Raw genomic sequence first — 288358 nt, 5'->3', positions numbered from 1 at the left:
TAGACGATGTAGAGACTAGACTTTCCATTTAAGATGAGAGATAGAGGCTATGCCTTGAATAGACATGCTTTAAGTCAATAGAGAAAATACCACATGCCCCAAGATCAAGTTAAAACTTTTATTGAGAATCTATAATTCCTCAACCCAAATCCTCAAAATATGTTACAGATCCCTTATAGACATCTATCTAGTGATCTGTAGAGTATCTACTTACTGTAAGTATCAGGACAAGGGAACCTTGGACTACTATGAATATCAGGAGTTTGCCATGCTTCTTCCAATTGTCATATTCAAAATAAAATATTTTTTTGTACCTCGATAGTTACTGAGGAATCTACCATTATGTAACGTACCCATGACGGTGGCAGTTAGTTCTTACAACGCTGTCCGCTGTCCGAACCGATCGATATGTTTGCTCAGAACAATCATCACCCCTTGAGGATGAGTCAACGAACCACCAATTATGCCAAGTGCTACGTTATTTGCTAGGAGTGTACTAATAATTCCAATGGAATTATTAATATGAGCGTGCGTAGGTTGAGGCAGTTCAAAGATCATGGATTTTGATGGAAATTGGGATAAGAAATGTTTCGTTAGCAGTTGACATATTTTATGCTATGAGCTATCCTTGCAATAATAACTTGTATTTACATAACTACAGCAAGTATTTTCCAGCTTCAAAGACATGAAAGATGGATATAAATTCTATGACCATGTGACTGTCCATTTTGTTTGAATTCCATTCAAAACCTGAGGTAAGCAAACATGATGACGCCGTCCGGTGTCCCGTATGTCTTCATGGTTGAGTGACTAAATTGCCTTATCCTCATGAAACATCTGCAATGTCTAGGTATAGTTTACTAAATATTTAAGTGTTTAATTTGCCAAATATAATTGCGCTTAACCAAATAAAAATAGTTGTACCTTACCCCTTATTTCGAGATCATAGACTATAAATTATATTATATTTAACATAATATTTAAAACCTAGACTCGATTTCACCAACGAATATTAAAGTTAAACGCTCGACTTAGTATCACACCTCTTTCGATTTTCTTATGAATGAAAGAGAAGACATGGCATTTTAACAAGCTGTTAAGACTAACAGCTTGTTAAAATGCAAACGTTGGTGAAATTGGGCCTTAGCTTAAGTACAATGCTGACGCAAGTAGGTAACAGATTCTTATCACTGCTTACATACTGGTAAAATATACCGTGATTCACCAACCCAAGGGGTTTTTGAAACAAATGCCGTAGCATTTTTTTATTAAAAATTACTGGCGTAAGTAGACCTTAGATTTTATCAGTGCTAACATTAAACTTACTACATTTGGTAAATATACCGTGATTCACCAACCCAGGGGGTTTATTCCACACAAATGCCGTAGCATTTCCCGCGCTCTAGCCAGCTATCAGCCATGTTGATTGTGTGCAACAGCGCGGAACGTCACGATCGTACCAGACACTAAACAACCCCTAATATTAACTGAAGGGGTGCATAACGCACTTGCGAGTGCTCGGGTGCTGCAGGTGATTCTGGGAGGTGAATAACGATATAAGTATATTGTTGGTTTGAATCAGTTAAGATTCACTGCCGCACTTAGAGTGGAACATTAATTAGTTAAATTTAATTAATTCAACATTTTGACATGACCCCATATATTATCTGTTAAACAGCCTCAAACTTTTCATTAAATCGAAGGTTAATCGTAATTAAATGTCTCTGAGTACGGCGGTTAGTGACGGATTAACCCTTAATCAAATTAAGATTTATTAAGAAATTGCCTAGGGCACCACGTCTAATGTGGCACCAGAAGGGTTAAGGTTCAAAGACCGATTCTAGTTGAAATACGGATAGGCCGGGGCCCACAGGCATGGATTGCTTAGGGCATCAAAAAATCCGTCACTGGTTAAGACTTAAGTAATGTTCGTCCCTACTTGCTTAATACTCAACTAATATTATTAATTCGTGCGTGTCTGTCTGTTAACTCTTCACGCTTAAACGGCTAATCCGATTTATATGAAACTTATATACATATTATACTATTGGCATTGTAACTTTCAGAGATGACTATCTATCTAGATATACAGTGTGTTACAAAAATAAGTGATAATACTTTAAAGTGTGTACGTGTTCCTTGTAGTGAGTTCACTGTGAAAGTAGCAGCTCTGAAAGACGAAAAACGCAAGGGCCCGAGCATCACGAGTTTCCCCATACAAAAGTAAAAAAAAAATTGGTCTTTCAGCGATGCTACTTTCACAGTGAACTCTCTACAAGGAACACGTACACACCCTAAAGTATTATCACTTATTTTTGTTACACACTGTATAAGATTAAATAAGCTCCAATTTTACCAATGAAATTCATTGGTAAAATTGGAGCTTATTTAATAATTCATTGAATGAATGCCTACTGAAGTGCTGAATACTGCTGATAATCATTTGATTAAATGTCATGTCATCTCTCTTGTTTTTCCTATTAACGAAAGCAATGGCTATATTGCTAAAGGACTATAATAAAAAATACTTATAAAGATTAACATGCTAACAATTCTGGCAAGTCTCCTATTAAGTAGTAAAGCGACAACCTTTCTTACCTGTATGTTGAATAGGTATATCTAATGGTTATTCATTAGATATTTAGGGTCGTGGGGCAATGACCTTTGAGTTCATGACCCTAGGGTCAACATTCGATGTCTTAGTCATTACGATGCCTTGCATTCCGTACTAAGTATTTGGGACTATAATATTGTGTTCCCGTTAAGAACACAATGAAAATAGCGTACATTGCATACGAATCTTTAGTGATACTAAGCATAGTTCTATTTCCCCTGATACCGTGGTATTCAGAAACATGTCGTGAGAGAATTTTTACATCTATATATTAATACGTGAGAGAAACACTTTGTAACCCTTTTTACGAAAAATGGGGAAACGTAGGTGTATGAAATTTCGCACAGTTATAGTTTATATGGTGAAGGAGTGAATCGAGCTAATATTATTTTAAAATGATGCTTTTAACATAAGTATATATTTTTAACTACGAATAATAAAAACTAAGGAAGAGTAACTCAGTCAAAAAAAGTGCACCAAAAGGCTACAAAATGTGACCCGAATACATGCATATTTATGCATGTGTTCGGTACACATTTTTCGTGTAATATACTTGAATGACATTCAACCAGGTTGACATGACAATTTTGTCAAACTCATTTTACAATTTGTTTACATAGGTTTGTTTACTTTTTACGTACGGTAGCTTTTTACAATATTTTTGTTGTTAAAATGCCCTGTGAAATGGTGTAGAAGTCATACAGATACGACTTTTAATACAGGAATAACCTTTCATCTGTAAGTGAATTGTTTAAAATTAGCTTAAATTTCTTGTATTTTTGTCGACCCAAAAAAGATGGTTTATTTAAGTTGGATGCTAGGGTATTTGCATAAAATTAAGCTGATCTCTTTATGTTTGTCTTATTAAATTTACATCTTATATCTTTAAACGAGCAATTCTTGTGTGTGTGTATATATATATATATATATATATATATATATATATATATATATATATATATATAAGTATATATATATATATATATATATTTAAATCGCCGAAGACTTGTTGCGTCTTTTCAAAGTCGAACCCTATGGCGTCTACCATTCCCAATGACTTTTTTATTGTTATTCGTGCGAATATAGTTACATTGCTGTCATGTGAATTCTATTGTCGACGAGAAATTTTGTTTACGTACGAAAATTAGATATTCAATTTCAAATAATTCTCGCTGGTTTTTTGCTTCCGTTCTCGATGGAAATCATGTGACACATTGTATATTTTTGTATTCGTTCCATGCATTTAATCGTTTTTCCTACATCTATTTAAATGTATGGTTATATTGATACCGTATATTGTACTATATTAATTCCATGCATTCTACTAATTAAATGACTCCTTACTATATTTGAGATTATATCGGTACCGTATATTATTTTTTTTATGTACGCCATAAACTGTTGAGTTTGTTGCTTCCTCCTAACCTTATATGTTATATCGATACATACATAGGTACCTATATAATAGATCCCAATAAATTCATTGCGTGATGTGGTCTCTGTCTACCCCAATGAGGGACAGGAGTGACGATATGTATGTATAAATAGAGAATCATCCCTCTTTATGAAGTCGATTAAAATAAAATACTTATTTCTATAACTTGGAGTACATAACAGACATTAAAAACAAGTTATCCCTATATTACATAGATTAATTAAATTTTAAATTATAATTAGGTAAGTCCGCTAGGCTAACTAAAAAATATTAAGAATAATTATAATAGATATGATCATTTTATTTATGTGAGCGTGTTTCTTCTGAACTTAAGTATGAACACAAAATAAAACAATTGTTTCGGTAGTAGGTATTTTTAAGTTTTATTGTTTAAAATCAAGTAGGTACAATAATAAACCCATAGTCATAATAATCAAATTGTCGGACAAATCAAATACACCGAAATAGGAACATAAAAGTAATTTAAGAAATTAACAATTTTAAGAACGAACAGTTGAGAGGCTAATTTACTGTGACATTGACTATAGTTAACTTGTGTATGTAAGCAATACTAGTTTTCAATCGTGGCTCTGCCCACGTGACAAGTTGATAAAATTTAACAAATTGAAATTCGTTATTAGCCGTTTAGGCGTTAAAAAAATAAAACAAAAATGCTTAGAAAAATATTAACCTAAAGAATCACATATCAGACATACCTATCAGTACAAAGTCTCAAAAAAAGGCCCTTTAGGCGTCGAAAAGAAAAATAAAAACGTTTAAAAAATTATTAACGTACCTATCAAAAATAAGATAAAACAGTCCAAAATCTCAAAAAATTACACAACTACACAAAAATTACACAACAATATATATACTTTGTTTGTAAATTTAAATTATGGTTATTATCTATAATAGTACCTATTATTTCTGTTTATTTGTTTTGTACAAAAAGAGGACGGTATTTGATTATAATACAAGTTCACAATAATAATAAATTTTTTCGTAAGTAGTTGGTTAACGTGCGCGCGTAAGCAAACACGACGCGACGTTGCGTTCTGTGCTGTGATAGTCATAGTCAATCATGGTTGTCGTGATTGATGTAGATCGTTTCGATCGTTTTTTGTATTGTTTATTGTATCTTTTCTTCCTAGTCGTATCCTCATGGCTGAGGGACGTGACCACCAAAATTTGCTTTTTGGGATAGGGCTCTCCACTTGTCTCTATTTTTGGCCTGATGAAATGCCTCCTGGAACGTGCAGTCAGCAGCCTTGACAATCGCGTCTGTCCATCGTGTAGCCACTCTGCCTCTGCCTCTTTTCCCCTCTAATTGCCCAGCTAGTATGAGACTCTCAAGATTATTAGGCTCCCGGCGGGCTATGTGTCCAAAAAAGGCAAGTGATCGTTGTAGACAAAGCGTGGACAGGCGGGTGGTAATTTTGAGTTGCTGAAGTATAGACGTGTTGGTCCGGTGTGCGGTCCAAGGGATGCCGAGCATTTTACGCCAGCACCACATTTCAAAAGCGTCAATCTTAGCTCGAGTACGTGCTTTTAGTGTCCATGTCTCGGAGGCATATAAAAATATTGAAAAGATTAGGGAACGCATTAGTGTTATTTTTGTGCTACGATAGATGTTCTTATTCTTCCATATCTTTTCTAAGCGCCCAACCGCAGATTTAGCCATCTGAGCCCGTCGGACAACCTCCCTCTCGCAGTTACCGTTGTTGCTAATCAACGATCCCAGGTAGACAAACTCCTCTACGGGTTGGAGATCTTGTAGTAAGGATGTCTTTTGTATTTGGTTCAGCTTATCGACGTACATCAGTTTGGTTTTATTGCGATTGATTTGGAGGCCAAAGTCTCGACTAATCTTTTCGAGCCGCGCTAGAAGTTCAGCAAGTTTCACTTCGCAAGTACTTATAAGCGTGGTGTCGTCAGCGAACCTTAGGTTGTTGAGAAGGTATCCGTTAATTTTAATACCATCCTCCCAATCTTCCAACACTCGACGCATTATATATTCGCCTACGAGGTTGAACAGCTGTGGAGAGAGGATGCAACCCTGTCTGACACCACGCTCTGTAGCAAACGGCTCTGACAGATCATTGTCTAATCGCACCCTTGATCGACCTTCCAGATAGAGGTTTTGTACCAAAAATATGAGATGATCGGGGACGCCCAACTCTCTCATCACCTCCAGCATTTTGGACCAGACGATGCAGTCAAAGGCCTTAGCGTAATTCACAAAACAGAGTACTATTGGGACATTGAATTCTCTGCTCTTTTCTATCAGCTGACGGATGTTTAGGATTTGTTCTCGGGTACCCCTGCCCTTTACGAATCCCGCCTGCTCTTTGGATATCTGTCTAGTTATATAGTGTGCCAATCTGTTGTTTATAACATGGAGAAGAATCTTACTGGCGTGTGAAATTAGTGAGATGGTCCGATAATTTCCACACTTTTTAGTCGACCCTTTCTTATGTAGTGGTATCACGAGAGATTCTGTCCAATCGTCTGGCCACTGTCCTGTTCTCCATACTTTAAGACATATTGAATGCATTACTCTGATTCCACACTTACCCAAGCTCTTAAGCACTTGTGCCTGTATACCATCTCCACCGCAAGCTTTTGTTTTTAGCTTATTTATAGCTGCTTCTACTTCATGGAGAACGATGTCGGGTTCTTTATATGTAAAATCTAATCTAGTGTCAGGTTCATCAGCGTCATATTTGTACAGGTCTTGGCAGTAGTTCCTCCATCTTGTCATCACTTGGTTCTTGTCTAAAATCAGGTTACCCTTTTCATCTTCTATGTTCCAAGATTTTGATTTTCGTTCCCGTGTGAGAATTTTTACCTTTTGGAACATGTCTCTTGGATGTAGGGTATCAGAGTGTGTTTGTATATCTCTACATATAGAATTGATATATGCATTCTTGTCATGTCTACAGAGACGCTGTACTAGTGAGTCAAGTTCAGAGTATCGCTGTTGTTCTTCCTTTGAACGAATTCCTCCAGTCTTTAGAGCCTTTCTTTGTGCGATTGCCTCCCAAGTGGTCATCCACTCAGATCTAGGGTGTTTTACTTTCCGTCCATTTGTGATTGTTCTAGTTGTCTCTTCTAATGCGGCCTTAAGCTGATTCCATGATGTATTGGCTGAGTCAAATGGGCAATACGTTTCACTGTCCAGTCGAGTTTGTAGTGTGTCCTCAAAAGCTTTCGCTTCTTGTGTTAGAAGAATATTTTTGGATGGTGGAGGCTTTGAAACTACTTTGAGGCGGACTCTGTATTGAGCTATTAACAGCTGATGGTCGCTGCCACAATCTGCACCCGGAAAAGTCTTTGAGAGAGTTATGCACGACTTCCATCTGCTGCTGATTAATATGAAGTCAATCTGATTTTTATGACCTGTTGGCGATCGCCATGTCCATAAGCGTCTTGGATGTTGTTTATATGCCGTGTTAGTTACGAATAGTCCTTTTTCAATGCAAAACTCTAACAACATCTCACCTCGACTGTTGCGGGCTCCTAAGCCGTATTCCCCAATAACATTCCTTAGGTGTTGATCATTATCAGTGTGCCCTATCTTAGCATTAAAGTCTCCCAGGATGATAGTACATTCCTTCTTTGGTAACGCTTTGCAGGTTAATTCTAGCTCGTGGTAAAATTCCTCCATCTCTTCTTCGGTGGCTGCAGTGGTCGGCGCATAGACCTGTACAAAGTTAATTGGGTGTGGATGGGCTGAAATTTTTAAGGATATAATTCTATTGTTGATGGTATTATACCCCAATACCTTGTCTCGTAGCCAGCTAGCAACTATGAAGCCCACACCACTAAAACTATTGTCTTGCCTGTCAGAGTAGATTACCATATTTCCTTCAGGTGTGATGTGGTATCCGTTATCTTTGACATGGGTCTCACTCAATCCTAGTATAGCCAGATTATAGCGCTCCATCTCCGCTTCAACAACTTCGATTTTTCCTGGCCTTAAAAGTCCACGGACATTCCAGGTTCCTATTGTTATTGCCCTTCCCTTGGGTGTTAGTTTGCTAGAGTAAGATGTTATGTTTCCAACTGCAGCCGGTAGCCAATTTCACACCAGTCGGCCCGGAACCAAGCTGGCGCCGAGCGTTAGTCGGGTCGCATGACATCATATTATCTCTGGTGGCGTTCTTAATCATGGTGGTTTTCTTGGGATTATAGTCGCGGTAGTTTCCCGTTGCTTTCCGCGCTAGACTTTTTGAGGGTATTTAGTCCTCAAGGCCACTACTGCCTAGGAGTCAGGTTATCATATCCGCCGCCTGAGACTCGGCGTTGTTACTCGTTTAGCACCACCCGGGGGACACGTGTAGGGTAGTAAAAGGTAATTCCTACGGACGCGAGTAACCACCGCCCCCGTTTATTGTATCAAGTTTGATTAATTTTAAACATTGATTTGATTTGTAATCTAATTTTAATTGCCTGAAATGTAAAATCAGCGATATGCGATCAGTAGTTGGGAAAGGGTCCGGTGGCTTTAACACAGGTTATACTGTAACCTAGCTAAGCTGCCGGTTGCGATCTTAACATTCTAATATAAAAAACCATTGAAAATAAAATAATTTGCATGTTGTAATTGTCTAGATTAAGGTTTTTATGTTATCGAGCTGAATAAAAGTACATTATTATTATTATAAGTATGCCATCACAGTTACTATAAATCTTGTCAAGGGTGTCGATTTATGAATGAACAAAGTCAAGATTAAAAAAAAATCTCAGAACACTGTACAGTGTACAGCCTAGCCCATGACCCGGTAACCACTTGACGTTGAGTTTCAATGCACTTTGGGCTATTTTCTCATTACCGTGGCTTTCTAATAGCGAAAGAATTATTTAAATTGGTTCAGTAGTCTCGTAACTCGTAAGTTAAATAGTAATAAGCAAACGATTAAATATTTCGTCTCTACAATATTAGTAAGTATAGATATTTAAAAATACATTAGTCCCAACCCAATTCGCAGTCTAAACTCACTCACTGATGGGCTTTTGTTTAAAATATACAATAGGTAAGTACTTATCAAAGAAAATCATATACGTAGGTATGTAGGTAGGGACATAGTAGTTAATACAATCGATCCAAAATACTTTTAGACAGGTAAGTATATAAACAGTTCAACAACAAACAGGACACTGGACGTCAGGATAATGATCGTAAATTGCATATTTATTTGTAAATAAATATGCTGCACCAGAAAAATGAAGATTTATAAAGCGATTTTATGTTCTTTCGTTTCATAGGTAGAACAAAATTATTTGTAATAATATTGATATTATTCTTGGTCGTTGCACAACAATTAAAACATTTTTTTTTGTATTACAAAATGGGTCGACGGCCAAGGCCATTTTATTTTGTCTTTAAAATAGTTTTTAAAATCACTTCTTTTAAAAAAAACGATCTACATCAATCACGACAATCTAACACTGAAAGAATTTTTCAAATCGGACCAGTAGTTCCTGAGATAAGCGCGTTCAAATAAGCCCTTTCAAATAATTTCCCTCCGTTTTTTCCACATTTTCCTCTATTTCTTCACTTCTATTATTCTTAGCGTGATAAAATATTTCTTATAGCCTTCCTCGATAAATGGGCTATCTAACACTGAAAGAATTTTTCAAATCGGACTAGTAGTTCCTGAGATTAACGCGTTCAAACAAACAAACGACCTCTCCTGCTTTATAATATTGAAGTGTAGATAACATTTTTACTACTTTTCTTACTATTCTACTACTATTTTTCGAAAATGTGTCAAATAACTACCTAATTGTAATATCGACATTGCATCGATTCGATATATTTGTTCCTGTTTTCCTGAAATACAGTTACAGATTTAATCATTATTCTGAATGATCGTCATTATGTTTTTAGGGCTATTCAGGAAAAAGACGTTCAGGAAAATGAGGAATTCACTAAATTCGTTTATAATTAAGTATTGATATAAAGAAAATTATTAAGAACTTAGAAATGTTGCGGGCCTTTATAACTTGGTATAAAAAAAGTAGTGAAAAACAGACAAATGTTGGCACAGTCGAGAAATGTAAATGACGTCTTATTTGGAAATTTTTGTAGAACGTATTTCAAAGAGAGAGAGAGAGCATAAAACGAAGACCTCTATCCACACCAAAGCACTGCGATCCAATAAAGTGAGCCAGCAGATTTTATCGCAAAATAGGTTTCAACCCGTCACGTTGAGTATATCGGCAAGGCATTCAAAACAAACAATGCGCAGGACAATGACGCGAATTTTATGAACATTTTAAAAATATAATTTTTAGTTATTTAATGTAAGTTGATGTGTTATTTGTTGGTATCGGATTCTTCTCTTCTTTATCTTCAAATTAACATTAAATTTTTAATCCTTTCTAGCTCATTTTTTTTATAAATAATAAATTGTAAGCGGCAGTATCGAAACGACACGCAAAAATTTCATAATTTGGTACTTTTTTTTATAATAACTTTTGAAATATTAACTCTACTTTCAAATAGTTTTAGCAGCATTTTTGTAAGTTAATTAGACATTGAAATGTCTAATGTTACATCAAATTTACGAAGGCGTTGTGAACCCAACTTTGAAGACATGAATTTAGTCTCTCTCAAATATTCGCCCCACTACACAATATTTATACCACAAGCGTCATTACGTCCGCGCTGGCCGGCAAAAAATATAAACAAAAACATGCCCTTGCATGTCGCGTGCGAACTCCGCCCCCTCGCCTCTGTCACCCCCGCGTCTCCTCTGGGACGATGTCGTTTTGTGGGACGTAATTAAATCACACATTAGAATTGATAAAAACTTTATAATATACAGGAATCCACATTATCGGCGTGTTATACGTAAACAAAGTATCGAATATACGCCACCGATATACGGCGCACAGTAGCGACCTCCAAAATTCGCGCGCCAAATAGCGGAACTAATAAATACGCCGAAAAGCACTCCGGTGACAAAACAACGTCCATGCCAATATTTCACCCAGCCATTGTACTAACCTTAACACTACTTCTGGCTGAATTTGAGAGATGGTCAATCTTGCGTCCGTATACAGGATGCAACAAGTCAGTCGGACGCAATATCATCGGTAAAAACCGCCATGTAGGACGCAATATCAACTCCGGGGTGGAAATATATATATATATATATATATATATATATATATATATATATATATATATATATATATATATATATATATATATATATATAAATTTAGTATATAGGGGGTTTCGGGGGCAATAAATCGATCTAGCTAGGAATCATTTTCAGAAAATGTCTTTTTATTCGTGTTTTATCGATAAACTAAAAAATATGACTCTTACTGACATCTATTGACGAATAATAATACTATTTTGTTAGCAACTAACCAGCAGATGGCGTTATTAAGTAACACGAAGTCAATGAGTGTTTGCTATACCGAGCAAAGCTCGGTCATCCAGGTACTGTTATTCTAAAAGTGCAATAATCAAAAAATAATATAATTACAAAATTTTTACAAAGTCGCCATGGACAGTGTTAAATGCAAGATGTAAAAATTTAATCATAAACGAAATTTTGGAGTCTGGCTGACATTATACTAAATGCGTTATAAGATGATATGGGTATTCTCATATTTCATGCTACGGATTTTTTACAACAAAACAAAAAAACATAATGTAATTTTTTTTTTTTATGAAATAAGGGGCAAACGAGCAAACGGGTCACCTGATGGAAAGCAACTTCCGTCGCCCATGGACTCTCGCAGCATCAGAAGAGCTGCAGGTGCGTTGCCGGCCTTTTAAGAGGGAATAGGGTAATAGGGGAGGGTGACAAAGGGAATAGGGTAGGGGATTGGGCCTCTGGTAAACTCACTCACTCGGCGAAACACAGCGCAAGCGCTGTTTCACGCCGGTTTTCTGTGAGAACGTGGTATATCTCCAGCCGGCCCATTCGTGCCGAAGTATGGCTCTCCCACGTATCAAAATCTTAAATCGAAAAATTACGTTCAATCCACAAAAACAAATAAGTATTTCCTTTAATATTGTAAATGAACAAAAATAAAAAACTGCTAACTGTTATTAAAATATTATATTAATTGTGAGTTATACAAAATTTACGCAAGTTTTTAATTTCAATTCTGTAATAATTTAGCACATAGATTTTTGTAATCTGAAAACGTCTTCTCTAGGTGCTCGGTAAGTTTTAGATTCGCCCGAGTCGTACAAGGTTTGTTCATGATTAGGTAGGTATTACATGTATATCATAATTATTATCAATGTCATAAGTATCAGAGGAAAATGTTTGATTTTAAAATAATAATAATGTGCTCGTTTCTTCGTGATAGTACATGTGCTTGGTGTATACTGCATAATACTATCCGCTTTTGACAATTATTTGTTTCATAACTATGACAATGACAATAACCGCGCAGGCTGTCGTCCGGCGCGCAATATTATGATACGTTACCTGGGATACGACCTTGGCGAAAATCTGAATTGTCATATTTTAGTGTTCGAAAAGGAGCCAAATTTAAAACGGTTGAAGTATGGGAGTTATGTTTCCTTAGTTTTTATTATTCGTAGATTTTTAACAAATAAAACGTTACACACACTACGACACTACTACTAGGAAAAATGACACATTTTTGAGTGACAAGCTATACATACGAATTATACTCTTTTATTTATAGTTGAAGTCTGTTGACAACAAGTTGACAAATTGAAAATGGATTATTGTTTTTTTTATTTAATTTTAGATACTATTAGACAATGCTTAAACGGCCAGTCTGAGATCAGCTGAGTCCCAGAGACAAGAATTGAAAAAAACTATGATGAAGTCAATATTTTTTACAAAATATAGATAGTAGTTACGACATATATTAAGTCTATGGTAGTAGTCCTAATGTCGTTGCAAGTAAGGTCGAATTTCGACCATTGGGCGATCTCTAGTACGATAAGATATCCGATATCGGACCAAAAAATAATCTAATGTCGTCAATGTAAACGTTAAGTGCATTTATAAAATATCTTGTCATAATAATACTATAATTTTATAGAACAAAGACTACGAATAATAAAAACTAAACAAAGACTTGAATTAGTTGCGACAAGATTACTTCTGTAACACATTTTGTCTTTTGTATAACTATATTTAATAAAGTCTACATACTTTTAAGCCATTGGTAAGCTACAAAAAAGCCTTAGCCCTAAATAATACCAAAGACAATGATTTAAAAAAATACAAAAATTATAATTAGATCTAGTTTCTGAATAATCGAGTCCTTGAAATCGTACCGATATATCGGATATCGTATCGCACACTGTGGGAGCGCCCCGGGGGTAACAAAGCGCGGAACAGATGACGCAGCACCTGCTATTATTCTATCGTGTAATTTATATTCCCTCTGTCAGCTGTTCAACTTTCATAGAATTTATTTTTAATTCCGGTAAAGTACCATTTAACCGACTTAAAAAAAGGAGGTGGTTCTTTATGTTCGGCTGTGATATATTTTTTTATGTATACCCTATTTCAAAAAGCTTAAGAAATGTATAACTGGATTTAATCCATACTAATAAAATGCTACCTCTACACGCCCAAACCGCAGAACCGATTTCGCTGGGTTACCTTACCTTGGGTTGCTAGTTACCTTGAGTCCCGGGAAAGGATAGGATACTTTTTGTGCCGGAAAATTCTCGGGCAAAAATTTTGGAACAACGGAGTTGCGGGCGTCATTTAGTAAATACGTCAAGATTTTAGTGTAAACCACGTGTAAACACCGTTATCCTTAAAACCATCAAATGAGCCCGTCAAAATGAACAACTTTTTCTATGAGAACAATGCTGGGAACTCAAAAAAATGGCGTCTTCATACCTATATGGATGCCCGGATCGGCAATTTGTATGGGTATGAAGACGGCTTTTTTTTTAGTTCCCAGCATGGTTTCAAGGATAACGGTTTTTACACTAACACACTGTATATTCTAAAAAAAAAAACAAAAGTAGATTATATGCAATTTTATTTAAAACATAATATGAAATATTTATGTGTTAAGTTACAACAATATAATTATTGATAGTAAAATAATTTTCTTTATATAATACTCTAGTTTCTCAGTACAAACAAAATAGTATAAATGGCAGTCTCATTTTAACTTTGGCAGTCTAGTAATGTCACGAAATTCCGGTAACTTTTCCCTAATTCACATTTTTAATTATTCAGTTACATTTTGTACTTTTTATTTTTAAAGTTATTTTTGTCTTTTTTTAATTATTCGGGTTTGATAGCTGTGATGAGCCAGTCGGCCGCGTTGATGAGGGAGTCCATCTCGACCGGCAGACTGCCCAGGGTGTGGTTATCCTCGTACATGTGAATCCTAAAATTTAACAAGAACTATTAGGGTGGGTTGCACCAGAGGCGTGGTTAAAGTTAAAGTTATGGTCAAAGTTATGGTTAAAGTTAAAGCTAACTTTAACCTTAACTTTGACCACAGAATTTGACAGATGACAGCTGGTCCGACAAGGCTTTTAAATGAACGTGGGCGGGGGCGCTGCTGGTAAAGGAGAACTGTCAAAAATGTGCGTTATTGTATGATGACAGCGTTAGTTCCTTTTTTTGCCACGTGCATTTAAAGCTTTGTTGAGCTCTACGGTTATGGTTAAATATGGCGTCCATTTTTGACTTAACCAGAGATTTGACATTTAGCATTGTAGTTAAACTAGTAAAAGTAAGTTAGTGTAACCCAACCTTAGTAAACTGTACTCGCTATAAAGGTACCGTTCCGATCTTTGCCGCTGCTTACCGAGGCAAAAATTCAAATAAATTGCTACTTTATGACAATATAGGCTATAGGTGTCATTTTCCTCTACGCCACTAGTTTTTACGCCACAAGCGGCGGATCATCTCACCTAGGCTTAATGCCATTCGCCTTCAGCCGTTTCCCGTCCTCCAGCCCCTGGTATGCCGGCACCCTCTTGTCGTTGGACCCTAGCAGCAGACGCCTGGGTACCTTCATATTATGGACAAGAGGCCATCAGCTACAACTCACCTGGTCTTTACTCCATTCGCCTTCAATCTCTTCCCGTACTCCAGCCCCTGGTATGCCGGTACCCTCTTGTCGTTGGACCCTAGCAGCAGACACGTGGGCGCCTTCACTTTATGCACGTGGACGAGGGGTGAGCATCGCCGTAGAGCCAACAGCTGGTCTTCCGTCACAGGCCCGTCCTCGCGGTACGTGAACCCGGCCTCTACTGCACACCTGTGATGGGTTCATGGTACTTCATGGATCAAAACCGATAATATAATATCATTATAATAGGGATGTTTCCAAGGTCAAAGATTAGCAGATTGTTTTATATCTAAGATATAAAAACCACATTATTCTTTTTAATACTAAAATGTGAGTAGACCGGAAACTTTCAAAAGCGCCATCTGTTAGCCATACCAAACAACAAACTCACCCGTCAGGGTTATCCCCGTAATTTTTCTTAGACACCATATCGATTACAGGATTTCTCATCACCACAGCCTTAAACATGTCCGGGTATTGTCCGGCCAAATGAGCCGTAGTGAAACCGCCAAAACTCCCGCCATAGAGGACTACTTTCTCGGTATATCCGACTCTTTCCCTCGCGTCGTTTAGAGCGAGAAGGCAGTCTTTGACGTCATATTGTCCGACGTTGCCCATTATGCATCTTACGTTGGCGTCCCCCGCGCCAGTCGAGCCTCTATAGTTAATGCGTAGTAACGCGAAGCCTAGGGAACATTCGAGAATGTTTAATAGCTTTAAAGTCAGGTATATAGACGCTGTTGTTATACACGTAAAATCCTGTTTGAACTGTACATTAATTATCCATGCAAAAATATTATGTTTAAAATATTGACGACCTCTGTGGCTCAATTGGTTGAGTGTGTGGCACCGGGCTCAAGCCGGGGGTCGCGGGTTCGAATCCCGCCGACGGAACAAAAAGTTTTCAATGTTCTGGGTCTGGATGTGTATTAAATATGTGTATGATATAATAATAATCTTAAACTGTACATTAATTATCCATGCAAAAATATTATGTTTAAAATATTGACGACCTCTGTGGCTCAATTGGTTGAGTGTGTGGCACCGGGCTCAAGCCGGGGGTCGCGGGTTCGAATCCCGCCGACGGAACAAAAAGTTTTCAATGTTCTGGGTCTGGATGTGTATTAAATATGTGTATGATATAATAATAATCTTAAATGTATGTATAAAAGTATTAAATATATTTCCGTTGTCTGCTACCTGTAACTAGTGTCCGACCGAAGGTCTATTTTTGGCCGAAGCCGAAGCCGATTAATCGGCAATCGCCACAACCTTCGGCCGAAGCCGAAGGTTTACAATCTTAATCTCGACTCTCAGTATTTAATTTTGTTTAAAATTGTCTATAAGCTACAATGAATATTAAAATTATTTCAGCACTTCAATATTGAAGGTTTACCTCTATATTGACTGTTTCATATGGAAGTTGATTTAGAGATAGTAACAAAAGCTTGTGATTTTGTGATTTATTTATTAATTATTTGTAGTCTGGTTAAGGAATGACTCAAAGGAGTGTATTGAGTGCGTGTGCGGGAACCTAAGTGATTTCTACTGGAACTTATTCAGGGTGCTTAGGGACAAAACATACTAAAAGTCCTGACGTCTAGGAGGTGAGCCGGAGGGAAGGGAAGGTGACAAAAGTCTCAATTTTTAGTTTTTGGCTAATACCTTAAAAACGATGCGGTGTGACTTGTGGCAATAAAGTTCTATAACGAAATAAAAGCTTATTCAATTCTCTATAACTATGTGATTCTATATAGTTTTTCCAAATTCTCATCCGTTTTTTTAACTACACGCTCTGGAAGTTTCAGAATCGCTCTCAGGCATCTACATTAGCCGCTGCTAAAATCCCTGGTGCAGTGACAAAATATATTATTGTTTTAGTGAAGCCTCAGGCGCTGGCAAGTCGCCTATTGTCCTTGGCGTCAAGAAATTACCTACATTTTCCACCCCCATTCTTGAGGGGTCATCAAGCTCATTCCCGAATGTTTTTTATACATTTAACTAAGCAGGCTAACAATTAGTGTATGTTTCAACTGATGGAAGCTGGTTACCGTAATGCCTTGCGTCGTCTGCAACACCAGGGGTGCTACTGGTGCGTTGCCGCGTCAAGGGGTGTAATGAGGGAATGGGGGATGTGCTTACAGCCCTCTCACTTACTGAACGCTGCATAGAAGCGGTAAAGCTACTATTGAATCAGAATTATAAAGGAATATTTAAAAATAAAACACTTTTTATTTTCACTTTTCCTGAGCGTGTAGTATAATTATGTAGTTTTCCTGAGTGTGTGTAGAAAACGGATGAGAATTAATATAGTAGAATCAAAATTATAGAGAATTTAATAAAATTTTTTCATTGTAGAATATTTTTGCTACAACGCATCGTATTTTAGTTATTAGCCAAAAATTTAGACTTTTGTCACCCTCCCCTCACTCCTGCTCACCTCCTAGACTTAAGGAATGAACTTTTAGTATGTTTTATACCTAAGCACCCTGAATAAGTTCCAGCAGAAATCTCTTAGGTTCCCGCTCACGCATTATACAACAGCTACTTTATTGACTGAACTGTTGTAAAAATAATAATTTCTTTATTATTTCACAAATAACAATAATTAGACCAATCCATCAGTCTTCGTTTAACTCGACTAGACCGAAACTAGACTAAAAAATAAAATAAACAAACACTAACTTCTTAATAAAAAATTAAATGATTTATTAAGAAGTTAGTGTTTGTTTATTGTATTTGACAGTGACTCCCAGTGGCCTCCGCACACACGACCGGTCCGTCGCTATCTCACGACTCGCTCAGTCTTTCGTTCAATTTCGACGGTTGCTCGGACCTTAGGCAAAGCTTCGGCTTCGGCCGGGTTTTAGGCCGAAGCCGAAGGTTTCGCCGAAGGTGGTTTTTTGGCCGAAGGCTTCGGCCGCCGAAGCCGAAGCCGAAGCTTCGGTCGGACACTACCTGTAACACAAGTCCTTCAGGTACTTAGCATGGGGCCAGACCGACGTGGTGTGAAGCGTCCATAGTTATTATTATTATTATTCTTATTAAGTTGAAAGTATTGCGTTAAGAATAACTAAAGATATAAAGTGTTCATAATTTGTACTAACAGATGGCGCTTTTATTAAGAAAAACTGTTTTAACTCCAACTTTATCGATACGCAAGTTTACCCTTAGAGAAAAGTTTACATTGTAACGAGACGATGCGTTGCGATACATTTTATATGAGCCATTCAAAACTGAACTTTATTTACTACACAAGAAGCACACTGAATTATCACACTTGCCACCCGCAGTTTTTGATTGCCTGTTCCTTTAAATGGCTCATTTAAAGACGCCTTGTAGCGCCTCGTCACGTTGCTATGTGAGCTGACCTCAATCTAAACATCCACACAACTCACCAATCAGGTATATCGCTGGTATTGATCATGGCCGCGACGTCTATAACCGGGTTGCGCGTGACCACGGCCCTGTACAGGTCGGGGTACTGACCGCTCAGCGACGTCACCAGGAACCCGCCGTGGGACCCGCCGCTCAGTACCAACCTTGGTATTAAAAAAACATGTAACTACACCCCTTACTAATATCTATATATATAAAACTCAAAGGTGACTGACTGATTGACATAGTGATCTATCAACGCACAGCCCAAACCACTGGACGGATCGGGCTGAATGACGTAGGCATCCGCTAAGAAAGGATTTTGATAAATTCCAACCCCAAGGGGTTCAAATAGGGGATAAAAGTTTGTATATAATAATACTTCTTAACGCGAGCGAAGCCGCGGGCAAAAGCTTCTTGTCAAAAGATGACAGATCACAGAAGACAAGAAAGTATGGATAACGAACCTCTCCCGATCTACCGGGAACTGTTCTACCACATCCAGGGTAGCTCTCTCGCAGTCTTTGACGTCCGCCTCCCCTATTCTACTCGGCAGGTAGTTGACTGACTTCTCGCCCGCGCCGACCGAGCCGCGGTAGTTTATTAGAACGGACGCGAAACCTATGGAAAGTTTACCGTGAGATGAACTAACATTTTTACATACAAAGTTCCATGTTACGTTTCATGTTTTTGACTTCTAAGCTTAGGATTTTGGGCATACTTTATTGCACAACTTTAATCAATACTCAAGTACTTATACAATAAATATTTAAATGTTAAATGAGGTCCGAAAAAATTAAACAAAAAATAAACTAGTCCATACAAAATTATGAACACTTTATAAAATCCTAAACTAAATAAAATCAAGATTCCATTGAATTCACAAAACAAAAAATATATTATCACCAAACAAATTAAAAAAAAACTAATCTTGTGGCATATTTCAAAACAGTTTAACAGACATAAACTGATAGACAATCAGACACAATTTTATTAGTATACAGGTTGTTAGGGAGAACACCGGATTTTTTTCAGTTCCCAGCATTGTTCTCATAGAAAAAGTTGATCATTTTGACGGGCTCATTTGATGGTTTTAAGGATAACGGTGTTCACCCGAACAACATGTATATTTAAGTAAAAGAGTAAAATATCTCACCCAGCATATTATAAAAGGCAGCCTCCAAGAAATATGTATTGGAGAAGGCGGAGTGCGGACCGCCGTGCGGCCACACGATTAGCGGGTAGTTGGTACCGGAGCTGGGACCCATGTATATCGATGTGAATGATTCTGAAAATTATGAGTTTTATCTTATATATATAAAACTCAAAGGTGACTGACTGACATGGTGATCTATCAACGCACAGCCCAAACCACTGGACCGATCGGGCTGAAATTTAGCATGCAGGTAGATGATATGACGTAGGCATCCGCTAAGAAAGGATTTTGATCAATTTCACCTCCAAGGGGTTAAAATACGGAATGAAAGTTTGTATCGGGCTTCTTAACGCGAGCGAAGCCGCGGGCAAAAGCTCGTTTGAGATTAAACTTAATAAAGTTAATATAATATGCCAAAACAAAAACGCCTTTTGTTTGTAACTAAACTTAAGTTTGCTTTGATCTTGAAAACTACAAAACGATTTTCTATGTCGTTTTCTTCAATAAATAGAGTGATTTAACCGAAAGGACATAGCCTATTTTTTAACAAGAAAGCCACGTTCACAAGGGTGAAACCGTGTCAGCTAGTCGAAACAAAGTGTAGTTCATAATTATATACCTCTAATAATAATAATATGCATGTTAGTATAATATTATGTAAGATATTTATGCCATATGTGGTATGCCACATTTATGGCATATGGGCCAAGATGCCTGAAATAAATGGTAAATAAATAAAAATAAATAAATAATGTCAGATAACTTACTGACGTCATCACTAGAGGCTTTATGTTCGTGGTCCAAATACTTGACAGTAGCTGACTTGATGACCTCCGCTACTTTGGCCGGTAATGTTGGGCCCCACACGTAGGACCACTGGATTGATTGTTCTGAGCCGATAGGAGGAAGTTTTGCTACGAACAGCTGGGGATAAATAGGAGGGTTTGAAGTTTTACCCTATTTTTAATAATAAAAATTGAAGACGTTAGTGAATGAATCAGATAAGTAATAGTTAAAAAATTGCCGTTTTTTTCATAAATTTTGTGGCCGGAACAATGATTTGAAATCAAAATGTAGATTCTATTTAACTAGATATATTCGCCAGATGATGAAGTAGGTTAAAGTTACAAGGTCTGTTTAAATTATAAGGGAAAAAATGAGTAATTGCTTTTATGTCCTTCTTCGTAAAATAGACACCATTTGGACTCTACAGTGTGTTCAACAAGAGCGTAGCCGACATTTTACATCGAAAACCATAACCAACATTGAAAAAAATACTTAATCACATTCAGTGGATCTTTGTCTAAAATGCTTAGCACAAAACAAAGCAGTCTGTGTGCATGCGCCGAGTTGACGACACATTTCCCGCCATGAGTACCGCCGTCGCGTCACGATATGAAGCGGTGTTTCTTTGTTTGCACCCAAAAGGTCCAAAAATGTCGTATTTTCAAGCTGCCAAATACATGCAGAAGTCAAGAGCATTCGTGAGCAAGTGGGTGAAACGATATTCTGAAACCCGGAGCGTTGATGACCTGCCAGAAAGAGGGAAAATGAAAAAGACGACTCCCGCCGAAGACAAACGCATTGTCTTAATGTTTAAAAAAAATCCTCGGTTATCTCTTCGTTCAGCTCAAGAAAAACTGTAAGAACGTGGGCTTGATGTGTCTCTCAACACTATAAGAAATCGACTGGCGGAATCGGAGGTGAAATACAGGAGCACTATAAAAAAACCTCTTCTCTCCGAGACTCACATTAAAAAGAGAATGGAAGAAAGAAAAATCTTGACCGCGACTGGGACCACATAGTCTTTTCAGATGAAGCTTCTTTTTGGGCATCGAATGTAACATCTCGTGCTTAGTCAACCTCCAGCAACAAATTATTGGCACGTACTGTTAAGCACCCAGCAAAGGTGCATGTTTGGGGGTGCCTGTCAAAACGAGGTTTTGGAAGTTTGTATGTATTTACGGGCAACCTGGATGCAGCAAAAATCAACAAAATTTATGAAAAAGCTTTATTACCATCTGCCAAAAGGTTGTATAAAAACCCAAACGAAAAATGGATTTTACCGGAGAACAATGATCCCAAACATCGAAGCCGTGTCTGCACCGTCTGCATAGTGTATTTGGACATTTGTCGAGAAGAAGTTTGAGAAGGATTGAAAGATATGGATAAGCTTCCACTTTATTTAGGAGTCCTTTAGTAAGCGATCTTTAGATTATTCCTGTAAATGATGTACTATGATCTACCAGAGAAATTGATTTATAGGCAGATGGCAGACCTACGTAATTTGGTCGCGTTACTTCAATCCTAGGCTTTTGATTACGATTAACGTAGGTCCACAATCTGCGTATACTTAATTCTATTACTTCGATGGCACTATATTCTGTTCTCTTTACTCTATAGTCTCTGCTCTTTTGTCTGTGGTCTTACTTTGCCGGGAGTGGTGAGGTTGGAGCAAACAGCCAGCACGACGCCCGAACGCACGCTGGTTACTGTTGTGGAGCCTTGCTCGCTCTTGTTGTTGGATATATCCACGATGGTGCGATTATCTGAAATATAAAAAACAATTTTTATGAAATTTAAATTCCAGTTTAAAAACAATCCGATAGCAAAAACAGTTTACAGTTTTTGATTGTCATTTGCCGATTTTATTGTCTTTTTCGAATTATCCACTCATTTAAAAACGCATAAATTAACTTTTTTTGAATGATGAAATTTTAGTAAAAAAAAAAACAAAAAAGAAAAAGAATCTAGCTAAATATTAACAAAAATGGCATTCGACTAAATTGACGCATCATTGTACGTAATTTATACAAGTTATCCGTCTAACCACGAAACAGTCCCATAAGGCTGTTTACACGCACGCCGCGGCGGCGCCGCTGCATACATTTCTATTGGCCCTTTTCACACGGCGCCAGGCCTGTCCCACTCGCGCGTTTAGGTATCGAACTGTAAGTACCCCTTTAAAGGGGCAGATCACAAGGGACTCACAAGCGAGCGGTGACGCGCGCGCAAGATTTTTTTGTCGCATATATTATCTACGTACTGATTTAACCGCTGTGACAGAATCATTATTAATCTGATAAATATATTTACAATATGAACAATTGAAAAAAAGGGAAAGAAATATTTCAATATAGTAATTTAAGACTTTAAAATATAAAAACATAGCAAATAAACCAATTTGTTACAAACAAACCGCATACTACACATAAATAAACACAAGTTACTATGTTTAAGTTGTAAAAAATTCCTGACCAGCTCCTAAATTATAATCGAATATAAAACTATAATAAAATATACGTTGGGTTACTAAAATTTGATTATTACTATAAAAAAGTATGCTATTAGCTGTATAGCTACAGCTAATAGCAAACGTTTTTTAAAAGAAGATTATTTTATTTTCTAAAAGGTGACAATCTTAATTTCGTCAGAAAGGGTACCTCTTACGCGATAGAAAGAGAGCGCACATGTAGGCAAATATAATTGTAGGTACCTAGCACTGCGCGGTCGGAATTTGAACTTTATAGTATCGCAGCATGAGTTGTTATTTTTTTAAACGGGTTTCACGAGTTGGAATTCTGTTGGTACTACTAATATATATTCTGTGCCGGCGATTCTTTACCTCCGCGGCGCCGTGTGTAAACACGCTAAGAAGCGTTTACACGGGCAATCATTGCTCGACGACACGAATGGAGCGATCTGGAGCAATTAGTGGAGCAATATGGAGCAATTTATTTCATATCGCTCAATGTGATATCGCTCAAATATTCGATGGCCACATCACTCAATATTGTATTGCGCAATATTGCTGCTTGTTGCCGCAAATTGCTTGATGTAGTCGTGACGTCAAAGTTGACGAGAATTGACTGGAGTCGAGCAATTTTAGTTGCCTGTATAAGCGCACCATTAGACTCTAAGGGACTGTTTCGTGGTTTCACCACTTCCCAATATAGGCCTTTCCACACGACGTATTTTTACGCACTGACGCGCTTGCATCGTCTGCGTGTTTTCATCGCGTTTTTGCAGATATAAATTTTAATACGTGTCGGCTTTCTTCCGTTTGCTGAGCGTTCAACTTGCGTTTGTATTGATACAAACGAGCTTATCGACAACTTATCTGACAGATGGAGTATGGAGCATAAAATGTCAGATGTTGTGGATAGCCTATCTGGTACTTATCAGGAAGTGGTGAAACAGGTCCTAAGACAACAAGTTCAGTAGAATGCATACCTAAATCCACCACGTAACTCCTAACTTCGTTCTTCTGTGGTGTGCTGAACACCAGTCTTCTACCGTCTACGCTGAAGCACTTCTTCGGTAGACTCTGACAGTAGATCCCATAGAAAGTGTCCCCCGATATCTCCATAGAAGTCTCAACTATGTCTATCACTGTTTGAACTTGTGATTGTATGTCTTCTGTTGTGTCTAAGTTGTTAATCTGCGTACAAAATACACATGCATACAATAGGTTTATCACAAATTTATTGTATTCTAAGCATATTCTACGTCAAACACAGACTATTAAAAAGTTGGTCTAACTTATCTATCATAAAAACAACGCAGTCACCCCTTTTTGGCAGTCAATATTCTCTCTACCTTGTTTACGTCTACGCCCTACCTTGTATACCTACGTTTTACACACGTTATACCTTACCTATGGTAAAAAAAACTATCAAACTTTTTTACCGCTAGCACTTGCTCAACCTAGTCTCTACTATCTCCACTATACTTTGTCTACACTCGGTCTTCCGTCTACAATCGTCACTACATAATATCGCCTATAATCTCCACTACATCTCGTTTACGGTCTCCGTTACACCTAGTCTACAATCTCTACTCTACCTCGTCTACAATATCTGCTGCGCCTCGTCTACAATATCCGCTTCACCTCGTCTGCAATTACCGCTACACCTCGTTTGTATCTGTAATCACCACTACACCTTGTCTGCGATCAACGTTACATCGCGTCTACGTTTTCCGCTACACCTCGTCTACCGTCTACCTGCTACCTGGTACTCAACTACTCACCACGCTAGAGGGCAGGCGCAGCAGGCGGTGTGCGGCGTGGTGGGGGCCGGCGGCGGCGCGCTGCAGCCACACCAACTCGCCGGCGGGGCTTAGCCGCGGGGACCGTACCGACATACCATCAGGTGACAACTTCTCTGTAATAGCATTTACATATCACGCGACAAGATACTATTAATGTGAAAATTCCTTATGTCTATGATATAAGGAAATGGAAAGGACATATTGTATGAACTTAAATAAAATCTATCATGTCGTCGATTGTGCATGCTATAGACAGTGTGGCAGTACCCACAATTAGCTTCACAATCCTGCAATAATAATAATAATAATTTATTGCAGGCAATAAACCCATATAAAATATATAAAATTAAATTAAATTAAAAGTTAAAATTAAATAGTACATAAACATTGTGAATTTTAAATAATAATACAAATAAAATAAAATGCTACAAAAATATCGTTTAAAAATAATTCTAAAAGTCATTTCTGGTTTCTGTCGCGATGTACCGATAACCAGTAGGCTGGAAACGAGTTCTCCGGACACCCGGCACACACACCGAGAATTTCGTTCCTAGACCATCGCACGCGGGCCCAGAATTCCGCAACTCGTGCCCTAACAACGGCGAAGTAATCGGGAACTCTGGCGTCGGCAAACATGCCCGAAGCACTGCAGTATCTAGGCAGTCTCATAAGAATGCGGTATGCGTTATTATACTGCACCCTGATGCTACTCCTTACAGATTTAGAGCAGTTGCTCCAAAGCTGACACGTATACAGGCATTGACAGTATGCCCTGAACAGTGTCAGCCTTGCCTCAGCGCTGCAACGTGCAAAACGGCGCGCGAGCATGTTACACCGAACGGCCATCGCCCGTCTCTCACGAACAATGTCTTCATTGTCAGACAGATTCTCGGTCAAAATGTGTCCCAGGTATCGGAAACGCTCGACTCGCTGCACTACTTCTCCATCTAAATAAATCGGCGGGACCCTCTCCGGACCCTTGTCAGCCCTAAACACCATCATCTGCGTCTTAGCAACATTGTATTTGAGGCCATGGCTTCTAGCATAGGTCTCACAAATGCCGAGAAGACGTCTTAAGCCTCTGATTGAGGGGCTCAGAAGCACCATATCGTCAGCATAGCTCAAATCATTAATGCATGTCGTACCTATGTGGCAACCCACACGGGTGCCTCTGAGCTCCTCAATCAGACCATTGACGTACAGGCTAAACAGGTCCGGCGAGGTTAACCCTCCTTGGCGCACCCCACACTCTAATCTAAAATCATTAGAGGTTGCGTCGCCCCATTTTACGAAATTCGTTTGATTTTCGTACCAGTACCTCAACAGATCCACTGTTTGGTCGGGTATACTACATTGTAGGAGCTTTTGCCAAAGTAAATTGTAAATTACCAGGTCAAAAGCACGGCTAAGATCTAAAAAGCATGCGTATACGGATGTTTTTCTTTTTGTGTAATACTGAACCGTTGATTTGAGCGCAAATATAGCTGAATCTGTTGAGAGACCGGGACGAAAGCCAAACTGTGCATCATCAATCCTAATATTATTTCTTCGCATGTCACGCAATCGCGTGACATGCGAAGTTTCTGAGAACGGCAAGATATAGGCACCGCTTTGCGGCGACGTAGAGATGACATGGTAATGTCACTGACACTATAGTTGTCAGTAAAGATACATACTGTAAGCTCCCGTCTTAGTATTCAGACTAAAGATGTAGCTATGTCGGTTGGTGCAGTAGATCAGCCCCAGTCTATACTTTTCTACGTCCCACGCCACGCCTATCACATGTTCGCCGTCCGGAGCGAAACATACCTGGAATAGTAAAATAAACTTGCGTCAGACTTGCAACTCCACTGACCTCTATAATACACTGGACAGGCGATCGCTATCAATAAAATGTTCCTATTTGAAAGTCGCCATATTGGCGCTGATTGCTATGTGAAAGCAGTAGTGAGTGTACTTGGAACTACTATTTTGCAAATGGCGGTTGTCATTTTCTATATAAATTAGTTCGCAGTACGCTCACCGCGGCGCTTCAAATCGGCATAAGAAATAGCTGTCATTTTGTACGGCATGTCCAGTGTATTATAGAGGTCAGTGTGCAACTCTAATTAATGAGCCATACAAACAGTAGCGGCGTTAACAGTAGCGCCCAGGGCGCCGAAGGCCAATTAAAAAGGGCGCCGCAGTAGTTTCTTTTTTTAGCACTACAAACACCCTGGGCGCCGATGAAATCTTGCCCAGGGCGCTGGTAGTACTATAACCGGCACTGCATACAAAGACATCCCAGCACCGCGGACGGTGTCTGTCAAGGTTAAGTATAAATTTTGACGTGTGGTAAATAAAGTTTAGGGACCTATCAGACAGAGTAGTCAGTGGTCAGAATTGCTTCTGTGCGACTGCCCACTGGAACGTAGAACGCTTGGACGGGTGACTACTCCCTATCTGATAAGTAGGGTTTCTCTTCGATGGACGATGGCTAGTCGTATTTGAACGTAATTTATTTATATTTTTAATTAGGCTTTAATCTTGGCCGGTCGCAAAAGTAATGTCACCAAAGCTTGCAGTGAAGGCTAACCTTAACGAATGATTTTCTCAGTAGCAGTCCTTAGGGGTGGTGAACAGGGCAATCGCCTCGGCCCTCACAAAGACCTGCCGCCCGGGGCCTCGCAAAGACCTGCCGCCCGGGGCCTCGCAAAGACTTGCCGCCCGGGGCCTCTCAAAGACCTTCCGCCCGGGACCTCGTAATAGCTACTGCTGCAACTAGATTTTTTTACCTGTCCTGGACACCAGGTCTCGGGCAGACCCTGGAGTATGGTGAACTTCTCAGCTTCGATTTCGCACAGTACTACCACCGTTTGTATCTTCCCAATCAGTTGCTCGCCCCAATCCTTCTTGTATAAATGCTCCTCGCCCTGTAAAGAGGCATATTCTCTATTCATTTTCTCGTAACTTAACCCTATACTAATATTTTAAATGCGAAGGCTGTCTGTCTGTCACCTCTTCACGTCTAAACCGCTGAACCAATTTTGCTGAAATTTGGTATAGAGATACTTTGAGTCTTGGGAAAGGACATATTATAATACTTTTTATTTCGGAAAAAATTACGTTTCCCACGGAATAAACTTTTGGGGCATCGGAGTTGCGGTCATTGCTAGTAAAAAATATTTCGTTAATACCATAAATAAGTGTGTTTATTAATAGAAATTGTATCTTTTATATTTATTTGTGTATAATATTTATTTATCTTATTATATATTGTATCTCACTTTGTCATTTTGTTATTTTTTATATGATCTATGTTTTTAATTAATATTTTCAGTTATTTGTTTTAAGTTAAGTAATTAAGTTTATGGTTGCCTGGAAGAAACTGCTTCCAGCAGTAAGGCCGCCATTTCAAACTGTTTCTTTTTCCCTCTTTGTAAGTATCTGATTTGTTTCATTAATGGTTTGAATAAAGAGTTTTTTATTTCAGTGGTTTGTTATCATTTTCAAATTGATAAAAAACCGGTTTGTCAAATTGATAATAAACCACAAAGTGTGTAAAACTAAAATTGCTTCACTAATATTTTGTAACATTAACTTCTACACATGTTTGTTTGTTTGCATGGAATAAGCTTAGAAACTACTAGCCCCATGTAAGAAATCTGTAGGCCCTCTATGGCTGCCGACTCCCTAGGATACTGCAGCTCCTAGACAGCGGCCAATTTACAAATCTGGGACTGTATTTACCCTAGCACTAATTTCATATCTTTAAACGAGCAATTCTTGTATATATATATATATATATATATATATATATATATGTCGCAGGGAAAAGAAGATATCAGGGATATCTCGAAATCCCTAGGGATATCACGAAATCGCGGTAGATACCGAATATTCTTGTTTCTTACGTCTTCTTACTAAACAAATCTAGTGATATGTCATTTCACTAAACTAAATCTAGTGAAATGTCAGAACAGCGGATACCGCCGAATAAAAATCGAGCTACGCATTTCTCTCGCTCGCTCTAATACCCTATCACTATCTTATGGGGGCGACTAACCCTAAATTGACGATTTTATAATTCATTTTTATACTTGAAAATAGGCCCCGAATTGTTTCATTTTGTAGACATAGATACTACATTATATTTCCGAGAATCAGACCTAGCAAAAACACGATATCTTAAAATTTTCTCGATCACAAAGATACATCTAATTTTTACGAATTTTTCATATATTGCCATAACCGTGCATTAAACTAAGTTAATATTTTAACACATTGTATAAAATTCTATCATTGAGGAACTGACCTAGCGGATTTTTTAAATGTTACATATTTATCGAGTTTTTAGGAAAAAAATAATTTTCTTTTTATTTAAATGAATCCGCGTCGTCCTTTTTCACCTGGCATATGAAAGACGGGCGTGAGTGTGAAGAGAGAAGGACGATTTTTTGCGTTAGTCGCCCTCTTAACGCGAATGGGGCATTATCAGCGTGAAGGGTATCTTATTATCGGTATTGACTTATTAATATCCCCATAATATACATTTAACAGGCTATCGAACCATGCAAGTTACATGCGCGTAAGTCTGGAAAATATTAAAAAATGTTGAAACTCGAGAGTCGCAAAAGGTGATATTTAGAAAATCGCATTCAAACTTAACGTACACGTAATGATTTAATGACTAAAATCACACGAGCCGCGCCAGCTCGAGCGACGCATTTGTTTCACTCCCACTAGTGCCCGTGTGGGTATTAGAGCGAGCGAGAGAAATGAGTAGCTCGATTTTTATTCGGCGGTATCCGCTTTTCTGACATTTCACTAGATTTAGTTTAGTGAAATGACATATCACTAGATTTGTTTAGTAAGAAGACGTAAGAAACAAGAATATTCGGTATCTACCGCGATTTCGTGATATCCCTAGGGATTTCGGGATATCCCTGATATCTTCTTTTCCCTGCGACATATATATATATATATATATATATATATATATATATATATATATATATATATATATATATATATATATATATATATATATATATATATATATATATATATATATATATATATATATATATATATATATATATATATATATATATATATATATATATATATATATATATATATATATATATATATATATATATATATATATATATATATATATAAGCCGATTCCGAGATTCCAATTGTATATATATATACAATTGGAATCTCGGAATCGGCTCCAACGATTTTCATGAAATTTAGTATATAAGGGGTTTCGGGGGCGATAAATCGATCTAGCTAGGAATCAGATTTTTAGAAAATGTAATTTTATTCGTGTTTTATCGAATACAAGGGCTGCTATTTATGTATCCGGAACTGGCCACTTACAAGAACAATATTTAAAAAGTAATTACAACATTTGAAAATAGAACTCTTTGGTTGAAGAATACATTTTGTTTCATGTGTCTGTCAATTATTTTTCCATTGTGGCGTCATTTTGAAAATTGCGTGTCTTCATTTGCCATGGATTTAACGCGTGAACATTTTCGTGCAATGATTTACTACGATTTTCGGCGTGGGCTAAATCAACAACAGTGCTTTATTCAACTCACCGCAACTTTTGGAGATGAAGCACCATCAAAAACCACTGTTTATCACTGGTACAGTGAGTTTAATCGTGGGCGGTCTATGCTCACGGATGAAAATAAAGAAGGTCGCCCAAAAACAGCTGTTGTCCCACAAAATATAGATGCTGTGCGGGAACTAATAATGCGTGATCGTCATGTTACATATCGCGAGATAGAGGCGTCCTTAGGCATAAGTATGACGAGCATACATAAGATATTACACGAACATTTGGCTGTAAAAAAAATATGTTCGCGTTGGATTCCGCACAACTTGACAATCGATCAAAAACGGGCTCGTGTCGATTGGTGCAAAAAAATGATAAAAAAATACAACCGTGGTACGTCAAAAGCCGTTTATAATATCTACACAGGTGATGAATCTTGGATCTATGCATATGACCCCGAAACTAAACAACAGTCAACGGTGTGGGTGTTCCAAGATGAGCCGAAACCAACAAAAGTTACTCGTGCAAAAAGTACTTTGAAGCAAATGGTCGCCTGTTTTTTTGGAATTAATGGACATGTGGCTACAGTGCCATTAGAGAATCGTAAAACGGTTAATTCTGAATGGTATACGACCATTTGTTTACCAGAAGTCTTTGAAGAAATAAGAAAGGACAACCGACAACGCAGAATCATATTACATCACGACAATGCTAGCTGTCACACCTCAGCTGAAACAACTCAGTTTTTGGAGGGTCAAAAGATCGAATTGACTGGTCATCCGCCGTACAGCCCTGATTTGGCACCTAACGATTTCTTTTTATTTCCATACGCGAAGAACAAATTACGTGGTCAACGTTTTTCGAACCGCGAAGAGGCTGTTGATGCGTTCAAAATGCACGTTTTGGAGATACCTCAATCAGAATGGAAAAAGTGCTATGAAAATTGGTTCCAGCGTATGCAAAAGTGTGTCGATCATCGCGGCGAATATTTTGAAAAGCAATAAAACCATATTAAATGATATATGTTTGTTTCTTTTTTTAATTCCGGATACATAAATAGCAGCCCTCGTACTGAGCTAAGCTCGGTCAAATATCTAGTTATCCTTAACTGCAACAGCTGCCACCCATTTTTAAGGAGAGAAATGTGTTTACATTTATATCAGAATGGATTTAAACAGAGTATACTCACTGGCACAATTTTCTTATCTGAGTTATCTACGTCTTCCTTCTCATCCTTAGAAGGTTTCCTTTTAATGAAGGGTTCGGATTTCTTTGGTTTCTTCTCTGCTACATAGACCAAAAATTTCTCATCTGGCGACCAATCCACGCTTCCAAATTCAGCTGAAATAGATTTTTATTGGTTGTATTATTATAATTTATAAGGCGCGATTTATATGAGTTCGCACGAAGAAGCAGTAAACTGCTAAAAAAGGCTAAAGCCTAGCAGTGGAAAACAACCGCCATATGTTTGGCAGTGACAGATGCGATTTCTACAGTTACCCCAAAGAAAATAAGATAAAAATATGAGCTTTACTCTTTATCAAAGGTCTGGTACGTAACTGAAGCTCCAAAGTTTCTGGTCACACTAAGCTATATGTATAGAGGTCATAAACAGGTAAACTTTCAGCGTTTATGAAATGAAAATCTGGCTGTTGCTGGCTCTTATGCTATAAATTACATGACATTCTTTCTACAGTCATAACTGTTAGATGAGGCACAAAACTTTATATTGATATGCCTAATTAGATTATACCTACGTGTTATTGATTACTTACAATCCCCATAAACATTTCCATGGATGTCCAAAGCCGTGAGGTCTACAGAGTGAGTGAGAGTGTCATTAGACCAGACTTCCAAAAAGGTTTTATTATCTTTACCAGATTTATCCTCATATATGATTGCTTTAAAGTTTTCACTCGGAGAATCAGCTGACAGCAGCCTAGAAATATAAGCAATAGTTATGTGATTATCTTATCTGAATAATAATGGTTTGTTTGCATTGAGTAGATTTTAAACCTATTATACAAGTTTCATAAAACCTGGCATTAGATAGACTACAGGGCCTATTCATTTTTAACAAAAATGTTACCACACATTTTGTTATAATAAGTGGCAAATTAATATGCAATATTTTTGGGCACACTAAGTAACAAAAGGGTAAGTTCTACATAATATATGAAAAGTATAAATGAAAACTTAAGATTACTTATTAAACATATTACAAATTATTGTTATATTACAGGGGTCACCAATTAGTTTCGCTCGGGGCCCGTTTTAAGAAATAGAATGACCTTCGCGGTCCACACATTCCAAAAAAAATTAGACAAATTATGTATTTTACGAAAATTACAAAGGTATTTATTTGTATCAATGTGATTGAGTGAAAGGTATTTATTAGTATCAATGGAAAGTGTCAATTTTTGTTGCTACATGTTCATCAGTATATCGAGACTGAAATTAATTTTTAACAAAGTTCATCTTTGAACATGCTTGGTCCACACACAATTTTTGTTGACCGCTGTTATATTACGTAAAATGTTTGCTTTTGGTACATTTAATTAATATTATGATAAAGAAGTAGAATCATTGTCTTTATTGTCTGATGTAAATAAATAAGATAACAGAGCAACTTACTGATTGCTAATGTTTACTCCGAATGTAGACTTGTTGAGGACATTAAATTTCTCATCAATTTTAAATTCCATGGTGTAGTGTGTGTTACATCCCCGATCTATGTTCCTTATAGACCATCTTGAGTGTATTTTTCCACCACTTTTATCCAATTTGGCAAACAAAACATTTGGTATTTTTGTAAGAGTTTTATAAGTACTTATCACACATTCCATCTGTAAAGAGAAAAAACTTCAATATGTTTGTTGGATTTAAAAAGTTTAAGAAACTGTTAGGGATATTGAACCTTATGCCTTAACAAGTTGTTAACAATATGACAATAATTTTAATTAAATCAATGTGTACTATAGCTTGATATTCAGAATGAAACTTACGTGGGAAGGCATTTTCCATATAGAAGGCATCATTAGGAGCTTCCTCGAGCCAACTAATACACAATAATTGTAAGTTGGCTTTAGAATTTAGATAAAATTTGTGCGAGTCACGAATGTCACGATTGACGATTCACGCGCTCACGACCCAAAAGTTGCAAAGTTTTGTATGTAAAATGTAAATAAATCAACGTCAATGTTTCAACCAATGAGTAAAGAAACAGATGAAACAGATGGAAGCGACATAACTAAAAAAGTGTGGCCGGCGCCATATTGCCAAGAACTAAACATGGCGGTCTATAGTGATGGGACACTCGGTTGATATTTGTCGAGGATATCGATAAGTAAGATGTTATAAGTGAGCTATTAAGGTTAAAATCTTAAATAAATGATCAGATTCTTCACCATATATTTTTTAAATTCGATAAAAAAGTACATCACTAAACGTCAAATCTACTAATTTCTATGTTGATTAAATATCGAAAATCAAGCCATGCTATATTCTATTCTATCACAAATCTTATTTATTGTCTAATTATTAACTAAATTAGCACATGTGTGAAGTCAAGCCATCGGTAAAATAACAAAAATTTTAGTAAAATTATAAACGTACCGATCCAAGGACACACTTTTTTAAATTTCTTCACTTTTTTGACGGACTATAAATTAATTTAAAAAAAGCAAATTGGTCGAAAAATTTGACCGATATATCGATATTTTTTTGCCATATATCGAGACCGATATTGATATTTTTTCAAATATCGATGTATCGATATATCGATATTTTCTTTCAATTTCGACATCCCTATAATACGACACTTTGACAGTTTATGTACCTCGTAGAACCGCAACATAAAATGGCGGACCGGCCACAGTATTTTGATTTGGTAGAGACCATTATGCCGCATCCACTTATAAAAGTCAGTGGTTTCAACTGTCAAGGCTGTCAATGTCAAACGTCAGGTACGTTCTTTTTTATTTTTTTTCTTATTATGGCACTTCAGCTATATAACCATGGCCAGTTTTGAGTAAATTATGGCGGGAAAACAGCATCGTTAAAAGTCTTATGTAAAAGTCAATACACTATTACATACAGTCAAGTCAAGTCAAGTCGGTTGATTCAGTAAAGTATTAGACGCCTTACTGAAACTTTCGATGGAGTTTTGGAGGGAACAAAATAGCACGATTCTGGATATTGCATCACTTTCCTACACTTGTGCACGATAACAAATACCTAATGATTAATATCCTACCAATATTACACATTAAAAACCCAGTTGACACAATTTTAGGAAAATAATACAAAAACACAACATCACCCTTTCACATTCCTGGCAGAACTCCAGGTATTCTGACAAGAAATTGAAAAGTGGCAACATCGTAGTGTCATCTCTTTCAAATCAATCTAAGATAAAAGGGATGTCACTACGATGTTGCCACTTTTTAATTTCTTCACTTTCTTGACGGACTTCGTCTGTCAAAAAAGTGAAGAAATTAAAATGTGGGCGCAACATCGTACTGGCAGGTATTACACGCATCAATATTATCACGATTCCGTGATAATATGGGCATATCATACGCATCAATATTATCATGATTCTAGTATCACGCGCAAATCACGCGAATCACAAGACGTACGATACTAACTACTACTGCGTCAATATTATCACGGAATCGTGATAATATAAGTGCGTGTAATACCTGCCAATAGTGTGAATCGTGATTCGTGATACAGGATACTAGAATCATGATAATATTGATGCGTGTAATACCTGCCGTTGTCATCCCTTTTTTCAATTTGTGTTTTGAGGCTCTACAAAGGCCGGACTCCACCGGACTCCCTTTGATTTTGGCCGGACACGCAAGCAAAAAGCCTGACTAAGGGCGTTTGTGCACTACACGGAATTTTACCGTCCGGCGTTCATAACTTTCAAGTTTGCCATATAAATAAGGTAGGAAATCGAGATGCCGCGCCGCGCCGGATGGTAAAATTCCGTGTAGTGCACAAACGCCCATAATCCGGCTTAATCCGGACGCCTGGCAAGTGGCAACCCTACACCCCGGTATTCGAGACTTCGACTTTCGAGAATCGAGAGGCATTCGTAGCTTGGCGCTTGCTACATATATTAATCTGTGGGCATTAGCGCAGATTACACCATCAATATTATCACGATTCCGTGATAATATTGATGGTTTAAGCGGCCGAATCGCAGAATCATCAATATTTACAGATATTTACAGATACAGAGATTTTAAAAATTCTTGAAATCCACGCGATACTGGGGGGGCGTGGCTTCCACCACAGATTATGTATATACTAAAGAGAATATAATCACTATCTATGGTATATACACTTTGAAATGCAAGAAATCTGCGGGGCTAAAATGGTCACATTTGGCAATTCCTCTCAATCAATTCAGCAAATGAATTGTCAAAACTGTCAAACTGACAAATGTCAAATCAGTACAAAAATACATCAGAATTCATAAATATAATTTTAATAATAAACATACTTAATAATGAGATAAGGAATAATTCTTATAACAATTATTAGAGCCTGATGACTTCAAGTAGTTTATTCTTTTGTAAGAAACATGCCCATTTTCATGGAATCCGAAAGATGTTTAAATATAATATAAGATAGATAATAATAATAAACAATAATCCGTCTTGTTTTGCATGCGTTTAGTTTCTAGTTCGCGCATGTGAGTATTATTGCTTTTGCTGCTTTTCTCTTATAAAAAAAAAAACGTACGAGACGACCTTCCTCTAGCGATTTCACCTGTGTACTGACCATAGATTATAGATAATACAATATTAAATAGAGAGTACTGAATGACGGTGATAATATTGACCGTATAATAGGGACCGTGCAGAAACTATAGAGGGCGTCGTAATTCGACAGCAGCGACACGATGCGAGTAAAAGAAGTAACTTGTGAGTGACTTTGGCTTCGCATTCTCTTTGACCCCGGCTAGTTCATAAGTGATTTTTTTATGTTTTAGACTATAAAATGATTTAAAGTAAAAGACTAGATGACGCCCGCAACTCCGTTGCGCCAAAAAACATTTATCGCGCGAGAACCGTACATTTTCCCGGGATAAAAAGTATCCTATGTCCTTTTTCGGGGCTCAAAGTAAATCCATACCAAATCTCAGCACAATTAGTAACTAGTAACTAGTTATCTAAGAAAATATCTGAAAAAGCAATGATATTGTATGAAAAAGTAGAATATCATTGAGAAAAAGTAGAAAGTAAAAACTTGATAAATATTGCAATAAAATAATGAGTATGCAAAAATACTTATAATAATTACTGAAAATGCTTGTGGATTAATAAAATAAAACAAGTTCACTAAAATAAATGCTTTTATTTCATCAACCTTCTGCGATTCGCTCGATACCATCTTCACAACTTTTGTTTGTCACTATTTTTAACTAATTTCAGTCTGGACCTCATCAGTGCAAACACCATATAAGTATTCTTTAAATAACACCCAAAGACCGTACTATTAATCTTTTTCCTACTGGAAGAATCATCCTTTTGAGAACCAACACTTTGACAAGATGGTTCAAGTTCAATACTATCCTCAGTGTTGAATTCCTGGCAGGACTTCTACAAAATTCAGTGTTTTTACGAGTCTACGCATAACATTCATGGAACTTTTTAAATGCTTACGTATGTTTTTATCGGCTTTTATCCATTTCTTTCGTTTTTCAATACGCCAAGGGATGTGAATATTTTTGGCAGAAAAATAGTAAAATTTTACTCCGTTCGATTTGCCTTTATTTTTCTTGTATGTATTAGAACATCCGGGAATACAACAATGCATTTCCTTTCTTATAAATTCCCAAATGTCTCAAGAAACCTTATAATTTTCCGTAGCTTGACTAGAGCTTGACAATAAAATTTTCGTAAAAGTTTCGGCAACTCGTCACTAGTGGCGGTGTCATCGCTCTGCACGGTCCCTATAGGGCGCTTCAGTACTTGTGATTCGCGCATTGACTTTTATAAGTGGACTCGGCATAATGGTCTCTACCAAATCAAAATACTGTGGCCGGTCCGCCATTTTATGTTCCGGTTCTCCGAGGTACATAAACTGTCAAAGTGTCGTATTATAGGGATGTCGAAATTGAAAGAAAATATCGATATATCGATACATCGATATTTGATAAAATATCAATATCGGTCTCGATATATCGCGAAAAAAATAGGCACTTGAAATGTTCACAAAATACTCAGTTGTATACATACTTTAATAATAATAATAATTGATGGTAAAATTAAAATAAACTGTAAACACTTCGTCATAGTAAAAGGGGAAGTAGGGTAACTCCGACCCAATCCGCGATATAATTACCTACTGTCTTAGGGTTGTCAATTTTAGGCAGCGCGGAGGCGCGGCGCGTTGGTGTGGGAGCGGCCGTCCGCGCTTATTTCGCGCAACCGCATGAACAGCGGCAACGTCGCGGGCTCCCGACTTTTAATAAAAAGTGAATCTTTATTGTGCATATTTTGTGCATATTTCGGCCATTTTTCGTGCATATCTGCATGCATATTTCGGCACTTTGATCGTGCATATAATCCGATGTCTAAATAAAATTATAAAAATACCCTGTAAAACAAAATTAAAAACTAACGCCTGTCTCTTATACTTACTATAAACAAATTTGTTGTTATGATTCGAACTTTGCTTTATGTGTATTGTGATTTACAATTAGTCAATTACTTATTTTTAATTACGATTTAAAATAAGTAATTGACTGTAAGTAGTTAGTTAATATACGGTCTACAACACAGAGAAATCGGCAAATTACTATCCCACCAAAAACATTTTCATGTAAAAATGTTGCCAAGATGAGAACATAATATTATAGTACGTCGTGTCAAAAAGTAGTGAGATCTCATGTAGAGCCAAGTTTCTAACCTTACATACTCAACCCTAAATCTAAAAACCTTAATTTTACCCTAAAGCACGGCAAAATATTTGATAATAATATTATAATGTGTCAGCCGCACAAGGAGAATCTATAAACTCTACACAGTAGTCAAAATCGGTGGCCTGGCCATTTATCATTACTGTGTATTTATGTTTAGTTTAGTATTAAGTTCAAAGCCCTGGCGAATAACAAAATGGCCAAGCCACCGATTTTGACTAATGTGTAGAGTTTTTAGATTCTTCTCGTGCGGCTGACACATTATAATATTATTATCAAATATTTTGCCGTGCTTTAGGGTAAAATTAAGGTTTTTAGATTTAGGGTCGAGTATGTAAGGTTAGAAACTTGGCTCTACATGAGATCTCACTACTTTTTGACACGACGAACTATAATATTATGTTCTCATCTTGGCAACATTTTTACATGAAAATGTTTTTGGTGGGATTTCATTTCTTTTTGTAAGCTGGTTTACGTTGTTTTTTCTTTTGGTTCATTTTTTAGAGTTCCGTGCCCATAGGGTAGAAACGGGACCCTATTACTGAGACTTCGATGTCTGTCCGTCTGTCTGTCTCCAGGCTGTAACTTAAGAATGGTAATAGCTAGAGAGTTGAAATTTTCACAGATTATGTATATCTGTTGCCGCTGTAACAACAAATACTAAAAACAAAATGAAATTTATATTTAAGGGGGGCTCCCATACAAACGTGATTTTTTTGGCATTTTTTGCTCTATATAAATAATGGCAAAAGGTAGGTACTTGATTTTTTTTTCAAAGTCCTTAGTTATATATCTACTTTAATATTTAATAATAATATTAAAATAAAATAAAAAATTAAGGGGGGCTCCCATACAAAAAACACAAATTTTTGCTAATTTTGCTCTATAATGGTACGGATATAGGTTAAGTTGGGTTTGATAATTTTTATGTTGTTTCAGTACTAATATTATGTTACATACCAAATTTCAGCTTTCTAAGACTTCAGGAAGTACCCTAACAGTTTTGATGATCGGTGAGTCAGTGACCAAATTGTGGATTTTTGGACACCTATAAAATCTAAAGTATAATAGCTACGATATTCAAAATTTTGCGCATTTAATAACTATACCCATGTCATTATATCTTAAAAATTTCAACTATCTGGCATTATTCAAACCAAAGTTACGAGGGTTCAAAAATACGACGAAACGTTTCGAGAAAAGGTAGGTAGTGCCCTTGCGCGCTTCGCTTGGCTCATCTTGGCGGGGGCACTACCGTGCCCCCAGATTACGTAAACAAAGCAATAGCGGCAAATTAGTTGACGGATCAAAAGTGCATAAAACATTATCTTATTTATACTATGTTCTAGTGGGAAAGTAGACCTACCTACCTACCTACTTCCTTTGTGTGATAGAAAACTAATACAATAAAAAAGAAGTAAGTAGGTATCTGATCATCAAGTAAAAATTATTATATTATGCTAGAATAAGTGCGTAGTACTGACCTTTCCTGTTCAACAGGTAATTTAAACAAAGACAATTCTGGAATTGTTGCATTACTATTAAAACACCCAAGCACACAGCAATATCTATTACTCTTGCGATTATATTATGATCGGACATTTTCGATTCGTTTAGCCGTGGCGCGGCGCGGCGCGAGCGTGCAGCGTAAAGTGTTAGCCCCGACTGGTTATGTCGAAATATTGTCCGAGATTTTGTTGTGTGCCGTGTGGCGACGCATTGATACTATGACGCACACATACAAGCCGCGCGCGGTGCCTTTGTATGAAGATAACTTACTTCCCCTCCTTTTACTATGACTTCGTGCGCGAGTACAACTAGTATTTGTCCGATTTTTTGGTAATTTTTGCCTGATATCAATAATGGCAACTTAAATAATAATTAATAAACTTAAAATAAATTAAATAGTTTTATTAAAATTAAGGAGGCTCCTATATAAAAAAAAAAACCATATTTGCCTATTTTGTCTCTATGTACTATAATACATAGAGACAAAATAGGCAAAAATGATATTTTTTTTATATAATATAAAAAAAATCATTTTTGATATCAATTTATTATATAATATAACAGGACGCTCACTTATAACATGTTAGTTTATCGATGTCCTCGACAAATATCAACCGAGTGTCCCATCACTATAGACCACCATGTTTAGTTCTTGGCAATATGGCGCCGGCCACACTTTTTTGTAGTTATGTCGCCTCCATCTGTTTCCTTATTCATTGGATTCCCGTGGATCGCGTAATTATACTGACGCGTGTAACAAAAATATATACTAGTAATCTGTGGCGTGTAATCTGCGCCAATCGAGAGGTTGGTTAAGTTTTCCAAAGTTTTCTGTTTTTTTAACGCAAATGTACGGTAGTGATTTTATTATTATTTTCTTTGTTTTACGCTTTTCTCTCTCTGATTTTAAACATTTTAATCGCACGTGAAAAAGATATTTTGTTGTTAGGTAAATATAATTTTATTTTGCTACTTAGACGATATTGGGCGACCCGCGACGCTGTCTTGGAAAAAGGTAAGGTATAACTGCAGATATTACTATAAAGTTTGAAGCTGCTAAAATATGCATGGACGTGATTTGTGAAGATAATATTATGTATTGTAAAATACTTATACTTAACTAAAAGTACCTACAAAACGAAATCCGGCTTTTGGTGTTTTGTTTTATAATATACTATAATAATACCTCCACACCGGTTTCGGTGACGGTGGTCGGTTTCCTTGAAACCAGGTCAGGTCCGCAGGAGAAATTTTTGTAGTGCCCAAGTGTCTGCGCATTACACAAGAGCACTCTATTCCTTTACTCTGATAACCCTATGGGACGGAAGACTGACACGACTGGCAAGAGTACAGGCGCAGGACCGACTTTTTACATGCACATCCGACCGACGCATGATGGATCATCTTACTTGTCAGACAATCAGGTGATCAGCCTGCATTGTCCTAGCCAAACTTGGAAAATATAACATATTGTATCCAATGTGGGAATAGGTTTTTTAAAATAATATAAGCTAGTGGACCCAACTGTAATTGTTTTGTCGCATTTATAAAAATTAAAGACGTGTATTAAGTGGGTAACAAACATTTTGATGTAACAGAGCCTTTTTTCTTTTATATTATGAACAAACCTTGTTTAACTTACCCACTTCATTATCTAGGTCGGGGCTTCCCAAACTGTGCGTCGCAAAAATGTCCCAGGGGCGTCGCATGTCAACACAACCAAATCGAGTGAGCACTGCGTGCAATATGTCAGTCATACATCCCGGGATTCCCGGGTAGTCTAAATCCCGGGTTTCAGAAGCTATGCTCAGAAAAGCAAGCGCAGCCTTCACATTAGCCAGCAAGGCTGGCTTTAATGTCTTTCATGAATATCTCTTTTAATTTTTATGCTTATGTTTTGATTTGGTCATTATTTCCTATTGAGAATATAAATATCCAAATAGTGTTTATATGATAACCTTAGGCTGGTTCTAAAACACACAGAAATGAATCTAGATTCATTTCTGTGACAGCACACTACAAATAAGTTTGGGAAGCCCTGATTTTTTTTTAAACGGACTTTGGCCCACCACACATTCTCACCACTGTATCTCCTGTGTCGCCAGGATCGACAGCGGTTTTCAACCACAAAAACCCTTTGATATGATCTCAGGGAGTCCGAGGGACATGCTAAAGCTGTCTTGGGACCCGCAACGAAATTAATCAGAAGAAGATAAGAGGAGTAGGATGCCCGGCTAGCTCAGTCGGTAGAGCATGAGACTCTTGGGAAGCCCTGATCTAGGTTAAATATCTACAGTTTTAAACATGCAGAAAAATTTAGTGCTCATTCTTTGTATCAATTACAGACTGTGAAACAATGGACTCCATAGCGAAACTGGATAAGGAGAAGATGTACTGTTGCAGAATTTGCAACTTCGACAGTATGCAACTCCATGACTATATGAAGCATATAACCACACATGTATGTAATATGCTTTGAAATGAATATTTATTGGTGATGGATAAAAACTCAAGCTTACTTTATTTATTTTGTTGATGATCATTCACATTGATAATTATTAACTAAAAATTTAACCATTTTTTTAAAGGTTTTCCAGAGCAAAGTTATTGTGTCACAAGATACATTTTACCATTGTGATAAGTGCCGATGTGCCTTTCTGACTGACAACGCTCTAAAACTACACAGAATGGCTCATGTTATCAAGGCTGTTAAGTAAGACATTTTTGTGATATCTACTATACATATAAATAAAATTGGAGTGTCTGTTTGTAATATTGAAAGAACCGTTTTTTACTACACGCATATGAATCTATATAGCAACATACACCAAAACAACATTTTTAGAATTTTTGTCTATATGTCTGTCTGTCTGTCTGTTTGTTCCGGCTAATCTCTGAAACGGCTGGAGCTATTTTGCCAGGACTTTTTTTGTAGATAGCGGAAAAGTCGGGGGCAACAGCTAGTTTTAACTAAATCTGAATAAATATACGTTTTTTTATTATTTTCAATGTTATAATTAATGTAACGTTTTTGAAGGTTTCTACATGTGGAATATGGAATTTAGAAACTGGTTGTAGGTTGACTAATTTTCGTATTAATTTTTCAGAGTGAAGGAGAAAAAACATGAGGCAAGATATCTTGATGAAAAATATGTTAAGCGCTACAGTTGTAGTGAGTGCGACTACAAATTTGTACTGAAGAGTACGTTGGATATGCATATGGAAGCACACAAACCATTGAAGCATGTGTGCAGCTGTGGTATAGCCTATTATGAGAAAAAAGATCTTAACAGTCACAAAAAATTAGTACATAAAAATATTATATTAAAAGAAGCTAAAACAGAAAAAATAACAAAAATGCCTGCTGTAAAAGTTAAGTTAGAATATGCAAGCGACCTTGACGAGTCTGAAAACAATTTTGATCTAACAAAGAAAAATGAGAAGACTAGTAAAAACAAGTTTAAAATAGAAGTCGAAGTTGAAACGGAACAGCAAGTAAAATCTTATTATAAAAAGAATTCATTTGAAATAATTTCGTGTAACAATTGTGACCAGACATTTACTGTGCTGGATATGAGAAAACATGTAGAAGAAATGCATAAAAATGTTCCATACTCGTGTAGATGCTGTTACTTGAGGTTTGCAAAAAAGGAATTGGTGGAGGAGCATCGCAACAATGTACACAGAACTAGAACTTGCAATATTTGTAGAAAGAAATTTGTGACAAAGGCCTCATTAGATAAGCATATGTTCAGTCATAATCCCAATTCTAGACCACGTTATGTTTGCCCCATTTGCAAAAAACGCTATGCACAGCAAGCTAGTCTAAATGTTCACCTACTAAGGCATAAGGGAGAAAAATGTTTTGGATGTAAAACCTGTAGTAAGAAATTTTATGACCGACATGCTTTGCAAAATCATGAAAGAACTCATACTGGTGATAAACCATACGTCTGCCAGTACTGTAACAAAGCCTTCAGTGATCCTTCAGCCCACATCAGACACGTCCGGATTCATACCAAAGAGTACCGCTACTTCTGTACTGAGTGCCCAAAAAAATTTACCGATGCGAGCTCAATGATAAGACACAAACACAAGCATGGCAAAGGACAAAAAGATTTAAAGGTCAATTGTGACATTTGTGGAAAATCCATTAGCAATATACATAACCTTAAAAAACATAAATTAGTAATGCACGAAGATATTAAGATGTTTCAATGTCATGATTGTGGCCAAAAATTTTCAAGCAAAGGGAATGTTTTTATGCACATTCAAAATAAGCACTCTGAAAGGCCGGAGTGTGCTTATTGCGGAAAAAAGGTTGAAAATAAAAAAGCTCTGCAGAGGCACAAAGACAAACATCATCCCATTATTTTGTACTGCAGTAGCTGTCCCCAAAAGTTTCACAGAGAAGATAGTTTTCAAAAGCACAAACTTGTGTGTTCCCAGAGAAACTCGGAGAAAAAAGATTAGTTTTTAAACACACAATATTAATGTGTTCTAAGAAAACTCGAGAAAAAATTGTTCCACTGATTTATTACATTCAGATATAAATCTGTTGCAAGTCGAAGACTGGGTTGCACCAGAGGCGTGGGTAAAGTTAAAGTTATGGTTATAGTTAAGGTAAATTTAACTTTAACTTTACCCTTAACTTTGCCCGGAGAAATTGACAAATGACAGCTGATCCAACAAGGTTACACATGCGCGTGGGCGGGGGCACTGCTGGTAAAGGAGAACTGTCAAAAATTGCGGTTTTTGTATGATGACAGCGTTAGTTACTTTTTTCGCCACATGCATTTAAAACCTTGTCGGGCTCTATGGTTACAGTTTAAAGTTACAGTTAAAGTTAAAGTTAGTTTAACTTTAACTTTGACTACAGTGCAAAATGTCAAATCTTTGGGTAAAGTTAAAAATGGACGCCACAAGACGCCATATTTAACTATAACCATAGAGCTCGACAAGGTTTTAAATGCCAATTTCTCCGGGCAAAGTTAAGGGTAAAGTTAAAGTTAAATTTACCTTAACTATAACCATAAAGGGCATTGGGTAACTTTGTATGGACCTGTGGCGTCATTTTTTTTCCAGCGGCCAGGGATTAAACCAATACTATTTTGTAGCACTACATTAGAGAAACATATATTAGTAATAAAAATTATTGTTCTAAGTAATATCGGAGCTGAGCTACGATTATTTTAGTAAGTATATTTATTTTTGCACCTTATGTTCACAAAATCAATAGTAATTAACGTTACTTTATGGAGCTATCCTCAACAAACAGGCGTAGAAACGGTATATTAATCTGTTGGATATATATTTCTCACTAACTATTGCCCACGACTTCGTCCGCGTCAAATATATTTTGTATTTTCCTGTATATTTAGGTTATGATTGAATTTACGTTTAGTTGAAAATACGAACTTAAAATGCCTAATATCTCGGCTCCGATATAGTTTAGCTGTATGTCCCCCATAATAAAGTTTACTCCCCTTGATATGTTCTTTCATAATATGCCGGTTTGGTGAGTGGCCGCGAGATTTGAAAATGACGCCAATATTACCCAAACCCCTTTAACTTTACCCACGCCTCTGGTGCAACCCAGTCTTAGGGTCGGTTGCACCAACTTACTTTAACTATAATTTTAACTACAATGCAAAATGTCAAATCTTTGGATAAAGTAAAAAATAGACGCCATATTTAACCATAACTATAGAGTGAAATGAACGTGGCTAAAAAGGAACTAACGCTGTCATCATACAAAAACGCCACTTTTGACAGTTCTCCTTTACCAGCAGCATAAACGGGGGCGGGGCAAGTTTATTTAAAGCCTTGTCGGACCAGCAGCAGACATCTGTCAAATTCTGTGGTCAAAGTTAAGGTTAAAGTTAAGTTAGCTTTAACTATAACCATAACTTTGACCATAACTGTAACTATAACCACGCCTCTGGTGCAACCCACCCTTATTTGTGTTGTGTTTTGTTATTACACATATTTTATGTCTATATAAGTATTACTGACCAATAAATATGAATTTATTATTAATATTGTTTTATTATTATTCTTAATATTTGTCCGTACCATGGAGGAAATTCCATACTAATATTATAAATGTGAAAGTGGTTTTGAATCGTGGTATATCTCTTTGTCAGTCGATAGTCGATACTATTCAGCTATTTAATTGAATGACTAGCAAGTTAATTAAACGAAACCATATTTTAATTAACAGTTAAACGCTGGCCTTTAGTCATTAAATGGTTTCATTTAATGAATTCGCTAACAAAAAGCAGATTCAACCAAGTCTGCGACATATAATATACCTGCATAATATTATTACTTCGTACGAATCTTAAAGTGGCTTTTCGATTTCCGCGGAACTTAAATTGATTTTAACTGACTTCAAAAAAAGGAGGTTAACTGCCCAGTTTATTAAATAAATGTATCAAATATCAAGTGTATGTATAGGTAGTAGGAACAGTGTACATAATATTAAATTATGTATGTTTGTGTTCGCATATCTCCGGAACTACACGTCCGATTTAAGTAATTCTTTTTTTGTTGTCTAGGCATGGTTCAATTTAGGGAATGCTGCAAGTTTCATCAAAATCGGCTCAGTAGTTGAGATAGAGAGTATTTAATTCTCAATTGATGTATGTCGATTTGCCTCTCAGCCTCGTGCTCGGCAAATATTGACCATATTATTACTTGAAACCTTACAACCCGCACATCATAAGTTTATAAAATTATAAACCTTGATTCATAACTAGTTGAGGGTAGCTTTGCCCCTGCATTTGATTTTAGACTTAACATCCTTCGCAGAAGACACACAATAGATCATCACTAAAAACTCGAGGGTAGCTTTGCCCGTTGCATGAGATTTTAAACTTTAAACCTCGCACATAAGATATTATAATTAACCAGCAAAGAATACTCGGGCGGCCCTACTCTGTATCGACATGGGATTTTAGACTCTGCGTCGTGTACCTAAGGTTCATTACGGTATTGATCGGTGGTACAGGGTTGTAGGGGTTGCGGCATTGCGTCGAACTGCCGCGCCGCTCGATACGCACGGCGCGCGCGTACCGTGCGCTACGTGCGTCATATCAGTCCCTCGATAAACTCCGACCAAAACACCCTTCTGCCAAAAAAAGAAAGAAATCAAAGTTATACACCTGGACATTAAAATAGGTGAGTGAACATTTTAATTTTTATTAATTTCAAGATCTTTAATAATTTGAATAGCTACTTCTACAAATCATTCTATAGTTGGTAGTAGGTATAATTCTGTATTGTAATTAACGATTTATTTGCTTTGAAATATTGTAAAAATATCACTTGTTGCGGTGCGAACAACTTTGTCAACTTCTAAACCGCGATTTCAGATAAACGTCAAAACCTACAGCCGCGCCACTGTATCTAACCGCCAGTTACAAGAACTAAGAAAACTACGGGTAAGTTCAAAAGATATTCTGTGCCTTTGTATCGCATAATAGATAGCTAAATAAGTTAATTAAGTATATTATCACTTACCTATTTGATAGGTAATAATCAAATGAAGCTAAAAACTTTTGAATCATTAAACCTTATGGAAGTTAATGTCTGCAACTCCATTTCGCCAATATCCGTATATCGGGCGGGAACCGTACATTTTTTTGGGTAAAAAGTATCCTAAGGTGCTGCGCAGACGACAGACTATCCGTGACGCACTTTTTGTAACGCACGCGACGCACAGCGCAGACGTTTGCGTTACTGCATAGGTTCTATTTCCACTGACTAAAAAGTGCGACACGGATAGTCTGTCGTCTGCGCTGCGCCTAATCCTTATATCCATTCCCGGCACTCAAAGTATCTCTATACTGAAAACAAAATCACCTCAGCCGTTTGGTAGTGAAGTGGTAATGTCAGACAGACAGACAGATAGACATTCGCATTGATAATATCAGTATGGATGCGAGCGACATTCACCCTAAAAAGTGACCTCATTCACCCTGAGTGTCGCATGGTGCAGCGATTTAGCGTTAAAAACGACCAAAACGCTCAAATTAGGAGGCATTTTGAGCTTTTTGATAGTTTTTAACACTAAATGGAACGCGGGGGTTATGTACAGTCGGAAAACTTGTTATGTTGTTAACATACATGCACCTGATTGACAATATTCTAATGGATGCTAACTAGAATGTCAAATTCTATCCCACTTCTTGAATTTCCACTGACTCAGCAAGTGACCTGGCGGCGTTGGACTGAATGTAAAAACCGTGACTTCCAGATCCGTTCACGATGAACGAGATAGACCTGATCAAGGAGGTGGAGAAGCGGCCAATACTGTACGACAAGGCGGTCAGCGGCTTCAACAAGACCAAGCTCAGAGACGACGCGTGGAAAGAGGTGCAGGAGGCGCTTAATGTGTCGGGTGAGTGTGAATTGACCTTAAGGCTAGCCATACACGTAAAACGGAGTACGGACCTCACCGCTCTAATTAATATTATGCAACTTGCGGTACGTCTATGGCTGGCCTAATAGCGAAGACAGATAACAAAAATGTGTGAGATTTGACACATCACACAACACAACCCATCGCAAGCGCCATTGACACTAAGGGTGGGTTGCACCAACTTACCTACTTTAACTATAACTATAACTTTGACTACAATGCAAAATGTCAAATCTTTGGTTAAAGTCAAAAATGGACACCATACCTATTTAATTTAACCATAACCATAGAGCTCGACAAGGCTTAATTAAATGCACGTGCCGAAAAAAGGAACTAACGCTGTCATCATACAAAACGCCATTTTTGACAGTTCTCCTTTACCAGTAGCGCCTCCGCCCACGTTCATTTAAAGCCTTGTCGGACCAGCAACGTCTTCTGTCAAATTCTGTCGTCAAAGTTAAGGATAAAGTTAAATTAGCCTTAACTATAACCATAACTTTGACCATAACTTTAACTTTAGTCACGCCTCTGGTGCAACCTACCCTTAGTGACGCCGGATGCGTATATCAAATCCCATACATTTTCGTGGTCACATCGCAACGAAGCAATGTAGTTTCGCGGGTAGCAAAATGTACACCATAAAAATTATTGAGAAAGTTAATCACAACATAATATTGTCTATTTTTCTATAACAAACACCTACTAACGCCATCTATTTGAGATCGTTGAAATTTACGGATGTATGAACACTATTCGAACGACTTGTCTTTCGAGGTACTTTGAGATACTTTGAGTTTCGAGAAATTATCTAACAATAACTTTTTATAGTTACCTGAAAGTGCGTGGCTCCCGCATGACAAATTCGAGTTTCGGGTAACATGTACTATTTTTTAAACTCCAGAGTCGGAATGCAAGAAGCGGTGGCGGTCCCTGCGCGACTCGTTCATCAAGCTGCAGCGCACGCACGGCGGCCGCACGCGCTGGCCCTACCACCACCACATGCGGTTCCTGCTGCCGCACGTCGAGCCTAAGGTCGACGTCATGTGAGTACCCCTATGAGTACTTTGTAGGACATGCGGCACGAGTGGAAATACAGGAAAAAAACGGCGCTAAATAAACTGTATGGTGGGTTCGCCGAGAGCCGGTCACCCGAATTACCGTCATTGCAATCATCCGTCTTTTTTTTATGAAATAAGGGGGCAAACGAGCAAACGGGTCACCTGATGGAAAGCAACTTCCGTCGCTCATGGACATTCGCAGCATCAGAAGAGCTGCAGGTGCGTTGCCGGCCTTTTAAGAGGGAATAGGGTAATAGGGGAGGGTAGGGATGGGAAGGGAAGGGAATAGGGGAGGGTAGGGAAGGGAATAGGGTAGGGGATTGGGCCTCCGGTAAACGCACTCACTCGGCGAAACAGCGCAAGCGCTGTTTCACGCCGGTTTTCTGTGAGAACGTGGTATTTCTCCGGTCGAGCCGGCCCATTCGTGCCGAAGCATGGCTCTCCCAATCGTCTGATCGTCTTCTAGGCATTAGGTACCGTACCTACTTGTGGAATAAATCACAAACGTGAATTATGAAAGTCAATCAAAACCAGAAACGGCGATTGCGGCTTCGCCGGAGTGCCCGTGGTATAGAAACGTCCTTGTGATTAAAATAGGTATTACATTGCGAAATTAAGAACGCTTAGATACTAATAAATGACACGTTTTCAGATCAAAACGCGAGACATCAGATTCAGAGCCCGAAGAAGAAGTCCGTCGACCGGGCAACTCGCTGCCTGATTTATCCTTCAGCGACAAATACGACGAGGACGAGGACTCGTCGGCCAGCAAGAAACCCCGTCTGAGCTCGACAGAAGACGAGCCGTGTCAGTGTCGGACTGACCCCGACGAGTTATTCCTGCTAAGCTGCGCCCCGACGCTGAAGCGACTGAACTCCAAGCAGAATGCCGTTGCTCGACTCAAAATACAGCAAGTGCTGTACGAAGCGGAGTTCGGTATGGAACTGCCGTATGTGACGCCGGCCAGCGATTATGAGAATACTGAGTCGAATGAGTGATGGTAAAAAAAGATGTCACTTATCAGTTCTAGAGTTGGTGAAGCAAAAAGATAAGTAACTACTAAGTTCACCTTCACACCAAAAAGAAACGCGGTACAGCGATTTTCAAAATGTTAAATGTCAAATCCCATATATTTTGATATCTAGGGGTGGGTTGCACCAACTTACTTTACGTCTTTAACTATAACTGTAACTTTAACTATAATGCAAAATGTCAAATCTTTGGTTAAAGTCAATAATGGACGCCATATTTATTTATTTATTTATTTAATATTGGAAAACCAACAGCTTACAATTTTACTTAAATAGTTAAATTATAGATAAAACAAGAAGCCAATGACAGGTTTTCACCATTAACAAAGAGAATCTAGCAAACAAACATGATTTTTTAACACAACAAACAAAATTCTGTGTAACTATATTTATATACTAAGGTTACAAAGTACACTGATGTTTAAGAGAATAGAATATAGAATAGAACAGTAATTATAAATCAATAGAAAATATTAATCGAAGAAGTTAAGGTTCAGTTTATCTCTTGCATTCTTGGTCCGCAATGTATAAGGATCGAAAGAGAATTTTTTACAGACATTATTAAATTCAATGCTAGCTCGCACTTGACAGGAGTTACGCCTATAGTTAGAATTATAACATGGGATAGCTAGTGGTGGATTAAATCTACGTGGTCTAGTTGGTGCATAAAAGTTTACTTTGCTGAGAAGGTCAGGACAGTCAATTTCGTTGTTAATTAATTTTAGAATGAATATGAAATCAGAAATGTACCGACTATTAAACAAAGTTTGAATGTGAAATTTTTTACAAAGGGTAAGGTAGTTATCTGAATTATAGTATATTAACGATAACCTTGAGCTTGACAAGGCTTTAAATGAACGTGGCGGAAAAAGGAACTAACGCTCTCATCATACAAAAACGCAATTTTTGACAGTTCTTCTTTACCAGCAGCGCCCCCGCCCACGTTCATTTAAAGCCTTGTCGAACCAGCTGTCATCTGTTAAAGTCAAGTCAAGTTACAACTTACAGTTAGTCTTAACTATAAGTTATAACCATAACTTCGATCACAACTGAAACTATAACCACGGTGCAACCCACCCTAACATCGCTATCGAAATTATTGGCGAGTACGTTTTGACTAGGGAGTATTATTATTTATTATCTATTAGGTATAGAGCTATTTGAATAAGAGATATTATAATAATAAAAAATTGTACGTTATGGACATGTCCTTCAATAATTGTAAGAAGCGCATACTTACCTACCTGAAGCGCATACTCTGATTAGAGTTATTTTAATTTTGTGAAAGTGATATATTATAATATTGTTATGTCTGCAGGGTCCGATCTAAGGGGGCCGGCGAGCTGGGCATTTCCCATTTGCCCAGAGCGACAAAATGCCAAGTCCCAGCCTAGCTTTAGATGGCTAAAGCTAGGTTGGGACTTGGATGGACCGTGGATGGCCACGGTCAACCACCCAAGTTTTTAGAACTTTACAATTCCAACCTACTTCAAGTTGTACATAATATTATGGAAAATTCAATCAAGTATTAAATATTTATATAATTAGGTATAGAATACGACCTTTTGGAGTTGCGTTACTACCAGCGTTGCTAATTAGTTTTTTTTTTTAATGAAATAAGGGGAGCAAACGAGCAAACGGGTCGCCTGATGGAAAGCAACTACCGTCGCCCATGGACACTCGCAACATCAGAAGAGCTGCAGGTGCGTTGCGGGCCGTTTAAGAGGGAATACGCTCTCTTCTTGAAGGTTTGTAGGTCGTATAGGTCCGGAAATACTGCTGGTGGCAGTTTGTTCCAGAGTTTTACAGTGCGCGGTGCGGGTAGTTGCTTTCTAAGGTTGTTCATACTTCATAATACTTAATTAGTTGCTCCATCCCAAAATCATTTAAATGTAACAAAGTGATAATTACATCGAAATTTAATAAATAGGCGTCGTTTGGAATATTGTGATACACTGCACCCATAAACAATGAAATATAGATTTGTAAGTATCTAATATATTTTTTGTAACTCACATCAACATGTTAATTTTTATCATTATTAATTATTTCGTTTTACCGCCGTACTCATAAACATTTAATTACGATTAACCTTCAATTTAATAAAGGGTTTGACGGATAATGTGAGGCTTATGTCAAATTTTTAAATTAATTACAGTTCTACTCTGAGTGCGGCAGTAAAATCGACAAGGTACTGTATTAGAACACATTCCTAATAATTTATGCCAATGTGTAAATTTTCGTAAAATATGTATTAATTTATTTTAATTTTTAAGACATCGCTACATAGTAGGTTGTACACTACGTTGTACATATTTTTATTAAGAGGATACACCAGCGGCGAGAGAAATTGAAAATAGGTATTTTAAAATGTATTGCTGTCTCACCAATCTCAAGTCTCCCACCGCAGAGCGCGATAGAGACAACACGGCAAAAGTTCTAATAAAAGAACAGAAAATCTTCGATTCGTTGTTCGCTGATTCCTTCTCCAAAACTTAACCGATTTAAGTACTTTTTTCATTAATTTTTTTTCAATTACAATATATTATTATACATAAAACAATGATATTAAAAATAACTTGCACGTGATATTTTAGAAATATTCATGCGAGATTTAGATTTAAGCATGATTAATAATCGGCATGTTGATTTCGATACGTTTCCCAATTCCGTCTCAGAAACGAATAAAACGTTAGTTCACGAATCCGAGATTGGGAATTTTTGCACCCTACAACACAACAGTACCTCGTACCGCCCATATTTTCCTTATTCAGAGCACTTTTTAACGTTTTCAACGTGTTTTCATTTTTAACTAGTAAACCGTATTTCACAGCTGATCGCACTCTGACACCCACGTGTTGCCTGAATCTGCCACTCGCCGCGCCACTAGAGATATCCAAGAGGCCTATAATTACTGATAACAAGCAGAAGTTAACTAGGCACCTTTGAATATCTATATATAAATCCTTAAGAATATCTATTGTGCCAATACGTAGCACAATAGATATTCTTAAGGATTTATGTATTTACTAGCTGTTGCCCGCGACCTCGTCCGCGGCAATAATATTATAGTAGTATGTCTGCAGGCTGATATATCTCAAGCATCGCGCTAGCTAGAAAGTTGAAATTACAAAATATGTATGAACAAATATAAAATTTTAAAATACATCCTCCTCCTTTATTGAAAGTCGGTTAAAAGGTAGCCTAAGTTACTCCTTATTATATCTGCTATCTGCTAAAAAAAGTCCCGTTAAAATTGCCCCAGCCGTTTCAAGATTAGCCGGAACAAACAGACAGACATACAGACAGACAAAAATTGTAAAAAGTGCTATTTTGGTATATGTCCCGTATGTAGGTACATTCATATGCATGTAGTTAAAAACGGTTCTTTCAATATTACAAACAGATACTCCAATTTTATTTATATGTATGGATGTGTATAGATGTCATTGTATAAAAAATCATATATCGGAAAAATTTGAATTTGTCAGAGAAAATTTGTGAGAGGTCAACCGAACGTGTCTGTAATTAATATAATATTTGTTTTGGAACAAAAAATAAAGATTTCTATTTGTTGCGAGTGTTTTCTTCTGCAGCAACTTTGTTCTATGACAGCAGAAGCCAACTGCCAAGTTAATTTCTTCGTGTTTATTGTAATACAAATGAATTTAAAATACAATATTATTTCAGCAATAACTTGTTTGTTTTGCAGATGTACGTGGGAGAGCCATGCTTCGGCACGAATGGGCCGGCTCGACCGGAGAATTATACCACGTTCTCACAGAAAACCGGCGTGAAACAGCGCTTGCGCTATGTTTCGAGTGAGTTTACCGGAGGCTCAATCCCCTACCCTATTCCCTTTCCTACCCTCCCCTATTCCCTTCCCTTCCCATCCCTACCCTCCCCTATTACCCTATTCCCTCTTAAAAGGCCGGCAACGCACATGCAGCTTTTCTGATGCTGCGAGTGACCATGGGCGACGGAAGTTGCTTTCCATCAGGTGACCCGTTTGCTCGTTTGCCCCCTTATTTCATAAAAAAAGATTGATTAGTCAGACAGCGAACCTACGTAAATTGGTCAGGTTATATCAAGTCCGCAGGCAGTTCACGATTACCATTGGCTTTACATTATCCGACCAAATTACGTATAGTCCGCTGCTTATTCAATTTCCCTAAACGTATACTTACTTATTTTAATAATAATAGTAAGCAAAGTTATCTCGCTAAACTTAAACCTAACTACTTCTAAAATTAGTTGTTAGGTACTTTAGTCGCTACTTTTATTATTGTAGGGTTAATTTACGTGTTTTCTAATAATGTAAGTATCCAATTAAGGTTCATTTTCGTAGGTTTCAAATAATTAGCACAAAACAGCTAGCAGTCGTTAGGGTCAAAACACGAATTTGCTTTACAAATGAGCCCGGGACATAATAAACGTATAATTGAGGCCGTATTGTTTATTATTATAGTACTTACATACTGCAATTATGGGCAAAGCAAACAATATTCTTATCTTATATAATAGGAATTAGGACAAAATAGATTGTTAAAAATAACTAAACACCAAATGGCAAATAGGTAAGTATATAAAATACACTTCATATTTTCCTCGGCTGTACCACAGACCACAGTCCACAGGCCATGTTATAAATTATACGTTGTAGGTACTTTTGTTTTAGAATTTTTCACGCTAAAACCTAACCTAAACCTAGCTGATCAAGAATAGTTAACGATGAATTGTATGAAATAAAAAACTTGGGACGAAACGTTAGGGACTGACCGGCGACCGCGTACTGCTAATTTTAACCGCGCGGATTTTATTCGCGCGAATTTATTCATAGAATTTTTTCATCCGCACTGCGGATACTCTCTGATTAAAATCATGTGTTACAGAAACTGTGCGAAAAAATTCGCAGTGCGGACACTCCCTTACGTAGGTTTAATACACGATCAATCACAGGTTGACGCCAGATTGATGGTAAGATGGTAAGTAATAAAAAGTAAGTACATAATAATATTATGTACTTTATGTACTTACTTATTTAAAAAAATCGTCCAAGTGCGAGTCGGACTCGCGCATGAAGGGTTCCGTACCGGTGTAGAACGAAAGTAGACAAAAAATTGTGTATTTTGTATGGGAGCCCCCCTTAAATATTTACTTATTTTAATTTTATCAATAATTATTAAAGTACAAATATAATTAAGGATTTTGTAAAAATTTCAAGTGCTACCATTATACTTATAGCTGTTACCATTATTGATTACGAGCTAAAAAAGCCAAAAACAATCACGTTTCTTGTATGGGAGCCCCCCTACATTAACTTTATTTTATTTTTAGTACTTATTTGTTGTTATAGCGGCAACAGATATACATAATCTGTGAAAATTTCAGAAGTCTAGCTATAGCCGTTCTTGAGTTACAGCCTGGAGACAGACAGATAGACAGACAGACAGACGGATAGACAACGAAGTCTTAGTAATAGGGTTTTTTTACCCTTTGGGTACGGAACCCTAAAAATGATCAGTCCATCAATCCGTGGGTTAGACGATCAATTTTCTGTCAATCTTTACCAGATTGATGGATCCGATTGATGAGAAACTGATCGTATAACCAACGTCTAATCGGCTTTGATTGAAAGGCTTTGATTTGTTTTGAGGCATGAGGGTGGTTCATATTGCAACGTGACGAGGCAACAAGGCATTTTATAAATGAGCCAAATATTTTAGTAAGCAGGTACACTACACAAGAAGATATTGAACTGACAGACTTGCGACAAAATTTTGTACGGCAATTTAAAAAATCCCTGCTTTGCCTCGGTCGTCACGTTGCCGCGTTGCGCGTTGCGATCTGCCTCGACTCACGGAAGACAGTGTTGCCAGATCAGGGGATTTCCCCCTAGATTTAGGGGGTTTTCGACCAAGATAGGGGCAAATAGGGGATTTCTGGTGGGAAATCAAATAAGTTTAGGGGTACATCGTTGAGACCATCTGGCAACACTGGCAACACAGAAATTGAAATCATTGATCAAAATTCAAAGAGGTTTATTTGGTGTTAGTGTGGCATTAATGTGGTGGTGGCAAGTGTTTCAAAGTTTGCTAGTGATTCAAATATCTATTATTACTTAGGGAGCATACCCATACTACGTGACCTACTTTTTAAGATTTAAGACTACTCCATACAAAAGTGAAAAACAATTTGTTCTTTCAGCGCTGCTACTTTCACAGTAAACTCTATGTAAGGAACATATACACACCCTAAAGTATTATCACTTAGATTTATGTATATTATAGCCATCGAAAAAATTATTAAAATTGATTCAGCAGTTTTGACTTATATTCATTATTACTACCCGTGGCCCCGTTGGTCGAAACCGCCGCAAAAGCTAAGTCTCGCAATTTTTAAATATGTAATATCTTCGAAAATATTCATTAAAATCATATGCTGTAGAGGGCCACAATATATTAAATTTACAATGTATTTAAAATATTTTGAACAAGTATTAATGCCGTATTGGTTAAAATCGCTTCGAAAATTAGCCATTATTTGTCGTTAAAAGAAAATGACTAAAAACTGTTATTGTGGGATATCCATAAGAGATAGACATATACCAATGTGGATTTTTCTGTAGACCTTTTGAATGTGTACAATACTTGGTACATTATTTCGATAAATCTCGTAGGGTTCGGCCTGCGTTTGAAAAACATGGAATTATTTACGACATCACATTAGAATCTTCTCGGCGGGGTAGTTCCCGAACCGGTGGTAGGCAACGTAGTTTCTTCGTTCGACTTTCAAAAAGTGTATCATGATACCCATTTTGAATAAAAATATATTTTATTTTATTTATTTATTTATAAACCCTAACAGTATTTCTCCACTATTGGAATATTATTATACTTATAAACCTTCCTCTTTAATCACTCTATCTATTAAAGAAAACCGCATCAATATCCGTTGTGTAGTTTTAAAGATTAAAGGGAACAAAGGGACATGAGGGAAAAAACTTTGTTTTATAATATTTAGTGATAGTCTAAAATTACAATAGAACAATCAGAGAAATTAATTTCTAGGCAGATGGCGGACCGAAGTAATTTGGTCGCGTTTAAAGTTAAACCCAATCGACAGATCACAATTAACATTGAATTGACATGATCCGACTACATGACGTTGGTCTGTCAACTACCTAGGAATCAATTTCCTCGATGGTACCTACTAGCTATTTTAGTCACGACTGTAGTTCAAATTGTAATCGCACACCAAATAGTAAATATATTATGATCACCAAGCTTGACAGCTCCACAAAACTATATGTTTTGCTGGACTGCCCATGGTAGGGTATTTGTACGGAAGCATGAAGGTGCCCCTGCCATACGCATCGATCACAAAGATGATTTAAATAAATTAAGTTTCCAAGTAGATAAGTGACTAGGCTTAAAATATATTAATTTGTTTTGCATGCATAATTTTAATTGTATTTTAAATTACATTTTTCTATGTTTATACCTTATTTTTTTATGTTTACATCAAATATTTATACAAAAATCAATTATAATATCAAACTCAATGTTCAATTATGTTAAAATAGTATATTTTAAAACACGAACACATTATTACTGTACATTAATACAATATCCCGGATTGGAGAGAGCCTATATTTCTACACACCCACATTATGCTAAAAGTTTAGATATTATAGTTACTGTTTTCATCCTCATCTACGCCCAAAGATACTATGGTGAGTTATCCTTTTGTGAGCCTCCGAACAAAACATTAAAAATTCGACGACTTCTTTGATATATCCTGTTCACTGGACGAGTACTCGATATCGCAGAGCCAGACTTGTAGCCCGGAAGATTGTAAAAAAATTATAAAGAGACCCTCACAATATTTAAAAATTCTATCTCAAAATATTAGATCAATAAATTGTAACTTTAATAGCTTCCTCACTTTATTACATAGAATTGATCTTGACTGTGATATTATAATCTTAACTGAATGCTGGCTAAAAAATGATATATCAATTCCCGTATTAGACAAGTACGTCGCACATTGCAGCTCTAATTATAAGAATCAAAATGATGGTATTGTCTTATATTTAAATGACCAATGTAATCTCAAATTCTCTGTATCTGAGATTGACTTAAAAGATAGTACATGTTTGCTATTAACACAGGACAATGAAATCGCTATCTTATGTATCTATAGATCACCTTCATTTACCAACTTGTCAAACTTTATTGCCTCGCTCGATATTGTTTTGCACTCGTTGTCGTCTTTTAAAAGTATTGCTATTATTGGCGATATTAATATTGACATTAGCCATTTACCACTAAGCACACACGTCTCAGATTACCTTAATATATCAGCTAGTCATGGCCTCTTGCCTGCACATTCCCTACCAACACGGGGCATGAACTGTCTGGATCACGTCTTACTCAAATCTAACCGTGACGCTCAAACTCTAGTCTTGGACTCGTCTATAACAGATCACAACAGTATATTTCTTTGTCTCAATCAACGAATTAAATCTACTACAAAACCAACTCATCTAGTCCACCACAAGATAAATTATCAAACCTTATCTCGTGATATGGATCGGTTACATTTTGAAGACATATTTCTTTTGGATGACGCAAATGTGGCTACAACCCAGTTAGTTGACCGTCTTATTGGCGTTATAAAAACCAATTCTATGCCAGTTAAGATACCTAAACGCAAAACCATCCTCAAGCCCTGGATAACTCCGGGCCTACTACGTTGCATGAGAAACAGAGACTCGATGCACAAGTCCCTAAAAGCAAACCCAGAAAATGTAGTCCTAAAGGTAACTTACAGTAGGTATAGAAATTTCTGCAACAAATTACTAAAAAAATTGAAACGTCAATTTGATAAAAACGAACTAACTGAGGCTGGCACTGATAATAAACGTATATGGCAAGTAATAAAAAGAGTCACAAACTCTGTAAAACCTACATCACCTTCAAGTGAGTTACTTAATACAAATTCAAATACTGAGTGCGCTATAAACAATGTTAATGATTTCTTTGCCACCATTGGAAAAAATCTCGCAGACAATATTAGACCCGTCCATAACCCCTCATTCCTTAAGTCATTTAACTTAGGTGCCAAGCCTCCCAACTCGCTTGTTTTACTCCCCACCGATTACGACGAAATTAAATCAATTGTGTTATCCCTCCGGACAGATTGTGCCGTTGGGTGGGACAATATATCAACAGCATTTTTAAAGAGATTTAATAAGCAATTACTTCCCCCATTAACACATATTTTTAATCTTTGCCTCCAAACTGGGACATTTCCTACCTACTTTAAAAAGGCCATAATACACCCTATTCATAAAAGCGGCCCTAGAGACCGTGTCACTAATTATCGTCCTATTGCAGTTTTGAGTGCTTTGTCCAAAATTTTAGAGCGCATAATTAATAAGCGGCTGACTAATTTCCTAGAGGCAAAAAACCTTTTATCCCCCAATCAATACGGTTTCCGAAGAAAAAAATCCACGTCTGAAGCTGTTTTGAACCTTACCAACCACATTATCAAACACTTAGATAACAAAAAAAAGGTTTTAACTATCTTTTTGGACCTCGCAAAAGCCTTTGACACGGTCTCTTTGCCCCTACTTCTCAAAAAACTCGAAAGGGTGGGTGTTAGGGGGCTTTCTCTTGATATTTTGAGAGACTATTTGACAGGACGAACTCAATGTGTTAAAATCAATAACCACCAAAGCAAAGAGCTCCCAATTACCTACGGTGTCCCCCAGGGAAGTGTACTTGGTCCCACGCTGTTTCTTGTGTACCTAAATGAGTTATGCCAATTGACCTACAAAAATACCAAAATAACGGCGTTTGCCGACGATACGGCACTTACGTTTGTGGGCGATTCCTGGGGTGAAGCTTTTGTCACTGCACAAAGTGCATTTGACTTAGTCTCCACTTGGCTGGCTGCAAACTCTCTTACTCTTAATGCTGACAAAACACACTACATGACTTTTTCCTTACGGGCATCTTCTCAACCCCCACCTGCAATGACTTTAATCGCACATGCATGTCGCACTTTTTCCCAACCCTGTGATTGTCCACGGCTATCACGTGTTCAGAGTGTTAAATATTTAGGTGTCATACTCGATTGCAACCTCTCATTTTCAACACACATAGACCTCCTTCAAGCTAGAGTTCGCAAACTTATTTATATATTTAAAACGCTCCGACACGTAGCCAACCCACATATCCTTAAGAGGGTTTATCATGCTCTTTGTCAATCCACCCTAACCTATTGCATCTCCTCTTGGGGTGGAGTACCTAAATCTCAACTTCTAAAGCTCGAACGCGCGCAAAGAGCAATACTGAAGGTTGGCACATTTAGAAATTATACCTTTCCCACGACGGAATTATACCAATGTTGCAGGGTGCTAACAGTAAGACAACATTTTATAATGAGCACAATCCTAGCACAGCATGCCGCAACTGCTTTTAAAAAAATAAACAAACGCCGCAGTGATAAAATCTGTCAAATTAATAACTATAACTTTGTAAAATCGATGAGATATAACTACTTTCTAGCTCCTTATTTATATAACAAAATAAATAAATACTTACCAATATATGAATTGAACACTAAAAACTGTAAAGATACGCTCAATGACTGGCTCCTAGGTTTGACTTACGAAGATACTGAAGATTTGTTGACTATAACGCTGTAGGCTCACTCACACTCTGACTCTAATCACACTCCTCAACCACACGCACAAAGTACACACGAACACAATGTGCATACACACCAATTATATTGGGTATAATATTATATTAAATTTGTACCAACAACATTTAATTGTATATTTTAATGTAATAATTTGATAATTAATATTTATGATATAAAATTGATTGGAATTCTTATACTTTATTTTGTATTGTTTATTGTATCAAGTTTGATTAATTTTAAACATTGATTTGATTTGTAATCTAATTTTAATTGCCTGAAATGTAAAATCAGCGATATGCGATCAGTAGTTGGGAAAGGGTCCGGTGGCTTTAACACAGGTTATACTGTAACCTAGCTAAGCTGCCGGTTGCGATCTTAACATTATAATATAAAAAACCATTGAAAATAAAATAATTTGCATGTTGTAATTGTCTAGATTAAGGTTTTTATGTTATCGAGCTGAATAAAGTACATTATTATTATTATTAAAACTTAAAAATGCCTGATAAGTGACAACTGTGCCTGTTTTTTTTTAATGGCTGTTTGCTATAAATAACCATAATAAATGCCAGTGTTAAGTATTAAATGGCGAAAAAAATTTTTTTCGTATGACGTTTCTCTCGGCCAAATTGACTACGTGACAAAACTCTAGACCCCCTCCCCCCCTCTCGTGACCGAGCGTAGTATTTTGAAGACCCCCCTCCCCCCCTAAATGGGTCACGTAGTATGGGTATGCTCCCTTACTTACTAAAATTATGGAATCGGTAATTTGTAGAGGCTATCATGAAAGTTATTATGATGAAATATAAAATAAAATATTTCGCAACAATCAACGGGCTTTAAATTGCATTAAGCGTTATTACTTAATTATTGTTTTCAATGATATAAAATATCTAGATTCTGTGACCCGCAGTCTTATGTAATCACTTCTGTTAGCACTTAGCAGTGTGCTAGGTGCTAAAGTGTTTATAATTTTATATTCTTACGCCTAAGTCCCAATACTCCTAATATTCTACTCGCTAGCTTTCTCCAGTAGTGATGACTGATGATGATGAAGATTTAAAATTATAAACGACGACAAACTTTTTACATCTAGATACATATATTATAAAGCGGAAGAGTTTGCTTGTTTGTTTGTTTGAACGCGCTAATGTCAGGAACTTAATAGTCCGATTTGAAAAATTCTTTCAGTGTTAGATTGTGTTAGATATATCGAGGAAGGCTATAGGCTTATCACGCTAAGACTAGGAGCTATAAATAGAGGAAAATGTGGAAAAAAACGGAGGAAATTATTTGAAAGAGCTTATCTCACGAACTACTGGCGCAATTTTTATGTTATTTGGCAAAGATAAGAAGTAGACCACGTGAAAGATCTTAGGCTATTTTTTGTGGACTAATTTGTCTGTGAAATATCTAATTTACGCGGGCGAAGCCGCGCGAAACGTCTAGTGATAAGATAAAAGCTTAGTGGCACATTAACCTTTCCTGCCCTAACGCAACAAAAATAGAGATAAGATATTTTATAACTTTTTAATTAACATCGTGACAATAAAGCTGTTAGAGTTTAGACGGATTTGACGTAAGACAAATGGAACAATATAGCGCATTACCTATGTTCTTTATTATTTAGTCTAGACTTTTATATCGTAGCCATTTTGCTAAGAATTTGTTTGTCAGCTGTTTTTTAATTGTTTCAAAGTGAAAATTAACTACTTAATAGCCTTGTTATGTTTATCAATTCATTTTATTGCTAACAATAATAATATTCTAGATAAAACAGATTCAGCGATAGCTATTAAGTAGGTAAGTAATTATTTAATAGTTTACCTAGCTAGGTATTTACCTACCTACCTAGCGTTACCTAATGCCTATGCAATAATTAAAAATATTAAGTACTTATAGGTACATACCTAGATAATATTTATGTGTTAAACATTAAAAAGTGCCACTTCTTTTATTTAGGAACGCTAAAGGTTCCTAGCTGTCTAAGAACTGTGCCCCCTTTTTAGGGTTCCGTAGTCATTATAGTTTCGGTCTGTCCGTTTGTCTGTCTGTCCGCGGTTTTGCTTAGAGACTAGGACCTACAAAGCTGTAATTTGGCATGAATACACATAATATTAATGATGCCGACTAATCGCGATACCAAAATTAAAGATTTAATGAGAGGTTTCACTTTTACCAACTCCGAAGAGGCAGTGATAGCGTTCAATCAGCACGTAGAAAACATGCCTTCAGATCTGTGGTCCTCCTGTTGGTTCGATCGCACAAAAAAATATTTAGAATGTAAAGAAGAGTATTTTGAAAAGCAATAAACATAATATTTTGGTTACAACACGTCGTTTTTTTAAGTTACGCAAAACTTTCAGTGTGACCTACGTATTATCCCACGTATTGTTTTTGTTTCGCTGCTGCCGTGCCGCGGCGCCGCGCTGCCCGCCCGCCCGGCACTTGTCGTTTCATACTAACTGTCTGAACCTGTTTTGGCGCCGCACCGCGGTGCCGTGCGGTAAATAGTAGGCATTGGATTAACGATTAACGGACTTCTGCATATTAACGGAAGTTAACGAGTCCGTTAATATTTTTAAAAGTTAACTTAAAAGTTAATCCGTTAATCAAAATGTTAACTTCGTTAATTAACGATTAACGGATTAACGAGTAAATGCCCAGCTATGTTGAGTAGGTACCTAATAGTCGATCAACTAAAAAAAATGTATTCGGCGAGGTATAAAAGAACTTTTCGTTCAAATTTCTTTGAAAGTAACTGAGATTATGTTGTTAGTAGTGTAAAACACGTTATAAATATACATTCATTGACCATACAAAAAATTTCAAAAACTAACGGTACTACGGAACCCTATATTGCGCCTGGCGGCTGGCCTAACACGCACTTGGCCGGTTTTTACTGATAGAATATTAATATAATCTTTGTTAACATCTACTATAGGAACTTTGTAAATTGTATATAGGTATGTAACTACATTTCAATTTGAGTCTGCTTATTATTATTATGTACAAAATTCTGCGACTTGGCTGGAAAGATAATGCGCTTGCAAAGAGTTGACTCTAGAATTTAGTGTATTAAATATGGATCAATAACGTCCTTGATGGATCATATTGTTGATGGATGTTTTTGTTTACTTAAATGAAAAACTTTTTAGTTAATAACTTCAACATTTATTAAGACATTTTATAAAAATATAATATTCTTATAGAATATAGCCTATAATAAAAGCGTATACGCTAATTCATTTTACAAGAATTATAACGTTTTTTACAACAATAAACAAAACTGAAATAAGGCATTTTATAACAATTTACTTTTTACATCTTATATTTTTGTTCGTATTTTAATACCCCTCAAAAAATATTAGGCTACTTCACCCTAAGATAAAATGTTGTACATATTAATTAGGTATATACTTACTATATACCTAATTAATACAATATTAAACTAAATTTTGAAATTTGTAGCTAGATAATAAATACGTCTATTTGAAGAACAATAGTTCGTAGACAATTAATAAAATTCACTAGATTTTCGCGGTAAGATCGCGTTTAATATTATGATACAAAAATAACAATTATAAAAATATCTCTTTGGCGAATGTTTATGGTCGAATACTATAAAGCTTTAACCTCATTTAGTACTGCTGACCCCAACAGTGGACTCTCAGCAGTCAAAAGCTGGATTATTTAGCAATTCCTTATTTTAGGAGTATTTCAACCGAACAAGTAACGAATCCAGCTAGCACAGGTAACCTGTGCCTGCTCTCGTAACATATTCAATTAAAATATCCGCACTACAGGTTCGGGGACGGCGCGGGCGGTGCCGCTCACCGTTATCTCGCGGCCGTACTTGTGCAGCAGCTCGAGCACCACGCCGTTGGTCCAGCCGAAGCCATCCTGCACCGTGTACTCCCCGCCGCCGCCCTGGTGGCCCGGCTCCACCGCCGAGTACTTCTCGAACAGCTTCCTCCACCGGAGGTAGCCGAAGTAGTTGGACTGGATCCAGATGCGCGCCTGTTCGCTCGCCAGCTCCCGCGCCGGCCGCCCGCCCGCCTCCAGCGCGCCGACCAGAATGCTCTGCAGCGGCGGCCAAGCGTTGGGGAAGTCCCACTGCTCGCCCGAGTGCAGGATGGAGGCCGGCACGCCGCCCGGGAAGTCCGTCGCGCCCGACGACCGCAGGTACCGCGCCAGGCGGTCCGCACGCTCCGCCGCCGCGCCCGCGTCCACCGCCCGCGCCCACAGCGGCGTCGCGCAGCTGAGGTAGAAGTGGCGGCGCGGCGCCCGTGCCAGAGCGTCGTAGTCGTACCACACGCCGTCCACGTCGTCCCACAGCACGCGTTCGATCGCGCCCCGCCAGTACCGCGCCAGGCTCCACCACTTGTGCGCCCGCCGCCGGTCCTTCAGCAGCGCGCGGTAGTCGCCGGCCAGCTGCAGCGCGCCCGCGAAGAACGCGTTGAGGTCGACGGGCAGGATGCGCGACATGTGGACGCTGGTCAGGTTGCCGACCTCCTCGTCGGCGGCGGTGACGAACCAGCGCGACGAGAAGTCCCAGCCGGACTCGGCGCCGCTGCGGATCTCCAGGTAGAACTCCTCGCGCCGTTCGGGGCGGGGGATGGCGCGCGCGTTCGTGTAGTCCTCGAGGTAGGACTCAGGGCGCGGCCCGCCACCGCCGGCGTCCGCCAGGTATCGCAGCAGCATGTACTCGGTGCCATTGACCTCGACTGTCACCCTCTTCCTCTCCAGCCAGTAGGTCAGCTCCCTCTCCACTGTCTCGACGGCACGGGCGAGCCACTCGTAGTCCTTAGTCACTTCAAAATACTCTGAGACCATAGCGGCCAGGAGGGGCGGCTGACTTCGACCGAGGTAGTACACTCGGCTGCCGTTGGGGACATACCCGATTTTGTCCACGAGATGGAGCAGATTCTCTATCATACCTCGCGCCGTGTCCCTCATGTCGCATATCAGGAGGCCCCGGATTATCCAGTAGGAGTCCCAGTAGTACAGCTCCTTGAACCGCCCGCCGGGGATGATGAAGCCGTTCGGGACGGAGAGGAAGCTGTACCGGTCGGGATGCCGGGCGACGTCGGCGGATACCCGTCGACCCAGCTTCGCCCATATCGCCACGACGTCCCGGGCGAACTCGCGCAGCACGGGGTCCACGATCTCCTTGAGGAAGGGCGGGTCGGGGTCGAAATCGGGGGGCATCCAGGGCTCGAGCTCGTTTCCATCGGCGAAGTATTCGCGGACGAACGCCCGGAGCTGCTCGGGCGAGGGGTTGTGGTCGGTGTGATGCATCAGTTTCGCGAAATCAGACAGAGTTTCATTCCTCGATCGCAGCATCTTGAGATCGACGAACGTCTTTGAGTCGGGGAATATTCGGGCGAGCTGCACCCGGTGCAGGAGCTCGCCCGAGCAGTACACTGACGAGTTGCACGTCGGCACCAGGGATATCGCCTGAGCGCACGCCCCGAGTATTCCGAGCACGGGATAGAGCGGGAAGTATCGCCGGAGAGCAAACATTTTTTTTTTCTTTGTTACGTACGCGGAAATCGTATAAAACTCGGTAACACAGAACGCGCGGCCCGGAGCGAGTGCGGCGACGGCCCGCGCGCGAATGTAAATAGACACGATGCACTCGCCATGACGGAACGTGAACCATATCGTAAATAATATGCATACGTTACATTATCCAGCTTTATGTTCTATTGTACATTTATTTTTGAGATTTATTAAGAATTTCCCGCAAGTGACATAAACATTGATAACTGGACTGTCAAGTGTCAAGTGCCAAACGTCATAACATAGATTAAGTATAAGTTTTTTTTTTTTTTTTCATATAATGGCACTTCGGCTATAACCATGGCCAGTGTCGAGTATAATATTATGGCGGGAAAACAATATTCTATATACAATTTTTTCTATATTATCGTCAGGTCAGTCAGGTCTAAAGTCTAGTCAAAGTCTAAGTATAAAGTCAATACAGTCAAGAAGTCAAGTCGGTCGATTCAGTAAAGTGGTAGGACGCTTTACTGAAACTTTTGATGGAGTTTTGGAGGGAACTCAAAAGAGCACGTTTCTGGTTATTACATCACTTTCCTACACTTGTGCACGATAACGAATATTTAATGGTTAATATCCTACCAATATTACACAATAAAAACCCAGATAACACAATTTTAGGAAAATAATATAAAAACACAACATCACTCTTTCACATTCTTCCAAAAACTCCTAAGTATAAGTTGTCTATGATTTCTTGGCAGATATATTTTTTAAATGGAAATCATTGTCATATACCCACTGACCCCCATTATACAAGTACGCAGTACGCTGGACTTATGATACCCATAAGTTATGGGTATCATAATATATGGGCCATAACCCAGTACCCACCTGCTTTTTGTGCCAATTTGAAGCTGAATCAGCGTCCCCAATGCGGGGGAAGAGAATTAAAAAAAAATTTGTTGCAAGTTGGTGTTTCATTTATTTGTAAGTTCAACGGCAACTTGAGTGCGGAATGAGCTGTTCGACCGCCATCCAACGACGAGGCTGCAATACCTGATAAAAACCTGATAAGTAGGAAAAAATGCTGATGGAAAACTTGTGACCGAAGTTAAACCTATAAAAAATTTATAACATTTACAATACAGTGCACATAATATGTTGTGGGGAGACTGGCGTCCTAAACTAACCAGTATAGTGCTTGTATTTCAAGTAGGGTTGTTGAGGAAGTGATTATGAGGAAGAGGAGGAGGAAGAGGAATTGTCACGCGCAAATTTTGAGGATGCGGATGAGGAAGAGGATATTTTATGAGGAAGAGGATGCGGATGAGGAAGCGGAAGAGGAAGCGGATGAGGAAGAGGAAGATAGAAAATTATAAATACTAGCGGACCCAACCCAAACTTTTGTCCTGTCTGTGCTTTGTACATAACGTACTAGGTACATACATTACACAAAAATTAATTAAAAGGGCATTTTCCAGTGAACCAAACTATGAATCTAAATTCTAAACCATTCTCAAAACACACACAATAAAGAATCATCAAAATCAGTCTAGCAATAAGGGCCGCGCTACATCGGAATGACAGCGGCGAGGCGAGCGCTTTCAGTGTCATATATATGATTTTAAACTTTATCTTCATTATTGTAATACATAGTACCGCTTGAGAAGTCTACTGCCGCCCGTGGCCGCTGTACTATGTATTACAAAAATGAAGATAAAGTTTAAAATCTTATGACACTGAAAGTGCTCGCGTCGCCGCTGCCATTCTGGTGTGTCGCGGCCCTTAGGCTGTTTAGACACACGCCGCAGCGGCGCCGCTGCAATACTCATCTTTACACTTCTATGGGCCCTCAGGGAGAAACCACACGGGTGTGGTGCGGCACCGCTCCGGCGCCGCGCCGCACAGTGGAAAATTTGGGTCCTTATCGGATCAAAAATCTGTAACTTCAAGGTTTTTCATCGTATTGTATTGAGATTTGGCACATGTATACAGTGATATACAAAGATTTTAAAAATAATCAATTTTTGTTTTTTTTTTCATTGTGTACATATTTATTTTAGGTTAAAAAAAAAGAAAAGATAAAAAAGTAATACGAGTAGTTTATTTTTTATAAATAAGTACTAATATGAGTAAAATTATACTTATCACACAAGCATAATAAAATACATAAAATTATAAAATTGTATAGTACCTATCTATGCCTCACACCAAACTAATTTATCTCAGATTAGACAAATCTTATAATATTATTGGTTTTATTCTAGGTTTTAGTTACTTATAATGTTATATCTAATTGTTATTATCCTCGCTATTCCTAACTAAAATTACTTCCGGTGTAAATGTAGGATCACCTTCAGGTACCACCTTCAAAAGACTTAGTGCCTCTTCATCAAGATCCTTCACATTTCTCACATAAGGTTTTCTTAAACTTGAAACGTATGGATCTGAAGTATATAGAAGCGTTTTAAATACGTCTTCATTTGTAGCTATACGGGAACATTTTCTGGCATGGTGCAGATGTATATACAAGCGTTTAATCAATGTTTCATCAACACCTGTTATGTTCGCCGAGCAAGTGTAATTGTAAAAGAACCTTCGTGCTGTATTTCCATCACTTGAGTTTCCACTTAATTGACGAGGTTTGTCGATAATTAATCCTAGCTCTTCCCTGAAACGTTTTTGAAAAAATTCCTTCTTTTCTTTCTTCAATTTCTTTTTTTCTTCTGTTGTAGCAGACCAAGTCTTAAAGTCAAGATTGTAGCAAATGTGTAATACCATTTCCATGCAGCGAATCCAGGCATGCAATGTGGATAATCCATATTGGTAAGCACTTTCATTTTCAGGTCTAGCAGTCACTTTTAATAGGTCATTCATAAGTCGAGGAGTAGCCCCACATATCGTGCACGTAGAACCCGATGGAGTTTCTGTTAGGACCTGAGCCACCTTACCATCAATCATTGTTAGAAAAAGTTCGTGCTTCACATTTACTGCAACACCATCTTTGTTTATTAATGACGGGCGTAAAGATTCAATTTGTCTAGTAATTTCGTCTACAACTGCCTTAGTTTTTTCAGGAGTTTCTTTACAAAATTCAATAGAAATGGGTCTACAATAACGAACAGATGAAGGTACTGGATTTTGCCAAATAATGGCTTGTGAGAGGTCATCAATTAATCTAATGGGAACTAATGAAGTGACGAACAGATTGGCATCTGAAATAGTTTCCGATTCTTCTGGCAGTTTCTGCTTGTATTGACTTTGGCCAGATGAACCATCACATCCCCATTTACAGTAAAGGATTAAATTTCTGTGTTGTTCTAGGAAAACTGGATTAATTTTTAAAATTCTGGCAACTGTGTGGTCCAGTAAGTCTTGTATATTAATCACTTTAGCATAAGTATTTGTGATTTCGATTGTAGAAGATGGTGGATAGCAAGTTTGTTTTATTTCTTGTATTTTGTAATATGGGGGAAACATTGTACACTTTCTTTCGTTGGTTAAATTTCTTAGGTACATATATTGTGCTTTAGTTAGATCCAAATCAATAAAAGCACTCAATGCTTCTGTATCAGATAAAATCTTCATTTGGTTTGACTCTTTCCACATAGTCGAGAAAACTTTTTTCTTTTCGCTCTCAGAGTCTCTTAGCTCTTCAACAAGATGAGCCTCTGCATACTCACCTAAGGCCCGCAGTCCTTGCAAAAATGCGTTACAAATGTGCTCAAACCCATATTCTTCTAGTAAAAGAGTGTTTTTCCTTTTCTTTGTTGATTCTGAGGAGTCTCCATAAGCAATGCACGGTCTTCCTCGTTTACCAGAAATTGATGGCAGTGAATGTGCTTCAGACTCCGGAAACTGTACTGAATATCCTGACTACAGCCAGCTTGTATTATTTCGAATAAATTCGTCCTTTTTCCGTGATGCTTGAGCCCAGCGCTTATTGAAAGAAGGCAGAATATTTCTTTGAATGTCACCAATTACAAAACACAAGATGTTTTCAGAAACATTTAATGTTTGCTGTAGAACTATGGACAACGATTCCAAGGTTCTGCCACGCTCGATATAGGGAATGATGAAATCGCCCTTAGTACAGTTGAAAGTTGACATTTTAATGGAAATAACCAATTTAAATAAGTGTCACTCAATATGAAATACACGCTGAAGTGTGCAATTTGAAGATATTTGCTTCCCCTTATATACTGGTTTTTTAGATATGAAATACGTACTAATATGAATGTTATGCATATTTACTCATGCACGACGAGTGCAAAATAGATGATAAACTATTGCTATCAAAATATTGTGGTTAATATAGTTTTTGTAAACTATGTCAGCAGTAACCGCAAAAGATACCGAATTATCTACTCCGACCGCTATCACATTTTTTCCCATAACTTCCAGGACCGCAAACTTCCGCAGTTGATTTTTTTAATTTTTCATTTATAAATAGTTAGGCTATCAAATAACACATAAAGTTGCGCGTCGGGAGCCGTCGGTAAATGTGAAAACCTTCGACGAAAAAAAATGAAAAGTGAAAAATAGGGTATGTCAATTTTTAAGTACTTACTCAAAAATAAAAAGCATATTAAAAAAAGTTAATAGCTCATTATTAAGAACATAAAATATCATTTTTAAAAATGTATAAAACCGCATGCATGAGCTAAATACTTTTTTCACAATATTCATTTGAATTACGTGTATGCAAACATTTGAATGAGCCATCCGCTACTTCAACTTACTTCAACCTATGAAAAAAAAATATTTATGCAGTTTTAGAACAAAAAAATGTCTGATTAGGATTATTTGGTTATTAGAGTATCGAATGCAATAAATATTTCATTCAAATTGTGATATTTTTAAAATCCATTTATGATATGCTCTAGTTCTACCATTTTCCATAGTGCGCCGCCGCGCCAGAGCGTGATTGGATACGCGCCGCGCCAGAGCGACGCGCATGCGCAGTGTAATTCCTCATAAATTCCTCTTAAATTTTGAGGAAGCGATAGCGGAAGAGGAATTTTTATTTTTATTTATGAGGAATGCGGTAACGGTTGAGGAACCCAAAATATTGCGGAACTTCCTCATTATGAGGAAGCGGAAGAGGAATCCTCAGCAACCCTAATTTCAAGATACCGGTGCCTTACTCCCGAAACTGATATCGATTTCGATTTTCGATTTCAACGGTTTTTGACACTTTAGACATGCTTTAGACATCTAAAATAGCGTTATTTTAGATGTCTAAAGTGTCAAAAACCGTTGAAATCGAAAATCGAAATCGTTATCAGTTTCGGAAGTAAGGCCTCTGGCCTCCAACCCTCGTACTCTAATAAATGTTAACAAAATATATTACCATGAGTATAGGCAAATTAATTGCATGCGAAGTTTAATTCTAATTTAACAATAACAATAATTGAAAAAATAAATTTTTTAAGGTTAAAATGTTAACGCTGAGTGCAAATCTGTCCCTAACCCTATTTCTAGATGACTGTTATTAGGAACCACATAACACCAGGCACTGTGGTGTACACCACGGTAATAAGCCTGAGTGGTATCCTTTTCTACAATAGACATAACAATACACTACTCGTATGGCTGACCCATAAGCACTACGAAGATGTCCCCATGCCCCATAGCTTACGTCCTTACGTTATGCATACCTACTGTCTTATCACCGTGTCTCATGTATTATTCCATAGACATAATTATAGGTTTATGTATTATTCCTTTTTTTTTCTCTCTTTTTTTGTAATTTTGTGTCTTTTGCGTAAGTATGTGATGTTTTAATTTCCTTTCTTTGTATTGTAACGTGTAATTTATTATTGTAGTGTAATGCTGTGTTATATTGTCGAATAAACATTATTATTATTATTATTATTGTCAAATGTCACCCCGAGATATTTAATATGTTTCGTTTTACCCATTTCTGGGCATTGGCATAAACGGGACGAAGGCAAAAAACATTTATGGATATATATTCTCAAATTTTCCGGCAGATTCAACCTACGCATTGAGAAACACATGTATTTGGTTTTCTCTATGTTGAGCGTTAGACTATTCATAGCCATCCACTGAGAAACCAATATATACTAGTAATCTGTGGTTAAAACCTCTTTGTGCCACTCTAAAAACCTCCGCCCAAGTGTCGGAATCTATACTAATATATAATATTATAAATGCGAAAGTATCTCTGTCTGTCTGTCTGTCTGTCTCGCTTTCACGCCAAAACTACCGAACCGATTGTAATGAAATTTTGTATAGGTACAGATAGTCTAAAGCCTGAGAAAGGACATAGGCTACTTTTTTACCGGAAAAAAGGGTTTTTTTTTTATTATAAAATTGTGTCCGTCTATGGACTGTTCGTCCATATCCTTTTTTTTGTTATTTTATTATTTAGATTTTTCGCACCAAGGATAATTGAAATAATATTATGAATTTTAATTAATTGTGGTCCATCACGCCATGGACACTTTTTTTTTTTTTTTAACATAAGTAATCTATATTTATATATATACTTAGTAGAATAGACTATAATATATTATACATATAATAAATAAATATATATTTATTGTTTTATAAATTACTAATAATAATAATATGTTTTGAACGGTGAGGTCCCAGTCGGTGTGGCGGCCAGTAGGTCCGAGATTTTCCGATTTCCTTAGATTTTATGCTGCTCCACCCTTTGCCTTTAGATGTTGTGACATTGGCTTGGTGGAGAGGGGTCACTCAAGCTGGGTGGAGTTTCTAGGGTGTTAAAGAGATATCGTTCTGTGTCGAATCTACCCGCCATGTGGCTTAGGACTTTATCGTTCCTGTCTTTTATAGCCATTTTTATGTTATAATCTCTTATGTGTTCGGTTGACACCTCCGTGGCTTTTTTTATGAAGCTTGCCACAGCGTCTCCATCAGTGTCAGTGTAATAGACACAGGTGTTAGTGTGTCGGGATATGGCTACAACTGCATGAGGAACGCTGTCATGGATTGCCAGCTTTCGGGACTTGGTCTATATGATGATCACCGACGGACTCGTTAATCCCTGAGCTTCATGGATTGTGAGGACGCGAGAGTCCGTTCCCGATCCATAGCCTGTATTAGTGAGGGCTGCTTTCTCCTCTTGTGTGTGGACAAGATACAGGGTATTTAGATTGGTTTTAGGTATTCTCGCTCCTGTATACTTCATTAGCTTTAGGGACCGCACAATTTCCTTCGATGAATAGATGTTATTATAGACCATGCTTAAGGCGTATGCCACATCCATAGGGCTCCTGTGTGTGCAAGACAACTCCTGGGTGATGCTGGTTACCAGGTTTGGACGAGTGTAATTAAGTTTAAAGAGGTTTTCACGCTCTATAAACGGGAGTTGGTTAATATCTCCAATGAGGATGACATCGTTGGCGCCTGTTAACTGATTCGCCATGACGATTGAGCCGAAATGGTTCATGAGGCCCTGCTTCTCTGTCTGCTTCGGAAAAAAGGGTTGTAAGGGGATGAAAATACGAAAATTTGTTCAAATTAAGTTAGTTCCAAAAAACCATACTAGATGGCGCCGTGCGTCTCTTACATCGCGCTAACGCTTGCCCAACATCTTTCTATTTATATAAATTTATATATTCGACTTTTAAAGGTGAAGGTTTGGTACCTATTTGTTCGGCTGTGGATATTTTAGTGTTTTATGATGCATTTTCTAGCTTAGCTTTACCTTAGCTATCTTTTTTCAGGTACCAAAAAGTAAGATTTTGCACCACAGCTACAGTTATAAACTCCGTGGTATACTTCCGAAGGTACTGAACGGAACTTCAGATTTCTTATACATGTTGGAGAGTTTCAGCGTTGTTTAAAGAAGCAAAGATATTGTCTTTAAATGCTACTATGCAGATCACATTTATCAGCATCTTCATCATCACCACCATTAACCCATCCAAGATTCAAGCCCCATACGAGCACCGGTGATCGCGACAACAATAGAATACAATAGCATTTCCGAGAATCCCCGATCGAAGGATTCAAATAATTATGCATCCTTACAATTATGACCTTATTATTTGTACTTTTCATAGTCATTGAGCTCAAGTCTGATGGTTTTGATCATTATTCTGTTTGACAAGCGATGTTTGCCGAATAGGCGCCGGCAAACATCGCGTGACTTCGGCAAACTTCGGAGTTCGGAAAACGGCGCCGGCAGCCATTTTGGCAACCGGCGCCGGCAGCGGAGGCACTCCCTAATACTTTTTATTACAATCATTTTAACCGACTTTAAGGAGGAGGTTAGACGTTCAGCTGTGGATATCGATTCCGAGATTCCGAGAGATATATATATATATATATATATATATATATATATATATATATATATATATATATATATATATATATATAATTATATATATCTCTCGGAATCTCGGAATCGATTTTCATAAAATTTAGTATATAGGGGGTTTCGGGGGCGATAAATACCTAGAAATCATTTCTAGAAAAAGTCATTTTCATCGGATACCGAGCAAATCGGTCAAACAGCTAGTATTATACTTAGATGAACTAAAAAGTATTAAATAAATATTTCTGTTCTCAATCTTCATAATTTTGAAGTCGGTACCAGTCCTAATAAGTATAATATAAGTTGCAGTTATACCTATTCTGTCAGAGAACTGTCTATTATATTATGGAAAGCTGCATTCAATGAGTATTAGATTCAAGTGACTGATCTGTGAAACCTTGATTTTATACTAGGTTTTTTTTTCATGAAATAAGGGGGCAAACGAGCAAACGGGTCACCTGATGGAAAGCAACTTCCGTCGCCCATGGACACTCGCAGCATCAGGAGAGCTGCAGGTGCGTTGCCGGCCTTTTAAGAGGGAATAGGGTAGTAGGGGAGTAGGGATGGTAAGGGAACGGAATAAGGGAGGGTAGGGAAGGGAATAGGGTAGAGGATTGGGCCTCCGGTAAACTCTCTCACTCGGCGAAACACAGCGCAAGCGCTGTTTCACGCCGGTTTTCTGTGAGGACGTGGTATTTCTCCGGTCGAGCCGGCCCATTCGTGCCGAAGCATGGCTCTCCCACGTCAAAAGATAATTATTACTTAAAAATAATCGTTAAAATAAGATAATATGTCCTTTTTAAGGTGATAAATATAAAGGTAAATGATTTTTATTTTAGTTTTATGTTATTGTAAAATATCGATAAGCATATCGATAAATTTGATTCAAGCACTAGCGTATATGTAAAAATTTTTAATGAAAAATTTTTCTTCAAAATTTGTGTAATAAAAGAACAATGGTAACTTTAGTTACGCAAAATATGAAAGTAAAAGGAAGGATTCATAATATTTTATTAAATAGAGAGCTAAATCACCATTGGAGTTTTCAAACGTAAATTAAAGGAATATCTTTTAAATTAACAAAAAAATTCTGCGTAATTTGAAATAACCTCCCACAGCTTCCTGCCACTAACTTATATTTTTACTTACCAAAATAAGTAAAAAAATTATCACGATGTAGAAAACTTAAATTACCTAGCATTTAGTGTGTCGCACCTATTCTATATTATAATATTTTATCTATGTTGTTAGTTTGGTAATTATTAATAAGTAACCAAAATTATATCTAAGATGCTGTATGTACCTACTGTTTTAGGTTAGTAATAGACTGTACTTAGATAACTTTTATATTATGTTAATGTCACCAATCCTTCAAGAGTTGTTTTATTATAAACTTATATACTTACTTATTTTTTAAAGTAGCTTTAAATACAATAATATTTTGTCACATTATGATTAGTAAGGATTTTTATAATTTTTATGTTTTTAAGTAAAAGTAAGGTGTCCATTGAAAATCAGCGTTGCGGATCCGTTCGCAACATTGCTGAATGGGAACCAATTTGGGATTACATAGGATAGTATTAGTAGTTAAGAATTATTTTTGTAAGATGCTAAATACCAAATAAATTTCTTTTTCTTTCTTTCTTTCTTTCTAAAGACAGAATAGAGCAAAAATAAAAACACATCGTAGCAATTCCTAATTGCTACGATGTGTTTATTTTTGCTCTACTACTATTACTACTACTATTGTTCTTATATTACACAAATTTTGAAGAAAAAATTTTTATTAAAAATTTTTACATATACGCTAGTGCTTGAATCAAATTTATCGTTATGCTTGTCGATATTTTACAATAACATAAAACTAAAATGAAGATTAATTACGTGTGAAATGTATATTTTTCAGGATTATTCCTATGATTTACACTGCAATCATTCACAGCACAAGTTATTATTGTTATATATAATAGTATTTGTTGAAAATAACATACGATTTAAATAATAAATTGCAAATACCGAAAGGGCATAAAAACGATTGACGACTTTTGACGACCTGTCAAATAAAAGTTGTTACAATTTTCATTAGACTGCCTCTCTCTTTTCATCTTGTTATAATTCCATAAAGGATTTTCTTCTCTCTCGCACTCTTTGTTGGTCTATGCATTATAAGTTTATGGGCTTGATCCACGCAAGATCTGTCATCTTTCCTATGTGTGTGTGTTGTAGTGTGTGTAATGTTTTATTTGTTAAAAAAATGGATGATAAAAGCATAATTTCAAAATAATATTAGCTCGATGCACTCCTTCACCATATAAACTATAAGACGTGTGCAAAATTTAATGCACCTACGTTTTTCGTAAAAATCCATAACAATGTCGGAAGTGGTAAAATAAAAAAAAAAACACAATATTTTATTTGGGAGCTGCTGCTGCTCAATAATGGTACGGAATCCTTCGTACGTAAGTCCAACTCGCACTTGGCCGATTTTTTTGCTCCTAGTTCCTATACTACCTATACGACTTTAGTGTTACCGCTTTTGCAACAATCTATACTAATATTATAAATGCGAAAGTATCTCTGTCTGTCTGTCTGTCTGTCTGTCTGTCTGTCTGTCTCGCTTTCACGCCAAAACTACTGAACCGATTGCAATGAAATTTTGTACACAGTTATTCTAGAGTCTGAGAAAGGACATAGGCTACATTTTGATGTGGGAAAATATCTTATTTCCATGAAAATATCGATGAAAATTACTTCGCATTGCGCGTGGCCAGCGCTCATCCCGGGGGTCCTGGGTTCGAGTCCCGCAGGCGGAACAAAAAGTTTTCAATGTTCCTGGGTCTTGGATGTGTATTAAAATAAAATTTCAAAAATCTTAAATATATTTTATGTATAATATTATAAAAAATCCAGAAATATATCGACGCGATGCAATGAACATTTTAGTTCTAATACGATTCAACAGATGGCGCTTTTTTTTTACTTCGTTGGAACATAGAACTAATCATACTTATTAGTTATTATATTATTATAATATTATAAATGCGAAAGTATCTCTGTCTGTCTGTCTGTCTGTCTGTCTGTCTGTCTGTCTGTCTGTCTGTCTGTCTGTCTGTCTGTCTGTCTGTCTGTCTGTCTGTCTGTCTCGCTTTCACGCCAAAACTACTGAACCGATTGCAATGAAATTTTGTACACAGTTATTCTAGAGTCTGAGAAAGGACATAGGCTACATTTTGATGTGGGAAAATATCTTATTTCCATGAAAATATCGATGAAAATTACTTCGCATTGCGCGTGGCCAGCGCTCATCCCGGGGGTCCTGGGTTCGAGTCCCGCAGGCGGAACAAAAAGTTTTCAATGTTCCTGGGTCTTGGATGTGTATTAAAATAATATTTCAAAAATCTTAAATATATTTTATGTATAATATATTATAAAAAATCCAGAAATATATCGACGCGAAGCAATGAACATTTTAGTTCTAATACGATTCAACAGATGGCGCTTTTTTACTTCGTTGGAACATAGAACTAATCATACTTATTAGTTATTATGTTTTTGTTTATAGTTTTTAATACGTTAGAATATTATGTTTAATAATATTATCACTTGCTATAATAATAATCAATCTATCTTATCTTATAGAACTCCTACTGCATTTCTAAGGAGTTCGAGTGTGTTGTGTTGGCCTATATTCCATCCAGAAAATATATCAATGCAATCAACATTTTAATTCTAATATATGAAAACAGATGGCGCTTTAATTTTTACTTCATTATTATAACAGAACTAATCATACCTACTTTATTATATATTATTGTTTTTATTCATAACTAGCTGTTGCCCGCGACTTCGTCCGCGTGGACTTTAGTTTATAGCGCGCGGTGTCAACAAAATTTGTGTCAAATTTAAAAACTTTTTAAAACCCTGGTAAGTGGTACCCCTCTTAGGGCCGCGCTACACCGGAATGGCAGCGCTGAAAGTGCTCGCCTCGCCGCTGCCATTCCGGTGTAGCGCGGCCCTTAATTAATCAAAATACCCAAAAACAGCTGTGCAGTATGCACATAATCTGTACTAATATTATGAATGCGAAAGTATCTCTGTCTGTCTGTCTGTCTGTCAGTCTCGCTTTCACGCCAAACGCCAAAACTACCGAACCGATTGTAATGAAATTTTGTATACTGATAGTCTAAAGCCTGAGAAAGGACATAGGCTACTTTTTACTGGAAAAAAGGGTTGTAAGGGTCGTAAATTTGTTCAAAAAATTCATAATAGATGGCGCCGTGCGTCTTCTACATCGCGCTGACGCTTGCTCAAAAGTCTTTCTATAAGAGGTGGTATCATCTTACATTTAAGTCTCGATTTTTTTCGATTGTTATATCTATTCTACGGTATTAAATAACTCAGTACTTTATCTGTGCAGGCAGTGACGTAACCTTAAGACCAAATTTCACCAACGACTGTTAAAGTTAATGCTCGAATTAGTATCACGTTAGCTGTTTTGTTTTTCATATGAATGAAAGAGAAGACAGGATATTTTAACAAGCTGTTAACACTAACAGACGTTGGTGAAATTGGGGCTAAACCTATCAATGATAAATAGTTTATGGGTAAAGTTGTGTAATTGGGGGGCTAAATAAGCTTTAAAATTTGGCATAATATATAAAGTTTAACATACAAAAATGAAGTACTTATTGTTTGCACACTGCACAGCTGTATTGATTTAAGGGGTACCAGGGTTTTTTTTATAAAAGCTTTTGACACCAATTTTGTTGACATCGCGCGCTATAAACTGAAGTCCACGCGGACGAAGTCGCGGGCAACAGCTAGTAAATAATAATTATTAAATGTTGTATATTTCCGTTGTTTAATACGATTACACAAGTTCTTTGATTTACCACGAGGCCAGACTGACGTGGTGTAAAACTCATACAGAGTTACTAGTCTATATGTATAAAATAAAAGAACCAGTTAAAATGGTGCAAATGTTTTATTCTGATATTAAAAAAACAAACAAGAAAAATTGGTAAAACATAACAAAATAAAACAAATTCAAAATTTATTAAGTATCAGCCTACGAATAATAAATAGTTTTTATTATTCGTAGGTATCAGCTAATTATTGTCAGATCATTTTTATCGTGCGATGAGAAATTTTTACAACCCATAAGAAGGTACTTTTCCGTAGCCCCCAATCCCATAGCTGAATCCAGAACCGGAGTATCCTGATTGAGCTACATACCCAGATTGTACAGTGGGTGCAACTTCTTCAACCTTGGGACTTTCAGCGTTAATAAAAGCTGACAGTTGTGAAGAGATCTCGGAAGCTAAGTGATTTTGAAGAGCTGCTCCGAATTTCTCTGCCTCAGACTGTACCGTGAATGGGACTACTTCAACCTTGGGACTTTCAGGGTGAAGTATAGCTGATTCTGATGCAGAGATGTCTGAAGCTAAGTGACCTTGTAGAGATGCACCGTATTGCTCAGCCTGGGGTAAGTCGGGAACGATAAGGTGCTCCTCGAGAATAGCCGGCTTGTTGTAAGAGATCTCTTCTTTGTATTCGACTGGCTTGATCGACGCTGAAGGAAGTTCAGCCTGGATGGATGGAATCACCTGGGGCCTCACTGTGGTGACAGGTACTGAGGGTACAACCACGTCGTGGGCGACCTCCGAAATGTGAAGGTTGCTTCCATAAGAAGATGAGATTTGAGCGGGATACAGAGTCTCTTGGTGGACTACCGGAATAACCTGAGGTTTAAGTGTAGCAACTGGGACTACTTCGGGCTTCAGTGGAAGAGATGGGGTGAGTTCCGGCTTGAGCTGGGTAGATGGCACCAACTCTGGCTTAACGGGAACAGGTTCTACGATCTCGGGTTTCAGGGGCAAAGTAGGCTTAACTGGAACCGATGGGATCACTTGGGGCTGAACTGGAACCGACGGAACCAATTGTGGCCTCACTGGATTAACTGGTACTAATTGAGACTTCAGAGGAACGACATGGATAGCAGGATTTACTGTTGACGAAACTTCGGGCTTATTTGGCACTAGTGGTGATAATTCTGGCCTAATTGGAGTGGCCGGAACAATATCTGGTTTGATGGAGACAGTTGGAACTACTTCAGGCTTAGCTGGAAGAGGTGAAAGTACCGGCCTGTTAGGAATAAGCCACGGTCTAACCGGTACAACTTCGGGCTTAATTGGAACAGTTTGGATTATTTCAGGCTTAACTGGAACAAATTCTGGCTTAGCTGCAATTAGTTCTGGTTCAACTTGAATTGATGGGACAATCTCTGGCTTAATTGGAACAATTGGGACTAATTCCGGTTGAACTGGAACTATTTCTGGCTTAACTGGAATGGATGGAATAATCTCTGGCTTCACTGGGATAGCCGGAATAACCTGGGGCTTAATCGAAACTGGGATATATGACTCTTTATGAGCTTCAACCAAATTTTTTTCTTCTAGGACCGGTTCAACTGTAGTCAGTTCCTGCTCCAAAGGCAAATATGTTGAAGTAATCTCTGGTTCAATTGTAGACAAAATAATTTCCTTTTCGATTTCGTAAGATGGCTTCGTGGGGTCAATTTGAATAATGATGATTGGCTCCTCAGGCTTGACCGTTTCCGATACATGTTCATTAGAGACTGTAGAAACGACGGAAGTTTTGTCACTGTTTAAATTTGAGTTTTCAATCTGATTCAATGGACCAGTAAGAACGGGCGCTGTTTTAACTGATTTGTAGTAAGCGGGCAAATAAGCAGAAGTTGGAATGTGCCAGAAGGTGGGGTTAGGCTTGTACGTGTTGAAGTTGTAGTAACTGTCTTGGGCTTTCAAAGTTTGGCCGTACTTGGTGAGCATCTGAAGAGTAGCACCAATTGTCCAACCGAAACCGGCATGGAGGGTGTAAATGTCTTCGGAGCATAACTTTCCAGGTGTCTCTACGTCGTATTTATCGAACAGTTGCTTGTAGGTATTGTATCCCAACAGATTGGAACGAACCCATTTTTTAGCAACTTCGAAAGCCAATTTCTGTGATTCCTCAGTTTTTAAAGCTTCCAAAGATTTGACAACCATGCTCACTAATGGAGCCCAAGCGTATGGGTAGTCCCACTTCTGGCCAGTGCGGGAGAAGGAAGTGGGCACACCACCGGGGAATTCGAGACTGTGGGTCTTCTTCAAGTATTCCAAGATAGATTGAGCGTGTTCCTTCTTAAATTCTTCATCGACGACATCCATCCACAAGGGCGCGATGTTGCTCGGGTAGAAGTATTTACGTTGACGGTCGTTGAGCAGGTCCCAGTCGTACCAAATTCCATCTTCGTCATTCCACATCACTTCCTTGATGCTGTTCCTCCATTGCTTGGCAATATGGGCCCAATGAGCACCCTTACGCGAGTTGTGCATCAAACTGTAGAAGTAAGCCATGTTTTGCATGGAGCTAGTGAAAATGGCGTTCAGGTCAACGGGCACGATGTCGGATGCACGAGTGGTCAAAATGTCTCCAATGTTGGTTCCATTTTCATTGATGAACCAGCGAGATGAGAAGTCCCATCCACTCTCGGCGGCACTCTTGATGTTGCTGTAGAACTGTTGTTGAAGTTCCTCAGAGGAGAATTTCTGGGCTTGAGTGAAGTCCTCGTAGTACCATTCGGGGCGGGGTCCCGAGCTGGGGGTGAAGTACCTCAGCAGGGTGTGCTCCTTACCGTCCTTCTTGAAGATAACGCTCTGCTGGTCGATCCAATATTGCAATTCGCTTTCTAGAGCGTCAATGTTAGATTTCAAAAACTCGACATCGTGGGTCGCCTCGAGGTACTTCATGACCATGGCGGACAGGAGCGGGGGCTGGCTGCGCTGCTCGAAGTACCATCTGTTACCGTTGGGAATGTGACCGAAAGTCCTCTGGAGGTCCATGAGATTGCTCAGGATGCCTCTGACGGTGTCCTTCATGCCGCTCACTAGGAGACCCTCGATGATCCAGTAGGTGTCCCAGTAGTACAGCTCGCCGAGCCTGACACCGGGAATGATGAATCCGTTGCTAACTGGGAGCATACTGAATGACTCGGGCTTGGCCAGGACTTGGGGGCTGACCTTGCGTCCGAGGATGGGCCAGATGTTGTGGATGTTTTTGGCGAATTGGCGCAGCTCGATGTCCTTAATTCTGAAGAGGAACTTGGGCTCCTTCTGGTAATCTTCGGGGGTCCAGCTCTGGAGTTCCTCGAACTTTTCAAAGTATTCGTCGACGAACTGCTTGAGCTGTTCCCTCGACGGGCGCTCCTGGGTTCTCTGGAGCAGAACGTCGAACGCGCTGAGGATGGTCTTCTCGTCGCTCTTCATGCGCATGTCGACGAAGGTCTTGGAGTCGGGGAAGATGCGAGCCATCTGGACATGATGAAGCAGCTTGCTATCGCAGTACACGGGCTTGTCGCATGTCGGCAGCAGCTGACTCGCGCTCACCGCTGACACGGCCAGCGCTATTAGGAGTAACTTCATCTGAAATGAGAAAATTATCTTTGTAACCATTGAGCTTTTCAACTTTTTTATCACGAAAGTTTTTTTGAATAATACAGTCGCATCTAATAACCATCTAAATGTTACATGTTATTTTGTGGAATTAACATATACTTAACAATTTTGTTCTTTAAAAACTAACAGAGATGTCCCTCAATATAATTTGACGACCTCTGTGGCTCAGTGGGTGGGCTCACGGTAGCTCAAGCCGGGGGTCGCGGGTTCGAATCCCGCCGACGGAACAAAAAGTTTTCAAAGTTCCTGGGTCATGGATGTGTATTAAATATGTGTATCATATAATAAAAATCTTAAATATATGTATAGTATAAAAGTATTAAATATATTTCCGTTGTCTGGTACCCGTAACACAAGTCCTTCAGGTACTTAGCATGGGGCCAGACTGACGCGGTGTGAAGCGTCCATAGATATTATTATATTATTATTATTATACCCAATACCCATCTCTCAACTTTCACTTATTATAATAATAGGGTATATTTAAATATACCCTTATGAGAAAACTTATGTCGCCGCCTTAGCCTAAAATCATTAAAAGAGAAAAAGAGAAAAGAAAAAGATATTTTCATAGTTAGGCTGCGTTTCCACCAGATGTGTTGCGAGGTAGGTTGCGAGTAATGTGTTTTTGAGAACCAATAGAATCGCTTCATTGACGTGAGCTTGCCATGACATCGCTCAGCACAGCGATCGTCGCGATCCTATTGGATCTTAAAAACACATTCCTCGCAACACATCTCTGGTGAAAACGCAGCCTTATCCTCGTCCTACGAAGTGTAATTATAAGAAATATGGCAGAAAATCTATGGACGAAACACAGAAAATTTGTTTTTCGTCCATAGATTTTGTTTTGTAAAGTGCTTTATTTTTGGTATTATGTATATTAATATAATTAAAAGCCTATAAGTACTGTAAATTGAAAGATTGCGTCGTATGTATTGAAATAATTTTGTTAGAGAAACCAACGTACTAAATTGTACCCTAGCTTTTTTGGTTGACAATATCTAGTCAAGAATTAGGCAAAAGAGAGCAATGTGGAGATCCAAATACCTTGGATGTTCCGGCCCTGTCTGTGTGAAGCCTGGTGCACGACTGGATGCATTCCCTGGGACCAATCCGCTTTTATAGTTCCCTGCCGCCGCCATTTTTTCCTAACGAGTTCGAAAGAAATTATTTATTAGCGAACTGATCATTCAACCTCTTTGACTTTCGGTAGTCCAGATATAGTGTTTCATCGCTACTTCACTTGTCGATATTATTTACGTTTAATACAAAACACGTTTCAGGTATAAATTATTCAAAGTATAATTGCATAAACTAGCGTTTTCCCGCAGTTTTGCTCGCGTAGCATTTTTATACAAGCGAATAGCTCTTTGCTACCGGCTGCTACGAGATTCGTAGCTCGATCATTTCTTACATACTGTTAACGGTACTATGCGCTATCTTAAAGATATATGATCTACATTTTGTATCTACAGTTCCTTAATAATTAAAATACCAACTTGTGTATACTACGTTGCTTTTTGTCCTTGTATGATACGTTAGCTTGCAAGACATCCAATTTGCGCGAAGAAATCTTACCTTTGCCTTACGTTTCGTTGCGTGCCTGTGTAAAGTCGCCTATGCCAGCCAGCTACGAATGAGGCGCTTCGGAGGACATGGCTCAGAATACCCTCGATGTATGCAATCGCAGGGCCGCACAGCGACACGATCTCGTGGCGGTGCTAGGCGGGGATCTCTCGCTCTCGAGCAGGGTGCGTTGCGAGAGCGATGAGGCCTGGCAGGCGGTGGTCTCTTTCTGTGCATTCGTTATTTTACAGAAAAGGCCGCGGACCGGAACAGAGGATGATTCATCCTCCGTGCCGCTACGCCGGCGTAGGATGTGCGGAAGTGTCGCTACGCGAACCTCCAAGCTTCCGTCTAACGGGGCTCAGGGAGAGAATGCGACCCTCTCCTGCTTAGCTAGTTACGGCGCCGAGGGGAACGCTTCAATTTGCTTAAGCGTTAATTTACTTTTGTGGAAGTCCGGTCCCTTATATATAAGGTAGACCGGCCGGACGGTTCGTTATACGGCTGATGGCGAGTCGCAGGTGGTTTTAGTGTGTAGGCTCACGGCCAGTCCCACATACCCCCGGGGTGCTTCAGACTGAGGCACATCCCCAACCAAGCGTTTCCCTGCCTAATGAAGAAAAGAGTCAGTGAAAGGCACATTAATTTAGTACAAGCAACAAACAATTTAAAATTACATACGGACGTAGATACGGACATACATTTTCGTCGTTGTATGTATTGGAAACAACGTTTTAATTGACATTTGAAGTGGTATGATGAGCTCTAAATTCAATATTTTTTTCAATCAATACTGTTTTCTAAATTTATCAGCTATACCTGCCGATGACATTTAGGTTATTATCTTTTGTTATTATTGACATAATATTGGTACTTTTTAGGGTTCCGTAGCCAAATGGCAAACAACGGATCCCTTATAGATTCGTCGTGTCTGTCTGTCCGTTCGTATGTCACAGCCACTTTCCTCCGAAACTATAAGAGTTATACTATTGAAACTTGGTTAGTAGATGTAATCTGTGAACCGCATTAAGATTTTGATACAAAAATGGAAAAATTATTTAAAATTTTAGGGGTCCCCATAGATACAACTGAAACAAAAAAATTTTTTTTTTCATCTAACCTATGCGTGTCTCAATATTATTTTTGAAGACCTATCCATAGATACTCCTATGTATGGATAGGTCTTCAAAAATAATATTGAGGTTTGTAATATCATTTTTTTCTAACCTGAATAGTTTGCGAGAGAGACTCTTCTAAAGTGGTAAAATGTATACATAACCCTTTAACTTCTAAAGGAATTCATGATAAGTCTAAATTAAATATATGATGTACATTACTATAAAAACTACTAACGGAAATTGGTTTGAACGAGATCTAGCAAGTAGTTTTTTTATACGTCATAAATGGTAAACCTTAAACTAACTGAAATATAAAAATAAATCGAAAACCTTTTAATTTCATAAAAATAAACCTTATTGCTGCTGCGGAACCCTTCATGGGCGAGTACAACTCGCACTTGGCCGGTTTTATTTATTTATTGGCCGTTTAATTAGTTTGGTATTAGATTTAGGTTTTTTACCATTCTCAAAATACGTGATAAAACAAAGCCAAATCGTTTATGTTTTTGTGTAATTAAAAACTCTTTTGGGCCAAAAGCCAGCCAGCTGCTTTTGCTATCTTACAAAATCTGAAAGTCTTTCTTTATAATATGACCCCTATAGATGTAGGAACGACCAGCAACAATGGAGTTTCGGTCGCGGTTACTTTAGTAGGTATCCAGTTCTGAAGGACCTAACCTTCGATTAAAAAAGCCCAATTATTTTTCATCACATTTTCTTCGGGATAACTGTAGGAATCTTGTCTCCCTCTGCCGGACCACCTCAAAGTCTAGGGAGCCCACGCAGACTGCAGACTTTCTATGGGCTGATAGTTTAGTTTAGCTCTTGATCAGTATGAAGCTGTATGGAAGTGCGCATTACAACGATACCGAGCCGGTCGTAAATTAAGTTTGATGGGCTGACGATTGGACTACTAGAACTTTGAACTTCAAAGTTAACCATCGGTAAACTGTCAGCCGCTGCTAATTTAGTACGACGATCTTACACGTAAAATTGTCCATTTAATAATAAGTACCTGGATGACCGAGCTTTGCTCGGTATAGCAAACACTCATTGACTTCGTGTTACTTAACAACGCCATCTGCTGGAATAGCGACTAGACGTCAAAAAAAGAGTGCTGCTGTCATGTACCACAGTCCACACGTCTCTTTTTACCACGCAGTGTTACTGATAGTGACATCTCTCTTGCTCAGGCCTTTGTTTCTCTATTCCGCTAGGTATGTTAACTTTATGGCTGTGCGCGCCTACCACCAACCCGACTGTTTAGTTAGCCATGTGCGGTGAAAGACCAACCCCATCAATCTATCGAAGTAGCCTGCATGCGCGACCGGAAACTTACAATAATTTCAAGTTCAATACTTTAGGGGCAGACTGGCAGTGAGAAGCAACTGTCAAAAATGTTTTAGCATCCTCAAATCGTCTTCATTACGGCAATAAGTGGGCAATAATATCATGTAATTGTGTCCTTTCGTATGTTGAAATGACATTAGCCACTTTGCTGTGTCTGTGGTACCGGGAGCCGGTATGGTCAACAGACAGCCCTAGACTTTCACTGTTACTGGATTTTTTCCGTATCTAGTACGAATCAAGTCAATTCAAGTTATAAATCTTATTGTAAATTGAATAATCTTTATTCACTTTCAACCATTTCTATATAAATACTCAATTATAGCTAACATAGAACTTTCAACATAAAGTACTGTGATATTAGATAAGTTTCGGTTATAATTTTAATTACAACAACATTTGGAAGTAATCAATATATTTTATTTACAACTTATCACATTAGGTTTAAAATACAACTCAAAATTCAAGTGCCACCATACATATTTTTTACACAAAACATGATCATAAATCACATTATCATAAAACAAAGAACTGCCACAGCAATATGGCGCAGTTTTGAATGACTCGTGTTTAAATTTTTTTCACTAAAGCTGCGCGAGTTTTGGCGTCACTAGTCGGCCTGTTTCTTCTTTATGCATTTGTAACGTGTTAGAAAGGATAGGGTGATATACAATTTAAACAATGACGTTATTTAGAGCGCGAAAAACATAAAACTGTTACCCATACCGGGTCCCGGTATGTCAACGTAACGGGCGAATATGTGTTTATACCGGGAGCCGGTATTTCAACATACATAATATTATGTAGCTTTTTGTGTGAGCAACAGCTAATAGGTATTAAACACAGATCGCATTGTATATTTACATGGATTATGGACTATACTTTTCACTTTGCTCTATATTTGCGTCTATTATTGTTTTTTTATAAAATAGAAATGAATGTGACCCACTGTTACCAAGTCAAATATATTTAAAACTTGTTATGGAAAGCACTAAAACTAGAGCCTTTAATTATGTCGAAAATACATTATGTTAATTATGTCCATCTTGAGAAATGGCAATGTCATGATAATAATAGGTACTAGTTTTGTAGATTTTTTTAATAACAAAATAGAATTTAATTTTGATTTAGAATCAACAAGCAAGCCAGTGCCGGATTTATATTTTTTATGAGAGTAGGCCAATTTTTTTCCGCCACCTGCACGTAATCTGTAGAGCCTCTATGGACGCTGCCCCCCAGGACGCTGCTGCCCCTAGCCCGTGGCCTACAACGGCCTATTTATTAATCCGGAGCTGAAGCAAGCATACATATGAATTGCAAGGCAGGTAATTGCAGGTAATATATAAATATTGCCTGCAATTTCATTCAGACGTGGGAGAGCCATGCTTCGGCACGAATGGGCTGGCTCGACCGGAGAAATACCACGTCCTCACAGAAAACCGGCGTGAAACAGCGCTTGCTCTGTGTTTCGCCGAGTGAGTGAGTTTACCGGAGGCCCAATCCCCTACCCTATTCCCTTCCCTCCCTTATTCCGTTCCCTTTCCATCCCTACCTTCCCCTATTACCCTATTCCCTCTTAAAAGGCCGGCAACGCACCTGCAGCTCTTCTGATGCTGCGAGTGTCCATGGGCGACGGAAGTTGCTTTCCATCAGGTGACCCGTTTGCTCGTTTGCCCCCTTATTTCATAAAAAAAAACTACAACTCATTTATTATGATAAATGACATATCATTTCTCAGGAGTCAAAATATCCCCCATTACCAAATTTTATCAAAATTGTTGCAGAATTGTATGCTTAAAGATGTAACAGAGAAACAAACAAAACACAACAACAAAACACAAACAACAACCACACCAGAACTTTTGCGTTTATAATCGAATATATTAATTATTTATAATCGAAATCGATGAAGTGGGTAACTAACAGTTTGAAAATTTTAGTTTTTTGCATAAATAGAGGCTATAAGACCGGAAAAATGATTTAAAATCAATAAAATGTGGATTTTATGTAAAGCCAGATATATTATCCAGATGGAAAAGTAGGGAAGTTATAAATTTGTTTAAATTATTAGGAAAAAAATAGTATTTGCCCATAATTGATAAAATGTTCATTACTTCATCCACTCGCGTAAAGACGTGGGGAGGTAAGAGAAGTCTTACTTCGAGAGTTACAGTTAAATTGGTAGCATTACACTCTGAGCTTTATTTAGTTACATTTAAATGAAATCCCACCAAAACAATAAATGAGCACAAGAAAAACAAATATAAAACTGCATATTTGGGGTAGTTCATACTTACACAAACGGCAAGCGTAAAGTGTTTTTAGTATGTAACGACGCATGTGGACGATGGTAGCCAATAAATCCAATCAGTCGCTGATTATTTCTCTAGTGATCATTGCCAAGCCACTATAATAATTATAAAATAAAGAAAACTATTGATAAATTCATTGAATGTTGATTTAAATTACAAAATAAGTTGAAGGCTTGGCTTTCGAATGTGATCTGAAAACTTTTTACGATAGATATAATATTGCATAGCTATGCAATATTTTGCTCCTCTTTACATTTATTGTTTTGGTGGGATTTCATTTCTTTTTTTAAGGTTTCTTTTCTTTTCAGGTCACGTTAAAACTTTTCTTAGCACCCATTCGCTATCTCTAGGACCTAGGTCTATATTCTAGGTCACACGTCATCTGGGAGCACTGCCGTGCCTCCAGATGTGTTGTTTGTTTCTTTACGTTCACTATTTTCGTTCAGTGGGTACTGGATTCTGAACCCCGCATATTATACCTATAAATATTGAATCCATACTAATATTTCAAATGCGAAAGTGTATTTGTGTGTCTGTTACCTCTTCACGCCCAAACCACTGAACCGATTTTGTTGAAAATTGGTATGGAGATACTTTGAGTCCAGGGGAAGGACATAGGGTACTTTTTATCCCGGAAAAAATTACGGTTCTCGCGCGATAGACAAGTTTTGGCGCAACGGAGTTGCGGGCGTCATCTAATCTGTAATATTATTCTTACCTTAGTCCATTTTAGCACACAGGCGGACAGATGCAGTTGCTCTTATACCGGTAGCGCCAAAAGATCGTTGAATGGGGCCAAGCCAAAGGAGTTAGGACTTTGTTTTCCCCGGAATTTCCACACCAAACTTCATAAAAATTGTTTTTGTGGTTTCAGTATTAAAACGTCATACAGTGCTCCCAAAGTGATAATGCGCATAGAAATTTTCGTAATTTCCCGAGCGTCAGAAGACGTGGCTGCAAGCGCTGTTACTTAAAGAAAAACAGCGCTTTGCAGCGACGTAGAGGCGTACCTGACGTTGCTTGGACGTTACCATGGTAACGCCGCGATGGCTTCCCGGAGCACTTGACGGACCGGCGACAGCGGACAGCCACCGGCTATATGATATTTACCTCTATTTCCTTTGAACAAGGTGCAAAATGCAAGTGCATTGTTTGGGGCTCTTACGTTTCATAGATTCGGGTATTTTCGTGATTACGACAATTAGCGAAGATTTCCAAGCAATACACCATAAGGAGTTTTAAATTTAGCAAAGCCGGTTTCATTCATTATAATAAGTCTACTGCATTAGCAATATGCATTTTTACAAACTTCCTTCTTTCTTCCTTCTAAAAACCAGTTTGCCTGATAACAATGTTTTTATGATTTTTTAAAGAGCCTATGCCCTGTACTATCCCACTGATGGGCAAAGGCCTCCCCCAAGGTGTTCCATTTGTCTCGTTCTAACGCCGCCGCAGGCCAGCCTGTTACTTCTTATTTTAAATAAAAGGCGCGTCGCGTCGGCGTCGCGGACGTCCCTTTTCAATGCAGAGGCTTACATTGTAACGCGACGGTTCGATGCGTTTTAACTAATAAGGGCGTTTGTGCACTGCACGGAATTTTACCATCCGGCGCGGCGCGGCTTCTCGATTTCCTACCTTATTTATATGGCAAACGTGAAAGTTATGAACGCCGGACGGTAAAATTCCGTGTAGTGCACAAACGCCCTTAGGCATTCAAAATTAGAACAAGTTTGTCAATTCAGTGTGTATCTTCTTGTGTTATAATAAAGGTCGATTTCGAAAAGTACCATCGAGGAAATTGATTCCTAGGCAGTTGACGGACCTACGTCATTTGGTCGACCTTTGTCTAATCCATAAAGTTAATATACCAGGCGGAATAGAGCAACAATCTCGAGCTGTCAAACGAAACCAAAATTGGTTTCATCTGTGTGTAAAAATATATGTACGTATACACTTACACAAGCATTATTTCTATGAGATTGAACATGATTTCTGTGAGATTAAATTGTCAACGTGCGGCACGTGCCGACTAGACGTCAAAAACGTCAAAGAGTGCTGCTGTCATGTATCACACCGTCTCTTTTTACCACGCAGTGTTACCAATACTGACATCTCTCTTGCTCAGGCCTTTGTTTCTCTATTCCGCTAGGTATATTAACTTTATGGTCTAATCAATGTTAGCTATGATCCGTCGGATGGGTTTGAATGTAAAACGACCAAATTACTTAGGTCCTCCATCTGCCTAGGAATCAACTTCTCTGATAGTACATATTTTAATGCAATGCACCGCTTCGCCTCGTCACTTAGCAATGTCAACTGACCATTAGCGAGCGGTGTATTTCGTCAACTTGCAATTTGCATACCATTATTACGACAGCAAATAAGATATCAAAAATGTATGGGACTCGATTTAAGGCATTGCAAGCGCCATCCCACGTGACAATCGACAATTTATTAGATATAATAGAACATAAGTTTTAATTTCTCACTTTGTTATCGAAATTATCGAATGTAAGTTGTTTATAATGTATGTTAATTACGGCTTTATAGATTTTTTCTTTAATTTAAATATCGTCATTCATCACTGATTACATAAAACATATTATTATGTTTACAATTTATTCTCTATGAAATAAAAAATAAAAACTATAATTAAGTTAATACATTCATTAATTATTATCACCTAATTATACAAAAGTCATAGAAATAAATTAATCAATAAGTAACAAAATATTTTATTAAATCATTTTTTATAATAAACAGAAATCTCTTCTGGGGCGGGCACTAGGAACTCGGGGTGGAGAGGCGCGGCGCCCATGACGTCACTGGCTTTGAGCGTGCTCCCGTACTTGTAAAGCATCTCCAGTATAACACCGTTGGACCAGCCGTAGCCTCTCTGAGGGACGAAATCCCCGCCGAGCCCGCTCTTCCCCGCTACCTGCACGTGGTACTTCTTGTATATCCTATTGTTCTTCACGTACCCTATGTACGCTGAGCGGATCCAGTTCTGGGACACCTGGAAGGCGATTTGGTCTGCCTCCGGCGTGTTCAGCACCTCCAGGGCGCTAACCGTCATGCTCATTAGCGGGGGCCACGCGTTGGGGTAGTCCCACTGCTCCCCGCTGAAGAATAACGACGTGGGGATCCCCCCCGGAAGGTCGAGAGTTTGGGTGTTGTTCAGGTATTCCAGGATGCGGTGGGCTTTCGCGCTAACGAAATCTGGATGGACGGCCGACATGGATAAGGGGGCGATGTTGCTCAGGTAGAAGTAGTTCCTGTGACGCTCGTTCAGAAGGTCATAGTCGTACCAGATGCCGTCTTCCTCGTGCCACAGAACCTCCTGCATCGAGCTCATCCACTGCTTCGCGAGATACCCCCAGTGGGCACCTTTGCGTGGATTCTCGAGTTTCTTATAGAACTCCTCGAGGTTTAGTAGCGCGTTTGTGAATATGGCGTTCAAATCTACTGGAACTATGTCTGTAACGTGGATAGCGGAGAGGTTCCCCTTGCTGGGCCCCTCCTGGTTGATGAACCAGCGCGTAGAGAAGTCCCACCCACTTTCGGCGGCACTCTTGATGTCGACGTAGAACTGGTCTCGTCGGTCGTCCGAGTCGAAGTCTTCCGCTTCGGAGAAGTCCTCGTAGTAAGCTTCCGGACGCGGTCCCTCGCTGGGAGAGAAGTAGCGGAGAAGAGTGTACTCGGTGCCGTTCTTCGTGAACGCAACGCTGTGGGTGTCGAGCCAGTACTCCAGCTCGTCTTCTATAACATGTAAGTTCTTCTTCATAAAGTCAATGTCGTCTGAAAATTCAACGTATAACGCCATCATGGCCGCCAAAAGGGGAGGTTGACTGCGCTCCTGGTAGTAGTATCTACCGCCGTTGGGAACGTGGCCGAACTGCTTTTGCATATAGATGAGATTACCTATGATACCTTTAACGGTGTCGTGCATTCCACTCACGAGTAAGCCTCTGATGATCCAGTAGGAGTCCCAGTAGTAGAGCTCCCTGAATTTTCCACCGGGGATCATGAACCCGTACGGCAGGGGTATGAGACTGGAAAGTTCCGGTTGTTGATACACTGACGACTTTATTTTGCGTCCAAGAGAAGGCCACAGGTTGTGGATATCTTTAGCGAATTGCTTGAACTCGCCGTCGGTTATGGAGTTCAAAAACTCTGGATTCTTTTTAAAATCTTTTGGTGTCCACTCCTCGAGCTCATCGGTCGAGTTAAAGTTGAGGTTTACGAATTCCGTCAATTGTGCTTTAGTAGGATTATTTTGGGTCTCTTTCAGTAGTCTATTGAATGATTCGAAGATGATGTCCTCGTTGTATTTCAAGCTGAGATCGACGAAGGTCTTGGAGTCGGGGAAGACGCGGGCCATTTGGACGTAGTGCAGCAGTTTGCTGTTGCAGTATAGTAGTCTTTGGCATGATGGTCTTAGGAACTGAGGTACGATTTGTGCGCCGGCATTGGCTATGGCTAGCACCAACAGTACCGGTGTTAAAAGCCTCATCTGCAACAAGGGGAAAAGATATGTAGCAAAACATTAAAATACAATAAAACGATTTTTCGATTTTTTAATTTAAAAAGTGTAGGCCCAATGTTTAGTCAAGAAAAACGTATGCCTTTATTAGCAAAAAGTTAGAAATCGACTTTACATATACCTATTATTATTAAAATCCATTATAGGATCTTTAATCGTGTCTAAATATTAGTATTATTATAATGTCCAAAAATCCACGAGTAGCATCAAAACAAGTATTTATTAAGTAATAATCTGGCTAAACGAGTGGATCTACGAAATGTCTAGTAAATTAGATTAAAATATACTAAATGAATTATCTCGCATTATAATGTATTTTTTAAACGTGTTTTCTTCGACTGGTCTGGACTAGGTTCTAAAACTTTTCAGTGTCATGTATCGAGTCTAAAGTAGAATGTTTTCGACTTCTTTGCTACGGGGGTGTGGTTGTTTACGAATTATGTAATTTTTGGATTTCTAGCCAATGTATGTACATTGTACAAGTTATAATACTTGAATAATGTTGACTTAAACTGTGTAATTAGTTAATTCCCCGTTTATTTCACTAGTTTATAAAACATCTATGCAAGTCTATAAACGTGGTAAATGAATTTTGTGTCGTATAATTCCTTAAAGAACTTTTAAAGAAAATCAGTAAAGCCGTTTCGGAGGAGCACGGTGACTAATATTGTGACACGAGAATCTTTCTTATATATAAAATTCTCGTGTCACAATGTTAGCCCCGTACTCCTCCATAACGTCTTTTCTGATTTCTACCAAATTTTATATGCATATGCAGTGGGTCTGAGAATCGGCTACTGGGTACTTTTTATATTGATAATTGCATTTGTTGAATAAATAATAGTAAATTATTACAACTCGAGACTGACGGCGACCATTGTTTCTGCGACGGGATAGCGATGGACGTTGCCATGGTGACATACTTATTTGGTCACTTCAATAAAATAATACGGGCGAAATACTTTATATGGCCAAAGAGAATATAATCACTACGTTTTATATATTATGGCAAAGAAACTTTTGCCGGGACAGCTAGTTTTATATAATATAAGATAGAGATTATTAAAGTACACATATAACTAAGGGTTTTATGAAAATTTCAAGTGCCTACCTGTTGCCATTATTGATTACGAGCAAAAAAGGCCAAAAAAATCAAGTTTATTGTATGGGAGCCTCCCTTAAATATTAATTTTGTTTTCTTTTAAGTATTTGTTGTTATAGCGGCAACAGAAATACACAATCAGTGAAAATTTCAGAAGTCTATCTATAGCGGTTTTTGAGATACAGAATGGTGACAGACAGACAGACAGACAGACGGACAGATGGACAGATATCGAAGTCTCAGTAATAGGGTCCCGTTTTTACCCTTAGGGTACGGACCCCTAAAAAGCAACTATTTATATAGGCGCCAGCGTAGGTATTATATCAGATGATGTCCATTGACAGTCATTTGTCCTATAACAGGACATGCTTTACGCCAAAGACAAACTTAAAATTATATTACTGCTTATATTAAAAAAGGTAATAGTTTGTTAACATCTAATTCAAAACTTCAGTCCTTCAAAAGTCTTTCAAAAGTCCAGTCCAGTTGGATGTCTTTTGATGAAATTTGGATAATTTTAAACAACACAACACGTCATGTTTTAAATGTGTAATTTATTCGTAAGTTATAGCATATTCTATTTAAACTAGTTCGCAATGCAACGTAAGTCTAACTGCTGCGCTCAAAGAAATGTAATAATTTATAAACTTCAATTCAATGTAGAATTTGATAAATAATGGGGTTTACGTGATTAATTTAATTACAGTTATGTAAATAAAGACATGATCGGAAGAACACGATAATAAGAATAGTAAACAATTGCCTTTTTTGCACAAATGGAGGCTTTAGGGCCGGAAAAATGATTTAAAATGAAAAAATCATTGCATCTGTGTATAACCAAATTACCATATTAGCCAGGCGATGAAGTAGATAAGTTACAAGGGATGTTAAAATTATAAGGGGAAAAATGAGTAACTGTCCGTATACTAAAAAATGCTAATTATCGTGTTCGTTCACTTACGTCTTCATTATTGTTATTGGTCTCTGATTGCGGCAGTAAATGGCCGCTTGGTGAAAACGGGAATTAGGGCCGGGACAAATAAACACGATACGACGTCGTGTCGTACCATGATGCGGCGTCGTTTAACGATGCGACGTCGCGTCGTGGGAATCTACGACGAGCATCTTAAAAAATTACGTCGCGACATCGTAACGTGCCACGGTATACGACGCGACGTCGCGTCGTAGAAACTCACGATGCGTATTATTCAAAATTCAAAGAAATTAACTGCGACAATTCACCCTGCATGTTATTGACTTCGTTGTGCCTTGTATCGTGGCACATTACGATGTCGCGACGTAGTTTTTTACGATGCTCGTCGTAGATTCTCACGACGCGACGTCGTATAGTGAAATGACGTCGCATCATGGTACGACACGACGTCGTATCGTGTTTATGTGTCCCGGCCCTTAGGCTGCGTTTCCACCGGAGCTGAGCTAAGCTGCGTCGTGAGGAATGTATTTTTAAGAACCAATAGAAACGCTTCATTTGCCTGACAACATTCAGCGGAACGTTTCTATTGGTTCTTGTAAAACACATTCCTCGCAACGCAGCTTAGCTCATCTCGGTGGAAACACAACCTGTCATGCTGAAGTAACAAGTGTGGCTCTCACCTCAGTGTCTGGGCCGCGTGTCGATGTTTTTATAAAACTCCTCACCTTTTTACTGCCACCATCCCCACCTTATTAATGCAGTTTAAATGTCAACACGATTAATTAATTATTAATTTCCTACAATGCTCAGTCTTATTCCAAAACGATTGTCCTTTTGGTCACAATAATTATTGTCATTGATATTAGGAAAATGTATTAATTATTATGCATCAGCAATTAAAATGGTAATCGCGACTTTTAGGTGTTTATGGAATTTTATTGTTTAATAATAAAATGCATTATACATTGATAACAGAATGCTAGTATAAAGCGTCAAATTATTTTACAAATCACACTTTTTACAGTATGTAAAAAAGGATAATCTCATGCCAAAATAAGTTAAAATAAGTAACCTAGCAATATTAAGAAGGAAAAACATAGTGTGACGTTTCCTGAAATTCTTAATTCGTTTTATTGCTACGTCGCGCCTCCTTTCGTTTTGGTGTGTACTGACCCTTAACACTCTAATTTAGTTACTACTTATTATAATAAAACCAGTTTACTATGATAATTTTAACAGAATACAATATTATGTTTTATGCAATAAGTAGTCGTGTTCGTAGGCCCTCTACGCGACCTCTACGTGGGCTCTACGAGAAATACTGCATAACTTTTGACTTGCTAAAAACTTTTTCTGATGACTTATTCGCCATTGATTTATAAAAATTACAGTTGTCTCGGCCAACGAGTTAGTCTGGTTAGCGAGGTAATGCTGCCTAATTGACACTTTGCCCGCAGCCTCCGAACTAGATTTAATTTTTTACTTACCCAAGAAATAAGTGCACACTTAAAAGTGTTTATTTAATTACTTCATTTTATGTTTTTTTTATAAATAGTAAGAAATTTAATAAATGAAATATTACTAACCCCTTACTAATCAAAAAATAAATTATGCAAAGTTACAACGTTTTGTCTTTTTCTTTTGAGCAATTTTAAGAGGGCTACATATAATTGTAGAGGATATTATATGTACGTAAAATTAAAACGTATGTTAAACTAGCCTACGCGAATCTTGGGTCACTTAGAAGTCTGTCATCTGTCTGTCATGTCAATCATCTGGCACCGAAATTACGACACCAGCATCATATTTTGTTTTCTGTCAAAGTTTTCATTTAAATATAGTTAATAAATTATGTTCGTCTCTGAGTGTGGCGGTAAGTGTCTTATTCCTTATTTTGGACATTCGTCAATAGAGGTTTTTAAAGCTGTAAAAATACTAATCATCGCAAATTGTGAGTCAGTTTGTGCAGGATATGAACTAGATTTAATTTCTTTAGAAAGTTTAAGGTCAATCAGGAGAGAAACAGAAACAGGTTCTAAAGGTCAACTTTAAGGCTTCAGTTTCGAAACCAGCGGGCAGCGGGGCGGGAGCGGCAGTGGCGCGTTCCAATGTATAGATTTACTAGGTGTTGTCTTACTTCAGTTTACAGCACGCGGTGGACGGTTCTCGTTCCGTAGGAATGCTGGGATAAATTATAGTATTCTATATTACTGCAAAGTTTCCTCAAAATCCACATCTAATAAACAAAATTGGTGTCAAATTTCTAAACATCGTAAAACCTTTGAAACTATCTGTGTACAAAATTTCGTTATGGCTGCCTTCACACTAGCGTTTGTCCAGCGTAGTCGTTCGATAAACGTAATGCGCAGCACAGACACCGCGGTAACGCGGCGTTGAGACTCTCGCACGGCGGCTCTACTGGAACAATCAGTTCGCTGAGCCAGCACCGCGTACTGGTTGTTCCTGAAGAAATTGTGTAACGTGTACGCCGCGCTAGCGCAGTGTTTAATTAGTTCTGCAGAGGAAACGTTACGACAACGCGACGCACGCGCCGCGTTGTCGCGGCGTCTGCGCTGCGCATACGTTCATCGAACGCCTACGCTGCACAAACGCTAGTGTGAAGGCAGCCTACAATCGGTTCAGTAGTTTAGCGTGAAAGCGAGACAGACAGAGATACTTTCGCATTTATAATATTATTATGGTTATAAGCTAGAAGTACGCCGCGCGCCGCTCGATGTCTGTCCATAGAAAGCTATACATTGAAACGCGCCGCCTCCGCTCCCGCCCCGCTGCCGCTGATTTCGAGACTGAAGCCTTAAACCATTTTAAGTCAACAATTTGATACTTAACAGCGAAATACTAATGAATAATGACTATATCATCTATGTGATGTCTTATTGTTAAATAAACGGTATTATTATTACTATCATCAAATAGACCAAAATATTATGTTACAAAGAAACGAACATAATTGTAACTAAGTGATAATATTTTAATTTAGGTACATTACGTATAAACATTACGTATAAACTAAGACAGAAATTTAAAACGAAAACTTCGGCGTATTTGGGTAAAAAAATATTTCAAGGCGTACCTATTCTGAAAAAAAATCAGACTAGTCGATCTAGATTGGGTCATTACCTTATTTTCTCCTATTTTCTGTCCCGAGACTCAAAGAAACTCTTAACCACATTGTACATCTAAATAATAAGTGTAAATGGATAAAAAACAGACGAACTTTCGTATTATAAATATTAATTTTTCGACAACATCATTACATTTATTATGCGGGTCATCTAAGTCATCTTACAAACACAGTCTCAATATCAGACGAATGTCATTTAAATTAGCAAAATGCCAAGTGTGAACTTTGTTTGTACGAAAGAGCTCTAATTTATGTGTATTGTGTAGTTGCTAGGTGATTTTGAGTACGGTAGCCATACTGTACACGCTATGGTCCACCGGAGAGGTCCAAAAAACTGTACAGCGGGGCTAAAATGGTCACATTTAGCAATTCCTCTCAATCAATTCAGTAAATGAATTGTGAAAACTGTCAAACTGACAAATGTCAAATTAGTACGAATTGCTAGACATTAATTGCAAGCAGACTTGCATTTTGCGATTTTAAAAAATGAATCATATAATGATTCATAATATGATTCTCCAAAGCGACCATTTTAGCCCCGCAGGTCTATTCCCATCACACATTCCGGTCTACCTGTGCACAGTGCAGGCATACCTGCACAGGTGGACCTCTCCGGTAGACCGTAGCGTGTATGGCAGGCATTAAGTCGGCTTTTTTAACTTAAATCCTCTTACTAATAAAGACATTTATTTAGCGCACCAAAGTCCGTTGTCTTTCTCTGTCATGTGACGTTTCCAATATACTAGACAAAGACAAGTATATCATGTATAAAAAATATTCATTCTTTAAATACTTTTGTTGATAAAGGGTTAAGCTTTTAACCCATCAACTCCGCTTGGGAGGCACCCGGGTGCCGCATAACAATTGAATATATTCTATTATGTCTGCGATTCCCACGATCGAGCTATTAATAAATATTGATTAATTTACAAAATACTGTTTACATTTCTCTGCCTTAACTAGGTACATTTTTTTCTTTGAACCTGATTTATGTACAAAATACGTATTACGATTTACGTTGTACTTTGTAGCATTTGAGTATTTTGCCTATTCGATTTGATACACCGCCATTTTGTTAATTAATATCCAATATTGTTAAGGTATAAATTGCCATTTTATTTTGTGATGAGTTTATTATATGTCGGAGCAGGCGTCCCTGACCTTACTATTATTGCAAATATAAAATAAAACTAAAAAAATACTTGTTTACTGGTACCCAAGATGGTCAATTTATAGTTAGGTATAGTAAAATTTTGTTGTCAATTCGTTTTTTTTCAACAAATTTAAGTAATAATTGATGCAAAGAAGAAAAACTAAAAATACCTTAAGCAGGCTCAGCATATTATATAGGGTCAGTTTTTAAGGACTTAATGGCAATTTTTAGGGTTCCGTAGTCAACAAGGATCCTTAGTTTCATTCTGTCCGTCCGTCTGTCTGTCTGTCCGCGGTTTTGCTCAGAGACTATAGGACCTACAAAGCTGTAATTCGGCATGAATGTACATAAGTACATTCGTCGGCATCATTAATATTATATTAATGATACCGACGAAATGGTATAAAAGTAAAGTTTAAAAAAAATTTAAGGTAAGGTACACATCAAGCGTGGATGATTTTTTTTTTGCATCCACCCCACCGTGTGGGGTGTTGTTGGATAGTTTTCTTAAAAATATTACTAGTATTCAAAGATCATTTTCCGATTTAAGGATCCATAGATATATAATAAGACTATCACGGCTATGAAAACTTCATAAGTATTATAATAGTCGATCAACTAAAAAAAGTGTATTTGGAGAAGTATAAAGGAACTTTTAATTAAAATTCCATTAAACGTAACTGAGTTGATGTTGTTAGGCCCACTTGCGCCAGACTGGGTTAACACGCTTAACTCTGAGTTAAATTATACTTCGAATTTAAATTCACAACATGTCTTGCACCACCAAGAGTTAGGAGTTAACCTCGAGTTAATTTTTTAAATGTTTAACCCACCGATGTCGGAGGGTTAAATCAACTAACTCTGGGTTAGTAATATCAAAACTGAGATTTTTCGGTTATGACTTATGTAGTTTGTTGTGTTCAGTAACAGGTACCAGTTTTATTTTGTGTTTAACCATGATAAATGATCAGTGGTTGTTATCTGATGATGATGAAGAAATTATCGAATACATTAGTTCGGACTCGTATTACAGAAGGATTGTAAAACGGGCCGACCTGTTTAGGGTCCCGTATTTACTCACAAAGAGACAAAGATTTCCATCGAAGATTTCGCCTAGAAAAAGAAACTGTTCTCTTTTTATTAAATAAAATTGAAAATAATTGCAATATACAAATGAGCATAAAAAGTAAGTCCCTACCAAAGTTTAATAATAATATCATTGGATTAGTGCGTCTTTAGTGAACTCCTTTATAAATAGGTTAGACTAGATAAACATTGGACACAAGTGTTTCTTCCCAATTTTTATCATTTTCCGCTTAATTTATTTGCACAAAATATCACAAAACGCACGCACAATGCGACATAGAACCACGTGTCATTTCAAATCTGACATAAGGAGATTATTTAAAGTCGTGTGGAGCGAGAGAGAGCAGTAAACTTGAATTATTCAGCATTCGCTCTATCATATTTGGCTGGATGTAAAAAGAATGAATGAACATGACATAAGCCCGGGTTAGTTGACTCTGGGATAAATTATTCTGGTGCAATATGTGGTATGAGTTAAAAATTAAAAACGTTAACACTGAGTTATTTAGCCCCGGGTTATTTATTTAACTCAAAGTTTTGGCGCAAGTGGGCCTAAGTATTGTAAAACACGTTATAAATCATGTTCTTTCATTGACAATTAAAAAAAATCAAAAACTAGCGGTACTACCGGAACCATATATTGCGCGTGGCCCGACACGCACATGGCCGATTTTTATTTGCCAATTAGTCACTTTGCCATTCCGTAGAAGTGAAAGCCTGCTTTCGTAGTATTTTAATTCTTTCCAACAAAATATTTTCAAATGATACCAAGACCTATAGCTGGTACCTATGGTATAAGCTATGATTATTATTATTCTGACTGTACTGAAAGCATCTACCGTCGCCCATGGACACTCGCAACATCATAAGAGCTGCTGGTGCGTTGCCGGTCTTTAAACATGGCTTAAGAGCGCATATGACCCTAACTTGACTACATACTTCGACCTAGATCTCAAAATCTATAAAGTCTAGAAAACTGATTTTTTGACACAAGTAACTTCAGTTCATAAAGATTCAATGCTCAAGACGAAAACACGATTACTCAAAAAATGCTCGATAGTTTCTTTTTTACAAAAAAACCTTGTTTTAGACACATTTTTGCTTGGATCTTTGAAGTTTGCTGTCTTTTCTTTAATATTTTTTAATATCTAAAAAGGTATTGATAAAACCTAAATTTGCTCAAAACACTTTTTTCATAATCATTATAGTTCGTCTTTTATTCAAGTAAAACTAACTCGGCGATGATTCCGCGCCGTCCTTTTTCATCTGGCATATGAAAGACGGGCGTGAGTGTGAAGAGATAAGGACGATGTTTGATTTATAGAGTCAGAAGAGCTCTTAACTCTTCAAGCTATCCTTACAAACGTAATGTAACGTTTAGTCTAAAAGTGTAAGCTTTGCCTACCTACATTAGTAAAATCTAAAGGTTATGTCTATTTTTGCGCGATTGTTTTTCTAGAACAAGTTAGAAGTCACAAAATATGATATTGTCACATGTTTTTAATGGCAATTTTTATTTTTAAACCTTATATAAATTATAATGTAAGTCATAGATGGACCGAATTATATTTTATTTATTTACTGAAATAAAAATTATATGTGAATGTCCATTACTTATCAGAAGTTAATTAGAGCGCGGCGGCCAAAGAAAAGTTAGGATCGGGGAAGAAAAGTTCCAAGTTTGACAGTAATTTAAAAGAAAACGAAACATTATCAATTGACAAACCCAGTAGGTATATCTTCTTAAAAAAAACTAATAACTTAAAGTTTATGTCAACTCTGTACTTAGTAAAGGTAAAAGGCAAAAATATATTTATGTATACTTATTAACTTTCGGAAAACTAATAAGTAATGATAAGTACCTATAATTTTTTATAAATATATGAAATTTGGTTAATCTTCATAGATCACATTTTGGGTTTAAAAATACTAGGGATCGCCCAATGGTCGAAATTTGAAGTTAAAGTTTGAGTTTAAAGTATTGACTATTTCAGATTTGATAAAAAAAACAACAATCCATTTCTAATTTGGCAACAGACTTCAACCATAAACAAAAGAGTATGTAAATTCGTATATTCAGTGTGTAACAAAAATAAGTGATAATACTTTAGGGTGTGTACGTGTTCCTTGTAGAGAGTTCACTGTGAAAGTAGCAGCTCTGAAAGACGAATTTTTTTTCACTTTTGTATGGGCAAGGGCCCGAGCGTCACGAGTTTCTCCATACAAAAGTGAAAAAAAATTTTGGTCTTTCAGCGCTGCTACTTTCACAGTGAACTCTCTACAAGGAACACGTACACACCCTAAAGTATTATCACTTATTTTTGTTACACCCTGTATAGGCTTGTCATTCAAAAAGATGGTAGTGTGTACATTGTAGTGTGTTTTTTTTTTTTTATGAAATAAGGGGGCAAACGAGCAAACGGGTCACCTGATGGAAAGCAACTTCCGTCGCCCATGGACACTCGCAGCATCAGAAGAGCTGCAAGTGCGTTGCCGGCCTTTTAAGAGGGAATAGGGTAATAGGGGAGGGTAGGGAAGGGAAGGGAAGGGAATAGTTGAGGGTAGGGAAGGGAATAGGGTAGGGGTTAGGGGATTGGGCCTCCGGTAAACTCACTCGCTCGGCGAAACACAGCGCAAGCGCTGTTTCACGCCGGTTTTCTGTGAGAACGTGGTATTTATCCGGTCGAGCCGGCCCATTCGTGCCGAAGCTCCTCCCCTCCTCTCCCACGTATAAAATGTAATGTTTTATTTGTTAAAAAAATATGATAACAGCATCATTTCAAAATAATATTAGCTTGATGCACTCCTTCACCATATAAACTATAACTGTGCAAAATTTTAATCACCTACGTTTCCGCATTTTTCGTCAAAAGGGATCCAAAGTTTTTCATAAGATGCAATCGAGCAATAGGACTGAGTGCCAGAGACTAGTCTGATTAAAAAAGGACTAGTAAGCCGTCGTTTATTTCTCCCGTTGACTTAATTTTTTTATTATTCTGTAGCAAGAATCAAGAGAAGTTGTTCTTAGAAATTGACTCCTTTTCGGCCGCCACGAACAATGTTAAATTGGTGACCACCGACAAGAACACGCATCCTTCTGGACATCCTTCATCATCATCACTCCCCGCCCCTCCGCACCGCGCCAGCCAGCATCGCCTCATCGGGTACATCGTCTACTAGCCGCAACGTACCGCGGCCTGGGCGACTCCGCATCGGCATCATCGGGCTTTCTCACTACACCGACCGGTCAGCAAGCAGAGCACATCTCTCCTGGTCAGCACGTAGCAGCGGCCCCGCACGGCAGCTTATCCGACTCACTGGATCCCGTGCAGCAGCTTACAGTTCCGACTCACTGGGACTCACTGCAACAGTTCCGACTCACTGGAACTCACTGGCACTGGCGACTCAAGCGACAAGATTTCAAGAGTCGACCTCCGGTCTTCGAGGGGGAGTGATGTGGCGGTACCCACAATTCGCATAACATTCCTGCATCGCGCTATCGAAGTTTTCTGAGCGCTCGGTATATATACGACAGCTGAGATGTATCACTTGGGCTTCGGCCTGACCGAGCATAACACCTCGCTCGGTCGGAAGATCTTCCTTTGTGGCGGCCACGCATATCCCACAACTCAAAAGATAAATACTCATGGATTTTCAGTTATAACTTATAAGTTTAAAGTTGCGAAAAGTCGTGAAACTTTCCAACCGTGGGTCGCAAGTAACCTATTTTCATAAATGTAAGTAAATAAGCAAGTTCATAATTAAAAAAAATACAAGTTATAATTGTATGTACATAATTTCTGCTATAACTGTTAGCAATATTCTGTTTTCTTAAATATTATATTATTATGTAATAATTATGAATCTTAAATATTTGAATAAAAAATGTGATCTTAACCAGATCAATAAAACCAATTTTACAGTTTTTCAGGCTAAGTTGAATTTTATCATGTACTTAGTTGAAGTAAATAAAATTTATGCCTATTGATGTAAGTAGACCGTACTTTTATTTTCAGCTTCTACAATAGTAGGCTAGTCTTATGTAGCTCGTACGTTTAAAGAACAAAATTTAGGAAATCGTGTGTTAAATGTATTACCTTAATTTGTTAATTAAAAAGTAACACACAATCGCTGGTCTATTTTTGTACGCAACACACTGCCTTCCTCTCACAAATAGACTACTATGATGAAGGGACTGTAGTTAATAATTAAAAGAGATGCGTATTATTAATACTTTTATTCAATCACAAAAGAGTTTGTACAAAAATAATTATTATCTTGTAACAATAACATTTTAATTTCTACTTAAAACCATAAAAACAATTTCTGTACACTTCTAAAACAAAAGGAACAAGCTAGGGAGTTACAAAATTTTGTATAAGATCATCGGTTACTGGTGTGGGGTTATTAAGGGGTTTACGCTAGGGCGCTGATTAGGTTGGCGGGGACAGACTTGACGCTGGAGCTAGAGTACAGGGGCTTGAAGGTGGTGCTGGAGACCGTGGGCCTGTACAGACCGGTGTTGTACTGACCTTGGTACTGACCCTTGTACTGGCCGGTCTGGTATTGGCCGGTCTGGTACTGACCCTGGTACTGACCGGGGTAGCTGTTCCACCTGGTGGGCTTGTAGCTCGAGTAGTAGCTGAAGGGCTTGTTGTTGTTGTAGTTGGAGCCCTGCCAACTGGAGGAAGACACGTACTGGCCGGTCTGGGGCCACTTCTGGTTGTTCTTGGTCACGCCGGTGACGTTTACGGTCGACGTCACGGAGGAGGGGGTCACGGTCTTGTTGAAGACGTATCCGGAACCGAAAGTTCCAAAGCTGAACTGGGGTTTGGAAGACACGTAGGTGTTGGTCGAGGTGGTCTCGACTTTGGACGCGTTACCGTTGTTGATGTTCAGCTTGGTGAAGGAGGTGAAGCCATCGGTTTTAGGTGGCTGGGTAGCGACGACAGGCGGCTGGGTGGCGACGACGACCTGAGCGGGCTTGTCGAAGTACGAGAAGTGGGACTGCTGGAGGACCGTGGCCTGGTCCTGGGAAACGATCTGACCCTGGACCTGTTGTTTGGCCGGGATGGAGACGCTCACGACTGGGGTAAGCTCGGCCAAACCTGAGGCCTGAGACTGAACCGATGAGACGTAGGTGGTTTGGACCTTGGGAGCCTCTTGCTTTTGAGATGAGAAGGTGCTGTATCCTGCGAAGTATGGCTTCTTCTCGGTCGAGGCAGAGCCACTGTTGGTGAGAGCGGCCGCTTGTGGTTTAGATTGCACTGAGACGTAAACGTTTTGTGGCTTGACAGTGGCATCTAATTGAGATTCGGTGGTGGCGTATTCGAACTCGCTCTGCGGGGTGGTATACTCGGGTTCGGCCGCGGTGGTGTACTCTGGTTTGTAGGTGGTGTATTCGCCTCTGGCGGTGGTGTACTCTGGCTCAGCGACTGTGGAGCTTTCGTATTCAACAGTCGACGGGTACGATGTAGTATATTTGGGTTCAGAAATAGCTGGTACTAAGTAACCGGGTTGACGGTAGGATGACGAAGTGTAGGAAATTTGTTGAGCCTGGAGGGGGACTGCGGCGACTAGCGATGACTTAGTTGGAGCGAAGAAGGGCTTGGGAGAAGACACGTAAACGGTCTGTTGTGAGCCGTACACTGGCTTAACGGGAGAAGTTTGAATAACGACTTCCTTGGCGGGCAAGCTAGCTTCAGAGTGAACATACTCTTGCTTGATAGGTAAAGAAGCGACGTAGGCAGGCTTAGCTGGGTACAGTTGTTCGGGCTTTGAAGTAGTGGCTTCATATTTGGGAGCAAGAGTGGTATAGACCTCCTCCTGTTGGAACTCAGTAGTAGAGATATACTCAGGCTTGGCTGGCACGTTGTTCAATGGTTTCACAGCAGAAACAAATGGAACCTTCACTGATGTGGTGTATTTGGGCCATGATGGGAATGACGAAAATGTGGGCTTAGCTGGGTACAACGAAACTTGGGCAGGCTTAGCTGGGTAGAATACTTGAGTGGGCTTAGCTGGGTACAGAGTTACTTGCTCAGGCTTGGCTGGGTACAGAGTAACCTGTTCAGGCTTTGCTGGGATGAAAGTAACTTGCTCAGGCTGAGCGGTAGTAGATACGTACTCTGGCTCCAAAGTTGTAGACGAAATAATCTCTTCGGTCACGTATTCGGGCTTCTTTTCGGGCAATTGAGATTCGGGCTTAGCTTCTACTGAGACGTATTCAGGCTTTGGTGCCACATAAGAAGTCTGCACTGGTTTAGAGTACAGAGGTTGGGCTGGGTACCTTGTGGGAGCTACTTGGGGCTTTGGTTCAATCACAAAGGTAGGTTTGACTGGGGCGGATGTAGGGTACAGAGGTTTGTTGTAGACTGTGGCGACTACTTCAGGTTTTACTTCAGTAGCGGGAACGTACTCAGGCTTCTTCTCAATCAAGACTGACTCAGGCTTAGCTTGAACTGAAACGTATTCAGGTTTAGATACAATTGAAGAAGTGTATGAAGGCTTAGCAGGGTAAGCTGTGGGAACAACTTCAGGTTTGGCTTCAACCACAGAAACGTATTCAGGCTTCTTGTTGAGCAACTGGGATTCTGGTTTGGCTTGAACTGATACATACAGAGGCTTCTGTGGCACGGGCGCTACGGGTAAGTATTCGGGTTTCTGAGGTACGGGAGCCACAGACAAATACGTGGGCTTCTGTGGTACGGGTGCTACGTACTCAGGCTTCTTCTCAATCAAGACAGACTCAGGCTTAGCTTGAACTGAAACGTATTCAGGTTTAGATACAATTGAAGAAGAGTATGAAGGCTTAGCAGGGTAAGCTGTGGGAACAACTTCAGGTTTGGCTTCAACCACAGAAACGTATTCAGGCTTCTTGTTGAGCAACTGGGATTCTGGTTTGGCTTGAACTGATACATACAGAGGCTTCTGTGGCACGGGCGCTACGGGTAAGTATTCGGGTTTCTGAGGTACGGGAGCCACAGACAAATACGTGGGCTTCTGTGGTACGGGTGCTACGTACTCAGGCTTCTTCTCAATCAAGACAGACTCAGGCTTAGCTTGAACTGAAACGTATTCAGGTTTAGATACAATTGAAGAAGAGTATGAAGGCTTAGCAGGGTAAGCTGTGGGAACAACTTCAGGTTTGGCTTCAACCACGGAAACGTATTCAGGCTTCTTGTTGAGCAACTGGGATTCTGGTTTGGCTTGAACTGATACATACAGAGGCTTCTGTGGTACGGGCGCTACGGGTAAGTATTCGGGCTTCTGAGGTACGGGTGCTACGGGCAGGTACTCAGGCTTCTGGGGTACAGGTGCTACGGGCAACAACTCAGGCTTCTGTGGCACAGGTGCTACATATTCAGGCTTCTTTTCGAGCCGTTGCGGTTTAGCTTCAACTGAGATGTACTCGTTTTTCAGTGGTACTGGAGCAACAGGCAGTTGAGGTTCAGGCTTGGCTTCAATGGAAAGGAACTCAGGCTTTTGTGGCACAGGTGACACGGATGCGGGCTGCTTTTCGAAAAGTTGAGGCTCTGGTTTAGCTTCAAATGAGACGTATTCAGGTTTCAGGGGTTGAGGCGCAACGTAGGTAGGCTTAGAAACTGGCAGCTCAAACTTGTTAGTTGGCAGCGTCGGTACAGGCTTGACGGGAGCAACGTAAGTGGGCTTTACACTTGCGAAGTATTGGGGCTTTGATCCGAATGATGTATATACAGGTTTTGTGGGGTACACAGTGGGGACCACTTCAGGCTTAACTTCAGTTACGAGAGTAGGTTTCTGGGGAACAAATGTTGTATATGATGGCTTGTTGTAGACGGGTACAGCTTCAACCTTTGCTTCAGTTGGGATTGGTTGATAAGGTCTGATTGGAGCAGATGTAATGTATTCTGGTTTGTAGGTAGTAGAAACATATTCTTCATCCTTGTGTGTTGCTTCTTCGGGCTTCTTTTCAACAGACACGAGGTGCTCGGGGTGTACTTCAGCCAATGTTGGTTTGGTTGGTTCTGAAGGTAAGTATGTGGTCTGGGCAAAATATGTAGGAGCAACGGATGGCTTCTTGTATTCGTTGGTGTAGACAGGCTTGATCGAAGATTCAGGTTTAGCTACCGATACAGACGGCTTAGCAGGGAAAGCTGAGTATTGGTAATTCACAATTTGTGGGGCCGATGTTGAGTAGAACTGAGAATATTGACCGAATTTGGACGGGAATGGAACGTAACCACTGACTGAAGTCATAGTTGCGCCATATTTTGCGAGCATTTCGATGATGACACCGATAGTGCCTCCGAAAGCTTCTTCGTTAAAGTACTCTCCGCTAGCAATAAAGGGTTTGCCGGGGGTTTCTACGTCGTATTTAGCGTACAACTGTTTGTTAGTCTGGTAGGCCTTGTACACAGAACGTACCAAATTTTGGGCAACTTCGAAGGCCATTTTAGAGGCTTCTTCTGTTTGTAAAGCTTCCAAGGCGCTGACAACAATACTAACTTGAGCAGGATAAGCATAAGGAAGATCGTACAGATATCCACTCTTTGTCAAAGATGCGGGAACGCCACCAGGGTATTCCAGACTGTGAGTCTTTCTCAGGTAGTTCATAATCGGTTGAGATTTGGCTTTCATGAATTCTGGCTCAACAACGCCCATCCACAATGGGGATAGATTGCTGGTGTAGAAGTATTTACGGTGTTGAGAGCTAGACAAGTCCCAGTCGAACCACATACCTTCTTCTTCATTCCACAGAACTTCCTTGATGCTGTTGACCCATCTCTTTCTAATTTCCAGCCAGTGTGCTCCTCGGCGAGCGTCGTTAAGAACGGAGTAGAAGTTGGCGACATTCTGTACCGCACTTGCGAAGATAGCGTTGAGATCGACCGGAACTATGTCTGTGGTGTGCATCCAAGAAAGATCACCGAGGTTGCTTCCGTTCTTGTTCATGATCCAGCGAGAGGACATCACCCAACCACTTTCTGCGGCGGCCTTCATGTCGGTGTAGAACTGCTCTTGACGTTGCTCGTTATCGAATACCTGGGCGTTGGTGAAATCTTGGTAGTATTCCTCTGGACGAGGGCCGCGGCACTGAGTGATGTAACGGAGTAGAGAATATTCCCTGCCGGCAACGTCGAACACGATGCTGTGGGTGTCCAGCCAGTACTCCAATTCCCCTTCGATGGCGTCAATGTTAGCCCTTAGGAATTCAATGTCGTTCGTCTCCTGGAGGTAGATGGCCATCATAGCCGACAGAAGTGGTGGCTGGCTGCGGCCCAGGTAGTAGTACCTGTCACCGCTGGGGATGTAGCCGAATTCCCTTTGAAGCTCGATGAAGTTGCTGATCATACCCTTGGCGGTCTCCTTCATGCCGCTTATGAGCAGGCTCTCGATGATCCAGTAGGATTCCATGTAGTTGAATTCCTTGGAGTTACCACCGGGAACGATGAAGCCGTTGTGAACCGGGATCATACTGAACTGCTCGGGGTTCCTGAAGACCGCGGGCGTCATCTTCCTGCCGAAGGTGGGCAGCATGCTGTACACGTTCCTGGCGAACAGCTTCAGCTGGGAGTCCTTGATGGAGTTCAGGAAGCCGGGCTCGGAGACGAAGTCGCTGGGCCTCCACGACTCCAATCCGGATTCGGAGTCGAAGTTGTAGCTGATGAAGTCAGTAAGTTGCTCCTTGGTGGGCCTCTCGTTGGTCTTTGCGAGGAGCTCGTCGAAGGCCAGCAGGATGGTCTTCTCGTCGCGCTTCATGTGCATGTCGACGAAGGTCTTGGAGTCGGGGAAGATGCGCGACATCTGCACATGGTGGAAGAGCTTGGAGCTGTACAGCTGCCTCTTGTCCTGCGACGGCTTGAAGTTCAAGCCCACTTGGAATGTACTCGCGTACACCGCTGACACCGCCAGCGCCAATATAAGCAGTTTCATCTGAAAATAACGATTGAACAATAATATGAGTTATTTATTTATAATTAAAACTAGCGACCCGCCCCGGCATCGCACGGGTATAAAATATATAGCCACTGAAAAAATGATTAAAATTGATAGCCTATGATCCTTCACGTGGTCTACTTCTTATCTGTGCCAAATAACATAAAAATTGCTCCAATAGTTCGCGAGATAAGCCCGTTCAAATAATTTCCCACGTTTTTTCCGCAATTTTCTATTAGTCTTAGCGTGATAAAATATAGCCTATAGCCTTCCTCAATATATGGGCTATCTAACACTGAAGAAATTTTTCCAATCGGACCAGTTGTTCCTGAGATTAGCGCGTTCAAGTTAGCTCTCTGCTCTTTCAAATAATTTTCCCCGTTTTTTCCACATTTTCCTCTAATTCTTTGCTCCTATTAGTCTTAGCGTGATAAAATATAGCCTATGGCCTTCCTAGATACATGGGCTATCTAACACTGAAAGAATCATCAAAATCCGTTGCGTAGTTTTAAAGATTAAAGGGAACAAAGGGACATGATGGAAAAAAAGCGACTTTGAATATAGATTACAGCTGATAGTAAATTATATACAGAAAAAACAGCCTTACGGGAACATATTTTGTAGTTAATGCACTAGTTTATTAGTTAGATTTACCCTGCGCATGTCTACTCTATACTACATTTTTTTTATTAAAGGTTCACAAAATTAGCCTAACACTTAAAATTTAACAAAATATATGCATATAATATAATATAACAAATATTATGATGTGAACACAGCTATTCACTCAAAATTTTAAATTTGCTCCAAATATCAAATTAGGATTGGTAGTTTCTACGTAAATTCCTACAACTAGACATTCAAAGTAGATGGTAGACCTAAGTAATTTGGTCGCGTTAAGTCAAACTCATCCGACCGATCACGGCTAACATTAAATTGATATAAGCCGACCAAACGACGTAGGTCTGTCAACTGCCTAGGAATCAGTTTCCTCGGGTATACATTCTACACCTAATGGTCATCGAATCTAGTTTTATATCGGTATAATAAATTATATTATTTATAGTCACTTGTAGCTAAACATTAATTATTCAAAGCGTTTTCCTTCTAGCATTTGATGCGCAAGGTATTCATTACACCTACAAACAAAAATCCTGATATAATTTCAAATCGATGGTCGTCAAAAAAGCCACGGAGGTCGTCAAAAAAAATGTTGAATTCCGTGGCTCAATGGTTAGAGTGTGTGGCAACTCAAGCCGGGGGTTGCGGGTTCGAATCCCGCCGACGGAACAATAAAGTTTTTCAATGTTCCTGGGTCATGGATGTGTATTAAATATGTGTATGATATAATAAAAATCTTAAATATATGTATAGTATAAAAGTATTAAATATATTTCCGTTGTCTGGTACCCGTAACACAAGTCCTTCAGGTACTTAGCACGGGGCCAGACTGACGTGGTGTGAAGCGTCCATAGATATTATTATTATTATTATTAAATCAAATTATCCTTGTTTTGTGTACAAAATGTTACGTTTGAATATTCCAATGTTTCATTTATTTTGGTCTATTCAGGCTAAAGATGCGATCTAATGAACATACCGGCGTACTCAGAGACATGATTAACCTTTAATTTAATGAAGAGTTTGACAGATATGTATGAATGAATGAGATGTATGAATGAGGCTTAAGTCAAAATTTTAAATATTGTTCCAGTTGTGTTGTGTTCCAGTTGAGTCCAGTGTGTGGCAGTTAGTAATATTTAAAAAAAACACACCCACACACACTGCACACACGTTATTAAAAAATATATTATGTGGAAGATTAAGTCTAAGGTGAATATTATTTTGTTTTTAGTATTTGTCGTTATAGCGGCAACAGATATACAAAGTCTGTACAAAATTTCAGAAGTCTAGCTATAGCGGTTCTTGAGATACATCCTGAAGAAAGACAGACGGACAGACAACGAAATCTTAGTAATAGGGTCCCGTTTAACCCTTCGGGTACGAAGGTAATGAAAAACTATATAAATCAATCTTAATTTTACGCTAATATTATAATGTTATGTAATTTACGATTTCCAATGGGCAATGATAAATTAGAATTTTATCTAGTTTAAAAGTTTGTCACATTCAAGTCCTTTGGGCTAATAAATAGCATACCTTGAATGATAATTGATAATTTAAAAGGCTGTTAGCCAACAATATACAAATCACTTTAAGTTTAAAAAGTCAATTTTATTAATTATTACTTTCTGATGGATATTATTTTTGTTTTTATAAATCAAAAAATTTCATTAACTTTAACTAAGTCCTTTGGAGTCAAAAATATTTTTTGTGAATTTTGTCAAAAGATATTATTTAACTTATTTAATATTAGTTAACGGTGATACTTTAAAAAATACAAATATTTTAATTAATGTTACGTCTTAATAAAACCACATACTTACTAGATATTTCTAGTAATAACATAATATGAAGAATTGAACATCTAAATAATTTGCTCCGTTATTGAAAAAAATTCTATGACACTTCTTTGCTTGTTTTATTTAAAACAATGTTTACGATTTACAAATATATCAAACTAGCGACCCGCCCCGGCGTCGCACGGGTATAAAATATATAGCCACTGGAAAAATGATTAAAATCGATAGCCTATGATCCTTCACGTGGTCTACTTCTTATCTGTGCCAAATAACATAAAAATTGCTCCAGTAGTTCGCGAGATAAGCACTTTCAAATAATTTCCCCCGTTTTTTTCACATTCTCCTATTAGTCTTAGCGTGATAAAATATAGCCTATAGCCTTCCTCAATAAATGGGCTATTTAACACTGAAATAATTTTTCAAATCGGATCAGTAGTTCTTGAGATTAGCGCGTTCAAGTTAGCCCTTTCAAATAATTTTCCCCGTTTTTCCCACATTTTCCTCTATTTCTTCGCTCCTATTAGTCTTAGCGTGATAATATATAGCCTATAGCCTTCCTCGATAAATGGGCTATCTAACACTGAAAGAATCATCAAAATCCGTTGCGTAATTTTAAAGATTAAAGGGAACAAAGGAACATGAGTGAAAAAAAAGCGACTTTGTTTTATAATCTGTATAGATTAGTCAGTGCAGTCACATTTACAACATAACTACAACTTTACAATAAAATGTGTAGTAATTATAAAAATTACTAACGTATGCTTTTACTATTTACTTTTAAAAAGCAGGTATACTAGTAAATATTTAAACACTTTAACTACCACTTCTAAAGGCAAGGCTTAATTATATAATATTTAATCAAGCTAAGGTTTTTTAGCTTAAGTATTTAATTTTATAAGTCACTAATCGCAAGTTATAATTTTTTTTCCAAAATAATCCACTTTCGCTTACGTATTTATTTATGCATTTGCTACGATAATACCTTCACTTGTTACTCTACGAATGAAAACACTTCACGTACTTACCTTTCTCCAACTACGTCACTAAGTACTACAACTACCTCTACCACGTCACTAAGTACTACAGCTACCTCTACTACGTCACTAAGTACTATAGCTACCTCTACTACGTCACTAATATACTGCACCTACCTTTATTTTCACCACCACTTCTGGTCGAATTGCAAGATGCGACTCGATGTAGATCCCAGTGGGCGCCGAGTTTTGAGCACTCCTCCCCACCACTACCACTAAGGATGAGTAAATGTCAACTGGTCCTGGACTCTTTTTTTAACCGAAGACTGGTTTAGGATCTAATGCGAGATATTTTACAACGTGATCTACAACTTTTATGTCTTATTAATCATGTTTGTTCAAATGGGCTATGAAATCTTCACGTAGAGGTCAGTAGGCACTTTTGTTTGAAATGCATACATTTTAAGGAAAATATTATATATTATATTCCAGTTAACGCAACCGCACTTACCACCTTTGGGGATGCAGATGTCGATGAGCAATTTGTTGCGATGCTTTCCATAAAGTAATAAGTTTGCTCTTTCACATCGAAATATTTTAACTTACATCTTTCTTTAGCTGCAACTCCTAAAAAAGCAGGATTGACTATGGTCCCCATGACAAACATTGTGACGATGATGATAAATAAATAATAAATAAATAAAACATCTTTTTATTCAAAATAAGTATCATAAATACTCTTTTTGAATGTCGTAGAAAGAACGAAGAAACTAAGGTGCCTACCAAGGGTTCGGAACTAACCCGGATATACTCGAATGATAAATGTCTAAAGGGAGTATTAATATTATGAAGAATGGTGACTTTAGTAAACAATAATAATTGTAACATTAGATGGAACCTTAACAAAGTTTTTTTAAATGACGTTGTGGTTAGGCTGGATAGCTCGCCCTTTATTGACTTACTGGGATAAAACGCTATGCAAACTATGATCATGCATTTGTCATTCATTATTACCACCTAGGTCCTAGAGCAGGGGTTGTGCGCCGCGGCGCCCTGGGGCGCCGTGGAAAGGCAAGAGGGGCGCCGTGAGTCATCCACCATCATTATCCGAAACCACAAATATTATAAAATTAAATTATAATGTTATTTGCTTATTACTTACTATTTACCTGCTTAACCTAACTATAATCATGCAATGTATTTATTTATGTATATTTTTCTAATAGCTAGGTAGAGTAGGGTGCCGTGATAAAATATTTTACGTGTAACTGCACCGCAGGCTGAAAAAGATTGGGAACCCCTGTCCTAGGGTGTACACTGTACGTAGTCTATCATAATAATAATTATGTAATACTTACTGCCGCACTCAGAGACGAAATTTGTCGTAAGCCAACTGTAATTAAATGTAGAGTTTGACATTACTGTCAAACTCTACATTTAATTACAGTTACGTAAATTTAATATTCGTCTCTGAGTGCAGCAGTTACTTTTTATTAAACTAAATAGGTATTGGGAGCTGTACCTTCCTTTTTGCAAAGCCTATAAAAATATATAGTTTCCTACAGAAAAAAAACGCCTGCGTGAATCAATGATTCGCATTTTTTTTATGAAACTTAAGTGCCCTCATACAATAGGCGGTCTATCAAGGTATTTTTTAAGTTTTTACCTGTCAAATGAAAATTAACTTGATGGTAAATTATCGAAATATCGTTTTTCCGGCTCGAACAATAAATTTAATTTGTAAGATGCAAACTACCATTTGTGCTACCATGTTAAAAAAATTAATAGTCGATTTGCAGGTTTAAAGGCGCCGAAGTTTTATTGTGATTTTGCAGATTGTTTTAGATATCTTTAATATTCCTGTTTTGTTATCTGATGATAATATTCTTTTACAATAACAGATTTGCAATAACTTGTTGCTACAATAATTGATGACTTTTAGTTATCAAATGTCAAGCAAGAGTCGTCTCCATCGGGCAGAATAACTAGGTCCTAATGTTTTCCGTAGATTTTTTTTTATGAAATAAGTGGGCAAACGAGCAAACGGGTCACCTGATGGAAAGCAACTTCCGTCGCCCATGGACACTCGCAGCATCAGAAGAGCTGCAGGTGCGTTGCCGGCCTTTTAAGTGGGAATAGGGTAATAGGGGAGGGTAGGGAAGGGAATAAGGTAGGGGATTGGGCCTCCGGTAAACTCACTCACTCGGCGAAACACAGCGCAAGTGCTGTTTCACGCCGGTTTTCTGTGAGAACGTGGTATTTCTCCGGTCGAGCCGGCCCATTCGTGCCGAAGAATGGCTCTCCCACGTGTAGCTAGTTTTATTCCAAACTAGCTGCCCCGGTGAACTTCTTGTCACTTTAAAACCTTCCCTGGACTTCTACGAATATTTTAAAACTAAAATCAGCCCAATCCGTTCAGCCGTTTTCGAGTTTTAGCGCGACTAACACATTTGAAAATCCATTTTTATATATATACTAGCTGTCCCGGTGAACTTCGTGTCACTTTAAAACCTTCCCTGGACTTCTACGAATATTTTAAGACTAAAATCTGCCCAATCCGTTCAGCCGTTTTCGAGTTTTAGCGCGACTAACACATTTTAAAATCCATTTTTATATATAAGAAGAAAGATATAGATAGATAATAAATTAGGCCTGAATCTCACTTACGCTTCAATCACTTAGATTTCCGACTGTCTGTAATTACTAATAACAGACCTATGAGAACCAATACTCAGATCCCAGATCTGACACAACAGCTCAGCTCAGCTCAGAGCAGCGGGGCTAAAATGGTCGCTTTGAAGAATCATGATATGAATCATAATATGATTCATTTTTCTAAAATCGCAAAATGCAACTTTGCTTGCAATTCATTTCTGTATTTTTGTACTGATTTGACATATTTTGTCAGTTTGACAGTTTTGACAATTCATTTGCTGAATTGAATGAGAGGAATTGCTAAATGTGACCATTTTAATTGTAACAATATAAAATTGTGATGTTTTACTAACCTCTATATGTTTGTGTTTGTTTTAGATATATTCAACAGAATTTAAGGTATAATTAGACACTGTACCTTGTTTCTTCACCAGACCTGCAATATAGAGCAAAGTCTACCCAAAATCACTCTGACATTGGCAACTCACTGAGGCCGCCATTAAAAAAAAGAAGAAGAAGAAGAAGAAGACCATTTTAGCCCCGCAGCTCTGAGGTTGAGAGAAAATTCCAAAGGAGCGAGAGCTTTTAGCCACTTACATCCCTTTATATTATTTTTAATATAAAAAAAAACTATAAATTTTAATTGTATTGTCCACAAAAAACAGGGTTTTTGTAAAAAAATAAAAGGTTTCTTTTCATTCCTTTTCAAATTTGATTTTGTTATAATTATAAAAAAAATATTAATATTAATATATTAAATACATATTATCATTACTTATTTGTAATGGATTTGTAAATTATTTTTACTTAGCAACACGCGAATTAGCAATTAAAAATACTTTTATTTGGTAAGCTGCTATGCTAATGATGAAAACAAAAACATGATTTGAAATTTTGATTAGTGAAATTATAATAGTCTCATTAAAAACCTGATTTTGTTTGTGAACTTGACTCTGTCTTATATCACATATGATTTCAAGGTCAATGAAGATGCGATGTAATAATATAGCCCCCTATTAATCAAATACTGGCTTCTCAAACTGGCTGAGTCGCTCCACAATTTAAGTAAAATCAGAAATAAAGAAACAAAAATTGTCTGAGTAGGTTTTTTAAAGTAGTAAAAAAATGGTATCGTTCTTCTATTTTAAGAATGCACCTGACCCTAACTTGACTACATACTTATTACTTAAACCTAGATCTCAAAATCTGTAAGGTCTAGAAAACTGTTTTTTTCACATAAGTAACTTCAGTTCATGACTTATGCCCCCTGCGAGTTTCTTACGCCGGTTCTTCTCGCAGGGTTAGTTCCCGAACCGGTGGTAGGCACCGCAGTATGTCAACGTTCTGAAAGTATTTTTTTAAAATCTACTCGGAAATAAAACAATTTTTATATATTATTTTATTTTTATTTTTATAAGTCCAACTCTTCTCCTTACTCTACTATATCATAGAGTAATAAATGTATGGCTGGTCTCTGACTATATGTACCATCAAGGAAGTTGATTCCTATGCAATTGACAGACCAACGTTATTTGGTCGAATATGTCAATTCAATGTTAATTGTGATCTGTCAGCTGGGTTTGACGTAACGCAACCAAACTATTAGGTCCCCGATTTGCATAGGAATCAACTTCTCTGATAGTACAATTACAAGAGTAAGAGCCAGGGGCAGCCAGCCTTTGGCCATTTTATGACAATTGACAGCTGATAGTTTTTTTTTACGACCAGCAACAATGGAGTTTGGGTTGCCGTTACTTTAGGAGGTTCATGTAGGTATAACAAAACTTTTAACTTTTATTAAATGACAAAGGTCTGGCTCTTAGGAAATAGTTACAGAAAATAAAGCACCAACAAAGAAGTACGAGTTATTTGTTATGTGACGTCTTAATAAAATAAAATTCTTTGCAAAATATCATAGATATTTCGCACATAGATGAATGGTGATTTTCATCTTCTGAAAAATATCGGCATTTCGTGTGTTGATATCTCCAACTATGGGCCTTCCGGAGACTTTTTGAGATTTGTCAAAAAAATCTCATTTCTTTCACCTAAGCACCTTACCGTGAGTCATCGTTTCTGATAAGTGATAACACGTGAGGTAAAGGTCGCGGCGCTACAGGCGACATCACCAGCTGTTGTCAAGTCGCAACTCGCAAAACTATAACCTGTATTTTAATAATATATTGAGCAAAACTTTGAGGGTTCCGTAAATACTGAATTACATTTTTGAAGTAAAAACTTTTTTTCTCTGATTGAGAATTTGTAAGGTGTAGAGCAGGGGTTCCCGAACTGTGCGCCGTTTTCGTTTACTGAAATTCGTTTACTTGTGGGAACCGTAAATTTTTTCGGGATAAAAAGTATCCTATGTCCTTTCCCGGGCTTAAAGTATATCCATAGCAAAATCGGCTCAGCAGTCTGGGCGTGAAGAGGTAACAGACAGACAGACGGAAACACTTTCGCATTAATAATATTAGTATGAAAGTATGGATAACAATAATTATTATAATATAGTGCCCCGCGCCGCCTTTTTTTTGCCTTTTTTTAAATTTTTTGCTACGCTTACAAACAATTATTATCGAGCTTTTTGTTAACTAACTGAAATTAGTTTACTCTAAATGCGAACTGTAATATCTCTGTAGAACTCTGACTGTAGAACTCTGAAACAAAACCTGCATTTTTAAAAGAGCATCATCTAATTTTACATTTTACGCTAATAAATTTTATTAAAAGAGATATTTTAGAAGAAATGTCAGTAAAGGTCTGTCTCCACTGAGAATAAAAAAACATATTTATGTCTCATTTTCATAACATTTTATATATTGGTAATATTATGTTTCACAAGGCTCTGCCACCGATAACACTGTAGTTTTTAGGGTTCCGTACCAAAATGTTACCAACGGGACCCTATTACTCAGACTTCGCTGTCTGTCTGTCTGTCTGTCTATCCGTTTGTCTGTCTTCAGGCTGTCTCTCAAGAACTGCTATTGTTCTAGAGCTCTAGACTCTAGAGTCTAGCGTCTAGAAATACACATTTTGCAAAAACTTGAGAAGTCTACCTCTATATGCAAAATGAAAATTTCTGTTGCCACTGTTACAGCAGATACTAAAAATTAAATTAAATTACTTAAGTAATACTTTTTAAAGCCTTTTAAGGTCCGTACAACAAACGTGATTTTTTGGCTTTATTAGCTCGCAATCAGTAATGGCAACAAGTAGGCAATTGAAATATTTACAAAATCCTCAATTATATTTGTACTTTAATTACTAATGATGAAATAAATAAAATATAAATGGCTCCCAAAAAAAATACAATTTTGGCCGATTTTTGCTCTATAACCCTTCGTATGCGAGTCCGGCTCGCATTTGGCTGACTTTTTTTATTATTTTAAATACAAAAGTTCGTGTCAATCAACCCTAGATTACATTACTGTCGGCGCTGATCGTCAAACATACTATTACCAAAATATTCTCACTCATGATGAATAATGCCAATAGACTGACAAGAGAAACTTTAATCAAAACAGATATCTTCAGAATAGGAAATATTATGATGCAAAGGTCGGCGCAGAGGGCGCTACTAGCACATACAGTAAGTAATCCGACCGAAATCCGACATGTTGCACTTGTCATATCACAATATTGGCAGATACGTTGTCTAACGTCGATTGAGGGCCTGTTTCACCACTTTCCCAACTAGCAAAATTTGGTCATATAAGTTTCGAGACAACGTTTTGGTTATAACTTGAGGTCAGGCCTTTTTGGTTATAAAGCATTCGTATTAACCTTTATATGACGCGAAATAGGCGCAAAATATATAACTTTTATTTGCATAGCGATCGTGTCATGGACGTTTTAGTGGCTAAATATTCGTATAGCAGTCGTAAAGTGATTAATTGTATAACCGTTTCGTCGTATTGTGATCCAGTAGACGTTGTATAAGCATTGGGAAGTAGTCATCAGCATTACCTTTTTGCGGATACTAATTATTTTAAAGTTCTATTGAAGTAAGATAAAAGAAAAAGTAGCCATCATTTCGGTAAAAGTTTGTCTGCCATATTTATTACTAGCTGTTGCCCGCGACTTCGTCCGCGTGGACTTCAGTTTATAGCGCGCGATGTCAACAAAATTGGTGTCAAAAGCTTTTATAAAAAACCCTGGTCAATCATTAAATAATTAAATCAATGCAGCTGTGCAGTGTGCACACAATAAGTATTTCATTTTTTTTATATTAAACTTTATATTTTATGCCAAATTTTAAAGCTTATTTAACCCCCCAATTACACAACTTTACCCATAAACTATTTATCATTGATAGGTTTAAGGTTACGTCACTGCACAGATAAAGTACTGAGTTATTTAATACCGTAGAATAGATATAACAATCGAAAAAAATCAAAACTTAAATGTAAGATGATACCACCTCTTAAAGAAAGACTTTTAAGCAAGCGTCAGCGCGATGTAGAAGACGCACGGTGCCATCTATTATGAATTTTTGGAACTAACTTAATTTAAACAAATTTACGCATTTTCACCCCCTTACAACCCTTTTTTCCAGTAAAAAAAGTAGCCTATGTCCTTTCTCAGGCTTTAGACTATCTGTATACAAAAATTCATTACAATCGGTTCGGTAGTTTTGGTGTTTGGCGTGAAAGCGAGACTGACAAACAGACAGACAGACAGAGATACTTTCGCATTTATAATATTAGTATAGATTATGTGCACACTGCACAGCTGTTTTTGGGTATTTTGATTAATTAAGGGTCGCGCTACACCGGAATGGCAGCAGCGAGGCGAGCCCTTTCAGCGCTGCCATTCCGGTGTAGTGCGACCCTAAGAGGGGTACCACTTACCAGGGTTTTAAAAAGTTTTTAAATTTGACACAAATTTTGTTGACACCGCGCGCTATAAACTAAAGTCCACCCGGACGAAGTCGCTGGCAACAGCTAGTTATGAATAAAAACAATATAATATAATAAAGAGCGAGCTGTGCGGGCGCAGCCGCAAACCAAGCAGAGAACCTCAAGCGGCGCAAATATGAGAACCTCAGCGGAGATCTTATATTTGAACCCTTTGGGGTGGAAACTCTAGGCGCATGGGGTCCGGGGGCACATAAGCTTTTTAGAGGAATATCTAAGAAGCTTGTTGAAGCCACCCGAGACCCCAGAGGTGGGAGCTACCTGGCACAGCGGATAGCAATTGCCATCCAACGTGGCAATGCTGTCAGCTTGCTGGGCACTCTGCCAGATGGGGACGACTTGGGCAAGTTTTTCTTTTTATAGTTTTATATTTAAAGTTTGTATATATAATATATCTGTATATTTTAGATAGTATTTTAGTGTTTACATTTCTATCATATATGGACAATAATATTATTCAATTAAATATGTACTATAAAAGTGTTAATAAAGGTCCTATATAATAAAGTAGGTATGATTAGTTCTGTTACAATAATGAAGTAAAAATTAAAACGCCATCTGTTTTCATATATTAGAATTAAAATGTTGATTGCATTGATATGTTTTCTGGATGGAATATAGGCCAACACGGTACACTCGAACTCCTTTATTTTAGAGCGCCTTCTGTTGTCAACTTGTCAGATATATTAGAAATGCAGTAGGAGTTCTATAAGATAAGATATATTGATTATTATTATACCAAGTGATAATATTATTAAACATAATATTCTAACGTATTAAAAAATATAAACAAAAACGTAAATAACTAATAAGTATGATTAGTTCTATGTTACAATGAAGTAAAAAATAAAACGCCATCTGTTGAATCGTATTAGAACTAAAATGTTCATTGCATCGATATATTTCTGGATTTTTTATAATATTAAACATAAAATATATTTAAGATTTTTGAAATATTATTTTAATACACATCCAAGACCCAGGAACATTGAAAACTTTTTGTTCCGCCTGCGGGACTCGAACCCAGGACCCCCGGGATGAGCGCTGGCCACGCGCAATGCGCATTTATTTTCATCGATATTTTCATGGAAATAAGATATTTTCCCACATTAAAATGTAGCCTATGTCCTTTCTCAGACTCTAGAATAACTGTGTACAAAATTTCATTGCAATCGGTTCAGTAGTTTTGGCGTGAAAGCGAGACAGACAGACAGACAGACAGACAGAGATACTTTCGCATTTATAATATTAGTATGGATTGAATGAATGCTATTGACTATAATGTGTTTGGTGTTAGTCGGTAACAGTATCTACTTTTCTAAGGGAAATTAAATTACTCGACGATTGTATATACGTTTTTTAACAATAATAATTAACGCCCCCTTCGAATAATTGCAAAATAATATTCATGAATTTAATTTAATCTAGGATTACCTGTTATTTTATAATTACACGATTTTAGGTAATGATGATGACTTGTATATGATGTCTCATGACTATAAGTCGCTAACCTAATCTATACTAATATTATAATTCTGCAGAGTTTGTTAGTTAGTTTGTTTGTTTGTTTGAACGCGCTAATCTCAGAAACTACTGGTCCGATTTGAAAAATTCTTTCAGTGTTCGATAGCCCATTTATCGAGGAAGGCTATAGGCTATATTTTATCACGCTAAGACTAATAGAAACGAAGAAATAGAGGAAAATGTGGAAAAAACGGGGGGAAATTAATTGAATGGGCTTATTTGAACGCGCTAATCTCAGGAACTACTGGTCCGATTTGAAAAATTATTTCAGTGTTAGATAGCCTATTTATCGAGGAAGGTTATAGGCTATATTTTATTATTCTACAACTAATAGGAGCGAATAAATAGAGAAAAATGTGGAAAAAACGGGGGAAATTATATGAAATTGCTTATTATCTTAAGATTCTTAAGAACTACTGGAGCAATTTTTATGTTATTTGGCAAACATGAAGAATGGACCACGCTAAGGGACATAGGCTATTTTTTTGCGGAAAAATGTACGGTCGCGTGAAATTCCTAAATTACGCAAGCGAAGCCGCGCGGAACATCTATATATTATAAAATCGTAGGAAAGTCAATGGTGTACATTGAATATTTTTGTACAATAAATAATACTTGGGACGTGATCTACTATACTAACGCGGACGAAGTCGCGGGCAACAGCTAGTTAATAATGTAATTTATATATAAATTAGTAAAGTAATTAACTTAACATTTATTTATTTTATCATCCGCCATTTTGGGTACCGTAACAAAGTGGAAACCCATGCATTTTATCGAATTCTCAATATGGTGATAATTTCTGATGTCGATTTTTTTTTTTACTAATTAACGATTTGAAGTAAGTAATTGGAAAGTTCTATATTTTAGGGTTCCGTGCCAAAAGGTAAAAACGGGACCCTATGATTTCTGTCTACGGGACTTCGATGTCTGTCTATCCTTCTGTCTGTCCATCTGCTTGTCTTCAGGAGCTGTATCTCAAGAACCGCTATAGCTCGACTTATGAAATGTTCACAGATTTTGTATTTTTGTTGCCGCTAGAAGGAAAAATAATAAAAACAAAATATTATTTATATATTCTAAGGAGGGCTACCATATAATAAACATGACTATTTGGCCTTTTTTGCTCTAAATTAATAACTAGACGTTCCGCGTGGCTTCGCCCGCATAAATTAGGAATTTCACGGAAACCGTACATTTTTCACAAATTAATAACCCAAGTTTCACGTAGTTTACTTTGTATATTTGTGCCAAATATCATAAAAACTGCTCCAGTAGTCCGTGAGATATTAAGACATTTTAAATAATTTTCCTCGTTTTTTTTTTACATTTTCCTCTGAATCTTCGCTCCTATTGGTCTTAGCGTGATAAAATATAGCATATACCCTTCCACGATAAATGGGCTATATGAAAGAATTTTTCAAATCGGATCAGTAGTTCCTGAGATTAGCCCGTTCAAACAAACAAACTAACTAGCAGACTCTTCAGTTTTATAATATTAGTAATAGATCGTAAAAAGTAGGTACATGAAATATTTATAAGATGTCGTCTTTGGAATCTCTAAGAGAAAAATTTAAAGAAATAAGAATTCTGACCGTCACATCTCAATACTGGAAAATCTCTTATATGTTAGAAAGAACATAAATATTTTCAAAAAGAAAAGTGATAATCATAATGTAAATACTAGAAATAAGAACATGTTAGCAATACCAATGTTCAGACTAGCCAAAATAAGCAAATCCGTTAAAGGCCAATGTATACGCCTATACAATAAAATCCCAGAAAATGTTCTAAATCTACCTTTAAACAAATTTAAAAAAGCAGTTAAAGAACGTTTGTGTGCTAAAGCGTATTATAAAGTCAATGATTTCTTCGAGGACAGCACACTTTGGGAATAGGGTGGCTCCATGCAGGTTACTTCTTTTAATTTTGTTACATAGCTGTAAGCCATAACATTGTAATTTTCCATTTTTTTAGTAAAAGATGGCCCCGTGTGAGTTTCTTACGCCGGTTCTTCTCGGCGGGGTAGTTCCCGAACCGGTGGTAGGCAACGTAGTTTCTTCGTTCGACTTTCAAAAAGTGTATCATGATACCCATTTTGAATAAAAAGATATTTTATTTATTTTATTATTTATTCCCAAATTTTCAATTATATTTGTTATTTAATAATAAAATTAAAATAAAGTGAATATTTAAGGGCGTTCCCATAAAAAAAACAATTTTTGGCCAACTTTTGCTTTAAATACGGTATAGAACCATTCGTGCGCGAGTTCGAATCGCACTTGGCCGATTATTTCTTGGCCGAAGTCGTAAAAGAGAAACATGAAAATATCATTAAATAACTAAAATGTTTAATAACAGTAAATTTTAAAAGTATTTTAAAATCATTACTTAAGTAAGTTATTTAAGTTCTCAAAATATGAATATTAGGCTTATAAACATTTTATAATAGTCGTATAAAGAGAGTCAAAAATCATGTAAGAAACGTTTATTTAAAGATGTATTTTATAACAGTTAAATATATGGACTTTACATGATAGCCATACATGGAAATCTTATTACTGATAAATAGTATTGTTATGGTCGGCATTACAACCAGGTTATGATTGTTATATAAATTAATTTCATACAACATCAAATATGTATTTTAAAGGTCACAACTGCGATATTTATAGGATAGTCATATAATTTGGTCGTGTTAACGATTACAGGACTAAATTAAATGACTAAACTCTTATACGACATATTGTTCGTTTAATATATTGTTACACGATGTTGGAGGCTTTAATTACCACTATACGATTTCTATACGACTAAATGTCATTTAGGCTTTTTGTTAAAGGACTAATTTGCTAGTTGGGTTCTGATTAAGTGCCGAATAGGCTATTCACGACTTTTTTGACAGATTCTCAATAATTCATCTGTCAAGTTAAGTGGTGGACAGCCTATTCGGCACTTATCAGATAGTGGTGAAACAATCCCTAAAAATTATACTTGTTTTCTTTATCGAACAACCCTTATTTAAGATAAACCAACCGGGTAGTCCCCGGCTAGACAAACATTTGGTAAAATGGTCCCTCATGAGTCATGACTAAAAGGTTAGGTTAGCCACTGGTTTACTTTATGATGGTGCAAGGTGCTGCCTCTAGCGTAAACACATTGCCACAGCAATATAATATTATATTATTAAATCCCCCTTCGCAGCAAAATGAGCAATGCGCCAAATGAGCGCCGCAGACAAAATGAGATAGTGAAATCATATCCCAATACAATCATGATATTATTGTAATCTTATATATAAAATTCTCGTGTCACAATGTTAGTTACCGTACTCCTCCGAAACGGCTTTACTGATTTGTACCAAATTTTATATGCATATTCAGTAGGTCTGAGAATCGGCTACCTACTGTTTTTTTTTTTAATTGATAAGTGCATTTGTTGAATAAATAATAGTAAATTGTTACAAGTCGAGACTGACGGCGACCATTGTTTGTGCGACGGGAGAGCGATGGACGTTGCCATAGTGACATACTTATTTAGTCACTTCAATAAAATAATATAGGCGAAAATCGAAATACTTTATACGGCAAAATAACGTTTGCTGGGACAGCTAATATCTAATTATTAAACCTATCCCATAGTAAAATGACTTTTTCTTTCATAAAACATATTGAATTAAATTGGTAGTACTCTTAAAATAAGATGCAGATTTTTATTTTCATTATTTAGTTCGAACTATACAGTATGATAATGTAGACGTATTATGGGTGCCTTGAAAAATTATAAGAGCTTTGTGATTTGGTATTTTGATGAAATATTCTTTAAGTATATGTAGGAGCTTAGCAGCACATAATATTGTTACCACGACGAACTCTGTGGCTCAGTGGGTGGGCTGTCGGTAGCTCAAGCCGGGGGTCGCGGGTTCGAATCCCACCGACGGAACAAAAAGCTTTCAAAGTTCCTGGGTCATGGGTGTGTATTAAAATATATGTGTATCATATAATAAAAATCTTAAATATAATATGTATAGTATAAAAGTATTAAATATATTTCCGTTGTCTGGTACCCGTAACACAAGTCCTTCAGGTACTTAGCACGGGGTCAGACTGACGTGGTGTGAAGCGTCCATAGATATTATATTATTATATTAAACTTATCCTTAACTTTTCGCAACAATCCGCATTCGTTTATTTGCTCACAGAAACTCATTTATTCCGCGGATGCGTAAATGCATTCCCCCAAGGAAAAGAAAGTGATTATTGCATGTGATTAGTAAACAGAAGAAAGTAAGTGTGGACTAATCACCTGCACTCGCACTAATAAAAGTTAATACAGGCCCATATTTTCTCCTGATTACAAATCACCTGCAATAATCACCTGCACTTATCACTAATCAAAGTGAATACAGGCCCGTTGGAGAATTGTCATTAAATAGTAAATAGCTTTTTTTGCCTCATTTTATTTAAAAGCAATGCACAGTAGGTACACATCTTTACTCATAATGGATGATCATATTTTTATCACAGGAATAGGTTTACACGGCACAATCCTGCACGTTTTTTTGCAGTATACGTCTTAACATTCATACAACGATTGTACTGCAGCAAATCGTGCAGTACAATCGACGTGTGAATGGTTATATACAGCATGACTGGTGAGACATGTACACGATTCTCATTATAATTATATAATAAAATTGGGTACTTAAATTTTTACCGAAATTTCCCTTTAAATAAATGAATCATGGACACTAAGTAAATTGCGCGGCTAGGCAAGTAGCATACTATGCGGGCGGCGCGGCGGCGTGCGCCATCAAATAAACACCGTGCCGCTACCCTTCCCGCGCGCAGTGTCCATGCGTTGGGTAAATAATCATTACATTTACTCAGTGATCAATTGATATATTTTTTTTTTCATCTAATATAATAGCCAAATATCACGTCCTCGAGTATTGAACATGTCTCACCAGTCATGCTGTATACATTGTTTATTCGTTAAGACGTATACTGCAAAAAAACGCGCAGGAAACGTGCAGGATTGTGCCGTGTGAACCTAACCTAACAGCAGACGATTTTCCCAAACTATAATACCTCCTCAGAGATCCGCGACGTTTGACGAAAATCTCATAGAAAGTCTGCGAATAATAAAAAGTAAAAACTAAGAAAACATAACTCCCATACTTCGACCGTTTTGTATTTGGTTCCTTTTCGCACACTAAAATATAGCAATAGCAATGAAACACTAACACTCACTTTTCATCAGAATACCATTTTGTAGTTTGATAGACTTTTAGTTTTGGACTAAGTAAATCGGACTAGGTAAATCCAACAGCCTACTCTGACTATAATTTTTTCCTCAGAAAAAATTGTTCTTACGATAATCTAAGTTATGGAACCACATACATAACAACAACACTTTGGGAATCACTTATATTTCACAACCAAGTAATTAACAATATTAAGTACTTTGTTCTTACAGAATGTGACGCTTTGCTCTTACAGAAAATGAAATGTTCTTACAGAATAAATTACACATGGCACCTATTTTTTAATCACTATTTTATAAATAATAAATAAGTAATAAAATAATTTAGGAAACCGTCACTGTTACAAAAGCGTATTTTATTTAAAATTATAAATGCTTGGAACTTGTAATTGATTATTAAATCAACAAAAATATAGAACAGCTGCTATATACAGTATGTAACAAAAATAAGTGATAACACTTTAGCGTGTGTACATGTTCCTTGTAGAGAGTTCACTGTGAAAGTAGCTGCGCTTGAAGACGAAGTTTTTTTTTTACTTTTGTATGGGCAAGGGCCCGAGCGTCACGAGTTTCCCCATACAAAAGTGAAAAAAATTTTTAGTCTTTCAGCGCTGCTACTTTCACAGTGAACTCTCTACAAGGAACACGTACACACCCTACAATATTATCACTTATTTTTGTTACACCCTGTATATACAGCTACAGGGCTCCCAAATTATGTTCCCAACAAAACACAAGTGGTGGTATTTCAATGGTTACAACAAGAGACAAAGAATTGAATTTCAAGTCTAAGTCTAGTCTTCTTATTTAAAGTAGTAACTGTAAAGTGCGTTCCGTAAGGGAACTCCCGATAGACTACTACATAACATTACAATACAAAATCTTCATCTGTTACAGACTAGTTTGTATGCTTACTCACATGCTGCACAATTGGTAACAATGCTAAACTCTACTACTAATATTTATTTTAATACTAATACTTTGTTTAGACGATTTGTCCTCCAGCGACGTAGGACGGCACCGTTTTCACTTGCGGGTTCTCCTCCGCAGTCATGTACTTGCTGTACTTGGACAGCATCTCCAGGACCACGCCGTTGGTCCAGCCGAAGCCGAGCTGGCCCCCGCTGCCGATCTTCCCGGAAAGCTCCACGTCGTACTTCTCGAACATGGCCTCGGTCTCGTTGAAACCCTTGTAGTTCACCCGGACCCACCTCTTGGCGAGAGTGATTGCCAGTTTCGAGGCCTCCTCGATCTCTAGCGCCTCCAGGCCGTTTATCATCATGCTGACCAGTGGTGGCCAGGCGTTGGGGATGTCCCACTGCTCGCCGCTGCGGATCAGCGACGTCAGCACTCCGCCGGGGTAGTCCAGGCCGTGGGAGTTCTTGAGATATTCCAGGATGGCCTGCCCCTTCTCTTTGATGAACGCCTTGTCGACGGCGCGCATCCACAGGGGAGCGACGTTGCTCGGGTAGAAGTATTTTCGGTGCTGACCGTGCTCCAGGTCCCAGTCGTACCAGATGCCGTCCTCGTCGTTCTTGCTGTGGAAGGAAGTCCTCAATGTCGTTCCTCCACTTGCACTGATGACCGATCTTCGAGTAGAAACGCGCCAGGTTTTGCATGGCGTTTGCGAAGATCGAGTTCAAATCGACGGGGACGATTTCGAACGTGTGAATAGTCGAGCGGTTACCCCTGTTCCCTCCGTTCTGGTCGACGAACCAGCGAGAGGAGAAGTCCCAGCCGCTCTCGGCGCCGCTCTTGATGCTCCCTCCGGAGCTCCTCGGTCGGGAAGGTCTGGGCGTACGTGTAGTCCTCGTAGTAGGACTCCGGCCGGGGTCCCTCGCTGGGGGTGAAGTACCGGAGCAGCGTGTACTGCTTGCCGCACACGTCGAAAGTGACGCTCTGCGTGTCTAGCCAGTACTCCATTTCGCTCTCAAGGTCGTCGATGTTCTCCCTCAAGAATTTGAGGTCGTTCGTCACTCGCATATACTGGGACACCATGCCCGACAGCAGCGGTGGCTGGCTCCTCTCCTAATAGTACCACCGCGCCCCGTTGGGGATGTGGCCGAACTTCCTCTGCAGCTCGATAAAATTGCCGATGATGCCCTTGACGGTGTCCTTCATTCCGCTGATGAGGAGACCCTCGATGATCCAGTAGGTGTCCCAGTAGTACAGCTCGGTGAATCGGCTGCCGGGGATGATGAAGCCGTGGTGGACGGGGATGAAGCTGAACAGCTCGGATTTCTCGTGGACGACATCCTTGACCTTCCTGCCGAGGACGGGCCAGATCTGGTTAATGTCGCTGGCGAACTGACGGAGCTTCTTGTCCCTGAGGCTGCGGAGGTAGGGCGGGTTCTGGTTGAAGTCGGGCGGTGTCCACTTCTCCAGCTCGCTGATGTTGTCGAAGTATTTATTGACGAACTCCTGGAGCTGATCCTTCGTGGGGCTGTCTCTCGTCTCCGCGAGTAGTTTGTCGAACTCGGCCAGGATGGTCTACTCGTCGGTCTTCATCTGGAAGTCGACGAAGTATTTGGAGTCCTCGTAGAGCCTCGCCATCTGGACGTGGTGCAGCAGCTTGCTGTCGCAGTAGACCGGCCTCTCGCAGGAGGGCGGCAGGGCGGCCGCCACCACCACGCTGGCGATCACCGCCACCAGTATCAGCTTCATCTGAAATAATCGAAAGCTTGCTATATCTATAAATTCTATAGTATCGGGTCTTGTTGAGGATGCTTTATATATTATGCTGAACCCACAACTTCAAACCACTACCCATTTTGTTTTTTTTCTACGTCTATTAATTAAACTAATTTTAAGTGACTAGTTACAGGAAAGTTGCAGAAAAAAAAACATCTAAATCTTAAGTTCACGTATGACTTAGCCGGTTTTTATTCGCAAACTTAATTTTTTAGACCTCTGTTAGGATATTGATTCACTCTTCACCTTGAGCAGTTTTTCGTACAACTAAAACTAATACAATGTCGCACTACAAATAGCCCGGAACCCGGTTTCCGGATAGGAGTTGAGGGGTTAATAGATAAGTATGCAAATATATACAGCATGACTGGTGAGACATGTTCAATACTTAAGGAGAGTACTCAATACCAGGGTTGCCAGATTGGGCGACAAGTAGCCAATTGGGCTATTTTGCGGTCCTCCGCGGCTACAAAAAATCTGGAATGGCGACTTATCGCCTGTTGGGCGACACGGTTTTTTACTTATCGCCTATTGGGCTACTGCCTACTATTGTATTTTCGTGAACGCGGCCATAATATCAACGAACGCAGCGATGCGTTGTCTATGCGCGGCCACTTTCACTCATAATCTGTGGTTCGCCGCGTGGGTGGCTGTTGAATATCATTCTGTTCAGGAGCAGAGAGAGCTCCGGTAGGAGTGTTAGTGTTCTGTGAGAGAGAGGCAGTAGATATCATAGATAATCTACACTAATATTATAAATGCGAAAGTATCTCTGTCTGTCTGTCTGTCTCGCTTTCACGCCAAAACTACCGAACCGATTGTAATGAAATTTTGTATACAGATAGTCTAAAGCCTGAGAAAGGACATAGGCTACTTTTTTACTGGAAAAAAGGGTTGTAAGAGGGTGAAAATACGAAAATTTTTTCAAATTAAATTAGTTCCAAAAATTCATACTAGATGGCGCCTTACGTCTCTTACATCGCGCTAACGCTTGCCCAACATCTTTCTATAAGAGGTGGTATCATCGTGAATTTGAGTTTCGATTTTTTTCGATTGTTATTTCTTTTTTACATTATTTAATAAGTCAGTACTTTATATTATATTATATATACAGTGACGTAACCTTAAACCTATCAATGATAAATAGTTTATGGGTAAAGTTGTGTAATTGGAGGGCTAAATAAGCTTTAAAATTTGGCATAATATATTATAAAGTTTAATTAAAAAAAATGAAATATTATGTGCACACTGCACAGCTGTTTTTATTTAAGGGGAACCAGGGTTTTTTTTATAAAAGCTATTGACACCAATTTTGTTGACATCGCGCGCTATAAACTGAAGTCCACGCGGACGAAGTCGCGGGCAACAGCTAGTACATATATATACTGAGTAGATATGTTGGATCGTAATTTGCTCGACACCATCCAACTTTTTGCAGCAGATGACGATTAATATGCATAAAACATTTTTTTTTTGTAAATACATAATTTTAAAATAAATACTATGAATTATAGATTTTCATTGCTAAATGTCACTTTTATAGTTGGGAAAAAAACCCCAAAAAATAAAAACAACTCGTTACCACTAATGCAAATTTACAAGTATCCAATTAAACCAAGAATCTTATCAAAAATCAAAAAAAATCAAATCAAAAATTGTTTTATTTCTGAATAAATTTAAAATAAATGTTTTCAGAAAGTCCTACATGATGCCTACCACCGGTTCGGGAACTAACCCGGCGAGAAGAACCGGCGTAAGAAACTCGCACGGGGCCCACTTTTTTACCAAAAAAAGTGAGAAAAAAATTAATCTTTTAAAATAAAGTTTACAATTTTGTAACTAAATATTATATACAATATCCACATACATAATTGTAAGTCCTATAATAATGAAGAAGTAGCCTTGCAAGAAGCCATCCTACTCCCAAGGTGTGCCATCGTTTATGAAATCATTGACCTTATAATAGGCTTTGGCACACAAACGTTCTTTAACTACTTTTTTAAATTTATTAATGGAAAGATTTTGAACGTTTTCTGGGATTTTGTTGTAAAGGCGTATACATTGACCTTTAAAAGATTTACTGACTTTACTAAGTCTGATCACCGGCATATCTAGCTTGTGCTTATTTCTAGTATTCCTAGAGTGAATGTCACTTTTAACTTTAAATTTACTTATATTTTTTCTAACATATATTACATTATCCAAAATGTATTGAGAAGCAACAGTTAGAATACCAATTTCTTTAAATTTATCTCTCAGAGATTCTAAAGCAGACATTTTATAAATAGAACGTATGGCTCGCTTCTGCAGCACAAATATTGTATTAATGTCGGCAGCCTTTCCCCATAAAAGGATTCCATATGTTATATTATATAAGCTTCTTGAATTAAACGAAGCAAGTCTCCTTAAAATATTGATAAAATTACATGTAAATACATAACTCTAATGTAATAGAACAGTAGCATATAATATTATTCATACGTTTTATTGACATTACGTTTAATTACCGTGTTTCTTTTTTATTGGGCTACTTTGGGCTATCTTTTTATCGCGAAGTGGCGATTTGATCGGTCTTTGATCTGGCAACCCTGCTCAATACTCGATTCTCATTATAATTATGTAACAAAATTAGGTACTTACTTAATTTTTGACCAAATTTCATTTATTAAAAAAAAATGTATATTTTATTAAATCGCTATGAAAAGTACCAATTAAATGAGGACATAACGTGATGATATGCGACGTCTTCGTTTGCACCGGGCGGTCGGTTCTACGACTACCCTCGAGTTGTCCAATATTTGTGTTCCAATACACTGAAAGTCAGTAGGTTCACTGCGACACACAACACTAACTGTATCCGGGTTTACACTTATAGACACGGGTGACACACGCGGTTTGCACTTATTGATTCCACTGGATTCCAGGCGGGCGACAATTTAAATCCGTCCTCACGATTGAAATTTTTGTACTTTTTAATTTCAATGGCTTCACGTATTACTCTCGTGTGGTAATTACGATCCGTAGAGAGGATTTTAGGGTCGTGTAGCTCCATCCAGTGATTAGTCCCCATATCAAGCAGATGTTCTGCTACCGCGGATTTAGTTGTCTGGCGATTTTTCACTGCGGCTATGTGCTCTTTCACTCTTTCGCCAATAGTCCGTTTCGTTTGGCCAATGTACGAACTACCACAGCTACAATCTATTTTATAAACCCCAGGAGTTTGGAAAGGTAAGGAATCCTTTGGTGACCGAAGTACTTGTGATATTTTACGTAACGGAGTATACACAGTCTTAATGGAGTATTTCCTCAGCTCTGTTCCAATTTTGTCCGTTACGCCTTTGACGTATGGTAAAAATGCTGCTTGACGGTTCACCTCTGGATACCTCGTTTTCTCCTTCTGTCTTCTCAATCCCCTCGACACCTTATACCCGTTACGTCTAAGTACCTCCTGAACATGTGTTAGCTCCTTGGGCAAATGTTCAGGGTCACAAAGGTTATGAGCTCTGTTTGTTAATGATGATATAACAGATTGAAGATGCCGAGGATGATGGTGAGAAGATGCGTGTAGATATCTGTCAGTGTGTGTAGGTTTTCTGTACACAGTGTGGGATAATGTACCATCCTCCTTCACTTTGATCTCCACATCCAAAAATGCGAGGCATCTGTTTTTCTCCATCTCGTAGGTGAACTTTATTTTTGGATGGATTGAGTTAAGGTAATTAACATACTGTTCTATTTCCTGTTGACCTCCATTAATAATGCAAAAAACATCAACGTACCTCTTCCAAAGCTTCACAGTACATGGTCCAGTAGCTAAAGCTAGGTCTTCAAAGTGCTCCATCCAGATATTTGCAATTATCGGTGCCAGAGGGCTACCCATTGCAACGCCATCGATCTGGAGGTAGTACTGATATCTGAAGAGAAGGTAATTACCGTCCAAACAGTGTTCAATGAGAACAATATATTCCTTAGGCAACTCATGGTCACACAGCTTGTTTTTAATCACCTCGATGCAATCCTTGAGTGGAACGTTAGTAAAAAGTGACTCAACGTCGAAACTCACCATGGTATCTCCGGGTTCCAACCTCATACTCTTCACTATGTCCCTGAAATGGACCGAATAATAAGTCGCGTTAAGTCCCGATTAAATTTTTTTAATTATAATGCAACGCGAAAGTTTAAAATGTTAGTCACATTACTTATTCATGAAACAATATTTTCCTTAATTACTACTAATTTTGTGACATATTGGTAGCGATATGTTAATAACAAACGACGACTTATAAACATTAACGTATTTCGGTCTGTCCGTCCGTCTGTCTGTCCGTCTGTCCGTCTGTCTGTCCGCGGTTTTTCTCAGAGACTATGGGGCCTACAAAGCCATAATTCGGCATGAATGCGCATATTAATGATGCCAACAAAATGGTATATAATTTTGTTGGCGTCTTTAAAAAACATTTGTAATATAGTACAATCCTACAATCAAGCGGGGATGATTTTTTTTTCGCATCCACCCCACTGTATAGGGTGTCGTTGGATAGGTTTTTTTTAAAATATTATGAGTATTCAAAGATCATTTTCCGATTTAGGGATCTATTTGTGAAAAAAGAAGTTTTAAAGTGGAAAATATGCTGAATTTTAACTATCACGGCTAAGAACACTTTATAAGTTATTGAGTAATAGTCGATCGACTAAAAAAAAAGAATTCGGAAAAGTATAAAGGAGCTTTTCGTTCAAAGGAATTTGAACGAAAAACTCTTTTAACTGAGATGATGTTGTTAGCGTGTTAGTAGAGTAAAACACGTTATAAATGTACAATGAACATTCATTGACATACAAAAATTATCAGAAACTAGCGGTATTACGGAACCCTATATTGTGCGTGGCCCGATTCAAACTTGGTCGGTTTTTTTTTCTGGACTAAATCGGACTAAATCCATCACACACACACACATTTTTGTTTTTTCTTCAGAAAAAAAGTTCTTACAATAATCTAAATTAAGGAACCACATATACATAATATTAAACAACTAAAATTTTGGAATTATTTATATTTCACAACCAACATTAAGTTACGTAGTCACAACTTTAAATGTAATTAACAATATTGATTTCTTTGTTCAATAAATATCTATAAGTAATAATAAATATTATAGTTTTAAAAACTTTATCAGAAAACAATAATTAACAGCACAAAACAATTGAATAATATGATATAAATAACAATAAAATAATGTGTAATGAAATGTTCTTACAGAATAAATTACACATGGCACCTATTTTTAATTTAATTACTATTTTATAACATTGAGTTAAAATTACAATATAATATATCTTTATCTTCATTCTGATTTCTGGAACTTCTTAAATTATTTTGTAGATAACACTAAAATAATTTAGGAAACCGTCACTGTTACAAAAGCGTATTTTAATATTATATTTAAAATTATAAATGCTTGGAACTTGTAATTAAATATTAAATAAACAAAAATATAGAACAGGGGCTCCCAAATTATGTTCTCACCAAAACATAAGTGGTTGTGTTTCACTAGTTACAACAAGAGACAAAGAATTGAATTTCAAGTTATGTATTATCTGTTTCTTACTATAGATACGAGAGTTTTTATACCCACTATTAATTAAGAGCGGGCTGTCAAATTTTGCTGTGTTTTCTAATAAGTATTACGATCCCGGAAGACGATTGATTTAAATGAAATTGAGATTTATTTAATCATTGTATATTCATTTGATATTTAGCTAACCGAAAACACGATTCACTTATTTTGACTCGATAGCTTTATTTTTCGAAATTATGAATCTATCTGGGCTTTTAACAAATATCTGTTACACTTATTGAGTTACTATCATTAAATAACTTGCAGTACTACAATCACATACTTTATAAAATAATAGCTAAAGGAAATATTAGAGTTGTCTTTAATTTTTAAGTAATCATCAAAAACTTTTTTAGGACTTACGACCTTTAGTTTCGTGATATAATGCGGGAACCGTTGTTACGCGATATTGTTCACTATTAGCTGCAGCGTAAAGCACTTTGCCCTGGAGCACGATTCATGGAATCATTGTATCACGATTGGAGGATAGCGGTGTGTGTAGGCGGGGCTAGCGTTTTGACAGTAGGCTCTTAAGGTAAGTTCCTGTTTCTCTTCACCAAACTTTTACAAATAGTTATCAAGCTGTTAACTGACTGATATGGTCTAGTCATCTTATTTAAAATAGTAACTTTAAAGTGCGTTTCGTAAGGGAACCCCCGATAGACTTTCTACTACATAACATTACAATACAAATCTTCATCTGTTACAGACTAGTTTGTATGCTTACTCACATGCTGCACAATTGGTAACAATGCTAAACTCGACACTAATACTTTGTCTAGACGATTTGTCCTCCAGCGACGTAGGACGGCACCGTTTTGACTTGCGGGTTCTCCTCCGCGGTCATGTACTTGCCGTACTTGGACAGCATCTCCAGGACCACGCCATTGGTCCAGCCGAAGCCGAGCTGCACCTGGTACTCGCCCCCGCCTCCGACCTTCCCGGGAAGTTCCACGTCGTACTTCTCGAACATGGCCTTGGTCTCGTTGAAGCCCTTGTAGTTCGCCCGGACCCACCTCTGGGCGAGAGTGAAGGCCAGCTTCGAGGCCTCCTCGATCTTCAACGCCTCCAGACCGTTGATCATAATGCTGACCAGCGGCGGCCAGGCGTTGGGGAAGTCCCACTGCTCGCCGCTGCGGATCAGCGACGTCGGCACACCGCCGGGGTAGTCCAGGCCGTGCGAGTTCTTGAGGTATTTCAGGATGACCGGCCCCTTCTCCTTTATGAACACCTTATCGACGGCGCGCATCCACAGGGGAGCGACGTTGCTCGGGTAGAAGTATTTACGGTGCTGACCGTGCTCCAGGTCCCAGTCGTACCAGATGCCATCCTCTTTGTTCCATAGGACGTCCTGGATGTCGTTCCTCCACTGCTCAGCGAGCCAGTCCCAGGAGACGCCCTTGCGCGGCTGACCGATCTTCGAGTAGAAACTTGCCAGGTTTTGCATGGCGTTCGCGAAGATCGAGTTCAAATCAACGGGAACGATTTCGAACGTGTGGATAGTCGAGAGGTTACCTCTGTTTCCTCCGTTCTGGTCGACGAACCAGCGCGTGGAGAAGTCCCAGCCGCTCTCGGCGCCGCTCTTAATGCTGACGTAGAACTCTTTCCGGAGCTCCTCGGTCGGGAAGGTCTGGGCGTTCGTGTAGTCCTCGTAGTAGGACTCCGGCCGGGGTCCCTCGCTGGGGGCGAAGTATCGGAGCAGGGTGTACTGTTTGCCGCACACGTCGAAAGTCACGCTCTGCGTGTCCAGCCAGTACTCCATTTCGCTCTCGAGGGCGTCGATGTTCTCCCTCAAGAATTTGAGGTCGTTCGTCGCTCGCATATACTGGGACACCATGCCCGACAGCAGCGGCGGCTGGCTCCTCTCCTGGTAGTACCACCGCGCCCCGTTGGGGATGTGGCCGAACTTCCTCTGTAGCTCGATGAGATTGCCGATGATGCCCTTAACGGTTTCCTTCATGCCACTGATGAGGAGACCCTCAATGATCCAGTAGGTGTCCCAGTAGTACAGCTCGGTGAATCGGCCGCCGGGGATGATGAAGCCGTTGTGGACGGGGATGAAGCTGAACAGCTCGGGTTTCTCGTGGACGATGTCCTTGACCTTCCTGCCGAGGACGGGCCAGATCTGGTTGATGTCGCTGGCGAACTGGCGGAGCTTCTTGTCCCTGATGCTGCGGAGGTAGGGCGGGTTCTGGTTGAAGTCGGGTGGCGTCCACTTCTCCAGCTCGCTGGTGTTGTCGAAGTATTTATTGACGAACTCCTGGAGCTGCTCCTTCGTGGGGCTGTCGCTCGTCTCCGCGAGGAGTTTGTCAAACTCGGCCAGGATGGTCTGCTCGTCGGTCTTCATCTGAAAGTCGACGAAGGTTTTGGAGTCGTTGTAGATCCTCGCCATCTGGACGTGGTGCAGCAGCTTGCTGTCACAGTAGACCGGCCTCTCGCAGGAGGGTGGCAGGGCGGCCGCCACCACCACGCTGGCGATCACCGCCACCAGTATCAGCTTCATCTGGAACAATCGAAGACTTGATTAGATATCTATAAATTCTATAGTATCGGTTTTATCTTATTTCACATTCATCTTAGTATATACCGAACCCACAACTTCAAACCACTGTCCAAATGGATCTGTTTGAAGATGTGGTCGTGTTTTCTTTCTACGTCTATTGATTACACATACATTTTAAGTGGCTATTTACAGGAAAGTTACAGAAAAAAAAATATCTAAATCTTAAGATTTGTTCACGTATGACTTAGCCGGTTTTTATTTGCAACCTTAATTTTTTAGACCTCTGTTATGACATTGATCTACTCCTCACCTTGAGCAGTTTTTCGTACAAGTAATACATTAATAGATAAGTATGCAAATAAAGTGTTTATTTATATCATTTTGCATATAGTTCGATAAAAAGGTATTATCTTGGGCCTTAAAATTGAGAATACAGAAAGGACGACAATATTTAGAACTTACTGTAATAAGTTGGATAGATGCCTTAAATAGAGCGACTGCTCACTAGAAAAGAGACAGTTTTAAGACAGAGTTTGAAATAAATAAACGTTTATTCCCCTTTTTTGACGATTACACTACAAAACCTAATTATTGTAGTTCGCTATACGTGCGCATCTTCTTGTATTTTGTATAGCATAGTTATTAGATACGTATATTTTATGTAAGATTAAGGGCCTGTTTCACCACTTTCTGATAAAGTGCCGAATAGGCTATTCACAAGTTTTTTTAAAGATTTTCCATATTTGATCTGTCAAGTTAAGTGGTGAATAGCCTATTCGGCACTCATCAGGAAGTGGTGAAACAGGCCCTTAATGTTAAAGAACATCCAGAATATCTGTAGACTAGATTGTGAGTTTCTTATGCCGGTTGTTCTCGCCGGGCTAGTTCCCGAACCGGTGGTATGCACCGTAGTCCCGAGTCCCGACTTTCAAAAAGTGTATTTATAATAAGTACCTATTTTGAATAAAAATATTTTTTTAAAGACAGCAATATATTTTGGCAAGGCCATGTTATAGCTGCACACCAGCCAAGCCCATAGACATTATTACGACTTGTTGAAAAATTTAAAAACTAATAAACATGGACCACCGGATGAGCAATTTGCCTTTTTTGAGATATTTGGGCTTTTTGATTGTGGCTTAACTTTCATAAATAAATATATTATGTACTTATATCTAAAACTTGTTTAGTGTCATAAATTGTATTGATACTGATAATATCGACAGTTAATGAACGCCATCTTTTTAATTTAGATCTCGTTAGACCTGTTCTAATTTTAAATTAAACAAGATCCTAATCGGTACGGGCGCAACATTAGCAAGGCAATAAATTATAAAAAACCTAGCATGACCTTCAATTTCGATTATGGATACAATCTGAAAAGGTTATAGAACCTGGACTTCTTTTTGGCAATCAGATATAAACAAAAAGTGTCACTTTTTGTTTATTTTTATTTTTTTAGAAAAGTAATACACTTTCAAAATAACGTACTTACGTTAAAAAATACTTGCTTTTATTGTTTGTATATTCTATTGCTCCTTAGAGTTTAAAAAAAAACTATTTTAATAACGAATAAAATTATTATAATACTATGAAATGAATCGGTTTTCGCACTACAAATACGCTTTTTAAATATTTTGATTTCAATTTCAAGCCATTTGAAAATCGTTACAAGAATTGTAAATATTACAAGAATTGTAGCTTGTTATTTCACACTTCGATGCATCTTAAAATAATCGATATAATGCATCGAAATAAACAAAACAACTTAAATATTCAAAAAATGATAAAATCGTTTCATTAATTAAAATTTATAATATTATTTCAATTATCCTTGGTGCGAAAAATCTAAATAATAAAATAACAAAAAAAGGATATGGGCAAACAATCCATAGACGGCCCCAATTTTATAATTAAAAAAAAAATCCGTACTCAATAAAATAGTGAACAAAATACCTTGAAATCCTACTTCCACCCACTCTCGTGGCTTAGACCAAACTCGGAGGATCTCCTCTATGTATCATATTTTACTAGGACCTCCCCACCACAACAAACCAGTCACATCACTTATTCATGTAACAATATCTTCCTTAATTATTGCTAATTTTGTGACATATTGGTATTATTGTTGGCGATATTATTACAAAAGACCACTAAACATTAACGTACTTATAACAATAGTTAAATTGTCACATTGTAAAAACCTAAAATAGATAAGTTTATAATGATCACTTTTGATGTCATGCATTGTCAGCGAGAAGCGAGAATTATAAGTGTCTTAGAAACACACTATGCCGAATTTCCGCGGCGGAAATTCCGTATGGTGTGTCATCGGTAATTTCAAATACATTGCAGGCGGAATCAAGCCGAACTTCCGGGAATAGTATGTTTTATGTTTAGACACTTATGCGTATGAAGACTGAAATCTCACGACTTCTAATAACGAAAAGACTTACTCAAGGGAGAGACGAATATTTCAGCTTCAAAGGTATGGTCACTATCATGTGTGTCTATTTTTTTAATGAAACTTATTTCTTTAAAAAAAAATGTTGTTCTTTAAAAAAAAACGGGTCACCTGATGGAAAGCAACTTCAACAACAACACTCGCAACATCAAAAGAGCATCAGGTGCGTTGCCGGCCTTTTAAGAGGGAATAGGGTAATAGGGGAGGGTAGGGAAGAGAAAAGAGTAGAGGATTGGGCCTCCGGTAAACAAAAGGTCTATATAATATGTTAGTATTTATACTCATTAAAAATTTCAGCTCATTTTGCCTGAACTCTAAGTATATTCTTTAAGAATATACTTAGAGTTTAGGCAAAGGACATACGATAGTTTTTATCCCTGAAAATATATAGCCGCGCGATAAATGATTTGCCTGCAACATCAACTTTTTTATAAATCTCTTTTCTTGTGTTAATCATTCGTGAGCGTTCCTCAGCTTGTTTTCTTTCCGCTTATCCCGGAACCTTACTACGGAAAGCTCGTTGTGAGTGCACAATACGTCACGCACATTCGACGGCCGTAGCATTGACATTGACGATTGATAGGGCTGCCGAAACCCTTCATTTGTAGATAAAAATTGGATAACAAAAATGGGCAATTTTGAGGATTTTCAGTGGTAAAGAGGCAAGGATGGAATGAAGACTGATTTGTTTACTAAAACCGCGAAATTTAGTTATTAATATCATGACGAGTTTAGACGAAAAATACTTTACTGTGCCAACCCTGACGGCGTACTGCAAGGCTGCGACTATTCAACCGTTAAAAATTCGCGTCATTTATTTAACAACCATTGCAAGAAAGGTTTTGTTTACTACTGATAAAAATGTCATTTTCTTGTTTATTACAAAAAAAAAAGCGTAAACTGAAAATAACTAAAGCAGACACAATATATTCGAACGACCCGTTACAAATTAACTGGTATAAACTATTTTTAGCCGACTTTCAAAATGGAGGAGGTTGTATGTTCATCTGCTTTTTTTTTATCTTAGAAATATACTAAGAATTAATCTCCCTGATACAATCTCTTTGATCTCATTAATGAGCTGCAAGGGTCAAAGTAAACATGTAACAAGTATCCTGTATCACACATCATATCGATTTTGACTAGGTACTAGACTTTTTTTCTAGACTTAAATAAATCTATTTCTTTTTCTAGACTTTACCATGTAGTATAATTATCATATTAAATACGTGATACTCAAAATTTTAACAATAAAACAAAGCATACTAGTTTTTGGTAGCTGAGTTGGTAGCTAGGTTTTTTCTTGTGCTCCTTAATCGGAAGGACCATAATAGCATGGTAAGTTCAAGGATTCACTCAATAGTCAATACCTTTGATACTGTTAAGGCACTAGTCACTACTATACAAACCAGCAAGCAGAATGATGGCTAGATCTGTCGTCGCAGGCTCTTGGTTCATTAATTTAAAAGCCATGTCAGACTTTTAATTTCTTTACGACTAGTTTAAAATAAACTTTGTGACTAGCCTGGAACATAAACATTATTTTGTATGTATTTCAACATAAACATTATTTGACGACCTCTATGGCTCGGTGGTTGAGCGAGTGGTCAGCGCTCAAGTCGAGGGTCGTGGGTTCGAATCCCACCGACGGAACAAAAATTTTTCAATGGATGTGTCATGGATGTGTATTAAATAAATTATGTGTACTTAACATATAATAAAAATCTTAAATACAGCATGCATATTGCATAGTATTAAATATATTTCCGTTGTCTGGTAACTGTAACGCATGTTCTTCAGGTACTTCGGCGGGGCCAGACTGACGTGGTGTGAAGCGTCCATAGATAATATATTATATTATGCATAGGTGCATAATAATGTAATGCTATGCATAATGCTTAAGCTTCTCCTTGTTATGCTCTTTGCCTTTATTATCTAATCAAAATACAAATAGTATATCCCACAACCTGTACATTTTGTGGTACACTTTACGAAAAAACTATCACGCCTATCGATTTGTGCTTCAACATAGTAATTTTTATTTTCATGCGATGTGTTATCATCAGTCAGTCAAGGTGTGACGATGCGAGCATTCACAAAGCTCGGCTTTTTGGCTAGTTTAAAAAATAAGTTACCTTTGATCTTTTGACTTTTGTAACCTTTTCGTGTATATTATCTACTGTTTTCAAATTTCAATATTGTTATTTACTTCAAACCAGATTAATAATAAATTAAAACTTCATCAAAATTGATTTAATTGATAATAATTTCGTGGTTATCGTTTATTTCTAAATTGATATTTGAATGTTAAAAATTATGAGTAATAAAAATTGCATTCTGGTTTCGCATAATTATTCTTTTGCAAAAAGTTATTTAATTGGTCTGTGAATAAACTAAAATTATAGATTGGAGTAATTTGATTGTTTGTTTGCATCGAAAAACAGTAATCTACAAAACTTTTGAGTCGATTTTAATAACATTTGGTACAAATATAATCTAATATATAAAATTCTCGTGTCACAGTTTTCGTTGCCATACTCCTCCGAAACGGCTTCACCGATTCTCATGAAATTTTGTGAGCATACTGAGTAGGTCTGAGAATCGGCCAACATCTATTTTTCATACCTAAAATTATTTATATGTGAATGTAAAAGTATTTTGTGAGCATACTGAGTAGGTCTGAGAATCAGCCAACATCTATTTTTCATACCTAAAATTATTTATATGGTAAAATATAGCCTATAGCCTTCCTCGATAAATGGGCTATCTAACATTAAAAAAAAATTCAAATCGGACCAGTAGTTCCTGAGATTAGCGCGTTCAAACAAACAAACTAACAAATTCTTCCCAATTATAATATTAGTATAGATTAGTATTAGTATATACTACTATTATATACTAATACTAATACTAATCTATATGTACTAATATAATACTATTAGTACATACTATACTTCACATTGTCTACTTTTATTGTTGGAAAATGTACTTTTCCTTACTCTATCTATGTGCTTGATGAATTTTATGATAGTATTGTAAAATGCCTACAAAATGCTGCCAGACAGAGTAGGATACGCCGCGATGCACCGTTCAAGGGTAAGAAGGTTATAGGATGGAACCACCATGTTCGCGAACTCCATCAAAAGGCACGGCATGCTTTTAATTGTTGGCTTTGGAATGGGAGGCCTTAGTCTGGGCCACTCTATGATAATATGACTAGTAGCCGGAAGATTTTCAAAAATAAATTGAAATGGTGCCAAAACAATGAAGAACAGATAAAGATGGATATTATGGCATCTCAGCACTCAGCCGGTAACTTTTCTAAATACTGGAAATCGACTAAACGCCTAAATTATGTACAAAGCAGACCAGTAAGTATCAATAACGTTCAGAATTCATCTGAAATAGCTGATTTGCTTGCTCACCATTTCAAGGTAGACCCATTGCCTGTTTCTGATGACGTAGGTGATACTACACCTGTTACTAAAAATGACGAAGAATGTTTCTCTGGCTTCATTTCTGACGACGTTGCTAAGGTGATCTTTAAAATGAAAAAGGCAAATCTCCAGGTTTTGATGGACTAAGCCTAGTCCATCAAAACCTGGAGATTTGCCTTTTTCACACGTCCTATACGCAAGTGATAAGATAATCCCTATGTTGACAGATCTTTTTACAATCTGCGTCAACATAGGTTACCTGCCGAAAAATTTAATGAGGACTATGGTGGTTCCTATCCCGAAAACCAGAACAGGTAACCCTTCAAACCCTAAAAATTATCGACCTATATCACTAGGAACTATTATGGGGAAGATTTTAGAAAGGCTGATTTACCCTTATGTAAATAGGAGTGCTAAAATTGATGACTCGCAGTTTGGTTTTCGTCCCGGTCTCTAAACGGACTCGGCAATCTTTGCCCTTAAGTCGACAGTTTTATATTACAAAAAACGTAACACATCCGTCTACGCTTGCTTCTTGACCTTAGTCGCGCTTTCGATCTGGTAAATTATACTTTACTATGGTGAAAGCTGCTGAAGTCAAATGTTCCATCAAAAACTGTAAATCTGTTGAGATACTGGTATGAAAACCAAACTAACTTTGTAAAATGGGGCGACGCAACCTCTAATGACATTATTTTAAAGTGTGGGGTGCGCCAAGGGGGGCTAACCTCTCCGGACCTATTTAGCCTGTATGTTAACGACCTGATTGAGGAGCTCAGGAGCACTCGAATAGGTTGTCACATAGGTGCCACGCCCGTTAACAACCTAAGTTATGCTGACGATGTGGTGCTTCTGAGCCCCTCAATCAAGGGGCTAAGGCGGTTGCTAAGCATTTGCGAGGACTATGCTATAAGACATGGTCTTAAGTATAATGTAGCTAAGACGCAAATGATGGTTTTTCAGGCTGGAAAGGGTCCGCAGAGGGTCCCATCGGTTAGCTTAGACGGACAAGAGGTAGAAAGGGTCGAGCAATTCAGGTACCTGGGGCACATCTTAACCGAGGATCTCTCAGATAATGAGGATGTAGTGCGCAAAAGACGGGCACTGGCTGTACGATGCAACATGCTTGCACGGCGTTTTGCGCGCTGTAGCGTTGAGGCAAAGCTGACGCTCTTTAGAGCATACTGTCAATGCTTCTATATGTGTCAGCTTTGGCTCAACTGCTCCAAAGCTACGAGAAGCAGTATCAGAGTTCAGTACAATAATGCATACCGTACCCTGATGAGACTGCCAAAGTACTGTAGTGCTTCGGGCATGTTCGCCGACGCCGGAATCCCGGACTATTTCGCAATTATAAGGGCGCGCGTTGCAACATTTTGGTCTCGCATCCGTTCTTCAAACAATGAGATCCTTTCTGTGTGTGCCAGGTGCCCGGAAAACTCGATCCCAGCCTACTGGCTTTCGGTGCATCGCGGCAGTAACCAAAAGTGATAATTTTAGATTTTAACATTTTAGATGAATTTATCACTTTTTAACATTTATTTTGATTATTTTTAACTTAAATTATGTTATTTTATGGGTCTATTTCCTGAATTAAACGATTATTTATTTATTTATTATTTATATTTATTTATTTATTCTATCGATAGTGTCTCTATCGGTATAAGTCTATCTTGTTCCTACAATAATGGACCAGTGATTAAAATACCTAAAGATATTTTGTTTCTGTTACTTATATCTCTATTATACACAAGCAAAAACTATTTCAAATATGGAACACGCAAAAAGCAGCTAAAGTATAATTTAGATTAATTACTTTTTTTTACGCTTCTTCCAATGTGACGCAACGGATCGATATAATCATAGATCATCTATCTCTACATAGAAGCGACACAATAAAACTTAAGTGCCTTTTGTTTGCCTATCTGAGACGTATTTATTGGTCTATCTCTACCACATACTGCCTATGAATTATAGGAAGTCGATTATGTAGGACTGCATACGTTATTGTGTTGCAAATAATAATATGTATGTATACTAGGTTGGTTTGAAGAGAAAAAGACCAAAGACATATCTCGCAAAAAAATAGATAATGGACTATTAAGGCTGTCACAGACAGAGCAGGTAATGCATATGAATGTACATTACATCCCGGGATGTATATCTTTACATTATATTAATGTATCACACACACAACAGGTAATGTAATGTATCTTTCCCTACATTTCAATGGTAGTTCATTTCGCTTGACGCACATTTCAGATGGTAAAGTGTTAAACAGGCTGTTCTTATTTTTAATGTTGTAATACTATGGCCTTTCGAGTTACTTGCTATTAGATTCACTAGATAGTTCATCAGAAGATGATTCGGATTGTAATTTTGATGCGCGCATTGTTACATATTGTGCCAAAAACAGAACGATGTGGATTGAAGATATTTGATTGAAAATATAGGCTCTGGGGAACAGACTGCCTGCAGTACCTGCTGTGAAGTGCTGTGCTAAGGTGGCAAGGGGCAACACTGTGTGTATCTGTCTATCATACACATATAATATAATCACATAAATTTTTGAACACCCTATGAAGAGAAGAGATGTATCGTAATATACAGAAATATATTGAGATGTATTTAGATGTATCAAAATATAAATGTATATTTTCATATAGCTCGGTATCTTAAGATACGAAGATGTAAAAATATACATTATAGCTGCTGTGTGTGATCTTCCGACGATTTCTATAGATATATGTAACACGTCCTAAAGTATTTTCACTTTATTTGTTACACACCCTGTATAAAATGTATGACAATCTGTCAAACTTAGTAGTAACTAACATAATTTAAAATAGGGAAATAAAAATGCTTTGCCCATCGCATAATTTACCTTTGAGTCATAAAATGAACACTTGTATACACTTGTATAATGTATATACAGGCTGTAAAGTGTCTGACGTACATACTATGCACATAAAGGTTTTGATAACAATTTGCTATCCGGAAAATGTGCGTGTCTGTACATAATATTAACACTTATAAATATAATATGATTAATCATAAGACATATGATATAAACTGGACTTCCCACGTGGATAACCGTACACGTATGATCAATGATGTATCACTTTCATTCAGAAAAAAATCCCCTAATCCCCTAGAAGTGCCCATTTTCTTTCTTACATTTTGGACATTTAGGGCCTGTTTCGCGACTTCCTGATAAGGCTATCCACCAATTAACTTGACAGATCAAGTATGGAGAATCTGTCAAAAAAGTTGTGAATAGCCTATTAATAGGCACTTTATCAGAAAGTGGTGGAAAAGGTCCTCAATGTTGAATATACGCTATTGTATGGAGCTTTCTTCCGTCAAACGTATAATGTACTTATTCAGTCGAGTTATATCTAGCCGCTCGACATAACTCGTCTGAATGAGGTTAGACTCTAGGCTAACATAATACTATGATTTTGACAAAACTCAACCAAATTACGTAGGTCCTATGTACTACCAAGAAGTTGATTCATAGGCAAATGAAGGACCTACGTAATTTGGTCGCATTAAGAGCGGGCTGCCAAATTTTGCTGTGCATTGACTCAAATTAAATTGAGATTTATTTAATCATTGTATATTTATCTGATATTTACCTAACGGAAAACAACATTTATTTTGACTCGTTAGTTATATTTTTCGAAATTATGAATCTTTCTGGGCTTTTCAACACATATACGTTACACTTGTTGAGTTACTATCATGCACAACTACAATCACATACCTTATAAAATACTAGCTAAAGGAAATATTATTATTGTATTTAATTGTTAAGTAATCGTCAAAATCATTTTTGGGACTTAGACATTTACTTTCGTGCTATAATGCGGGAACCCTTGTTACGCGATATTGTTCACTATTAGCTTGTTGCTATTAGCACTGTTGGCACGATTCATGGAATCATTATATCACGATTGGAGGATAGCGGGGTGTGTAGGCGGGGCTAGCGTGATAGCGTGCTAGCTTTGATATTTCTGCCAGCAGGCTCTTAAGTCAAAGTCATCCGAGTTTCGACCATAAAGTTAATATACCTAGTGGAATAGAGAAACAAAGGCCTGAGCAAGAGAGATGTGACTATCAGTAACACTGCGTGGAAAAAAGAGACGTGTGATACATGACAGCAGCACTCTTTTTTTGACGTCCAGTCGGCACGTGCCAATGTTCAATCATGCTTGTGTAAGTGTATACGTACACATATTTTTATACACAGATGAAACCAATTTCGGTTTCGTTTGACAGCTCGAGATTGTTGCTCTATTCCGCTAGGTATATTAACTTTATGGTTCCGATCGATCACAGCTAACATTGAATTGACATAACCCGACCAAATAACGTAGCGCGCCGTCCGTTTATGAATCAATTTCTTTGATAGATCAAATTTCTTTGCCGTACATTGCGGCTTTTCCCCTTTGTGTATGTATGTCTGTGAGCATTATCTTGTCACTTGTTTTCACAAACGTACCTATACTCAAAGTATTCGCATCAATTCTTGATATTCATGTAATGTGTGAACATTTGAACAACAAAAGACAAACAATTTTAACTCGCAATTGCTATTATTAAAGGTTGTTACTTGGTCAATATAACAAAGGCAGAAGATATGAAGAGTTAAATACATAATTATATTCCCAATCATCTTTAAATGTTGTCATTTGACTTGACTAAAAGTAATTTTGAAATGCATCATTGTTCATCATCAAAGCAAGGCAGCATTAAGCCACTAAATATTATCTCTAATATTATGTTAGATGAGAAATACCCCGACCAAGTAAGTGATGCGGTTTTTTTCAGTGCTGCTACTTTTGCAGTGAACTCTACAAAGTGTAACGAAACGAAGTGAATAATGATAATACTTTAGAGCAGTGTTTTTCAATCTGTGAGTCGCGACCCCTAGGGGGGTCGCGAAGCCTTACTCAGGGGGTCACCGACAGAAAGAAAAAGCTGACGTATAATAGATAAATAATAAATATATACCAAACTAGAAAAAAAAAATCATTACTTACCTAACTTAGGTTTAGTAAAAAGTCTTTTAATAAAACTATTTCTTTGGCTTTCTATGACACGAGGGGGTCGCCAGTATATTTAAAACTGTAAAGGGGTCGCGAAATCAAAAAGATTGAAAAACACTGCTTTAGAGTGTATATGTGTGTCCCTCGTATAGTGACTACTGTACATGTTTATTAGTTACTTATTTTTCAATTTTTGTATGGGAAAATTCATGACGTTGCGGCGTTTCTCATAGAAATAAAGAAGTTAAAAGTAACTCTTGCAGCGCTGTTATTTTATCAGTGAACTCTATATAAGGGGCATATTCACGTGGGAGAGCCATGCTTCACTACGAATGGGCCGGCTCGACCGGAGAAATATCACGGGCTCACAGAAAACCGACGTGAAACAGCGCTTGCGCTGTGTTTCGCCGAGTAAGTGAGTTTACCGGAGGCCCAGTCCTTTTCCCTTCCCTACCCTCTCCTATTTCCTTCCCTACCCTTCCCTATTCCCTTCCCTACCCTCCCCTATTCCCTCTTAAAAGGTCGGCAACGCACCTGCAGTTTTTCGGATGCTGCGAGTGTCCATGGGTTGCTTTCCATCAGGTGACCCGTTTGCTCGTTTGCCCCCTCATTTCATAGAAAAAAAGGGACACAACACACGGAACACGTGTACTTACCCTAAAGTATTAACTCATAGATATATTAGTCAGATGATGAAGTTGTGGTTAGTTACAACTTACAAGGTTTGTTGAAATTATGAGGGGAAAAATAAGTAAAACCTCCGCGGGTAGGTGTGCAAAAGTAAACATTGCGATTGTGATCTCTGCTTTTAATAATATATTAAATATACTTTACGTTTAATATAATTAACAAGTAATGAATAATTAGATTGCTCACCTTACCAGCTTATCTCCCACATAATAAGAATCAAACACAACACTCTCAATAATTCATAATTTTGCAAATAAAATTTGTACTTACAAGATGGATTCCATAAAAGAAACTTTGAATGATATGTCCGAAATGTTTTATAAAAAAATGTCTCAATTCGAGAAAAGTCTGCAGGAGAGCACATCAGTCACACAAACAAAAGATCCGGCCAAGATCCAGGAGGAATTTCATGAGTTCAAAAAACTTGTTATATTTGCTTTGAATTCGCTCCAAAAACAAATGGATTCCTTGTCTATGCAGTGTGATAAAATGGAAATGTATGCCAGGAAAAAGATGCTGTTGGTCCATGGTGTGCCTGAAGAGGAAAAGGAAAACATTCCAGGTATAATGTCTAAATTTTTTAATGACCACATTGCAGGACAGGCTCTCTCCTCTGATTCTTTCACAAAATGCATACGGCTAGGCCGCTTCAAAAAGGACAAACCTAGGCCCATTCTCTTGAAATTTAAGAATACTGAGATAAGAAACAATATTTGGTTCTCCAAGACAAGTCTTAAGGGCACTAGTGTAAGCATTTCTGAGTTCTTGACAAAATATAGATATAGAACATTCCTTGAAGCTCGGCAGCGTTTTGGCATGACAAAGTGCTGGACCAAGGATGGTAATATTCATGTCTTAGCACCTAATGGCTCCCGCCACCGGGTGGTCCATGTAAAAGATCTGGATGGCATCGCAGGCGCTAAAACTCCTCAGGGAACCAGCGACACGGCTTCAGCTCCAGCAATCCTCACGCGCTCAAAGAAGCATATTATCAAGAAGTAAGACTGCATGACCTAATTTTGTATAGACTAGTAAAATATCATTATGAATCTTTTTTCTGTAGTCTTGCTTGTGTACATACTTTCACACTTAATTTAAAGCTTAAGTTGCTTTCGCATAATATGCTGTGTAGCTGAAATAAATGGATGCCAATTGTTAATTACTTTTGAACCTTGATTTCGCAGGTAGATTAATAATTATTTAATTTAAAATCTGTAGCTGTTTCTCAAATTTAAAATCACCATCAACTTCTATATTTTATTATGACAATTGACATCGTAGCAAATCTATCAGCTGTCACTGTAGTCTTGACAGTTGGCTGACATTTTTTTTTTTTTTTCTCCTTGCTTTTAGCTACAAAGATCCTGGCTGACATCTGTGTATAGCTATTTTCTTCTTCTACTTCTTAGTTAATTTTTAGAAAACTCTGTAGAAGCTTAATATTTATATTAATTATTATATTATTGTAATTTTATATGTTCATTTATATATAAGTAATAGTATATTGTTTGTGTTGTGAAAGATTCTGCTGTGCTTTGATTTATCCTTGTCATAATTATTATGTTGTGAATAGTTTGGCTTAATATGCTTTATTTATGTAAAAGTATTATAGCTGGTAAGATTATGCCTTTGGTAATAAAGTAGTGCGTACTACTTGAAATATTTTGATACTGCAATTACTTTTTCACATTGCTTTTTCACTGCTTATATTTATATACCGCTTATACTTAGTTTATTTTTATTTACTTATTTTTAAGTTTTTATTTTATAGTTATTGAATTGATTAATATTGTTGGTTAATGATTGAACCGGAAAGTGATGAGTTTGTCTCATGTTCCTCGTCAGACGAATATTTGAGTGATGATACTCTAAACATATCGCTAAGATCTGCATTAAGTACATGTTTAGATACCTCCTTGAAATGTTTCAATGCCATTCACATAAATGCACAAAGTATTCCTGCGCACTACCCCGAACTTCTTACTTCCTTTGAATCCACAAACGCGCATGCTATTCTGGTCTCCGAGTCATGGTTAAAACCTTGTTTACAATCTACAAGTTACTCTTTACCAGGTTTTACACTTATCAGAAATGATCGTGTTGGTAGGGGCGGCGGTGGCGTTGCCATTTATCTCAAATCTAATATTCCTTTTCGTGTAATTAGTGCGTCGCCGCAGCCTGTGCCAGTCGATACGGCTGAACATTTATTTATAGAGGTTGAACTACGTCATACTAAATTAATTCTTGGGGTTTTCTATAGTCCATCACTGCTTATTAATTATTTTTCGTCTTTTGAATCCCTTTTGGAAAGTTTATCTTCGCTTTATGATCACACCATAATAATGGGCGACTTCAATACGTGTTTGATAAAAAGTGATATCAGAGCCAAAAAGCTACGATCAGTCGTTGAATCGTGTGATCTTAACCTGTTACCTCTTAATGCAACACATAATATGCCTCAATGCAGCCCTTCTTTACTAGATTTAATTATTGTTTCCTCTGAAAATCTGGTTACGAAATATGGTCAACTTTCATCTCATTCTTTTTCTTACCATGATCTCTTATACTTGTCGTATAACTTAAAGCCACCAAAATTGAAACCTAAGGTTGTTATGCAGCGTAATTTTAAAAGTATGGACACAGAAGCTTTAAAGGCTGACGCGAAAGACATTGACTGGTCCGATTTGTGCATGGCGTCTTCTGTGGATGCTAAAGTTGAAATACTGACGCGAAATCTAATTTCTCTCTATGACAAGCATGCACCTGTTAGACCCATTAAACTAAAACACCTTCCTAATCCTTGGCTAACCGATGACATAAAGGCTATGATAAAAAAGAAGACTCGTGCAAAACTTAGGCTAAAGTTCAATCCCTCCGCTGCAAACATTGAAAGATACAAGAATTTACGTAACCAGTGTAACAGATTATGTAGAGACGCACAAAGACGACATATTCATTCATCTGTCGAGAATGGGGACGCCAGTAAGGTCTGGAAATTTTTGAATTCGATGGGAGTTGGTAAAAAACGAGAGAATTGTCCATTAAAAGCTAACGATGTTAATAATCTGATCACTCACTTTACCACCAATTCTTGCTACTATGATAATACCGTGAAGCTTAAAACTCTACAGAGCCTATCTCTAAACCTACCTACTCTCATAAACGAACAGTTTGTTTTCAGCGAATTTAAAGTCCATGATGTAAAGACCGCTGTGTTGTCCATTGCCTCAAATGCTGTCGGTGATGATTCTGTTAGCCGGAATATGATTCTTCCCATCCTTGAAATTATTCTTCCTATTATCACACATATTTTCAATTATTCTATTTATAGCGAAATATTTCCCTCCAAATGGAAGGACGCGTTAATAATACCTATCCCCAAAAAATCTAATCCTAGCAACTATTCAGATTATCGACCAATATCTATTTTACCTTTCCTCTCTAAAGTTTTTGAAAAATTAGTTTACCGCCAACTTAATGCATATATTAATGATAATTGCCTACTTAATAAATATCAATCTGGGTTTCGGAGAAGTCGTAGCACGGTAACGGCACTAACTAAAATAACTGATGACATAAGACTGGCGATGGACAACAAGAAAATTACTATTTTAGTTTTATTAGATTTTTCAAATGCCTTTAACTGTGTAGATTTTGATGTCCTACTTCAGCTACTGGCCGTTTTTCTAAATTTATCCCCATCTGTTTTAAACTGGTTATCCAGTTACCTTAAAGGACGTCGGCAAAGAATCAAAGTTGATGAACTACTTTCTGACTGGGCTTACACTTCTGCTGGCGTCCCCCAAGGCGGTGTGCTGTCCCCTCTACTTTTCTGTTTATTCATAAATACGATTAGCAAAAACATATCATCATTTTATCACATGTACGCTGATGATTTTCAAATTTATGTACACTCTTGCATTGAAAATTTGGCAACCGCAATTGCGCAATTAAATGAAGACCTGTCACACATTTGGGATTGGGCAAGTAATCACGGTCTACAGCTGAATCTTAATAAAACCCAAGCCATTATGATTGGTAGCCAGGGCATGTTACGTAGACTTGATCAATCTGATGTCCCTAATGTCGTGATGAATAACACAAAGATAAGTTACTCTAACACGGTTAAGAATCTGGGTGTCTTTTTCGATAAAACTTTGTCTTGGTCATGTCAAATTGATTCCGTTTGTAAAAAAGTTTTTGCGGCTTCTGCGTCCCTAAAACGTCTTAAGAATCTCCTACCTATACCAACTAAGGTTATGCTTGCTCAGACTTTATTGCTTTCAATTTTGGATTATGCTGACGTAAGTTACATAAATTTGACCGAAGACCAGCTAAATAGGCTGGAACGTATTCAAAACTTTTGCATACGTTTCATTTTTGGACTACGAAAATATGACCATGTCTCGGAGTTCAGAACTAAATTGAAGTGGCTCCCGATCCGTTACCGTAGGAATACTCATGTGCTGCACTTATTGTACAATGTACTTTTTGACCCTATGGCTCCACCCTACCTAAAGGAGATATTTACATTCTCATCTGAGGACGAGAATACTCGTCTAGCTTACAAACTAGATGTACCCACTCAAAAGACCAAATACTATGGTAATTCTTTTGCGTCCGTTGCCGTACGACTATGGAACTCATTACCCAATACTGTAAGAAAAGCGCCATCTCTTAGCATTTTCAAAAGACTACTCAAAGAATTCTACCTGACCGACAATATCAGTCAACAATCTGTGTAAATTATTATTTTAAGCTTTGTTTACTTGTTTGTCCACCCTAATTTTTATTTTCTAGATGTGATGCTCTCTGAAACGTTTTGATGGTTGCCTGGAAGACATCGCTTTTAGCGATAAGGCCGCCAAAATTGTACTTATATGTAACTGATGTGTATGTTATAACTGTATATATTCGTGGTGTACAATAAAGATTATTATTATTATTATTATTAAAATTGTCCTTATGTTATAAAACGTTAGTTATCTACTTCCACTTACAATGCTCCCAAAGTCATAATGCGCATAGAAATTGTCGAAATTTTACGACAATGTTCGTATTTCCCGAGCGACGGTAGACGATATTGCATTTTCTAATTGCATTGCGTTTAAGACACATGTATTAGTCAAAGTTCGTCGTGATATTCCTGTAGCTTTTGTAACACGGTCATTATTCACCGTCATTCATGCGCATTATTAATTTGGGTGTACTGTACGTCGTCAATGACTTGACGTATTTGTATACGAATTTTCATTAATTTTAAAGTTATTCTTCCAAATAAAGTAAAGAAGTCATTATTATCTTTTCATTATCGTGACTTGTTTGTTCGGAATTAAATAAATGTAATGACGGTGCTCTACAAACCGTTACAAGGCCGTCCATAATAAGTTCAAGTACCACCATAGATTACATTTTCTATTGATTCACGACATTTTTGTCGTATATATAAAGATAAATTAGGAAATGTGTAAATAAAAAAACAAAGCAAAAGATTTTTATCAGAATTCAGAATACAATCTACTGAAGCAAATAATAATAATACTATTAACTGATATAGTAACTGACGTATGTGACTGTAGCATCAATGGCATTTATTATTATCTTATATCTTTAAACGAGCAATTCTTGTGTATAAGTATATACAGGGTGTAACAAAAACTAGTGATAATACTTTAGGGTGTGTACATGTTCCTTGTAGAGAGTTCACTGTGAAAGTAGCTGCTTTGAAAGACCAATTTTTTTTTCACTTTTGTATGGGCAAGGGCCCGAGCGTCACGAGTTTCCCCATACAAAAGTAAACCCTAAAGTATTATCACTTGTTTTTATTACACCGTGTATATATATATATATATATATATATATATATATATATATATATATATATATATATATATATATATATATATATATATATATATATATATACGTTACGCTCAAAGACCGAAATCGCTCAATGAGCGAAAAAATAGCTCACAACGCGTTGTGGTCACAGTGAAACAGCCACGACGCGAAATTCGCGTCGTGGCTGTTTATGTGTTATTATTTTTATATTAAATAAATAAATAAAATATAAATTATTCTTCATTGCATTAAATATTACACAATATAATAACTTATTACTAGAGGACTCCACACTAGGTCAGACCTGTCTCGTGGAGTCAAGGAGTGGTCTTAATATATAACTTTAATAATAATTTATTACTTATTGAGATCAGATTACGTGTTTATATTTAAAAAAAAAACAATAACATAAAATAACACGTTGCTCCAGACAGACAGATAGACAATAATAATATTAGTACGGATAGTATGGAACTATGGATATTTTATAAAGAATAATGATAAACACGTAATGCAGTGATTTAATAAAAGAAAAAATATTATGTAGTACGCGTGGTAATTCAATTTCAATCAGCCATGATACGAATTTCGCGTTATGGTCTTTTTGTGATTGCCAGAACGCGTCGTGGCCGTTTTCATCAGAGCCACGACGCGAATTTCGCGTCGTGGCTGTTTTACTGTGACCACAACGCGTTGTGAGCTATTTTTTCGCTCACGATTTCGGTCTTTGAGCGTAACATATATACACCAATCCAATGATATTCGTAATCGGTTAGCTGGGTCCGACATAACGCGACCAAATTACTAAAGTCCCTAAACTACCTATGAATCACATTCTCCGATTGTGCATCAATGAAAAAAACTATGTGACACATGACATGATAATATGGTAAGGAAAATCGGTCGGCCTTTCTGGAGGTTGCTCGTGATATGAAATTGAGATTCAAATGACGAACGTTCCGTATTCATCATCCATGTCATCACACAGGGTACTTAGACAACTTGTATTCGACAATTCCGACAGCGAAGTTCGAAATAAAAATGGAAATTAATATTATGCGTAACAATGCGTTTTATCAAAACCTAGTGGATTTCTTACTTCTGCAGGGTCTGCAATCGAAGACATTTAATGATGATTAAACTTAAGTTTAATGAAGATTTTGACAGACAATATATATATGGGGCTTATGTCAAAATAATATTCGTCTCCGAATGCGGCAGTTAGTAGCTTGTTTTATTAGAATTGGATAAGGATAAATTTAGAATCAGGTAAATATCTAATTGGTATTATTTCTTGGCGAAATTAAAACAATATTCTTGGCCTTGACACCACCCAGTAATGAGGAAAATCAAGAACAAAGTACCCAAGGAGTACGTGACAAATTATTATGATTGGGTTTATAATATAGATGTAGATTTTTTTTAGTACTCAATTATTGTTTTAATACAAAAAGTCTACATTAATTATAAATTCGAAAGTTAATATCCTGATCGAATGTTTAAGTCTGATCAAATAATGCAATTTTTTTTTTAAACTTGGACGTCGAATTTTTTTCAATGTATCACGAATAAACGCTCTTCATCGCTAAGACGTCTACACTTGCATAAGGGCCTGAGTCTGTAGCCGAGACGTTTTCTTTATCGCTTCTTTATAGAATCGTCGATCAAAATGTATGGAATTGAAATTAGACGTATCGAACGTCAACCGTATGTTAACGAATGTCAATTCCATACATTTTGATCGGCGATTCTATAAATATACAGAAAACGTCTTGGCTAAAGGGCTTGATTACGCCTACCGAGTAGAGTATACTGAGAGTCGAGAGAGTTCTCTTTTTAGGTGTAATCAAGCCCTAAGTACGGTCTACTGGTGCCTACCACCGGTTCGGGGACTACCCTGGCGAGAAGAATCGGCGCGGGCGTAAGAAACAGATTGAGCATTTAATCATAATTATTTAAATGTAGGTTAATCACTTTCCCCAAACAAAAGAAAGCATAAACTCTTCATTATCATTTTCAGATAGTTGTGAAACGTCAGATTGTGACTAATCTGATATCAGTTACATGAATGTTCGAGTGTGTTGTTTGATAAAGTGGATGTCCCACGGCATTGATAAGATAAACGCTATTCTTACTATCCGACTACATTGAAACTTGAAGCCGAAGAAAGGTTATTATTTGTTCCATTCTTACCAAATTAGGATAATCTATGCTCGGCATAAAATAGGCCAAAAACTAATAGGCAGTTCCATAGCAGCAGGTTGCCTGTAATTGTTATGACTCGTTACAATATTATTTTCACACGTGAAATCTTCTCATAAAATTTACTTGCTGCCTTAACGTGCTGCCGAACTCATTTTTATAAAATTTTGAAGAAAGCTAGGTACCAAATTGAATATCGTGAAAGTAAAAAGTAGTTTTTAATCCAAAAATTACAGTGTCCATCTGATAGACGATCGTAAGAAGAATTAGGGAAACATCTAATGCCCGGTTCCTTTTGACTGTCAAAGTTTATTTCATCATTCAATAAACCAATAAAACACAGATAAAGGAAAACTCTTTAATTGATAGATATAAACTTCTGTCAAAAATCATATAAATCGGGCATATTATGCAGTTCACTATGGACATGGATAGACTTCTATGAATTACAATGTAGCAATACTAGAATTTTAGGTTTCAGAATTCAGTATCTCGAAGTCGTTTACGCACAGTACGTGCGCTGTCCGTTCTAGATAAACCTTACAATGTGTTTTATGATCACTTACTTCCACGTTATCAATCCACAAAGTCGTATTTCTGGTAATATTGGAGAATAATCTTATATAAATGTTAGAATAATGGAAAATATTTAACCATTTAAAATGGAAAAGCTTCATATTCTCTGGTAGAAATTGGAAAACATTTAATTGATTATTTTATCGTATTTTCGATGCGGTAAAATGTGCGCAGTCGCCGAAAACGTCTTGTATCAATGGACAAAAAGTTGTAGTGGTTGAGTCCATCCTTGAACTTTAGCTGAGGTTCATGTCGTGGCTAGTTGGGTACGGACTACGGACTAGTTTTTTTTTTTTTTTTTTTTTTTTTTTTATCTATGGACGCTTCACACCACGTCAGTCTGGCCCCGTGCTAAGTACCTGAAGGACTTGTGTTACAGGTACCAGACAACGGAAATATATTTAATACTTTTATACTATACATATATTTAAGATTTTTATTATATCATACACATATTTAATACACATCCAGACCCGGGAACATTGAAAACTTTTTGATCCGTCGGCGGGATTCGAACCCGCGACCCCCGGCTAGAGCTACCAACGCGCTCACCACTGAGCCACAGAGGTCGTCAAAACTTTTACCATAATATTGCCGCTTACACGCCTGATTAAAGCCATGAAATATACCAATGTTGTTCAATCTGCAGATCGCGATACCTTAAGGCCGCTATCCCCAACCCGCGGCCCGCGGGCCGCATGCGGCCCACCGGGACTTTATTTGTGGCCCGCGTAATGTTAAACAATTTTGAAATAGGCAAAATAACGTTAAGTCTACATGCTACGTGATAGTCGGTAAATATTTTCCACTTTTACACCATTAATTTTGAAGAATGTTATTTTTTAACCCTAAAAAATTTTAGTTGCGGCCCGCGACACTAAGACCCGCATGAAAAAAAGGTTGGGGACCACTGCCTTAGGGGGTCACGAAGCTTCTGTCGCCAGATGTGGACAGAACTATTTCAGTAGAAAAACATTAAAGATCCAAAAGATGGATATATGTATATTAAGTAGGAGAATCGAAAGAGAAGGATATCTATTCTAAACATAATTTAATAATATTTTATTACATAGTTGATAAAAAGTAGAGGAGAGTTTTTTCAATCATTATTTAAGGTTAAAAACACTGAATTAGGCACAATTTCACCAACGTCTGTTAGTGTAAGTAGCTTGTTAAAATATCATGTCTTCTCTTTCATTCCTATAAAAAACGAAAGAGGTAACGTAACACTAATTTGAGCATTAACTTTGACATTTGTTGGTGAAATTGGGCCTTAATCTATTCATATAGTTAGATTAGTTAGTGCTAAGCGCGACATGGAGTAAATTTTGCAATCCCACGGCGCCAGACCCGAGACGAACTGATCTAGAAATCACCTCCGATTAACCTTTTATAACGCATTATTCAAATTCTACTAGGCTTGATAAGTTAGCATTACGTATCGAAGCTTACTTACTGCTACAGGCTGTCTGTTTGTATGTTACGTCTATAATCACCGAACAGTAATAGATAAGAACTCTTATGAAGGAGATACTAAAGTCTCAACATAGGATTTAGCCCGGAAAAAAGTACGGTTCCATCGCGATAAACAAAATAAATAAGTAAACTTCGGCATAATGAAATTACGGGCATTGGACGATGTTAACTTTGAGATTAGAAAATAAATTCATATTTATTATCTTTAATACCAGCTCGATTATTTCAGAAATTTACGATCGCTTAAAGATTTTAGAAAATGCCGTAATGTTTCTAATAACCTGATAACGCTTCTTCAATAATGAGGGTTCTTTAAATTCGACTTAATAAATCGTTCTTCTAAATGTTAGCATTTTTTGTGATGACAGGTGGCAAAATTTTAAAAATATAGATACGTCCGATGTATTAAAATAACTACTGACCGTTTGTTACCGTAAAAATTACTTAGCAAATGTTAATGAAATTTGCCTTAATAGTATTGAAGACTGGATTAACATATAGGCTACAGGGCCCTTGTTATTTAAAAAAACTATAAGATGCAGTGTTTGCGTGAGCGACTCCACTGACAAAAATTAATACTCTTTGATTTTACAATGTGAAACCCTCTAATAATGGTGTATGGCCTATGGGTCTCTAGGGCAAGTTCACCATGTCTACATTAGAATTCATTGAGATTCATAGTGAGACAAAAACCGTACTAGTAATGCTCAGTTGCGCTTGTTGGATTGTTAATTAACTTCACTAAAATCTCGTGTCTCTTTCATAAATGTGAGGAGCGCGAGAAATAACGTGATGTTTTAATTTTTTTTTATAATAGCACGAAGTGGACCTTGTATCAACTATAAACATTTTAAATGCAAGTTTGTATCTGTTTGTTACCTGTACACCCTAAAACTATTAGTTACTACTTACTTGTTATTTGATCAATTTTCATTCAATTTAGTTAAACCAACGAGTCAGCTCAATCATTTGGAAGCGTGTATTTTAACACGTTGATAACGATCAACATGAGCGAGCAAGGGCTTATCTAACGATTAATATCTATGTAGTTCTATTTTTAGCACAAGTTGCTTGCTCCAGTGACTGGTGTCTTATGCAATACATAACTCGGTAAGTAAATCCATCTCATAAGTAAAAGAGGAAAATTTGACTAATAGGAACTGTGACCTACTCTGATAAAACTAGATAGTAAAGTACTAGATATTGCTCGCTTTGATCACGAAGACATTTTTATATTGCGTGGGAACCGTATATTTTGCAATGTTAAATACTAAGAGGTGTACAGCCCGTGCCCCGTACCAACTTTTATATGTATGGGCATAATATAGCCCATTTTCTTCTCATTGGCGAATTGTAATAACTCTAGTTAAAAAAACGTCCCCGTCCTTCCTAGTTTATTAAACCTTTGTACGAAATTTCATCCAAATCGGTGTAGTGGTTTTAGAGCAAATACAATGCAAACAAACAAACAAGTCGTGCCTATTTATTGTGGTATCGACAGAATAGTCGACAAGTTTTTGTGGTTTAATATCTTTTGGTAGTTTTTCTTGCAAAAATTTTATCAAGGTTGTCAAGCTTAGATGATAATGATATTTTTTTGTTTTCTATTATAATACATAATATAAGTACCTGATACAGTTACCAAACCGCACCAAAAATAAAAATCGTAAGATATCTCCTATAAAAGTAAATTATATTATATTGTGAAGTTAACCTTTTTAATTATTCCTCTTACATAAATAAAATTTAAAAATAATTTCTTTAACAAAATGACATGTAATATCTAGTCTATTTATAAATAAATTGAAATATAACAAAAAATATGTCTGATTAAAAAGCTAAAATCTATGCAAGCCGTTCAGGCTACAGGAGCATGCCACTCATACGTACTCGAAAAACAGAACCCCCCTGGCTCAAACGAGTTTTAAAAAAAGTGTACGGAAAAGCCCGTGCGTAGCGGAGCTGCTACGAACGAGCTTACGGGATAAAGACATCAACGCGCACGCATCAGCCCATTATTCGTTTTTTTCTTTGCGGAAAAAAACTTTTTGTACCTATATTAGTATTTAGTATCCCACGGTAGCACTGCATTTTTACGGAAAGTAGCCTATATATGTCTGTCCATAGTCATCCATAGCCTAATATTACTTTAGTATAAAGATTAATAAATGTATTATAATTATTAATTATGTAACCAAAAATATTATCTAACCCTATTATTTAACCCTATTAGTTGAAGTCTCAAAGTTTTTTTTCTAGTTAATTATTTGAGGAGGAATCATTTTAGGTAAATAAAGTATTACCTAACAAATTCGTATATCTATGTAAGTATTTGTTTCGCAAAATTTGAGAACTCATTGTATGCAAATGGGCACGGTAATATTTATTTTTAGCTCTTTACACAACTTTTAGAGTTTTGACTATGGCATCGATTACATTCGTTCTTCTGTATGAACTCAGCTGATTCATCAGGGCGAACGAAGCGAGCCCTAGTATATCCCACAATCTGTACATTTTGTGGTACAATTAGTACAGTGGTAGTATAAAGCCTATTAAAGCACATTGATTTGTGCTTTAATAGGCTTTATACTATATTAATATCCCCTTTTCTTAATCTGTAGTAACTATCGAACGTAACTTGGCTAAAGGTCCTGAATATCAAACACTCAAAACTACGCTTACTTATTATTTTCCTTATTAACCTATTCCTAAAATATCCTTAAACTTTTTTGAGTAGTCCGATTTTCCTTGGTTTGTCATTATTTCCTATCAGCTACCTAAGCTATAATTATTATCAATACTAAATATTATATAAAAGCGAAAGTTTGTCTGTCTGTCTATTACATCTTCACGCCAAATCGTTAAACTAATTTTGCTGAAATTTAGTATACTCTGAGTCCCGGGAAAGGATGTATAAGGATACTTTTTATGCCGGAAAAATGTGCGGTTGCGGACGCCATAGCTAGCATCAAATATTTTTCCATGAAAAATATTATTAATAATAATAATAATAATAATAATATCTATGGACGCTTCACACCACGTCAGTCTGGCCCCATGCTAAGTACCTGAAGGACTTGTGTTACAGGTACCAGACAACGGAAATATATTTAATACTTTTATACTATACATATATTTAAGATTTTTATTATATCATACACATATTTAATACACATCCATGACCCAGGAACATTGAAAAACTTTTTTGTTCCGTCGGCGGGATTCGAACCCGCGACCCCCGGCTTGAGTTGCCACACACTCTAACCATTGAGCCACGGAGGTCGTCACACATTATTAAGTAAGTTACATTTAAATTTACCTCAAAACTAAATAAACTTGTACATAATGCGAAAACTTGAATAAATATAATTGCAATTATTCGTAGACGAAGGTCGTTGTACTACGAACAATAATTATTTTATTTATAGTTTTAGATGACGATTTATATTTTATTGCTATTTACAATTAATAACAACTCTACTCGGCCAAGCATGTCCTGGACATGCTGCTATAAATATTGCTATAATATTTTCCAATAAAGTTGGCTAATGACGTTAATCGACAGAAAATTCTTAAAGATGGATTTAGCTTCGTTTTTTGTGACTGTGTTAAGGTGTTACTATGCTCTATTCTAATTAGCGCGAGCACTAGCAATAAAAATAAATTCTTTTATTTAATCATAATATTTTTTTATCTTGCTAAAATCCAATGTATTTATATTAGCCATAGTACCCGATGTACTATAATTTTCGCGCCAAATTATCACAGCAATAAAGAACTTTATTTCTTTACTAGCTGTCCCGGCAAACGTTTCTTTGCCATATAAAGTATTTACCTTTTACCCATATTATTTTATTGAAGTGACTTAATAAGTATGTCACCATGGCAACGTCCATCGCTATCCCGTCGCACGAACAATGGTCGCTGTCAGTCTCGAGTATAAATTTACTATTATTTATTCAACAAATGCACTTATCAATATAAAAAAAACCCAGTAGCCGGTTCTCAGACCCACTGAATATACATATAAAATTTGGTAAAAATCAGTAAAGCCGTTTCGGCGGAGTACGGTGACTAACATTGTGACACGAGAATTTTATATATAAGATTATTGTGATAGTTTGGCCAAACAAAATACGAAAAAAAACTTACTTTTAAAATTCGGGCTGGAATTCGGTGCACGTTTTTTATTTGTTGTTTTTTTATATTGTTTGTTTGTAACGCGCGCCACGGCTGGCGTGCGGAGCGAGACTGTTTATAAGTCGGTTATCAGCTGTTGTCAGTTATCAATTGCACTTAGATAATTTAGACAGTAGGGCTACCCCCATAATTATTTGTTTTGTTTTGTAAAATCAAAACAAAATATTGTAGTATTTGTACTCGTATAGCGGCAACAGAAATACATCATTTGTGAAAATTTCAACGCTCTAGCTACTATCGCTCTTGAGATACAGCTTGGAGACAGATAGGCAGACAGATAGACGGACAAACGGGGCTCTTAAATTACTAAGACTTCGTTGTCTTAGTAATTTAAGAGCCCCGTTTTTACCCTTGGGTACGGAACCAAAGACGGTCACGTGGTTACATATACTCTCAGTGATGAGGAGGATATTGAGAGGGAACGCAGAGCGCTATCGATGCGCGATAATATGCTGGCACACAGGTTTTCCAGGTCAGCGCCTGTAAAGATAACGCTTTTTAGGGTTCCGTACCCAAAGGGTAAAAACGGGACCCTATTTTGAGACTTCAATGTCTGTCCGCCTGTCTGTCCGTCTGTCTGTCTTCAGGATGTAACTCAATAACCGCTATAGCTAGGCTATTGAAATTTTCACAGATTGTCTGTTGCCGCTATAACAACAAATACTGAAAACAAAATAAAATTCATATTAACGGGGGGCCCATACGGAGAGAATTGACTCTGCACTCCTTCGCAGACTCACTGAGCTACATGCCAGGGTAGCAAGAAGAGCTGCATTTTGATATTAATTATTATTTTATAATTTTATCACAATATTATTTATAATATGGACTTTTTTGTCTGAAAATAAAATATTATGCCAAGGACAGACACACAGACACATAACATCGCACTTTTCGAGGGTTAAAAAGAAAGAGATCATGCGTCCCCATCCGCCATCCCTATACTTAAAAGATGTCTTCCTCAGGAAATATTTAAAGTAATGTACTTTTAGTGTTTACTACTTTGCTGATACGGGCTGATAAGAATGAAGGCCAAGGTAACAATAGATATATCTAGGCTTATGTAAAACTTGTAAAAGTGAATCTTGTAAAAGAAAAAGCCGTGAATACCAATTTAGCATTTCTCATGAAAAGTAATATTTTTTTGAAAATAGACTAAATTTAGCTTGCTCTTAAACTGAAATCAATCGGAAAAATATCCAACATGTAAAAAATTAACAACTCCCTCGGTGGGGCTCCATGGATTTTCCAAAATGTCCTGTGTGAAGTGGTCATTTCGCAAGAATTCGTTTTTTTAATCTTTTTGCCAAGCTGCGCCAAAAAAGGCTCATTTTTTCTAGAATATATTTATGAACAATTTCTGTGAAACAGCCTAGTCTGTGAGCAGCGTTGCCAGACGTCCCGATTTTAGCAGGACGTCCCGATTTTTTCATCAAAATTAAATGACAAGCTCAGTCCCGCTTTTCGGGGGAAGCCCGAAGGTACGTGCAGCGTGCTGAGAAAGAAAGGTGCGTAATGAAGATAAGAGTGTGGGAGGTAGAGGGGTGGATTTTCTTTGGCTACTTTTGCTATCTATTGTCCCGTAAACGTTATTTAACGCAAATAAAATGATAAAAATTAAAAAACTTTCGATTTTATACCTTTTTTTTACTTTGTCCCGCTTTTGACTGGAGAATCCCGCTTTTTCACTCAAAAAGTTCCAAAGTCCCGACTTGGCACAAAAAAAATCTGGCAACGCTGTCTGTGAGCCACAGCGCCAGTTCGTGAGCGAGTTGATAGCTCAAACCGGGGGTCGCGGGTTCGAATCCCGCCTACAGAACAAAAAGTTTTCAATGTTCCTGGGTCTTGGATGTGTATTAAATATATGTATAATATAATAAAATATCTTAAATGTATGTAAAGTAATTAGTATAAAAGTATTAAATATATTTCCGTTGTCTGGTACCCGTAACACGAGTCCTTCAGGTACGTACCACGGGGCCAGACTGAAGTGGTGTGAAGCATCCATAGATATTAATATTATTATGAAGGAAAACGTCACCCTATATAATGTGAACACGGGAAGTGGAACTTACTAATGCACCATTAGTATTACATTAGTCGTAGTATTCGTCAGTCGAAGGATTCCCTTCACTTCCTCCTGAATGCTCCTTTAACCGTGAACTTTACTGTTAAGGCTATTTTACTTAAGACATTGTATAACCTCTAATAATCTAAGTTTTAATTGAAATTCTAAGTCAAAGTTCTGCTTTCGACTTTTCCATCCAGAACTACGGTATATGTACCATTGAGGAATTACTCATAGACAGATGGCAGACATCATTTGGTCGGGTTATCTGGGCTGCATATTGCCCGACTAAGACTGCGTCCCCATCAGACTCAGCGCGGCGCCGGCACCGTGTTAGGGCACGACGCCGCCACCGTGATACTGTACGGCGCCGCACCGTGTCACGGTGCCGCGTACGGTGTGTCCCTATTCAGTCGATATTTGCGCTCGAACGAGAGTGCTTGTATCCAGACAAGCCGTACAGTATCACGGTGGCTGCGTCGTGCCGTAACACGGTGCCGGCGGCGCCGCGCCTAAGGGCCTGTTTCACCACTTTCTGATAAAGTGCCTAATAGGCTATCCAACAATTAACTTGACAGATCAAGTTTGGAGAATCTGTCAAAAAAGTTGTTAATAGCCTATTCGGCACTTTATCAGGAAGTGGTGAAGCAGGCCTTTAGTCGCGTAATCCACTATCTGCCTATATTAATTCATTTTATAATGCATAATATATACAGCCGAACGTATAACTTCCTGCTTTTTGGAAGTCGGTTAAAAACTACCTACTAACTGCTTATAGCATGGTAGCAACAGCCAAACGACAGTTTGCCAGTAACTTTATTTAGTCACTACTGTATCGATGTTGTTAATTATTAATTAACAACTTCGATACAAAAATGACTAATTAAAGTTACTGTAAAAAGTAATGAATTGTTATTAAGTACTTAAAATTCAAGTTGTTGTCAAGATAAGAGCTATCGTATTTATATTTTGTAAAAAGTTCATGGTGTTACGTACTTACAATAGGATAATAATAATAATAGCTCCCAACACCGGTTTCGGTGACGGTGGCCGGTTTCATTGAAACCAGGCCAGCTACACAGGAGTAATTTTATAGTGCCCTAGTGTGTGCGCAGTACACAAGAGCACTCTCTATTCCTTTACTCTCATAACCCAGTGGGACGGACGACCGACACGACTGGCGAGAGATCAGGCGCAGGACCGACTTTTTACATGCCCATCCGACGCATGGAGCATCTTACTTGTCAGACAATCAGGTGATCAGCCTGCATTGTCCTAACCAAACTTGGAAATAACATGCTTCCAACGCGGGAATCGAACCCACGACCTCCGATTCAAGAGCCGCGCTCTATACCACCAGACCACGGAGGCGTTACAATGTACTATATTAATGACATAGTCAATAGTCGTTGGGGAATGGTTGCAAAGCAGCTGTAGCTCAAAATGCATGCAATGCCTTTTATACGAGGTATAACAAAACTTAGTAATAACACTTTAGGGTGTGTATATATTAGTTTATATAAGGGGCACACCCCTTATATAAACTTTATTGTAAAGGTAGCAACTTTGAAAGAGCAATTTTTTGTGATTTGTATGGGCCAGTGCCCCAGCGTCCTGCGTCATGAATTATATTTTATTCCACACAAAAGTGAAAAAAGTTACTCTTTCAGCGCTGCTACTTTCACAGTGAACTATGTAATACAGGGGACTCATACAGACCCTAAAGTATTATAACTTAGTTTTGTTTCACTCTGTATAACGATACATATGTCGCAGCCGACTGGCTTAAATAGCCGTTCAATCAAACATCTAGCCCTTTAACTGAACAACGCCATTCAATCACACGTCTAGCTTTTATATTGAATATTTTAGTCGCTCAAAACGTTCAACACTACAGCTGATTCAAAAGCCGCCGTCTAATTGAAGTAGTTCAGCACGCACCGCTGCGGCGCTAGGTGCGTTTTATTTACAATATGGCGTTAACTAGCAGGTGTTTGAAAGAAAGAAAGTAGTTAATAAAAGTTACAAGTGTTATTAAAAAGACAAAAATTATGGAGGCACATACGAGTGAATCAAAATTTCAACAAATATTCGAGGAGAAATTACAGGATTATGAAATACATCACCAAGATATTTATTGCAATTCCATAAATAATAAATCAGATATAATTATTGTATGTGCTAAATATGTTCAAAATTAGTTAGAATACAGTTTTTTCAGCCACCCCCCCCCCCCCCCCCCCACACAGCCTGGCACAGCCCCCCGCCAAAACAAAAACAAACACAATCCAGAAAGTCCAAAAGTTGGTTAACAAAATCTCGGCGGGGTTTTAGAGGCTGGTACCACCGAGATTTTGTTGTGTGCCGTTATACGTGGCGACGCATTGATACTATGGCGCACACGTACAAGCCGCGCGCGGTGCCTTTGTATGAAGATAACTTACTTCCCCCAGGGCCCGATCTAGGGAGCCGGGCATTTGCCCAGAGCGGCAAGAATGAGGGGCGGCGAAATTGACTTATTCCTATCTTCCAACCTAGCCATCAACCACTTAAGCTTAAGAATTTTACCAGCTAACCAACCTTAAGTTTGCTAGTGGAAATATTTGAGTATTTTACTTAAATATTCCTCTCATTTTCTCCCAACAAATATGTTTCCTGTATATGTAAAGGGCGGCGAAAATGATCTTTGCCTGGAGCGGCTAAATGGCTAGATCGGGTCCTGACTTCCCCTCCTTTTATTATGACTATGGCGAGCGCACACGCACACACGTACAATGACACTTTACAATACGGTGCTAGTTCCGAATTTGCCATACACCAAAAGGGTCTTGTAGAACTGTTAAGCAATAGATAGTTGTGTTTTAATAGTATACTATATGACGCCCGCAACTCCGTTGCACCAAAATTCGTTTATCGCGCGGGAACCGTACATTTTACCGGGATGAAAAGTATATCCTTTCCCGGGACTTAAAGTCGCTCCATGCCAAATTTCAGCAAAATTGAACAGACAAAGTACAGACAGACAAACACACTTTCGCATTTATAATATTAGTAGGATGGATATATGGATTTAGGGGCATCCCCTAAAAATAATTTATTTTCACTAACTCATTTTGTAAGTAGGTATTTTATTGTCTTATGATATATATTTATATATATACGAGGGCTGCCTTTTAATAATAATAATATTAATTGGATTTCAAAAACAAAAGAAATTATTCAGATTGGTCGAATAGTCTAACGGCCGTTCCCAATATTTGATCTATCTCTGGTTTTGCCCTACTAGAGATAGGAATAGCTCACAATTGACATAAAATATATGTCTCTAATGTATTATATTGTGAGCTATTCCTATCTCTAGTAGGGCAAAACCAGAGATACATCAAATATTGGGAACCGCCGTTATTGTATCGTCTATTCAAAGGTGACAAGTCGGTTGTAAAAATGGAAATGTTAAAGGAAAATTTCCGTGCGATAATTTTTTACAACTAACGAAGTTGATTATCGCGTCTTCTGCGTTTTTAGGAGAACACTTCTGTACTTAGTTATGCAGGACCATGTCTTAGGATTATAGAATGTTGGTATTTAGAAGTTTAAAGTGGACACCACCACGACCAAAGTCAGTGACCATCCACGTGATGGTCGTCCAAAAACCATCATAACGCAAGAGAATATTGAAGCCGTGCAGCAGCTAATCCTCGAAGACCGTCATGTGATATATCGCGAAATAGAGGCATCCAAAGGCATTTCAGGGACCAGTGTCCAAAAAATCTTGCACGAAAAACTTGGAGTAAAAATGGTGATTTCCCATTAGATACCTTTTTTGCTTAGCGACGACCAAAAACAACCGAGGAGAGTCAAAGCACGTTTATAATTTGCTCAATGGTGACAAGTTTGGGATATATGTTTATGATCCGAATTCTAAGCAGCAGTCTACTGTCTGGGTCTTCTAGAATGAGCCAAAATCGACCAAAGTCATGGACTCACTGAGCACTTTAAAAAAAATTGTTAGCCTCCATTGTGACAAAGCGTGGTCACATCGCCACTATTGTACTTGTAACGGTTACCGCTGACTAGTATACCACAGCTTGTTTGCTAAAAGTCATCACCGAATTTAGAAAAAAACGATTCAAGACGTCGTATGTTCCTGGCCATGACAACGCATGTTCGCACATCGGCGGTCAAACAAAGATACTTATATTTGTGAACCCAAAACGTTGAAATTTTAGATCAACCGCCTTACAGCCCTGACTTGAGCCCTAAGGATTTTAATAAGTTCCACAAAATTAAGCAAAATCTTTGTGGCCAACGTTTAAGCTCACCTGAAGAAGCTGTTTACGCGTAAATATCGGCTATTTTTTTTTGACTACCCAACTTTGAACTGGAATAAATGTTTTAAAAACTGGTTTGAACGCATGCAAAAGCATTTTAAATATCGCGAAGAATTCTTAAAAAAACAATAAATGGTGATAATCTATTAGATTGTCTGTATTTATTCCAAACGACAAAACTTAAAAGGCAGCCCTCGTATATTATTTTCCAAGCACATACCTAAATTCTTAAATAAAAGATTGTAAAAGACATAATATTTTTAAAACTCTATAGTATATTCTGTCATCTATTTGCTCGGTAAAAACCCCTTGTATGACGTAAATATAACAAAAGGCTGTTAACATTATTGTGTTTATATTGAAATATTATGTACCTATGTGAAATGATTTTCATTTCTCATACATAATATTTTAATCATCAATTCGATCACTATAAAGGTATACATTGTGATGGGGCAATAATAATAAAGTATTGGATCCGACCATAAAATCCTGCAGGAATCGTTTTTTTTTTTTCGACACAACTAAACCTACATTAATGGATTAAATCTAACCCAACATTAATGGATTAATGTTGGGTTGCCTTGTCAAAAGTAGCCGCAAGTACCTCTAATTAAGTTGAATGTTCATGAGATAAATGCATAATTTGCATAAATTTTTTTTTAAGTAAATTTTAGATCATTTCAAAGAAAATGACGTGAGAAAATGAGGTATAAATGGTTGCCAGCTCTAAGTCGGCCGCAACCTAAGGTTGCCAACCCGTAAACAGACATAAGAATGTTCCTATAATTTTTTACAAAAATAGTAATTTTATAAATTGCAACTTAAATTGTATCACGTATTCTTTATCGTATATTAATCTTGAAGTCGATTTCTTAAAAAATGATAGTTTGGAGGTATTTGTGCTTCAACAACGATATAAAAATACATTTTAATGAAAAAAAAATACATCGTAACACTTGCTCCTAGTCTACAAATACAAATAAACTGTTTAATGACCTCGTTCTACATTTAATACTATCTTCAGAAACATTTAAATTACAATTTGATATCGTTAGTACTAAATTAAGAAACCTCCTAATCTATTTCCGTAACCAGTAATTTCAAAGTTTACTTGCGCTTGTTGCATGCTATTAAAAATGCGCTTGTCTTTGGCATTGTAGATAGTCGGGCTCCGCCCATATTAAAAACAACAACAAGAAAACACACATAACCAAAATTCAGATCTTATACCCCCTGATATCATGAACAAGCATATCGAATTGGGACTCTGATGATGGCTGACCTTTCAATTGTTATAGTTTCTAAACGTTTCTAATTATACTAATATTTTACACACCCGTATAAAAACTCTGGAATCGAGACCGCATATTTCACAGAAAGTGCAGGGCCGGATTAAACATAAGCACATTGTAGCACGTGCTCTGGAGGCACCGCACCGCGACTGTTTTCTGTGATGTGTCGGTCCGCGGACCACGACTACCTCTGGAGTCTGGAGTGAGAAATATATTTTATTACCTATACATTTAAGAACAGGGCTTTCATACATGTACCTAACATTAAATAGAAATTGAATCATAGGAAAATGGCGGACTTACGTACTTACGCAGGTCCGCCTTCTTCCTATAAATTAAATTTCTCCGATCGTTAAATTCATAAACTTATAATATACATGGTTAAATTCATGTTCAATGGAAATGATGACATTGACATAACTCGAATATCGACTTCAAATTATCGAACGTTTATGTTTAATCCATACATCATCAGCTATTAACTTTTGTATGAAGTAGTGATGAAGAATTATTGGCCAAGCCCCCAGCTCTTCAAAAAACTGAGTGTTTTTCGTCACTTGTCACCCTGAGCACTTATGACATATTAATTACTATTATTTGAAACTATCGTACACAAATTATACACGGTGTGAAGCAAAAACACTGACACTCAGCTCTCTGAAATAGGACCGGAGGAGGCGCGAGAATCTGCTACGGGCGCCGCGCTAGCTGAATCCGCAACTGAGTAATTAGTAGCTATTCTGATTTATGGGTCCAAGGCCAGATATGGAGGCGGGTTTGTCACGCGCCACCATGCCAGGGCCCCATTGGCTTATTGTACAAACCTTATCTTCAGCCGACGTCACAGCTGGTCACAACAACATCGTGTAGGTATTTACATAAAGTCACAGAGAGCTATATTAGAAGATATGCCTGAAAAATTATTGATTGATGCCTGAATATTATTGGTATTAATAGTTGGTTAATTATCCAAGAAATGCCTACGTTAGTGTCTCAGTAATTGGCTGAATCTACCTGAATTCGTTGATGATACCTACATAATATTATTGTTCTTTTGGCAATTTTTTAAGCGCAATGATTGAAGACTAAAGCAGTTTTATGACTAAGGCAATTTTTTAAGCGCAATGATTGAAGACTAAAGCAGTTTATGACTAAGTCCCAATTTCACCAACGTCTGTTAGTGTTAACAGCTTGTTAAAATGTCCTGTCTTCTCTTTCATTCATATGAAAAAAGAAAGAGCTAACGTGATACTAATTCGAGCATTAACTTTAACAGTCGTTGGTGAAATTTGGTCTTAAGCAGTTTTCGCGTTGTTAAATGTTATAGCATCGTTCATTATTACATACATATAGGTACCATCGAGGAAATTAATTCCTAGTTGACAGACTTACGTCATTTGGTCGGCTTATGTCAATTCAATGGTTGTGATCCGGATGGGTTTGACCACAGTATAGCAATATTAGGGGATATGTCATATTGCTATACTGTGGGTTTGACTTAACGCGACCAAATTACTATAATAGGTCCGCCATCTGCCTAGGAATGAACTTCTCTGATAGTAAAAACTTATTTTACCGAGTCTAAACTCGTAAAATAAGTTAAGTAGTAAATTAATAATTAACGTCTAATTAGGCCTAGTCCTTAGACACTATGTATGTAGAGTGTTTATAATGATTATAATATTATTATAATGAAATTTTGAGTAAACTGAGGTCTACCAAAATCTCAATGGCAAATTAATTTCGTTCTCAGTTTCTCCGCGGGACTTTGGTGGCGCAAACTATAAATGAAACTCAATTATTATAGCAATAACCCAAAATGGCGCCGCTGGCGTTCATATACGATATTATTGTATCTTTTTATTTAGGCATATTGTAAAATCAAAGCTAACCTTGAATTGATATGGGACTAATTATAATTATTTTAACATAATATTACGGCGCATAGTGCATACCTACCTACCTACGTTATGGGGGCCCGGGGCAGTATACAAAATATACATAATCAATAATAATATTAGTCGTAAACTAAATAGGTATATATTATTATCAGATACGTGGAAGAGCCATGCTTCGGCACGAATGGGCCGGCTCGACCGGAGAAATACCACGTTCTCACAGAAAACCGGCGTGAAACAGCGCTTGCGCTGTGTTTCGCCGAGTGAGTGAGTTTACCGGAGGCCCAATCCCCTACCCTATTCCCTTCCATACCCTTCCCTTCCCTACTTAAAAGGCCGGCAACGCACCTGCAGCTCTTCTGATGCTGCGAGTGTCCATGGGCGACGGAAGTTGCTTTCCATCAGGTGACCCGTTTGCTCGTTTGTCCCCTTAAATCATAAAAAAGATAGAACGATTATTGGTATACTTATTATATCTGAGCGAAGTGATAACGTATTTAATAGTAATAATAAATAATGAAATTTATTATCACAAAAATAAGCCAAAATTATTAATTACTGTTTTTGATAGAGTATTAATTTACCTACATACCAAGCCAAGCTCATAATAATAGGTACTCCTCTGTTTTATTATGTTTTAAAGGGATGATCAAAAACACGATTTACAAAAAATGCATTTATTGACTTAGGTATGTAGCTTTGGCGGGCTGATTGTCGTAGCCAAGTTTTCTTAAGTCTTTCGAGACCATCGTCATCCGTAGCTCTACCGTCCCGTAAGAAGAGGTCCGGATCACTGAAATGATTAAGTGATAATAAAAAGCTCACTTTATGATTGGGACTACAACCCCATAAAAGGTCATTAATATATTTTACGCAGGGAGAATCGAGTCAAAAGTTGAGAGTCTACATAGAGTTACATTTAACTCTGTGTACTCTTGACTCTGCAACCCTTTATAGCAACAATAAATAAAAGTATGCATGCTAAATTCAACCATTTATTTGCTGACTGTACTATCGAGAAATTGATTCATTCAGAACCCTGAACCTACATAATTTGTTCGGGCTATGTCAACTCCAGCCTATAAAATATGACATTTAACTAAACTTAAATATTTTAATCCATATCTATGACTTCTAACTAGCAAAGACTAGATTACAATTTTTACTACAGGCAACACTTACAATAGCTATCCTTGCCGTTCGCCAGCATCTTTGGGTCAGCCAACTCCGGGTTTTTGCCAGTGGCCCACGCCAACCACTCCCCCAGTACAGTGGCGGAGCGCGGACAAATCAGCGGTGCAGTTAGCTGCTGTGTGCCTGGCGCAGGGGGCAACAAGAACAGGGCGTAGCCACGTAAACAGTCCCCTGTTAAGCTGTTCCTAGCGCGGACTGTTGTGATGAGCTGCGGCCCTGAAAATATAACAACAACTTTAGAATAGAAAGACTTGATCATTAGTTAACAAAACGTAATGTGCCGTTTAGATTTAGTCATTTAGCCCTGTCGGGCTGGGCAGCGCGAGAATGTAAATAGGCACATGCGATGCCGCTCGTCATGCCGCTGCGGCTGCCCGACGCGTCAAGTATGTAGAGGGCTCACTCGCGTCGTTAATGCCTTCACGGCAATATTGCCGGCAGCGCCAGGAGCAGCGGCGCGACGGTGGCTGAATTTAAACATCTCAAAACATAAAAATCTTACATCCATACACATTCGTACTACCGAACGTCATTTCTACTGGCATATTAAAAACCACTCGCTCTGGGTCACTTCCAAATCTGGCCATCTGGCTCACACCAGAGCTTAGACCAGAAATGGGGTCCCAATCTGGTCCCCAAGTAACTTCATAGTGCAAATACAGTTGGTCGTCAAATACACCCGCAGGAAACCTAACAAACTCTATGTGACCACTAAAAGATACTAAGAAGTTGGTAAGATCGTTTTCATTCATAGCTGATAGCCTGTTATAATGCTATTCAGATTTTTAAAGCATCGTGCTTCGCAAAATAAAGTGTTTTTCTCACTTTTTACTAAAGCAAGATAGAGTAAACAAAAACAAAAGTAACCATGACAACCAATGTTACCACAACCAAAATATTTCTGTCGATTTTACCAAATTATGCCAAAATGACCAAAAATAGTATTTACAACAACTAAACTTGAATTAAAATTCTTCTGATAATGTTAATAAATCTTTAAACTAAAAAATATATAAAAATAGATAAAATTTTAAATAATCAGTATGCGTAAAAATATTGTCTATGGTAGAATATTTTTCCTGGATTTTTCTGCATGTTTCATGTTTCCGTTGTGCTGTTTTACCTACCTACGCCGAATGTTTACAAAGTTGTCAAAAGATGGCGCTCGACAAGCTTTCAAAATCCGAATCGGCCACCATTGTTGGATGTGATCCTTGTGCATAGTTTCATTTGATTTGCATTTTTTCTCTAAGTTAATAGTAATATTGTGAACGTATTTCGCAAAAAATAAGCGTGCAAAAGCTAAAGGCATGAGATAGGAGTGTAAATACATCAAATCGAGTGTACAATCAAAGAATAAACGCATTCAAAATGTCACAAGAAGTGAGCTTCGGATTCGTGAACACCATACCGTACGAGAAATAAATGTGCTTTTATGTGAAATTAGTGTAAAAACCGCAGTGTACAGGTGCTATATTCTTATGTTGTGGATAATCGTTATCGCTAATCGCGAGGACAACAACGTGTTTCTATGAAAACACCTGAGAAGTTTCTGTACACGTCGTAAGGGAGTGTAGTTACGCGGGCGAAGCCTTCATTTGCCGGTATCATTATGGTGGATTGAGTTAATTGTTTGCGGTGGAAAAGAAGCTCGAACACGCGGATCGGAGCGCCGAGCGGGTCGCACGCACGATGTCCGGCGGGTCGCAGCACAACCCCAACGGGAGGCAATCGCAGCTCGGCTCGGGATGGAGTCCTTTGCAGGTGCTGATTATTTGTTTGCTTTCAAATTTCAATGCTCAAACGTAACAAAGCGTTCGCGAAAATTTCGCGACAGCTGCATAATCATCAATATAAAATTGATGTGGCTCCTATTTATTCGTATTATGTTCGAATATAATAAACATTCGATTTTAAAATGTATAATCACAGCATGTTTTCATTCAGTTTCGTAGTGGTTTTGTGTGCTTATGAGAATCAGCTGTTTGGACTATAATCTACATAAAATGACCTTTCTACTCACACATTATCATAAACAAGAGTTGCCATAATAATAAAATAAACAATAAAAATAACACTACATTACATTTTATCGCTTACATAATTTTATTTGTGTTTTATTCTATGAATTAATCATATTATATTTAATTACACTTATTGAAACATTGTATTCACATTAATGTTAAAAATAAAATAAGCAAAAAAAATATTGCATGTTTCTTATAGGAAGAACATTTTTCCTTCTAAGAACACTAATATTCATGTCCTGAATGAACAAAGTAGTACATTTATTTTGTGACTCATAAAATTATATCTCACATGCTATATATAAAACTTTGCTATTATTGTGTTCCAGAAACCAAGTTACTATTTCTAGACCAATTTTATAAAAATATTCTAATACACAGTACATCCAAAACAATTATGGACATCAGGTATTATAATTGACTATTATAAGTTTATATTAAAATAGGAATGATGTTCTCATACTGTATAACTGTTGTAATGTAACATTGTTTTCATTATCTGTTTAGAGGAAAAAAGATATTTAAATATTCTCCATATAATAATTATGTTGCAATCTTTTATTTAACATAGTAACCAGCAATAAGATAATTTGCACAATACATAATAAAAGCACCAAAATATACATGCAAATATAAACTATAAATGGACAAAATATGGACAGTAAAAATTGTAAAAACACTGAGTTTATCGGATGTGGTTAATGATTAATGCACTGATAAATATTATTTCCTCACTTTCCGAGTATCACAAACAACTAAAAGTATGATCTGTTGCTCGTCTCTCACCACAATCAATGAAGTACATTAGAAAATTTAGTTTGTTATTATTTTTAGCAATATTTCGCGAAAACAACTTCCACCTTTAAGTAAATGAGTGAGTGTACGCATAGGCATGCGTACAGCACCTCCCTCCTCCCACACTGCCTATGCGTACACTCGCATGCAAGAACTTGCAAACACCACCACCACACAAGCAATAATGTTGGCAAATCCGTGCAAGGCCCCTCACCACCATGCAGGTTGAAAACCTCGACGCGCGTTTCGCCCCAACACCGGAGCATCCTCAGGATGTAGACTCTACGACAACGTCCGTTAAGTGACTTAACTTAAGTGATAACAAACTAAATTTAAACTATGGATTTCCGCAAAGTAACGCCTGATTCCATTAACTAAGTACATTAGAGCCTCGTTAATCCGGAGAGAGAGAATCTTTACAAATTGTCGAAGCATCCGGATTTTGTATGCAATATCAATTAATGTTAATTAAACACATGTTTAACCTTAGTTTCTTTAATTAATTTTTAAATTTTAGCATTTAAAAGACAAAATGTACATGTTCATAATTACAACCAAGTAAGAACAAGATCAGTAAGTTAAAATAAAACATTAGTTGAGTAATCCTTTTTTAGAAAGGTAATACTCTTCTGTTTATATTTTTCGCACTTCATTTCGAAAGCCTGGTCTCTAAGTTGACGGAGAAACATAACTTCTTGGCTATCAAATTTGTTATCTTCAGCCCATTTTACAGCGATCACCGATCAAGCGGGAGTCCGGATTACCGAGGCCCTACTGTATTTACCTCATATTATTATATTTGTTGCTGTACTAGATGATGCCCGTAATTCCGTTGCGCTAAAATACGTTTTTCACGAGGTTACCATTCATTTTTCCAGAATAAAAAGTATCTTATGTCCTTTCCCAGGCCTCAAATATTTTTCCAAATTTCAGCAAAATCTGTGGTTTGGGAGTGAAGAGGTAACAGACAGACAGACACATTTTTGCATTTATAATATTAGTATGGACTATGGATATGCATTTATCTAATATATTATAAAAATAAGTCGGGTTTTCCTTCCTGACGCTATAACTACAGAATGCACAAACCAATTTCCGCGGTTTTACATTCGTTGGAAAGGTCTCGGGCTCCGTGAGGTCTATAGAAAAAAATGACAGAAAAAAACTTCAAGAGAAAAGCAGGAAAACAGGGAAAATCATTTTTCACAGCGCCATCTCTGATACATAGCATGTACTACAACGGCGCCAGTATATGTGATTGTCCCTCACGAAAATAAGTAGGTACGTTTCATTTTGAAGCGCGATAGAACCGATTTCCACGCGGGCGGAAAGCTAGTTCATATTAAAATTGATCAAAAGGAAATATACATCAACCCACTTAAAAAAATACACTGTTTTCTACAAAAGACATAGATGTACAATGTTTTGTCAGATGTTACAAAAGTTACTTCACACACAAGGACTAAATATTGCATGACTATAACATCCTGCAATTTCACAATTTGTATGTACTTGTATTTTTTCCTTATTAATTATTTCTAGTATCAATATAGAAAGTAGATAAAAACCTATTCTCAGGCCTAACAAATGTACGTACAAAATTTAATTAAAATCGGTTGAGCCGTTTTGGAGGAGTTCGGCCACAAACACTGTGACTTAAGAATTTTATACATCCATATCCATACTAATATTATAAATGCGAAAGTGTGTCTGTCTGTCAGTCTGTCTGTTACCTCTTTTCGCCCCAACCGCTGAACCAATTTAGCTGAAATTTGGTATGGAGATACTTTGTGTCCCAGGGAATGTCTTTCCCTGGGACACAAAGTATCTCCATACTTTGTGTCCCAGGACATAGGATACTTTTTATCCCGGAAAATGTACGGTTCCCGCGCGATAAATGAATTTTGGCGCAACGGAGTTGCGGGCGTCATCTAGTTAGATATTAATGAGAGTTTTATCGTTTTAAACACTAACCGCCGTACTCAGAGACATTTAATTACGATTAACCTTCAATTTAATGAAGAGTTTGACATAATGTATGTGGCTTATTAAAATTTTGAATTAATTACATTTAAGTAATTAATGTACCACTCTGACTGTAATTAAATGTCTCTGAGTGCCGTACTCAGGTGAGAGCGGCAGTGATTAATATTGTTGTGGGTCACATTTTGATTACTGATCAGCTGCGTATGTACTTCTTCTTCTTCTTTTAAAAATGGCCGCCTCGGTGAGTTGCCAATGTCAGAGTGGCTTAAAGGACTTACCATCGAGGAAGTTGATTACTATGCAATTGACAGACCAACGTTATTTGGTCGAATATGTCAATTCAATGTTAATTGTGATCTGTCAGCTGGGTTTGACGTAATGCAACCAAACTACTTAGGTCCCCGATTTGCATAGGAATCAACTTCTCTGATAGTACTTGTTTTTTTTTTTGACATAACAAGCGTGCGTACCAGTTGCAGGTGGCGAATCTCCTGGCGCGAGTGCCGCAAGCGCACATGGCGTCAGATCGCGGCGTGACGTGGCACACCCCGACACCACCACCGCACTTGTACCACGTGCCCGCTCCGTCACCACCGGATCCGTTGCAGCTTGGTACAATAATACCAAACTGTATGCAGGTTAGTACAATAGTACCAGTAAATGAAAGAATTTTATTATGAGTATGTTATTATATACTCATAATGAACTTATTTCATTTAATTAAGCTTAGGGCCATACCTCACCGAGATGCCATAGCGACGTGGCCAGCGACGGGATAGCTAGTTTCCTTTTATTATTTGGCAAGATTTTGAGATTTTTCTCAATTTGACCTTAGATTTGGTCATGTCATGTCCTGTCATGACCGCGCCTGCGTCGCCATGGCAGACTGGGTCGCCAATGTTACTCTGTTACAGCACTGTTATTATAATATTATTATTACCAGCGTCGTAAAAAGATGAAACATATATATATTATCGGTCATCTTTTGTATCCAACCGAAGCCAAAGCGGTGGTTTTCTCAAACTCTATGACGATTTAAGAAAATACCCTAAAAATGTTCAATAATTATTATCTGAGGGTGTGACTAAATCATTTGATGAATTATTAAGTTTATGTCGGAATGATTTAACTTTGGCGACTGAGTGAGTGACGGAGCATACAAACACGTACAAACAACTTGCAACGTCGCCAGGTAGCCAGCGTCACCAGTCGCCGCATGCGGAGCGGTCGACTCTGGCAACTTGGCAACGTTGCCAGTCGGTCGCCAAGTAAGTTTGTCGTAATACATCTCATAAGAACTTGTTGACGACGTCGCTGGCCCCATGGCAAATCGAACTTTTAAGCGGGCCCTAGACCATCATTTTTTTTTGCCCAATATCACGTATTGCCCAATATTATGGACGGTCTAGGGTTTATATTGAACGTACCCACCTTTCAATATTTTTGTAGGTTTCTGCCTTATCTGCCTCATAGTAAAAGGAGGGGAAGTAAGTTATCTTCATACAAAGGCACCGCGCGCGGCATGCATGTGTGTGCCATAGTGTCAATGCGTCGCCACGTACGGCACACAACAAAATCTCGGCGGTACCAGCCTCTAAAACCCCGCCGAGATTTTGTTGTATGCCGTACGTGGCGACGCATTTTTTCACAACATACAGCCGTTGAAAATTGAAATTACGCTCTAATTAAAAAAAAATCATTAATGACTACTCCATGATATCAGAATGTGTTCCATTTCTTTCCTAGTCTCGATCTTTTGATTCATTTTATTTTCCATACCTTTATCAGTTTACTTTCATACCTGTTTTTTTTTTTACTTTCATACCTGTTTTGCACTTTCATGTCTGTTTTTTACTTTCATACCTGTTTTATTTCATGCATCATCATTCATCACACTAACACCGTGGTACCCGGTACACGCAGGATGTGTTGTTGCAGGTGATGAAGGGCGCCGGCGACTCGGTGTTCCGGCACACGGCGACGCCGCCCGACCACTACCGACACACGCCGACCCCGCCCGACAACCACACCATGAGGTAATTGCTTACTTCTATATGTAACGCTCAAAGACCGAAAACGCTCAGTGAGCGGAAAAATAGCTCTCAACGCGTTGTGGTCACAGTGAAACAGCCACGACGCGCAATTCGCGTTGTGGCTCTAATGAAAACGGCCACGACGCGGTGTGGCTGTAATGAAAACGGCCACGACGCATTCTGGCAATCACAAAAAGACCATTTAACGCGAAATTCGTATCGTGGCTGATATGCTATTCGTTTTTTAGGGTTCCGTACCCAAAGGGTAAAAACGGGACCCTATTACTAAGACTTCGATGTCTCCGAATCTGTCTGTGTGTCTCCAGGCTGTAACTCAACAAATACTAAAAACATAACAAATTAAATATTTAAGGGGGGCTCCCATACAACAAACGTGATTTTTTTGCACTTTTTTGCTCGATATCAATAGCGGCAATACATAGGCACTTGAAATATTTACGAAATACTCAGTTTTATTTGTAATTTAATAATTTATAATAAAATTTAAATAATTAGGGGGGGCTCCCATACAAAAAACACTATTTTCAGCCTGTTTTTGCTCTATTGTGGTACAGAACCCTTCGTGCGCGAGTCCAACTCGCACTTGGCCAGTTTTCTTGATTTGTTCTTGATTGATTAATTTGTTTGGTGCAACGTTGTTGCGGGCAACTAGTAGTATTATATGTATTTAAATTATATAAATTAAAAATAAAACTATCAAAAATCAAAAAATATATATTTTTTTTTATTATTTATCGAGATCAGATTACTTTATATTAAAAAAAAAACAACAACAAACATGGCACATGGCACAATATTATTTTGTTATTAGTATAGTTAATAGTACACAGTATAACACTACATAATTATCTGTGTCCTTAAAATCAAACTTGGTCAACACAGAGCGTAAAACGTGGAAACTTGCCACTTGGTACTGTATGGATGCTCCTGAATTTATATCTATAAGCCATTTAAATTTGGAACAGGCAACTCAACACCGCGGCAAGTGTGTGAATTCAATAGATTCAGTAGTTGACGGACCTACGTCATTTGGTTGGATAATGTCGATTCAATGTAAACTGTAATCTTTAGGCTGGGTTTGACATAACTCGACCAAACTACGTAGATCCGCCATCTGCCTCTGAATCAACTTCTCTGATAGTTACATACTATCAGAGAAGTTGATATCTTTGTGTAGAAAATAAATTATAATTTTACCAGTTTTGATACAATCATTATGGTGTAGTTTGAAATCATAAATATAGTATGGGAGCCCAAGAGGGGATTTCGACATGCTCGAGCGTGTCAGATTAAGCTTGTATAGGCTTCCGACATGACTGTGTCTAGTTGTCATGGTATAGAAATCAGATTTCTTACGTGGTGGGTTCAAAAAAGTTATTTTAGAATATTGAAATGTCATCGGATTTGTCAGATTAAGATGTTTAGTATACCCCAAAGAAGCTTCCACATAAAGCACTGACGATTTAAAGGTTAGATGAACCTGTAGGGATATACTAAAATTAAAAGCAAAATCAAGTTTCATATTTTCCTAACTAAACTTCGCAGATATTTTATGTTGCACTAAACTAAATGATTTAGGCCTTGTTGTCTTAAATCTTGTTATAATTTACCTAAATAAGCAATTTTCTACTTTTAAAATGGCTGCAGTTTCTGAACTTACCGCTAAAATAAATAAAAAACGCTCTTATTATTTGTTTTGTCAGTTTTACCTAACGTAAAAAGCCTACCAGGTCTCCATGACGCTCGAGTAACTAGGTATACAAAATAGCACTCTGGGCTCCCCTACTACAAGTGTGTGTTGTTTTTCAGACACACCCCGTCTCCCGGTGTGAAGTTCATCGCGCCGATTTCGGCAGACATGTTCCCGCTACTACCCGGACGAGGTGACTTACATTCTTTTTTTTTTTTTTTGTAATATAAAATATTTTTGTAATGTAATATAAAATAAGGCAAACAAGCAACCTGATAGAAAGCAACTACCGTAGCCCATGGACACTCGCAACATCAGAATAGATGCAGGTGCGATCCCGGCCTATAAATTTTATGGGCCTTGTCAGATCTGGATTTGGCCAAGGCCTATGGGCGGCAGCGTCCATACTCATAAAAAATATAAATCCGGCCCTGGGCCTTTTACATTCAGCCCCTCCCCTGCTCCTTACGCTGCCGGTAATATTGCCCTGAATACAAGCAGGCAGTAACGACGCGAGTGAGCGTTTGCACTCAGCCCTCTACGTACTTGCCCCGTCAAACAGCGGCAGCGGCATGACGAGTGCGGGTGACTATTTACATTCTCGCGTTGCCCACTTCCCTGCTCACTTCCCTGCTCACTTCCCTGCTCACTTCCCTGTCCAAAAGGGCTGAATATAAATGCAGCAATAGAACTTCAACGATCTTAATATAGAAGTACAATCTTCCTTCGACCTAGTTACCTATCTATTGAGTGACATAACAGCGGCAATAGTTGCGATACGCGACATTATAATATCATTGTATTACTTTACTACTATTATATTACTTACTTAATAATAATATATACATATTATTATGTGCTAAACTTTGTAATCATGGATGTATGGATTTGGTATTATTTCACGCTCACGTCGAACGAGTTGGTATCTCATTGATGATGTCCTGTCGTTTTCCTTTGCCATCCACTTCTTTATAAAAAAAAATAGTTTTTTTTTTTAAATTTCCACTATCGTCACAGATAAAGCCCCCCGCGACTCGGAGTTATACCCGCGCGGCGGCGTCGACCTGAGCGTGCGCGGCGCCAACGGCTCCCCGGCGCCGCCCCCCGCGCCCGCCCCGGCCACGCCCACCGCCCCCGCGCTGTCCGTGAGAGATGCGCCCACTATCAACAGGTAAATTGACTGCTTACTGGCTAGGCGATCTTGCGACCGGTTGCTGGCGTTTGACAGTAGACGTTGTACATACAATGCTGTCAAATATTTCGTATATAAAATTGGTTGTTTTAATGTAACAAGTCGTAAATATTATGTAAAGATCGCCTTTGTAAGTATTTGCATAGTTCTTTAAACGGGATAAAAAACATGACAACATTGTTTCCAGTCTGATAGCTCGCGCGGCGCCGCACGGTCGCGCGGTGCACGCGCGCGTCGATGCGCTGCTGGAGCGGCTGTCTGCGGCGCCGGCGTCCCCGCACTCCGTCATAGTACACCCGCGAGTGCACACGCCCAGCCCGCCCAGCTCCAACGAGGTAAGTGACACAGACACATTGGACGCCTGTCGCCTTCACATTAAGTCGCGAGTAGTGCGGCAGCAGCGCTACTCGCGACTTAATGTGAAGGCGTCCGTATACTTACAGTTTTACTAATATACATTTGTCACAGAGATGGAAACACACGCAATGTTTTTTCTGAAAGAATTATAAACATTTAATGACCAATATTATCTTGACAAAAATGATGTTATGGTCTAGTTATTCTAATCACAAACGATTATATAGATGGAGAAATGGGCTTATACAATGGCAATAAAATTTTCAGGACTCGGCCGACTCGTGCGGCGCGCCGCCCGGCTCGAAGCGGAAGCGGAAACCGGAGCGCACGATACGCGTGCCGGTGCCGGCGCCGGAGCGCGCGCCTTCCCCGCCGCCGCCGCCCGCCGAGAATGGCGACGCGCACGCCCCGCCTCCGCCCCACCCCGCGCACGCGCCGCCCTCCCCCTCGCCCCCGCCCCCGCGCCGCGCCCGCTCCGGCTCCGCGGAGACCATCGACGACATCGCCGCCATGATCGCCGGCACCGACCCCGCCCCCGTGCCCGCGCCGCCGCCGCCGCCCGAGCCCGACGCTCCCGCCACCGTCGACAAGCTCGAGAGCGTCCTCGCCAGCCCCGAGCCCGAGAAGTCGCCTAAGTCCCCGCCCAAGTCGCCCGAGAAGCCGAGCGCCGAGCCCCCGCCCACCGCCGCCGCGCCGCGCCGCCGGAGCGCCCGCACCTCCAACGAGTCCACCAACGTACCCGTGGAGTCCCCCTCCGAGGCGAAGCCCGCGGAGCCCGAGGCGGCGGCCCGGAGCGCGGACCCCGTCTCGGCGAGCTTGATCGAGGTCGAGAAGCAGCTGGAGAGCATGTTCGCGGGCATCGACGAGCCCGGCGAGAAACCGCCCGCGGCCGAAGTCGAAGAGAAGAAGCAGACGGCGAAGGCGAGGAAGCGCAGAAAATCTGCCCCCACCAAGGGCGAGAAGAAGGCGTCGAAGCGGACGAGCCGCGCCAGCACCGGCGACGAGAGGAGGAAGGTCGCGAGGAAGAAGGGCGCGGAGAAGAAGAAGAAGGACGGATCCGTGAAGGACGCGTACGCGTACGACTCCGGCAGCAACGCCAGCTCGAGCCGGTCTAGAGGGCCGTATATACAAGTGAGTCAAGTATTTTTATACTGTGTAATAGGCATGATGGTTATTTTTTTCCGTTATAATATTAGCAACTTGTGAATTAATAATTTTGAAACAGAAATTAAAATTTATACAACATCACAGAAGTCATCAAACATTACGATTTCTAGATCGTGGGACCGCGGGATTCCCCGGTATCGGTCGCAGTAGTGAACGCTGCGGCGGGCGCGAACGATGAGGCCCGGGGGGACGAGTGGCGGAACGGTCTCCGTGCTCGTGGCCTCCACGCGAGCACCCTAGGGCTCCGGTACGACGCGTCCACGCCTGACGCCTCCTGGCTGTGTGCGTTCTGTGAACGAGGACCACATTACAGTGGACTGGGAGACCTATTCGGCCCGTATGCGCTAGATACGGAGTGTGATGAGTACAGGTATGTTATATTGTGAGGTCAGTTTGAATGTCCACATAAAACAGTTGTGTTCACCATAGTTTCACAGCTAGTAATCTTTCTAAGATTTTTATTAACAACTTGTAAATAGAATTGTTATGACTAGAGTGACCAAATGTTTATAATCTTCTTAATGTGGTACAGTTTTTTTTATCTTGCGATTTGTATCTCTTAAATTTTTAATTTTGAAATTCTTAACGAGGCTTACGACGCATATATTCCAGCTTTATAAGGATTGTTATGGCTAGAATACAATGGTATTAATCACAATAAAGTCATACAATAAATTAAGTGTACCCTTCACAGTCATCTCTTTAACTTTCAGGTCGATGGACGAAGCATCGAAGCGTCGCTTCGCGTCGTCGTCGGGTGGTGCGGAGGTGTGGTTTCACGAGGCGTGCGGCGTGTGGGCGCCGGGGCTGCTGGCGGCGGGCGCGCGTATATGGGGCCTCGCACCGGCGGTGTGCAACGCGCGAGCGGCCCGCTGCGGGACGTGCACACGCGCCGGCGCCGCAATATCGTGCGCGACGCGCGCCTGCCCCGCCGCCGCGCACTACCCCTGCGCGACCGCGTGGACGCTCCGCGACGACTTCCGTGCGCTGTGCCCGCGACACGCCGACTCGCAGTGATGAGTGACTAGTGCGTGAAGTGTGACCGCGCGATCCCGTTACCTGATTCTGTGACGCTCAGCAGCGACCACTCTGTCGAAGCTCGGACGAGTTACCTGTGATCGTGGACGTGACAGAGATGCTTAGTGTTAATAATATTACTCATTATGGTATTAGTACGGAGAGTATATTGAATGCTTTGATTTGGTGTACTTATTAATTGATATTTATATATTTTGGACCTAAGACACCGGTGTGCATCTGATGATGGAATCTCTAGGAAGGGGCTCTCGGATGTAGGTATCGTTATGTAGTTTGTTGTAGCTAGACGAGCCGACTGTGTATGTGACGGTAGAGTATTGCGACATACCTCAACCTCGGGATTAGAAAACGCCCATCACGTTGGGTGTTCTGATGCCAAATCGTGAATTTATCGTACTATATTTTATCGAAAATCTTTTATAATGTTTTTACATGTGCACAAAATATTTTGCCAATATTTTTATGGTACTCGTAGTGTTTCTTATCTGTGTGATATACGGCTTGTGTTACTTTCGTATTTATTTATTTTTGAGTAGTAGTACTCATTATGTTAAATGAAATCTCAATGATTGATTTTCAGCAAGATAATCATACAAAAGTTTTGATTATTGTAATCAAAGTATATATTTTATAGTACTGGTATATTTCAAATTTAATTGGGGGAAAGTTATAATATTATATAAAAAGTGGGCCAAATATACCTAGCAATATTTTTAATTTTAATTTATGAAATTCACATTTCATTCAGAAAACACATATTTTACAATTTGAATTCCATAAATTTTACAGTATATTAAGTAACACTTTTCTCTAAGTAACACTAATTCCCTAAATATATCTGATACATAACTAAAGTACATAGTATTCTTTGAATGATGCTTGCCATAAAATAAAGCATAATATGCAGGAAAGACTGCATAATAAGATAATTTTACTGTTTTTTTTTATCCAATATACTGTAATTTAAAATGTCTTCTACAAACTTCCAAGCAGCCCAATATCAATTATACCCTAATTATTGTCATTAGATGTAATATAGCAAAGTGTAGATAATTCCTTTGTTACACATCTAGAATGTATCAGAGTATGTGTACAGGTTAGCGGCTAGCGTTAGACAGAATTCGCTTGTAAATATAGACGTAATGTATAGACGCATCAGAACACCGTCTTAGCGGACAACAGTATTTCAGTAGGGGCTATCTCTATGTAATTTTAAATAAAACATATTTATTGGCGTTTAACAATACAACGAAAATTCTCAACTTCTTATCAATGAATCAATGCATTGTTTTTAACTAGAGAATTTCAACCCACCCACAGAATGATACGCTTGAAATTAAGAACTGAAAAGTTTGCATTAACTATAAACCTGTAAGAGCCCCTACACACCTTTTGGTGATTACAACTGAAGAGGGCCTCCACACTATTCAGAACAAACTCACGAAAGTATATTTTATAAGAAATATGTTAAATCAAAAATCGGATTTGTTTTAAAATTTCTATCATTATTTATCAAAAATAAAAAGGTTTTTTCTGAAGAGTTTTATTTCATTTGCCAGTTTTCCTTTTTATGTAGGGGCCTTACAGTATGTACCAATGTTACCATCTACAACTATAATTTATAGAAGAATTATTATTATTGTGACTACAATAATAATAAATTGAGTAAACTTGGCAATAAATTATGATAAAGTTTAGTAGACCAAGACATATTTTACATTATATTTAGTCTGTCTTTGAAATGTTAATCCAGCTATGACGCAATTTTTGTGGCATAATAATTTAATTTGAATAAAGCTAGTCAATAACATCACTATTTTACAACATAAACTTTATGATAGTTTTTTTTTTATCAAAAAAAGGTGTTCTCATCATATTGTTTTGCACTTTTAAATCTAATTACTATCAAGGGTAGCCCAAATAATTTTTAATTCAGTAGTTCAATACTACATAATTGTGATTAAAATTTTAAAATTCCTTTTTTCTTACATATTTTAATTTCAAGGTAAATTCTACCTCTTCATTTTCACTAAAGATAGAGGAACCTGCAATTACTTGTAACTAATGTCAAAATCATTAGACAAGGCACAGACTTCATATTGACACTATGAAGCTCCGTGCTATGTCTCACAATTTTTTAATAAAATATCTTGAAACTGTAACTAGTTTTTATTGTGAGGCCATATTTAAAAGTTATTGTACTATAAGTATGTATATTGTAAATGGCTAGTGCTAGACATAAGATGTTGGACCATACTCGACAGAACATAAAAAAGAGTGTGGTTGAGGCATAACAATATGGTTGTATGCAAAATATGACAGAGTAGTAAATGCAGATATAGTAAAAATTGTATGTGAATGCAAAAATTATGTCCGAACAGGAAATTGATCCATTGGTGGATCTACAATACTGGTTGCATTATGTCAATTCAATCTTAGTGGATCTGTCAGCTGGCCTCGATATAACGCAACCAAATTTCGGAGGACCTTTCTCTGTCGGTGATACTACCATAATGGCAGCTATATTATATAATTTATTGTTTCTTTTAATGCATTCTTGAGCCAAAATTTGCAATAATACAGTGGCAAAGCCAAGCACCGCAGTGGTTAGGAACAAGACCAATGTAAATTATGAATACTGGTGTGTATTTTGCACAGATACTGTGCTGATCCAGCGCCAGTCATGCCTGCTACTCCATTATCTTTAATCAGGGCGAGCAAAACGAGCCCTAGTATATCCCACAACCTGAGCACTTAATTTGTGGTACACTTTTAGGGAAAAAATATCACGCCTATTGATTTATGCTTTAACATAGTAATTTTTATTTATATGTAGATGTGTTATCATCGGTCAGTCAAGGTTTGGTTAATATTAAGGGGGCGACTAACCCAAAATTTTCGATTTTATAATTCATTTTTATACTTGAAAATAAGCCCCGAATTGTTTCATTTTCTAAAATTAGATACTACATTATATTTCCAAGAATTCGATCTGAGCAAAAACACGATATCTTAAAATTTTCTCAATATAAAAAAATCACAAAGATGCGTCTAATTTTCACGAATTTTTTAATTGAACTAAGTTAATATTTTAACACATTTTTAAAATGTTGTACCTATATTTATCAAGTTATTGAGAAAAAACTAATTTGGCGTTGAATCCGCGTCGTCCTTTTTCACCTGGCATATGAAACACGGGCGTGAGTGTGAAGAGAGAAGGACGATGTTTGATTTTTTGGGTTAGTCGCCCTCTTAAAATATAAAAAACTGCCTTATTACCACGCAGAAAAACGACGCGAGCCCTCACAAAGCTCGGCTTTTAGCTAGTTCAATCTGAAAATCAATTTTTACTGCTATCTTTCCACTGCTCTGTTATATTCTGTCGCGATCCTAACACGTGGGGCGCGCGTGTCATGTACTTTAATTCCAGTGAATAGATATTAGAATTTATTTAGTGAATATTAAGGTACAAATTTACGGTAGGTGAAGTCGGCCAGTAGCGTTTTTAAAATCTTTAATCGGATCCACCATCCCCAAGCCTTCGTATTGTACATTGTGGAGTTTTATCACTCACGGGCGAATAATTATGTAATTGTTATAAATTATATTTATCATGACATTATAAGCAAATTGAAATACAACATGTTTAAATGAGCACGCTTGTTTTATTATGATGGCGAACCTACGTAATTTGGTCACGGTTATCACTGATTTGACATAACCCTACCAAATTATGTAGGTCCAGAGGGACCTGAAAACTGTCTATGAATTAATTCCGAGAAAGGACATATGATAGATTTTATCTCGGAAAAGGGGAAAGCCCACTCTCCATAATGTCTCAGGCCCAATGTGGACATAAAAAAATCTTATAAAAATTTAGTGTTCTAAAATCTTAATAGTATTAGGTATCTGAGAAATGGCGCCATTAGTGTAGAAATATATATTTTTAAGTTTTTGGCTATTTTATAAATTATTAAAATGGGCATGAAAGGAAGATAATTCAAGGCCTATTATAGTGGCGGTTATTTAAATGTTATCAAAAATTATGTCTCATTATTATAGACTTCTGGAGAAAGTAAGACTTCTTAAGACAGCTGTATACTGTGGTCCTGAAATGGGCATTCCCCTTTATGATTTCGGCATCGCGGGCAACACTTAGTATAAGTCAAGTATTACTTCACTAATATGCATTTTACAGTCATAGAAGGAGCACGTCGCTATAAGACCTTTGGAGCTCCAATCGGCGCCGTACGCTATGCTCTCATGTTCCAAATACTCGGAGACCACTTTAGGCTGGTCGTCCATATGGAGTACTCTAAAACCGCCGTACATACAGGCCGCTAGGATGATGTTAGGCCGTCGAGGATGCCATTTTAACCGCCAAACTCCTCCGTTGACGTCCGTTTCTGTGATACAACGCTTGAGGCTGCGAGCGTCCCACACGCGGACTTGTTCGTCGTAACTGAAATAAGCGATTTCACATTATAGTCTTTAGGAAGACTTTTAATTAAGTATTTACATCAAATATGAAAGGGAAAATCGCATTGTTTTATTTGTCTTTAGAGGTGTGATGAGTGACCGGAATGGATGCCATTATAGAAATCAGAATTAGACCAACTGTCCGCCTTCGTCTACCGAGAGCGAGATTATTTTGGGTCGATAAAATGCCACTTTATGACCTAGGCTATAGGTTTCATTTTCTGCTGACATTGATCTAGCAACCAAAGCAGGAGCTGCTTTGTAGTGGCATAACAAAGTGAAACCTATAGGCCCTATACTGCCCTATAGTAATGTCATACGGTGGCTTTTTATCGGCTGAATAAGCTAGTTCTCAGTGGACGGTAGCAGAAAAACGGCCTTAGGTCATAGTAAAAGGAGGGGAAGTAAGTTATCTTCATATAAAGGCACCGCGCGCGGCTTGTATGTGTGCGCCATAGTATCAATGCGTCGCCACGTACGGCACACAACAAAATCTCGGCGGTACCAGCCTTATAAAACTGGCCGAGATTTTGTTGTGTGCCGTACGTGGCGACGCATTGATACTATGGCGCACACATACAAGCCGCGCGCGGTGCCTTTATATGAAGATAACTTACTTACCCTCCTTTTACTATGTTAGGGTTGTCTTAATATCGTATGTTGCTGTTACTTATGTTATTGATCGATATTCCCCCTTCAGGTTCGCTGAACGATCTTAGAGTTGTGAGCCTATACCTTCCAGTCAACAGCTGATGTTCCACCTCCACGTGACTCCTGATGGCGGTGACTCCAGCCTCGTGCGACCGGTTAGTAGTCACAGGCTCAGATAATCTTGTATCATAGGACTTGAAAACACAGTCGTCGCCGCCTGGAATAAGTTAAAAAAATATTTTTAGTTTGTGCTTATTTACCTTAGTAGGTCATTTAAGAATTTTCAAAGTGACGATTATTTCCAGCTTAGAGCAACAAAAACTAAAAAAAATCCAATAACGAAGGGCACTAATTCTTGCTTTGGCTAATAGATGGCGCTAGCAAACTAACACCGTTTTACTTAATTTTTATCTAGAAGTAAATGTAAAAAAATAATTCTAACTCAAACAAAATGTGATGAATTCTTTATTACGAGGTTTCAAATTAGTTACATTCTCACTAAGCTAAACACAGAAGTTTGCTCCTAACAACATAGTTAATTCTTACCTGAATAAAAAACATTTGGACTCCAGTAATTAAAAGCCGCTATCCACGCCTCAAATCCGTGGCTGTTCCATTCGCCTTCTTTTGTCAATTTCCCCTCCACCCTCCACAAGGTTACTGACCCGGACGAATCACTCACCACAATACTCGGATCTCGGAGCGATTTATTCGACGACCAGTCTATAGAAAGCGCTAGAAGATCTCTACCTATCTGTTCTTCTAACCACAGTTCTAAATTTAAAATTCCTTCTTTGTCTATCAAGCGATATAACTGTATGAGACCCTCAGAGGTAACTACTGCTAAGACTGGATGACTTTCTATGAAATGGTAGCACCATTTTTGGTCCAGCACCCCAGAGGTCTCAATAGTTTGGATGGGGTTCAGCTCAGTGGTGTCTTCGTCCACTGTAAACAGATAGATTTTGCCAAGCCTTTTCTGCTTCGGTTGCCCTGAAAAAAAATGTAAGTTTAATTAAAAAGTGTGGTAAATTAAAAAACTATATTTTAGGTATATTATGGTGTGCAGTTTTGTATATAAATTTTTAGTTAATACAACAAATTACAAAAATATAAGCAAATTAAAAGCAAAAACTTGAGATACTTTGAGTCCCGGGAAGGACAAAGCATGGCCGTAGCTAGAGGGGGGCATTGGGGGCAATGCCCTACCTTAAAATCGCAATGCCCTACCTTATAACCATAGAAAATCAACCAATCATGATATTTTTTTTACTCCTGCCCTACCTGTAACTAATGCTACCCTACCTCAAATCTGACTCTAGCTACAGCCCTGGGATAAAGGATACTTTTTATCCCGGTAAAATTTACAGTTCCTGCTCGATAAACAGATATTGGCGCAACGGACTTGCGGGCGTCTTCTAGTAAATAATAGATAATTATTTACCTTCTTCAGCCTCGCTCAACTGGTAAGTCCCGCAGACCAGCACATGCGTGTACGGCTGAACTGGACACCACTCCACGGAGTCCGCGCTGTACCCCGTATCCCATCGGCATTTTGTCCTCCAATCCAGCATCACTGAAAACAAAGTTGAAATAAACAATATTATTTAACCGATTTCAACCCACCAATCCCCAAGCGGCAGCCGGCTGCCGCATAACAATTGAAAATCTATTGTGTCTGCGATACCCACGATGCAGGTGCTACAAACTCATTAGTGAAAGAAAGTTACTTACCGACACTTACCGTAGGGCAAGATACATTAATCTATAAATGCGAAATTGTGTCCGTCTTTTACCTTCTAACGCCCAAACCTCTGAACCGATTTTGCTGAAATTTGGCATGGAGATACTTTGAGTCCCAAGTTACCTTCTAACGCCCAAACCTCTAAACCTATTTCGCTGAAATTTTGCATGGAGCTACTTTGGGTCCCGGGAAAGGACATAGGGTACTTTATATCCCGAAATCGGTTCCCACGCTAACTTTAGTGCAACGGAGTTACGGACGTCATCTCGCAGTTGTAAATGACTAAAACAATCTTAATTATTATTATGATTAATAAATTAATTATTGAATATGTTTTTTAAGTTGTTGCCCCTATACCAAATCGCTTTACAGCGCCATTAATCCGTAGGGGCGTATCCACAAGTATGTGTGCGTGCGATTCCACATCGTAAACTTAGAGACTTGTCGAGCGCTAGTAGTGACATTGTACTATCAGAAAAGTTGATTCCTAGGCAGATGGCGGACCTAATTTGGTCGCGTTACGTCAAACCTATCCGACCGATCACAGCTAACATTGACGCCGACCAAATGACGTAGGTACGTCAACTGCCTAGGAATCAATTTCCTCGATGGTACACCGTACATACTTTGATAAACCTTGAATAAGTAACAGAATAAATTTAGTATGAGTAGTATCATGTCTAATTCTTATGTATGTATGGTAAATAACTAATTAAATAAAGATTTAAAATCTTAAATGAAAATGCATCATAATTTTAAACCATTTATTTATGTTAAAAATAAGTCCATACTAATAAATATTAAATATAAGTAAAATCGTCACACTATGAAATAGTTTAACATACCTATATATTTTGTTTCACTTTAACATTATCTAAAATTTGTACTGTGTATTTATTAGGTATACCATCACTATTACACTATAAATGCAAATCGAGGCAATTTATTGTTATAGAAAATACAGAAATTTTTACACATGGGCATTAAAATGTTCACCATAATCACTTTTCTCAAATATATGCTTCTGTACATACTACATAGACACAGCTAGGCTATAAAGGGCCCCAAGGGCGCTAATTATGGGTACCGCCACAACGTAATCAATTTTAAGTTCTGGTACACAATTATAGAAAATTACATACTGTCACAGACATAGATCAAGATAGATACCGCATGTCCCTTCATTTGTATTTAAACGAGCGTGCCACTTTTTTCCTGCCTACTGTGACGTACCGATGACAAGAAACGTGCCCATTATCAAGGCCAAAGTTTCTATTCGAATTTCTACAGCTCTACGACTCAATTAGGCATTTAGGCATTTTTAAAATTCCGATTGACGTTCGATTCCGATAGCAGACATATGAGGCGGCCATTTTTAAAAGAAGAAGAAGAAGACTTTCGAAAGACGAGCATGCTCGTCGTTTGGGAACGGGATATAGCACGCGAAGTACATACACATGCGGTATCTATCTTGATCTGTCTGTGCATACTGTGCACATTTATTCTTGTACCTAAAGGGCCCCACACATTAACAGTCCGCCTGCAGGCTCTGGTCGGCAGGCTGCCTGACAGTCATTGACCGTCGATACAAAATCTACAAAATCGTCCGGGGAACTGTGAGTCTGTGATCTTTTAAGATTAACGGCCAGGCGGTGGCCTGCCGGCGAACTGTTAATGTGTGGGGTAGGCACAAGCATAAATGTGGACAGTATATAATTTTCTATTGTGTACCAGAACTTAAAATTGATTACGTTGTGGCGGTACCCATAATTATCGCCAAAATCTTGCATCTTTCTATCGAAGTTTCTCTTTCTCGGTCGTAAATCTTCCTTTTCGGTTACCACGCATATTCCCTTAACATAGTTGTATCATGTCTGGCGACACTTTGAAACTTTAAATCCATTACTGGACCAGTGCTCCCACTTATACTTGTCCTGCATATTCCCTACATACATATAACTAGACAGTGTCTCTATAAAACGCTTATGTGGAATATTCCTTAGGGTTGTTTGTACATCTTTTAAAAAAATCAAAAATGCATAATATGCCCATCATGCTTACATTTGCCAAATATTCTGACTTTACTCTTACATGCTAAACATTTAATTTTTACTTGACAAAACTTTGGTAACAGATGAAATGAGAAATGGTTTACTTAGGTACTTTGGACATCTGAAATATAATTTCTTGAGACAATTAGATACTAAAATCCAATACACGAGACGAGTCACAAAACTTCATATCAAATATTAAATGTTGTGACTAGCTTCTTGGTTTGGAACATATGAATTTCATGTTTGTTCATTGCTCGTTAATTTTCTTAAAGATGCCAAAGTGACCTCTTAGCTTGTACAAGCTTAACCCCTGATTAAATTCGAAAATTAAATATATAAATTAAAATCCAATATAAAAAATATAAATATCAATGGACTTCTAAAATAATGTTATGTAAGTACTAATTAATTATTAATGGTAACTTATTTATATACTTAACAACTATTTCGTAATATCTCCTTACAACTATGTACTTAAAACTATCAAGTATACATCCACGGCAGTTGAGGACTGAAATTGGTACCTTTTCATTTTCTTATAAAAGAAAAAAATGTTGTCAAGCAAAAACTTTTTTTTAATACCAAGGTTTTGTTATTTTGAGTTATATGACCAATATTATCAGAAATGAAAGATAATATTCAAAAAAATATTTACAGCTTAAAAGTTAAAACTAAGAAACTTATTTTAAATAATTATTATAAGGCGCAGCGCAGACGACAGACTATCCGTGACGCACTTTTGTGGTCTGTGGAAATAGAAATGCAGTAACGCACACGACGCGCAGCGCAGACGTGTGCGTTACTGCATATAATTTCATACGTTCTATTTCCACGGACTAAAAAGTGCGTCACGGATAGTCTGTCGTCTGCGCTGCGCCTAATGAGCATAACTTTAATATCCTGGAATTATTTTATAGAGACAAAAGATATTATGTCACCACTATAATGAATAATGTTACTAAAGTTGCTATGAATTTTGTTAGTCTGCATAAGGCTGCGTTTTCACTGAAGCGGAGCGGAGCTTAGCGGTGCCGAATTGACCAATCACCATGCTCGAAATCTTCGCTGTCATTCCGCTGGAATAGAACGATTGGTCAATTTGGGCACCGCTCCGCTCCGCTTCAGTGGAAACGCAGCCTAATACAATGACGCCATAATGGCTGATAAATCAAAATGCTCTAAACTCTAGTCACTTAGATTCAGTAAAGGAGGATAATAATCTCACTTGCCCATAAGAAAGAAAATATTAAATGAAGAAGAAAATATTAACTCCCTATTTTGTAATGTGAGTTATACATTTTTAGCGCATTAAAAGGTTTTAAAAATCCTATCCATTAAAGAGGAAATGTCAAAGTCTTGTACAAAATACAAGCTTCGCCTGGATATCCATCCCAACGATCTCGCTCAGAATCTTCTGAATAAAAGATATCACAAAAGACTGAAACGACATAACACCCTAGACCTTGATAAGAGATTCAGAGAATAAAGGAAAAGGTTTTAAAGATAGTCCCATGAAATTAAGCTTCTTAACAGTATCATAAAATAAAATTGACCATGCTACTTGTCACACTGATAGAAACATTCAATCAAAGAAATATATTATTATTATTGATCTAAATTGGTGAAATGCCTAACATACATTAATATTAATATTATTTGTTTTGTTTTGAGGTAGATGTTCATAATGTCTTGATCACAGCCTGCGTCTAACCAGGACTACTTACTAGGTGAATGTATATTGTAAATAAAACTCAACTTCCACTGAAGGGAGTGTTCAAGTATCACATAACATAGTAGGAAGGATGCATAGGCAATAGGCATACATACAGAAAAATCTTACTGTGTGTTTGAGGTCTAAAATCATCAAAACATATGTTATGTAATACTTGAATACTCTTTTTAAGAAGTATCAAGTATCAACTAAGGGCGAAGCCAAACGAGCGTAATTTGTGAGTTGTGAGTCGCAGAATTTCGGCTGGCAGAAATTCTGCTGCATTCAGTTTCATACAAAAGTCCTGTTTGATTCTCACGAGCGTAATTTTGTTTGTATGAAAAGTCATGACTTGTTTGAAAAGATATTTACGTGGCCAAAATTATGCGACTCACGACTCACAAAATTACACATTTGGCTTCACCCTTAAACTGAAGATTTCTCATATTATATGTGAGTAATAACTAGCAAAGATCTAGGAATGTATCTTCTAAATCTTAAGGCCTATGCAAATTGTTCTGTAAATTGAATAATTCACTCCTTAGATTGAATATTACGTCTGTAAATGTTATAATATATAATATACTACTTTCACCATAGTAACTATAATAAATGCATTTTGTATATTTTTGTACTATATGATTACTAAGTAATTTCCAAAAAAGAGAAATATTATGGTACATACTTATCAAAATTATAATCATGATAAATTCAAAACAAGACTACATTAAAATACAAATTGTGTTCTCTTACTCCTGAAATATGGTTGTGTAGGTTACAGTAATTAAATATCTTTAGTGCCATTTTCACAAACACCTGTTAAAGTTAATTGTCGATTTAGAATTATGGTACCCCTTTTGCTTTTCATAAAAATAAAAGAGAAGGCATAGTATTTTAATCCCCCAATCGAGGATTCCTGGAAATCTATTGTTTTTGCAGTCAAATTCGACCGGTTGGGAGTTGAAGCATTAATGAGCCATTAACAATGTCAGGTGTTTGTGAAACTTAGACTTAATCTTACATTTTAACAACTGCCATAACCTTATAATATGTAATAACACTATAATATTTTAAATATTTAAGAAAGTTAAGTATAAGGTATACATCATAAAGCGGTAAGTTTTGGGATTTAAAACTATTCATTTTCAACATGACGAGTTTCATTTTAATAAAACCTGAGAATAACTTGTAAATTTAATGTCTAAGTACCCTGAATAATAAATTTTTGTTTAATCTAATCTAAATTATGCACATAATATCATTTAGTTGCATCTAAACCATTACTTGAGCTATAAAATTTAGTTTTATATTTAGCGTGGTACAACAAATGAATCATATTTTAAATTAAAAAAATATCAAATACGTCCAAACCATCTAAGACTGAGGTATTAAAATTGACTGTAGGGAATGTTTACTGTCGAGCAGATCTCTCTGTCTCGATCAAACACTCTCTGACCAAAATGCGAGCGTGGACAATGCCACGTTTGAGACGTTCCGCCGAACTGCGACTACCGGAATAGCTCGGTCTTACTTCCTTACCCATCTCCTCGATGACTGCCAGGAGCTGGGCATACTTCGACATACTATTGTCCTTATCCTTCCCATTGGAGGTGGGGGACGATGCCGGCACTGACGATATAGTCGCGTGGCTGGTGGTACTTATAGACAGATCTTTGTGTGAACTTTTGCCACTCATAGGTATAGCGGTCACGGTCACGTCGCTAAGCTTCGACTCGACCGCTTGGATATCCATGGCCTCCATTTTCCTGCAAATAACGTTTCGTTGTCACAATAAAAGAAAGCTGATGTATGTACACGAAAAAAGCGTAACTTACCGAAATAAAAAAACATAAGTTCGATGTTTTCACTGTTTTTATAACCCGAAAATCAAAACAATAATTGGAAAGATAAATTAAAGAAACGTGTAAATATAGCCACATACCCGAAATGTATTCGTTTGGATGCCTGTAGGTGCCGGTTAGTAGCGAGATCCGCTCGGTTATTCTTACTTAAAAAGAAATATTAATTGTTTATAACTCACTAAAATTAATAGAATATACTTCGTCTACAATTTATTCAAATTATATTACCTAAATTAAAACCCGTTTATTTAGAAAACAAGAGCAAATAAATCACCACATTGACAACTACCTTTGCAGCTTGAAAATTGAAATGTCAAAAAAATTAAAAAACGATTACCTTCGTCTTCTTGCTTTAATCAATATAACTTTTTAGTCTGCCAAAAAATATTTTTCTCTCTGTTTTATTTGAGTTTGCCTATAATCCATATTTTGTATGTTCTGCTGTTTCTTGTCTGCAGACACTTCACAGTTCACATGGCTATATTTGCGTATTTGATGTATTCGCCAAATGCCCGTTGCAGACGATGCACAGTAGCTTGCGCGAGTACTTGCGCAGGTACTTGCGCCAGCGTTCAAACGTAAAAGGATCACGCGAAGTAGCTTTGTATAGTGCCAGTGCATAGTAGGCAACCATGGACAAGCGTATGGTTTTGAATAAACTTTTTAAGTGCCTAATTCAAGAGCTAAATGGAGTGATAGCAGAGGAACTGATGTTTAGTCTGAATTCCATTTATTCATTTTTAATTCACAAACTTAAAACATTAAGACTCAATAAAACAACCAACTCCCCAACAATCTAGTGGTAGGTTTCTACATCTTTACCAAAACAACAAACAAACTGAACTGGCGCTAGTACTGGCGCTAGTACTGGTCAACGCATGTTCAAACGATGACCAGTGAAGTAGCGCGGGGGTGAAGTAGACGGAGCGGGGGCAAATGAGTCGCACTTGCGCGAGGACCAAAGCGAGTGCTACTAAGCAACTTGCACTCGCACTTTCACTAAGCAAAATGCGTTCACACGATGAAAATATATGCTTAGTATTAGTACTTGCGCAAGCTACTGCGCATCGTCTGCAACGGGCTAAACAATCACCATGTGTAGACGATATGTTTGACATGCTGTAGCAGAACAAATTGATGAGTAAAGAAAGGGTAAACTGACACTACTATTTCTACTAAACTACTGAAACAGTACTGTAAACTGTAAAGTAACAAAATATATTTAGATATTAAAATCGGATAATGATAATGAAACCATTTAAAAGTTTGTTTTAATGGTTCTGTGACAATAACCGATTTTCTTTTTTGGTTTTTTTCTGCCTATAAAGCCCTGCGCGCTAATGTTGAAAAAAAAACTATCTTTGACAGCGCTGTATGGGCAACGCTCCCTTAGCCTCTCCCGACCGGGACGAATTAAAAAAAAATATCTTTGACAGCCTATTGACATTATCAAATGTCAATTTTTGACATTGACAAATATATTGGCATCAAGATCAAGAATATCGAATTTCTAGCCAGTTTTTATAGTCTTTTGTCGCAAAAATGTACTGTAATAAATCAAACACGGCTATTATTTAATGTTAATTGTATCAAATGGACATTAAAATTTATAAATCTAAGCGTTTCCGCCGGGCATTGAAGTTCTCGTGATGTCACGAATTCATTGAATTAAAATCAAGAGCTCGGCGTTAAGTGAGATCTCCGCCTACAACGGCTCGTTTAAATTATGCGGCTATTGAGATTGATTGTTTGATGATGGCAACTATGTCTGGAGAAACCGATAGGGCGTCTCGACCGAATTCCCTGCTGTTGGAGGCTCCCGCACCGGAACGAGAGCCCCTTCGCTTCGATGTGCAGCTCGTCGGAGCGCCGCCAGAGGTGGAACAGCTCGTCAACAACATTAAACAAGTGGCTGAAGACTTTCTCTACCACTGGAAAACTTTTCCCATTGGTATGTAGCATTAATATCTCACAATGTTTCTTCATTATAATTATGAGATTTAATTTTATATATTTAAGTATAAGTTGAGATATTATATGTATAATATCTCAACTTATGTACTACACATCTTGCTGTCTTTATACCTAGGAAAAGTCACTTTAGGTTCAATGTTGAGTGACTTTTTTTAATTTACAGGGGGCTTATCACTTATTCCTCCTAACACTAAGTGGTCCCTCTAGTGGCCATTAAGGGTAATTTCCTTCAAGATTTTACTAATTTTTGTGTGTCACATAATATGTCCTTAGGGTGTAAAGCTAAAAGCTTTATGAGAATTATAAGTTCATTAAAAATGTATTTGTTTTAAGTGATACATGAAGACTATGCTACTCTAAAAGACAGCTAGGGAACACTTAGCGTTGGGAGGTGGTTGGTGTAATCAGGCATGGGCATTAGAGTATCATGTAGCTTATTATTGATCAGTAATAAGCTATATTATGATTCATCTAAAATAAAAAAAATATGAAAAAAACTTGTTCAAACACTTATATTCATTATAAAAACCATGTTTCATTTTCAGTTCTGCCTGCTTCAAGGTTTACTGGTCCGGGTAACAGACCTTCAGACATTATTATCGCTCCTTCATGCGATGAGCTGGATGCAGCTGCCCTCGATGCTGGCTGTGAGCCCCACCCACTCACACCTAAACAGCTTCATAGCATAAGGGAGAGAGGGTGAGTAAAAAAATTTACGGCTATAATAGCTATAACACACATGTTTTTCATTCATTGATAATATTATGGTTTTTATTTTCTTTATGTCAAAAATAGTCACAGTCTGTGAATGTGCATAAGCTGCAATTATTCTATTGAAAAAAAACAAGTGTTGAATAAAAAAAAGAGAGCAATCTTCCAAGCTATTATTTTGTTGTAATTCATTTTTATAAGTCTAATTTTGTCTTCGAATTCCAAAGGCATTGATTGTTATTATTCTTTTCGTCATTTAAGAAGCACCAGTTTGGATAGAAGAATAATAATTTATGTAATTAAGAAGGAAGTTGATCAAATAAAACTTTAGAGAATATTAAAGCGACTCGTTTTGTGATCTTTAGTGGTAATGTTATGTATCCTGTTTTTCTCTCAATCATTAAGTACATAAAATGATGATATCAAACAAGTGATTAATAAAACTTAACTGTATTTTAATATACATAGGAAATAGACATAAATATTTTACATTAAAATGACTCAAGGGGATGAAGAATTGTAAAAATTAAATTTTTTAATTAATGAAATTATTTCTTTTTAGTTTTTTTTTAGGTTTCATACTCAAAGGGTAAAAACGGGACCCTATTACTAATACTTTGATGTCTGTCCGTCTGTCGGTCTGTCTGTCTGTGTGTCTCCAGGCTGTAACTCAAGAACCTTAAAGAAAATTTAAATAGATTAAATAATTAATGGCGGCTCCCATACAAAAGACACAATTTTCAGCCTATTTTGCTCTATTGTTGTATGGAACCCTACGTGCGCGAGTCCAACTCGCACTTGGCCAATTCTATTAATTACCTATAAAACTGTTTATTATCTGTTTCCTAAAATCATAATGCATTTTACTTAGTATGTTTCGTTCAATTTAATAGTAAATTTATGAATATAGACATTCATATTTTTATCTTTAGTTTTGTCATAACACATAAAATACAGTTTTTTTTACTTCTAAAATGTACATTAATCAGCTTTATAGTACACTTGTGCAAAATCATTACTCATACATTTCAGCTTGTTACAATGTATTTATGTATCTGTATTATCATATGCCAACATTTTCCATGAAGCTTACTCAAGGAGAGAGCGTATGTGGCGCGGAGGCTTAATGCTAAGCAATTGGATTCTATTCGTGAATTGGGGTATGTTACCCGGATATGTGTAGTCCATCTTGTTATATTGGCTTCAATATAACAAACTATGATTAGGTATGTTACATAAAAATGCAGTTCATATTTAGCACTTAAGGTAAGGACTGCACTAAAGCGACACGACACGTAGCGACTCTTCACGTTCCATAGGCATCCATTTCACGGTAGTTTTTGCTGTCAGTTTTACCACAGTCATGGCTGTAACTGATGGATAACCTACCGTGTAAGAGCATCATGATAGACACGAATTTTGAGTGAGTGTTGTCACATCTGACAAAATAGGAAAAAATTAGAAACGTCATACCTTTGAAAATTTTGGCTTTGACTGACATAAAACTGAAGAGCATCGAGTGACCGTCTACCATTCGTCAGTCCATCAGTCACCATCAGTCAAACATAATTTATGATTGACGGAATTGACTGTCGCTTGCATGAGCGTGTAATGGATGCCATAGAACTGAGGTTTGTAAAACGTCAGATTCGCGTTTGTAAAACGTCAGTTCCATGGAACGTGAACTGCCGCGTAGTGTTGCGTAGTACGGTCTCAACTTTAATGTTGCCTGCTAGATAGTTCACTCAGAAATCCGTTTTTCGCGTTAGTAAAATACTAGTTGGTGCGATAAACTATGCTAATGCAACTTGAATTTTTTATTACATTAAATAATTAATATTTAATTGGCTACTTGACCTATATTCATTGAACAAATGCCATATTTCTAGTAGAACTTGGCCTATAAAATCGTATTTCACCCTTATCATCAAATAAAAGCTTATGATTGTCGATTGAAGCTATGAGCTTGAAGTCGATTTGAAATTATGATTTTATATTAATTTTTAATTTGTATTGACGAAAATGCTTTTGTGGTACTTCCGATTTGGATATGACGTCATCACAATAGTAATTTAATATTTTTTTATTTAACGCGCGCGTTCTATGTAAGTTTATATGTACATACATAATAAAAATAAGCCTAGAAAGATTTGTAAAATATGTTTTCCTGAATACAAACATCAGTTTTATGTATTATGTATATCTCCATTTACTGTAGTTGAGAAATGAAATGGAAAAAACTTTTCTCCAAAAGTTTTCAACAGTACAAATGTTTTCTCATTTCTTATATTTTAATTCTTTTCTAATTTTTTGGCACTTTTAGACTCGTATGTTTAGTACACAAAAAAATCAACAAAGAAAGTATAAAATACAAGAAATATGACGTCACACTATGGCAGACAGTGTTTTCGGAGCATTTAAAAGGCATATTTTTCAATCAACATTTTTAGTTTAAAATAAATAAATAAAAATAAAAAACTCTTTATTCAAACAAACAAAACAGATCAATTTACACACGTTACAAAAACAGAAATAGTTTGAATTGGCGGCCTTACTGCTGGAAGCAGTCTCTACCAGGCAACAAAATATTAGTTTTTTTGGTGAAAATGAATGATTAATAATGAAAAAAGTAGGTCAAGTAGCCTATTATGTGACCTGTTCAAAATATTAAGATTTTAAAAATATATTGAAGCCAATATTATATTTCCAATAGCATGCACTGCATCCCATATCCATAACACAATAAATAAAGTATTTATAGACCAAAAAATGACATACTATTATTTTATTTACACTGAAATCCGAAAATCCTATACTTACATATAATGTAATAATTTTTATTCTATAAAGAAAAAGGTAAATATTTAATTTGTACTTACTTAAATTCTCGCAAAGCATGATAAAAAAATATCTTTAGGCACTTTCTACTTCAAAAAAAAAAAAATAAACAACTACTTATTATTGTTACTGCACTCGTTGTAACTTAAAAAAAAGTGTTTTACAATAATTATCTCGATCCCATGTTTAACTTATGTCAAAATCCCCTAGATAAATCCGTAGTATGTCCATAAACCTCTGGAAGTGATATGAGTTTATTTAGCCGAACCATTGTTTAAAAATTTTCCCTTCTTACCAAAAAATTGATACTGGAAAGTAGACATAAGAGATAAAAAACTACGACGCGACATCGTGACGTGCCACGATTTAATTTAAACGAATTTTATTTATTTTATTTCACGATGTCGGGTCGTAGTTTTTTACGATGCTCGTCGTGGATTCCCACGACACGACGTCGCATCGTGAAACGACGCCGCGTCGTGGTACGACACGACGTCGTATCGTGTTTTTGTGTCCCGGCCCTAAGCGCCAGTCACGCGTCGAAGCAAAGCAATGCATTTTTAAATGAGCCATTTAAAACTACACAAATCGAATTGACGAAATTGCGTTGCCGGGCTGACTGTTCCAAATTTGAATGGCTCCTTTAACAACGCATCACTGTGCCACGAAACTTAGGGTGAAGCCAAACGAGCGTAATTTTGTGAGTCGTCAGTCGCAGAATTTCGGTCGCGAAAATTATTCGTCATACAAATCATGACTCACAAAATTACGCTCGTGTGAATCAAACAGGACTATTGTACGAAACTGAATGCAGCAGAATTTCTGCCAGCCGAAATTCTGCGACTCACAACTCACTAATTACGCTCGTTTGGCTTTGCCCTTAAATGGATAAATATGTGACAACTACATTTAAATTATTTCACCCAGGGAGTTCGAAGTCCCCTCCCGTCACTTCCCCGGGCAGACCCATGTGTGGCGGGTAGCTGGGTGGCTTCAGCGGGGACGGACTCGAGCGAGGGAGGAGCTATACTGCCATGTGGCGAGGGCAGCGGCGCTTATAGTGGTCGTGGCTAGGGACAGGCTACTACGAGATGAGCCCCTGTCCGTCATAGCTGGGGCCAGAGCGCTACTGGATGGGCTGTACAGGTGAGACCTAGGTTTGGATTTGGACGCTAAAAGAAATTGATGTTGTCATGAATTAAATATTTTTAAGTAGATTTTATGATGCCCGTAACAATGTTAGCGTGGGAACCATACATTTTGCCGGGAAAAAACTATCCAATGTACTTTCCCGGATCTTAAAATATACACCTACCAAATTTCATAAAAATAATGGCTTAGTCATGAACAAATAACTGATAGACCGAGACACTAATATGGATATTTTTATTTTCATTATCTATATTCCTTGCTTGTTGAATTCCTCCATTGTATGATGTGTTTTTAGCGTAATTTTTTTTTACAGATTTAATTGTGCTAATTTTTTGCATATTCCTTGTGTAGATTGCTGGATCTAGCAGTGGGTATGCCATCTCTGGAGGCCCGTGACCTTGACAAGAAACTGCGAGAGGAGAGGTCACGTTATTTGGTCGCTGAGCTCATCTGTAAGGTAAATAAACTATTAACGTTTGGTACTAAGAGCTTAAACGTATTAATGTAAGAAATAGTATGTAACTATACTTTCATCCATCGTGAACATTGGAACCGAATAATCGCGAGGAAAGAGGTTAGATGAGATAATAATCTAGTATTTTAAGTATATTGAATTTAAGTATATTCAGAATTCAGATAGAGAGTCGTCATTTTCAGATGATTTACTGTCTAAAAAAATTTAACATCGACACCCAAACTCAAACGTTTTTTATTCAGAATAATTTTTTGCAAATGTTCTCTGAACGTCTACATGATGCCTACCACCGGTTCGGGAACTAACCCGGCGAGAAGAACCGGCGTAAGAAACTCGCACGACGCCCACTTTTTTTTCACACCAACATAAAATCAAAATTACAAACTGTTTTAATAGGTGTATTATGCGGTACTAACAAATAAATTAATTATCAATTAACATGATCTATATTATTAGCCGGAGAACCAAGAGGATGTAGCGGCGCTGGCGGCGTGGGTAACGCGCGCCATGCGCCGCGCCGCGTCAGAGAAGACGGACGCCCGCGACGCGCCGCGCGCCGTGCCGCGAGTGCCCTACCTGTACACCACGCCGCAGCGGACGCAGGTGAGCGAGACAGACGTATGCGGGTGTGAGCGAGATAGAAAATACACTACGCTGAAGCGGACGGAACCGAGAGCGAGACTACGTATACTGGGTGCATATTATTTTTTCACAACGCACACGCAACGCACGCACATGTTTACGCTAAATATGAGATTTATATAACTTTTTTTAAACAAGATGATACATTATAATTTAATAGTTTAATAGTGTGAGCTGCACACGAAAATGGAGCAAAAAACTTCCTACCTATTTTTCTAACTGCCCCATTCCCCCAGGTGGACCTGCGTTTATACAAGCGCGACATCTTGCGTCGCGCGGCGCCGGTTCTGCAGCAGATCCTGGAGCGGGAGTCGCGCGGCTGGTTCCTGCACTTCCGTGAGCGCACCGCCGCACACCTCGCCAGCCAGAAGGTGCCCCGGGAGGATATTGAGGAGGTACGTGACGTCATACCTCAGCAGTTGTGACGTCATATGCCAACAGTTGTAATATCAAACTATCTGATAATTTCAGCCATACTCAACCTTTTGTTTTCTGTGGTGTCGTGAGCTGCGAGCAAAAACCAATGGTGTAGTCCTAAAATTATTTATTATTAACGAGCAAGCCATAAGAATTTCACAATTATAGTTTTGTAAATGCTGTTCATTCTAATGTAGGTACTTTGTGAATATACATGTTTAACAGTAAATTAATAGGAATAAGAATAAGAATGGATTTATTTTTAGCATCACACAATACATCATAATATAATACAGTTCGACTATAATATTATTATAAAATTAACTACTACAATGCTGTGTGACACCAAAAATTGGCCCCAGCTCAGTAAACGCAGCAAGCAAGCCTGCTGCACTGATTTTCTGCAGAGGCCAATGAGTGGCTTCACAACGCTTAAACTAAACTAAACACAAAATTATTTATAGAAAAAAACAAATAATAATAGCGACAAGAAGTCAAGAACTAGCAAATTAATTTACAGAGTTAATAAATTAATAATAGATTTGTCGCTTTAGAAAAATATTAATAGATGTTATCGCAGGAGGTTCGCGGTGCGGCACTGCGCGAGTACGTGTCGCGCGTGTGCGGCGCGGTGGCGGGCAGCGCGGAGCTGGCGGCGCTCGGCGCGCACGTGCCCCCGCTGCTCGCCGAACAGCTGCGCGCCGCCGTCATCGTCGACAGGTAATACGTGGGAGGTGGGCGGGGCGAGTACTTGTCGCACGTGTGCGGCGCGGTGGCGTACTCATAGAACTAGCAGACAGTGTCCGCGTAGCCACTCATAGAACTAGCAGACAGTGTCCGCGTTTCATTTCTTACTATACTGTAATCGAAATAACGAGGCACAAAATTTCAGACAATATAATTTTTACATTGTATAATATGAAGTTTGCGTCACATTCGTAACCTAAAATTTCACTCACAGGGCCGAAGAAAGCGTACGTCGTGCGGTCGCAGCGGGTGCACGGGCCGCAGAAGCGCGCGCGCGGGCCGCACACCCCATTCTATCCCGTGCTAGCGCATGGAGACGCGAGCGTGCGGCGCGCGCGTCGGCGGCGTTGCGTCGCGATGCACGGTGGGCGGCGCTCGACGACGCGGCACAGCGTCTGCAACACCATGCGCTGTACCAGCACAGATATTTTCTGTTGAGGGATATTGCGTTTATGCGTGACCGCGAACCGCTGCTAATGAAGGTGAGCTGTATACATAAAAATAGGGATATTTAAAAGTTTTCAAATAATAGATGGCGCTGTTACTAAAATCAATGGTGTTTGCTTTTTTATCTTAAACTCTATTCATTGATTTTATAACTTACTTTTGGCAATGGAAAGGTTGTAGATACAAAATCTCGTCTTTTACGATCTTTTTTAACCTAAGTTAGCTTTTGTAAATTTTGTTATCAATAGACAGTTTAAAAGTTCATTAACAAGCATGTATCCAGTGTAAAGTAAAATATCATAAAATAAATTCCATACCTACTTACAATATCGGATACAACTAAAATATTTTACGTCCCAAATAAAGCACCTTATTTCATTACTAACACTTAACTTTTCTTTACTAAATTTTACATTAAATTGATTAAATTACAATAATATCTAATGTATTACGTATATTTACAACACAAACGGCTTATAGTTGACAATTCGTTCAATAAAGATTAAACAGATGATATGTATGATAAAGGAAATATCATACATATCATCTGTGACAGTTTTTTTTTACCATCACATATATCACAGGAACTACAAGCGGCCAAAACGCCGACTCGCGAGTTCACATTCGCGACTCGCATCTGGTTACCTCGGAATTGGACGATTACACGTCACTTCCGCGGCCGCGCGGAGCGTATACCCACTGTGATCAGCACCCGAGCCACCAACATAGTGACGCCGCGCTCGGACCCCTCCCAGCCAGTGTTTCTGGCGGACAGAGAGAAGATGCGCACCACCACGACAAGATGGTTCGGCTGGAGACTGTTGAATTTTGCGCACAGGTACGTACTACTATGCATAAGCCCGCAAGACTTTGCGTGTTAATCATAAACTTAGCGTGCGCCTTTAACGTATACCCATCATCATTGTTATACGAGCAACAACATATTAAAAGAAACTCCTGAACACAATATATTAAGTCATAACTAAGTCATAGTACTGTTAGTTTAACAAACGTGTACGCATAAATTTACGTGCGAGGACGTAACTTATCTTTGCAAACTGTTACGCTTAACATAAAGTTTTTTTTAATCTTTTTTATGAAGTTTAGACAATAATTTTACAATGAAAGTAGTACATGATGATGATCCGTAGATCTTGGTCATGGTCGTGGAACCTGATGTTCGTGCTCGGCGTGCTGGTGCCGTGGTGCTCGGCGCTGTCGCTGCGCACGCTGCTCTGCGTCAAGCCCTTCGTGCCCGACCTCGACCTCTCGCAGGTGACCATACATCGTGATGACGGTAGATCTTGGTCGTGGTCGGGGAACCTGATGACACCTTGCTGGTGACCTTGACCTTAGAACCATTATGACGGTAGATTATGGAGCTCTAGCTATAGCTAATCCTTGGTTCTAAGTTGATTCCATTATATGTATATACAGCATGACTGGTGAGATATGTTCAATACTCGAGGACGTGATATTTGGCTATTATATTAGTTGAAAAAAAAATCAATTGATCACTGAGTGAATGTAGCTTAAAGTTAAATAATTATTATTTACCCAACGCATGGACATCGCGCGCGGCTGTATATTATGTATTCCAAAATAGGCAACGTTTGTCAATAGTTTATCAAAGTTGCATGAAAATAAAAGTTAAAAAAAACTTAAAAAACACGTTTTTTAATATATAAAAATTTTTAAACAAATTATTGCATTGTCATTGGCTCTTAATACGTATGCAAAGTTTCGAATTAATTAGACTGATGGAGGTAGGTAAAAATCGTGCTCAAAGATTCCGTTACATACATACAACTGGCCAAGCTAATGAAAGATCAGTTGTCGTAAAGTAGACCATGTTGCAGGTGAACGGAACTCTATTCCCGAAGCGCAGCAGCGAGACGCAAACGATGTGGTCGCGGCTGCTGAAGCTGTGGCGACACGTCTCCAAGGAGCGGACGCGCTTCGAAACTGAGCCCGATACAGGTATAACGAACGAAAATATTGCCATTGAAAATGTTTGCGTGCGCAAGTGAAAGAGACACAATATAACGATAAGTCAATGTAATTTAACTACATAAAACCTGATAGTTTCGCTTTTTTTTTATTTATTTATTTATTTAATTCAGGCATCTTGGCCCATATTATAAATACCTTATAGACTAACATAAATCTGACTAACCAAATAGAAAAAAACGTAGTTATGTATGTGTATTTGCTGCAGCCTCTACCGTAGCGACACGCGTACACTGTACTGTATAAATGTTAGTGTCCGACCGAAGCTTCGGCTGCGGCTTCGGCTTCGGCCAAAAATCCACCTTCGGCGAAACCTTCGGCTTCGGCCGGATTTTAGGCCGAAGCCGAAGATTTCGCCGAAGGTCCGAGCAACCGTCGAAATTAAACGAAAGACTGAGTGAGTCGTGAGACTTCAGACTCGTGAGAGAGCGACGGACCGGTCGTGTATGCAGAGGCCACTGGGAGTCACTGTCAAATACAATAAACAAACACTAACTTCTTAATAAATCATTTAATTATTTAATAAGAAGTTAGTATTTGTTTATTTTATTTATTACTCTAGTTTTAGTCTAGTCGACTAAAACAAAGACTGATTGATTGGTCTAATTATTGTTATTTGTGAAATAATAAGGAAATTTTTATTTTTTTACAATAGTCCAGTCAATGAAGTAGTTGCAGAATGCGTGAGCAGGAACCTAAGAGATTTCAGCTGGAACTTTTCAGAGTGCTTAGGGACAAAACATACTAAAAGTCCTGTAGGGCTAGGAGGTGAGCTGGAGTGAGGGGAGAGTGACAAAAGTCTCAATTTTTGGTTTTTGGCTAATAACTAAAAAACGATGCGTTGTATCAAAAAACATTCTACGATGAAAAAGAAACTTATTAAATTCTCTATAATTATGATTCTATACAATTTTTTCGAATTCTCATCCGTTTTCGAACTACACATTTGAGTCATTCCATAAACCTAATTAAGTTTAATTAATTATTTGTAGTCCACAAATTATTAAGTATTAAAAATAAATAAATCACGAAATCACAAACTTTTATTACCATCTCTATCTCTATCAACTTCTCTATGAGACAGTCAATATTTATAGGTAAACCTTCAATATTGAAGTTTTGAATTAATAATTCATTGTAGCTTGTAGACATATTGAACATAATTATGTCTACAAGAACTATTTTAAAAAGATAAAACCGAACGGAACCGAAAATTATACGTAATTGAGAATTAAAACTCCGTTTCTCCAAAACTACTGAACCGATTTTGATGAAACTTGCACTATTCCCTAAGTTGAACAATACCTAGTACAACATTCATACATACATACATACACTTGTAGTTTGGCACATTTGTTCAGACGCTGAAACAGATTACAGACTAACATATGCGAAAATTGGGTAGTTCTGGAAATATTACATATATACGCGTCGAATTGATAACCTCATTTTTTAAGTCGGTTAAAAATTAATTATCGAGCGATTAAGTTTATAAACCTTCGGCTTCGGCCGAAGGTTGTAGCTATTGCCGATTAATCGGCTTCGGCCAAAAATAGACCTTCGGTCGGACACTAATAGATATCAATAAATCACGTCCCGAGTAACATAAGCTAATAAAATATATTTTATATAGTCGGGTTTTAACTTGCCATTATTTGCAAACCAAAGGTTTACTGGGCAAGGGTCTCAGTCGGCAAGCGAACCGTCTCTGGTGGTACTGTGCCGGGGGGCTGGGGTCCATCGTGCTTCTGCTGCTGTTCCCGCTGGCGGCGCTAGTGGCGAGCGCCGGCGCGATAGTGCTGGCGGCGGCCGGACCGCTCGTGGCCCCGCCCCTCGCCGCTGTGCTGCATGCTGGCCACGCCCTCGTGTACGACGCGGACTGTCCTGATCCGCCGAGACTCAACAGGTGATAGAGTGTTTTAAAAGTGTATATTATCCGCTGGCAGCGGCAGGACCGCTTGTGGCCCCGCCCCTCGCCGCTGTGTTGCACGCTGGCAACGCCCTCGTGTACGACGCAGACTGTCCTGATCCGCCGAAACTCAACAGCTGATAAAGTGATTTTGAAGGCGTATAATAGTATCCGCTAGCAGCGGCCGGCCCGCTCGTGGCCCCGCCCCTCGCCGCTGTGTTGCACGCTGGCTACGCCCTAGGCTACATGGACTGCCCTGATCCGCCGAGACTCAACAGGTGATAGAGTGTTTTAAAAGTGTATAATATTATCCGCTGGCAGCGGCAGAACCGCTTGTGGCCCCGCCCCTCGCCGCTGTGCTGCACGCTGGCCACGCCCTCGTCTACGACGCTGACTGTCCTGATCCGCCGAGACTCAACTGGTGATAAAGTGATATTAGTACTAGTGTGCGACATGGACTCTCCTGATCTGCCGAAAAGTCTATTTGCGCTGAAAAGTCAGTGGTATAATATGTACTTACTAAAATAACAACACAAGCTTTTTCACCCAAAGTTAACTTTTATTAAACAAAGTGAGTATTTTTAGGAGAAAAGAAAAGAGAGAGAGAGAGAATAATATTATAATTCGATCAATCTATCTACGCCTTCAAATGTGTCTAATACATATAATTTTATTGTATACTTTATAGTCACCAACTTTTCTGAGTCTTGAATTATATCTCTTGTAGATGGTTCGTGTTGTTCGAGGCGCTGATCTGGCGTATCGGTGTACTGGGGCTGCTGCAGCCGATACTGGCGGTGATTGTCGCCGTGTTCATGTGTCCTCTCGGCGCCGTGCTGTTGTTAGTCGGTAAGTTTAAATAAATGTGATTCAGATACAGTCAAGCTTCGCAGTTTTATTACAGAAAAAATATGGAAATAATAAAATAGTATATTAAAGTAAAAAAAAAAAACATTGGATAATTTTATTGCAGCTAAAAATTGTGACTGACCCGCGATATACAGATTTCGGCATAAGTCATACAATAAATGCCAAAGTGTTTGTTTGTTACCTGTATTCAAAAAAAAACCGCCAAACAATTTTGTTGTCATACAACACAGAGCATAATGCGACTCACTGCTGCACAATGCCGGAGTGTGCTAATTGTGTTAAAATAATTAGGACTTGCATTAGTTAAGAGTGATTGATTGTTCGGAGCGTTGCCGTAGTTAAAACATTCAACATTAAGGACCTGTTTCACCACTTTCTGATAAGTGCCTAATATTCACAACTTTTTTGGCAGATTCTCCATACTTGATCTGTCAAGTTAATTGGTAGATAGCCTTATCAGGAAATGGGGAAACAGGCCCTAAGCATTATGTCCCATATCTGGAAAACACAATGTATAAACGCAATGTGATAGGTGGCAGCGTGTGGTGGGCGTGCCGCGGCGCGTGGGAGGCGTGCGCGTGGCGGCTGGTGATCGTGCGCGGCGCGCGCGTGCCCGCTCACGACTCGCGCTTCGCCCGCCGCGTCGCCGGCCCCGCTCTGCACTCGCACCTGTCGTATCAGATCACGTGAGAAATGTCTTTATATAATTAGGGATATTTTAATATTTAATACATAAATACAAATCCGATTTGATGTTTAAGGAAGCAGTTAAATTTTATAGTGAAAGGTAGAAACAAAGTCGGTCGTCATTAGTCACAATCAACATAAATAAAGTGAGATACGAGAGAACACTTTAAGATTTAAACTTGTTTTTTTATAATGTTTAAGTTGCGGAAACTAGGCAGTATTGTCCGTATGCATTCATCGGCAGGTGGCAGATCTACTTTATAATATAAAGTTTATATGGTTGACTGTTCTATTGTTAAGTATTGACATACGGTTTTACTCGATATTTTTACTTCGAATCAAGTAAAACCCACCGTGTGGACCGCAAAACTCACAGCTCGAAGGCTCGCATTGAGTCGGCTCGATGTTTTCTTCGAACTCACTCGACGCGAGCCGTCGGGCTTTACTCAAGCGTGTGGACGTGACTTCGAGTGGCGCGAGTCGACCTTCTCCTCAGTTGAACAGACATCTTTTGGCTCGAACGGTTCGGTGAATACTGAACTAAATCCCAAGCCGCGGGTTTTGCTCGACGTGATTGCAGGATCTAGTAAAACCGTATGTGAGTACTTAGCATAACTGTCATATATTTCCCTAGGCCGGCGCAGGCGCTAGCGGCGGTAATGTCACGATCTGAGCTGGACGCGTTGGCGACGTGGGCGGCGGAGCTCGAGGCCGCCATAGAGCGCCCGCTGCGCGACTACAGACACTTCGTCGACGCCTGCTTTGGACCGTTCTCCGTGCAAATCGCCAAGGTAGTACTTGTCTATGGATTAAGTAGTCTAAATTACCTATTGATGCATAAAACTTAATATAAAATGTCGAAATTTTTATAAACTAAATGACGCCCGCACTTCGTTGCGCGAAAATTCATTTATCGCGCGGAAACCGTACGATTTTCCGGGATACAAAGTATCCTATGTCCTTTCCCGGGACTCAAAGTATCTCCATACTAAATTCCTGTTTAACGGGTTGAGTGTGAAGAGTCAAGAGACAGACAGACAAACTAATATTAAGTATGGATTCTTTGGCGTTTTGTTTTGATTATAGTTTAGAGTAGGTCTTAAAAAACACTTCAAATTTTTCATAATATTATGTTTCTGCCAACTTTGAAGAACGCTTAGCAGAAAGACTTTTTACTTTAAGTTTCCATTCATAATTATATTATATCAAACTTCTCACATTTCTCTATCTTTCTTTCTCTCTCTCAACTGTCAAATCAGAGTTTCAGACTTCAACTTATTACCAACTTCGAAAAAAGTTCACTGTCAGTTGGCGATAATGTTAAGTGCTTTGACACTACACTTTGCCCTCTTCCTCTAAAAATATATGCCTCTAAAATTTTTAACTGAAACAGACGGGCGCCTACAAGCAGCTAGAGAAGGAGTGCGGCGAGCTGGTGCTGTCCGCTCGGGAGAAGGTGGCGGCGCGGCGACGCGACCTCGCGCTCGGCCTGAGCGACGCCGCGCGAGCTCGCGTCAGGATGCCGGCGCAGGATTTGAGGGTGATTGTTTTTTTATAAAATAAGGGGGGCAAACGAGCAAGCGGGTCACCCGATGGAAAGCAAGTACCGTCGCCCATGAACAGTCGCAACATCAGAAGAACTGCTGCAGGTGCGTTGTCGGCCGGCGATTGTTATGGTTTACCACATCAATAACGATATTTTTCACAAGTAATTTGCTGCTAAAGTATAATCCAGTTAGGTCTCGCGTGAAATAAGCGCTGTCTAGATAATACAGTCACTAAAAAGGACGTCTTACTGACACATTTTGCCACTTGCCACAAGGTAGAGCTTTAGGTATTCTTGTCGTGTCGAACATCTGTCACGGTAACGTAATAAAATGAAACGGCAATATGCCATATAAAATTCTGGTCCACTTTTATATGGCATATTGAAAACATGCCAGATAAAATTGTCATCAGATAAACAATCTGCAGCTGCAGTAAATATTTTTTTAAATGAAATGATAAAGTCAACATATTAAACAATTTCAGACGGCAGTCCAAGCGGCGGCGGTGGAGTTGTCTCGGTGTGCGGGCGCCCGGCCCGACGAGTGGTGGGCGGCGCGTGGCCTCGAGCCCGCGGACTGGCACGCGCTAGCCGCGAACACGCTCGTTGAGGTGCGTACACGCAGTATGTGCGTAGACGGGTACACATATGTGCGTACGGTGCGTACTCTGCAACGGTTAGCAAGCTATTTTGTGTGACTAAACAAAGAAAGAAATTACTAACCTTTTTCACCCAAAGTTTTAGCGCTTATTATTTTTTTTGCGTCATAGTTGTCGGCTAGAACATGTTGATTGAGTTCAGTAGCACCGACAATCCTCAATTTTGAGGAACTGTTGACAGCATTTACCGGTTAAAGAATGCATTTAGCTTACCGATAACTTAAAACAGTGTATAAAGCTTTTTTTTTCCTGCCAGGTGTTCGACGCAGAAATCCTAGTCGCACTAGAAGAGGGGGAGGCGCGCGTGCCGTTGGAGGAGGGTGCGGGCGCGGCGCGGTGGGCGGCGCGGTGCGCGCGCGACCCACCGCCCGACGTGCTTGGCAGCCGTGACACGTGGCCCGCGCCAGGTGAGCGTGTGTATTGTGTGCGTACTTATTAAAATTGAGTAATTTTGCACTTTGACCAAAAGCCTCAAAAGATGATCTTTTGACCAAGCGAGCTGGTCGCACATGTGGTGTTAATTTCATAAACTTTAGGATTGTACGCCCGATTTGATGCGTTATAATTTTTTGATCCCCCAGGTGTATGGAGCGAGTGGTCTGGTACGGCGGCGCCGCGCGTGCCCGCCCCCTCGCTGGAGGTGGGCGCGTTCAGTCCGCGCGCCGCCCACCTGCCACCCCTCCCGCATCCCGCGCTCGTCGCACTAGTGCTGCACAACAGGTGAAAAATTAGTTTTTAGGGTTCCGTACCCGAGGGTAGTCCGACTAGAGGCGTAGAGGCGAGTCCGACTCGCATTTGGTCCGGTTTTATTTACCAGATGAGTGTGATGGCAGATAAAGAATAAAGAGTGGCGATAGCAGTAACACTTCTATCGGCTTTATTGGGTGTTCAAAATTATTTAACCTCTGCTAGGAACGCCCACGACATGGAACGGAACGGACTGTTATAGTTACAGGATAGAAACATATTGATCAAGGAACACGTTGTTTACAGGGAATCAGACACGCCGGTGCCGCTAGACTCGGAGCTGTGTGCGGAAATTCTGAAGACTCTGGAAGACGCACCCGATTGTGACGACGCGAGAGGTATTATTGCTTATTGTTGTTACTGCATAATTATCTTATATCTTTAAACGAGCAATTCTTGTATATATATAAATATATATTTGAAATCTCGGAATCGGCTCCAACGATTTTCATGAAATTTAGTATGAAGGGGTTTCGGGGGCGATAAATCGATCTAGCTAGGAATAATTTTTAGAAAATGTCATTTTATTCGTGTTTTATCGTATACCGAGCAAAGCTCGGTCAAATAGCTATTGTATATTATGCGTTAATAATAAGACGTATAAATACTTATTAGTTACTATGATATCTGTATACACAGTGCGGAACTTTTTACAAGTAAGGTTACTACGGCATAAAATCTGTAATGAAGCTTTTGTTGACATACTTTTCTGTTTAACCATCAGAAGGCGTGGAGAGATACCGCGGCGGGGCGGCGGGCAGCGAGGCGACGAGTGACGCGAGCGGCTCCGATACGCCCGACGAGGAGACACGCAGGGAGCCGCGAGAGGATGCCACCTGCAGGTACTGCTGTCCCCCTTACTCTCAGCTGTTAGAGCGAGCGAGAGATACCGCGGCGGGGCGGCGGGCAGCGAGTTGACGAGTCTTGCGAACATTTCAGTCAAAGTTATTTATTGATAATTTATATTGTGTGACGTCTTTTTATTTTTTGTGCCAATAAAAAGAAAACACGATTATACAGGGTGTAACAAAAATAAGTGATAATACTTTAGGGTGTGTATGTGTTCCTTGTTGAGAGTTCACTGTGAAAGTGGCAGCGCTGAAAGACCAACTTTTTTTCACTTTTGTATGGGGAAACTCGTGACGCTCGAGCTCTTGCCCATACAAAAGTGAAAAAATGTTTCGTCTTTCAGCGCTGCTACTTTCTCAGTGAACTCTCTAAAAGGAATACGTACACACCCTTTTTTTACCATTACCCATTTATAGAAATTAAATAATTGCACATTAAAAAATCTTTGATATTTTCACAAAGGAAATGTGCAAAATGGCCGTCTCTTCTAAGATGTTTTACGAGTTTAAAACATCTTAGAAGAGAAGGCCATTTTGCACATTTCGGTTACATTTTTTCATGTATTTCGAATACAATATTTCAGAATATCTCCATCAACCGAGCGGGCAGCCTGCCGCTGGACGCTGACGGGGCGGGGCGTGCGTCTACGCGCCGATCTCGCTAGTCCCGAGGACGTCACGCTAGATACCGACAGACACGTGGGTACGTCCGTCTGAGAGAGACATACAGACAGAAACGAGACATATATGACGATATACGAGACATATATGACGATAAACAAGACATATATGACGATAAACAGTTTCAATACTCAATTTAAGAGTGAGATGGACATATATCTGGCGATAAATGGCAGATATTGCTCATTATGAAAGTAAGATGAATTGGTACGAAAGTTGAGAAAGCGATAAATACATCGAGTTGCATGCAATTGGGAATAAATAATGTAGTAGGAATATGAGAGTGATTTGAAGAAATGAGAGCTAAAAATGCGATTTAGGTTCGGCGCAAGCGGATGTTTCGATAAAACGGACATAAAGAATGTACGCTATCATAATATAACTTGTTTAAAGAATTAAGGCCAATTTAGAGAAGTCTTTAATGATCTTCGATTGGTACTCTCTTTATATGAGTTATACTTGTGTATATAACCTATTGTTTGTGTAACGAGCAAGCAAATCGCGTACGTATAGCATATACGTATACGCAAGTTGCGTGCACGCGTTTTGTTTTAGGGTGTATGTGATCGAAAAAAAAAATAGAGAATGATGAGACCAACGTGTAAGGTCCTGCGCAGCTGAGCAAATTTTTTAATTTATTTTAATGACAAAAAAGCAAATTATGCTGTCATCGGTGGCTTGCATAATACCCAACGATTTTGAATACTCATTTTTATAACTTACCTGCGCAGGATCTTAGTTGCAAGACTGTCCATAAGGCAAAGATGTCTTATTCACAAATTATTGTGAAGTAGTGTAAGCGCCTTAGTCCACTAAGCTTAAGCTTGTAAGTCAATTGTTTTTTTTTTTGTTTTTATTTTACTCAGTTTTAATGGCAGCTATTTCAGTGATAAATCAGCTCACAAAATAATCTAGTTTGTAATTCTAACTTAAGTGTGTTTGCCGCGTAGTCTTCAAACTTTAAAAAATTAAAAGTAATCGAGCGCAGAAAAAAAAAACATATTGTCTATAATTTAGACGTGGCAAATCGCGTTCTTATTTTGAAAATAAAGGCATCATCCAGCCAGTTGCCAGCTTTAAAATTAAAAATTGGAATCTCATTTTGCATTTTGCCTTATCCATCCCGCGTTAGAACGCTTTAGGTGTACGGAAAAACGAACTCGCTTTAAGGATATGTGAAACACTAAAGTGCTTTTGTAGTCGTCGGTAGGTTATTTATAAGACTGCACGATAAATTCTAAAACTACCCACCAGTGTAAATGTCATAGACGTAGTAAGAATTATAGGAGCTGTTCTGACGACGACACAACCATGAAAAATAATAGTTTGGCGATTTTAATGACACGTAAATACGCAAAAAAAGTATTATTAATTAAATGAACGCTATATTTTGAAGGACAATTAATAAAATGGCCACTTCAGTAAAAGTAAGTTCTGAAGTTAGCCCAGCAAATAACTTTTACAAGGAAAGGTCCTGTTTCACCACTTCCTGATAAGTGCCGGATAGGCTATCCACCACTTAACTTGGCAGATAGAATATGGAGAATCTGTCAAAAAAGTTGTGGATAGCCAATTTGGCACTTTATCAGTGGCGAAATAGGCCCTTAGGGTACTGTTTTCTATCAAGTGATATTTACAACTTATCAGCTGATAAAGCCACATTTATAAAGCCCTTAGAAAACTTTTAAAAGTTAGCCGCTGTGTAAATAATAAATATATTTTGACGGTGAATTACAAACGCGGAAGTTTTAGTTCTTCAAAGAAACTATACTTGAAACCATACAATATAATTAACTAATTTATTAACACATCACCCGTTGCGTCGCGTAGTCGGATAAAAATACCTATCTGGATTTTCATTTGATCTTCGTGAGAACAGGAAGAACGTTGGAATTGTGGATGTACCTATAAGTGCACTTTTCGACCATCAATCGTGCTATAAGAGAATGTAATTCGTTTGTCCTGTATATAATATTTTAAGCATAAGCATTTATTTTCAAATATTCATTAGCGTGTGCTCCGTTTAATATACTTAAATAGATTATGAAGCTAATGTGCTCATAATATATCCACGATGTATTTACCACGTTTGTTTGAGATCTAATTGGCATAGTAGTTTAACTGACTTTGGGGAATATTTAAGAAGATTATTTCTGAATGTAGACGAATATATTCAATGCTTCGTTTATGTTATAAAAATATATGGTCACTGTTAAGCATCTGTGTACTAAGTACTAACCCATAACAGGAAAAATTGGTGGTTTATAAATGCAGTGTTGTTATAAAATAATGATCTAAAGAACATGGTTGCATTCATAACTCAATACGAGTGCCGAAAGTTCAATTCGTGCCGAAGCATGGGAGAGCCATGCTTCGGCACGAACGGGCCGGCTCGACCGGAGAAATACCACGTTCTCACAGAAAACCGGCGTGAAACAGCGCTTGCGCTGTGTTTCGCCGAGTGAGTGAGTTTACCGGAGGCCCAGTCCCCTACCCTATTCCCTTCCCTACCCTCATCTATTCCCTTCCCTTCCCTACCCTCCCCCATTACCCTATTCCCTCTTAAAAGGCCGGCAACGCACCTGCAGCTCTTCTGATGCTGCGAGTGTCCATGGGCGACGGAAGTTGCTTTCCACCAGGTGACCCGTTTGCTCGTTTGCCCCCTTCTTTCATAAAAAAAATACGTACTTTTTGTGGGATCGATACACAATTTATGCTTAAACAGCGTCCGTATGGCAAGTGAGGTGTCAAACATCTCGTTAAGATGCGCTTACACGAGCAATGCTCGGCGACACGAATGGACCGATCTTGAGCAATTAATGATGGAGTTTGTTTTTATGAAGCATAATGTAAAACGATCTTTAGATTGTTAATAGTTTATAACATTTAGAATATTACATTTAATTTTACGCAACCATGACATTATCGAAGCTTTACCTTTAGTATTTACTATGTTTTGTTTAACTTTTTTATATTATGATAATATTAATATAGCTATAGCGTCCGCAGTTTAAAAGATCTTGTCTTAATCTCAAAGATTGAGTTTTAAGGTTAAGGCATAGGTTAGGGTTAACCATTTCAAAATTTAAAAAATATAATACTCAATTTCATACAATCAGTTTTAACAGAAGATTTAACATTTTAACAGAAAAAAATAAAATCGGCCTACGAAATATTTTATTTACAACATTAATAATTTTATGTGGAAATATGATTATTTTATACGAAATATTATCGGTCTTACCACAAAAGATTTAAACATCTATAGAACAGTTGTTTTGAGACCATTATGTACAGTTTTTTTTTGTAATCAACTGTTCAACAGGCGTTAAAATCTATCTTAAAAGTAAGACTGTACGTTTTTTAAATTTATTTTTTAAAATGTTTTAGTTGTCAATATTTATACAATTTTAAGGATTAAATAATACGCAATTTCGGGCAATAGAAATCAAAAACCAAAGAAAATGCATTAAGTAAATAAAAAATATTTATATGGCTTGTAAGATCAGAATAATATATTATGAATAAGTGATAGGCTTAGATGTAATATAATTTGAAGTACCATTATACTCCACTCGGGCTAACTTGTTGCTAGCGGTCATTGACTCCCTGTCAAAAACTGGTCATTTTTCATATAAAACCACGATTGACAATATCTGACACTTCATTGTCAATCGCGGTTTATATGGAAAATGACAAGTTTTTGACAGGGAGTCAACGACCGCTAGCGACAAGCTAGCCCGAGTGGAGTATAGGAAGATTAATTCATTGGTAGGTGGCGCACCTACATTATTTGGTCGGGTTACATCGGTTATATGTGGCCCACGTGAAGTTTACCATTTTGAAATTCACGCCAGTCGTTGTAAAAGTCGTGTAAAAATTTCCATTTTTGAAGAACGTTATTTTTTTAACACTAAAATTTTTTTGCTCCGGCCCGCGACACCAAGACCAGAACGTGATTGTAGCCCGTACCTATTAAAAAAAGAAAAAAGGTCGAGTACCACTGGTCTGACGGCTTGACTCGACATTACCCAACCATTTTATGTAGGACCGTTGCCTGCCTATAAATCAAGTTCCCTGTTGGTACATATTTATTAAGCAGCACAATTGCAGCCTAATTTCTAGAATAAAAGGTCCAGAATAAATAACGTGGCAATATACAACAATGAATTGAAATAATTAAGGAATTTATTTAGAATCATATACACAGTTCTCATAGTTCATAATCACTGAAAATATAGGTAGTCCATTTTGGTCTAAATGTAAACAAAGTTGGTGAAGGCGACAATTTTGCATGAAATAACAGATCATAGTGATCAAATTTATTTTATTTCAATTACACTTAGGTAAAAATGAGCTGCAGTGGAGTACCTATAGCCAAGATAAAAAAAATACACATTTGCTAGCAACTGTATACTGGTCCTGTTATTGGCACTAGGTTTAGTCTCAAATCTCAATAGGGCCTATACAGCTAAGAGACAAGTAAAACGCTAAATCGAGCTGCACCAAATGAACGAAAAATATATTCATAGGCGTTTGGCGCACCTGTGGTATTTAGTCGGGTTATGTCAAGTCGATGTTGACCGTGAATCGTGATCTGTGCGTTTGACACAGTCTGACTAAATTACGTTGGTCGCCATCTGCCTAAGTATCGATTTCCCCGATTGCACTACTGACATGTTTCCGCTTTACTTGGCCATTGAAAATAGCTTCATAGCACTTTATGCGGTTCGAGATGCAACTTTGTCGGCAAGCTTTTTACAACCTCATTAATATTTAATAGGCAGCTAATTTTATTATTAATTTACTGTTTAGTGCCAATAACGGGGTAGAAAATATTTATTTAGAAGTATTGAAAGCCGGTTGTATTAGAAGACTAGGCAGCTTTCAAGTTTTCTTTTACCCTAATAAGGTTATGTTAGGCCTGTTTGGGAATTGTTTCCAACTGCACTAGTATTAATGCTGGTTTGAGATTACCTATATCATGTACCTACATTGTTTTATTATTTTACAAACTGTATATTGTATTTCATTTAAAGCGACCACTGAATGTGTTATAATAAAGTTTTATTTCCTAAAGATGTATTTGTTTTCTTTTAATTTGGTTTTTACATTGACCAGGGGTCACCAAATGGCGGACCGCGGTCCCCATCCGGACCGCCGACCCGTTGTGTGCGGACCGAGCATTTTCGAATATGAACTTCGTTAAAAATTAATTTCGGTCTCGACTTACTGTAAACATCTTCAGGATTTAATATCAATAGCTTGCACCAGTTTCACTTCAAACATCAGATCTTTGTAACTTCCGTAATTACTTTTGTTTAATAAATATTTTTTTTATAAAATGTTCGGACCGCGAAGGTCAGCTTCATTCCTGAAAATGGACCCCGGCGAAACTAATTGGTGACCCCTGACCTAGACCACTGCAGTATTTTAATCTAAGGCTGCCTTCACATTACATCGCAAACAGTACAGCAGCAGCGCTGCAGCCGCGCGACTCGCTTTTTGTATAGAAGTCGCGCGGCGAAGGCGCTCTAAGTGGTGCGGGTTTCGCTATAAATAAAACGCCAAATATTGAATGGAATTTAAAATTTATTAAACCTACCTACCTAGAATATTATACTCTTCATCTCTGTTACATGTTATATCACATGGATTTGAAAATTATTTTGTTATAAAATATCTACTATGACAAAGTATAAGCTTGAATGCATACATTACACATAAATAGAAAAATTAAAATGAAAACAATTCATTTGATCTTTACGAGTGTTATACTACTATATTCTTCATCTCTAATTAACAATAATAATTTGAAAGAATTTGTTGAACCTACCTAGCTAACGATTAAATAATTGAAAAATTATATTAAAAATAATAATAATAAAAAGGTATTATGCTTACACAACATTAATAAGAGTTTAAACAAAATTGGTCCTAAGTTAAAATAGAACTAACGAAAATGCAATATAACTGCTCCGCTATTGTAGAGGAATTACTCTTAAAATGCGTTCATATTTACTAGGATCTGATACTCATGATGATTTTTTAATAAATCTAAGCTGATAAATTAATAAATTTAATTATCCTTTAATATCAGAGGTTCATTGTTACCTCTGGTATAAAACAATTTCTGAACGCACTTTAATAGTAGCTCCCGCCGTTACACAAAGTGTATCGGTCTGCAACAACAAAAACAACAAACCACACGCTGTTTCTACCGTATAAGTGTAAACTAAAACGATTGCATGCAAATACATTATACATCCAAAACCAGGGTTGCCAGATACATTTCGATATTACTGTAAATCGGTATAAATGTGTGCCTTAAATATATTAAACCTTTAAATACTCGCTTCAAAAGTGTCGGCTCTCTCTGATATGTGCAAACGAAAGATTCCCGGAACACTTTCAAAACTTCAATATGCAATACAGCGCATACCGTCATAAAATAATTAATATAAATGTAATCTCCATGTGATAAAGGTAATATATAAAAATAAATGTGATTCTAATACACGTCTAATTTTAAATAAGTAATACAAACACTAGCAAGCTACTTTAGGCAATTACAACACCGTACATTTTGTATCCTACACTCGAATAACCCTACACGCGTGTTAGCAGGGCCGGATCTACCTACCTAGGCTTTATGGGCCCAGGGACCCGTAAACTCAAAGAGTCCCCGCTAAGTCAAAATCAAAAATAATCCATAATTGTATTAAACAGATCGTGTTTATTGTAGCCCTATGAATCCTACGATCAATCGAACAATACATTATATTCCAGTCTGCGTTTAGGTGTTGGAACATCGAATTGGCAGTAATTGGTATTTACCAAGGGCCCCCTAAACCCACGATCCGACCCCGCGTGTTAGTGACAGACTTGGCCTCGCGAAATAAATCATAACCCTCATTTTGTAGCAACGTGGCGTAGCTCGTGTTGGTATTGCCAGCTCGAAATTCTACTCCGGTTTTGGTATAATTTGTCCCGACAGATGGCGCCATCTTTAAGCCAAAAATACTTCAGAAGGCCGAATTTATTTTCTAAAATTTAGAACGCCTTATCAAAAACATAAAACAGAATACAAGTTATTACTTCGAAAAATCGATACAGTAAAAATATTTAAAAAAATAACTGAATACTATATTTTTTATATCAAAGAGGCGCCATCTATGCAGCTTTTATCCACGAACAAAATATTCAAATTTTTACAATCGCATCGGAACAAATCGTACCTTCGATTTAAATAAATTATTATAAGCAAATAGGTATATTACATAATAACAATACAAAAAGGTACAATCAAGTATGTATACGCATTTTGAAAGTCAATATATTCGCTATAGGGATATAATGTGATTTATAAATTCTTTATCTATATACAATACTCGCAAAATCGTATGAGGTTATTTGTTACTCATATTGCTTTAGTTTTTCTTCTATATAATTGTGTATATAATATACTATGCTTTTTGAAGGCCACGCTGCGGGCAAAATTGAAAATTGGGCCTAGTGGCGACACTGAAAACTAAAATTTGAACATCGAACATTAGCGGAACACCTACTAATATTATTGCAAAGCTCGCCACCAGAGAAAATTCTAGAGAGTTCTAAGCGAATTAGAAAATGAATACTCGAGACGGCCTACAATAACACATCCTACATAAGTAAACCACCACGGTACACAAACGGAGACAAAATGCCGCACCGATATGAGGCGACCGACCACCGCTAAACTTATTGCCATATCAAAAGACATTTGCCAAATTTTTCGTAATATAAAAAAATATATAGACATAATTTTAAGAATGAAACCACAAAGGAAGCAAATATACTCACATTGAATTGATCAATTAAAATATCCAATTTACTATTTTGTATTGAAAGATCAAATAAAATAGATCAATTCAATACAAAATAGTTTGTAGTATTTTTTTTTACCTATACTCATTCAAAAATGCAACGTGGCTTCTATTCTGCTTGAAATAATCATAATAGATAGATTGAGTATTCTGTAATTAAGAAAATTACTTAGCAAGTAGTGAATTGGTCGATCGCCGCTAATGCAGGGTTTACACGGGTGACTATAGCCGCACGATTTACGCCGCACGGCGAAAATGGACTGTCTAAATGGCAATTCGGCATACGGCGTATTGCCATTTAGACAGTCGATTCTCGCCGTGCGGAGTCAATCGTGCGGATAGTCACCCGTGTAAACCCCGCATAACATACATTGTTGTAAGGCGGTGGTGGTTGTATTGCTTCAGATACCCACAGCACAAATATCATACAGTATATTAAGTCGACAGTGTCTTACCTCTATAATCAAGCTCAATCAATAACGAGACAAGTTTTATTCATGTGCTACTTTTCTGAAATCACGCTAATGTGTGCGTTCGACTCGAGTTATCTAGTACGAAGATGATCTACTGCATGTTATTTAAACTGTGAGATTACTATGCACGATTCACGCCACTACACTTAAAACTTCAAATACAATTTGAAAACACTACTTAGAGCTAAACGTTACGACTAAATTCAATTTGTTATTTCTATTTAAATATAGTGATTATATAAAAAAAAAACGAAAAACTAACTTTAAATATTTCAAAATATATAAAATTTTATTCTTTTTTGTAGAAAATTTAAAAAAAAATCCAATATAAAATGCTCCACTTTAGGATGGTACAAAAGTCTAAAATAATTTGGGGTCTCCGTATCAAAAAATATTTTGTGAAAATAATATACTTAAAAAATGTAAAATAAACCCCCAGATTTTAGTCGAAGACGACATTACTGACTCGAGAGCGCCGCTGTTACACGCCCACTAAATGCTCAAAACATTACCCTTCTTGTGTGTGGTCGGGTAAAAATCTGATCGTCACCAAAATAATGTATTCCATATTGCAAAGTGGTATTACACTTAAAGAGCGTGCACAACTTAAGATCGATACACAAAAATAGAAGGGTTAAGTGCAGATAGCTTATAGATATTATTAAGCAATCCACCAATATCTACTTCTGCTAAGAGACCCCTTAGTTCTGCACGGCCTATATTAACAATAAAGAGATTTGATAAAATATGAATGTCACTTAGAAGCAAAATGTTTTAAGTATAATACCACATACATGAAAATATGCAAAACATATTGTAGTGACCTCTAGTTGCGACGTTAGTTTAATGTTGTAAGAAAGAAGAACACTTAAAAACGTCACAACTAAGTCCAAACAATCTATAAAGCGAAATTTTTTAACGACTTACATTAATTTCTAACCTCGTCAGGCAAGTGACATCTGTGAAAAGATATCCGCTACGTATTTTGATAAAACTTAATTAATGAGAAAAATCAGAATTAAAAGAATAAGTTGCAATGGCAGTTCAAAAGTTCCGCTTTTATAGTGTCAGAAAACACAAAATATGAAACCATGATTTTAGGTATGTGATGTTTTGTACAGTATCTAAAAACTGCATTCAAATATTTGAAATTCGAAATATTCTCGAGAATGTTACAGCAAAAAAAGTATAGCACTAGTAGAAGCAAAAGATTTTTATAGAGTGAATGCAGCTTTTAATACTATTTGAGTTTTTGCAGTGGTTTTTTTTTATACAAATATACTCTTTGCTTAGTGATTCTGTATAATATTATAGTTCCTAATTAATCTATGGAGTAAAATGCAGTATTTTCTGAAATGACCATAGAGTAATGGGAACTCAGCTCTTGTGTCCGATACATCCGCAATAGGAATGTTCACAAAATGCACATTTTGATCTCTACGAAAGATTAATATATTTATTATTTACGTTTAGAAGTATTAGCATTGGTCGTTAAATATTCAAAAAAGCATTAATTACTCTAATCGTTATAAGATTCCTTACAATAAGAAAAGTATGAAATAGTCATTTAGAAAATGTAAAAAAATAACAGTCAACAACATTTGTTTAAATATTATAGTCGATATATCTATCTATGGTTATGAATATAGAGAAACAAAACTTTCGACTCTGTCTCCAACAGAATATTAAATAGATGGTCTTTTAAGAGTTATATTTTAGAAAATTAGTATCTATGTGTATGTTATGTCATGTTACGCTACCATATGAACCTACGCTCGTAAGTTATGCAGCCGAAAAAGTAAACACGATCAAGACTCTATCTGCACGTCAATTCCTTAATACGTGTCCTCGTGAAATACGGTATTACGGTACCCGACAGACGCCTATTCTAGTATGTAATAATTTATATGGGGAAAGCGACGAGTCGTCTAGCACGAGTCTAAAAGTAAAACGAGTTAAGTAACATCAAAAGCATATTACCTCGGAATATCAAACTCTACGCGTGACCATGCACTATAATATAATAATATACTCGTTTACGAAAAATACTCGGTAGACGCTATAATATGTATCAATAGACGAATATAAAAATGTTGTAATTTAAACCGACACCCCACACGTCGTCCGCCGCCGGCCGAGCGCCGATAGAACGCGAGTACGCTCGCTACTGGTGGTGCGTGACCGGCGTCTGGCAGTAGGGGCACTCGACGGCGGTGGCGGCGCACGCGTCGCACACCACGTAGTGGTTACACGGCGCCAGCGTGACGGCGCGCGCGCGCTCCTCGCACGTCATGCACTTGGTGGCCGTCTGCAGGTACAGCGCCTTGTCGATGTCCTCGAGCTCGGCGCGCGCCTGCGCCTGCAGCGCCTTGAGCGCGGCCAGCGGCAGGTTGCGCGGCTCGCGGCGGGGCGCGCGCGCCACCTCCAGCTCGCGGGAGAGCGCGCGCGCCGCCGCCAGCGCCTCGTCCCGCTGCCGCTCCGCCAGCGCGGCCGCGCGCGTCGCCTCGTCCGCCTCGCGCTGCCACGCCTCGCACGCCGCGCGCGCCTGGGCGATGCGCTCGTCCCAGCGCGCGGCGGCGGCGCGGGCGGCCGACACCTCCTCGCGCAGGCGCGCCACCTCGCCGCCCTCGAACTCGAAGGGCCCGCCGCCGCCGAAGCTGCCGGCCTTCATGTGCGAGTTGAACAGGCGCTCGGGATCCGCGGCGTAGCGCAGGAACAGCGGGGAGGCGGCGGCGGGCGGCGTGTAGCGGCGCGGGATGTTGACGGGCGCGGAGGCGGGCGGCGGCTCGTCGGCCAGGTCGCGGAGGTCGCGGTCGAGGGAGGCGACGAGGTGCAGCGGGTCGTCGATGACGTCGTCGAGCGCATTGCCGACGACCTCGTGCAGCACGGCACTGTCGAAGGCGGCGCGCGGCGGCCAGGCGGGCGCGGGGGCGGGCGCGGGCGGGGCGCGCCCCATCGGTGGCCCGGACCCGCCGCTCGAGGTGGAGGCGCACTCGGAGCCGTCCCCGCTGCCGTTGGCGTGGGCGGGGGAGGCGGGCCGTGCGTCCTTCTTGTCACCGGGCAGCGCGGACGACAGCAGCTCGGCGAGGTTAGTGCCGCAGTCCAGTGGCGCCGTGAGGTCGCGACCGCCGCCAATGTCCTCGGCTGTTTAAAAAAAAAGTATTATAAACCGCGCGTAAATTTTTCCTGAAATTATTTCCAAGGACATCTTGTAAATATTATACTCGAAATTGAATATACTCACGTTCTACATGGGCGAACGCGCAGAAGAGTCCCCTGGGGCAGTATCCGGCCTGCTGCACGTCATTGCATTTTGTGGACTTGTATATCTCGGGGTGGAACTGCTGTTCGGTGCGTGTATGACAGTACCCGCAGGTGTCTCCGGCCTCGCAGTTGCTGGGCTCGCCCCACTCCTCTCCATGCTTTACATTTGGACAAGGTGTACTGCGGTATTTGCATTTACGTGGTGATCTACGTTTATCCTGTAAATAGTTGTTATTATTAATTAAACATTATGTTGGTAAATAATGAAGTTTTTAATGTTGTATAGAAAAATACTTACTTTGCTATTGTGATATTGTGGGCATGCATAACCCTGTCTACATAATCTAGGTGGTCTCTTGCAAGGTTCAGTTTTATATGATGATAATACATAATTTGTATCTGAAAAATATAACACATTCAGTATGCAAAAACTAAATTACCAACAATAATTATTACCTTATTAAACATTTTTACTTCAATAATAATAAAATGTTACCTTGCCACTTTGGATCTTCATTCATTAAATTTCGTTCCCTATCGAGAGCATTAGGTGCTGCCGCATCACCGTCGGTACCATCGGGGTTTTCCAAAGATTGCAGCTCCCTCATATCCAAAACAGGTGGTCTAAGGTCTGGGGCTCCATGCGCAAAGGCACAGTGGGCTCCATTTTTGGTACATAGGCCTCTAGCGTCTGTATCGTGTACACACATACAAGTTTTATAATATCGTAAATGATACCGGCGCTCTGTGTCTCCGGCCGTTCGGTGTAAATATGGGCATCTAAAAATAATATGTTGATAATATGAAATATGATACTCTTACCTGCATGCAGATTTCAGAGATGTTTAAGGATAATATAATGTCATGTTACTTTAATTAATTAATGAAGTGTTTCACAGACAAATTTTTAAATTTCTCTAATAATTATTTATTTTAATATTGAATTAATTAATTTATGATATAGCAGCTTCTGGCTTTTGGTTATGGGTATTTTACAGAAATAAGTAACAAATAAAGGTACAAGCATATTATTATCTCCATCTGTACCAAACATTAAGAACTTTTAAATGTATTATTTATATTTTTCTTAATAATTTCTTATGACTTTCTGAATCATTCATATTATCTGTTACTGTTATGCAGTTGCCAACAAACTGTTATGCAGTTTGGCAATTTGTATTGTTTATGATAAAATGTAATAAATGAAAATGTTACAAAAAATCCAAGTAATAATAAATGCAAAAAAGTTTTTTAACAACATGCCAGTTGTTACAAAACAAATTTTTACATATTTACATTTTTACATAAACATCAAATAAGAAAATATTTATAGTTCTCTATTACTATTATAATTAACTAATTGCTATACAAAGGAAGTATTTGTAGATTGTTTAAAATTGATCATCAATTACATTAATAATTCCTGGCCACAAAAATAACTCTAGACCTAATATGAAAAACAGTTTATGTTGAGGAAATTGAATAAGATACATGTACTCATTACTGTATGTTCTTATTGAGTAATAAACAGTTGATTTATTAATGTTGGATAGATTTTGCAAGTAAATTGATTTTACTTACAATTATTATGCTGGCACCTCACATGGCTATTTGTATTTGCGTATTTGATGTATTCGCTAAACAATCACCATGTGTAGATGGTGTGTTTGACAAAGTATTGGCCTTATTGGCCTATTTGACAAATATGACCAATACCAAATACACGTATCCGTACCTTTGTCGGCTTTTGATGCACATCAAAAGAGTCAAATAGGCAAGTTCACAGATAAGTGCTGTCAACTTAACAACAGATGGTATATTTTCAAATTTCAGGTGATTTTCAGCAAATTTTCAGTTATTTTCAGTGTTGTATTGTGTCTTTTTGGAGATTAGTGGTCCAATTTTTTGTAATAAATATTAGAAGTCTATAAGTGATATCCGACATTGTATTGCTGAACACAAACCTGATTTAAAAATTCTGAATCGAATGTTCGTAAGTTTGCTATTTGACAGCCATGTGTGGAAGGTCGTATTTGTTTGTTTGCATATTCGTCAATAATGTTGCCAAATACAACAAATAGCCAATAGCAAATACAAATAGCCATGTGAAGTGCCAGCATAAAGACAAACATCAAATAAGAAACTAATAAGATTCAGTACAATAACAAAGGTTGAAGATATTAAGGTGTGTGCACTGTGTATACAACAAAGAAGTGTCACTCACTCGTCCCCATCCTCGCATATTCCCGAAGTTTCATTATATTTTGTACAATAGTTATCTGCGCTGTAATTGAAGGTTCCATCCCTCTTTCGAACTGGCCGTCTTCTCCTTTGATTATTGAAATGCCAGTGAAAACACGTAAAGGGTCTATGTTGTGTACATTTGTGTTGTAGAAACGACGGACACTGTTCGACGCGAAATTCTTTGAGATATCTGAAAGAGGCGAGAGCGAAACTTAATGAAACGAAACTCATAGTGAACACGAGCACTGGCACTTTAATTTTTTCGTTGATATCTATATCGAAAAGCATAATTACTTGTAATGATTCGGTTTTTCTGTTTGCGCTGTCAACAAAGGTTTAGATTCCGACGGCATTTTGATGAACTATTATTGCGCCTTCGCGTCGCGCAGGGCACGCTCACCGATGACCAATTAAAATTCGATAAACTATCACTTTTGTGTAAATATTATAAAATGATAAAGATATTAAAATAACTATTACTATAAAACGTTAATAACATTAAAAACATTTCAGATTTATTAGACCTTGAACTTAAAAATACACTAATCTCTAGCAGACTTCCAAGCAAAATTCACAAACTGTGTACGCATTCGGCATTGACAGATATGTCACGTCGAATGTTTTCTATTCGTCTCACCTGACCCATAAGAATGCATAAGGCCAAGGAATGAGATGAAAAATGGGTCGCATTTCACTTTTTTTTAATGTTTTCAAAAAAGTTACTCTTCTTTTCGATAAATTTAAAAAAATCCCATTTGTTTATTTGCTAAAATTATTATTTACCATTACAAAATACAAATTCTTGTGTTAAAATTTAAATCTCTTTACTGAAATTCTTAGAACAAGAATTTTGTTAAATTTTTATAATACCGTACCGATTTCGCTAGTAAATCACAAAATTAATTGCACCAAAAACTAACCCCAACTTTATAATTATTAATCAAAGTTTATCCTGAAAGTAAATACCTATCTTAATGCCGTAAATAAATTGCATCTTTCTTTATTTTTATTTTTTGTTATTTGTTTTATTTTTGAATTTTTACTCGGACAACCCCAAACACATTTTTGGTCCAATAGGAGCTCATTTTTTAGCAAAAGCTCTATTTAGGTAACCAATGATATCTCAGCTTCTTAATACCAATCACAGGTCTAGAATGGCTTTGGGGCTAACCAATCCCGAATAAGAATAATGGCGTCAGTGTTCGCCCGCCATTCTCTCGGCGCCATTTTGTATCGTTCTTGAGCATATGATCGTTGTTGTTCGCTCTGTACAAATTTTGTTATAATTGTTTAAAAATCACATTTTTCAACTAAAAAAGGTATGTAAAGTTATCGTAACACCATTATGATTAATTTGTGATAAAAATTGGAACAAATACGTCGCGTTTTATTAAGTATGTTTCAGATGTTATTATTCCAGTCGAGTGTCGCAACTCTCGACTTGTTTATTGTGATCTTGACTAACTTTCTCTCATATTTGTAGGAAATTTAAAATGGCCCGTACCAAGCAGACTGCCCGTAAATCCACCGGAGGAAAAGCTCCCCGTAAACAGTTGGCCACAAAAGCGGCGCGAAAATCAGCTCCCAGCACTGGCGGAGTGAAGAAGCCCCATCGTTACCGCCCGGGTACAGTGGCCCTCCGAGAAATCCGTCGTTACCAGAAATCTACTGAGTTGCTTATCCGCAAGCTGCCTTTCCAACGTCTCGTGAGAGAAATTGCTCAGGATTTCAAGACTGACCTTCGTTTCCAGTCTGCAGCCATCGGAGCGCTGCAGGTGCGATTTTTGCCTATAAAATGTTAGCTATAACCTAAATGTTAAAACACTAACCACATGTATACTTTTGTCCGTATTTATTCATTTACACCTACCTACAAACTGGTGCACAGTGATTTTAATGAGACTTTTATTACTTTGCAGGAGGCGAGTGAGGCATATCTTGTGGGCTTGTTCGAAGACACCAACTTGTGCGCCATTCACGCGAAACGCGTGACCATTATGCCTAAAGACATCCAGTTGGCCAGACGGATCCGTGGGGAGCGTGCTTAAGTTAGCTGTAGTGTAGATTAACTCTTATTATAAATTATTCGTAATTTGATTAGACATATGCACATTCTTTGTCTCATATTTTATAATAATTCATGATTCATTAAATATAAACATCATATTTGTTAAAGTAAGGAGACAGCGGAACTGATCTTTTTTTATAAATATTTTCTTGTACTCTTAAGTATGACTATGTTGTTTTGCAAGGTATCTCTGAGTGCGACAATTTCTCATGATATGCAGGTACTAGTTGCTGTTCATCATCTTTCAGCCATGCCTTACACAACAGCATAGCTCTTTATATTATAATATGTAATTGACTTGTGGGTTTGTAACTAGTGTAATAATTAGACAATATTGTAACCACGTCCTCTGGGATAATGTGTTTGGAGCAAATTGATGTATAATGGATGTGTAATGATGTTAAATAAATATAATTAGGATTAATTTATGGTTTTCTTTCTCTCCTATTTCTATATATAGTTTTAAGTTAAAAGTCTAAAAATTTGAGACAAGTTTCTCAAACTTTCGGCTCCATGAACCCCTGTTAAAATTTCCAGGTGACAAAAACCCCTGTAAACCAGGTAGTCGCAAATGGATTCAATGCACTGACCTCCATTATAATGGAGATCAGTGATTCAATGTTAGGACTGTAGATAATGTAAAAGGTTGGATAAGTCGATTTCTGTATTTAGTTTTTGTCACGCAGGTGTGAAAACCCACTCTCACATAAGTATGTTGTAACTTGTAGCAAAGGTAAAAGGCAATTCACTGCTTTTCGTGACAGTTCGAAATACTCTGCCTGTCTAGTTGCCCAAAAATCTATCAGACATCCTTTTGAAATTAGCTTGAAGAGTTTCATCTACGGACATTTCTATTAATTACTCCTGTTGCGACCACTACCTAAACCTTGTCAAGAGCCCCTTGCCGTTGAATAGCGAACCCCTAGGGGTTCGCGTACCCCACTTTGAGAAACCCTGAGATAGATTGAAAATTAATCAGCCCAGACAGCAAAAAATGGTTTTCACAAAACATATGCTTTTGAAATTCTCTTAAAAACCTCAATATCCATCTAATTACTCTCTTATGAAAGGGCCAACGCTAAAACTGAATGTGTGCATAATGAAAAAGAGTAGGTATATTATTGGGCTTCGTGAGCATGGGCGTACCGAGGGGCGAGGGGGGGGGGGGGGGGGTTGTTTTATAGATAAAAGTACTAGATAATATACTTAGGGGGGGCCTAAGTATATTATCTAGTACTTTTATCTATAAAAATTAAGAAAACTAATTTTTGCCATTTGTTTGCAAAATTGCAATACAATATTTTTACAACTAAAAACTTTTAATTTTTTATTCTTTATAAACACCTAGCTTATATGAAAAATCTGATTTGCAGCCCCCCTGGCCCAGAACCTGAGTAATTTGCCCCCCCCCCCTGGCACCAGAACCTGGGTAATTTGCCCCCCCCTGGCCCAGAACCTGGGTACGCCCATGTCCGTGAGTAATTTGTATTCTGTGAGTATGCGCATCGCAGGTGGGCACAAGGCGCGGGCGTACCTACGCTTGTCGCAGGCGCGCCCGCGTCCGCTCGTGTGTTAGTGTTGGCCCATTGATAAGCTTTGGCCTGTGGGAAGTGTGCGAAGCTAGATGCTAAAATATATTGAGGGAATTTGAGCTTAGTGTTATAGCTTATGGCTAGCAGTGCTAGCACAGCTATCCCCAACCCGCGGCCGGCCGGGACTTTATCTGTGGCTCACGCCCACCGGCAAAATAATGTAAAATTTTTTTGTTGCGGCCCGCGACACCAAGACCGAAACATGTTTGTGGCCCGTATGAAAAGAAGGTTGGTAACCACTGGGCTAGCATGTGATATACATATAGCTAAATGTTTCATAAATAATAATTATTTAAGATAATTATTTTTTAGGTAACCAGTCTTCTATATAATAACAAATTCCAGTGGAAAAATACTGCCAAATCAAATATCTCTGACTGCCCAGTAAAAAATATTATGTAATATTGTTTTCAAGATTCATATTACTTAGCATTGAGACTGACACCGGGTAGTAGTAGGTACCTTCATTATTCATTAATAATAATATGGTGTTAGGCGCTTTGCAGACAACGGGACAGGGCGGGCTGGTCAATTTCGCCGCAAACGATAGCACAAAGAGAATCCTATATTACCAAAGCCCACCCTGCCCCTGCAAAGCGCCAACAGTCAGATATTTTTTAAACAACTTCCAAACACAATTTTTTACATAGCTTTTATTTGTTATACTTTAACACACAGACAAAATACTGTACCTACTTTTATAAATAATTTATTAATTTAACCACAACTTTGCTAAAACTTATCTCTATGCAGCTGACTTTGCTTCCTCCAACTCTATTTCTTTAAGCCTTGTCTCTATCTCTTCCACGCTGTATCCATTTTCCTTGTTGAACTTGTATGCTTGTAGTAATTGATGTTTTTCTAAGCCTTTAATCCTTTCATAAAGTGTCTTGTTGAATTCCAAATCTAGGTCATTTTCCTCTCGGATAAAGCAAAAATATATGAGGAATATCGCTACGCTGCCGACAATACTGAACGGCTGATACCAGGGCATGGAGTCCTTCTGTACCCTTATCACGGGACTCAGACCTCTTCGAGCAGCAGGACTGGTTGAGAATTTAATTGGTGCATTCTCTTCACTAGCTTCAGTTTTGTTGCTAAACCACCTTATGTGTCTGTTTGTTCGTAAAACACTCCTGCAAACAAATAACATGTATAATATTGTTTGTGTGATTGCTAGTTTACATAAGGACATAGAAGACTTATAAGAGAATTAATAATTATTGCATTGCTAGCCCTCATTGTAGGTCAGTGTAAAATAAACTATGTATTGATATTGACAACCTGCATGAGTAATGCTAATAATATTACAACATAACAACAATCATTAAGCAATAGTTAACAAAAATATGATTAATAAATTATTAATAATATAACCTTAAATGGGTACTACATCGATTCATTTTCGTGTCTTTGTATGTACAAATTTAATTTTAGCCACTTTACGTTAAAATTAGAAATATCTTGGGATCTTTGGATCATTAACATTTAAAAATCATTTTATTTATGTATTGTGTAATAAAAAATATTTTGCACTTTTGTAATTTTCCCCTTGAATATTTTGAAATTTGACGTTTTACGGAGGGCGTGTTCCTAAGCTCTGATAGTGTATGGCAATTGACAAGTACCTACCATCTGACGTCTTGATAGCGAAAGAAATCTCGTCAAATCACACAAGAATCATATTATATATTTACTACTATTTGAGTTTTGGAACATATCTGTAGGTCTATGGAAGTAGATTTGACGTTCAGTTTTTTTATAAACGTTAAAAACAAGCAGCTTACAACCACAGAGCAAGCCTCAGATTTTTTGGGAATATTTTTGGGAGTAAAATTTTTGTAGCTTAAATATATATTTATTTCGTTTTTAGTTCTATTATTATCATTTTTATCTGGGAGCACGGCAAGCTTTTTAGCAAAGGCACGGCCGTGCTATACTTTTCTCGAAGCAGTTCGCGGCTTTTTCGAACAGCCTTTATCTTCGACGTTAACAAAGCTAGGGATTTAAGAATTTCGGTGACTAGGAGCAAGTATTAAAACTAGCTTAGCCTCCAAATTACATAACATTTCGATAAATAGTTTAATAGTTACGGATGATCAAAGTTACTACATTTTGTCAATCACTGACTGACAGATCATCAAAATTCTAAGGTACTTCTAGCAGACTTAGAACCTTGAAATTTGGCAACAAGGTAGGTCGTTATCCACAATGAAAAGAAAAATTATGAAACTGGCCAAGTGCGAGTCGGACTGGCGTAAATAGGGTTCCGTACCGTAAATTTGTATGGGAGCCCCCCTTAAATTACAAGTTTATGTACTTTTATTACTTATTACTAAAGTTGAAGTACAATTAAGTATTTTCTTAATTGTACTTCAACTTTAGTAAAGCGCCGCGAGGGACAAGATGAGGGACGAGGCGAGCCACGAGCGTCTGTTCACACTCGCACATCGCCCCTCGCCTCGTCCCTCGCCTCACGAGTCGCGACTCGTACGCGAATGTAAATGGGCTATGAGAGTTGCATGCGCAAAAATAATGACGTCATTGATAATTTTATGGAACGTACCCCAAATGATAAATATTTATATTTATGGGGAGGTTTCTTTGAAATTTAGTGGGTTTTAAAAGTTGCTTTAAAAGGCCCATTCACGGCAGGACTGCACGGCAGGCCTGCAGTGAATGGGCCTCACTGATTGGTTCACACTCGGTGTTTCCGGCCGGCCACACCGAGTGTGAACTAATCAGTGAGGCCCATTCACTGCAGGACTGCCGTGCAGTCCTGCCGTGAATGGGCCCTTTTAGGAGGAAGTTTTTTGAAGAGTTGGCAACACTGGTCGCGGCGCGGCGCTCTTTAGCGCTCTCACGCAGTGTTGTCACATCTACCAACTTTATGGTAGATCTACCTCCCTTCTACCTAGACCAGCTTCGGTATCAAATCTACCTATTTTTCGAGTTTCGACAATCGACATAATTTTTATCATTGTTCACCTTCGTTGTTCACGTTCAAATAATAAACGTTACAGACTCCTGGAATACCATTTTGGTACAAATGGAGTCGTCTTGGCACAATACTTCCTTCAGCAATTTTTTTTTATGAAATAAGGGGGCAAACGAGCAAACGGGTCACCTGATGGAAAGCAACTTCCATCGCCCATGGTATATATATATATATATATATATATATATATATATATATATATATATATATATATATATATATATATATATATATATATATATAATTGTAATCTCGGAATCGGCTCCAACGATTTTCATGAAATTTAATATATAAGGGGTTTCGGGGGCGATAAATCGATCTAGCTAGGAATCATTTTTAGAAAATGTTATTAGTTATCTGTTATATAGCTATTTAGTCGTCTACTGATTTTCTAAAATTCGGTGTGACAACACTGCTCTCATGTGATGTGAAATCCATTCGGACGATAACATCGCAGCTGTGTGCAAGAAATCGCGACGCATTATCGCAATAGCTAATATCGCTAGCGATATTATCGACCCTGTCTGCGGGAGGCAATAATTTAGGAGATGATGTTATTATACTTACTCGAGTTGACGAATTTGTACTTCTGGTAGTTAGTTAAATCAATGTTCATTTTTATTGTATTTGCCGTTTCTTTATGTCGGCAATGTTGTTTATAGAGTAATTTAAAGCATTTTTTATCCTAAAAAAGAAGAAGAGTATTATTTTTAAATCGCTGGCAGGTAGAAAGTAATAATTAAGTACTATCTATAGTCTATACCTATTACCTACTAAACCTACACAGTATAGGGTCTAGGGACTACTATCATCGGGGTTTAATTAATGCAGATACTCAGATTAATGCTAATTTATAATTATGTAAGAGCCTCCTTCCTTTGATCATCAGTATAAATAATTCGTGAGTTCACGGCTTTCTTTAAGTACAGATTTTGTCTTGAAGGCCATATTTGATAGTACACCACACTTTTTCAGGACCCGGTAAGGAAAGTGTGGCGCAATCTTATCGACGCCCTTGCAAGGGTGGCGATACTAGTCTCCTTCTCCCGAAATCCTCTTACACTGCCAAGCGCCAGCAGCTGCCCTAAATGAGGGTCCTTCCTGAATACAGTGTACCTAGGTTCTTTACCTTATAAACTCCTCTCCTTTGTCGGGTTCGGTTCGTAAGCGATCACGCTCTGCAATAAGCCTTTCCCGTTTTTCCTTCGCAAGCTGTAGCTGGTGTTCATTTTTTAATTCCACCTTGATATTCTCTACTTTTACAGTCACTGGTAATAATTCGGGGCAGATCGGCTTTACCAATAACGCCCATATATCACACTCATCGGAAATGTTGCTCACAATTTGGCATAACGAGGACCTCAATTTCCATACATCGGATATTCCTTGTTCCTATGACGTAGAGAAATGTTTATTTTGTGGCCTAGACTTTTTATTTGGTCAGAGAATTCTGACCAAATAAAAAGTCTAGGCAGAGTTTAACGAGCGACCTACAAAGCGAGGTATTTTATTATGAATGTGATCACTGTGATTCATATGTTACAACTTACAAGTATAGTATTATGATTTACGTGTCGCGGCCCGGCCGCATCTGCGTCTATCGTCCGAAGCTTCGTGCTACGAGACGATACACTCAGATCGTCCAATAGTACGGTATCGGTTTTAGCGCGAAACACTACGCATATGCGGCCGCGGCATCAGTAAAACTACGCTACCACCCATGGCCACAAAATTATAAAGTAGATAGGTACGAAAGATATCGCAATGTAGCGTAGTTTGATGCCTGAGTACCTATACCTACTCGTATCATCTAAGATGAGTGAATAGTGATGACTGTATTTAATATCATCTACAGTTACCTACTTAATATTCAGTAATAACTAATAAATATTGTTTACAAACACAAAATATATAAGTAGGTAACTTACGAAAAAGATCTGAGTGCTAGTTTTTATTGTATGTAGTAAGTACCTATCAGTTGTTCTATAATTTTGTGTTAAATTTTACGATAAGCTGGTTGTATACTTACACATTTTTGTTTTAATTTTATATTTAAATCGCTCTTCATATCTAATATTTGATCAGAAATAGCGCGATGGCGGATTTTTTCAAGATCCAGTTGAACTTGCAGTTTGCTAATAGTGGCAGTTAGCTCGTTTTGGTCAGTTATCGACTTTTCAATTTGAAACTTTATATCTCGTATAGATTTTTTTAAAACAGATATTGTAGAATCAACTGTAACAAAATAATGTGGCGCGAAAGTAAAATTTTGTAAACCTACGTAATGGCAAATAATAATTTATTGAGCATTTATCAATGTTCCCACTTTCTCTCTTTTCCTTTAATTTAGTTTCATTGTCTAGTTCTTGCAATTTAATTTTTTGGATAGTGGAACCGACTGAATCATTCATTATTTACACCCGATTGAATAACGCGTGTTTTAAGATTGTGTCTCCAAGAGAGAGAAATGAGGTACACGGACGTAAACGTGGTCACGTAGTGACTATTGTTCCTCTTTGAAATTGGCGGGAAATATATTTCCCGCGCATTTTTTTATGTGGTTGGAGGACGGCACAAGCAATGATTTGTACATGCGTTTCTAAAGGTGGCCATACACGGGACAATTATCGTAACGATTTATCTCCTCGATGTTAAAATCGAACGACAATTGTACGTGTGTAGCAATATCGCAAACGATTTTACGTTCAAAAGATCGATTGGACGATTTTCTTGACGATCGATCGAAACGACAAATTGTCCCGTGTATGGGCACCTTAAAGTTGCTATGGGTACGATATTTATTTTTACGAAAGTATAACATTGTTAAATATAGTATAATTAAAATTATTTTTGAAATGGAGAGACCAGACGAAAAGGGATTTGTTCAAGTGAATTGGCCAAGCAAGAGTATTCCTCATGGAGGAATACTTCATACTAAGGTTATTGAACCATCGACAGAGCAACAAAGGTTTCTTAAAGGTTTGTAGCTGGTACTAAAAATAATTAATACATATTTAATTTATTCTACCTGCCACTACCGGCGTTCTTTGATATATACATTATAAACGCGCACATTTTGTTGAGAAAGTGTCGGGCCGCATTTCCATACATAACATTTACCTACCTATATTATGATCCGTAACTGCTTCACATTATTGTTTAGGTATAATTATTTATGTTTACAATAGCGATCTAAATAATGACTGTATACCTACTGTTCAGAAGTAACAATTGTGTGTGGTAGGTAGGTAATAGGTATAAGCTTATTATAGTGCTTACCCGATATCTAAGGGTAAACTTTGCAGGTGCCCTACTTATAGACGTAAAGTTGTATTTAGTATTTACCCAACACTACTTACTGCTATCTTTTTCTTTAACTAAAAAAATAGATGTTAAAGTGCCTAGATACAATTAACATCTATTTTTTTAGTTCTGCTTGAAGAATCCAAGCTTACAATATCTCAGCGTCGGAAAGGTGCGTATGTTTTGCGGCAATACGACGAAGTTGCGCGTACAGAGAGAAGTGAAAAGCAACCAGTGGTGCGTCCTCGAACATCGCGCCGAAGATCTTTGTCCGCCATTCGGGAGTCGGGAATTTACATCGTTGATGAGTGAGTCTGAATATATTCTGTAAACCTTATATTTTATTTTGATGACATATTTATGGCGTGGCGGCGCGGCGGACAGACGTGTCGCAGGCTTATGGCTAGGTACTGATAATATTTAAAACGGGTAACCGTCTCACTGTTCTATATCTTCTTTGCCGCTTTCATAATATGTCAGTGGATGGAATCCACAAGCATTTTCATAAGCTTTGACTAGGTACATGACGAAACCATTAAACTATAATACTTATAGCCTACACGTAACGCTCGTCCATTTTACATGACAATTATTATAGTCAAATATTTAAAGGTACCGACCCGTGAAAAGAGGCGAAGATCGCGAAAAGCTAAAAGAGAATCTCGTATACCAAATGGCTTACGGCGATAAGGAGCAGAGATCAGAGCCGCGGCCGCCACCGCGTCCAAAACACCAAACAAGATTACCCACCAAGAAAGAACAGTGGAACGATTGTAAGGATCGTTTAAAAATTTAATTGGTAGATAACTTAAAAATACGCTTCAAACGGTATTTCGAGATTCACGCAAAGTTCGGAGAAGAGTGCGCGGCGCTACTAGCACAATACAGTAAACAATGCGACAAATCCATGTTGCGTACTTTAGGGCCCGTATTTTTGGTCAGCACTCAAGATGCATCTCGGTCTCAAGACACGGTTCAGGCTCTGTTATTTATTGGTTTGGTTGGCTGTCTAAAGAACAATGGCCAAATCGTACCAGGTGGGCGTTGGCGTCCCGATATGGAATTAGTATCAAAAATTCCCTAATATTTTAAGGCATCGAAAATCATTAGAAATGTGTCTATAAATAGCCACAAAAAAAAGATCAATATATTTTAGTTTCGTTATGTTCTGACAGCCGGCGATCATTCGCATTCGTTCTATTATTTGGGTAATACTCTCGGAAAAATTGAAATAATTAGAAACGAGATCGCCGAATATACACTTGTAGGCCACACCGCAGTCGGAAAAAAGGTAGTTCTTAAGTCTAACCTCAAAATAATTGTAAACGTTATTAATTATTATAAAAAATCGTGGCTATTTAGACATAATTCTCAAACGGAATTATGTTTAGAGCATAAGAACAACCAAATCTAACTATAGTTTATTTTGGGACATCAAAAATAAAAGTCGAGTCCAGCTCCTATACAAATTTGGCCATGATTCTTTGGACCAATCACTGAGCCGAACCGCGTCTTGAGTACTGAACAAAAATACGGGCCTAAATATCAATATTGACAAACAACGAACAAAACTTGTTTACGGCCGTCTAGCGTGAAAACTTTGCATTAGGTAACATAATATCCTACTAGCTATTTGACCGAGCTTCGCTCGGTATTCGATAAAACACGAATAAAATGACATTTTCTAAAAATGATTCCTAGCTAGATCGATTTATCGCCCCCGAAACCCCCTGTACCTATACTAAATTTCATGAAAATCGTTGGAGCCGATTCCGAGATTCCAATTATATACTGGGTGTAACAAAAATAACTGATAATACTTTAGGATGTGTACGTGTTCCTTGTAGAGAGTTCACTGTGAAAGTAGCAGCGCTGAAAGACCAATTTTTTTTTCACTTTTGTATGGGGAAACTCGTGACGCTCGGGCCCTTGCCCATACAAAAGTGAAAAAAAATTTTCGTCTTTCAGGGCTGCTAATTTCACAGTGAACTCTCTACAAGAAACACGTACACACCCTAAGGTATTATCACTTATTTTTGTTACACACTGTATATAGAATTGCTCGTTTAAAGATATAAGATTCAGCCCGTCACATGCTTAAGCTATAATATATATTAATATATTTATAGCTAGACATATTTTCTACACTAAATTCACATGCCACAGAAATATATATTATAGCTGAGTGTGTGGTCACGCGAAATTAGTATAGAAAATATATATTAATATGCCGAGCTATAAATATATTAATATATTATAGCTAAGTCTGTGACGGGCTTTCTTATCTAAAGATTTTTTACAACATTTTTAGTGGTAACACAAATACGAGAGCGCGCAGATTGGTTGGCGGAAATGGAATATTTAGGACAAGGAGCTCAATATCGTGACCTTGTTAACGGCCAAATAGCTGAAAGGATGAGAGCATTGGATGCTTTGGGAATCGACAGTGAGTGCTCTACCGCGAGAACCACTTCTTCGTCTTCAAGTACCCCACAGCCCACAAGCAAGCTAAGCGTGAAATCTACAGTTAGCGCCGCCGGTTTAAGTAAGAATGTTGTTTTTATTACGATCCTAGGTGTCTAAACACACTAGGCTGAATTACGCCGGCGTAAATTCCGCCGCGTTTACGCCGCTTTTCAAATGCATACAAAATACGGGCCGAACGCGAGGGGTGCCACACTATTACGTCGCGTTCCGTCCGTATTTTTGTATGCGTTTGACATTTGCGGCGGAAATTACGCCAGCGTAGTTCAGCCTAGTGTGTTTAGACACTAATACCTTGGTTCTACTCCTTACTGATAAGTGCCGGTTAAGCTATCCAAAACTTATCAGACAGATAGCGTATGGAGTCTGTCAGATAAGTTGTGGATAGCCTATCCGACACTTTAATCAGTGAGTGAGTCGTGAAACAGGCTATTAATCTTAATCTTTGTAAGTAGTGTTCCTTAGATTTTCCGAAATCTTTACAAATGTTTGTTCGCAGTTTGTGAACCGATTTTGATAATTAAGAAAGAACAATTTTTTTTATTACTATCAAGCAAATTTTTTGTGAGTAGCTTCATTTTGATAAGTCATGTTGACGTCTTTACTAAGGGGGGTATTACATTATCATTTATATATGATAATTTCTATGATCATATATAGGATCCAATATATATGATCATTTGATCATATTTGCATATTACATTATCATATTTCATTGATCCTATTTTACGTCATATGTGGTTTCAATAGCCAATGGAGAGCGCTAACGCTGACAGGTATTGACGTCAGGGTTACTAGATCTCAGAGAATTCGATTTGTCAAAAGACGTCGTCATTTTTAATATGGCTTGTTTTTTGTTATTTCAGCAAGATTATCCAAGTATATAATTAGAAAAATAATTACATTAGGTACATTATTTGAAACATATTAACGAACAAGAAATTAAAAACTCTTTTTTATATTAAATAACTGGCACCTATTTCTATGACCGTATTGGATCCAATCTCTCAGCAAATGTCAAAAATCTATGATCAAGGAAGAAAAGAAAAGTACTTTTATCTATAAAAATTAAGAAAACGAATTTTTGCCATTTGTCTGCAATACAATATTCTTACAACTAAAAATAATAAATTTTTTATTCTTTATACCTAGCTTATGAAAAATCTGATTTGCCCCCCCCCCCCCCCCCCTGGCCCATAACCTGGGTAATTTGCCCTCCCCCCCTGGCACCAGAACCTGGGAAATTTGCAAACAAAAAAATATATCCACAGCCGAACATATAACCTCCTCTTTTTTGGATGTCGGTTAAAAAAAGGGTGCTTACTGCTTCACAAGTAGTCCCATGATATGGAAATATTAATGAAGTCGGGTTTATTTTGTTAAAATTAAAATTCTACGTTATTGTTTTTGTTTTTCAGGACAATCAAGGAAATCAACACGCTCTTATCGATTGCCTTCCAAAGGCTTATTTAGGGAAGAGAATGTTGCAGATTATGAAAAATTGACACCAATACAATATTCGCCAAGACGTCGAGTTTAATACAAAATCAAAGAAATTATGATACTTATTCTTAATATTATGCTTCACAATATTTGGAAACAAAAAGGTATTATGTTTTATTTTGTAATTTTCATGATTAATATTTTATGAAGAAATACTGTAGGTAATTTTATAATATCTAAGTAACAAGTAAGTATTTCTTGAGTTTAGAAGATGTGATGTCAAGACTTAAGATCTAGAATTCTAGACTATAAAATAATATAGTACAAGACAAAGGCCCTTGCCAATTACAAACGATGCTCAGCAAAAAATGAATTGCAACGCAGTTGCTGGTTGCCGATCCTAATGTCTAAAAACCTGCCTTTTCATCAATTAGTAAAAGGCCAACATATGCAGTTAGTCATCATCATCAATCAAAATAGTTTTTAATTTCTTTGCTTTATGGTCTTCAACAGCTTTTCTTTTAACTGCATAATTTTCGTTGCCTTGAGATTTACTACTCGAAATTATATCTAAATCTTTTGGAGCAGGAGAATCTAACTCAAATTTGGTATACCTCCTTACAGTCATTTTTAATGAGAAGTCTGGGTCATCCAATGCCTCCATGTTAACACCTTTTTTCAGATAAACAACTGTTGAATATGCAGTAAAGTGAAAGTCTTCTACTAAGTATCCTTCTATTAATAAAAATGCTATTATGTCTTCACCTTGACTGCGACTAAAGTTGGGTTCCTTACCCTTGTGCCTGAGAGGAACGGGTCCTTTTAAAAACCAGGCATCTAATAACTTCTGTGCAGTAAGTTTTGTGTCCTGAGCCTCAGCATTTTGAATAATACTAGCCAAAACTCTACAGTGTGAAGCGAGATCAAGTTGAATAGAGTTTGTTGCAGTATTACTACAAACGTCACACATTTTGTTACAATCTGCATCACCCCAGTCCTCGTCAAAATGTTGTGCTATTATTTGTCTCCTACATAAAGTTCCATTCAGACAATACTTGACCATACCATACAAATGTTCTATTGATCCAACTGAAGAGAACACCATTGCACTAACTCTGAAAATATCCTGCATTCTATATAAAGTTATGCATTCAGCTCTAAGACCATCGCGACCGGCTCGTCCACTTTCTTGATAATAATTTTCCATTGATTTACTTATTGTGTGATGAATAACAAATCTTACATCTGGTTTATCTATGCCCATACCAAAGGCAACAGTTGCTACAATAGCTTGGTAATGTTTCTCATGCCATTTTATGTGTACTTTAGATCTGGCATCTGACTCCATGTTAGCATGGTAACAACCTACTTTTAGATTCCTTTTCCTTAAGCCTTGTGCTACGTCCTCAGCATCTTTAATACTATTTGTGTATATTATACCACTCTCACCGTTATATCTATACTTGAGAAGCTTCTCTAAAATTGTTAAACATTCCTCCTGTGAAGTTGGTTTTTCATGTATTTTATAATACAAATTGGGTCTGTTGAATGTGGATTTAATAATAAGACAACCTTGCAAATTGAGAATTTTCTGAACATCAGAAAGTACATGTGCAGTAGCAGTGGCCGTTAAGCCTAATATTGGAGTGTTAGGAAACATATTAGACAATATCCCAAGAAATTTATAATCTGGTCGAAAATCATGGCCCCACTGAGAGCAACAGTGCACTTCATCTATAGCTATCCTCTGTAATCTGCCCTCAGCATAGCACTTTTGTAAGTTAGACATGAACCTCTTGCTTTTGGCTAGTCTCTCAGGTGTAACATAGAGGAGTTTTACATCATTATTTTTATCTTTAAGTAAGTTTAAAGCAGCTGCTGAGTCTTCCTTGGAGCTTGTGCTGGTCATGAGTTTCGCTGGTATATTTTTATTTGTTAGAGATCTCACTTGATCTTCCATAAGCGAAACGAGTGGCGATATAACAACAGTTATTCCCGGTTTGATTAATGCTGGCAGTTGATAACACAAGCTTTTACCGGCTCCCGTCGGCATGACGACTATTGTGTGTTGACCAGAAAGAGTTGAATTTATAGCACTCAACTGTTTTGGTCTAAAAGTTTGTAATTTAAATACATTCTTTAGGGTTTCACTTACTTTTTCTGACCACTCATATGTAGTACCTCCCCAGTCGACGCTTGCTAACTTGTCTGATTTTAATTTGTCTAAAGACTTTTTTAAAGCGGATTTCTTTTCTTGCAGTTGCCTTTGAATAGTTTTTAACTTTGCTATTTGAGCATCCACATTTGACAACTCTTTATCAATTAATTTTATTTCCTTTTCTAATTCTTGAGTTGTTGACATTTTTATTTTCAATTTTGTCAAGATAAAGCTTCTTTAGAAAAGGAACTTTACTCTCTAAGCCTCTACAAATATATACTAGTAATCTGTGCTATACTCCACTCGGGCTAACTTGTGGCTAGCGGCCATTGACTCCCTGTCAAAAACTTGTCATTTTCCATATAAAACCACGATTGACAATATGTGACACTTCATTGTCAATCGCGGTTTATATGGAGTGAGTGGCAGGTTTTTGACAGGAGGTCAATGACCGCTGGCGACAAGTTAGCCCGAGTGGAGTATAAACGCAGACGCTTCTATCCAAGAAACTTAAAAAAACACTGAAAAACACTATGATTACTACCTCATTGTAAAAACACCTTCACAGATTACTTTAGGGTGACATTGACGGGAGCGCTGCTGGTAAAAGAGAACTGTCAAACATTTAAGTCAAAAATGACGTTTTTGTATGATAGCTAAGCGTTTAGTTCCTTTTCTCGCCACGTTCAAATAAAGCCTTGTCGAACTGTACCTACAGTTCGACAAGGCTTTTAAATTTGAACGTGCGCGTGGGTGACATTGACGGGAGCGCTGCTGATATACCGTAGCGCAGCATAAACCTTTATTTGAACGTGGGTGACATTGACGGGAGCGCTGCTGGTATTGGTAAAGGAGAACTGTCAAACACATGTCAAAAATGACGTTTTTGTATGAGAGAAGCGTACTACGGTTAGAGATGGGCACGTACCTGGGTATTTACCCATCTACCCGGTATTTACCCTCACGTACCCGGTAAATACCCGTATCTACCCAAAAGGGCGGGTAGATAAAATTCAATACTTATGTCACAACCACCTCAAGAACGGTAATAGCTAGAGAGTTGAAATTTTCATAGATTGTGTATATCCGTTGCCACTATAAAAACAAATACTAAAACCAAAATAAAATTAATATTTAAGGGGGGCTCCCATACAACAAACGTGTTTTTTTTGGCCTTTTCTGCTATCTTATCAATAATAGCAAAATGTAGGTACTTGAATTTTTACACAGTCTTTAGATGGATGTTAACTTTAATATTTAATAATAATATTAATATAAAATAAAAAAATTAAGAGGGGCTGCCATACAAAAAACACAAATTTTGTCTTAATTTTTCTCTATAATGGTACGAAGGGTTCTTCGTGCGCGAGTCCGACTCGTACTAGGCCGATTTTTTTTATTTACATTCTATTATTTTATTAATAATTAAAAATATTTGAAAAACCTTTAAAATATTTAAAAAATATTAGAAAAAATATTAGAAGACCCTTGAAAATTACTTTTAAAATAGACAATGTATAAGTACCTGGTTAAAGAAATTATATAAAAAAATATGTAGGTATAATTTTTTATTATTTATACATATAACACGTCCTATCTTATATAAAATCTGATTTGCTTTGATTTGCTTCTGATTTTTTTAACTTCTCATTCTGCTAGCGATCTGACTTCTAGACATTGAACTAGTCGTTTTGAATTTTTTCTTTGTATGGCACGCATCCATTGATGCGTCTATATATTTACTATTTATCTTTATTTACAGAAGATTTTGTGGGGCTCGTCTTTTTAATCTTTTGAATGTTTGGTTTGGTAGAGTTTTTATCAATTTTTTTGCCAATATATTGGGATGTCATTTTATCCTTTTACAATAGTTTTGAAGGGAGTTTTTAATTTTCTCTTTTACATACTTGATTTTTAGATCATTGTAGGTTTGGCTATTCGTAACATAATATGGGGCTCCAGTTATTGAACGCAGGGTTTTAGATTGGAATCGTTGTAGAATGTCTGTGTTTGATATGGAGGTTGATATGGAGGTTGTCATCTGCGTATGTATATGTCAGAGCTTCATCAGTACTTGGAAGTCTAATGTGTTTAGAAGGTAGAGATAAGGGCCCAATATGCTGCCTTGCGGCACTCCTGCTTTGATTTCATGGAGACATGTTACACTATCTCCGTACTCAACATAGAAATATCTATTGCTGAGGTATGCGTTTATAAAGAGGTAGAAGTTTAAGGGTGGCTTTTTACGAACAATTCAAGTTTATACAACAGTCCAAGATGCCATAATCGATCAAAGGCCTGTGATATGTCCAGAAAAATAGTAAGATTTGCTTTCAAAAGCTTTTTGAATTTCTTCTACCAGTCTGTGTACCTGCTCCACGGTCCCATGCGCTTGGCTTGCCCGAATTGGTGATCGGATAACAGTTTACTCGCTATGATTTCTGGCATCATGCGTTTCAGGAAGAGTATTTCTAAGACCTTGGAGGGCACTGGCAGAAGACTTATAGGCCGGTGAGATTTTTCATCCTATGGATCTTTTCCGGGTTTGGGGATTAATATTACAATCTCTACTTTACATTGCGGGGGGACAATTTTTTTTAAATACACGCGGATTTGTGTGAGATATTTGATTCTACTTTCTGGTAGCTCTTTTAGTATTTTTAGTGAAATGTTTACGCCAATTTTCATGCTGGGGAAGATTGTTAAAGTGGTTCCCTTAAACGAGGATATACCATTGGTGACTTTTTTGTGGTGAACGCGCTGACTTGTGTTTTGGTGCGGTTAAATTAGACTGAGTTACGTCTACCCCATTCCACCCCGAGAAATATGCGAGAAGTCACATTATCTGTACTATCATATGCATAGCAATGAATGCCGTTGGTCTGTAACATGTCATTGATATGCTGTATGAATAGGGTAGGCGATAGCACACATCCCTGAGGGATACCAGCGTCAACAGATAGAGTATCAGAGCATTCACCATCAACTACGACTGCTAAGAAACTTGTGACCCTCTTGCATTATTTCTTTGAATCTTGGATACTCGTAATAGTGAAATTGTATATATCCAAACTGACAGCTAATACCCATAGTTTCAATCGCCTGAGCCAACGATGAGTTAGGTATGCCAAGAGAGCCGAGCCGAGCCTTAGTAATCCCTGAGCATCCAAGTGTCGAAGGGGCTGGCTATTGATGATGGAGTCCATCATCTTCGAGAAGATTATAGCGATTGATCTGCTGTTGGAAGAATTGGAACGGTCACATTTTTTAAGTATCGGGTTCTCAAAAAGCTGTCTTTCAAGAAGCCGAAACTATGTGAGTAGGATAGTTGAGCCAAAAAAGACGCGTAAAGACCGGAGCCAACTCTGGAGCACTCACTGGAGCTAATTGCACTGGGCGCTGATAAAACCGAATATCCGATATGACGCTCATACTTCGTTACCATAACCAACCATACCGGTTGGCGGTTTCCGCCCTCATCATAAAGGGTCGAGTTGGACGACATGAGGACATGTCATAAGATCGGCATTCTCTTTTGCGTGTTGAAGGAAACACAGTGCAAGCGCTGTTTCACGCCGGTTTTTTCGGAGTCGACCCATTCGTACCGAAGAATCGCTCTCCCACGGTTAAAAGGGATTTTTTTTCTTTTAAGTAACGCACAGGCCAAGAACTTTTTATATTTGATCATTAGTTGCGTTTATACAAAAACAGTACTCATTTACATAATACATTAATTTGCATGTACATAATATATAGGTGTCAAGACTGTAAAGGTGCCTCTTCACAATTGACCATACTGGCCCACTACTAGCCATCGCCATTGTGTAAACGGAGTAATGGTGTATGATGGCGGACGATTTTCAGGCGTGGCGGGCAATGGCGTGGCCTGCAGTGGGTCATCGTGACATTGTGTACTGGTTATATAGGAGACAAGATTTTGCACACGTGTTCCTCTAATAAAGTAGGCATCCACTATAATTGTATTTCACAAAATTCTTACCTCAATGAGGGTTTATACCTTGAGGTTGTAATAGTATAGGCTCAAGGTTAGTTAGTGGAACCTTATAATTTCTTAGACACAATTACACAACAATATTTCGTATTAAGTGCCTACAATTACTAACAAATATTGAATTACGAGAACCTATGTATATTAGAATTTTTGAAAGTTTAGCCTAAAGGAGGGATGAATGTTTTGAAATTTCGCACGCGTGTTTCCCTTAACGATGAAGGCGTCCACTAAGACGATTTACTCAATTCCCAAAACTTTATCACCATTAAAAGGCAGTATACTTTAAAGAATATTAATATCACACATACAAAACCAAAATTTAGGAAAAAAGTTCAAAAACACAGCGTGACATGCGGCCGAAATTCATGAAAAACATGGTTTTGTATTGCAAACATACATTAGTTTAAGACTTAAAGGGGCTTATTCGAACAGTTACGAACTAGTGACCAAATTTGCATTATTTAATGGAGGTTTTACTAAGGATTTACTAAAAAAAATATGTGAAAACGTACGCTGAATTATAAATACCCACCATTTTTGGGTATTTACCCAATCTACCCGGTAAATACCCAGGTGGGTAGATTGGGTATTTACCCATCGCCCATCTCTAACTACGGTCGTCTACGGTGCCATTTTTTATTTTTAAATAAGAAGAAGAAGGTTTTTTGGAAGAATGTGAAAGAGTGATGTTGTGTTTTTATATATTATTTTCCTAAAATTGTGTTATCTGGGTTTTTAATGTGTAATATTGATAAGATATTAACCATTAAATATTCGTTATCGTGCACAAGTGTAGGAAAGTGATGTAATAACCAGAAACGTGCTCTTTTGTGTTCCCTCCAAAACTCCATCAAAAGTTTTAGTAAAGCGTCCTACCACTTTACTGAATCGACCGACTTGACTTTATACTTAGAGACTTTAACTAAACTTTAGACCTGACGATAATATAGAAAAAATTGTATAAAGAATATTGTATTCCCGCCATAATATTATACTCGACACTGGCCATGGTTATAGCCGAAGTGCCATTATAAAAAAAAAAATAAGAAGAAGAAGATGATAGAAGCGTTTATTTCAGGTTCAATAATATTAAAGCCATAGATAAAGTATTATAGTATAGATGTAGTCTTAGCCAGGGCTTTAATACCGGTATTTTTTCATAACGTTATTGATTCAAGGGCATAGATAACGGTATGAAAATTTAACCCATACTAGAAATAACGGTAAAAATTGGAATTATTAATACCGGTAGGCGGTAAATGTTATAACGGTAAATAGGATTTATAACGGTAAGTATATGTTCTTTGATAACGTTATCTTTTGTAAAATAAGTACTCGATTTAATCAGTCAATTCAGTATGCAGTATGCACAAAATTGAACTAGTCGTGTCTGGTGACCAGTAGGTATATATTATAGTAAAAATGACGTCTAATAAGAATGACATGGTCAGTATTCAGTAGTTCAGTGCTCAGTATCTTTGTTCAAATATTACTTATTTATGGGTTGCATAGTAAATTATTATATTATCAGCACGTGCGCCATGCGCTGGCTGCCGGACGCACTCTATTATTTTGCAGACGACGGGGCGAGGTGGAACACAAAGCACACGACGAGTGGAGGCAGTCAGTTCAGGACATTCGTTCTAGTGGAGATGGAGAGAATAGAGCTAGCTGCCGCCTCGCGCCGCTGTGCCGTCTGCGTTACTGCATGTAAACTGGTTTGTGTGATCCACGGACATGCTGCGCCGCCAGAGCCCGCCGGGGACCTGCGGAGCAGTCTTTTTGCCCTTGGTGTGCGTTGGTAATACATATTGTAGGATTCCCTTTGTGCTATCGTTCGCGGCAAAATTGACCGGTTCGCCCCGCCCCGTCGTGTGCAAAGCGCCTCTGATCCGACGGGCTACGCTCCTTAAAATATTCTCCGTGTTATAATACCTACATATTTTGTAAATGCTATCATATAATTTTGTCAGGGCCGCCTCTAGTCCATGTGGCGCCCGTGTGCAAACATTACCCTAGCACCCCCTAAAAAGCGCGCGCGCGGTCAAAATGAAATGGGTACAAAGTAAAAGTACAGTTTGTCCGGTCGCTTAAGGGTGAGTTTGTTTTCTAAATTAGAACACTGTGCTTTTTTGTATCTAAATCCAAATCCTCCCACTACCTATTTTGAAAAAAACGAGCGGTAGGATACTCACTATTACACCAAATAATATAATCTTCATTTATGTGTTTTAAGGTTCATTTCACGTTGAAAAATAATGATTATAATATTTATATTGCAAAAGCCGAGCTGCTCATGGCGCGCCTTGCTTTGATGTAATTCTACAAATATAAGAGCTTCGGATATTACACAAAAATGTTTGCAAACTGGAGTTCTTTTTACGTTGGTCAATAAAGCGTGGGCCGTGGCGGCCGGCCAGCTACAGGCGCGCTCCGAGTGCATAACGTCAATACCTGTCAGCGTTAGCGCTCTCCATTGGCTGTTGAAACCACCAAAACCAATGACGTAAAATAGGATCAATGAAATATGATAATGTAATAAGCAGATATGATCAAATGATCATATATATTGGATCCTATATATGATCATAGAAATGATCCAATATAAATGACAATGTAATACCCCCCTTAGTCATGCAGAAATAAACGGAATATAAGAACTCGCTAAATATTAACTGAGTAAATTGATATTATATTTTTATTTTAATAAATTATCAAATTCTGATACATTGTTAGATCTTGCGAGTCGCGACAAGCTTTTATTATCATGCAAATCCATACTAATATTATAAATGCGAAAGTATCTCTGTCTGTCTGTCTCGCTTTCACACCAAAACTACTAAACCGACTGTAATGAAATTTTGTACACAGATAATCTGACAAAGGGCATAGGCTACTTTTTTACTGGAAAAAGGGGTTGTAAGAGGGTGTTTATGCGTAAATTTGTTCAAATTAAGTTAGTTCCAAAAACTCATAACAGATGGCGCCCAGAGTCACATGTATGTCATGTATTTCTATAAGAGGTGGTACCATGTTGGACTAAGTTTTTCGATTCTTTCGATTGTTATGCACGTTATCAAATAACTCACTTACCAACATAGATATCAGAAACAACAGCATACCAATAATAAATACTAAATAGTTTAAGGGTAAAGCTAAAGTTGTATAATGCAGCTAAGTTGCGTAAAGCTAAATAAAGCTTTAAAATTTGGTATAAAAAAAGTTTAATTAAAAATATATATTATTATGTGCACACTACACGGCTGTTTTGGGTATTTTGATTTAAGGGGTACCGGGGTTTTAAAAAGCTTTTGACACCAATTTTGTTGACACCGCGCGCTATAAACTGAAGTCCACGCGGACGAAGTTGCGGGCAACAGCTAGTTGTACAATATATTGAAGATTATAACTAGTTACAATTTTGAAAGCGACATTTATTTGTGTAAACATGTTTAAACAACCGTCACAGCTGTGACGTTTGTTTAAACAGGTTTAGAAAATGTTTTTTTAAATAAGCTTTTTGACTAACTTATGGTTTGTCTCCAGTATAAATTCGAATATGCCTTACTAAATGAAATTTTGGACTAAAACTTCTTCAAACATACATGACAGCCGTATGGTTTGTCTCCATTATGAATTTTTAAAATATATTTTTTTAAAGAAACTCTTTGACTAAACTACATTTATGTCTAAACTTCTTCAAATATACACCGCAGCCGTATGGTTTGTCTCCATTATGAATTTTTAAAATATAATTTTTTTAAGGAAACTTTGACTAAATTACATTTATGTCTAAACTTCTTCAAACATACACCGCAGCCGTATGGTTTGTCTCCATTATGAATTTTTAAAATATAATTTTTTAAGGAAACTCTTTGACTAAACTACATTTATGTCTTAGACTGGGTTGCACCAACTAACTTTGACTTTAACCTTAACTATAACCGGAAAAATTGACAGATGTCGTATGAGAATATGGGATGTTTGGTCGCCATATTTAACTTTAACTTTACCCACGCCTCTGGTGCAACCCAGTCTTAGAAACTTCTTCAAACATACACCGCAGCCTGTTTGTCTCCATTATGAATTTTTAAAATATATTTTTTAAGGAAACTCTTTGACTAAACTACATTTATGTCTTAGAAACTTCTTCAAACATACACCGCAGCGGTATGGTTTGTCTCCATTATGAATTTTTAAAATATAATTTTTTACAGAAACTGACTAAACTTCTTCAAACATACAATTCATACAAAGTATCATCATCACTGTACGGTTTTTCACTAGTATGAATTTTAAAGTGTTCTTGTAAATTCTCTTTTCGTTTAAACTTTTTCAAACATATTTCACAAGTGTACAGATTTTCTCCAGTATGAATTCTTAAGTGTCTGTTTAATTCACTTTTCCGTCTAAACTTTTTTAAACATACATCACAGCTATACGATCTGTCTCCAGTATGAATTATAATATGACTTTCTAAATTAGATTTTCGATAAAACTTCTTCAAACATACATCACAGTCGTACGATTTGTCTCCAGTATGAGTTCGGGTGTGTAGTTTTAAACTATATTTATGTTTAAACTTCTTCAAACACACATCGCAGCTGTATGGTTTGCCTCCATTATGACTTTTGATGTGTTCTTTTAATTTACTTTTTTGATTAAACTTTTTTAAACATACATGACAGCTGTACGGTTTGTCTCCAGTATGAATTCGAATATGATTTTCTAATTGATGTTTTAGTCTAAACTTCTTCAAACATACATCGCAGCTGTATGGTTTGCCTCCATTATGACTTTCGATGTGTTGTTTTAAATAACTTTTTTGATTAAACCTTTTTAAACATACATGACAGCTGTACGGTTTGTCTCCAGTATGAATTCGAATATGATTTCTTAATTGATATTTTTCGCTAAACTTCTTCAAACATACATCACAACCATACGGTTTGTCTTCAGTATGAATTTTTATGTGTTTTCTTAAACTACGTCGCAGTTTATACTTATTCAAACATATAACACATCTGTACGGTTTGTCCTCAGGAAGTATTGCAAAGTTTTGTTTTAAGTTGACTTTTTGACCAAACTTGTTCAAAAGTACATCACTGCTATAAGGTTGTTTGTAACAGTCTGGTGACGCTTCGTCCATATGTTCTTGCCCTTCGCAGTCATTCGAGTTTTCTTGCTCATCGTCTCGTCCAAACCCTAAACAAAATAAGAAAGCAATTGAAATTATAGAAATTAAGTACATAATAAAAAATTTACGTTCCTTACTAGTAGGAACTATCGTTGTACTTCAAGGAATATTCTAAAAATGTCTTCAAAAGTGATAATAATGAGGTTTCTAATATATTATGTACATTACCATGCAAACATCCACCGATTGTTCTGAACAAATTGGTCTGAACCAAGGATGTCAGGGAGCTCCGTAACCGAAACTATCGGATATCCAATATAAAAAACATAATTTCCATAAACGGTTATGGAAATTATGTTTTTTATATTGGATATCCGATAGTTTCGGTTACGGAGCTCCCTGACATCCTTGGTTACGTCGGTTACGGAACCGAATCCTAAATAAGTTTTACATAATATCGGATAGGAGCGGAGCCTTATTAAGACAAGTTTTTGTATTTTATTAAGTGCATGTAGGGTGGGTACATTTTGGTAATATGATCTTGCACGGCATTTTTACCATCGATAGACACATGGAAAATAATAAGAAAGCCCGCAGTGCCGTACAAAAATGATGCGCCAATAAGTCGGTATTTTTCGGTCGGTCCGGGGGGTGATTTGAAACAGTACGGCTTCGGTTCTAAACATTGTTTTAGCACTCAAAAGTACTATTAAAAATAATGCCGTCAAAAAAATTTTGTCCATTAGAATAATAATCTTAATTTCATGGTATACTTGATTTTTTAAACTGTAAAATTATTTGATTCGGTACGGCAACTTTATTTTTAATATGATATTGTAAAATACAATTCTTATATAGTATTGCCGTTCAAAAAAAACTGTTCTAAAAAAATTAAGAGAAATACAAAAACTGAAATTTTAAATATTCAGATTAATAAAATAAAATAATTTTCTAAATTTTTTCCTCGTCTTAAATAGTATTAAGATAAATAAATTAGGAAAAAACTATGCCGTACATTTTGATGCAGAGTGTTGTGTAGTTAAAATAGTTGTATCGTAGTGCTTTATTAGTAAAGAATAATAATGAAGACCCGTAAATAAGTCCGTTACTATGGCAACGACGACCAAAGGAAGCATAGATAAGTATATGTCAGATCTCCCCCGCTATTCCTGAATGCTTGCGCAGGAAGCAAAAGCTCCAGTCAGTGCCGGCGTCAAATCGTTACAGCATCAGTAAGGACTTGTAGTGTCGTAGGTACGGCTTAAAATTGTTAGTAGCCGCCTCCTCCTCCCTTATTCCATGTAAATTGTATAATAGTAGCTCTTTTCTTGTATGCGTATCTTGTATGTCTCCAAAATTTTGTACATAAATCATTTCTTTCAGTCGTATAATTCTGTTCGCATTCTTCCTTTTCTTTCCATTTGTGCTTAAGGCTGCAGTCTTGCAAAATTCACTCGCTGCGAATTATTTGCGCATTTTTGTATATTTTTTTCTTGATAAACTAACACTAACTAATAAAATAACACTAAATATTATTATTGCGTATAATATAAGTAATAGCTAGTTATTTTTTTTATGTTCATATATGTGGATAATGTTAGGTAAATCAAGCGTTAAAAACAGCTCTTCGTGCCCAATGTCATTTCGAGTTGTGTTTGTGCGCTTAGTTTATGGCAATAAATAATATAATTTAAAAATCTGTTCAGCGCATAATGAGCTAAACATTCTCATCTTCAAAATGCGCAGATTCGTTTTTTCTAATTATCTTTCATTTTCTTAATTAAGAGGCCACAATTTCATAAAAATTCCCTGTTTTTATCTCGTAATAAACGGGTTATTTCATAAAAACTATGCATTGTAAATATGTAATAATTAGATTATACTGATGCCAAGAGTTTAATAAAGCAATTAATATAAAAAAAAAAAATCCTAAATCACCTTACTCCAACAATAATAATAATCTCAAAGACCTACACAAATTTCCCTTGCAATTCTTGTTTATAAGCCCTTTTTTTTGCAGGTCTTTTGAGATTATTATTATTGTTGGAGTAAGGTGATTTAGGTGATTTTTTCTGTATTAATTGCTTTATTATACTCTTGGCATCAAAATAATCTAATTATTACATACTTACGACGCATAGTTTTTATGAAATAACCCGTTTATTAAGAGATAAAAACAGAGAATTTTGATGAAACTGTGGTCGCTTAATTAAGAAAATGAAACATAATTAGAAAAAACTAATCTGCGCATTTTGAAGATGAGAATGTTGAGCTCATTATGCGCTGAACAGATTTTTAAATTATATTATTTATTGCCATAAACTAAGCGCACAAACACAACTCGAAATGACATTGGGCACGAAGAGCTGTTTTTAACGCTTGATTTACCTAACATTATCCACATATATGAACTTAAAAAAAATAACTAGCTATTACTTATATTATACGCAATAATAATATTTAGTGTTATTTCATTAGTTAGTGTTAGTATGTCCAAAAAAAATTATACAATACTGCGCAAATAATTCGCAGCGAGTGAATTTTACAAGACTGCAGCCTTAATATGTATTTTTAACTCGAATGTCGCATTTGTATAGTATTTGAATCTGTTGATAGTATTTTTCAATTTCCTTTGAATAATAATACTCTGCCTTTTGTTCTCGTTCTGTTCTGTATAATATTTTTTTTGAGTGTCGGTCGTTCGTGTCCTTTTCATCCAGGGTAGGGGTTAGGGGATTGGGCCTCCGGTAAACTCACTCACTCGGCGAAACACAGCGCAAGCGCTGTTTCACGCCGGTTTTCTGTGAGAACGTGGTATTTATCCGGTCGAGCCGGCCCATTCGTGCCGAAGCATGGCTCTCCCACGTATAAATTCGATTATATTTTGTATTTCGCTGATTTAGAGACTACTTTTGTATGAAGAAGTTTGGTTAGTTACGAATTACGATCTATGATACATTTGCCACATTCTGAATGCAAAATATTATACAATCTGTGGTCGACGAATATTTTTCAGTCATTTGAAAATCGTGAAATTTTTCGTGTGTGTTCTGCAGTGTTGTGTAATTTGTTTGAAATAATGGATTGATTTAACGAATGTAAGTAGTAAAATACCTAAATTTACTAATAATTAAGTGTTTTAGATAATCATTTGAAAGAAATACATCGTAAAAACTTCTAGGTTACACTCGAAAATTTGGTTTATTTTTTGGTGATTTGGACGTGATTTGCTTCATATATTTGTAAATTAATTACGTAAAACGCTTATACAAGTTATTACACAATGTCTCTAAGACAATTTATATAAATATTATGCATTACGTTTCTAAACAATTGAGAACAAAAGTTCACAGATAACGGCTATTTTCTGCCGGCCGCGCCATTTTGAACTTTATTTGTATAGTACTAATGACGAAGTTTGCTTGTGGGTTATACGAAACCGGTTTTTTCGGGTCGTAAATCACGGCTGTTTTTATAAACAATTCAAGATGTTTCGATGAATTGTTGATACAAGGGTCTAATTTAGGGTTCCGTCGAGTAGATTATAACAAAATATTGTTTAATTTGTAATCAAAGGGTTAGAAAAAATAATTTTCAAAGTACATACTGTGAAAAGAATATTAAATCAGACTAAATACTATAATTATGATGGCTTGATAGATAGAAAATTTAACATAGCTGTTAATGTTTTTCACAGAAACATAAAATGTGGGTTGGATGTAAAAATATTACATTATTTGTAAAAAAGGGGCGGGGCCGCGCGCTAGTTTAAATATTTCTCCAATGCATCACAGCTTGTACATCTGTTCTCTGTAGCTAATTGTGGTATTCGTGTAGTTGTAGAATTACTTTCAGCTCGTTGTTGCATGGTAAGAAGTTTTTTGATGGAAATAAATTCCTCTTCAATATTGTAATTTGTAACTAGTGTCAATCTCATTATCCAGTTCCTCGTCTGGTACTTCAGATATTATATTTTGTTGCAGTTTTCGAATTATTTGAATATCTTCGTGTAAGCGCTGTAGCCTGACATGAGTCTCCGCGTTATCAAGATTCTCACGTGTTTTTAAGTATGATTCCCACCTCGTAAATTGTGCTCGTATGAAGGCGCGAATCCTCTTCCAATTTTGCAAGTTCGCAGTCATCCTCGTCGCCAACTCTGTTGTGTAGTTAAAATAGCATTTTGTATCGTAGTGCTTTATTTGTAAAGAATAATTATGAAGTCCCGTAAATAAGTCCGTTACTATGGCAACGACGACCAAAGGAAGCATAGATAAGTATATGTCACAGAGTATGTAAAGTTCCGTACAATTATAGAGCAAAATTATGTTTTTTTTTTGTATGGGATTAATTATTTATTTATTATTTCTTTTTTGAAAATGTTATTATTGATTTTTAAATTAAAAATGAAATTGAGTATTTTGTGAACATTTTACCTGTTGTCATTATTGATATTAAACAAAAAATTGCAAAAAAAAACGTTTGTTGTATGGGAGCCCCCCTTAAATATTTATTTTATTTTGTTTTTAGTATTTGTTTTATTACATAATCAGTGAAAATTTCAAATCTCTAGCTATTACCGTTCTTGAGTTACAGCCTGGAGACAGACATACATCGAAGTCTTAGTAAGAGGGTGCCGTTTTCCCCTTTGGGTACAATAAAACAACTATTTTTTAGAAAAAAAATCGATATATTTCGTCGTCTGGATTTTTCTTACATTTGGTTCTATGGATTTTTGCTTGAGTTTTTTTTTCTCTTACAAACCTTTGGACCAACGAAAATGTACGGCATGCAAAAAAATATTATCTATGCATAAGATACTTTCAAAATTAATTGATTTTTTGTTGATTCAAATCACCCCCCGGACCACTGGAAAAGAGGGGGTTGTAACCCTCGTTTTTTTTCCATTGTCACATTATTTTTGTACGGCGTTGCGGAATAATTGATTCCAAGCTGTATTCAAGAATCAAATGACCTTTGCCATGGAAATTGTCAGAAAATAAAATAAAAATACCGACTTATTGGCGCATCATTTTTGTACGGCACTGCGGGCTTTCTTATTATTTTTCATGTGTCTATCGATGGTAAAAATGCCGTGCAAGATCATATGACCAAAATGTACCCACCCTACATGCACTTTTGAATTCTCACCAGCACTCAGTTGGACTAGCTTACAAGTGACGGCATAGTGCTAAATCTTATTATTTTATGGTCTAATATCGTCCTATATAGACGTATATAGGACGATATTAGACCAGGTGGTTGACCCATCCATTTTCGACATGGGCCTGCAGTAGTCTATAGGACAAACATACCTGTATCTGCTACCACTTCTTCTACTTCTTGTTTAATTTTTTTAGTTGAAGTTGAGGTGAATTCTCCTTCCTCAAAATGTTCATCACTACCTTTTTCTGGACTTGACCGTACAAATTTCGCAATAATACTAGGACTTAGCTTTTCTATTATCAAAAAAAGCTCCTTTTTCGTTTGCCGACTATTATTTCTGTCAACTTTCAGAGTATCATCATCGCAAATCAAATGTTTTTTCTCTGAATCAGCACATGAGGAGCCAGGATTCTGTTCGCCATCTTCGTAGTCATTTGTTGTCTCTACATTTTTATCTTCTTTAATTTCTAAATAAATAAAAAAGGTAGTTGTCAAGAACAATGTTTTAACAAGTTAAAATATTATAGGTACTATGTAGGATGTATTTTTATTTTATATTAATAATACTGTATTAATATAAATTAGCGAGTCTCGAATCCCGAAACACATTTCAGAACTAGATGGTATGATGGTAATGGCGACACCTACATGGTCCAATTCTAAGCAGCGTTAGGGGGATATTAGATTATCATATAATATATTGGATCCGAGATCATTGAGTCAATGATATTGGATAATGTAATATAGACATATGATTCATTTCTTCCTTAATCATAGATTTTTGACATTTGCTGAGAGATTGGATCCAATATGGTCATAGAAATAGGTGTTGCCAGTTATTTAATATAAAAAAGAGTTTTTAATTTCTTGTTCGTTAATATGTTTCAAATAATGTAATGTAATTATTTTTCTAATTATATACTTGGATAATCTTGCTGAAATAACAAAAAAACAAGCCATATTAAAAATGACGATGTCTTTTGACAAATCGAATTCTCTGAGATCTAGTAACCCTGACGTCAATACCTGTCAGCGTTAGCGCTCTCCATTGGATATTAAAACCACATATGACGTAAAATACTATTTAAAATTTAAGTAAGTACCTAAAAGTTTTATTTTTTTTTAATAATTTTGATTTTATTTCCACTACTTTTCTATCAGTAAAGTTGAAAATCATTTTGTGTCGTTGATATTTGCAGATTTATAATAACTAGACATCAGATTATATGCATTTGCATACTTGCATATGCAAATGCATATAATGTCACTTTTTAGGCGATAGTGCATATTTTGGTAGTTTAACTTCCATGGGCATTAAGATTGCAATCGGAAAATGTTGGTAGAAAATTATTATTGGCGTATAACAAATAAATAAAAAGTCTTTATTTCAAGAAATTAAAAATCCTGGATTTTATGAAATTATAAAAATTGGCGCTTTTATTAATGTCACTACCGGAAAAGTCTTCAAAAAAATAATAAATTTTAATATTAAGTGACTTTTGATTGTGCATATTTTGTGCATATTTCGACCATTTTTCGTGCATATTTGCATGGATATTTCGGCACTTTGATCGTGCATATAATTCGATGTCATTAATAACTTAGGAATTCGTAGACATGTGAACACATCTTTATGATTATGAGATGTTCGTCCCTCTAATTAATGAAGTTAAATCTATGAAATCAAAGAATTTTTTACTTTTATAAGTAGTGCAACAATAAAAATGTTTAAAGAAAAGGTTTTTGTGTTATAAAAACTTCTTTATATATGTCAAATATTACTTACTCATGTAAAAAAATGAAAAATAACCCACTAGTAGGTCACAACTCACATAGTCACACTATGGATTAAAAATAATTGCTACTCTTGTTGATCCTTGAAATTATCAAAATTTTTTTTAATAAACAATTAAATATGCATTTCATTAGATTAAATTAACGAAGAAATCCATTTATTGCTGTATTTTTTTGTATTAAATTATATTTTACATTTAGTCGCACAACGGAATCTGTTTCGTCGAAAATTCGATTTTGTTTCAATAATATCAGAATAATATAACGTTTTCAGCGTTCTTTTTAACTTATTCCATTAGTTCAATATTGTTCCTTGTATATGACATTCAAATAAAGGTAAATAAATGAACTTAAAAAATATAGACATATTTTTGCAAGGGTACACGTTTTTTTGAAAATGCCCTACAACTGTATTGTACTTCTAGGTCATATTATAACTACACATTGTAACAGATGCTAAAAGTTTTAGATAAAGATTATTATTATTATTATTATCATAGAAAAATGTGAGAAACTACTGAAAGAACATCAGTCATCAATAAGCTATGAAATTGTTCTGTACAAAAAAACTTAATAGCCTTATTACATTTTAATTTTCTAAATATGTACAACCTTCTACTGGTACCAAGAAAATATTTGACACCGTCTTTTATTTACCTTATTGTATCTAAAACAATTTTTTAAATATTATTACTTAGTAGTAATTTTGTTAGCTAAATTATAGATTATATTTATCAACAGCTCACACAGAGCTGTGTGAGTTTATCTAACCCTAAGATCTTGGCAAGATGATGTTATATCTCTATGAGGTTATAACTACTTATATCCGGCTCTGAAGTTTGATTGATCCATTTGTATCTTTCAGTAAGTTTGATGAAATATTCTTTGGACCTTCTACATCCAACTTAACAATTGAAGTTTAAAGTTTACCTTTTTTCTTTACTTTAGAACTTGATAACACAGACACATACTTTAAATACTTTAAATATTAAAAATTTCAATAACAATTTTCATTTTCTTTTAGAAGATACTTTAAATATTTTGTTTTGTTTCTGTGGCTAAGAGTTTATAATGTAACGGATGAAACATATTATGCTAAAAGTTAAAATAAAGATAATGATGAAGTAAAAGATTATTTTGTATTTTATAATCCCTACCTTATACTTAACCTGTGGTGTTTGAAAAGATTAATGAACCTATTTTACCAAATAAAATCCATGCCAATTGTGTCATTTGGACTATAATAGTTAGAAAGGGACTTTTAATTAAACCTCCTAGTATTATTCTGTTACTTTAGCACAGTCCACAGAGCAAGTCTATCTTACTAATTCATTTACTGATGACGAAGGCATTAGGCAACATAATATAACCTTACTAGTTGGCATTATACCTGTAATTTCCTAACTTAAATATTTTATTGTATGTATTGTATTTATTAGTATATTATTTATTTATTTTATTGTATAATTTTAGTAATGTATTTAAAGGCGCATGTTTAATTTTGTGCTTTTGATAGTTTTTAATTTAAGTACTTAACTATACTTTTGCACATCACCGTTTTCCTGGATTTATCACTGAATGTTAAAAGTTGCCTGGAAGAAATTGCTTCTATGTAATATAGCCGCCTTTGTGTATCGTACTATATGTCTTATTTATCAATAATTGTTGTTTATATTTAAGTTTTATTGTATTTTTTTGCACAATAAAGTAATTATATTTGTTTATTAATTAATTTCAGTAGACTACATAAGCCTTTACTAGTACTTATGGCAAAATTAGATCTGCAGAGTACAGTTTATTTAAGATTCATTATTAAGTATTTATATTAGCTTGATTAGGCGGTTTATAACTTTATATACTTATTTTAAATAGATTAATTAATATAATAATGTAATGTGATGACTACCCTTGCCCTGATTTAAGATCAAAATGTATTAAACCACTTAGTATGTCAGTGTATTAAACACTGTAAATTCGTTTTAAATATATATTACGCACTTAATAGCTAGGTATATTAATTTTGTGTTTAAAAATAAGCATTCCATATCCCAGAAAATACTCTTGAAATTATTATTTTCTTCTTCTAATGGTGGGAAAAATCCCTAAGATGGTATCCCCAAGATGGTATTTTTCTCCTAATTGTGGGAAAAATTCCTAAATTGGTATCCCTGAGCGCGCTTAAGTCAAGGTCTGCCCACACTCAAGAATTAGCCACTCAAGCAACAGTTTGATAGCACATTTGAGTGCAAGATTTTGTTTATTAATACGTTGCGCGCTCAAGCGTCAGTTTGACAGTACAGTTGAGTGCAAGATTTGGTTTATTAATATGTTGCCCACTCGCTTGATCAAAGACACTTAAAAGCTGTACTCAAGTGAGGTTTATTAATAAGGATAGCAGCTTGAAACACGTTTTAAGCGAGCTCTTAGTGGTAAGAGCTAACTTTTTATACGGGCCTAAGGCTGGTATAAATAGTCAGTACTCAAGATGCATCTCGGTCTCAAAACGTGGTTTGGCTCTGTGATTGGTCCAAATTATGAAAGCCAGACCGGTTCGCATCTTAAGTCCTGACTATTTATACCAGCCTAAAATTCGTTTATAGTGTGGATGCCACACATTTGTCTAGGACTCAAAAGTATTTTCATACAAAAGTTCAGCAGTTTGGGCGTGATGAGGTAACAACTGACACGCTTTCACATTTATAATATTTTAGGTAAGTAAGTAACAATAGTATTAATTGGTATATTTTGTGCCCGTTTCAACTAAAACCCCATTCCTCACTCAGAGTTGTAGCTAATAAAACCTAGAAGTAAATTCAGTATGTATTTGAATTAATAACTTACCACTTTCATTTAAATGAAATCCAGAAGTTTCATCTGGCTCTGTTTTGATTGCAGCAGCATAATATTGTGTTTTGCATGGTGGTGCTAAGCAAACGATTTTTGTGTCGGAAGTTGATAACTCCAGCAAAGATTCAAATTTTGTGTCAATCTAAAAAAAATTAAGGATTTTAATTGTTTTTATTACAAAACATAAAACTTGTTGTATATAGGTATGCAGTGCGAAGAAACTGTTATAGGTGTATGACAGTGGAAGACAAAATCCTTGAGTTATTGCTAAGAAAAATATATATAAGAAATTGAGCTAAGTATATACTTTAACAAAAATTAGATTAAATTGGATCAAACTTTGTAGGAGACATGTACTTATAGAAAGTTTTGTTTTAGCTTTTATTAAATGAAGGTTTGGGTGGCAAATGCTTTCAATTTAATATAACTTATAAATATTTTGCAAACACCAAGTTTTACCTCACAGATTTGAGCAATAAGTCCTCGCGTATTTATGGCCAACTGCTGCAAAAGGTAACACTGTCGTAGTCTCTCGTGGCAAATGAAACACATCCATGTCTCAGATATCACCTTAAAATTTAATTAATTGTTTAATTGATTGAAAATGAAATTCACATCATATTATCTTAATTTTATTCTCATTGTGCAAAATTATTAAAATACTAGATGGGTCATCTGATGTCATCAGTGAGCTTTTTAGCAAGTTTAGCCTAGAATTTAGCAAGATTAACAAAATTTTACATTAGTCTAAATTTAATTTATTCCTTCGATCGCGGATTCTTGGAAATCTATTGTTATTCTATTGTTATCGCGGTCGGATTTGACCACTTGGAGCTTGACAGGAGAAGAAATAAAGCTCAAGAGATATTCTCATTTCTCAATTGTTTTTTTAACTAAAGTATGGTACAGAAAAAAGATGAAGGTTAATTTAAATCTCAGCATTTGCAGAATTACTTAAAAGCCAAGTATTAAAGGATTTCAGCAATAATTCATTGACTGTGGCAATTAGTGTCCAACCAAGGTCTATTTTTAGCCGAAGCCGATTAATCGGCAATCGCCACACATTTGGCTAATCACGCCTGTAATTAATTTTGTTCAATATTGTCTACAAGCTACAATTGATAAGTATTAAAATTATTTCAAAACTCTAATATTGAAGGTTTACATCTATATTGACTGTCTCATATAGAAGTTGATTTAGAGATGGTAATAAAAGCTTGTGATTTTGTGTTTTATTAATAAATATTTGTAGTCCAGTTTAAAAGGAATGACTCAAAGGATTCCCTCTTTTGAGTAATTCCTTTTTACTCCAACGCATCGTTTTTTAGTTATTAACCAAAACCAAAAATTAGGACTTAGGCCCTCCCCTCACTCCGGCTCACCTCCTAGACTTTTAGTATGTTTTGTCCCTAAGCACCCTGAATAAGTTCCAGCAGAAATCTCTTAGGTTCCCGCTCACGCATTATACTTTATTGACTGAACTATTGTAAAAAATAATAATTTCTTTATAATTTCACAAATGACAATAATTAGATCAATCAATCATTCTTTGTTTTACTCCACTAGACCGAAACTAGACTAATAAATAAAATAAACGGGGTTGCATTTGAATTACGCATTATAGGGAAGGGGCGGGAGAGGAGGGGGGAGGGGAGGGGGGCTAGGGGGGACCCCCCTACCCCTTCCCTATAGTTAGGAAATCAGTAGTTACTATGAAAATATTTTTTTTAGTTTTTGATGTTATGTTCAATAAAACAACCAAATTAGTGGACTTACCACAAAATTAGTCTTTTTTTGGGTGTGGGCAAAATTGGCACAAAGTAGGTCTTATATTGTAAATAAACAGCTCCGACGCTGCGGGCATCTGCGGGGATGCAATGCCCTATCGCCCTTTTGTAGCCAATTACAGCACTTATATGCACCCTGACAAACTAACTAAAGGTTTAATTGCACCCCCTATATTTTTATACTTAGATATATTATAACAACTGGCTTTAATTAATTATCAGTTTTTTACGCGTAAAACAAAACGTAACTATAGTGAAAAATTAATATTATACACATGTTAACAAAAAATAATATTCCATCACACGTAACTTCAAACACATAATATTTAAAAAAAACTATGCATCTCCTAGGCACTAATCAGGTGTCATTTGAAAAGGGTAACTAACCCCTATAAAATGCCACCGTTCCCTCCTCTCTACCTATAATGCGTGATTCAAATGCCAACCCCTCCCAGCAGCCTCAGTATACACGACCGGTCCGTCACTCTCTCACGACTCACTCAGTATTTCGTAACAGTTCGTTCAATTTCGACAATTGCTCGGACCTTCGGCGAAACCTTCGGTTTCGGCCAATTTTAGGCCAAAGCCGAATGTTTCACCTAAGATGGTTTCTTTGGCCGAAGATGGTTTTTTTGGGCGAAGCCGAAGCTTCGGTCGGACAAAACACATTATATTGGACTATAATGATGTTTTGATATTATGTTTGGATACACGTACCTTTAAGTTCGCGAGGTTTTCGTAAACATATTGCAGATTAGTTCTAAATATGTTTAAAGTTCTCTTATTTAACGTTAAACATAGAGTGCAACGATTATTGTATTTTATCATTTTCCAAGAATCATTCATAAACCTATAAGTAATGCAAATTATATTATATTATAAGTCTATGTTTAGATTGGTGTAAAAAACAGATGTTACAAATTATTTCATTAAGCAGACGCACTTAATGTAACCTTTTCTTATTCTTCTTCTTTTGGCGTAAGCCGCCCCATTTAGGAGTTGCCAGCGTCAGAGTTGAGGCGAAAAATGTGAACAGTTATAACTTATAACGAAAACTGTTTGGCATGCAGTGGGCACGGGTGATGACTTCATGCGACCATGCAAATACAAGATATAATAATGATGAAACAGAAAAAACCAGATTTTCCTTTTCGGAAGTCGTCTTCGAAAGACTGTCAACCTCATAAACACACTTGTACTGAAAACCTTGAACATTAATTATTATTATTTTATAGATTAGAATTTAACCAACAATAATAATTAGTACTTCGAAACACAGACTTTTGCAAAAGCAAAAATTTGAGCATTATGAATACTATTTGAGACAAAGATATTTTACTACCTACCTTATTTTTGTAGTAAAATATATCTTTGATTTGAGATGACCTCAGACCTATAGGCTAGAGCACTGTGATGTGACTTCTTCTTCTTCTTTTTTTTTCATTTAATGGCACTTCGGCTATAATCATGGCCAGGTTCGAGTATAATATTATGGCGGGAAAACAATATTCTTTATACAATTTTTTCTATATTATCGTCAGGTCAGTCAGGTCTAAAGTCTAGTCAAAGTCTAAGTATAAAGTCAATACAGTCAAGAAGTCAAGTCGGTCGATTCAGTAAAGTGGTAGGACGCTTTACTGAAACTTTTGATGGAGTTTTGGAGGGAACACAAAAGAGCACGTTTCTGGTTATAACATCACTTTCCTACACTTGTGCACGATAACGAATATTTAATGGTTAATATCCTACCAATATTACACATTAAAAACCCAGATAACACAATTTTAGGAAAATAATATAAAAACCCACGGACATAAAAAAAAAACCTAACATCACTCTTTCACATTCTTCCAAAAACCTTTTTCTTCTTTAGAAATGGCCGACTCAGTAAGTTGCCAATGTCAGAGTCATAGAGGAAAATAATACACGGGGCAGTCCATAGATAAAGTATTATAGTATAGATGTAGTCTTACGGCCGTTCCCAATATTTGATCTATTTCTGATTTTGCCCTACTAGAGATAGGAATACCTCACAATTGACATAAAATATATGTCTATAATGTCTAATGTGAGCTATTCCTATCTCTAGTAGGGCAAAACTAGAGATAGATCAAATATTGGGAACGGCCGTTAGCCTATTATAGTTATACTACATCTATAGTTATACTTCATTTATGAGGTACCTCAATGCAATAGTCATTTGGATTTTGGACAGTTAACTGTCAGTTCATTTATTTTTTCTTTTTATGGCTCTTCAGCTATTATAGTCAGACCGGGAGAAGGTTAGGTCATATTTGTACCAGTATGGCGGTTCTTCAGTCTTCAGGGGTCGGACGCGTTGGATAAATTTTATCCGACGCGTTCAATGAACGCCCACGCGATTGCGCCGCCGCGCCGTGGCCAGCGCTATTACCATCATTTTCCTGTTTGCTTTTACGTAATAATTAGACCCCTGAAGAACCGCCATACTGGTACAAATGACCTAATATTTTGTGTCACCAAACTCACCATCTCCCGGTCTATTTGTCAGAGTAGATACAGACCGCAGTACAAAATTTTCTAAACGTATTTCACGATCAAAAGCTGGTTTTCAGGGTACCCCAAGGGTAAAAACCATAAAGTTAATATACCTAACGGAATAGAGAAACCAAGGCCTGAGCAACAGAGATGTCACTATCAGTAACACTGCTTGGGAAAAAGAGACGTGTGATACATGACAGCAGTATTCTTTTTTTGACGTCCAGTTGGCACGTGCTGCACGTTGACAATTTAATCTCTTATGATTCATGTTCAATCATGCTTGAGTAAGTGTATACGTACACATATTTTTCACACAGATGAAAACTGATTTCGGTTACATTTGACAGCTCGAGATTGTTACTCTATTCCGCTAGGTATATTCCAGGTGATGCTGCAGCAGCAGCATGCAACAATTTATTTGTTATCTACGTCTTACTAGCTGTCGCAATTAAAATGAGCCCAAACACGAAACCATTGCTCTAAGTTGGTGAGAGGTTGGGTATCCTATTGATTACCAGGTGATGCTGCAGCACCAGGTCAACTTTCTATTAACGTGTAAATATTCATGAATGTCACGACCTAGAATGCAATAAAGCCCACCAAACGACTGCAAGTTGCTAATCGGCCCTTCACGAACCAGGTGAACTGCGATTTTTCAGCACGGAGCAGGCTGATGATGATGAATTATATCTAAGAATACTCTCAATCAAGTCAGCTTTCAAACAAAAAAAACTAGATCAAAATCGGTCCACCCGTTTAGATGCTACGATGCCACAGACAGACAGACAGACAGACAGACAGACAGACAGACAGACAGACAGACAGACAGACAGACAGACAGACAGACAGACAGACAGACAGACAGACAGACAGACAGACAGACAGACAGACAGACAGACAGACAGACAGACAGACAGACAGACAGACAGACAGACAGACAGACAGACAGACAGACAGACAGACAGACAGACAGACAGACAGACAGACAGACAGACAGACAGACAGACAGACAGACAGACAGACAGACAGACAGACAGACAGACAGACAGACAGACAGACAGACAGACAGACAGACAGACAGACAGACAGACAGACAGACAGACAGACAGACAGACAGACAGACAGACAGACAGACAGACAGACAGACAGACAGACAGACAGACAGACAGACAGACAGACAGACAGACAGACAGACAGACAGACAGACAGACAGACAGACAGACAGACAGACAGACAGACAGACAGACAGACAGACAGACAGACAGACAGACAGACAGACAGACAGACAGACAGACAGACAGACAGACAGACAGACAGACAGACAGACAGACAGACAGACAGACAGACAGACAGACAGACAGACAGACAGACAGACAGACAGACAGACAGACAGACAGACAGACAGACAGACAGACAGACAGACAGACAGACAGACAGACAGACAGACAGACAGACAGACAGACAGACAGACAGACAGACAGACAGACAGACAGACAGACAGACAGACAGACAGACAGACAGACAGACAGACAGACAGACAGACAGACAGACAGACAGACAGACAGACAGACAGACAGACAGACAGACAGACAGACAGACAGACAGACAGACAGACAGACAGACAGACAGACAGACAGACAGACAGACAGACAGACAGACAGACAGACAGACAGACAGACAGACAGACAGACAGACAGACAGACAGACAGACAGACAGACAGACAGACAGACAGACAGACAGACAGACAGACAGACAGACAGACAGACAGACAGACAGACAGACAGACAGACAGACAGACAGACAGACAGACAGACAGACAGACAGACAGACAGACAGACAGACAGACAGACAGACAGACAGACAGACAGACAGACAGACAGACAGACAGACAGACAGACAGACAGACAGACAGACAGACAGACAGACAGACAGACAGACAGACAGACAGACAGACAGACAGACAGACAGACAGACAGACAGACAGACAGACAGACAGACAGACAGACAGACAGACAGACAGACAGACAGACAGACAGACAGACAGACAGACAGACAGACAGACAGACAGACAGACAGACAGACAGACAGACAGACAGACAGACAGACAGACAGACAGACAGACAGACAGACAGACAGACAGACAGACAGACAGACAGACAGACAGACAGACAGACAGACAGACAGACAGACAGACAGACAGACAGACAGACAGACAGACAGACAGACAGACAGACAGACAGACAGACAGACAGACAGACAGACAGACAGACAGACAGACAGACAGACAGACAGACAGACAGACAGACAGACAGACAGACAGACAGACAGACAGACAGACAGACAGACAGACAGACAGACAGACAGACAGACAGACAGACAGACAGACAGACAGACAGACAGACAGACAGACAGACAGACAGACAGACAGACAGACAGACAGACAGACAGACAGACAGACAGACAGACAGACAGACAGACAGACAGACAGACAGACAGACAGACAGACAGACAGACAGACAGACAGACAGACAGACAGACAGACAGACAGACAGACAGACAGACAGACAGACAGACAGACAGACAGACAGACAGACAGACAGACAGACAGACAGACAGACAGACAGACAGACAGACAGACAGACAGACAGACAGACAGACAGACAGACAGACAGACAGACAGACAGACAGACAGACAGACAGACAGACAGACAGACAGACAGACAGACAGACAGACAGACAGACAGACAGACAGACAGACAGACAGACAGACAGACAGACAGACAGACAGACACGTCAAACTTATAACACCCCTCTTTTTTGTCGGGGGTTAAAAATAACTTGCACGTGATATTTAAGAAACATTCATGTGAGATTGTTTCCCAATTCCGTCTCAGAAACGAATAAAACTTTAATTCACGATTCCGAGATTGGGTCTTGGGAACTTTTGCACCCTACAACACAACAGTTTTCATATTTTATAATTACTAGTAATAAACCGTATTTCACACGCACTCTGACATCCACGTGTTGCCTGAATCTGCCACACGCCGCGCCACTAGAGATACCATAAACTTATAATATACTGTCGAGACACCCAAGAGGCCTATTACTGAGACTTCGATGTTTGTCCGTCTGTCTATCTGTTTTCAGGCTGTATCTTAATATTACCGCTATGACTAGACTTCTAAAATTTTCACAGATTGTGTATTTCTGTTGCTGCTATAGCAGCAAACACTATAAAAAATATATATTTAAGGGGGGCTCCCAAACAACAAAAGTGATTTTTTGGCCTTTTTTGATCGATAATATAATAACTATATAAAGCCTATATACTGTATACTCTTGATAAATGCAAAGATAAATGGGCTATCAAACACTGAAATAATTTTACATTTTCTCTATGGACTAGACGTAGTTCCTGAGATCAGCGTGTTCAAATAAACAAACTCTTCAGCCTTATAATACTATTACTAGTCCTAGAATAGATATAAGTAGATGATTCACAAATTACACCCCTTCGCCCTGGCATAGTAGGTAGGTAGGTATTGAGCGATACGCCTCTACTATCAAACAAGGAAATTGCTTATTATTGAATAAGTCGACCTTTACACTCTTATTTTGGGCAGCGTACTCAGATGTCGTGTACGTAAAATGTTGATTAAATTGCTTATTTTTGTTTTATCAATTTAGTAAGTAATGCTTATATTAACGTACTTATAATCAAGTAATTCAAATTTATAAATTGTAGTTCTATAGCTGTAAAAACACGTAAAAAGTATCATTGCTATCAGCATAAAATATTTCCAGCCAAGTGTTGTTGCTGGATGAAAAAACTGCAGCTCTTATTTTGGCTCGTGGAGGATCCAAGGGAATTCGATTAAAAAACTTGCAAATTGTCGGTGGAATAACATTGCTAGGACGATCAATATTGACCGCAAAGAACGCTGGGATCGACGATGTTACCGTATCTACTGATCATCCTATCATTGCTTTGGAAGCTTTGAGATGTGAGTATTCATTTTAAAGATTTTTCGGTCCCTTGTCTTCATGAAAAGAAAAGGGGTATGAAGATTTTGGCCGACCTACTTTCGCTAAATTGGATTGAATTTCAAAAATGGATAGCTAACATCAATACAAACAAAAAATAAAATTAAAGAAATTAAAAAAAAAAAAAACCCGCCAAACAACTTTAAAAAGTAATGAAATAATATTTACTGAATTTTGAGTTTAATAATTCCTAAGTATAAAGTAATATTTTAGTCCATAATTATTGTTGTCACGGTCTGTCGGGGGACCGCCAAGTAAACTCGACAATAGCAACTTTTGCATTTTGTATCGGTAAGTCGCTGATTGTCTCGATTCGGTTCGCTGTGAACTGTCCCTTAAACGAGCTTTCGCGAACCAGATAAACCGTGATTTTCCAGCACTGAGCAGGCTGATGATGATGAACTATGGCTAAGAACGCTCTCGATCATGTCAGCTTTCAAACAAAAAAAACTAGATCAAAATCAGTCCACCTGTTTGGATGCTACGATGCCACGGACAGATACACACACAGACAAACAGACAGACACGTCAAACTTACAACACCCCTCTTTTTTGTCGGGGGTTAATAATCTTAGACAAAACCACGTAAAGAGTCACATTTCGAAGATATGAGCTGCTAAAGTTTGCTGCTGCAACTGCTGAACGCGAAAAAACACATGCGGACAGCAGTAGGTCGGCCACTGGCCAGGCTCCATACAAAAATCTTCGTACCCCTTTGTACAGTATGGTAGTCATGGTAATTATTTACTAACCGACTTCAAAAAAATGAGGTTATCAATTCAACGCGTATGTATGTTATATTTCCAGAACTGCATAATTTTCGTTTAAGTTAGTCTGTATCGTATCAGCATCTGAACAAACGTGCCAAATTACAAAATTGTATGTCGATATATATATATATATATATATATATATATATATATATATATATATATATATATATATATATATATATATATATATATATATATATATATATATATATTTATAATGTATATATCGACGGTGGAAAGACAAAAGGTACCAAGTGACACTAGGGGTCAAAATGAGTTTATATATTCGGAATCAGCGAATTTTTCTCTATCGATTGGTCTTAGTCCCATGTCTCTACGAGCACTTTTGATGTCGCTTAGGGATTCCGTGGAAACGGGTATTTTTCTTATTTTCGGCGACCAAGCGACAACTTTTTGGCACCTTTTTAAAAAGTATACGTGGGAGAGCCATGCTTCGGCACGAATGGGCCGGCTCGACCGGATAAATACCACGTTCTCACAGAAAACCGGCGTGAAACAGCGCTTGCGCTGTGTTTCGCCGAGTGAGTGAGTTTACCGGAGGCCCAATCCCCTAACCCCTACCCTATTCCCTTCCCTACCCTCAACTATTCCCTTCCCTTCCCTACCCTCCCCTATTACCCTATTCCCTCTTAAAAGGTCGGCAACGCACTTGCGGCTCTTCTGATGCTGCGAGTGTCCATGGGCGACGGAAGTTGCTTTCCATCAGGTGACCCGTTTGCTCGTTTGCCCCCTTATTTCATAAAAAAAAAAAAAAAAAAAAAAAGTAGGCATTTGGTAAAATCTACATGTTTCTTTTTTTACTTGGTAATTTTTGGCTTTACACGTTCTTAATTCAAACTACAGTTAGTAATTTGTGCCTTTCCACTGATGGTATCAATTAGGTACTTGGGACGTTTTACCTATAATACATTTATTTATTTATGGTATTTCGGACTCTTTTACAAACCCTTGAGATATTTTTTCTGTCGTTAAGTATTTTTTAATAAACCGTAATCATATCAAAAATTCGATATAGTAAATTTTACTCGCCGAAACTAAGATAATATGTGACGCTTGGTAATCTTTTACCTGCCGTTTTATCAATAAATTTTGTTACTTGGATACCAATTGCTGAAATAATTATTTAATTTTAAATGTGGTTAGGCCAAACAAACACTTGACGCGTTGTCGCTTGTCCCCGATGTAAATCATACCTAATATGGTGGAAAGTAACGGTTTTTTCGATCAGTCGTAGTTCCACTGTCACTTAGGCAACCAGCGTGCGCGCTCTCGCGCATTTCCTTACTACTGTTTTGTGCGATACGACACTTGGTATCTATTAAAATTATTAATTATTCAAGCTAAATTTTTTTTTGAGTTTTCTGTTTTGAATATAAGAACTTACCGATGTGGTAAGTTCTTATATTAATTTTATAATAAAGTCATACCAAATATTTTACTGATTCCGTAGCAAAAGTTGATTATAAAATAAACGAATTTGTGAAGAGAATCGTCTTTTTATTTTGTACAGTATGCGTAATAGATATCTAGATAACTAAAAAAAACCGGCCAAGTACGTATCGGGCCACCCGCAATATAGGGTTCTGTAGTAAAGCTAGTTTTTGATAATTTTTCACCATCTCAGTAACATTTAAAGGAATTTTAACGAAAAATTCCTTTATACTTTACATACATTTTGTTTATGTCATCGACTATTACTAAATAACTTGTTTAGTCTTCTTAGCCGTGAGTGTTTTCCTTTTAAATTCAGCATCTTTGCTACTCCCGTGAATATTTTCACGTTTCCATTAGACACATCCACAGTAGAATGGGGAGGCGGGGCACTGGACTCTAACGTATTTTTCCACTTTTAGAACTTCATATTTCACAAATGGACCCCGAAATCGGAAATGATTTTTGAAATGAAAATGTTTTGGGATGGACACGAAAAAAAACCGGCCAAGTGCGTGTTGGGCCACGCGCAATATAGGGTTCCGTAGTACCTCTAGTTTTTGAAAATTTTTGTATAGTTAATGAATGTACATTTATAACGTGTTTTACATTACTAACAACATCATCTCAGTTACATTCAAAGGAATTTGAAGTTTGAACGACAATTTCCTTTGTACTTCTACGAAAACAATTTTTTAGTTGATCGACTATTACTCAACTCATGAATGTCTTCTTAGCCGTGATAGTTTTCCTTTAAAATTCAGCATATTTCTTACCCCCGTGAATTTTTTCACATTTCCAGAAGCAACCGTTTAGCTGGTAGAAGGAGGGACACTAGACTAAATCGGAAAATTGTCATTGAATACTCATAATATTTTTAAAAACGACGACACTCCACACGGTGGGGTGGACGCGGAAAATAAATCACTCCCGCTTAATGTGTATCGAAGGTACCACAAAAAAAAATTAAAGGTTTTATATACTTACCATTTTATTGGTTTGATTAAGACGTACATTCTTGCCGAATTACAGCTTTGTAGGCCTTATAGTCTCTGAGAAAAACCGCGGACAAACAGACGGACAGACAGACAGATGGACAGACAGGACAGACCGAAACTATAAGGGTTCCTTGTTGACTAGCCGTAAAAAGGAGAAAAATAAATTATTTTCGAACAAAAAAATTGGAACTGACTTCCTTGGCAAAAACAAAATTACTATTCTTATGAATAAACTGAAAACTGTTACATAATTCTTATTTTATAGTAGTGTATAGGCGTGAGTGCCAGATTTAGTACTGGGAACTACCAAAAGGGATGCGCCACTGCCGGTAGGCAGAAAATGAGAACTCAGGGTGTGGTTTCAGGACTTTACTAACTAAGCAAAGTTGTGGATCAGTGGTACAGTTTGTTACAGTCTTTACACTTTACAGTATATAGTTACTACGATAAATTATTAACACAACGGAAAGACGATGTTGCTTGCGGTGCGAACGTCGTGTGTATTGCGCGGGAGACTGAAAGGTACGTACGCGCAGTCTCACGGCTCGAAATCCACTGAAAACAAAATGGCGGGCGGCGCGTGCCGTCCGTTTTCAAAAAGGGGCGCGGGAGGCGAAAGGGGAGGTGCCGCGTTTACAGCGCATTACCCTGGCACCACACTCACACTCGCAGCATATCTAGCTGGCATGCGTCGTCGGGAGGCCCTCTTGGGCAAAACGCGGTTATTTGTATTAACATGATTTGCTATATACTCCCCCTCTAGTTCAGGTGTACGCCCTCGTTCCTGGACTAGCTGCTCATCAACCTTCTTCGGTCGTCCGCGTTTCTTGACGGGGTTAACTGGTTCAGGCGGAGTATCATCGTTACCAATGAACCGAGTCAAATCTTGAACATGGTACTTCCCTATAATCTCATGAGGCAGCTCCATACGCGCAATGTTGTACGTCGTAGGGCTTATCTTCTTGGCGATGACGTAAGGACCATCACGTCTCGGCATGAACTTTGCAGTGAGTGCCTTTGAACCTTTGCTCAAAAGGTGTGATTTTAGGAGGACCTTATCACCCACTTGAAAGTCCACCTGACGACGCGACTGATCGGCGTATTCTTTCGCCTTATCCTGCTGCTTTTCGACTCTTTCTCTAATCGCCGATAAAGAGTTTAGGAATCGTCGTAAGTAGGGTGTAATTTGTGGGACAAAGTTATCTTTGTCAAGTATGGCACGTTGGTCATGTGTTGCTTCCGAAGGTGACCGCAACCTCCTTCCGAATGTCAGGTAAGCTGGTGTTGTTCCTGTTGTACGACACACGGCACTATTCAGGGCAAATCTGATTACCGGCAAGTTCTTGGGCCAGGTCCTATGGTCTCCTTCAACCAATCGTGCTAACTGTGCCTTAAGGTCGCGGTTTTTTCTTTCTGCTGGGTTGGCTTCTGGGTGATACAGTGGCACCAAGTTCTGTGTCACACCCAGGACTGACATACATTGGCGCATGACGGCCGAGATGAACTGGACTCCATTGTCAGATATGATCCTGCGAGGCAACCCATACCGCATGAAGAACTCTTCGATGAGGACACGTGCGCAGGCTTCAGCTGTAGCATCCTTTATCGCATACAGCTCTACCCATCTTGTGGCCGTGTCTTCAACGAGCAATATCCACCGTTCTCCTTCCTCTCCTTCTGGTAATGGGCCGAATAGATCTATGGCCAACACCTCGTTACGTTGGTTCATGACGGGCGTCTGGAGGAGGCCTGGTGGCTTGTTATTGCTGGCCTTATATCTTTGGCATTGAACGCAAGCTTTCACGTAGTCAGTTATTATCCTGCGCATTCCAGTGAAGTAATACAGCTGCGATACTTTTCGGTAAGTATTGTCAATTCCAGGATGCCCTGCTACCGCAGAGTCATGACATTGCTTCAAGATGTCTTCCTGTTGGTCAGCTGGAACTACGAGTTGTGGTGATTCACTGTCTGAGTCGGGGTTATACCGGTACAACACTCCTTGATCCATCATATATCCCCGCTCCGTCCAACGCTGGGCTGCGACTTCGTCATTGGCTTCAAGTTCTTTGACAATCTTCTCCAGTTCTGGATCTGCCAGCTGCTCCTGCCTCAACAGATCCGGTTTCTTCACAGGTACGTCTATTATTACAGAGCAAATGCCGCATTGATCGCGGGTTTCTCCCGAGCAGATCGGCCTACTTAAGGTGTCGGCCACAACATTTGCTTTACCTGGAGTATACTGGTATTGTATATCAAATGACTGGAGTTTGAGAGCCCATCGCACTAGCCGACCGGTTGGTGATTTTAAAGTCAGCAGCCAGCGGAGTGGTTGGTGATCACTTCCTATTATAACGGGTTGCCCATCGAGGTAGGATCTGAAACGTTCGACTGCCCATACCACCGCCAGAGCTTCACGCTCGGTGGTAGAGTAGTTTTGTTCCGCTGAGGTAAGGAGTCGACTCGCGTACTCAATTGGTCTTTCCTCTTTTTCCTCCCCCTGAAGTAAGACAGCTCCTAATGCGTAATTACTGGCATCCGTTCGTAAAATAAAAGGTCGACTAAAATCAGCTTGAATCAAAATGGGCGCTGAAGTCAGCAACCGCTTGAGTTCATTGAACGCTTGTGATTGAGCTGCGCCCCAAGTCCATGTTTGGTTCTTTCGTGTCAAATGTGTTAGTGGTTCAGCCACTTGGGAAAAGTTAGGAATAAATTTCCTAAACCACGAGCACGTTTGAAGGAAAGTTCTCATGTGCTTGAGATTGGTCGGTTCCTTCATCTCGAGTACAGAACTGACTTTATCATTGTCGATAGAGACGCCTTCCTGTGTGATTATGTGTCCAAGGTACTTTACTTTCTCCCTTGCAAAGACACACTTCTCCCTATTGACACAGAGGTTGTATTCAGTCAGGCGTTCGAAAACTGCCTCGAGGTCTTTGAGATGCTGTTGAAACCCCTCTGAGATTATGAGAAGGTCATCTAAGTAGGCCAATAGAACTACATCCTTTAAAGATGAGCAGGAGCGGAGGCGGTCGATGAGCCGCTGGAATGTGGCAGGCGCGTTCTTGAGGCCGAAGGGCATGCGCTTGAAGCGATATATGCCGAGAGGAGATATGAAGGCCGTCTTATCCCTGTCTTCTTCTCGGACGCTAACTTGCCAGTAACCCGATTTAAGGTCAAGCGTGCTCATGAAGCAGTTCCTTTTTGTTGATTGCAGCAGCTCATCAATCAGCGGCATGGGGTACGTGTCCGACCTGGTAACAGCATTCAGGCGCCTGTAATCTACACAGAACCTGACGCCGCCACGAGCCTTTGGGATCATCAACGCCGGAGCGCACCATGCAGACTCGCACTCTTCAATTATATCTTCCTGCAACATTTTCTCGATTTCTTTTTTCATAACCTCTTTCGCAGGATTCAGACGGTATGGGGGCACTGCTATCGGTGGGTGCTCACCCGTATCTATACGGTGTTCCGCGAAAGGCGTAGGCGCTCCCCCTGGACGAAAAATGTGCGCGTGCCTAACGAGGATCTGGGCGAGTTCCTCTCGCTCTGCTGACTCCAGCTGAGTACCCTCGTCATCTCGGAGAACGTCTGTGGAGGCACAAGTAGTGCCACGCGAAGTTGGTTCGAAAAGTAGCGTATGTTTAACACGAGGATTCTTGTCAAAATACCATATTTCTTTGGAGAGATTAATAACGACACCCATAGCCCTAAGGAAATCTATACCGAGCAACGTCTCGTTGTCGCCGGACTCGGGGAAAATAAGAAATGGTATTGTGATGATAACGTGTTCCAACCGGACCTGCAACGTGGTAGTGAGAACGTTCATCTCACGTGCGTGGCCGTCGGCGAGTTTAATCTGCCTCGTCGAAGGCGTGAGCGGGTGGCCTTTACGTAGAAGGAGAGCATATAGCGTGTGACCGGCAATACAATGTTTCGCGGCAGTATCAATTAAAGCTGTACCATTTACTCCCAAAATCTCGATTTTGAAAATGGGACGTAAGTCGCGACGTTTGACGGGACTATCACCGACGCTACATGCCAACAAGTCGTCATCGTCCTTAATACGTACATAATTATCATCATAACAGTATAGTAAATTAACATCATCAGTAAAATTACAATTTTTGACATATTGAGTCGATTTTTCTGAAAAATCTGACTTATTACACCTTTGCAATGTACCGTTACATGTACGCTTACCCTTAGGGTTATTTTGAGAAAAAACATTATTGTCGGTGTCAACAAAATTTTGTAAAAAATCAGACTTATTACACTTTTGCAATGTACCGTTACATGTACAAGCACCCTTAGCGTTATTTTGAGAAAAAACATTACTGTCGGTGTCGACATGATTTTGTGAAAAAACTGACTTATCACACTTTAGCAATGTACAGTTACATGTACGCTTACCCTTAGGGTTATTTTGAGAAAAAACATTATTGTCGGTTTCAACAAAATTTTGTAAAAAATCAGACTTATTACACTTTTGCAATGTACCGTTACATGTACAAGCACCCTTAGCGTTATTTTGAGAAAAAACATTACTGTCGGTGTCGACATGATTTTGTGAAAAAACTGACTTATCACACTTTAGCAATGTACAGTTACATGTACGCTTACCCTTAGCGTTATTTTGAGAAAAAACATTATTGTCGGTGTCAACATGATTTTGTGAAAAATCAGACTTATCACACTTTACCTGCGGGCAGGTCATCGTAGCGTCATTGAAATTGTCAACAAAAAATGTACTACATTTGCATGCCAAATCGGACTTGTTGCACTTTAGCATTACACCGTTACAACAAGTACACGGAACGTTATGTGATAAATCTGAGTTACTGCACTTTCCCTCGGGACACATATGCGAAATTATTACGTCATTAATTTTGTGACTACGAAATTTATAAGAATTTTGTACAAAATCGGTACCGGACTTTTTACATTTCGGTACAGTACCTTTACAAGGCGTAGGTACGTTTTCAATATAACTGGTATACTTGTCGTTAACACTATAGAACTTATTTACGGCATTTTCACTCGCGTTATTAGTGTCTCTGAAAGACTCACCTCTGTTCTCCAACTTACGGCACTGTTCACGGCGGTGACCGTAGCGCTTGCAGTAGGTACAGTAGGGTCGGGCGGGACCCGAGGCGGAGGCCGAGGTCGTCGGGGAAGCCCGAAGAGGCGCGTTCACGTCGGGCACGCCGCGCTGTTGCGGCTGCGGCTGCGCGGGTGCGTGCAGGGCTGCGGCAGCGCGGGGCGGCGGCGGCAGCGGCAGCGCGGCGGAGGCCGCGGGTTGCGCGCGCACCGCGGGCACGCCTCGTGTCTGCGCGCCGGCAGCGGAGGGGGCCGGGGCGGTGCGGAAAGTACTCGCGCCGGCCGGCGATGGCCTCGCTGTTGATGCTCGTCGCTCCTCTTCTCCCATGGAGTCTTCGATGTTTCTAGCATGTTGTAATAACTCGGCGAATGTAGTAAATTCCTCTCTGCGGAGTCGTTTTCTTATTCGCACGTTTAAAAGGCCGTAAATCATGTCTAATTTAACTTTTTCAGTCAAATCATTCTGTGGTAGCCTTGATAACAGGGCGCGCGCTTTAGCAACAAACACGTCGGTATTCTCGATCTGTTGTTCGGTTGCGAATAAGTCGCGGTAAATTCTATGGGGCGGCCGTCGGTCGCCGTAGGCGCTCCGTAGGTTAATTACGACCTCGTCCCATGAAGTCACTTGATTTTTAATGCCCTGCCACCAGGTGGCCGCGTCATGCGTTAGCAACATTGACATACCTTTTATTGCATTACTATCAGTCACGTTGGCACACTCTTTATAGCTTTCTACTGCGTCTATAAATCCTTCTATGGACTCGGTAGGTGCGCCGCTAAACACAGCCTTACAACGCGCAAAATTCCCACTTTCAGTAGGCACCGGCGCGGGAGTCGAGGTCATCGCGCGGTGGCCGAGAACGCTGTCTAGAATTTCCTTTATAGCGTTCGTTTGCGTTCTTTGTAGGCCTTCGAGGAGCATAGAAACACTCTGCTGTGAGAATGTTGCGTCAGCAATGTGAGGGGCGGAGGGGCGGTGGGGAATGCGTGTTGCATCATCACCCTCGGCGTCATTATGCTGGAACTCCTGGTGTTCATGCTGATGCGGAGGTGGCACAGAGGAATGGGGAATGCTTGATGCATCGTCTCTGTTGCCATGTGAAAATAATGGCGCGGGCGCGGCCGCCATCTTTTGCGCGGGAGTCGCGGTTTCTAGCTCCTCGTCGCTGTAGATGTCTTGCGGTTGTTCCGCGTTCACTTTACTTCTTGTACGCGTCATTACTATTATTACGCGGATAATTCGTACGTAATGTGTATCGCGTACGCACAAATGTAGGTAGGTACGGAGTCGCGTCGCGGAATTCGACACACGGGGTTCACAAAAAAAAACTCACAAGTTACAACACGAATTGTTTGATCACTTTTAGTTTTACCACTAATCCACACTGTTGGGACGCCAGATATAGGCGTGAGTGCCAGATTTAGTACTGGGAACTACCAAAAGGGATGCGCCACTGCCGGTAGGCAGAAAATGAGAACTCAGGGTGTGGTTTCAGGACTTTACTAACTAAGCAAAGTTGTGGATCAGTGGTACAGTTTGTTACAGTCTTTACACTTTACAGTATATAGTTACTACGATAAATTATTAACACAACGGAAAGACGATGTTGCTTGCGGTGCGAACGTCGTGTGTATTGCGCGGGAGACTGAAAGGTACGTACGCGCAGTCTCACGGCTCGAAATCCACTGAAAACAAAATGGCGGGCGGCGCGTGCCGTCCGTTTTCAAAAAGGGGCGCGGGAGGCGAAAGGGGAGGTGCCGCGTTTACAGCGCATTACCCTGGCACCACACTCACACTCGCAGCATATCTAGCTGGCATGCGTCGTCGGGAGGCCCTCTTGGGCAAAACGCGGTTATTTGTATTAACATGATTTGCTATAA

The 288358-nt window shown here is 37.9% G+C and overlaps 17 protein-coding genes, 1 long non-coding RNA gene and 1 pseudogene across 30 annotated transcripts; 7 read left to right on the top strand and 12 right to left on the bottom strand.

The window, feature by feature from the left end:
* Nucleotides 1-14276: 14276 nt before the first annotated feature.
* LOC121732460 (acylamino-acid-releasing enzyme-like) lies at nucleotides 14277-33411 on the bottom strand. Of its 3 annotated transcripts, XM_042122338.1 has the most exons (15): nucleotides 33258-33403; nucleotides 32887-33098; nucleotides 32028-32191; nucleotides 31442-31593; nucleotides 27474-27611; nucleotides 26376-26508; nucleotides 24679-24812; nucleotides 23881-24088; nucleotides 22078-22196; nucleotides 20415-20571; nucleotides 19648-19779; nucleotides 18959-19112; nucleotides 18512-18655; nucleotides 15093-15302; nucleotides 14277-14420 (listed from the first exon to the last, which is right to left on the bottom strand). In XM_042122338.1, exons 1-15 carry the CDS (start codon nucleotides 33288-33290, stop codon nucleotides 14315-14317), a joined length of 2196 nt encoding a protein of 731 aa, XP_041978272.1. In that variant the 5' UTR covers nucleotides 33291-33403; the 3' UTR covers nucleotides 14277-14314. The 3 variants fall into 3 exon arrangements, with proteins under 3 accessions (XP_041978272.1, XP_041978273.1, XP_041978274.1); XM_042122339.1 differs by lacking the exons at nucleotides 18512-18655; nucleotides 18959-19112 and adding an exon at nucleotides 15505-15799 and having other exon boundaries at nucleotides 33258-33410; XM_042122340.1 differs by lacking the exons at nucleotides 14277-14420; nucleotides 15093-15302 and adding an exon at nucleotides 15654-15799 and having other exon boundaries at nucleotides 33258-33411.
* A 7215-nt stretch (nucleotides 33412-40626) lies between these two features.
* LOC121732601 (zinc finger protein 99-like) lies at nucleotides 40627-44283 on the top strand. Of its 3 annotated transcripts, none has more exons than XM_042122539.1 (4): nucleotides 40627-40649; nucleotides 42046-42161; nucleotides 42289-42413; nucleotides 42808-44283. In XM_042122539.1, exons 2-4 carry the CDS (start codon nucleotides 42057-42059, stop codon nucleotides 44171-44173), a joined length of 1596 nt encoding a protein of 531 aa, XP_041978473.1. In that variant the 5' UTR covers nucleotides 40627-40649; nucleotides 42046-42056; the 3' UTR covers nucleotides 44174-44283. The 3 variants fall into 3 exon arrangements, with proteins under 3 accessions (XP_041978473.1, XP_041978470.1, XP_041978471.1); XM_042122536.1 differs by having other exon boundaries at nucleotides 40629-40715; XM_042122537.1 differs by lacking the exon at nucleotides 40627-40649 and adding an exon at nucleotides 40871-40936.
* Nucleotides 44284-46715: 2432 nt separating this feature from the next.
* LOC121732445 (transcription factor Adf-1-like) lies at nucleotides 46716-50321 on the top strand. The gene is made up of 5 exons (XM_042122322.1): nucleotides 46716-46882; nucleotides 47077-47145; nucleotides 47961-48104; nucleotides 49027-49168; nucleotides 49836-50321. The coding sequence occupies exons 3-5, from the start codon at nucleotides 47972-47974 to the stop codon at nucleotides 50179-50181; spliced, it is 621 nt and encodes a 206-aa protein (XP_041978256.1). The 5' UTR covers nucleotides 46716-46882; nucleotides 47077-47145; nucleotides 47961-47971; the 3' UTR covers nucleotides 50182-50321.
* Nucleotides 50322-64544: 14223 nt separating this feature from the next.
* On the bottom strand, nucleotides 64545-83238 carry LOC121732739. The gene is made up of 2 exons (XM_042122693.1): nucleotides 79991-83238; nucleotides 64545-66619 (listed from the first exon to the last, which is right to left on the bottom strand). The coding sequence occupies exons 1-2, from the start codon at nucleotides 83236-83238 to the stop codon at nucleotides 64717-64719; spliced, it is 5151 nt and encodes a 1716-aa protein (XP_041978627.1). The 3' UTR covers nucleotides 64545-64716.
* A 9122-nt stretch (nucleotides 83239-92360) lies between these two features.
* Nucleotides 92361-94130, bottom strand: LOC121732738 (trehalase-like). The gene has a single exon (XM_042122691.1). The coding sequence runs from the start codon at nucleotides 94128-94130 to the stop codon at nucleotides 92361-92363; it is 1770 nt and encodes a 589-aa protein (XP_041978625.1).
* A 16635-nt stretch (nucleotides 94131-110765) lies between these two features.
* On the bottom strand, nucleotides 110766-111495 carry LOC121732737 (trehalase-like). Its single transcript, XM_042122690.1, has 2 exons — nucleotides 110855-111495; nucleotides 110766-110790 (listed from the first exon to the last, which is right to left on the bottom strand). Exons 1-2 carry the CDS (start codon nucleotides 111493-111495, stop codon nucleotides 110766-110768), a joined length of 666 nt encoding a protein of 221 aa, XP_041978624.1.
* A 1002-nt stretch (nucleotides 111496-112497) lies between these two features.
* On the bottom strand, nucleotides 112498-131933 carry LOC121732204 (annotated as a pseudogene).
* A 6161-nt stretch (nucleotides 131934-138094) lies between these two features.
* On the bottom strand, nucleotides 138095-166058 carry LOC121732203 (trehalase-like). Of its 4 annotated transcripts, none has more exons than XM_042122005.1 (2): nucleotides 165954-166058; nucleotides 138095-140064 (listed from the first exon to the last, which is right to left on the bottom strand). In XM_042122005.1, exon 2 carries the CDS (start codon nucleotides 140062-140064, stop codon nucleotides 138340-138342), a length of 1725 nt encoding a protein of 574 aa, XP_041977939.1. In that variant the 5' UTR covers nucleotides 165954-166058; the 3' UTR covers nucleotides 138095-138339. The 4 variants fall into 4 exon arrangements, with proteins under 4 accessions (XP_041977939.1, XP_041977937.1, XP_041977938.1 ...); XM_042122003.1 differs by lacking the exon at nucleotides 165954-166058 and adding an exon at nucleotides 147729-147742 and having other exon boundaries at nucleotides 138095-140079; XM_042122004.1 differs by lacking the exon at nucleotides 165954-166058 and adding an exon at nucleotides 143324-143328.
* A 10196-nt stretch (nucleotides 166059-176254) lies between these two features.
* LOC121732433 (B9 domain-containing protein 1) lies at nucleotides 176255-177627 on the bottom strand. The gene is made up of 3 exons (XM_042122308.1): nucleotides 177290-177627; nucleotides 176776-177003; nucleotides 176255-176386 (listed from the first exon to the last, which is right to left on the bottom strand). Exons 1-3 carry the CDS (start codon nucleotides 177537-177539, stop codon nucleotides 176271-176273), a joined length of 594 nt encoding a protein of 197 aa, XP_041978242.1. The 5' UTR covers nucleotides 177540-177627; the 3' UTR covers nucleotides 176255-176270.
* Nucleotides 177628-177975: 348 nt separating this feature from the next.
* LOC121732432 (uncharacterized protein CG5098-like) lies at nucleotides 177976-189466 on the top strand. 2 transcript variants are annotated; one of them, XM_042122307.1, is made up of 9 exons: nucleotides 177976-178551; nucleotides 182075-182233; nucleotides 183534-183631; nucleotides 185459-185532; nucleotides 186357-186510; nucleotides 186719-186866; nucleotides 187156-188019; nucleotides 188166-188425; nucleotides 188769-189466. In XM_042122307.1, exons 1-9 carry the CDS (start codon nucleotides 178480-178482, stop codon nucleotides 189070-189072), a joined length of 2133 nt encoding a protein of 710 aa, XP_041978241.1. In that variant the 5' UTR covers nucleotides 177976-178479; the 3' UTR covers nucleotides 189073-189466. The 2 variants fall into 2 exon arrangements, with proteins under 2 accessions (XP_041978241.1, XP_041978240.1); XM_042122306.1 differs by having other exon boundaries at nucleotides 182069-182233.
* A 2928-nt stretch (nucleotides 189467-192394) lies between these two features.
* LOC121732510 (diphthine methyltransferase) lies at nucleotides 192395-201878 on the bottom strand. 3 transcript variants are annotated; one of them, XM_042122418.1, is made up of 8 exons: nucleotides 201823-201878; nucleotides 201675-201740; nucleotides 201307-201498; nucleotides 200319-200320; nucleotides 195668-195799; nucleotides 194770-195216; nucleotides 194308-194440; nucleotides 192395-193555 (listed from the first exon to the last, which is right to left on the bottom strand). In XM_042122418.1, exons 3-8 carry the CDS (start codon nucleotides 201492-201494, stop codon nucleotides 193249-193251), a joined length of 1209 nt encoding a protein of 402 aa, XP_041978352.1. In that variant the 5' UTR covers nucleotides 201495-201498; nucleotides 201675-201740; nucleotides 201823-201878; the 3' UTR covers nucleotides 192395-193248. The 3 variants fall into 3 exon arrangements, with proteins under 3 accessions (XP_041978352.1, XP_041978350.1, XP_041978351.1); XM_042122416.1 differs by lacking the exons at nucleotides 200319-200320; nucleotides 201307-201498; XM_042122417.1 differs by lacking the exons at nucleotides 200319-200320; nucleotides 201307-201498 and having other exon boundaries at nucleotides 201675-201736; nucleotides 201823-201861.
* Nucleotides 201879-203097: 1219 nt separating this feature from the next.
* On the top strand, nucleotides 203098-221444 carry LOC121732218. Its single transcript, XM_042122030.1, has 22 exons — nucleotides 203098-203545; nucleotides 204114-204267; nucleotides 208045-208263; nucleotides 208621-208726; nucleotides 209201-209347; nucleotides 209623-209781; nucleotides 210384-210523; nucleotides 210765-211032; nucleotides 211582-211835; nucleotides 212149-212272; nucleotides 212857-212977; nucleotides 214676-214913; nucleotides 215644-215765; nucleotides 216319-216472; nucleotides 217108-217264; nucleotides 217867-218013; nucleotides 218505-218630; nucleotides 218935-219085; nucleotides 219260-219398; nucleotides 219672-219763; nucleotides 220150-220267; nucleotides 220858-221444. The coding sequence occupies exons 1-22, from the start codon at nucleotides 203347-203349 to the stop codon at nucleotides 220988-220990; spliced, it is 3468 nt and encodes a 1155-aa protein (XP_041977964.1). The 5' UTR covers nucleotides 203098-203346; the 3' UTR covers nucleotides 220991-221444.
* An 8165-nt stretch (nucleotides 221445-229609) lies between these two features.
* Nucleotides 229610-235369, bottom strand: LOC121732219 (RING finger protein unkempt). Of its 2 annotated transcripts, none has more exons than XM_042122031.1 (6): nucleotides 235095-235369; nucleotides 234781-235011; nucleotides 233053-233336; nucleotides 232855-232955; nucleotides 232537-232774; nucleotides 229610-232436 (listed from the first exon to the last, which is right to left on the bottom strand). In XM_042122031.1, exons 1-6 carry the CDS (start codon nucleotides 235151-235153, stop codon nucleotides 231457-231459), a joined length of 1893 nt encoding a protein of 630 aa, XP_041977965.1. In that variant the 5' UTR covers nucleotides 235154-235369; the 3' UTR covers nucleotides 229610-231456. The 2 variants fall into 2 exon arrangements, with proteins under 2 accessions (XP_041977965.1, XP_041977966.1); XM_042122032.1 differs by having other exon boundaries at nucleotides 234781-234990.
* A 620-nt stretch (nucleotides 235370-235989) lies between these two features.
* LOC121732437 (histone H3.3A) lies at nucleotides 235990-237292 on the top strand. Its single transcript, XM_042122315.1, has 3 exons — nucleotides 235990-236119; nucleotides 236284-236575; nucleotides 236720-237292. The coding sequence occupies exons 2-3, from the start codon at nucleotides 236294-236296 to the stop codon at nucleotides 236846-236848; spliced, it is 411 nt and encodes a 136-aa protein (XP_041978249.1). The 5' UTR covers nucleotides 235990-236119; nucleotides 236284-236293; the 3' UTR covers nucleotides 236849-237292.
* Nucleotides 237293-239152: 1860 nt separating this feature from the next.
* LOC121732736 lies at nucleotides 239153-243544 on the bottom strand. The gene is made up of 4 exons (XM_042122689.1): nucleotides 243488-243544; nucleotides 242588-242850; nucleotides 242090-242143; nucleotides 239153-239596 (listed from the first exon to the last, which is right to left on the bottom strand). Exons 1-4 carry the CDS (start codon nucleotides 243524-243526, stop codon nucleotides 239206-239208), a joined length of 747 nt encoding a protein of 248 aa, XP_041978623.1. The 5' UTR covers nucleotides 243527-243544; the 3' UTR covers nucleotides 239153-239205.
* A 723-nt stretch (nucleotides 243545-244267) lies between these two features.
* Nucleotides 244268-248868, top strand: LOC121732213 (UPF0193 protein EVG1 homolog). The gene is made up of 5 exons (XM_042122024.1): nucleotides 244268-244437; nucleotides 244889-245069; nucleotides 245374-245534; nucleotides 247073-247306; nucleotides 248664-248868. The coding sequence occupies exons 1-5, from the start codon at nucleotides 244314-244316 to the stop codon at nucleotides 248783-248785; spliced, it is 822 nt and encodes a 273-aa protein (XP_041977958.1). The 5' UTR covers nucleotides 244268-244313; the 3' UTR covers nucleotides 248786-248868.
* Nucleotides 248869-248901: 33 nt separating this feature from the next.
* On the bottom strand, nucleotides 248902-251097 carry LOC121732210 (ATP-dependent DNA helicase Q1-like). Its single transcript, XM_042122018.1, has one exon. It carries the CDS (start codon nucleotides 251048-251050, stop codon nucleotides 249143-249145), a length of 1908 nt encoding a protein of 635 aa, XP_041977952.1. The 5' UTR covers nucleotides 251051-251097; the 3' UTR covers nucleotides 248902-249142.
* A 7102-nt stretch (nucleotides 251098-258199) lies between these two features.
* LOC121732211 (zinc finger protein 2 homolog) lies at nucleotides 258200-272528 on the bottom strand. Of its 2 annotated transcripts, XM_042122020.1 has the most exons (6): nucleotides 272304-272527; nucleotides 270259-270369; nucleotides 269794-269941; nucleotides 265308-265625; nucleotides 259313-260063; nucleotides 258200-258488 (listed from the first exon to the last, which is right to left on the bottom strand). In XM_042122020.1, exons 1-6 carry the CDS (start codon nucleotides 272430-272432, stop codon nucleotides 258443-258445), a joined length of 1503 nt encoding a protein of 500 aa, XP_041977954.1. In that variant the 5' UTR covers nucleotides 272433-272527; the 3' UTR covers nucleotides 258200-258442. The 2 variants fall into 2 exon arrangements, with proteins under 2 accessions (XP_041977954.1, XP_041977953.1); XM_042122019.1 differs by lacking the exon at nucleotides 258200-258488 and having other exon boundaries at nucleotides 258858-260063; nucleotides 272304-272528.
* Nucleotides 260338-269444, top strand: LOC121732214. The gene is made up of 3 exons (XR_006036332.1): nucleotides 260338-260406; nucleotides 264625-264630; nucleotides 269430-269444. It is a non-coding gene; the product is annotated as an uncharacterized LOC121732214 (long non-coding RNA).
* Nucleotides 272529-288358: the final 15830 nt, after the last annotated feature.

This window comes from Aricia agestis, chromosome 12 (assembly GCF_905147365.1).
Source record: "Aricia agestis chromosome 12, ilAriAges1.1, whole genome shotgun sequence".
Classification (NCBI taxonomy): domain Eukaryota; kingdom Metazoa; phylum Arthropoda; class Insecta; order Lepidoptera; family Lycaenidae; genus Aricia; species Aricia agestis.
This window is presented reverse-complemented; position numbering and strand designations above follow the sequence as displayed.

Excerpts from the sequence above, each read along its gene's own strand:
- LOC121732218 (XM_042122030.1), top strand. The coding sequence starts at position 203,347 with ATGATGGCAACTATGTCTGGAGAAACCGATAGGGCGTCTCGACCGAAT. Across the intron at positions 204,268-208,044 it reads CATAGCATAAGGGAGAGAGG|GGAGTTCGAAGTCCCCTCCC; the intron begins GTGAGTAAAAAA and ends TATTTCACCCAG. Across the intron at positions 216,473-217,107 it reads CACCTGTCGTATCAGATCAC|GCCGGCGCAGGCGCTAGCGG; the intron begins GTGAGAAATGTC and ends ATATTTCCCTAG.
- LOC121732738 (XM_042122691.1), bottom strand. The coding sequence starts at position 94,130 with ATGAGGCTTTTAACACCGGTACTGTTGGTGCTAGCCATAGCCAATGCC.
- LOC121732437 (XM_042122315.1), top strand. The coding sequence starts at position 236,294 with ATGGCCCGTACCAAGCAGACTGCCCGTAAATCCACCGGAGGAAAAGCT. Across the intron at positions 236,576-236,719 it reads CAGCCATCGGAGCGCTGCAG|GAGGCGAGTGAGGCATATCT; the intron begins GTGCGATTTTTG and ends ATTACTTTGCAG.
- LOC121732211 (XM_042122019.1), bottom strand. The coding sequence starts at position 272,432 with ATGAATGATTCTTGGAAAATGATAAAATACAATAATCGTTGCACTCTA. Across the intron at positions 270,370-272,303 it reads AAAACCTCGCGAACTTAAAG|GTGATATCTGAGACATGGAT; the intron begins GTACGTGTATCC and ends TTAAATTTTAAG. Across the intron at positions 260,064-265,307 it reads AGAAGTGGTAGCAGATACAG|GGTTTGGACGAGACGATGAG; the intron begins GTATGTTTGTCC and ends TATTTTGTTTAG.
- LOC121732445 (XM_042122322.1), top strand. The coding sequence starts at position 47,972 with ATGAACGAGATAGACCTGATCAAGGAGGTGGAGAAGCGGCCAATACTG. Across the intron at positions 48,105-49,026 it reads GGAGGCGCTTAATGTGTCGG|AGTCGGAATGCAAGAAGCGG; the intron begins GTGAGTGTGAAT and ends TTTAAACTCCAG. Across the intron at positions 49,169-49,835 it reads GAGCCTAAGGTCGACGTCAT|ATCAAAACGCGAGACATCAG; the intron begins GTGAGTACCCCT and ends ACACGTTTTCAG.
- LOC121732210 (XM_042122018.1), bottom strand. The coding sequence starts at position 251,050 with ATGTCAACAACTCAAGAATTAGAAAAGGAAATAAAATTAATTGATAAA.
- LOC121732433 (XM_042122308.1), bottom strand. The coding sequence starts at position 177,539 with ATGAATGAAAACGATCTTACCAACTTCTTAGTATCTTTTAGTGGTCAC. Across the intron at positions 177,004-177,289 it reads TAGTACGAATGTGTATGGAT|GGCCGCAGCTCATCACAACA; the intron begins GTAAGATTTTTA and ends TTATATTTTCAG. Across the intron at positions 176,387-176,775 it reads GAACGGCAAGGATAGCTATT|TGATCCGGACCTCTTCTTAC; the intron begins GTAAGTGTTGCC and ends TAATCATTTCAG.
- LOC121732736 (XM_042122689.1), bottom strand. The coding sequence starts at position 243,526 with ATGAAGAGCGATTTAAATATAAAATTAAAACAAAAATGT. Across the intron at positions 242,851-243,487 it reads TAAAATTAAAACAAAAATGT|GAACAAGGAATATCCGATGT; the intron begins GTAAGTATACAA and ends TCTACGTCATAG. Across the intron at positions 242,144-242,587 it reads AAAGGAGAGGAGTTTATAAG|GATAAAAAATGCTTTAAATT; the intron begins GTAAAGAACCTA and ends CTTCTTTTTTAG.
- LOC121732737 (XM_042122690.1), bottom strand. The coding sequence starts at position 111,495 with ATGAAACTGCTTATATTGGCGCTGGCGGTGTCAGCGGTGTACGCGAGT. Across the intron at positions 110,791-110,854 it reads TACATCCCCAGCGGTGACAG|GAGACGAACGACATTGAATT; the intron begins GTACTACTACCT and ends ATCTACCTCCAG.
- LOC121732219 (XM_042122031.1), bottom strand. The coding sequence starts at position 235,153 with ATGCCGTCGGAATCTAAACCTTTGTTGACAGCGCAAACAGAAAAACCG. Across the intron at positions 233,337-234,780 it reads ATATGCGAGGATGGGGACGA|ATGCCCATATTTACACCGAA; the intron begins GTGAGTGACACT and ends TATTATTTTTAG. Across the intron at positions 232,956-233,052 it reads TGAAGATCCAAAGTGGCAAG|ATACAAATTATGTATTATCA; the intron begins GTAACATTTTAT and ends TATATTTTTCAG.
- LOC121732510 (XM_042122418.1), bottom strand. The coding sequence starts at position 201,494 with ATGGAGGCCATGGATATCCAAGCGGTCGAGTCGAAGCTTAGCGACGTG. Across the intron at positions 195,217-195,667 it reads GTTGAGCGAGGCTGAAGAAG|GGCAACCGAAGCAGAAAAGG; the intron begins GTAAATAATTAT and ends ATTTTTTTTCAG. Across the intron at positions 194,441-194,769 it reads TCCAAATGTTTTTTATTCAG|GCGGCGACGACTGTGTTTTC; the intron begins GTAAGAATTAAC and ends AACTTATTCCAG.
- LOC121732432 (XM_042122306.1), top strand. The coding sequence starts at position 178,480 with ATGTCCGGCGGGTCGCAGCACAACCCCAACGGGAGGCAATCGCAGCTC. Across the intron at positions 178,552-182,068 it reads CGGGATGGAGTCCTTTGCAG|TTGCAGGTGGCGAATCTCCT; the intron begins GTGCTGATTATT and ends CGTGCGTACCAG. Across the intron at positions 185,533-186,356 it reads CCCGCTACTACCCGGACGAG|ATAAAGCCCCCCGCGACTCG; the intron begins GTGACTTACATT and ends CTATCGTCACAG.
- LOC121732203 (XM_042122005.1), bottom strand. The coding sequence starts at position 140,064 with ATGAAGCTGATACTGGTGGCGGTGATCGCCAGCGTGGTGGTGGCGGCC.
- LOC121732739 (XM_042122693.1), bottom strand. The coding sequence starts at position 83,238 with ATGAAGTTACTCCTAATAGCGCTGGCCGTGTCAGCGGTGAGCGCGAGT. Across the intron at positions 66,620-79,990 it reads GCACCCACTGTACAATCTGG|TAACGTATGCATATTATTTA; the intron begins GTATGTAGCTCA and ends AGCTGGATAATG.
- LOC121732460 (XM_042122338.1), bottom strand. The coding sequence starts at position 33,290 with ATGATGCCTTCTATATGGAAAATGCCTTCCCAC. Across the intron at positions 26,509-27,473 it reads AGACCTGGTGTCCAGGACAG|GTATGTTTCGCTCCGGACGG; the intron begins GTAAAAAAATCT and ends TTACTATTCCAG. Across the intron at positions 24,089-24,678 it reads TGCGCCTGCCCTCTAGCGTG|ATTAACAACTTAGACACAAC; the intron begins GTGAGTAGTTGA and ends TTTTGTACGCAG.
- LOC121732601 (XM_042122539.1), top strand. The coding sequence starts at position 42,057 with ATGGACTCCATAGCGAAACTGGATAAGGAGAAGATGTACTGTTGCAGA. Across the intron at positions 42,162-42,288 it reads TGAAGCATATAACCACACAT|GTTTTCCAGAGCAAAGTTAT; the intron begins GTATGTAATATG and ends ATTTTTTTAAAG. Across the intron at positions 42,414-42,807 it reads CATGTTATCAAGGCTGTTAA|AGTGAAGGAGAAAAAACATG; the intron begins GTAAGACATTTT and ends TTAATTTTTCAG.
- LOC121732213 (XM_042122024.1), top strand. The coding sequence starts at position 244,314 with ATGGAGAGACCAGACGAAAAGGGATTTGTTCAAGTGAATTGGCCAAGC. Across the intron at positions 245,535-247,072 it reads GAAAGAACAGTGGAACGATT|TGGTAACACAAATACGAGAG; the intron begins GTAAGGATCGTT and ends CAACATTTTTAG. Across the intron at positions 247,307-248,663 it reads AGTTAGCGCCGCCGGTTTAA|GACAATCAAGGAAATCAACA; the intron begins GTAAGAATGTTG and ends TTTGTTTTTCAG.